The 207,708-nt window shown below is 57.5% G+C and overlaps 23 protein-coding genes and 1 long non-coding RNA gene across 47 annotated transcripts; 14 read left to right on the top strand and 10 right to left on the bottom strand.

Moving 5' to 3' along the window:
* Positions 1-7,015: 7,015 nt before the first annotated feature.
* On the bottom strand, positions 7,016-11,904 carry Sapcd2 (suppressor APC domain containing 2). The gene is made up of 6 exons (XM_046465708.2): positions 11,252-11,904; positions 8,911-9,023; positions 8,154-8,300; positions 7,886-7,993; positions 7,686-7,805; positions 7,016-7,614 (listed from the first exon to the last, which is right to left on the bottom strand). Exons 1-6 carry the CDS (start codon positions 11,796-11,798, stop codon positions 7,486-7,488), a joined length of 1,164 nt encoding a protein of 387 aa, XP_046321664.1. The 5' UTR covers positions 11,799-11,904; the 3' UTR covers positions 7,016-7,485.
* Positions 11,905-16,349: 4,445 nt separating this feature from the next.
* Positions 16,350-22,387, top strand: Uap1l1 (UDP-N-acetylglucosamine pyrophosphorylase 1 like 1). The gene is made up of 9 exons (XM_046465662.2): positions 16,350-16,794; positions 16,956-17,160; positions 17,394-17,569; positions 17,854-18,026; positions 18,113-18,306; positions 18,768-18,908; positions 19,392-19,577; positions 20,129-20,195; positions 20,523-22,387. The coding sequence occupies exons 1-9, from the start codon at positions 16,506-16,508 to the stop codon at positions 20,613-20,615; spliced, it is 1,524 nt and encodes a 507-aa protein (XP_046321618.1). The 5' UTR covers positions 16,350-16,505; the 3' UTR covers positions 20,616-22,387.
* Positions 22,388-22,872: 485 nt separating this feature from the next.
* LOC131425000 (uncharacterized) lies at positions 22,873-25,182 on the top strand. Its single transcript, XR_009228732.1, has 2 exons — positions 22,873-24,271; positions 24,385-25,182. It is a non-coding gene; the product is annotated as an uncharacterized LOC131425000 (long non-coding RNA).
* A 649-nt stretch (positions 25,183-25,831) lies between these two features.
* Man1b1 (mannosidase alpha class 1B member 1) lies at positions 25,832-47,220 on the bottom strand. Of its 4 annotated transcripts, XR_006856403.1 has the most exons (16): positions 46,949-47,166; positions 46,350-46,458; positions 45,588-45,721; positions 42,293-42,447; positions 40,560-40,669; positions 38,847-39,032; positions 38,203-38,351; positions 37,784-37,972; positions 35,722-35,912; positions 35,297-35,417; positions 34,625-34,822; positions 34,407-34,538; positions 28,765-32,198; positions 28,277-28,474; positions 26,487-26,544; positions 25,832-26,364 (listed from the first exon to the last, which is right to left on the bottom strand). XR_006856403.1 is itself a non-coding variant. In XM_046465515.1 (13 exons), the coding sequence occupies exons 1-13, from the start codon at positions 47,057-47,059 to the stop codon at positions 33,458-33,460; spliced, it is 1,989 nt and encodes a 662-aa protein (XP_046321471.1). In that variant the 5' UTR covers positions 47,060-47,166; the 3' UTR covers positions 32,832-33,457. The 4 variants fall into 4 exon arrangements, 2 of the variants coding, with proteins under 2 accessions (XP_046321471.1, XP_046321469.1); XR_009228731.1 differs by lacking the exon at positions 46,949-47,166 and having other exon boundaries at positions 46,274-46,405; XM_046465515.1 differs by lacking the exons at positions 25,832-26,364; positions 26,487-26,544; positions 28,277-28,474; positions 28,765-32,198 and adding an exon at positions 32,832-33,661.
* Dpp7 (dipeptidyl peptidase 7) lies at positions 27,691-31,717 on the top strand. 2 transcript variants are annotated; one of them, XM_046465517.2, is made up of 13 exons: positions 27,691-27,820; positions 27,916-28,029; positions 28,129-28,268; positions 28,352-28,515; positions 29,048-29,183; positions 29,254-29,335; positions 29,452-29,618; positions 29,811-29,871; positions 30,334-30,452; positions 30,536-30,692; positions 30,802-30,866; positions 31,233-31,303; positions 31,416-31,717. In XM_046465517.2, the coding sequence occupies exons 1-13, from the start codon at positions 27,724-27,726 to the stop codon at positions 31,537-31,539; spliced, it is 1,497 nt and encodes a 498-aa protein (XP_046321473.1). In that variant the 5' UTR covers positions 27,691-27,723; the 3' UTR covers positions 31,540-31,717. The 2 variants fall into 2 exon arrangements, with proteins under 2 accessions (XP_046321473.1, XP_058441872.1); XM_058585889.1 differs by having other exon boundaries at positions 29,428-29,618.
* Positions 47,221-64,201: 16,981 nt separating the features above from the next.
* Positions 64,202-88,005, top strand: Grin1 (glutamate ionotropic receptor NMDA type subunit 1). 8 transcript variants are annotated; one of them, XM_058585883.1, is made up of 21 exons: positions 64,202-64,596; positions 66,932-67,066; positions 69,965-70,141; positions 72,236-72,298; positions 73,090-73,190; positions 77,045-77,166; positions 77,231-77,405; positions 78,184-78,328; positions 78,426-78,509; positions 80,458-80,599; positions 80,682-80,809; positions 81,064-81,228; positions 81,301-81,419; positions 81,536-81,648; positions 81,719-81,867; positions 81,973-82,130; positions 82,314-82,475; positions 82,720-82,829; positions 82,929-83,074; positions 84,328-84,438; positions 86,686-86,902. In XM_058585883.1, exons 1-21 carry the CDS (start codon positions 64,339-64,341, stop codon positions 86,800-86,802), a joined length of 2,880 nt encoding a protein of 959 aa, XP_058441866.1. In that variant the 5' UTR covers positions 64,202-64,338; the 3' UTR covers positions 86,803-86,902. The 8 variants fall into 8 exon arrangements, with proteins under 8 accessions (XP_058441866.1, XP_046321659.1, XP_046321661.1 ...); XM_046465703.2 differs by lacking the exon at positions 86,686-86,902 and adding an exon at positions 87,041-88,005 and having other exon boundaries at positions 64,204-64,596; XM_046465705.2 differs by lacking the exons at positions 84,328-84,438; positions 86,686-86,902 and adding an exon at positions 87,041-88,005 and having other exon boundaries at positions 64,204-64,596.
* Positions 87,990-89,324, bottom strand: Lrrc26 (leucine rich repeat containing 26). The gene is made up of 2 exons (XM_046465543.2): positions 88,516-89,324; positions 87,990-88,428 (listed from the first exon to the last, which is right to left on the bottom strand). The coding sequence occupies exons 1-2, from the start codon at positions 89,207-89,209 to the stop codon at positions 88,103-88,105; spliced, it is 1,020 nt and encodes a 339-aa protein (XP_046321499.1). The 5' UTR covers positions 89,210-89,324; the 3' UTR covers positions 87,990-88,102.
* Positions 89,325-89,896: 572 nt separating this feature from the next.
* Positions 89,897-91,715, bottom strand: Tmem210 (transmembrane protein 210). Its single transcript, XM_046465546.2, has 4 exons — positions 90,896-91,715; positions 90,605-90,740; positions 90,407-90,436; positions 89,897-90,261 (listed from the first exon to the last, which is right to left on the bottom strand). Exons 1-4 carry the CDS (start codon positions 90,981-90,983, stop codon positions 90,078-90,080), a joined length of 438 nt encoding a protein of 145 aa, XP_046321502.1. The 5' UTR covers positions 90,984-91,715; the 3' UTR covers positions 89,897-90,077.
* A 1,613-nt stretch (positions 91,716-93,328) lies between these two features.
* On the bottom strand, positions 93,329-105,093 carry Anapc2 (anaphase promoting complex subunit 2). Its single transcript, XM_046465533.2, has 13 exons — positions 104,920-105,093; positions 104,024-104,646; positions 102,742-102,874; positions 101,382-101,556; positions 100,857-100,976; positions 100,370-100,487; positions 99,478-99,659; positions 98,762-98,903; positions 98,513-98,588; positions 98,228-98,431; positions 94,218-94,347; positions 93,757-93,992; positions 93,329-93,675 (listed from the first exon to the last, which is right to left on the bottom strand). Exons 1-13 carry the CDS (start codon positions 105,040-105,042, stop codon positions 93,463-93,465), a joined length of 2,475 nt encoding a protein of 824 aa, XP_046321489.1. The 5' UTR covers positions 105,043-105,093; the 3' UTR covers positions 93,329-93,462.
* A 45-nt stretch (positions 105,094-105,138) lies between these two features.
* Ssna1 (SS nuclear autoantigen 1) lies at positions 105,139-106,623 on the top strand. Its single transcript, XM_046465545.2, has 3 exons — positions 105,139-105,284; positions 105,546-105,745; positions 106,075-106,623. Exons 1-3 carry the CDS (start codon positions 105,233-105,235, stop codon positions 106,180-106,182), a joined length of 360 nt encoding a protein of 119 aa, XP_046321501.1. The 5' UTR covers positions 105,139-105,232; the 3' UTR covers positions 106,183-106,623.
* Positions 106,624-107,850: 1,227 nt separating this feature from the next.
* Positions 107,851-115,853, bottom strand: Tprn (taperin). Its single transcript, XM_046465535.1, has 4 exons — positions 113,913-115,853; positions 108,787-109,027; positions 108,588-108,694; positions 107,851-108,470 (listed from the first exon to the last, which is right to left on the bottom strand). The coding sequence occupies exons 1-4, from the start codon at positions 115,836-115,838 to the stop codon at positions 108,408-108,410; spliced, it is 2,337 nt and encodes a 778-aa protein (XP_046321491.1). The 5' UTR covers positions 115,839-115,853; the 3' UTR covers positions 107,851-108,407.
* Ndor1 (NADPH dependent diflavin oxidoreductase 1) lies at positions 113,348-128,941 on the top strand. Of its 11 annotated transcripts, none has more exons than XM_046465536.2 (14): positions 120,138-120,330; positions 120,530-120,607; positions 124,306-124,403; positions 125,633-125,803; positions 125,884-125,985; positions 126,124-126,333; positions 126,636-126,757; positions 126,867-127,087; positions 127,164-127,271; positions 127,439-127,553; positions 127,695-127,841; positions 127,936-128,054; positions 128,121-128,218; positions 128,303-128,941. In XM_046465536.2, exons 1-14 carry the CDS (start codon positions 120,196-120,198, stop codon positions 128,445-128,447), a joined length of 1,869 nt encoding a protein of 622 aa, XP_046321492.1. In that variant the 5' UTR covers positions 120,138-120,195; the 3' UTR covers positions 128,448-128,941. The 11 variants fall into 11 exon arrangements, 9 of the variants coding, with proteins under 9 accessions (XP_058441870.1, XP_058441871.1, XP_058441867.1 ...); XM_046465537.2 differs by having other exon boundaries at positions 120,139-120,330; positions 128,124-128,218; XM_046465539.2 differs by having other exon boundaries at positions 120,140-120,330; positions 125,705-125,803; positions 128,124-128,218.
* Tmem203 (transmembrane protein 203) lies at positions 118,667-119,917 on the bottom strand. Its single transcript, XM_046465544.2, has one exon. It carries the CDS (start codon positions 119,860-119,862, stop codon positions 119,452-119,454), a length of 411 nt encoding a protein of 136 aa, XP_046321500.1. The 5' UTR covers positions 119,863-119,917; the 3' UTR covers positions 118,667-119,451.
* Positions 128,942-129,308: 367 nt separating the features above from the next.
* Positions 129,309-131,068, top strand: LOC124107412 (uncharacterized; the record flags this gene model as incomplete). Its single annotated transcript, XM_046465362.1, has 1 exon — positions 129,309-131,068. A coding segment is annotated over one exon (1,047 nt), but the record flags the coding sequence as incomplete, so codon positions are not given.
* Positions 131,069-131,592: 524 nt separating this feature from the next.
* On the bottom strand, positions 131,593-133,533 carry Rnf208 (ring finger protein 208). The gene is made up of 2 exons (XM_046465621.2): positions 133,337-133,533; positions 131,593-133,090 (listed from the first exon to the last, which is right to left on the bottom strand). The coding sequence occupies exon 2, from the start codon at positions 132,562-132,564 to the stop codon at positions 131,761-131,763; it is 804 nt and encodes a 267-aa protein (XP_046321577.1). The 5' UTR covers positions 132,565-133,090; positions 133,337-133,533; the 3' UTR covers positions 131,593-131,760.
* Positions 133,534-135,158: 1,625 nt separating this feature from the next.
* On the top strand, positions 135,159-137,198 carry Cysrt1 (cysteine rich tail 1). Its single transcript, XM_046465647.2, has 2 exons — positions 135,159-136,159; positions 136,520-137,198. Exon 2 carries the CDS (start codon positions 136,528-136,530, stop codon positions 136,945-136,947), a length of 420 nt encoding a protein of 139 aa, XP_046321603.1. The 5' UTR covers positions 135,159-136,159; positions 136,520-136,527; the 3' UTR covers positions 136,948-137,198.
* Positions 137,199-138,640: 1,442 nt separating this feature from the next.
* Positions 138,641-139,791, top strand: Rnf224 (ring finger protein 224). The gene is made up of 2 exons (XM_046465668.2): positions 138,641-138,955; positions 139,256-139,791. The coding sequence occupies exon 2, from the start codon at positions 139,257-139,259 to the stop codon at positions 139,782-139,784; it is 528 nt and encodes a 175-aa protein (XP_046321624.1). The 5' UTR covers positions 138,641-138,955; position 139,256; the 3' UTR covers positions 139,785-139,791.
* Positions 139,792-141,241: 1,450 nt separating this feature from the next.
* Slc34a3 (solute carrier family 34 member 3) lies at positions 141,242-146,686 on the top strand. 2 transcript variants are annotated; one of them, XM_058585879.1, is made up of 14 exons: positions 141,242-141,345; positions 141,788-141,929; positions 142,116-142,173; positions 142,406-142,492; positions 142,929-143,057; positions 143,137-143,280; positions 143,356-143,467; positions 143,555-143,750; positions 143,944-144,033; positions 144,174-144,252; positions 144,384-144,551; positions 144,633-144,749; positions 144,819-144,943; positions 146,066-146,686. In XM_058585879.1, exons 1-14 carry the CDS (start codon positions 141,242-141,244, stop codon positions 146,528-146,530), a joined length of 2,016 nt encoding a protein of 671 aa, XP_058441862.1. In that variant the 3' UTR covers positions 146,531-146,686. The 2 variants fall into 2 exon arrangements, with proteins under 2 accessions (XP_058441862.1, XP_046321622.1); XM_046465666.2 differs by lacking the exons at positions 141,242-141,345; positions 141,788-141,929 and having other exon boundaries at positions 142,056-142,173.
* Positions 146,687-150,578: 3,892 nt separating this feature from the next.
* Positions 150,579-153,004, top strand: Tubb4b (tubulin beta 4B class IVb). Its single transcript, XM_046465511.2, has 4 exons — positions 150,579-150,732; positions 151,051-151,159; positions 151,230-151,340; positions 151,792-153,004. The coding sequence occupies exons 1-4, from the start codon at positions 150,676-150,678 to the stop codon at positions 152,850-152,852; spliced, it is 1,338 nt and encodes a 445-aa protein (XP_046321467.1). The 5' UTR covers positions 150,579-150,675; the 3' UTR covers positions 152,853-153,004.
* Positions 152,348-159,460, bottom strand: Cimip2a (ciliary microtubule inner protein 2A). The gene is made up of 6 exons (XM_058585880.1): positions 157,648-159,460; positions 154,636-155,194; positions 154,419-154,545; positions 154,013-154,107; positions 153,427-153,544; positions 152,348-153,082 (listed from the first exon to the last, which is right to left on the bottom strand). Exons 1-6 carry the CDS (start codon positions 157,701-157,703, stop codon positions 152,997-152,999), a joined length of 1,041 nt encoding a protein of 346 aa, XP_058441863.1. The 5' UTR covers positions 157,704-159,460; the 3' UTR covers positions 152,348-152,996.
* A 59-nt stretch (positions 159,461-159,519) lies between these two features.
* Positions 159,520-161,308, top strand: Stpg3 (sperm-tail PG-rich repeat containing 3). 2 transcript variants are annotated; one of them, XM_046465509.2, is made up of 6 exons: positions 159,520-159,646; positions 159,729-159,868; positions 159,983-160,117; positions 160,227-160,315; positions 160,570-160,840; positions 160,948-161,308. In XM_046465509.2, the coding sequence occupies exons 1-6, from the start codon at positions 159,540-159,542 to the stop codon at positions 161,079-161,081; spliced, it is 876 nt and encodes a 291-aa protein (XP_046321465.1). In that variant the 5' UTR covers positions 159,520-159,539; the 3' UTR covers positions 161,082-161,308. The 2 variants fall into 2 exon arrangements, with proteins under 2 accessions (XP_046321465.1, XP_046321466.1); XM_046465510.2 differs by having other exon boundaries at positions 160,092-160,315.
* A 2,214-nt stretch (positions 161,309-163,522) lies between these two features.
* Positions 163,523-175,802, top strand: Nelfb (negative elongation factor complex member B). The gene is made up of 13 exons (XM_046465507.2): positions 163,523-163,691; positions 163,789-163,952; positions 164,091-164,190; positions 164,550-164,780; positions 168,571-168,756; positions 169,596-169,708; positions 170,487-170,589; positions 170,785-170,880; positions 171,716-171,858; positions 171,952-172,058; positions 174,445-174,586; positions 174,852-174,960; positions 175,095-175,802. Exons 1-13 carry the CDS (start codon positions 163,590-163,592, stop codon positions 175,239-175,241), a joined length of 1,743 nt encoding a protein of 580 aa, XP_046321463.1. The 5' UTR covers positions 163,523-163,589; the 3' UTR covers positions 175,242-175,802.
* Positions 175,803-178,682: 2,880 nt separating this feature from the next.
* On the top strand, positions 178,683-185,615 carry Tor4a (torsin family 4 member A). The gene is made up of 2 exons (XM_046465661.2): positions 178,683-178,870; positions 179,639-185,615. The coding sequence occupies exon 2, from the start codon at positions 179,676-179,678 to the stop codon at positions 180,945-180,947; it is 1,272 nt and encodes a 423-aa protein (XP_046321617.1). The 5' UTR covers positions 178,683-178,870; positions 179,639-179,675; the 3' UTR covers positions 180,948-185,615.
* An 11,231-nt stretch (positions 185,616-196,846) lies between these two features.
* Nrarp (NOTCH regulated ankyrin repeat protein) lies at positions 196,847-199,138 on the bottom strand. The gene has a single exon (XM_046465615.2). It carries the CDS (start codon positions 199,047-199,049, stop codon positions 198,705-198,707), a length of 345 nt encoding a protein of 114 aa, XP_046321571.1. The 5' UTR covers positions 199,050-199,138; the 3' UTR covers positions 196,847-198,704.
* Between the last annotated feature and the right edge of the window lie 8,570 nt (positions 199,139-207,708).

Below are 207,708 nucleotides of genomic sequence, written 5' to 3'. Positions count from 1 at the left end.
TCTGCAAGATCCACAGCCTTCTGTGCTGACTGACCGGAGGCTGCCCGCCTGCACAGGTCAGCTCCTGGGCACTGAGCTGACTCTGACTCAGGTGAGCTTGCTCTTGCCTACCTGGGCACTCGAATTGAGCAACAGAAAGAATTAGGTCAGATGTACCTCACACATCCCTCTACTATGGTGACAGTTGAGGCCACTGAGGCAGAGAAGGACAGGGGTGGTCAGACCAAGCCCAGAAACAGAAGAGAAACTGAGCAGGATGGGGCCTCAGTCCCTTTTAGCCTTAGGGCCTTGGCCATCCTGGCTTCCCAGGGGAACAAAGGACAGTCTGCCTCCCACAGGCCTCACCCTGGAGGGCAAGGAAGAGGACCCCCTGCCAGGCCTGGGAGCTGGTCAGCAACAGGCTGGCTGGAGTGGACAAGTGCTCTCTAGTCCCAGGCCCAAGCCTGCCCCTCCTAACCCACAGAATGCCTGTCCTCTGACACCACATGGACCTGCAGGTCAGCCCGACCAGGCTCAGGGCCTCCTTCACCAGGGGCCACCAGCTTTGTGCACTTACCAAATGGGAATTGCAGCCAAATCCCATCCCCATGGCAACCCAGTAAGACCACCAGGGTGAGCAGGAACCCAGCTGAGCTAAAGGGAGGCCTTTGATGGGGGCGGGGTGTGGGCAATGGCCCAGCCAGCAGAACAGGCAGGACGATTGGGCTGGGATTGCTGCCCAGGCTGAGGGTCTGGGTCACAGCTCAGTAAAGGCGTCTTTCTTCTAGCTCAGGACCCTAGAGGGAGGGGTGGGAACCCAGGAGGTCACTCAGCCTCCCAGATCTCAGCCTGGAGGGTCTCCAGAAGACTCTCTGGGTGTGGCCAGCACTGGGCTCCAGGCCCCAGTGTCCCGCCAGCATCTCCACCCCACATCCCTCCAGGCCCTTTCTCCCACCCTGAACCAGAGGGGGGAGAGGCAGGCACAGGGGCCTGAAAGGAAAGGACAAAGGGAGCCCAGAGAAGGCCCATCTTGTGAAAGGGCAGTGGTGGCCTCCATCCTACCAGAGCTAATGGGCTTCCTGGTGTTCTGGACTGTCCTTGAACAGACAAGCCTGGGGTAGCTGGACTCCCCACCCGGCCTGATGAGATGGGGCAGGGTCCGTGGGGAGCCCAACCCCTGCCCTGGGGCAGACAGGCTCTGGCCAGGCGCCCGGACCAGCCTGCCAAGAAGGGCAAGCAGCTGAGCAGGGACGGCCAGGATGGGCCGAGAGCGGAGTGCTTTCTGAGTGGAACTAGGGCAGGGAACAGCCCTTCCTGGCACGGAGACAGCTGCTGGGTGCTGGGCTCCTGGGAGGTGGACTCGGGGACCCGGAGCAGGGTTCCCCCAGGGACCTCAGCAGGGCAGGGCTCCAGGCAGAGCAGTGTGGAGCAGACAGGTGGAGTGCCCCTCCCCAGCCAGACTCAGACCTCCAGGGAGGGCCTGTGGCTGAGACAGCTGAGGCCCTGGCCTCCCGCCTCAGCCTTTCCTTCAGAAGTCACTGTGTCCAGGGGCAGACACATCTTCTGCTTATTATGTTTGTTATTGTTTGGTTGTCTTACTGCTCCACCCATGCTGTCCCCCACTCCTTTTCATTGCTGAGTAGTATTCCAGGGTGTGAATATGCTACAGGGTTTTGTTTTGTTTTGTTTTTGATACTGGGGATCTAACCCAGGGGCTCTTAACCACAGAGCCACATCCCCAGCCCTTTTGAGGTAGGGCCTCACTAAATTGCTGAAGCTGGCCTCAGACTTGGGACCCTCCTGCCCCAGCCTCCGCAGTCACTGGGATTACAGGTGTGATTACAGGTGTGGCCGCACCTGGCTCTACTGCGGTTGTCTAACCAATCATCATTGAGAAGTGTCTGTCTGCATGGTTTCCCATTTTATATATAAACGACGTGCTCTGAACATTCGTGTACATGTTCCTGCATGAAAATCAGCTCATCTCTCTGGGATAAATGCCCATGAGTGGGATTAGGTGATGGATCAGTCAGAGCTCCTCAGAGAAACGGGTGCAGTGGGGAGGGGCACGCTTGATCACATCCCTGATTCTGGGTCTGCAGAGCAGTTCAGTGGGCAGCAGGGTCCATGGCACAACTTCCACGTCAAAGGCCACCTGGAGGCTAGACTCCTGCCTCTCAGGAGGACCTCAGCTTCCCTCTCAGAGCCTACAACTAAAGGGATGAGGCCCACCCACTCTGTGGAAGGAGACCTGCTTTACCCAAAGTTTACTGGTTGAAACATTACTCACATCTGACACACACCATCACAGCAATGTCCCCACAGGTGTTGAAGGTCTGGGTACCACAGCATGGCTGAGCAGACACTTAAAAGTAACAATCATGGGCCTGGGGTTGTGGCCCAGCGGTAGAGTGCTCGCCTAGCACGTGAGAGGCCCGGGGTTTCGATCCTCAGCACCACATAAAAATAAATAAAATAAAGGTGTTGTGTCCAACTACTTCTACAAAATAAATATTTTTTAAAAAGTAACAATCATGCAGTAAACCGATTTTCGTTGTTGGGGTTTTGGTGGGGAGAGTACTGGGGATTGAGCCCAGGGGTACTCTACCACTGAGCCACTGCCCCGGCTTTTCTATTTTCTATTTTGAGGCAGGGTCTTGCTAAATTGCCCAGGCTGGCCTCCAACTGAACCCTGGGATCACAGGCGTGCACCACTGTGCCCACATCAATCTTAGTTTTGAAAACAGTTACGACTTTCCACAGTGGTTGTCGGCGGAAGCCAGATTGACATGACTGCAGCCATCCTGGTGGTAACTGCCATCTGGCCGGCCAGGTGGCCCTGGTATGCACTGCAAACCCCGGGGATAAAGCGGTCATTAGTGTGGTCAGTGGGGCCTCCCTGCAGCCACCGGTGCCTGGTAACATTGCGTCTTACTAGTTGCTGAGACAGAGATTCCCATGGGAGGAGGCCCACCTTGGCCTACCTAGCACATAAGTGGCTGCTGTCCGAGACACTCTGTCCACTAAGGCCCCATGAACTTCACTCTGCCATCCTGGATCCGCCTGCCTGCTGGTCTCTGAGCACTTCCAGCTGAGGGCTGTGCTCACACCGTCTGAAAACGCTATCCCACTTGAAGCTCCCACCAGCAGCACGTGGAGGGCCAGCCTCTCTGCACAGGGCCGGGGTGTGGTGTGGTGTGGACTCGGCTTCACGGGCCGCCCTGGTGGGGTGCACATCTCCGCAGCCCGCATCTGCTCATTCCCAGTGGCTGGTGAGGCTGACATCTCCTCACGTGTTTGCCGTCTGCAGTTCCTCTGTGGGAAAATTGCTGCAGATCTTTGTGATTTACATATTTTGTGGCTATATTACTGGGCGATCCCAGGTTAAGGATTGTTATATCTTAGTAGTAAAATTAGTTTTTTATGACTAGGTAGTTACCCTCACTATGTTTAGTGCCATCTCTTGCCTTAAACTGGGCATGGTGGGGTACACCTGTAGTCCCCGTGACTCAGGAGGCTGACACGGGAGGTGCTCAAGTTTGAGGCCAGTCCTGGTAACTTAGCAAGACCCTGTCTCAAAAAATAAATAAATAAAAATCAGGGGCTGGCAGTGGCTCAGTGGTAGAGCCTTGGGTTCGATCCCAGTACCAAAAAACGAAACAAAAGCAAAACAATAAACAACCAAAAAACCCCTATTTTGTTTTACATTAATATGACTAAAATTTGTGTCTTTGTTTTCTGTTGTAATTCTCTTTCAGGTGTATCTCTTACAACAGACTAATTTTAATTTCTAAAAATCTAATCTGACAACTTTATCCTTTAATCGGTGCTCTTGAGTCATTTACATAAATTGTGATTTCTGAAGGGCTTCTCTATCATCTCAATATGTTTTCTGAATTTTTTCCCCTTTGGTTGAATATCTTTTCTTTCTTTTGCTTTTCCTTTCTTGTAGTATTGGAGATTGAGTCCGGAGCACTGAGCTTACACTGCCAACCCTTTTTAATTTGGGGCAGGATCTAGCTAAGTGGACAAGGCTGGCCTTGTCCTAGGCACTTATTTTCTGTGTGTGTAAACTTAAACCAATAATAATAATATACCAATAATAATAATATACCACTATATTATACCATAATAATAATAAATTGGTACTGGGGATGGAACCCATTCAACCCTGGGCTGTGCACATGGTAGACAAGCGCTCTACCACTGGGCTGCATCCTCAGCCCCAGAGGTGACTTCCTCCCGGCTCTTTCTCTTGGGTCATGACCTCTGGGGAAGTGACTGCCACTCTGTAAGAACACTCAGCTGCCCCTTGGAGCCCAGAAGCAGACATCTGCCAACGGCCATGCATGGGCGCCATCTTGAAAGTGGGTCCTCAGCCACCGGTGGCAGAGCCCCACAGTCCCCTTGCTTTAGCCTCCAGGAGCTCCAGGTCAGGACAGGCCTGTGTGGCTGCTCCCGACCGCCGTCACTTCAGCCACTAAGTCTGATGTCCACGTGCTACGTGGCAGTACCCAGCTGGGTTTATGACCCTTCTTGAGTGTCAGGTTCTTCTTGAAACATTTCTCCTGCAGGTTCCTTAGGGAATTTCTGGTCATAAAGTATGAATTTTGGTTTGAAAATGTTATTTATTCTTGGTGCTAGGGTAGAACCTGGGGCCTTGCGCATGCTAGGCAGGGGCTGTACCCTGAGTGCGCCCAGCCCCGCTCCCCTTCCTTAAAGACAACTTCTCAGTCAGGGACTTCCAACTTGGCCCTGGGGGGGGGGGCGCTTTCTCTCAGCGGCCTCCTAGACCTGAGAAGTGGTTCTTGTAGATGATTTCCAGCCCTTGGCCGGTTCATCTGATGCTGCTGCTCTTTCCCCACCCTGTCGTCTCCCTCAGGAGGCCCCCATATCATGAAAGACCTGCTCCCTCTGTCAGCCAAGGCCTTGTCTCTCCGTCCTGTCTCCCTGGGACATGTTCTGGATGACTCCTTGTCCTCCCTCTCCGATCCACTAGACCCCTTGACAGGGCTGAGACCTTCCGTCTGATGTTGGTCCCCCGTTGAGCTTTCCTTTCCAACTAACGGTACTTTGCTTTTTAATTTCTGGTTATTCTTTTTCATGCTTGATCAGCATTTTCCCCCATGGCTGGGGGTGAAACCCAGGGCCTCTTTCATGCTACCCAAGCACTCAACCACTGAGCTGCACCCCACCCTGCCCTGGTATTCTTTATAACATAAAAGATCATAATTTTATGGAATAAGAGATCATGAAGTCTGCTCTTTCATATTTTCAAGAGTCTCATTTCTGACAGGTGCGATGGTGCACACCTGTAATCCCAGCGACTGGGGAGGCTGAGGCAGGACGATCACAAGCTCAAGGTTAGCCTGGGCACCTTAGCTAGATCCTGTCTTGAGACATAAAAAATAAATGAGGGACTGGGGATGTGGCTCAGTGGTGGAGCGCCCACAGGCTCAGTCTCCATACCAACTGCAGGGTTCTGGTGCAGCTGGCTTCCTTCAGACCAGTGATTCAAAAGCAGCAGTCCCCCTACTCCCAGGGACACAGACGAGCATTTGTGATTGTCACATCTGGCAGCATGCATATGTGCCACTGGCCTTTGTGGATATAGGCCAGCGATGCTGCTCACCTCCCGCAAGGATGCACCAGCCTTCAGGAAGGACAGTCACCCACCCTGGGGGCCGCTAGGGCTGAGGCTCCATAGAGGATCTGCACTGGCCTCTGCCAGCCCCCCGGGCCCTGCCAACTGGGCCCCTCTAGATTCTGCCTCTAGACCTCTGGAGCCACACAGGCAGACCATTCCAGGCTGCACACTTGGAGGAAGTACCTGTGACTGTGCATGGAGCACCAAGGCCTTGCCTCCTGCCACCTGTCACCAGTTTGTTTCAATCTACCCCTCAGCTGTGCTCTTGTTGTGTGGTCTCCTGGCTAGTCTCACCAGCCAGCTGTGCGTCTCTTGCCTCCTGAATCCCTTGGGTGTGATGGGGGGCAGGCCCTCAGGGAGATTTGTGATCACTGCCCAGCAATTCCACCTGTATGTGGGGCTCCTTTCAGAACTGGCCCCTGGGAGGTTCAGGTACTGGGCCAACTTGTGAGTGAGCTGGGATGTCTTGCAGGTGCAGCAGGGGAGTCAGGCTCTGTAGGTAGCCACGTGACACACCCGCCCTCACTGGACCAGAGGCCCAGGCAGGCCCCACCCATGAAGCTGCAGTGCCCCTCACTCTCATGGCACTGCACACTGGACCCCACCAGGCCAGTCTGAGCAGGGTTGGTTTGGGCATATGCCTGAACAGGGAGTGATGGGGGCTGGGGGTCCCAGCCACCTCCTGTGCCCAGTAGTTCACTTTGCTGTGGCTGAGGGGATGTGTCCTAGCCCCACCTTCCCGGGGCCAAGCTGGGAGGATGGAGGTCTGAGCAGATCCCAGACCTGGGGATCCTGCATCCTATGGGGTGCATGTGCTGTGCCCACACCATGCCTTGGGACTGACTGGGACATTCCTCCTGGGGACAGGGTCGTCCCTAGGAAAGGGGCCTGAGCCACTCTGATGACCATCAGTCACTCCTGGGCCAGGCTAAGGTCTGGAACTAAGTCCCAGGTTGCTGTGGGACTCAATATGGGGTGGAGTCCTGGCCAAGAGGATGAGGACCCAAGTGCTTTGTAGAGTCTGGGGTTTGTGGGAGGGAGCAGGCAAACCGAGCTCTGGACCCCATTTCAGGAGCCTGCCAGGCCTGCTCTGGCTGCAGCCAGATTCCTTCTCAGCCTTGGCTGGGACTTAGACCCTGGTTACTATCTCTGGGACCCCCAACAGGGACAGGCAGAGTCCCATGTAGAGGCCAGCCCCCAACCCCCTCATCTGCTCCCAGCTGAAGCATAATCACCGTCTTGGTGCCCCCAGTTGGGACCTCAACCTGCATCTGCCCCTAGGCCTCCTACTGGTTGGCCTCCAGATCTCCCCACCCACCCTAAGCACCACCAGACCCCCTACCATGCTCCACAAACCCCAGATACCAACATGCAGGTCACTCACTGCCCTCTGCTGGCCGCTATTTGAAGTGCAGCCCGGTGTGACCAGTACTTTTTACTGGAAACAGGACCCCAGTCACAGGCAGGAGGGACCAGGACAGCTGTAAATGTGCCCCTCTGGGCCCAGAGATGCCTGGAACCTGATAAACATCAGGAGGGGTCCCCCACCATCCAATGACAGTGGCAGTAGCAGCTCCAGGCTGTAGGGTGCACAGAGCCTCTCCCTAGGTGGCCCCCAAGGCTCCAACAGTGTCAGTGTTCTGGCAGAGCAGGCCTGGGGCAGGCCCAGACCCCAAGAGTAGAGGGAGGCTCCCGCTCAAGGGCTCTTCCCAGGCCAGCTGATGGTCTTCAGCCAGAGGGGACTCACAGGGGTGCCCACAGGGCTCAAGGCTGTGCTGTGGCTCGATACAGTCTCGCTAGATGCACATCCTGCTAATGCATGTCCTGCTGAATGCAGGCCCCCCTGGATGCATGCCTGGCTAGATAAAGGTGGAGTCCAGAGGCCCAGTGTCCTGCTGGCTGAGAGCTCGGGCCTCAAATAGCTGCTTGATGAGGGCAGACTTCTCCTGCTCCAGCTGAGTGATGCGCTCACTTTTGTCAGTCACCTCCTGGGCGAGCAAGCAGGTGGTCAGGGCCAGTTTGGCCTCCAGCCCCCACTCCCCACTTCCGTGTACCTCACCTGGGTGAGAAGCCGGTTCTGCTCTTTCAGCATGAGGATGGTCTGCTGCTGCCAGCCCGGGGCTGAGGATGAGGTGGAGATCTGGGCAGGGCATGGGGGCCCCGAGGATGAGGGCAGAGCCTGTGGGAGGGCACAGTCAGGCAGGCCTGCCCTGGACAGTCTCCAGGACAAGGGAATGGGGGGAGGTTGGGATCACTCACCCTGCTGGCACAGGCTGCAGCCAGCAGCTCCCCCAGGCACCGGGCTACCTCCTGCACCTTAGGCAGCAGCTGCCCCAGAGGGCGGGGACTCCCTGCAGCCCCCAAGTCCTGGAAAAAAGCGCGGGAGCACTGGGAAGTGATGGGAGTCCCTCATTTGGCACTCCTGTCCCCCAAAGTTGCTGCTTAGACCCTAGAGGGAGCACAGGGTGTTTCTGGTGGGGGTCTGCCCAAGGGTGCCCCGGGACCTTGGGGCGGTCCCAGCACTCACCACACTGGCTCTGCTCTGGCCCAGTCGGCGCTGGCGCTCCTGCACACGCTGCAGCTGCTGCCAGTACCAGTCGCGGCCCCGAGCCATCATTTCCAGACCCTGCAGCAGCACCTCCTGCTCCTGCTCCAGCTCCTTCAGCTGCTTCAGCTACAACACACGTGTGTGCAGGACACACGTGCCAGTGAGCACACACATCCATGCACACCTACATGCCTATGTGAATGTGCCAGAAGCCACAGGAGTGTCAGTCAAGGCATGCACAGCAGATCACACATGCACACCTACACAGAGTACATCAGCACGTGGGCAGGCTTCACCACACAGATGGATACTCATAGCCAGTCCCGGGGAGCCCCGCACCACTGCTCTGGGGAGCACAGTGGAGGCCCTGCTCTCATTCAGCCCCTCTTCTCAGACTCCCCTCTGGCTTGGCCCAGCACCCCCTCTCAAGGGTTCTTTCTGTAGAAAGCAGGAACCTGGCATGATAGGCCGACCTTCAGAATTGAGCCTCCTGGGGCGGGCAGGGCAGGGCCCAAGCTTCCTGTCACAGCATGTCCCTAAAGGACCTCAAGACCTCCTCTGCTTGGCCCTGGCCAGCCCTCCAGTGCACTCAAGCCCAGGTAGGGAGATTCTTGGAGCTGACAGATGCGCCCAACAGGATTCCCCCAGAAGCTGGCTTGCATGCCCCTCCCTGGCTCCCAGCCTCCCAACTTCCCAGACAGCCTGGAGAGTCCCTCAGAGCCCTAGCCCCTCTCACCAGGCCACAGTCCACTCCATTGGTGATAGTGTGCCTCCGACGTTCCCCTCGGGTCCTTGGGGCCCGCCGAGCATCTCCTGCATCTATTTCCAGGCCTCTGCAGCCTGCTGCTCCTGTGGTGGGGAGGCAGAAACCTGGCTGAACTCCAGGCCCAGCCAACCCAGGCACTGTGAATCCTGGGGGCCAGGCCTGCATGGTGTCCTCTGCCAGTCACCCCCACCTGGAGCCCACTCACTTGCTGGGGAGGGCTAACAGTTCCACACCTTACCCCATGCCCAGAACATAATGAGTACAGCTGGGGGTCTCAAAGGCTGCTAGGTAAAGGGTAAGGGGTGGACTGGCAGGGCCTCTGGTTCTCTCAGTCCCTCTCTCACAGGGCCCTCCTGGGCAGGGGCTGAGGCAGGGGACAGGTGGAGCTGCTTGATGGAGATCAACTCTTGCCCAGGAGCAACTGCAGTATGAGGCACCTTAACACTTACAAACACAGCGCACAGCCAGCAGTTAGGTATGTCCTGGGCTCATGGGAGATGTCCTGGAGCTCGGAGACGTGTGCCTCAGGCTCACCAGGGCTTGGGGGGGGGGGGTCTCTGGAAGGCCTCCCTGTCTACAGAAAGGGGCTTCTAGGTGCAGAGGAGGGTGCCCTGTTGCCAGCACCAGGCTCATCCCCCAGGTCATGCCCTGGGCTGGGAGTGGGGCGGAGGCGTAAGAACCAGCCCAGTCTATGGCAGGCCCCAGGGTCCACGTCCCCAGCTGCTGAGCCACAGTTCAGGGTGAGGCAGTGGGAGGCACAGTCATGTTGTGGGGAGGGGCAAGACGGCACTGGCAAGTGGGGCTGGGGAGGAACCTGGGACATTGGGCCTGCTCTGCACGAGAAAGGAAGCCTGAATCTCTGGGCTGAGGGCTTAGGATGCTGTATGGGTATTGGGAAGCTTTACTGAAAAGGTAGGGTGGTTGGGGATCCAGATTTGGTCCTCTGAAATCCAGCCTGTCAATCAAGCATGGCTTGCCTCTTGTCTGGGCCTTGGCTTACCTGTAAAAGGGTGATAGCTAGAATCTGGCTGAGTAATGAGTGTAAGCGCTGCCTACAATGGGTGCACTGGCCATGTGGCCTTCAGAGGGTGTGGTAAATAAACCAGTGCCACAGGGCAGAGCAGGGCTAGACCATAACCAAGCCCTGAGCCTGTCCTTGCATGCAGGGCCAAGGCTGGTTTCAAACTGCAGAGCCACAGGATGACATCCACCTTGCATTTGGTGTCAGCTACACCCAGAAGCCTCCCAACCACAGGGACAGGGAGGCTGGACCATGAGGTACACAGAGAGGTCCCCGCCTGGTATGGGGCTGCTGGATCAGTTCACCAGGGAGGCCAGGGCCACTGTGGCTCCAAGCACGAGTCATAGAATTGGAGATCAGCCTGAGGCAGGGGGAGAGGTCTGGCAAGCTGGCAAAGCAATGGACAGCAACAAAAGGGACTAGCAGCTGCCACCAGTGACCAAGCCTGCACCTGGAAGGGCATGTACAAAGGTTGAATGGGCTGAGGGTTTGGGGGCCTTAGGTTTATTGCAGCCTGCCCCAGACATAATGTAGGTCCTGTTCCAAGGAAGGCGCTGGGGAACAAGTCAGACAGGGGCCATTCAACGGTCTCCTTCTCTGCCAGCTGGACCGGAAGCCAGAGAGGAGCCTGTTAAAAGTCCCCAGGAATATAGTCTGCATCCGGCTGTGGCATCTGCTGCAGCCCAGACACTTAGCCCCCCTCCACACACACACACACACACACACACACACACACACACCTTGTTCTTCTCTGCACAGGTGCCAGGTGCTCCTGGAAAACCTCCAGCAGCTCCCACCTGCCCGGGCTTGGGTTGGGACAATAGGCCCAGCTCTCTGGGCTGAGCTGTTAGACTGGGAAAGACCCTCTGACCACAGTCTAGGGGGACCTTCTCTTCCACAAGGAAGCACCTCTGCCTGAGCAGCAGCGGAAAGTCGAGGTCCCAGGTTTGGGTCAGGAATGGGAAATGGCCCACCTTCCCTCACGCTGGGCAGGTGTTCCAGTGCCTGGTTCAGGCTTGATACAAGGTGTGTTCCTAGTGAGTGTTCCAAATCACGGTCCTGCTCCACCTGACTCCTGCCAGGGGAAGGGCTGGCCTCCTTAGGCCCTAAGCACATTGGCACATGCCCAAACCCCTAGGTCCCCCGGGGCCCACTGAGGCGCGCTCCTGGCTCTGGAGTCCACCACCAAGGTGTCCTGTCCCGTCCCTCGTGGGAGATACTTGCGGGCTCCAGCCTCGGACACAGCCCTGGGGAGCTAGGAGGCGGAGTTGAGGGACGCCCCACACTCACCGGCGTCCGTGCTGGGGCTCCGCTCCAGTGCCGCACTCAGGGGCCGTTCGGGCTCTGCGGGGCAGGGCGCCGCCTCCGCAGAGCCGCCCAGCTGTCCCGGGCCGGCCGGCGGAGGGCGCACACCCAGAGGCAGGGGCTTCCTCTCCAGGACAGTCCGAGGCTCGTCCGCCGGTGCAAACACCAGGCGCTGCGGTGGTGGCGGCTTGTCCCCTTGCCGGCCCGAGGCGCGCGTCGGGTCTCGCGGGCCACCGTCAGCGGTCAGCAGCGAGGTGCGCAGCCCGGCCACGAAACGCTCAAAGGTCAGATAGCCGCTGGCCGGGGCCACCTGGCGCAGGCCCTCCAGCACGCCGCGGGGCAGCTCGCGCGCGTCAGCACCCTGCCAGCGGGACTCGATCTCGCGCAGGTGCACGTAGCCGCGCCGCCGGTCGTCCAGGATGTCGAAGAGGGTGCGCAGGCTCTGCAGGAAGGCGCGCGGCAGCCCCTCGGTGCCTGGTGCAGTCGCGGCGGGCGGCACGCGGCCCCGCTGAGCCATCGCGGCCGCGGCCATGGACGCCGGGTTGTGTCCCCGCGTCCACACGCTCCTTTCTGGCCGCGGCACGACGGCGGAACCTGTAGGGTGCGCGGCCCTGAGCCACAATAGCTGCTACTTTTGAATGGGGCCCTTCTCGCGGCGTCAGCCCTCATTAGCATTCGCGGCAGTCATTGGCCGAAAGTAGCCTATCTTCTCGCCGATTGGCTGAACGGCAGCCGTCCCTGGTTTGATTTCTCTAGCTGAGAGGCCGGCCTGCAGCACGCTCTCCCGACTGCCGTGCCGGGGAGGGGCCTGAAGGCTGGCTGACCGGACCGAATACCCAAGCTCGGGCTTTCTCCCGGACCTCCTCTTCTACCTCCACGCCCACCAGCCCTGCTGCAGCGGCTCAGCCTTTTCTCTGGTCCAGCGGCCCCTTAGCCGCCCACCCTTTTCCGACAGGTAGGGCCCGGGGCCCTACAAAAAATCCTGTTTCTAGGAAGCCTCCTGGGGGAAGAATGGGAGGGCGCAACCCCTCCAGGGATCCCACCTCCCCACCCACCCCGCCAGCTCCCTCGGGTCCTCTTCGCTGAGGGTCTCCTGGCCACAAGTCCCAGCAGACTCTGAGGCCTCCTTCTCTTGCAGGAGGAAGGCCCCAAGAGGATCACAGGCTCCAGCCAGCTGGACGCTCCCCCTCACAGAGGCCTCTCTGTCCCCACCGCTGCTAGCTCCTCCTTTGCCCCTACTTCCAGACTGGCCTGTCCTGCCGGCTGCAGGACAAAGCCACTTTCTCCTGTGTCCCCAGATGCCCATCCGGTAACCAGTTCCCTTGGGCTCCTGGTCCTCCGCGGATACCTCCTCCTGGGTCTCACAACTTTGTTCCCCCCCAGATCCTCTGTTTCAGCCTCTGTTTTGTTTCTGGCAGGGATCAAATTACTCCAGATGAGGTCCTTAGCCGGCATTCTTGCTCCAGGAGTCTATCTCAAGGCTAACTAGGAGCGCCCTCCAGGAGCAGGAGGTGCTCAGGGACTGTCTGGCTGGACCCCTGCCTCCACCTTTGCCTGTCCTCTAGGACCTGCCCTGGTCCCATCCACCCCCACCCTGGCTCCTGGACCCTGAGTGTCACCCACATGTTTCCTGCTGCCTCTGCTTTCTAAGTACTCTATTCGTTTCAGAACACCTCTGGACAGGCTCCTGCCCAGAGGCCTCCCTTCAGCACCTCCTGGGTAGGCCTCAGCCAGCCTCTCTCCTGGGTCCTGGCCTGTGTCTCAGGCCCCAGGGCAGTTGTCATTGAGGAGTTGGCCAACTCCCCTGGCTCTACTGCTCTATGGGGTTATACACTCTTTCAGGGTAAGGAATTTGGGTGGGGCCCCCAAAAGGCTATGATCTCAGAGTCACCCCATGGAGCTTGGTCACAGAAGCCTATTCCTGGTTCCCCTTTTAGTGGCAGGTCAACGATCCTCTACAGACTCATCTTCCATACCTACTCTCCTTTCAATACTCCACTTGCCCCAGTCCTTAGTGTACCCTCATTTCCTCACCCCTAAGCTCTGTGCCTGGTGGCCCTCCTACCAGGAAGGCCCTCTCCTCTGTATCTACTCCTGGCTGATATATATGCTCTTCAAAACTTCATCCAGAGCTGGGTGCAATGGAGCATGCCTGTAATCCCAGTGACCTGGGAGGTTGAGGCAGGAGAATTGCAAGTTCAAGGCCAGACTCAGCAATTATGGAGGCTCTAAACAACTTAATGAGACCCTGTCTTAAAAAATAGCCAGGCTGGTGGCATAAGCCTGTAATCCCAGTGGCTTGGGAGGCTGAGGCAGGAGGATCACAAGTTCAAAGCCAGCCTCAGCAACTTAGCAAGGCCCTAAGCAACTTAGTGAGACCCTGTCTCAAAATAAAAAAATAAAAAGGGCTGGAGATGAGCTAAGTGGTTAAGTGCCCCTGGGATGTTCAATCCCCAGTACCCAATAACAAACAAACAAAGAAAAACTTTTCCCAGGTACTGATCCTTTTACCCCCCAAGGCCCAGTTATACACCCGTACCTTAGATGCCTGGCTAGGATGGCTGTCCCCCCAAGAGTCCTTGTGCTGTTTGGGAGAGGGTGAGGCCACTCCCAAACCTAACATTGTCCTGGTTCACCATGGTGCTCAGGAGACAGACAGGACACAGGAAACCTTATCTAAAGAGGCCACAGTGGAAAGGCCATCTTTGGGTGGGACACAAGCCAGGATAAGGCCTGTGGGATGGGGAGGCCAAGGGCCAGCTCTGTGGGACTGGAACTGGAGGTCAGTGTGGGTATGCATGTCAGCTACCAGCAGTGCCCAGGCCAGGCAGGGCCCCCAGCTAACCTGAGCATATTGTGCAGAGGAAACAGGGCTTTTCAGAGTGTCCAAAACCCTAGGGGAGGTAGCCTTAGCTGGCTCTGGGCCTGTGGTTTCCCCATGGCCCCTGGATGGCCCTGGTGGAGTCAGTGCCTGGCCTCAGGTGTGGACTGAGGCATAGCCCCTATGTTCTGCCTGGCCTGAGCTCTGACCACATCCTCCCTCCAAGCTGCTTCCCAGCCCAGCTTGACCTTCCACCGACTCAGAAGCTCTCAGCTTTGCCATCACCCCTGGCCCTTCTAGAGCCCTCCCATGACTTATTTTGAGGCACCCATCCCAGTTTTAATTGTTCTCATGTACCAGCCCAGAGCTCCTCTGGGGGAGGTGGGCACGTGGCCAGGCCCCTCTGCCCCAGTGTAGCCCAGCACTGGGCATGGAGAGAGGGACCTGCAAGTGCTATCCAGTCCCTGAGTCTTTCACAGGGTTACAGCCTCTGGCCCTGCTCCCCTGAATCCCTGGGACAAGGCCCTAAGCCAAGGTGAGCTGGCCACAAGCCTGCCTCTGCAGGTGTCCACAGGTTGCTGCCCACCTTGGCTTTGCTGACACTTCATGTCCCTGTCTGTCCAAGGAGGTCCATTCTTCTGGTCCTAGGAGTGCCTCTGGCTGCACAAACCTTAACTTTCCAAAGGCACTGATCCTACCTCCACCCCCGTCTTAAAGCAGGTTTTGGGGGCTCCTGACCCAGAGGGTTTAAGAATTCATGCTTTGGGCTAGGGCTGTAGCTCAGTGGCAGAGTGCTTGCCTAGCCTGTGTGAGGCACTGGGTTCCATCCCTAGCACCACATAGAAATAAACAAATAAAGGCATTCTGTCCATTTACAACTAAAAAAAAAAAAAAAATTGTTCTGATATCTGGGTTCAAAGGGCACGTGCCTTCTCTCTTGCCCAGCCCTACAAGGGTGATAAAGGTGTCTATGGACCCTGGCCTGGGGTGTGGAGCCTTTTCTGCTTACACAATTCCCTACTTCCAGTCCCTCCACCTCGGAAGATGGCCAGTGGCTGCCCTTCTACCACACAAATCATCAGAGCAGAACAGAGTGGCTATTCATTCAGCAAGCTCCCTGCCTGTTGGCCACAGCCCAGTCACAGCGATGCTAGGCCTTGTTCAGTCAACAAACTTGTGCTGATCTAAGGAGATGGGGGCTGAGCAACAGGCCCAGCACCCCTCCTTCATTTTACTTGTCACCCTAGGGACAGGCCCCTGAGAACGCAGGGAGGCAGCAGTCCTGAGTCACATGGCTTTCTGAGGCTGAGTGGTCAGGCAGGAGGACCAGGAAGGCCTGAGGCAAGTTTAAGACTGGGGGTGGGGGGACTGGGGATACAGCTCAGTTGGTAGAGTGCTTGCCTTGCATACATAAGGCCCTGGGTTCAGTCCCCAGCACTACACACACACACACACACACACACAGACTGGGGGGCACCCTCTTCTGGTCTAGGGGTATTTATTGTGGCCTGGTTCCTGTGGGCTTTCGACTCAGGGAGACACACTGTCTTGTCACTGGCTTTACCTGAGGGTAAAGCCCCTTTACATTTTGGGTCCAGAACACTACTTGAACTTTTTAAAAGCATGCTTTACTTTTAGACTTAATAAAGCTAGTTTCTAAGATTTTTTTTCCCCAGATGGCTGAAGCTATGCCTTCCTGTTCTTCACAAGAGGCTTCAGAAGAAGCAAGATCTCTTAACATGTGATAGTTAACCAGGCGCGAGGGGCTAGGGCAGTGGGTTGTGGGACAGCAGTCCCGCGCGGGACAGTCCTCTTAGCAGCCCGCCTGCTAGATCTGGCTCCACCGCTCTCAGCCCAGCCCAGGGTTTGGACTCCTCCTAGAGGCCCTCGCCGGCCGCTTGGCTGTGACCAGGAAGGGTTAGGGCCGGTCATCCCCCACGCCTGGCCGGCCGGGTCACCGATCCCCTGAGGGGCGCCGCGGCCTCAGCTCGGTCGCCCCTTCGCCTCCCGGTGCTACGGTCCAGCTCTTCCACCCGCTCCTGCAGGAACTACCGCAGACCTTCTCCCGCTTCCTAGGAGCGGAGCGGGGAGGGGCGGACGGGACTGTCTTGGGGGCGGGGATAGAGAGGGCCTGGGGCGGAGCCAAAGCCAAGAGCCGGGCAGGAACCGGGACTCAAGCTCCGGGGACGAATCCAGGGACAGGGAGGCCCCGGAGTGGGGCGGGGCCAGGCTGGAGACGGGGCAGGGCCGGGGAGTCTGCGGCCGCTGCAGGGCCGGGTCCGGGTCAAGGGGGGCACCTTGGGCCCGCCCAGCCAGGGTCGGCTCCGCCCGCCGGGTCTCGTGACCTGAGTCGGACGGAGCGCGCGGGTCACGAGTGCCAACTAGTCTTGCGGTGACGGTGACGGCGACGGCGACGACATGGCCTCGGAATCGGACGTGCGCGCCCAGCTCCAGCGCGCGGGCCAGGAGCATCTTCTGCGCTTCTGGGCCGAGTTGGCCCCGGGGCCGCGCTCCGCGCTGCTGGCTGAGCTGGCGCCGCTCGAGCCCGACGCACTGCGCGAGCATTGTAGACGGGCGGCGGCGGCCTGGGCGCGCGCCTCCGGCCCGCCACCCGGCCTAGCCGCGCGCCTGCGGCCCCTGCCTCCGGAGCGCGTGGGCCGCGCGAGGCTCTGCGACCCCGAGACCCGGCGGCGTTGGGAGGAGGAAGGTAGGCGGTGCAGAGGTCCCGGTGGCGGGTGGCGACTCTTGCGGGCCAGAAAGGGTCATGCCCACCGAGCAGGAGTTTGGTTTGCCTTCCAGCGCTCCCCACTCGCGCGTACTAGTCCCGAGGTCCTGTAGCTGCAGCCCCAGGTGTACCCTCACCCCTAGGTTTCCGCCAGATTGCCCTGAACAAGGTGGCAGTCCTGCTGCTGGCTGGCGGGCAGGGCACTCGGCTGGGTGTCACCTACCCCAAGGGCATGTATGATGTGGGGCTGCCCAGCCAGAAGACCCTGTACCAGCTGCAGGCGGAACGCATCCGGCGGGTGGAGCAGTTGGCTGGCGAGCGCCATGGGACTCACTGCACCGTGCCTTGGTGTGTCCTCCCTGTCCCATTTAACCCCAGAGTGACCCTCCCCATGTGGTACCAGCCCTGCCCCACACCAAGGCCTGATCCCCCACACCAGCACAGCCCTGGATAAAGCCCCAAACCCACCCAGGCTGAGGTCTGACAGGCCCCAATCTGGACCCCAGTGCCCTTCTTACACAGCCCCTTTTGGCAGAGAGGTCAGGAGCCCTGGAGCCAGCTCACCACAGTCTCCTCTACAGGTACATCATGACCAGTGAGTTCACACTGGGGCCCACTGCCAAGTTCTTCAAGGAGCATGACTTTTTCCACCTGGACCCTGCCAACGTGGTCCTGTTTGAACAGCGCATGCTACCTGCTGTGACCTTCGAGGGCAGGGCCATCCTGGAGCGGAAAGACAAAGTTGCCATGGCCCCAGGTACCACCCACCACTGAGACAAGAAGGGGCCACCCAGCCTGGATCTCAGTGCAGCTGGGGTTCCAGAGGCCTGGATCCCTGGGTGGATGTGCTGCTGGGAGGCTGTCTAATCGTAGGCCAGTCGCCTCTCCTCTCTGGGCATTGATTGCCATCTGTCGCATGGTACAGCCACAGAGTTATTTGATGGTGAATGTCGGGGCATGCCCACCTGCAACATTTCTTGGACTAGTGGGCGAGGTCTGGCTGGAGCCAGGGATAAGGCCCATTTCTTTCTCCCTCTGCAGATGGCAACGGGGGTCTCTACTGTGCTCTAGAGGACCACCGTATCCTGGAGGACATGGAGCTTCGGGGAGTGGAGTTTGTGCATGTGTACTGTGTGGACAACATCCTGGTGCGACTGGCTGACCCTGTCTTTATTGGCTTCTGTGTGCTGCAGGGTGCCGACTGTGGGGCCAAGGTGAGCGCCAAGCCCTGCCCCTCCACCAAACCCCTCACATTCAGCCCGGCCTCACCCAGTGCTGAGCCCATCCCTTGTGACTGCAGGTGGTGGAAAAGGCGTACCCTGAGGAACCTGTGGGCGTGGTGTGCCAGCTGGACGGGGTCCCCCAAGTGGTGGAGTACAGTGAGATCAACCCTGAGGTTGCCCATCTGCGTGGCACCGATGGTGGACTGATTTACAATGCAGGCAACATCTGCAATCACTTCTTCACCCGCGACTTCCTCCAGACCATCACCAGGTAGCCAGCAGGAGGCTGTGGAAGCCCAGCGAGAGCTGCCTACCATGACCAAGGGCCAGCATGCCAGATGGGCCAGGGCCACGGCCACTGGGGCTGTGGGGTTAGGTGGAAAAAGTTCCTGTTTTTAAGCCCAGGACCCAGGAGATCCACCCTGGGCTGCATTCTGTGGGCGACCTGTGTGGGGCTCTGTGTCAAGTCTGTCTTCTGCTTGTGGGCCTCCTTGCCCTCAGACACCATCTCTTCCCTATGACTTGCTGGTTTCCATTAGCCTGGGCAGGGGTGTGGCTGGGGGTGTGGGGTGGCGGGGAACTGTGCCCTCCTCAGAGATCTGGCTGGGCCTCCTCACCTGTGCCTGGGCGCCCTATTACCAGCCTGCCCTGCCTGACCAGGTGCACCAAGAGGTGGGGACAGGGATCCCAGAGGTGTCCTGTCTGACTCCTCCCTATCCTCCTTCCCCCCAGGGACTGTGAGCCCCTGCTACAGCCACACGTGGCTGTGAAGAAGGTTCCCTATGTGGATGAGGGGGGAAACCTGGTGATGCCGCTGAAGCCAAACGGCATCAAGATGGAGAAGTTCGTGTTTGATGTGTTCCCATTTGCTAGGTTCGTGGTAGAAGTCATTATTTTTTCCTTCTTGACTCTTTTTTGGTGGTGGATCCTGAGGCCCATCCAGGTAGGGAAGTGGAGGCTCGGTGAGGGGCCAAGGGACTGGGAGGCTGTGGACAGGTCTGGGGAGAAGGCCAGAGAGCATTCCTTTCTTGAGGAAGTGGCCCAGGGTGGGGAAAAGGGGACATCTGGGCAGCTGGCTGGTGGGGAGACACGGGTGCCCCTCCTGGATGTCCACTGCCCTCGCCCTTCCTACTCAGGAGTATCAGCAGGTGGCTGGTGGCTCCCAGTGCCCTTGAGCCTCATCCTGGCTGGCTCCAGGCTTTGGGCAGAGGCAGTGGGAGGAAGCTGACTTGGAGGGAAGACCCTCCCTGGATCTGCTGCTCTTGGGAACAGACTCCCTGAGAACAGGGCCCGCCTTGCCTGCCCAGACCAGGGCTACTGGCTGGGCCCAGGATGACCAGCCCTTCTCCCCACCAGGAACTTTGTTGCCTTTGAAGTGCTTCGGGAGGAGGAGTTTTCCCCGCTGAAGAATGCTGAGGCAGCCAGCCGGGACAACCCTTCCACCGCCAGGCGTGCCCTGCTTGCTCAGCACTACCGGTGGGCTCTGCAGGCCGGGGCCCGCTTCCTGGATGCACACGGGGCCCAGCTTCCTGCACTGTCCTGGTGAGCCTGCCCTGGGGTGTGGCCTGGAGGGGCCAGGGCCCGGCCACTGTCCCGGTTGGGGGGGCTTTTGCTCTAGCACCCTACCACACGCTGCTGGTCACACACCCAGAGAGTCAGCCTGCACTCTGTCTCACCCTTGAGTTCTGCTGGGCAGGGGGCTTAGACTCTGAACTTACAAGCTTTGAGGAAGACCCAGGCAGAGCTGTCAGAAGACATCAGGTTCTCCGACTCAGGACTGGAAAGGAAAGGACATTTGGCTTCTGATTCCCCAGCTATCTGCAGCTGAGCGAGACCTGGCTGTCTGGGCTGTGTGGGCTATATTCTAGCCCAGGCCAGAGCCTGTGCCTTGGGACGGCTGAGTGCACAGAGGCAGAGTGCTGGGAAGGGGGCCTGTGTGTGGAGCTCGGCTGCCAAGGGATGCTGGGGGGCGTCCAGGGCATGCTCTGCACATGGGGTGCTGGGGGGCGTCCAGGGCATGCTCCGCACATGGGATGCTGGGGGGGTCCAGGGCATGCACAGGAGGCAGATACTAACCCATGGACTTCCCCCAGCTTACCCCCAGATGGAGACCCTCCGGCCATCTGTGAGATATCGCCCTTGGTGTCTTACTCTGGAGAGGTGAGAGCTGCCCATTCCTGTCTGGGGCTTTTCTGGGGTCTGGTGGCGTGAGCCAGAGGAAGGCTCTGGGGAAGCTGGGTGCAGAGGGGGCAAGTCACAGCCCTGCCTCAGTTTATCAGTGAGGTAAAAGTTTCCTTAAAGAGGACCTTTTGGGGTATAGGTGGGGGAAGGTGTCCAGAGGCCTTTGTGGAGGAATGACCAAGGTCTGAGTCTCAGGCCAGTCACTCACTGAGCGGGGACACTAGCTCTCTGCTGACCCTCCCTGGCTCCAGGCAGAAATGGGCAGCTGAGAGGTGGATGCTGGACATTGTGATCTAATTGTTTCAGGGTTTGGAAATGTACCTGCAAGGCCGGGAGCTGCAGTCCCCGTTCATCCTGGATGAGGAGCAGGCCAGGGTTCTGCGGCTGCAGGAGATGTGACTCTCCCAGGCCTACAGCACGGAAGCCCTTGGGTGGAGACGCAGCCGTGTCCTGCGACCCCTTGGAATGCAGACTGCTGTGCACCTTCAGCCTGCAGAACCCAGAAGGGAAGATGCTCCTCCACTGAATGAGATGCCCCCTCCTCCATCACCTGTAGACACAAGTGACCACCAGCCTGCCATGGGCTTTTGGCTTCGTTTCTGGCACTGGGATCTGGCTGGGAGGCCAAGGGTTTCAGGACCTTGGAGAATGATACTGAAAAGAGGCGTCAGGTGGGGTAGGAGGGATGTGTGCATCTGGAGAGCCCAGTGATGGGGATGACCCTGTCTCTCTGGAAGCCACTCTGACTGACATGTAGGCGGCAGAGATGGGGAAGGCACACTGGCTGTGGCTGAGGCACTGTTGAGACTTCAGATGGGGAAATGGAATGAGCTGACAGGTCTTATTGCCCCAAAGGGGCTTGTTAAGGGGCTGTCCCTTCCCTCCTTGGCAGCTGAATCAGTAATGGGCGAGGCTGGGGTCCTCACCCTGCATGCCACATGGAGGCCGACAGGAGGTCTGGCTGTCCACAGCAAAGGCTCTGAGTTAGCTGGGCTGCACACTGACCCCTCCCTTGCTCTTGGTCATGTCTATAGGGCTGTGGCTGCAGATTGAGTGCTTCCCCCCAGGAACCAGTGAGGCCAGTGCTGGGGACCCCCTGGGTGGTTGCTCACAATCAGCTGGGTCAGGAGTGCAGCTCTTGCCCTGCCTACCTGCAGCTTTTGACAGATCCTGGCGCTTGGGCTCCTCCAGGATCTTGGGGACACTGGCTCAGCCCCCCTTTGGTGCTCTGGCCCTCTCCTGCGCTCTGAACGAGGCTCCATCTTCACCAGCATCACCCACCCTCCACTGTGGGAAGTACCCTGCGCTGTCATGGCCACTGGCCCCAGCCCTGCAGCCCCCACTCATCCCTGTCTGGAAGCTGGACCCCTACGGGGCATGCCCGTCCGCCCAGCCCGAGCAAGAGGGCCGTGTCAGGCCTGTGCCTTTCCACCTGTGCTTGGCCCCACGGTGGTATCACTGCAAACCTCAGCAGATCACGTCCCTTAGCACCTTGTTGTAGCTGCTGCACAGGCGAATAGAGGACCCAGGGCAGGAGACGAGCCTCAGGCCCCCGTCCTGCCCACGGCTGTGCCTCATGGCCATGACTGGAACCATTATGAAACCTTGTATACAAGTACAGTTAATTGGGTAAATTCTTGGAAGAACTAAAAAGAAGAATCATTCGATTACTCCTCCACATGGGTACAAGGACAGGGAGGTCTCCTGTGCTTCCCCAGCTTCCCCCGTGTTGGGTGCCTTTGTTTTTGTCTTTTGGTGCTGGGGATTGACCCAGGGGTGCTCTTTCACTGAGCTATATCCCAGCCCTTTTTATTTTTTGAGGTGGGGTCTTGCTAAGATGCTGAGGCTGGCCTTGAACTTGTGATCCTCCTGCCTCTGGCTCCTGAGTTTCTGGCATTACAGGCCTGCACAGTGTGCCTGGCACACTTTTGTGTCTTGCATGACAACAGTACAGCAGTGAACCAGGAATGTGACGTGGGTACGGTGCTCCAAGTCATTGCAGGGTGCCTTCGAGGTGCAGGACTGTCCCCATCACAGACCTCCCCTTCTTATTCACACCCCTACTACGAGCCCAGCCCACTCTCAAGAGGCGATCAGCTCTTGAAAGACTGCCCCAACTTCACTCCACAGATGGGCACTTGCAATAAACAAGGTGCTGAGATTGGTCACTACCCAGACGGGGGCAGTTTTCGAGGAGCACACAGGTGGTGGGAACGGGAGCCAAGTGTGCACAGCTGTCTGACGGCTGGAGCTTGGGGGCCTTGTGGGAACTGGAGTCCACACTTGGAGTGGAGACCACTCTGGGGTGCCCAGGAACCCCCTCATGCCTCTGCCCGGCCCCTCACCAGGGCTGAGACAGCCCAGGGGCTGGGAGGCATGGGGAGCTGTCACAGCTGCTGGGGGCTCCTCCTCCTGCTCCGGCCTCCTTGAGATACATGGTTTCCCTGGAGCCACGTTTGAGGGCACTGCTGGGACTGCCGGTAGAGCTGTGCACGAGACCTCAAAGATGATCCCAAGAAGGGAGGGATGGTGGGACCAGGAGGGCTTCCACACAGATGCAGGTGGGCCAAGCACGGACAGGAGGTGGGAGCCAAGGGGGGTCCAGGCTGTGGGCTGTGCAGAGCGGGGGGGGGGGGGATCAGGAAGGGCGGGAGAACACACAGCAGGGCCCTGGGACTCCACGGCTACCTCCCCACTCTTCTAGAGGGAGCTGTGTCTGAGACCCAGAGGTGCTGGGGCATGGTGTGTGTGACCCCCCCAACTCCAGCTCCCTGGAGGCCAGTCTCTGGCAGGCTTACCTCTGCCTGCAGCTTCCCTTGTCAGGCGCAGGCTCCTGCCCCTGGGGCCTCCTGTTGGGGCTGCTTGCAGGAACTCAGCCCCACGCCATGCTTTCCTAAACAGGCTTTCTTTGAAATCTTAGTGGAAGCCTCGTGACCCTGTAATCCCTGCATGCGGCATGTTGCCATCCAGCATCCCGTGAACACCAAGCCCGCACCAACACAGACCCTCAGGCACCTGAAACATGACTGCAGCAGCCTCAGTGCTGGTGAGAAACTGATTCCTGGTGGCTTTGGGCACATCAGGCACCCAAGGCTCCTTTCTCAGACTGCCCTGGAAAGTTGGATGCAGATTCCTATCTCCCCCTTTCTGAGCGACTCCTGGTTTATTGTATGGCTTCGGTGCAGAAATAGCTGATTTTTTTTTTTGGCCCTGCATCCTTGCACTGTCCTGGGCTGCACTTGACCTACACTCCTCTCCCATCCAAGCTGCAAATCTCCCAATCTTCCTCTTCACTCCTGACCCTCCCTGGTTTGTCTAAAAGCAGCAGGTGACACCCATACTGAGGTCTGCCCATCGCCTTGGAGTTTGGCCTCAGTGTAACCAAGATGGCTTTTGGTCCAGTTCCTGAGTTCCTCATTTCCACCTGAAATGCCGCCCTTTGCCACCTGGGCCGCCCCCACCAGCACTCCTGGCTCCACAGCCCCCACCATCACCACAAAGTTCCACAGACAGCTTCAGGCTTCCTCTGGCTGCTCCTCCAAATTCTCCCAAACCTAAGTCACGTGTCAGGTATCACGATCCCCCAGACTGCCCCACCCCTCGGTACCAAAGCTGTGACAAGCTTTTCTTCACCACCACAAGATACCTGAGGTGATTATAAAAGGGAAAGATTCATCTGGGCCCCTGGTTTCAGAGGTCTTAATGCAGACTGGCCCTGCTGCTTTGGGGCTGTGGTGAGGCAGCATGTCACGGGGTGTGTGTGTGTGTGTGGGGGGGGAGCCTCTAGGCCCTTGGGGCCAGAAGGCAGAGAGAAGGGAAGGGGCCAGGACCCCACAGGCTCCTTTGGGGCTTGCTTCCAGTAACACTGGGACCTCCCAAAAGGCCCCATCTCCCAACAGTACCTGACTGGGAACCAAGCCTTTGCCACCAACATTCAAGTACAGAACTCTCAAAATTCAAAGGGAACCTTCAAACAGCAGGAGAGACCTGTCACAGACAAGGGCTCTCCAGGGAGATTAATGGCCGATTCCCCGTCACAATCACAGGGGCCAGAAGTAAGTGGGGTGATCATTTACATATTGTGGTCCTGGGGACTGAACCCAGGGGTGCTGTACACTGAGCGTTGTACCACCAGCTCTTTTTTGTTCGACTTTTTATTTTGAGACAGGGTCTTGCTAAGTTGCCCAGGCTATCCTTCCTTGAACTTGGGATCCTCTCGCCTCAGTGTCCCAAGGCACCAGGATTGCAGGTGTGTGCCCTGTACCTGGCAGGAATGACACATTAAATGTGAGGAGTAAAATACATTAACCACCTGGGTGTGGTGGTGCACGCCTGTGATCCCAGAGGTTCAGGAGGCTGAGGCAGGAGGACTGGGAGTTCAAAGCACCCAAGTGGGACTTACCAGCATGATTCGGGGGGTGGTTTGTATCAGAAACCCACCAGAATAGCAGACCACGCTGTGTGAGCAGAAGGGAAAAGCCACAGTCACTCTCAGTGGGCACAGAAAAGGCGCTAATAACTGCTGGTGCCTTCCACCGTAGAAGGGGACCTTGCCATGTCATAGAGATCTTATGAGAAACCCACAGCTAACATCAAGCTCAGTGGCAGAGACAGGGAAGAGGCCTGCTTCCCCACTGCCATTCACTGTCACACTGGAAGGCCAGCCAGGCAGCTGTGGAGGAAAGGTGCAAAACTGTGTCTACCTACAGATGATAGAAGCCCATACGTAAAAAATCCCCCCAAGTTCCACACAAAAGCTGCTAGAACTGGTAAGAAAATGCAGTGAAGTTGTAGGGTTTGAAATCAATGAACAACTCCACTGCATTTCCATGCACCATCAAGAACAATCTAAAAAGGAAATTCCAGGGGCTAGGCTGTGGCTCAGCAGTAGAGCACTCTCGCCTAGCATGTGGGAGGCACTGGGTTGGATCTCTAGCATCACATAAAAATAAACAGATAAAATAAAGATATTATGTCCAACTACAATTTAAAAAAACCTGAAGAGTTTAAAATAAAATTTATTTAAAAAAAGAAAACAACTCCATTTACAACGGCATCTACAAGAATAAAACACCTAAAGGCACATTTAATCAGTGAAGTGAAACACACTGAAAACCACCAAGTGCTGTTGCAGAAAGGAAAGATCTGAATGAGGAGAAAGATGCCCCTGTGCATGCACAGGAAGGACACTAGGACACTATCAACAGAGCAAAGAGATAGCCGTAGCTGGGCGTGGTGGCGCACACCTGTGATTCCAGCAGCTCGGGAGGCTGAGGCAGGAGGATAGCGAGTTCAAAGCCAGCCTTGGCAATGGCAAGGTGCTAAGCAACTCAGTGAGACCCTGTCTCTAAATAAAATACAAGATAGAGCTGGGGATGTGGCCCGGTGGTTGAGTGCCCCTGAGTTCAATCCCCGGTACCCCTGCCCCCCAAAAAAAGACAGCTATAGAATGGAGGAACAGGGTCTTGTTAATGGCCCAGGGTGACCTCCAACTTGTGATCCTCCTGCTTCCGACTCCCGAGTCACTGGGATTACAGACATGTACCTCTATGTCTGGCCAGCAAACCCACTTCTGTGTTCATGCACAAAGGAATTGAAAATAGGGACTCGGGTAGTATTGTACACCTGTATTTATTGCAGTTTATTCACAAAAGCAAAGATGTGGAGCAACTCAAGGGTCTGTTGACAGGTGAATGGACACACACAATGTGGTGACATCTACAGTGGATCAGCCAGGAAAAGCAGGGACTTACACAGCAGGGGTGTAGTCACCTCTGGGCACTGCTGAGTCTTCCCAGTGACACATCTGGACTCAGCTCCCAGGGAGAGCAGAGGATGCTGCCAGGCTTGGAGGGGGCTGGACACTAATGCATAAGGAGGTTGTTCTGTTGGGGTGCTGAAGTAGCTTGTGAAATAGATAACAGTGACCATGCATCACACTGAATCCCAGCTTCACCATCACTAAGAGTACATCCTTATGGGTTTACTACAGAGACCAGCAGGGCCCTAAGGCAGGTGCAGCAGGCATGGAGTGGAGCTCTGGACTGATTTGGGAACAGTGTCCCCCCAGTGCCAGCAGCTCTGAGGTCTGAGCAGGCAGAGTGGATAGTGGTCAGGGGCTGGCACGGTCCCAGGATCTCTGTCTGACCTGGGAGAGGTGGGAGGAGGTGGGCCAGAAGCACTGAGCAGCCTGGGTGGACTGGGGGTGGAGGAGGGCTAGGTCACTGCCTCCTGGCCTCCCACAGCCCAGACCCCTGGGATGCCCCTCACCTGGTACCCCCCTCTCTCTGTCCTGCAGATCTGCAGCAGATGCACACACCTGGCCAGCCTGGGGATGTAAGGAGAGGGGCCCTCAGAGCTCCAAGTCTGCAGCAGGTGCCTAGGCCCACCTGCTCTTGGTTGCTCTGCCCCGGGTGACCACTGTGCCCTACAGGCTGAAAGTAGTAGAGGACATGGGGTGACCTGGAGCTGGGGGCGAGCCACTGTAGAAGCTATGCCCCGAGGGCAAGATAGGCACTGGGTCCAGGGCCATCTTCTGGAAGAGGCCTTGCCACGTGTGCCAAGGGGTCACTCAGAAGCCTCACCTCCACAGGAACCATCGGCCTTGCCCACCCTCACAGGCTCTGGGGACCCTGGCTGCTGCCCTGGACAAGAGAGAAGAGCCACTCTGAGACCCCACCCAGGACCCTGCACTCTCCAGCCCCTCTGGGGCTCGCACAGGGGTCTCTGCAGGGCCAGCTGAGTGGACATGGCTCCATTCATGCTTGAGTGCCCTAGGCCATGGACGGACTCTGGGGAAGGCGGCTCCTCCCTCCTGTGCTTGCGTGGGCACAGTGGGTGCCAGTCAGGGGAGCAGAACAGCCATGTTCCTGCCTGCCCAAGCCCCGGGCACTCCCACTTCCATGGTTGGGCCCCGGCTTTCATCAGGGGCCCCTTCCTGGAGCCCATGTCCCCCCCGTGGGGAAGGCCAGGCCTCTCCTCCTGCCTTGCTCTGCCTGAGGACACTGCCCCACAGCCCTGTCACCCTGTGCTTTGGTGCTGGGGCAGCTGGCTGCTGCTTGGCTGTGGACACACCCTGCCCAGCGTGGGCCCACAGGCAGGTGAGCTGACTGGGCTGCTGGGTGGGGGCAGGCTCGGCCGTCTCCCTCGGGGCCTTCCTGGGGCCTGGGCTCCCTCCCTTCTCCCTCCGGGACCCTCTCCCCATTCTGTGGCCCTCTTTGGCTGGGTACACGTGCCCTGCCCACTGTGCCCACACAGCCCGGGCCCAGCCCTCGTCTGCCTTGTGGGTCCCATGGCAACCATCCCCATGGGAACACAGTGGGTGCCCAGGAACCCTCAGGACCTGCCACAACACAGAAGCTGAAGCCTACTGGAGGGTCAGGCCAGCCCTGCTCCTGGTTCCAGCTACGGTAGGAGGACCAGCCCCGCCCTGATTGTCACATGAGGCCGCCCTACTGTCATGTGATCCTGCTCACGTGACCGCCGGGTGCCGTTCACAGAGCCAGACATGAGGCCCCAGTTCAGGGTGCCCCTGGACTGTGGGGCCCCTTTCTGGGCACAGGTCCTGCTGCTGACACTGGGACTGGGTGACGTCCAGGCTGGGGGTGAGTGTCGATCCAGCGGCCCCTCCTCCCTGACCCTTCAGGCCCTGGGCACCCCTGGCCCCTGATGGTCCCTGAGCCCCCGTTCTCCCCTCAAGCCCACAGAGGCTTGGACGCTGGCTTTTGGGAGAGGTACTTTGAGCAGTTTATGGACCATTTCAACTTTGCGAGGTTTGGCAACAAGACCTTTTACCAGCGGGTGCTGGTGTCAGGTGAGCCCTGCCCCGTCACCTACCTGCTGCACCTGTCCTGTCCTCACTGCCTGGTGCCTGTTGCACCTGCCCTGGCCTCACCCACCCCGTCCCCTGCAGACAAGTTCTGGCGAAGGGGCGAGGGGCCCATCTTCTTCTACACGGGGAACGAGGTGGACGTGTGGACTCTGGCCAACAACACAGGCTTTGTGGTGGAGCTGGCAGCCCAGCAAGGCGCCCTGCTCATCTTTGCGGAGCATGTACGTACCGGCCAGCTCCAGGGGTCCCCAGACGGCGGCTGGGCACAGGGGGCAGCCAGGTCAGCCTTCCTTCCTCACCACAGCGCTACTACGGGAAGTCGCTCCCGTTTGGGGAGAAGTCCATGCAGCCCGGGTACACCGAGCTGCTGACCGTGGAGCAGGCGCTGGCCGACTATGCCGTGCTGATCCAGACCCTGCGGCAGAAACTAGGAGCACAGGGTGGCCCTGTCATCACCTTTGGAGGGAGGTGAGTCCTCAGAGACCAGCAGAGGGCTGGCAGGGCCACCATGGGCAGAGGTGGAACCCCTGCTCGTCCTCCTCCCTGACACCCACCCCAAATCCCCAGGGTGGCCATCACCCTGTCCAGACCAGTCAGGCCTGGAGAGAGTGCGGCCTCCTGAACACACCCCACCCCCGCCTAGCCTGAGTGCTCAGGTGCCACTTGTCCCTTCTGCCCCAACCCCCCACCTTTCCCGAGTCCACGGCAGCTCCAGACCTTGTGCTGCCTGCTCCAGGAAGCCCTCCCACTGGTCCTGAGCCAGTCCCCAGGCTGAGCCGAGGAGAGGGATGTCCACCAGGGACCTTTTCCCAGTGAAGGCTGTGCCTGACTGAGGCCAGGGTCAGAACTGGTGGTCACGGAAGTTTCAGTTCCTTCTTTTAACACCTGTGGTCTGCAAGGAAAGCAGAGGAAGTGGGTGTGGGGGGCGGGAGGACAGTCAGAGGCCAGGGCAGGGCTGCGGCCGAGCACAGGCTGAGCACCCTAACCTGTGCCTGCCCAGCTACGGGGGGATGCTCAGCGCCTACATGAGGATGAAGTACCCCCACCTGGTGGCAGGGGCGCTGGCAGCCAGCGCACCCGTCCTGGCTGTCGCGGGCCTTGGTACCTCCAACCAGTTCTTCCGGGACGTCACAGCGGTGAGTGAGGGCCTGGGGGTCCTGGGCCAGCCTGGGCCAGCCACTTCAATGACTGCAGTCTGTTCTCCAGACCTTCCACAGCCAGAGTCCAAGGTGTGTCCAGGGCGTGCGGGAGGCCTTCCAGCAGATCAGGGACCTGTTCCTACAGGGAGGTGAGGGGCCACGAGGCCACTGCCCTACCTGCCCCCTCTGCCCCCTCCCGCTACAGCCCCCATGGCCCATGCCCCACCAAACCTTCCAGCAGCCTCCCTCTGCCCCTTCCCTGTAGCCCGTGACAGGGTCAGCCAGGAGTTTGGCACCTGCCAGCCACTCTTGGACACAAAGGACCTGACTCAGCTCTTTGTGTTTGCACGCAACGCCTTCACTCTGCTGGCCATGATGGACTACCCGTACCCCACTGACTTCATGGGGTACCTGCCTGCCAACCCTGTCAAGGTGAGGCGCCTCTTCTAGGTGCAAGGCCAGCCCAGCTTCCCTGGGTGGTTGGGGCCAGCCCAGCCCCGGGGCCTTGCTCCTACTCAGGTCAGTTCATCCCCATAGCCCTGACTGACCCTCATCCTGGGACCATGAAGGTTGGGCTGTGGACGGGGGACTCCTCTGAGATGCTCTGCTGCCCCTATATCCCAGGTTGGCTGTGCCCGGCTGCTGAGGGAGGCCCAGAGGATCGTGGGTCTGCGGGCACTGACAGGTGAGTCTGACCCTCAGCTTTACATAGGGCAAGTATGGAGACCCAACTGCTGGTCTGGGGCTGGGCAGAGCAAGGACTTGCAGCCCTGGACTGGGGCTCTGCCTCGTGACCACCTGGGCTGCGGCAGGAAAGCTATGAACCGCAGCTGAAGGACAGAAACAGAACCCGTGCCAGGAGGGCTGGGCAGAAGCTCTGTAGGGTGGCAACGAGGGCCCCACAGGAGGTGCTGTTTAGTGGGGCCCCTGGGGTCCCCAGGCATGGAGGTCAGCATGCCCCACCCTGCCAGTGGGGAAGGTCAGGTGACACTGGACTGCCTTCAGTAGCCAGGGGCAGAGCTGACGGCAGATCCCCAAGCAGAGCCCAGGGACTCCCCACCTGCAGGGCCCTCCCAAGGGGGGTGGGTTGGTAACCTGAGCATGCAGGATTTGTGTCCACTGCTGATCCCAGCATCCCTCCTCCCAGGGCTGGTCTACAACTCCTCGGGCACAGCGCACTGCTATGACATCTACCAGCTGTACCACAGCTGTGCGGACCCCACTGGCTGTGGCACTGGCCCTGATGCCATGGCCTGGGACTATCAGGTGTGGGGTGTGGGCAGCATGAGTGGCTGGATGTGGGTGTGGGTACTCCCCCTGCCTGCCTGACCTTGGGGCGGGGCATCCAGGCCTGCACCGAGATCAACCTGACCTTTGACAGCAACAACGTGACGGACATGTTCCCTGCCCTTCCGTTCACCGCCACGCTCCGCCAACAGTACTGCCTGAATAAGTGGGGCGTGTGGCCTCGGCCGGACTGGCTGCAGACCAGCTTCTGGGGCGGTGGTAAGGGCTGGGGGTGGGGTTGCTGGGCGGCATCCTGAATCGGCACTTGCCACAGTTCACAGCTCCAAGGGCCACACTGGGTCCTTTGCCACCACTTGGTGTCTTTCAGACCTCAGAGCCACCAGCAACATCATCTTCTCCAATGGTGACCTAGACCCCTGGGCAGGGGGCGGGGTGAGTCCTGGTCTGGGCAGCTGTGGACCCCCTTGAGAACTTTTGGTGCCGGGGCCACTGGTTTTGCTGAGTGGTATCAACGGGGCCTCCCTATCAGCCTACCAGAACCTCAAAGAGCCAGCTTCGCCCCGAGGCCCCCTCAGTTCCACCCTCCACTTCTGCTCCGGTCCCTACTGTTCCCACTTTCTGGTTTCTGTTTCCTGATTACTCAAATGGATAGACATCTGGCTCGCTGACCTTCACCTTCCCTCTCCAATGGGGCCGCTGGAGCCCATGCTGACAGCTGGGTGGGAAGGCTGAGGGGGGCTGCTTATGGCCCACAGCACAAGCTGCGAGCCTGACAGGAGATCCTCCCACCAACGACAGATTCTGAGGAACGTGAGCGCGTCGGTCATTGCTGTCACCATCCACGGGGGAGCACACCACCTAGACCTCAGGTGCAGCCAGGCAGTCCCACCTAGGCTGACAGCTGGGTGTGGGTGAGGCTCACCCTGACGGTTGGGGTCTGCATGTCCAGCTGAGTGCCCCCAACCCCTGTGCCCTCTTCAGGGCATCCCACCCACAAGACCCCAACTCGGTCCTGGAGGTGCGCAGGCTGGAGGCTGCTCTCATCCTCGAGTGGGCGAAGGCAGCCCGGAGTAGGCAGCAGTGTCCTGGACACCCTGAGGAGTGAGGAGCTGCTGGCCGCCCGTCCTGCCCTGGACACACTGTTTAGGTCCACTGTGTGGCTGGGGCATTGTGGGGACCTCAAGCAAAGGGGCTGGGTGTGTCCCTGGAGGCTGGGCAGGAGCCCCCTGCCCAGCGCCTGCTGAAGCTGCAGAATGTTCAATAAAGCACAGACTTGACTCCAAGGCTGGCACTTGAGGGCAACGGGGGGCAGGGGGAGATTTGCCTTTCCCAGGGACCCACCTCCCTGCCCAGAAAGCCACTCCACACCCTGAAAAAGCCCACTGCTTGGTGGACAGAACTTCATTAGAGCCTCAGGCCCTCAGCAACCCCCGGGAGGGCCATGTTCCCAGCCCTCAGCATTGGCCACCCCTTCCAGAGCACATATATTTGGGAGCTGGAGACGAGATATGGAAGCTGTACTTTACTTGGCTGCTCAGGACCCACTTACATCCAATCCCTGAGCAGGCCGCAGCTGCCGCCCAGTCCTGCCTGTTCAGTATATGGAACTCCTGGCCCAGGAGGGCTGTGGGGGAACATGGCTACCCTCTCGATGTGGGGAGGTTGTAGGGTTTCCTCAGTGAATCTAGGAGCCATAAGGCTGAGGTCCAAGAACACGTTGCAGCCAGGCCCTTCCACACACACACTTCTGGGGTCAGAGTTGGCCTGGGGTGTAAGAAACAGAGGAGGGCCCTGAGGGCACTTGCCATCCTGGGAGGCACAGGTAGCTGACACAGGAGGGCCCAGCTGCAGGCAGCCAGGGAACACATCCTGCCAGGCCTAAGGGGCCAAGATCTTGAAGGCCCCAGCCTATCAGGTGGCCCCAGGGTGCTGCCTGGGCTCCAGCTTTTCAGTCGAGAACTTCCAGAAATGACAAAAGCAAAGGGTTCCTTATGTTAACACAGACAGGCAGAGAGACCACCTTGGTCTGTAACAGAGGACCCCAGCCAAGGCCCAGGGCCAGCCCTGTGACAAGGACCCTGTACCTGATGATAAGGACCCTGCAGCTGACGGCAAGGATGAGGACAACTGTCCGGGTATCCAAGGCTTGGCACCACTCAGAGACCTCATTCCAAGAACGTGCTGGCTAGCAGCCTCAGGGCACTGCAGACTGTCAGGACCCCGCTGACCCACGCCACCACACTGCAGGGCTTCTCTAAGCAGGCCCTTCTCACCTGGAGGGCAGCAAGAGTCCTGACCTTGGGATGGGTACTGAGGGGAGACCCAGAACTGCTACCCAAAGGTTGGCCCAGACTTCCCAGCCCAGAGACCCCCTTGCACACACAGGAGCTGCCACACTGGTAGCAAGTGGGTTTTATCTCAACTGAGAAGTCCCTTTCCATCCAGAGGCCTGGGAGCAGGAAGAACCGGCCACCCAGCCGCAGCAAGCCCCTCCAGGCAGTCAGGATCCCTGAGTCCAATGTGTAAACACCCACTCCAAGAAAGGCTGCCCCCGGGAGGTCCCAAGCCACGGCCTGCCAGGCCACAGAGGCTCCTCCAGACCATGGGCCAGGGCACATCCCAGGCCACCAGCTGGAGCAGACCTGCCTGGCGGGCTCCCCCAGCTCCTCTCTGAACACGACTCAGCAGCCTCAGAAGGCGACCAGAGGGCCCAGGGCCACCAGGAAGCTCCCTGAAAGCCAGTCTGCTGGGACATCAGGGACAGGAGTCAGGAGTCGTGATCTGATTTTCTTGAGGATGAAGGCCGAAGGTGCTTGGTGAACTGGTCACCCTGAACCCCACCCCAGCTCACTGGGGCTCTTGTTCCTCACACCACCCTAAGTAGAAGCAAGAGACCAGGAGAGCCCAGAGCTGGGGCAGGAGCATTGGCGCTTGGCAGCCGCCCAGTACCATAGGGCCCCGTGACACATGCCAGGCTCGGTGAGGCCACACTACCCCCTCAGCTATCCCAGCCCGGAGCCGCCCTAGGAGAGGGCCCAGATGGGCAAGGGGTGGGCTTCTGTGTTGAACACATAGGTGTCCAGGCTGAGCAGGTTCTGGTCGTCGGAAAACAGCAGATAGAGGTACTTCAGGGTCTCCCCCAGGAAAAAGCTCTCCATCTTGTCCCTAGGCTCAGGCTTGTGGGGGTTCTGGACATTGTTGATGGATGTATAGCCACCTGAGGGGACCTGTAGGAGAGGCAAGGCCTCTGAGACGTGGGCTGGGCCCCCCCACGGTCCCCACAAACCCAGTGCAGGCTTGGGCTGGAGAGTGCCTCAACAACAGCCCCTAAAAGTTAGCTGTGCTTCTACTAGGGACCCCTGGAAAATGCCAGCAGCCTCTGAGTGCCTACAACAGAAACTCCCTCTCCAGCACCTGGGCTGAGGGACCTCAGCAAGGACGGACGAGGGCACAGGGTCTCCAGGGCCAGAGCTTCAGGTACAACTGGGCAAAGGGCAGGTGCAGCTGGCTGGAAGCTGGGATAGCTGAAGTCTTGGGCCCCAGGCCAGGGGACAACACACAGAGCCAGGTGTCAGGGTGGGGCTATGTCTGTCTCTGGAGCCACAGTGGTGGTTGCTGGGCCTGGGGCCATCTGTAAGACAGGACGCCAAGCATCTTGCAACCACAGGGTGGGCAGCGCCCTGGTCACTGCAGCAAGTGCCTCTCAAACAATGGGCTACACTCTTGGGAGTGCAGCAGAGGCCCTTTCCAGGAAGGCGTGGCCCAAGAGACAGAGTTCCAGAGCACCCAGCCCTCCACGCACAACAGGTCTCCGTGCCAGAGCTCAGCGGGCAGCTGTGCCAGCTGGGTTGGACAGAGCTGGCACAGTCACCTCCGGGCCCCCAGAGCTGGCCCCACCTTGCCACCACTATCCTGGGGCACTGCCAGCACTCAGCCAGTTGACCTGTGGCACGAGGGCAGCTGAGGGCTCACCCGTGTGTACTTGTTGAAGCTCTGCAGGATCTCCCAGCCCCAGTCCTGGTACTTGCGGTCTCCTGTGGTGCGGTACAGGTAGAACAGGCTCTCAACGGTCTCGGGCCGCAGCAGGTTGTGCCTGTCAGCTGGCTGGGAGGAGAGCAGCGGCTCAGGGTGCCAGCCCCGTGCCCAACTCACCCCCGACACTCTCAAGCACAGCCCAGACCCAGGCTTACCTTGACCTTCACGTCCAGATTGTCTGTAGGAGGGTAAAGGTTGAAGTGCACGATCTCAGGGCTTAGGCCTGTCTCCATCTGTCGGTTCATCTGGTAACAGGTTTCCATGAGTGCCCGAGCCAGCTCCATGTGGTCAGTAGGCAAGCCGTGGTGGACGCCCAGAGCCAGCGTCCCTGGCAGGAAGCACACGAGGTGGTCCTGGAACCAGAGCGTCTCCTCACAGCTGGACCCCAGGCCCACGCACTTGGCTGGCCCATGCTGGGGCCAAGCACACTAGCCGCCAGTTCCCCGGAGGGAAGAGCTGCAGACAGGCAGCCTGAGCAACCCTCCTCCTGGGCAGAACTGCGGGGATGGATGCAGTGTCCAGGAGAAAAGCTGTGGCACAGGCTCCTCCCAGGGGCAGGTGACCCAGGCATCACAGGCCCCTCCAGCCTGCCTACAGGCACCTCTGGACCTGCCGCAGGTCAGGCACCTGAGGCAGGGCTCTAGGGGCTGGCCCTGGGACTGCCATGGGGAAGGCCAGGTCAGGCAGAAAGGGTCTGCCTGTGACCACAGCCCACGTCCCTTGTTCCCCTGGCCAGGGTTCCCTTGTTCCTCCTGACATGCACTCAGGGGCTTCGAGACCACAAAGAAACAAGTGCCTCCGTAAGGCCCACAGCCCTCGGGACTCACCATCTTGGCACTGAAGCGGTCGTGGGTGAGCTCCCCTATGAAGGTGAGCTTGTTGGGCTCCGAGTGCCGCACCAGGTGTGTTTTTATCCCCTCAATGGCTGCAAGGTAGTCCTCCAGCAACCTGTGGACACCACAAGTCAGCTCCCCCTGGCCTCCGCCAGGGTGACAGGACCAGGCAGGTCACTGCCTAGGGACCAGATGCTGCACACAACCCAGGCCCACATATAGGCCCTGAGCTCCTGCCCAGCTGGGTGCTAGCAAGGTGGGGGCCTTGCTCAAGAGCCCAGCCCCTCACCCCTGTGAAGGCCATGACAGGGAAGCGCACACACAGGAGCCAGGCCATGCCTGAGGTGCTGCGGCTCCTGCCCAAGGACGGGGCGGGTGGGTTGGGGTCCCGCATCAAAGGCAGCAGAAGCAGGCCTCACTGTGTCTCCTGCTTCCCGCCCTGGATCCACTGCTTCAGCAGGTACTCGTAGTAGCTGTCAGCCCTGGCGCCCAAGGTGAACACACCCAGGTGGGTGAAGGAGCCGCTGTGCGTGTTGATGAACATGGGCACCAGCCCATCCTTCTTCCCAGACAGATGGTGAACGTGCCTTGTCACCTCCTCCGCGGCCTCCTGCAGCACAGGGGAGAGCGAGTTTGCTGTAGGCAGTCCTCCAGCCCCTTCAACCCACGATGCAGGAGCTCCTCCTCAGAGGTCCTGTGGAGCCCTGCGGCTCTCAGCCAGCGCCACATCAGACTACAGGGTCTCTTCCCAGACCACGGATGGCCAATGTGCTGGGCCACTGTAACATAACAGGGAGACCCAGGAGCCCAGCCGACGGGAGCATCCAACAGAAACAACTCTCCTTCCGTGATGACACCAGGCAGTCCGCTTGGGCCAGGACAGCCCAGGGGTTAGCACCAGCATGGCAAAGGCTGGCCCACCTTAGCATGACACTGGCACGCACGTGGAGCCCCAGGCATCCACAAGGCAAGACGTGGGCAACGTCCATGGCACAGCCTAGCAGAGACATGAGGGCAGGCGTGGATAGCTCCCGCAGCGAGGGGTCTGCAGGCCCCAGACTGGCCACAGAGCCAAGGCCTCTCCTCATGACCCCGGCCATGTCCTTTTGCAGCTTAGAAAAACCCACTCTGACATCTACCTGCAATCTCAAGGGACACTGAGCAGCCAAAGCAGCCTTCGAGAGGGCAGACTGGGCAGGGGCTCCCACCTCCTCATGTGTAGAGCTGTAGCGGCCAGAACAGTATGCTACTGGCATGAAACCAGAACAGGGCCCAGGGGGACACCGTGGGATACAAGGTGGGAGGCTAGGAACAAGGGGGCCAGGGCCATCTGATGAGAAAGGACAGCTTTCCAACAAATGAGTTGGAAACTGAACCACAGGAGGAGTGCGGCTGCCCCTGCCTAACTCCACACGAGGGCTGACACAGGGGAGACCTGCGTCCTGGACACAAGACTGAGCCTGCACACCTGCAGGGGGCACCATGGCAGAAGGACCAGGGCCTGCGTCTGTGGGGATTTCTTGACACCAGAGGGACGGGCCAACCTGACCTGCACAAAACTTAACATGTGCACTGAAAGGCACTATGAACGGTGCAAGAGACGGGCAGCCAGGGGGAACACACTCAGAATCACGCATCCGACCTGCGTTAGCATAGAGTACAGATGGAAATCTTTAAGCTCAATAAGGACAAACAAAAAATCCCAACTAACAAGTAGGCCAGGGCTGTGGCTGTGGCTCAGTGGTAGAGTGCTTGCCTGGCATGCATGAGGCCCTGGGTTCCATCCTCAGCACCACATAAATGTAAAATAAAGATACTGTGTTCACCTACAACTGAAAAAAAAAAAAAGTAGACCAATGGGCCAGGTGCCATGGTACACGCCTATAATCCCAGCGGCTCAGGGGGCGGAAGCAGGAGGATCGCAAGCTCAAAACCAGCCTCAGCAATGGTGACGCGCTAAGCAACTCAGTGAGACCCTGTCTCTAAATAAAATACAAAATAGGGCAGGGGGTGTGGTTCAGTGGTGGAGTGCCCCTGGGTTCAATCCCTGGTCCCAGAAAACAAAAACATCAAAACCTGGAAAAACCCAAGTGTGCAACAACCCATGAGTGGATGAGCAAAATGAGGTCCCACGCCACGTGAGAGGGGCCTTGAAAGGACAGGCCGGCAGGGCTCCACTGCCACAAGGGCCCACACGCAGCGCCACGGCAGACGGGAGCAGGTGCTGCCAGCCAGGGCACCAGCCTTCCATTTAATGGGGACAGTTTCAGCTTCACAGGATGAAGAGGGCTACACTGATGCATGCTGGTGACAGTCACATGGCACTGCAAATGTCCTGAGACCAAAAATGTTAAGATTGCAAACTTCACGTGCATTTTCTCACACTAAAACAAAGTCAAAAATCCCAAGAAGAGAGATCAACACGCACCCGACTGCACCCGCGATGAGGAAGGGTTAGCTTCAGCAGGAACCCAGCCCTACCTGGAACTTCTTGACCCCCGTGAGACGAGAGAGCTCGCGGAACTCCAACTGAATGCTCGTCACCTCGGACACTGTGCTGTCTGAGGTCCACTGGGGTGGGTGGGCAACTCCAGTGCCGATGTTCACATCGGAGTATGGAATCTTGGAGGGCGTCATGAAGGCCGGCATTAGCCGATTGCCAAAATCTTTCTGACATAAAAGCAAGCAGACAACCAGGGCTCAGGTCAGAGCCTCTTCCATGCTCAAAACTCTAAGGTGCCACCCATGGTCATCCAGGCAAGAGGCAGTGTGGCGCTTGGTACACCCAATGCACATCAGCAAACAGGAGCTGAGCATGATCCCCCCCCTGCCGGGCAAGTCAGCGCCAGGCAGCACCACTCAGCTATCTGCCCTTCAGGGCAGGACCAGCAGACACTCACAGCCTTCCTCAGGAAAAGCCTGTCCCCGGACAGGTGGTAGGTGCTCAGGAGTCCGCCCAGGATGCGGATGGTACTCTCAAACAGGTTCACATCCACGTCTTTCTTAAAGTTTAACTTCTGTGACACCCACATTCTGGCTTCTTCAAATTCTGTGACACCACAGAGTGAAGTTAGAGGTATGTCATTCTCCTGCAATCCATCTCCTAAGCCTGCTGGGGAGACTCATCCTGCAGGGTTCCAGGGCCAGCCCTAAGGTCATGACCTTTCAGGCCCACCAAGTGGCCCAGCAACTGCAAACATTCCCCAGGACTGGACATGATGGCAGCAATGCTGCCAACTAAGCAGGTCACTTGGACGGAGGTGGCACCACCAAGAGAACAGCCCAGGGCAGGCCCACCTCAGGCCTAGAGGGCCGTCTGACAGCCCCATCAAAGTACAGTGCCACAGCAGACTGGACATACCTCCTGGACATCCTCTAGGAGGCCAGGGGACAGCTCCTGAGTGGGCCTGGGAGGCTGGACACACAAATAGGCCCCAACCGTGCTGCACACCCACCCCTGTGCCCAGGAGGAGGGTAAGCCCGGCATGGCTTTCCCAGGTGTCACACAGAACAGCTTGGCCCTGCCCCAGAAATGAGCCATTACCTTGCTTCAGACCCAAAATCCACATGGTGTCCAGGGCGTCGATCAGAGTGAGGCCCAGGCCGAACCACTCGCTGAAGGACTTGGACACAGGCCTGAGCTCGTCGTGGCCCCAAGCAAACTGGCGGTACCCCTTCCACGCATGTCGAAAGGCCTCAATCACCCCTTCCTGGCGCTCGTTTAGGAGTGCTAGAAGAGGGAACACGGCCATGGGGATGTGGTTCTGGTGCTGCTGTCAGGGCACAAGCGGGAAGCCCTCCAGGCAGAGCCCAGCAATGGGCCCAGGTGAGTGGAGCAGGAGGGACACTGGCCAGGGCCAGGAATGTTGGGCACACACCTATGATCCCAAAGACTGAGGCAGGAGGCTGAGGCAGGACTGTAAGTTCAAGGCCAGCCTCAGCAACGTAGAAAGTCCCTGTTTCAGAATGAAAAATAGAAAGGTCTGGGGTGTAGCTCACCAGTAGAGTATCCCTGGGTTCAATCCCCAACACTGGAAAAAAAAAAAGCCTAGGCCGGGAGTCAGAGGGGCCATGGGAGGGCCCTTCAGACAGACACAGCATCAAGGAGATGAGGACTCCAGAGGCCACACTGAACTGCACCAGGCATTCAGCCCTGTGGAGCCTGGCTGTCCCCTGTGGCACAGGGGCCTCTATTCAAGGCTTGTGAGGACAACACTCCCACAGCCCCACAGACAAGGTCCTCCTTTTGTGGTGCAGGGGGTGAGGGGCACTCTACCACTGAGCTACATCCCCAGCTTTTCTTATTTTTTGAGATAGGGTCTCACTGGGTTGCCAGGCTGGCCTCAGAGGTGACTGTCAACCTCCTGAGCAGCTGGGATCGCAGGTATGACCACTGCACCCATCCAAACCAGCCCTCTGAGGCAGCAGACAGGTGCAGAGGCTGGGCCTAGTAGTGTGCAGCAGGGATGTGGGCACAGGGAACCCTACCCCAAACTCATCCTGTTCAGCCACACTAGCTTTGGAAGCCCCAGGACAGGGCCCTGTGGCGCTGAGGCTGGGCAGCCCTCCACAGGTGCACAGCATCTCCTGGTGCTGTGAGACGTGGGCACCGCCCCAGGCCCTCAGCCTCTGGCTTCTGGTGTCAAGGTGCTTCCTCCCACAGACCGAGCTCCTTCTACGGCTGCAGCTTGGCTTGTTCACTCCCAAGTCCCTGCTGCACCTGGGGCTGCGAGTCACAGCTTGGGGCTCCCTATCCTCCTGCACCTGGAGGCTTTGGCAGCAGAAGCAAAGCAGGGACCCACGTGTGGGCCCTGGCAGTGAGTGACCCAGGCCTTAGTCTCCCTGTCTATTGGATGGTCATGTGCAGGCACTTATCTCAAAGGGCACAGTGAGTGCAGAGGCAGTGACGAGTGCCCTCCACAGACGGTGCTAGACCCCAGCGCCCACACCAAGCACAGCGCTGTCTGTGTTACACCAGGGCACAGCCTGGCCCAAGCAGTGAAAACAAACCTCTAAGACACAGCTGCTCTCCTGCTGCCAAGTGCTTAGACCAGGGGGCCAGGGCCACCAAGAAGCCATGGGTTGTTACCAGGGCTGAGAAAAGCATGTGGGCCCAAGGACCTCAGCTGGCTGTGGATACTGAAGGGCAAGCTCCCTGGGTCCATCAGGCAGGAGGCCACAGCATGGATGCAGAGAGCACCAACCACCAGCTTCTTGGATACAGGCCCAGGTGAGACAGGGGCAAGTGGGGCCTTACCCGGTTCTTTCTGCATCCTGGTAACCAGTGGAGAAGGCTTGGCAGGGGCCTCTGCTCTTCTCAAAGGGAGTCCAGTGCCCTGCTCGGGCTCGATCACTGCACCCCGCCAGCTTCAGGGAAGGGAAAGCAGTCAGCCAGACCAAGGGTGCACGTCCACCACGCCCCACACCCTCACACCACACAAGACCCATGTCCAGAGAGTCCTATCTCGGAGGGGGGGGGGTACATGGCCACAGAGCAATAGGAAAACAACTGGTTGGTCCTGATGTGCTCCAGGCCGTCTAGTCAGGATCACAGTCATGGTCACGGTCACCTGAATGTGGACAAGACACCTGGGCTGCTCTAAGCAAGGGGAGAACCTGGGGTTAGAGAGCATGGAGAGGTACTGAGGCCAGCAGGGGACTATGAGAAAGGGTGCTGCAAGGGAAACGGAGGCCAGAGGTGAGGGCTCCTAAGGCGAGTGACCTCATAATTTATCATCCACACTGAGTCAAAGCGAGATGGACATGGGATGAAGGGCTGGTCAACTACACTGGCATTTTCCCTACTCACAAGATACACAGTAACCCAATGTCCCTTTCTGGGGTTTGGCCTGATGGGCAACACACAGGAATAGGCAAAAGGTTTGCCACGCAACACTGGGGCTGAGGGCTGGCTCAAATAGTCTTTTGTTGTTGTTGTTACAGGGGATTGAACCCAGGGGCACTTAACCACTAAGCCACATCCACAGCACTTTTTTGTATTTTTTTATCTAGAGACAGGGTCTCACTGAGTTGCTTAGGGCCTTGCTAAGTTGCAGAGACTGGCTTTGAACTCATGATCCTCTGGCCTCAGCCTCCCAAGCAGACAGGATTACAGGCGTGTGCCCTGCACCCAGCCCAAATAGTCTCCCAAACAGTCACTTAATGACCTCAGCTGAACTGGTTCCAGATTAGCTAAAGGCCTCTTGATTCCACTGAGTGCCCACGACTTGGGAACACAAGTTCAAATGCTCTGACTCCGAAAGCAAACCTCCTTTTATTCATGCAACATGATTAAGAACTTCCATGGGCTATGGTTTTCCCTCAAGTACACGTGTCCCTGCGGGCTGTCTATCTGGGTTTCTGAGCCCAGGCCTCTGGCCCCGTCTTTGGGTTCAGCTCTAGAGGCTCAGAGGACCTGCTCGGGCCAGCCCACCTGGTTGAGCTCCCACTCACTGTGTGCAGAGCACTCAGGGCTGGGCCTTTCTGCAGATGCACTCCTGCTGCAGAGCCGGGCAGCTGCTGGGAAGTGGCCCTCCGCGTGGCAGCACAACTGCTTCCACAGGTGAGAGGTCAAAGGGCTCCCTGGCTGAAAGCCACCAGCACCCAGGCTTCTGGAGCGCTGAGACCCGGCCCTGGCCAGGCCAGCAGGCGTTGGGTCCTGGGAGTGGGCAGTGGGCCAGCCCCTCTGTCTCTGTTCACTGCCTGGCCACACAGGCCTCAGGAAGGAGGGTGCCTGCTGGGCAGCTGTGTATCCTCACAGCCACCAGCCACAGGAAGAAAAGCCTGAGTCTTGCTCTTTCCCACCACGTCCCCTCATTGAGCTCTGACCCCAAGTCCCTGAAACCTGACTGGTGGCCAAACCTCAATGAAGACCCGTCAGCAGAACATAGGATCTCTTCGAATGGGGAGCAGGGTGTGGACAGACCACACCCCACCAGGCTGCCTGCCCTCTGCAAGTCCAGGCCCACCCCACACTCTCACCCTTGGTACCTGATGACGGTCCGCTGTGTGTTCTCTTCCTGATGAGCATCCCCCGGGGCTGCTGCCCGCTCCTTAGTGTCACCCTGTGTCCCAGCCTTGGAGTCCGTGTTGGGGGCTCTGATCTGCAGGTGGGGAGGCCCCCGCCGGAAATGCTTTCGAGGCCTCTGGACAAAAATCAGAGTCTCAGGTGAGACACCTCCACTGACTATGGGCTACACTTCTAGGCATGCCAGGGTCCCCCAAGGGCACACCCACTCCGGAGAGGAGGGGGACTGGTGGGTCCACTCAACCTCAGGGGGTGATTTTGATTTTTAAGCACATCTGCAGGCTTGGGAGATGACCTCCTTAGGAGCCTGGTGACAAAGCCAACTTGCTAGTACAGGCCTGGACAAAGACTTGAGAACCCTGGTGGAACAGCTCAGTGTCACAGTCCTAGAAGAGCAAGCGCGGCAAGGACCATGACTCTGGATGGAAGACCCAATGGCGCCACTCTGCTCCCCACTGCCTGCTGCCCGTCCTGGGAAGATTGAAGGATACTGTGTCCTCACACAGCACAGGATCCAAACAACACAGGGTGACCCTCTGCTCCTCCACACTGAGTCAGCCCTGGCCACAGGATTGGTGGATCTTCCAGCTCCATCCCCCATGTTTCCACAGCAGCAGGCACCGAATACCACTTGGCTTAATTTATATGTGATGAAGGGATTCTCAGTAGATAAACAATTTATTGAATGACGCTATAACTATGCCAAGGAAAACCCAGCTACAGCCAGGCGTGAGCGCACACACCTGTAAATCCAACTACTTGGGAGGCCAGCCTCAGCAACTGAGCATGACCCTGTCTCAAAATCAAAAAGGACTAGGGCTGGGGCTGAGTGGTTAAGTGCCCCCTTGGTTCAATCCCCAGTACCCAACCCCTTCAAAAAAAGAAAGAAAAGAAAACCCAGCTATAAAAACCTGCAAAGGGGACACTCTCATGATCTGCACAGAGTATCCAGGACACAAATCCACAGACAACTGACCTAATTGTGCACACACATCCACCTAAATAAACCTTTAAAATAAATACACCAAATCTTTCAAACGCTTCGCTGGGTAGAGTGGCAATGAGTGTTTGGTGTTTCCCTTTTATACCTTTTTCAATGTTTCAGTTTTCCTTTCTAAGCATCTATAATGTTTGAGATCAGTCACAGCATACAGATTAACAGAAAAAGGTGTGGCAGAAACCAAGCCCCTCACTGCCAGATTTTCCAGGAAGAGCCAGAGGCTAACAGGAGAGGTTCATAGGCTTCTGAGGGCAGCATGTCCCCCAAGTCCATGCAAGAGAGACACAGAATGTTCGCTGTGTGCTGCCCCAGCCCCTGCTGGACACCAGATGCAGGCTTCCAGAAAACCCCAGAGCAGTGTGGCACATCCTCACGCAGTCATGTGACTCCGCGTGGCAGCTGCACCATGCAGATGCAGCCTGCACACACTGACCCTCCCATCCAACAGAGCAGGCCCCCAACTGGCCAGAGGCACAACCATCCCATGAGGCCTGTCTTGTCCCTCACCACCTGCCCCACTGTGTGGTCTGACCACAGCACCACTGTTTACAGAAGGATGGGGGCTGGCCAGTGCAGGTGGTAGGCATCCCCTGTTTTTCTGTACTTGCCACCACATCCACGGAGCATCTAGGAATTATAACAACTTACGTATTTAGGTTAAAAAAAAACACAATGACCCCCATCTAGAGTAAAGGGCCAACACAGTGGGCAGCTGTCTGGCCTTAACCTTCTGGCCCAGAGCTAATCCTTGGGAGGAAGCTCCCTAAGGCTGCTCTCAGCAAGGGCTTCTGGTCTCTGTCCACGTGACACCCTGAAGGGATGTGAAACCTCCACCTGCAGTCTAGAACAGTGCCCATGGAGAAGCACCTGAGCCCAGCCACGTCTGGTAGGCCCAGTCATGGACATGTGGATAATAGTAACTGATACCTAAGAGCACAGCAGCTATACTGCCATGGGTGCCTGCCCTAGTTCTCAAGGGGCTCAGGTCTCATCCTCCATTCTACGCCTCTCACCCACAACTCATTTTGCAGGTCCTCTTCCTGCCTCTGACCCATCCTGGACTCCATTTTCTCTGCCCTGTTCCCTCACTCCAAGTTTCTTAGCATGGATGCCCCAGGGCTTGGCTTGGTCCTTCCCCGACTCCTACATAACACACAACACACACCATCTCTACCTGGGAACTTCCCACATCTACTTCCCTTGCCCCGTGATCTACTGAATGCTCCCAGGGACCACTAACAGAGCAGTACCAAATATAGGGCCTAACTATCCCCAGACTGCTTCCTGATCAGCACTCCACTGGCCCCTCTGTCTAGGGACCCTCACTCCCTCCCTATCTCACACCTACTCCCGTGGAGCCTTCCTTCACTGCAAGGCTGCCCATGGTGAGCAAAGCTCAGGTCTCCATTCTACCTTCCCTGAGTACCTAACATTGTGTCTCCACTGGGCCACCAGTGTTCACAGCCAACATCATGGACGTGGCTCTCTGCTGAGATCATCCTGGGCACATCAAGAGAAAGCTCTAGGAGCTGGGATTGTGGCTCAGAGGTAGAGCACTTGCCTAGCACGCGTGAGGCACTCAGTTCGATCCTCAGCACCACATAAAAATAAAATAAAGAAGATATGTGTCCATCTATAACTAAAAAATAAATATTAAAAAAAAAAAAAAAAGCTCTAGTGCCACCCTCATCCAGGAAGACCCTATTTTCTGCTCCCTGGCCTGGCCCTCTGGGAATCTGAACTCTACTTGCTCAGGTAGTTTTACTTTTTCAGGACTGCTCTGTTCACCCCAACCAGAAATGGGCTTCTCAGCCTTCAGCTGGACTCTCAGGGCCATGTCCTCAGAGAGGCTGCCCTCAACAATGGCACCACCTCTGCTTCCATACCTCCTGCTCCTCTGCACACAGGCCACACCATACCTCCTGCTCCTCTGCACACAGGACCTGCACACAGGCCACCTGACTGGTCCTGTTTGTTGCTGGCTTCTCACTTGCCTCTTCACCAGGCTCTTTCCCTCATCGCTGTGTAACCTGCACCTAGTACAAGAGCCAGCCCCAGCGGGTTTCAAAGAAAATGGAAGAAGAGTACACCTCTCTCTTTCCCCAACTCTTATGCAACCAGCAAGGAATGAGTGTTAGATGAAAATACAGAGACTGGCAGGGACAGTGTTTCTTCTTAGTCTGCTTGACACAGCGGCTACTGTCTTGGAATGCTAAACGGAGCCCAGCTAAACTCCATCTAGTGTTTACTGGAAGTACCTGAGGCAACATCTTGGAAAACGCTGGGCTGGCATCTGCCTTCTGAGGTGCTGGTAAGACAGGAGGGTTTGCTGGCTTCAGTCCAGGGACTTCTGGCATCATCTTCCGCTCTTCTGTGGGCTTGCCACTCAGAGCTGCAGGAGAGAGTCCTGTTTTTCAACTACCCCCAAGGACAGAGACTTAAACTGCTCAGCAAGAAATGTCTAGACAGGTGTTATTTGTTTCAGGAGAAGAGTGAGACCTCCAAGAAGTCACTCAATTTGAGAACAGCCACAGGAAATAAAATCTTTTTCAAAGCACGTGACAGTGTGTATCCTTATGCACAGCACAAAACCCCAACACACTTTACCTTAATAGCACAAAATGGTGGCAAACAGGCAATGTATTTGAGCAACCTCCAGAAGCTCTGCAGCCAGGAGCAACAATCTTAGAGAAGCTCAAAAGTGATTCTCCACTGCCTTACAGAAATCTGCTGGTCTTTCCAAACACTCAGTAACAAGTGCTAGGAAACTAATGCAATTATCAAGACTGAATGACCAGGAGACAGAGGGTGGAGACAGCAGTGTTGACACCAGACTCCTAGAGAGCAGCCAGCCAGCATATGGATATCTGTGCTCCAAACAACTGGTCACAGCTGGCTCCACTTCTCTCCTCTGCATTTCTTGCAAATATGCTGCTACATATACCTGCTGGAGCTGTGTACTGCAAGGTTGTATCTGCCCTCTGACAAGTATCCTCTAGCACCCCTGGTGCTTCTGATACCTTTCCACTGGTCTGCCATATGGATGTAGGACAGGAATCCACAGAGAATCAGAAAGGCCAAGAGAAAGATAATCATGTTCTGCTGTAATCTCGACAGCTGCTTCCATTTCTAAGGAAGGGACAAAGAATGACATTTCTTAGTGAAGAGCGACAATTGAGAATCTCCTCCACTGTCACGGATTCAGTGAGCAATTCAGAAAGACTCAGTGGCCAGTCGACGTTGTTTCCAGGGCAGAGAAGTTCCCCATCAGCAGGGTTTACATTACATGTGATGTAACACATGTAACACGTGTGCAATGAGAATAACAACGACAAGTTCACTCGGATCCAGTTGCATGGGCACTGGTGAAAAACTCCTATAATCGATGCGGTGCATCGATGCCTCTCCGGCCAAGATCACCGTGAACGCCCCAGCAGGAAACAGAAGGGCGCACGACCCGTTCCCGTCCCGGGGAAAGCGACACCATCTGGAAGCAGGGTGACCCGCCGCGGGCCGGCCTGCGGCCAGGCCAGAAGAACCCCAGGCCCAGCGCCGGAGGCCCGCCGCCCTCCAGGCGGTCGAGCGCCGCGCAACCCGCCGACGGCCCGCCCCGACTCACTCTCCAACACGAGCGCCGCCGCCGGCTCTTGCTGTTGTCGTAGCTCTCGCCGAGGCTCAGAGTCACCGAGATGAAGTCCCGGTGAGGCGCCGGCGCCGGCGGCGGGTACATGGCGACCGCGCCGGTCCGCAAGCTCCCGTTCGCCGGCGGTGTCAGGAAGCCCGAGTCCGAGAGGCAAAATAAACCGCCATAGCGGAGCCGTCCGCACCCCGCCCATCCTTCTGTTCCAAAGTGCGCACGCGCCGCGCCTTCCGCCGGCCATTCCGCATGCGTCTTACCCAGCTAGTCCCACTGCGCGCGCGCGCCCCTCGCGGCTCCCAGTGGGCACTATCCCTCGTACGGCGCCTGCGCGAGGTTGCCCGCGCCTGCGTCGTAGTCTCAAGTCACTGCGGTTGCGCCGGCCCTCGTCTGTGAGTCTCTGTCTGCGGCTGGAGGACTTAATCCAGGCTTCCGTTGCGGCCGTGGGCAAGCGGCCAGGCCCGAGGGGGTGAGCCGGGTCCCCAGGTCATGGCGGAGCACCCGGCAGGGCCCTGCACGATCTGGCAGCCGTGGAACCCGAGCACCCTGCCGCGCGTCCTCCCGCCCAGTCCGCCTCGCGCGCCTCCTGCCCGGCGCTGGGCCGGGTCTGCGCCGGGGACCATCTTCTAGTTTCCGCTGGTCTCTTCCTGAAGTAGGATAGAAGGCGTGAAAGGGGCAGGTGGAAAGGAAAGACGGAGGAAGGACAAGGAAAGATTTTGGCGTAAAGTTCCGCATACTTGCCGGGCCTGTCATCCAGCCTCTCCGGAGGCTGAGGCAGGAGCACCACGAGGAAAAGCCAGCCTCTGCAACTTAGGGACCCTGTCTCGAAATCAAACTTGAAAGTCCTGGGGATGTGGCTCAGTAGTTAAGCAACCCTGGGTCCAATCCCCGGTATCAAAACGGGTTGGGATACTCTTCTAGGCCTGTCCCTTCCAAGTCCGTGGGAAATCACTCGTGGAATCACCTTGTCAGTGTTCTTGGGCGCGCCGGTAAATAGGTTCTGCCAAGAGATGTCACTTTCAGAAAGCTGTAGTCCATGGGAGTTTGCACGTTTGCTATGAAGTAGATGGTGGAGACCACATCCCTACACACCTCTCACACCCACTTTTCACCAGGTTTGCTCTAAAAGAGCTGGATCCCCAAAACACTCTCTCACTGTGTTCTCCCTGGAATGTGTATTTGCTTTCCTAAATAGATCCTCGTCTGTGTCTCTGGTGCGTGTGGACGTTCTCCATCACTGGTCCCGGGATCCTGTGGGAAGTGTCTGGTGTGAACTCCTGTCCTTAGAGTTCTCCCTCTGCTCCCTTTACTCCCCCCCCCCCCAACCCAGGGCCTTGAGCCTGCCACGCAAGCCCTCCACCAACTGAGCTGTGTCCCCAGCCTCGCTCCCTTTACTTTCTTTCTTTTTAAAGAATATTTTTTTAGTTGTCAATGGGCTTTATTTTGTTTGTTTATATGCGGTGCTGAGGATGGAACCCAGGGCCTCTCCCATGCCAGGCAAACGGCCCCTGAGCCCCAGCCCTGCCCCCCTTTACTTTAAAGGCTGCCCAGAAGAAGCTCTATGTCATGGCTCCCTTTTTTTGTGATGGGAAATCCCTGAACTGTAGATTCAAGTGGCAGTTAGGTAAGATTGATGCCATCCTTGGGACCTGATAGGACTGTTTGAACTCTAAAACTGAAAGGCTCAGTGGTCTTTGGCATCCTTCCCTGGTTTCTTCCCTCTTATTCACCTGTTGGGTTTCTCAGCTCTCTGTCCTTGGAAGGCCTGCTATCTCAGTCCAGCTGGAATGTAAAATTTGTGTCACTTCTCAGATCCTTTTGAGACCAAAAGAAAAAGTCACTTTTAATCCAAGGTGCTGTAAGACTTAAATAGGTGACATTTCTCCCTCCCTCTCTCTCTCTTCCGCTTTTCCTCAGCCAAAGCCCTTTGTTCCCCTTAAAAGATGTGTTTGTTCATGAAACGCCTTTGGCCTGACACGCCCTGCTCCTGGTCACAGGGAAGTCTGCTTCTCCAGAAGGTGAATATGAGGGATTGGTCTGCCTGTGTTTCCAGGACCACCTAGATTCTTCAGAACAAGATCCTGTGAGGGTATGACTTTTGGGGTGATAACAAGGGGAGTGAACCCCGATATTCACCACATGCAAACCCAACTTTCACTGCCAGTCTCTTTAGGCTTCTGCTGTGATAGTTCTGAAGGTGGATTCTCAGTACTCTTGAGGTACTTCTGTGATACGCACAATCGTGTGTTTCATGCTCCAGTTAAACTGGTCTGTCCTGAGCTGCTACTGGTAATGAGGAAGCATTCTCAAACCCTGCTTTGCTAAATCATGCTGATAGTCATGTGAATTTTCACCTTCTCTTTGTACAATATTTGCCCAAGTTTTGCTTGTTTGTTTTTGGTACTGAGGTTTGAACCCAGGGACACTTACCCTACCCATGCGCTTAAGCCACATCTCCAGCCCTTTTTATGTTTCATTTTGAGATAGGGTCTCACTAATTTGCTGAGGCTGGCTTTGAAGTTGTGATCCTCCTGCCTCAGCCTCCCAAACCGATGGGATTATAGGCGTGTGCCACCACACCTGATCCTGTTGCAGTTTTGATCCCTGATGTTTGTGTACCTGTGTGTATATATACACCACCCACACACATGCGTGCACACACACACACGTATGTATATGTAAATATATATATTTCTAAAAGAAAATGTCCTCCTTGACCACCTTAGTCAAGACAGACCCACACCTTACTGGCACTGTGTAATTGGAAGAAAGGCAGCTCCACCTCGGGGAGCGCAGTGGCAGTACTGACGTGGTTTGTTTTGCGTCAGACCTGGCCATGAAGAGGCATCTGCTGTAAGTCAGTTTTTACTGAATTTTACCTGACCACCCCATCCTGGAAGGCCTTTAGATATTCCTAAGGGCTACAAGGTCTGTGTGTCTGCGTTGTTTTAAGGATCATAACTTCTCACAAAAAATTACAAATTCAAGCACACCTGGACTATTTAAGATCTCAGGATATTCTCTCCGCCTCTGGTGTTTATTTATTTATTTTTAAAAATCAGGCATCGAATTGAACCCAGGGGTGCTCAGCCACAGAGCACACACATCCCAGCCTGTTTTTTTTTAGTTGTAAATGGACACAAGACCTTTATTTTGTTATTTTTATGTGTTGCCGAGGACTAAACCCAGGGCTTCACACATGCTAGGCAAGTGCTCTGCCACTGAGCCCCAGCTCCAGTCCCCAAGCTTGTTTTTTATTAGAGCTTTATAGTCACACGTAGCTGGATTCATCCCGACAAACTCATACATGCATGGAATTCGATTCAGTTCCTGATCCCCCCGCCTTTTCCCTCCCCTCTCCCATTCTCCTTCTTCTGCTGGACCTCCTTTTGCTATTTATTTATGGATGATTGGTTCTTCCACCCATGCATAAAGATCATAACAGGGTTTTCTAAGAATCCACTTTGCATTGCCTGCTCTTGCCCATCCCTGTAATCTAGATCTCCTACATTACTGACCTCTGATCTTCCCTTTATGTAATCCAGTCCTGTAACAGGGATTGAACCCAAGGCTCAATCACTGAGCCACATCCCCAGCCCTTTTTATTTTTATTTTATTTTGAGACAGGGTCTCACTAGGTTGCTTACAGCCTCACTAAATTGCTGAGGCTGACTTCAAACCTGTGATCCTCCTGCCTCAGCCTCCTGAGCTGCTGGGATTATAGCATGCACCACCATGCCCAGCTCTCCTTCCTTTAAAAAGTCTTTTTAAATATTTATTTTTTAGTTGTAATTGAACACAATATCTCTATTTTGTTTATTTATGTGGTGCTGAGGATCGAACCCAGGGCCTCTCATGTGCGAGGCGAGTGTTCTACCACTGAGCCACAACCCCAGCCCTAAAAAAATTTTTAAGTCAATGTCTCACTAAGTTGCTTAAGGCCTCTTTAAATTTCCAAGGCTGGCTTTGAACTGGGATCCTCCTGCCTCAGCATCCTGAGCTGCTGGGACTGTAGGCGCCTGTCAGTAACTTTCAAACCCCCAGTGTCACCTGGAACCAAATTTCCACCTTGATGGTTTCAATGTCTGCCAGTAGGTGGCAGCAGTGAGGCAGGTTAATATTATCTAATTCTGCTTTAAAGGTTTAAGCCTTTTGGATCCTGGAATATGGGATAGACAAAAATTGTCTGATCCCCAAACCCAGTTTGTGGACATAAATTATCCTTTCCTTTTTCCCGTATCTTTCCAGAAAAAAATGCAAGGAAAAAAACTCTTGAAGTGTGCAAATTACAAGATTATGGGTAATTCAGCCTCTGTCGCTGAGAATTTACCCCATGGAGCATAGTAAGTAATGGAATGATTTTAAGGCAGAGGGCTTAAGGAGTTGATTTCCTTCTGTGGTTCAGCTTTGCCTTCATATGTGTTAGTCAGTGGAGAAATATGGCCTAAAAATGGGACTCAGATTTAACACATCAACTTGATTCATTCTGTAAAGGGAAATAAAAATGGACAGAGATCCCACATATTCAAGCCTTTATGACCCTATATCAAAACCGGAAATCACAGGGCTTGTAAGGTGTCATGCTCAGACCATGGAGGATTCATTTTTAGGTGCTCCCAACAGCTTCCTCGAGCACCCATTGCTCAGAATGCAGGACCAGCAGCATCCCAGAGCCTTCATTTGAAAGCCCTGGAAAAAATTCTGAGCCTCCCTCTCCCTCTTCTCCACCCCTTCCCCTCCCACTATCTTCTCCTCAGCCTCGTTACCAGGAACTAGCCCTGCAGGGCAGTGAGGCCCCTCCTGACCCAGCTTCTAAGCCTGCCAACATGGCCTTCTCCTGGAGGTGCTGGGTGGGACATGACCCTTTTCCATGACTGACTGGCACAGGTGCTTTCTGGAGGACCCTGATGGATTCCTGGAGGAGCTCTAGGCCCTGACGTTGTGCGTCATCCCTGGGGGTGGACATTCCAGTCATCTTTCCACCTGCTGCCCTCCTGAGGGAAAGACCCGTGAATGGGCAGCAGCAAGGCAAGTGAGCAGCCTGTGGGAAAGGATGCTGCCCCCAGCCAGAGTCCAGAGTCCACTGGATTGTCAGAAACAGAGCTGGGGCAGGAAACTAGGGACCAGCCTGAGTGGACCACGTAGTCATGAGGAGGTCAGGGGGACACTGAGACAAGGTGGAGATCCTGCTCTGTTTAGGGGGCATTTAACTCACTTAACTGAAACCTTTCAGAAATGTACTGATATTGATACTAACTCAAGTGAGGGACAAATGTTAGAGACAAACTTGATCAGCGGATCAGCTCCTGATAGTAAAAGAAAACTTCAGGCAGAAACAGGTGATGGAACTTCAAACTAATCAACTTTAAAATTTGGCCTCTGGAGTTTTCAATAATAGGGAGACAAAGTAGAAAAGGACTTATGAGCTGTGTGTGTGACCTTGCCTGGAATACCATTGATTTGGGAGGCTGAGGCAGGAGGATTTCAAGTTCCAGGCCAGCTGGGCAACTTAGCAAGACCATGACTCAAGAAATAAAAAGGGCCAGGGATGTGGCTCAGTGGTAAAGCACCCTGGTTCAATTGTCAGTACCTCAAAAAATAAAATAAAAAATAAAAAGCTCAGAAGGGATGCATGAAGACTGGAGAAGTAGCCCAGGTGCCCTAGCTTGGGGTTCTAGGACTTGGACTTCAGAGATACCCAGAGGCTCCTTACCAGGAAAAGGGAAGTAACTTGAGACCTGGAAATTGGTACTGCTGCAAAAGCATGGTCCTCGGAGCAGACAGCTCCAAGTGAGGTCCAGCCACACCTGGGTTATGCCCCTCTGCAAAGAGGGAAATCACTGAAGATGAGATCGCTTTCTTTCCAAAGAGAGGGGAGGCCCTCTGCTTCCATTATGGTTGCCCTGGCAGACCAAGGCTGCCTGAGCCTCTCAAAGCACTCTTTGGTCAACTGACATCATGGCAGAAGAGTCCCAGGTGACTCTGGAAATGCAGTAGAGATGTTAACTTCCTTTTGGACACACAGGCTCAATCTCTGCTCTGCTTGAAACTCCTGGACCCCTTTCTTTTTTTTTTTTTAATATTTATTTATTTTTCTAGTTTTTGGTGGACAGAACATCTTTGTTTCTATGTGGTGCTGAGGATCGAACCCGGGCTGCACGCATGCCAGGCGAGCACGCTACCGCTTGAGCCACATCCCCAGCCCCAACCTGGACCCCTTTCTATCTATCTATCTATCTATCTATCTGTCTGTCTGTCTGTCTATCTATGCTATCGATGAACACAATACTTTTAGTTTACTTATTTATTTTTATGTGCTCTACCACTGAGCCACAACCCCAGTACTCCTGGACCCCTTTATGATCAAACTTGGGTTGTGACTGGTGTTGATGGCCCCCATGAGGCCCAGCAATTTACAGTGTTTTCACCTGGAGATCTGGAGAACTAGTTTCACTCAAGCCTTAAGTTCTTGCAGTATGCCCCTCACCTTTGCTGGGAAGAGGTTTTCCAGCTTCTCCGGGTGCCCCTCTGTGTAGCACCAAGACAGCCAGCTTCCTTGTTTGGTAGGTACATTAGTAGCAAGGCCAATAGCTGAGGGAAACACATCTGATGGTGTTTTATCTTAAGCAGATCCTCAAGTCTGGGGACCTAAAATTCCAGGAAAAGCAGTTAACACCCAGCTTGCTTCTGTTTCCTTGAACCCCAGTTTATACCCATAAATGGCAATATCCTAAACAGAGACCTGCCCAGGACTTCAGCCTCTCATCTCTAAATCTCAATATGGTCTTCTAGTTCATGCCAATCCCCACGTAACACCCCCATCCTTTCTGTGTCAAAACCCAGTAGGGATTATGGGTTAGTCCAAGATTTGGGGGCAGTTAACAAGGCTGCAATCGAACTGCACCCTGTAGTTCCTAACCTGTCTATGGTCTTTACTCAGAGACCCAGTGGATCTGCCTGGCTCACTGCTCATGATCTCAGATGCTTTCCTCTGCATCCTGACTCACAACCGCCATTTCCTTTGGAATGGACTGATCCCGTTGTCATGGAAACTGCCTGGCATACTGTGCCCATGCCGCCTCCGGGACTGAGAGGCATCCCCACTGGGTTAGAAATGCTTTAGCAAAGGAATCAAGATCTCTAACTAGGGCTGGGGATGTGGCTCAAGCAGTAGCGCGCTCGCCTGGCATGCGTGCGGCCCGGGTTCGATCCTCAGCACCACATACAAACAAAGATGTTGTGTCCGCCAAGAACTAAAAAAAATAAATAAATATTAAAAAAAAGATCTCTAACTCTTAAAAATGGGGTTCTCCTCCAATACACAGATGATCTCCTTATCTGCATTCCCACCAAACAGTACTCTGGTAATAACACTCAGACTTCTTCACTTCCTGGGAGCCCCAGGATATTGAGTGTCTCCACAGAAGGCTCAGATCTCCCAACAAAGGGCAAAATGTTTGGGCCACATCCCAGCTCCAGGGAAATGAAATCTCACCCCTGTGAGAAAAGAATCCTTTTAAAAAAAGACTACCTCAGACCAAAAGGCAGCTGAGAGCCCTCCTGGGGATGCCTGGGTTTTGCAGATTCCCAGCTTTAGACTTGCAGCTGAGCCACTCTATGAAGCCACACAAGGGGCTGATTATGAGCCCCTATATTGGACAGGAAAATAGCAAAAGGCCTTTCAAAAGCTCAAGGACTTGCTGCTATCTGCCTCAGCCCTGGGTGTTTGCCAGTTGGGGAAGCTGTTTGCCCTACATGTGGCAGAAGACAGGGCGTGGCACTGGGAGTCCTCAAAGCCTGAGCCACCCCGAGACCCCCGTGGGTTATTTTTCTAAACAGTGGGGTTAGGAGGCCTTCAGAGCCCTGGCTTCATTCACCACCTGCTGCTCTGCTAAGAACCAGAATTGCTCCTGAGGCCTCTCCAGCTGAGCCCTGATGAGACGCCTTGCAGGAGACTTTCCTGAGCTCAGATCCTGTTGCTGAACCTAAGACACAGGAAACCATTACATGTGTCATTAATTTGGACCAAGTTAAAAAGCTTTATTAGAATACGGCAACAACCCTGGCTCCTGATGAGTCAACCTGTGTATCAAAAGTACAACCTGCACAGGGCACGGTGGCCACACCTAGGGTCCCAGCAACTCAGGAGGATGAGGTAGGAGGATGAAAAGTTTCAGGCCAGACTGGGAAACTTAGTGAGACTGTCTCCAAAGCAAAAAGGAGAGGGATGCAGATTGGTGACATAGCACCCCTGGGTTCAATCTCCAGAACCAAAAAGAAGTAAGTATGACCTGGTGACTGCGTCTTACCCAATGTCTGCAGAAAGGACTCCCTTTGGATCAGTTTCTTCTAAAACAAAAGTGTCCCTCTTTGGTTCTCCTTGGCACCCGACGGCTGTTATATCACAGGGACACAGTTTGTGGGTTCATGCACTTAGAATTAAACCTGTTCTTTCAGACTCTGTAGAAATAAACTTCATTTTCTTCTTCTTTTTTTAAATATTTATTTTTTTTTTAGGTGTAGATGGACACAACACAATGCCTTTATTTTTATGTGGTGCTGAGGATCGAACCTGGGTCCCGCCCATGCTAGGCGAGTGCTCTACCACTGAGCCACAATCCCAGCCCCTCTTCTTCTTTTTTTTTTTAAATTGATTTTTTAAATATATGACAGCGGAATGCATTGCAATTCATATTATGCATATAGAGCACATTTTCATATCTCTAGTTATATATAAAGTATATTCACATCAATTTGTGTCTTCATACATGTACTTTGTTTTTTTTTTTTTTAATTTTTTATTGTTGGCTGACATACATGTACTTTGGATAATGATGTTCATCACATTCCAACATCATTTCTAACCCCCTGCCCCCTCCCTTCTCCCCCCACCCTCTGCCCTATGTAGAGTTCCTCTATTCCTCCCATGCTCCCCTCCCTACCCCACTATAAATCAGACTCCTTATATCAGAGAAAATATTTGACATTTGAAACAAGCTTCTTATGAGACCTGGAATCCATCTCAAGATTCCTACAGGGCCTGCAATCAATATTATTCTGAGCTGTTAGAAGATATAAAAATATTGTTCAAGAGAAACGAGAATTCAGGATAAGCCTGTTTTTGTGTACCACTCAGTGGATTTTTGGTGCTTCTATGATCTACTTTCTAGTTACTTTGGGGCTCACAGCATATCACCAAGTATCAGCAAATCTGGCTCTTTATGCCATCAAATTGTTTTTTGGCCTTGCATATAGTTTTTATAACTGCACCATGTCTACTTGAACTCAGGCTCATCCACTAGTTTGCCTCCTGACCCTTACATCAGTCTCCCAGGGAGAAACTAACTCTCCTTGACTGGGCCCAACAATATGTCAGAGATATTAATGAGAATGCCTCATCCAGGACAACTGAGTGGCCTGATGCGTCCATGAGAAAGGCCATCTTCTCAAGCCAAGTGGCCCTTGCAGGAGCATGTTTGGATCACTCTCCAAGAACTCATGAGAAAGCAACAAAATGAAACTACCACTTCAAGGCTCACGCTGGATCTGATGATTCCCAGGGTCCTGTCCAGTGTCTTGTCCATGAGACCTTAGGAAAGGGCCATGGAAAAGATTTCTCTCTTACTGAGATTAATGCTCAGATGTGACATTATGCTGGGCCATATTTTTCTCAAACTCCCAAGACATCTGGGATAAAAGGTGATAATGATGGATACCTAAAAGGTTATCTTGAAATGTGGGATAAAAGCATTTGGCTAACATCCTTGTGGGGCAACTCAGCCAAAAGGCATCACCCTGTCGGGAATAGAAATCACTCTCTTGATCCTTGGAGCAATTCCATGAGTAGAATGGGATGATCCCCTGCAGAAAATTGCAGTTACACAGCTCCACCCAGAGACGATGGTTGATGCTGGTTCCCCACCAACTGGCGGTGGCAGGCAGGACTGCTTTCCATTCCCAAATGGCACCCAGTGCCTGTGTGCTATCGGCCTTTGACCCTGGCTACCTCCCAGCTGGATGGGAAGGTGTGCGGAATATCCTGGGGCACAAAGACACTGGGTCGACTGTAGAGGGTCCAGCTGACTTCCCAAACTTGCCACTCCAAGGGGCACCATCTGCCTTTCCCTGGTGCAATATTCTGGCTTCTCCTGTCATTCCCTAAGTCAGGCTTGAAGATGTGATGAGGCACACCGGGTCTGTTAGCTGGTGTACACAGAAGGCCCTCCAGACACAGTGCTAGCATCTCCTGGTTAAACCATGAGAAAGGCCATCTTCACAAGCCAAGTGGCCCTGGGTATATTAACTGCAACACAGGGAGGAGACTGTGCAGTCAAGGTGGACTGTTGTGCTCCTGTCCCCGATAGCCCTGGGAATGTGTGTCCTGCATGACAAGACCTTGGTGCTCTGCAGGAAGTCTGATTCTGCCTTAAGTTTTAATGCTGTCCTACCCACCTGGTCTTCTGAACAACTGGGTGGGAAAAGGCTCTTATTTTCTTAGCCATTGCACTTTGCATAGAAAGCTTCTTTATTTTCATTTACGAATATCTTTCATGCCCATGCCTTCTTTTCTAGGCTACCAAAGAATGCTTCTAAAACCAGCAAATCCCGACCTTCCTTTGTCTCCTTTAGATCAGTCAGGACAAGATTCCCCATCCCTGGCTAGGCAGAGTCATTGTCCCTTATCAGCCTGAAGCAGCCAAGGAAGATGGACCTGCTTAGTGGGGATGCTACCGACCACATTATATTGTGTGCATGTGTGAATATGTTACAGTGAATCCCACTGTTATGGGATTGTAATGCACCAGCAGAAACATGTTTAAAAAGACAGACCTTCTCCCTTCATCAGTTCCTTTTTTCTTAAATATTTATTTTTTAGTTGTAGTTGGACACAATATCTTCATTTTATTTATATATTTTTATGAGGTGCTGAGGATGGAACTCAGGGCCTCACAGGTGACAAGTAAGCGCTCTACTGCTGAGCCACAGTCCTAGTTCCTTTGTCAGTTCTTTTTTTAAATATTATTTTAGTTATACATGGACACAATATCTTTATTTTGTTTATTTTTATGTGGTGCTGAGGATGGAACCCAGGGTCTGTCACGTGCGAGACGAGCGCTCTACCAGTGAGCCACAACCACAGCCCCCCTTTGTCAGTTCTAAAATCTTTTTTTTTTTTTTAAAGAGAGAGTGAGAGAGGAGAGAGAATTTTAATATTTATTTTTTAGTTATCGGCGGATACAACATCTCTGTTTGTATGTGGTGCTGAGGATCGAACCTGGGCCGCACGCATGCCAGGCGAGCGCGCTACCACTTGAGCCACATCCCCAGCCCCTTTGTCAGTTCTTAAGAACAAAAACTTGAGGCTGGGACTGAGCTCAGTGGAGAAGCTCATGCTCAGTGTGTGCAAGGCCCTGGTTCCATCCCCAGCCTCAAAAGTAAATAAATAAATAGAATTTTATAAAAGAATAAGGGACTGATGTCTGGGAAGAGAGGATGAGGTAGGGTAGAAGACATAAAGATGTAGGTAGAAAGAAGACATAAAATAAGAAAATTTTTTTTATTTGTTTGGTTTTGGAGTTTTTTGGTACCAGGGATTGAACCCAGGGGCACTTGGCCACTGAGCCACATCCCCAGCCCTATTTTGTATTTTATTGAGAGACAGAGTCTCACTGGGTTACTTAGCACATCAGTTTGGCTGAGGCTGGCTTTGAAGTCCAGATACTCCTGCCTCAGCTCCTGGCCGCTGGGATTATAGGCATGTGCCACCCCGGCCATCAGAAATATAGTTTTAATTTAAAGTTCCACATGTTTTTCCAGGACTGTCACTCCCAAATTTTAGGGAAATCTGTAAGTCTTAAAGTTAATGGTAAATTCACTCAGTTATGATGATTACCTTGTGTGCTGTTAATTAGAGATAATTTGAGAAACCTACAGTGTAGGGGACTTTCCAGTGTTATCTATTGATCAGACAAGGGGGACCAGGTCAGCCTAAGGCTTCTGAGAATGACCAGATTGACATCATCCCTACATATATTCTCATACCCATCTCTCATCAAGTTTCCTCTAAAAGAAGAGCTGGGAACCCCCAAAACATGTCTCATCCTTTTTTGGGGGTGGGGGTACCAGGGATTGAACTCAGGGGCATTCACTCACTGAGCTCACTGAGCTGAGCCGCATTCCCAGCCCTATTTTGTATTCTAGTTAGAGACAGGGTCTCGCTGGGGACATAGCTCAATTGGTAGTTTTTGCCTTGCATGCACAAGGCCCTGGGTTCAATCCCCAGCATAAATAAATAAATAAATAAATAAATAAATAAATAAATAAATAACTAGCTATAGAGACAGAGTCTCACCGAGTTGCTTAGCACCTTGTTTTTGTTGAGGCTGGCTGTGAACTCTGGATCCTCCTGTCTCAGCCTCCTGAGCTGCTGGGATTACAGGTGTGCGCCACCGCGCCCAGCTGTCTCACTCTTGAGATGGCCCACATTCTCCCCTGAGTGTGCATCTGCTTTCCTGGATGAATTATCTCTGTCTGTGCCTCTGACTGACATGAACTGAAATTATTTTCCATTATGTATGTCAAGGACCCTACTGGTCTTTAGTCCATTTCCCTGCTCTCCAGGAATTTCTTGGGACCCTCTCCTGGTGGCATCTCTTCTACAAGGACATTCTCGTGCACAGCTCTACCGGCAGTCCCAGCAGTGCCCTCAAACGTGGCTCCAGGGAAACCATGTATCTCAAGGAGGCCGGAGCAGGAGGAGGAGCCCCCAGCAGCTGTAACAGTTCCCCATGCCTCCCAGCCCCTGGGCTGTCTCAGCCCTGGTGAGGGGCCGGGCAGAGGCACGAGGGGGTTCCTGGGCACCCCAGAGTGGTCTCCACTCCAAGTGTGGACTCCAGTTCCCACAAGGCCCCCAAGCTCCAGCCGTCAGACAGCTGTGCACACTTGGCTCCCGTTCCCACCACCTGTGTGCTCCTCGAAAACTGCCCCCGTCTGGGTAGTGACCAATCTCAGCACCTTGTTTATTGCAAGTGTAGCCCATCTGTGGAGTGAAGTTGGGGCAGTCTTTCAAGAGCTGATCGCCTCTTGAGAGTGGGCTGGGCTCGTAGTAGGGGTGTGAATAAGAAGGGGAGGTCTGTGATGGGGACAGTCCTGCACCTCGAAGGCACCCTGCAATGACTTGGAGCACCGTACCCACATCACATTCCTGAAGGCTCTTTCTTTTGCTTTTGTCTTATGGAACCCAGGGCTTTTGCATGCTAGGCAAGTGCTCTGTCCCTGAGCTGCATCCACAGCCCTGCTACATTCCTGCATTTCCTACTGTCCGGTGTGTGTGAGATGCAACCATTGGGGAAAACTGGGTGAAGGGCACTGGAGACCTCCCTGGCCCTTAGGGACTGCTTAGTATAAGGTACCCTCACCCCTTAACCCCCTGCAGCCCTTGCATTCAGGACAGACCCCAAGCAAACATCAGAGAAACTGCATAAACTGGGTGTGGTCCTGTGATCCCAGAGGGGTGATCCTTCTGTCTCAGCCTCCTGAGCTGCTGGGATTACAGTGGCTGGGAGGCTGAAGCAGGAGGATGGCATGTTGATAGTCCAGCCTCAACAACATAGACCCTATCTCAAAATAAAAAATACAAAGGGCTGGCGATGTGGCTCAGGGGTTAAGTGCCCCTGGGTTCAATCCCTGGTACAAACAAAGAAACAAACCAAGAAGGTGAAATTTTCTCTGTTGAACATAAAATGTCGCAACATTTTTGTTTGTCACCAGAGAATCGTTTAAGCCAGATGTGCTCTCATGTGCCTGTAATCCTGGCTAGTCAGGATACCGAGGCAGGGCCTCTAGAGCCCAGGAGCTTAAGGACAGCCTGGGTAACAGAGAGAGACCAGCTCAAAAAAGAAAAAAGAGCAGGTGCGGTGGTGCACGCCTGTAATCCCAGCCACTTTGAAGGTGGAGGAGGCAGGAGGATTGCAAGTTTGAGGCCAGCCTTAGCAATTAAGTGAGGCCCTGTCTCAAAAATTGAAAAGGGCTAGGGGTGTGTCTCAGTAGAAAGCACCTCTGGGTTCGATCTCATTAAAAAAAAGAAAGAAAAAAGCCATCAAGTGCAGTCCCATTCAAGCAGAGGGAACAGGCTCCACCTTGGAAGGGGTGGTGTGCTGAGAAGGTGCAGATCTGTTGAATACCTGCCTGTCCCCATAGCTCTCTGTCCCTTCATGCTGCTTGTGTTTCCTCAGAGTGAAGCCTTCGTGACATGGTCCAAGGTACCTGGCTTCCCTGCTGCACCCAGTCCCTAGAGCGGTGTCCAGGGTGGAGCAGGTGCCTGGGAAGTGGGATGTTGGGAAGATGTCCTTCCCGAGAGTGGGAGTTGGAGATGTCAGAGAGGAGGGATTCATGGGGGAGGAGGCCAGTACAACAATGTGGACAGGGGCTGTGGATGTGGCTCAAGCGGTAGCGCGCTTGCCTGGCATGTGTGCGGCCCGGGTTCGATCCTCAGCACCACATACCAACAAAGATGTTGTGTCCGCCGAAAAACTAAAAAATAAATATTAAAAAAAAACAAACAATGTGGACAATGGTGTGGGAGCTGGCATGGGCACGGGGCTGGACGGAAGACCCAGTGGTGTCTCGCTGTTCTCTGGGAGGGCCTTGGGGCTCCCCCAGATCAGGGACAGAGGCCTGGCTTTAGTCAACTTCTTTGTCTGGCAGCCAGGCCTGATGATGACAGCCGCATTTCCCCAGTCCTGATGTGAAGGCAGCTCCCCAGCAGCTAGACTTCAGATGAAGGCCTATCCTCTGCCCTTGGCCATGGGGGCAGGGATGTAGAGTCATGGCTCAGTAGGCACTGAGTAGGCATGACCCTGTGCGGGTGGGGCTGTCCCCTCTTCCCATCCTGTCAGATTCCTCCTCTCAAACTGGCTTCCTCTTCACAGAAATGCATACACAGGTGAATCTTGAGCCCTAGTTCTCAGGGATTCACCTCTCAGACTGGACACACAGCAAAGATCCTGATCCAGTTTCCGACCCAGTCAAGAGCCTAGGGAAGAGGCTTGAGAGGCTGAGGCAGGAGGATCGCGAGTTCAAAGCCAGCCTCAGCAAAAGAGAGGTTCTAAGTGATTCAGTGAGACCCTGTCTTTAAATAAACTACAAAACAGGGCTGGAGATGTGGCTCAGTAATTGAGTGACCTTGAGTTCAATCCCCTCTACTCCCCCCCCAAAAATAAACTAAGAAAGAACCCTGATTGGTCCATTTGGGTCATATGACGACCCTTTGGCCAATTAACAGAAGTCAAGGCGAGGCTAAGGAGAGCTGTTCCGTGATTGGGCAGTTGAGGTTGAGGTTGGGGACAGCCAGAGGCATGAGGTGGGGCCAGGCTGGGAGGCCCAGCATCTTCTGTGTCCTCCACCACTGGGGACCTGTCCAAGGAGTTTGGAACAAATACTTGAGGACCTTCTGCAGGAGAGGTGGTGCCTTTGACTCTCCAAAGGAGGGGGAGCCCTGATTTGTAGGGTTTGATGAATCCCCTGGTATAAATGATTCCATGGCTAATTTCACGTTCCCAAGTGTAGCAACTGGCTGACGGATTTCTGAAATATCAGCAATAAGCTCTTCAGTGCCAGTCCGAGCCACCTCCATCCCCCACTGGAGGAGTGGGATGAACAGGTGACCCTTGAAGGATCCCTCCCCCCGACCCCCACCTCCGTTCTGTCCTGGAACTGCCTGAGCCCGGGCCATCCCCACAGCCTCCAGGCTCTGACCTGCCAGAGGCCACAGACTTCAGAGATGAGCATGACCCTGTGCGGGTGGGGCTGACTCTGGGACCTGAGCACCCCCATGTGTGCTGTTGGGAACAGCAGGGTCCCAAGGCACTAGATGTTCCTTCCATCGTGTTCCTCAGCCCTGGAACAGAGCAGGATGGGAGCTCGCAGCAGGATGCGTGCACACAACTCCCAGCAGCTATTCCCTTGCATTTGAGAGAGGAGCCAAGAAAGGGAGCTTGGCAAATGCCAGGGTCCCCCTGCCTTCCTCTCCTCCAGAGTATGATGACAGTGGGGGGAGGGGGGAGGGGGAGTAGGGAGTGTGACCCTGGAAGGGGATCTAGCTCTCCCCACTGCACTGCTAGGACAGACTTAGATGTGGACACCACCCTGCTTTGTCCCCCTTGGGGGCTTTTGCAGTTGAATGTGCAGAATCCTTGGTTGCTATTGGAAACAGTGATGTCACCAGCAGGGGGCGGAGCTTCATCTGTCCTTTGAGTTTGGGAGGGGGAAGCACACTCCAGGGCTGGATGGGGACAGGGAATTAGGATCATAAGGAACACAGGGAAAGGGAGGGTCTGGGAAGGGAGTCCTGACACACCAGAAGAGTGGCTGGGGACCCGGTGTGGAGTACATGCAGGGCATGAGCAATGCCTAAACCAAACATGGCATGCTGGAGCCCCTGTAATGCTCCTGTCTTAACTTAGTCCCGACTACTCAGCTCCCTTTGGCCTTGGTGTCTTCATAGCTAGTTGGATCCAAGTCCCAAGACTCTCCTAGAAGGTATGGTTGCATGATGGAGCAGCCACTGTCACCCCTTCTAAATCCTCTGGAGGGATTTTATGTCACATGGTGAAGCCCATGAGGTCTTTCTCACATTTTTGAATCTTGGGCGGAGGGGAGCCCCAAGGTCCCTCCCCCAGAAGCATGGCTTAGGGCCTTTCCACACCCCGGGTCTCCTTCCTGTAAGACTTAGGTCCCAAAATATAATGAACTATGGGTGAAGGCTCGTGCACGCACGCACACACACAAACCATCACGACACACACCCAGTCATGCTTACAGACGAGCAAGGGTACAGGTGCACAACGTCACACGGACTCTTTTAACCTTCCACAGCTTGGCGCCCGCAGGCTCGAGACAGCACAGTCGCTGTCTTTGGACCCCTACACGCGCGCACACACGCGCGGACGCGGGCGCTCTGGTTCACGCGCGCAGCTAGTGCTCTCGCGAACGCAGGCGCACGCTCTGTCGCGGGAGGCGCCCCCTTCGGCTCCGCGTCGGGAAGCGGGGGCGGCGGGAGGGGTAGGACGCGTTGGTCCCGCTCGCAGCTCCGCAGCTGCCGCAGTCGCCGCAGCCTCCGAAGCGTCGGGACCGGGTCTAGCAGTCCTCGCTGAGTCTTCCCCGCGCGCGGCGCTCGGGGCGGCCCTGGGTCCCGCTTCAGCACCGCGGACAGCGCCCGCCGCACAACCGGACGGCGAGCGGGCCCTCAAGTACCCGGCGCCCCCCGCCCGCGGGGCCCAGCGGGAGCCGGACCGCAGGGGCACCCCGCGGGGCATGCACTTAGGGCGCCTTACTCGTGCTGCCCAGAACCAGGCCCGCGGTGGCCGGAGCCCATGAGCACCATGCGCCTGCTGACACTCGCCCTGCTTTTCTCCTGCTCCTTCGCCCGCGCCGCCTGCGACCCCAAGATCGTCAACATCGGTGCGGTGTTGAGCACGCGCAAGCACGAACAGATGTTCCGCGAGGCCGTGAACCAGGCCAACAAGCGGCACGGCTCCTGGAAGATCCAGCTCAACGCCACCTCGGTCACCCACAAGCCCAATGCCATCCAGATGGCCCTGTCGGTGTGTGAGGACCTCATCTCCAGCCAGGTGCCTGCCGCCTCCCTCCTTCCCGCTCTCCTGCCATCCTCTCACTGGCCGGGTTCATTCCTTTTCCCCAACCCTTCCTTCCCCTTAAGAAAACGCCAGCAAGCCACTGGGCTTCTTCCAGGAGGCTTAGTTTCACTGGGAACCAAACACCAGGGTCTGCTGGCTTCCTCATCTTGGCTCCCAGACTGGTTACCTGCCACCTTGGCAGGTCCCCAGAAGGGCTCTGGGGCTCCCTGTGCAGACTTGTGGCCAATTTGGGTGGTTTGTTTCATGGTGTCAGTGTGGGGCCAGGCCCTCGGGTAGTTGGGCAGAGGTGCGCTGCAGGTGTCTGAACAAGATGGGCCTGGGGCCATCTTTGTTTCTGCTCCTTGATTCTTTCCCTTTCTCCCTTCCCTTTGCCCCTGCCACAGGCCTGAAAGGGGAAGCATCCCAGGTGTGGGAGCAATGTGCTTGCGGGGGTGGGAGTGGGGACTGCGCATGTGAGAGGCGCTGGGCACAGCATGGGAGCTGTCGGCAGCTAGCACTGCGGGGGAGGACGCGGCTCCCCAGATGTTGCTGGAGCCCGCTCCTGGCAGTCGCCTGCAGAATTCCAATGAAGCCTGAGGATCACTGCAATGCAGCCCTTCCTGTGAGAGGCGGGCAGACTGGGCCAAGCACTGTTCACCTGCTCCCTGACAGAAGCACCGACCCATGGACACGCATGCTCACACATACACACACACCACAGGAACACATACTCAGGCACCTACTGGCACACACATGCACATCTGTGGACACTCTGGCATGCCCAGGTGCACAGACAAACATGTGTTTACATACATGGACAAATACAGACATATTAGGCACACAATATGTACATGACATGTGTGCTTACACACCAGAAGTGCAGACATGTTGAGCATGTAAGGTACACATGTCCTGGCATGTGCTCATGAACTCCTGCAGAGGCCCACCAAGCACATGTGCACCCCTGCCCATGCAAACACCCATCTGCTGCTCTGTTGGGCACCTCTGGGTGCTGACTGGAGATGAAGATGGGGGAGGGAGGACCAGTCTGAGAGCCCCATGCAGAGGCCATGACAGAGTGTTTCTGAGAAGCCCCCCCACCGAGAGGTGTGGTGGTGCACACCAGTTATCCCTGTGACCCTGGAGGCTGAGGCAAGAGGAGTGTAAGTTCAAGGCCAGCCTCAGCAACTTAATGAGACATTGTCTCAAAAGAAGAAATAAAAAGGGATGGGGACGTAGCTCAGAGGCAGGACACCCTCACCTCAAAAGTCACCCCCATGCTCTAGCCCAGGAGGCCAAGGTCAGGACTGGGTAAAGCACTTGTGGCCAGTGGCTTCTGTCACATGTTCTACCTGGGATGATGATGTGGGTGGGTGCGGTCCGGGGTTCCAGGCAGGGCCCTTTGAGGGGATCCCATCACTCCCTTGAAGCGTACCTTCCTGGGCCTGGGCCTGCTCAGCTGTCATTCATAGAGCATCCGATGGGCCAGGCACTGTTAGCACAGCAGCCCCAGCCCAGTCATGTGGGCAGGTGCATGACACCCTGTCCCCATTCTGAAAAACTGGAGGACCTGTGCTCCAGAGCCCCAGGTAGTTGGGGATAGACATGGTCCCTTAAGATGTGACAGTGACACGGAGCCCTAGCATTCCTCCTGCCACCTAGGGAGGGGCTGAGGAGAGGGGGACATCCGCTCTAGGGGCCACTGACCTTGGATCTGCCCTCAGGGATGAGGTCAGCTTCAGTCAGGAATGGGCTTGTGTCATGCTACCCTATGCCCAGCCCCTGGGGACACTAGCAACAGGGCCCACAGTACTCAGTGGCAGCCTCTGGCTGAACTTCCCCACAGCCCCATACAAACTACAGGGCCACCTGCCTTGCTGGACCCTGAGCTCTAACCACTTCTGACCAGGGGGAGGCTCAGAGGCTGGTGTGGGTGTCCATGTCAGCATGATGCAGGACCAGCTGCTCCCCCCAGGCCACCCAGTGCACCCCATGCTCAGGGCGAGGACATGAGCAGACCCAGGGAAACCTGAGAATAGGCCTCCCCCACCCAGATCTCCTAGCATGCTCAGGGCAGCCCCTTGGGTCCCTCGTCAGCAGGGCCAGGGCCTGAGGGGCCAGCTGGGCAGGTACTGGAGCTCCCTGCATGTGTCCCTTTGGCACCTGGAGTCTTGCTTGACCAGTCTCTATGGTAGGTTCATATGACCTGCCAATGGTGAAGCCTCTTGGGTATCTGGGGTTATTTGCACATAAATAACACCACCTTCCAGGCCCAGACTCTGTATGCCCCTGGTCCCCATGGAGCTGACCTTCTCTCCTATGTCCACAGGTCTATGCCATCCTAGTTAGCCACCCACCTACTCCCAATGACCACTTCACTCCCACGCCTGTCTCCTACACAGCCGGCTTCTACCGCATCCCCGTCTTGGGGCTGACCACCCGCATGTCCATCTACTCAGACAAGGTAAGCCCAGGTGACTCTCTGGCCCCCATGTTCAGCCCTGCATGGCCCAGGGCCATTGGCTGCTGCCCTACACAGGATGGAACCAAGCACTGGGTCAGGGCAGGGCAGGGTGCTCCACTACCCTGGAGGAGCCTCCAGGCAACACACACTCACACCTGAACTCAGAGACATCCACGCCTGCACCACACTCTGTCTCCTGTCACCTCCAAACACTGTACTCACTCACCCACTCAATTTGTGCACTGGGGTTTGTGCTCTGGCACCCCCACACACTGTCCACATTCACAAGCACTCCATACACCACAGGCATCTGGTCCTCCCACACACATGCTTGTGCACACAGGTATCCCTGCAGTCTTACGCATAGGCAGGTGGCCTACTGGAGTAAAAGGTGCCAACAGCACCCCCTCTGGGGAAGGAGAAGGCCCCGTGGGCTGGAGAAGGGATGGGCCAGGAGGCTTCCTGGACAGAGAGACTGCAGGGGGCAGTGGGAGAGCTGGGGGGGGGGCGTCCAGGAGGAAGATCCACCTGGATAGAAGAGGGTTACTCAGGAGGGCTATGGTCACCAGCCTTGTTCACCACAGGGTGTGGGTGGGAAATGGTGTGGGGTGGACAGACCAAGTAGCTCATGGCAGAAGGCTCTGTGCCTTGGGGATGGAGGCACCCCGTCTCAGCATCCTGGAGATTCTTCAGCCACAGGCCAGGGTCAGGTCTCCGTCCAATCTGGTGCAGCCCCAGGAAGGGCAGAGAGGCCTTCCAGCCAGCTTCACAGGGTGCTGCAGCCCAGAGAGGCACAGGGACTGACCAGGCATGCAGACCTGGTCGGCCAGGATTCTGGGAGGTCCCAGCAGCTGGGAGGCTTTAAGGGCACCACAGCCTGCAACTCATCCCCCACAGGCGCAGGGCCACCCACAGACACACCAGGGAGGCCACTCACCAGAGTATTGGTGCCCAGTCCAGAGGGCTGGGCTGGTTTCTGTAGCTGGACTTCCAGGCCTTCCTGTCCTCTCCAAATTCCTCCTGCCCAAAGCCCACAGTTCTCAATCAAGTTGCCTTAAGGCAGAGAGCAACCCAGGCATGTCTGAAAGGACCCGGGTGGGTCTGCCTTCAGGAACAATGTCATGGAAACCTGAGCCCCAGTCAGCTTGCCTCCACCTCTCAGGTGAGGGGAAGGGTTCCCTGGGCCAGAGGAGGGTCATCCAGGAGGACCCCAGAGAGAGGGGGCCACACAGAGTCTGGAACAGCCACTCCTCCTGAGCTCTGAAGCCCTGCTCACTGAGGCAAGCAAACTGCTCCTCACCCTGCCCACGACCACGAGAAGCAAGACTCTCATCCTGGAACCCTCTGCCCGCTGCCTCTTTCCCCTCCTTGGCAACAATGCCTCACATGCAGAGAGAGAAATGGCCCCACCCCAAAAGGCAACTGCAGCAATAAGAGGTCAGAAGGGACTCCACAGACAGGGGCAGCCAGACGCCAACCAAGGGTCAACTCCATGGGCCAAAGGTGGGGGCCAAACTTCACCACCACAGCCTGGCCTCGTGGTCCCAACCACAACCAGCCTTGTGCCCAGCACATAAGCCAGCTGAACCCCAATTATAATCTGCCTACACCATGTCACAAAGACAGGAAGCAAGCTTGTACTTCAAAGCACTATTGCAGGCCACCACAAAGGAACCATGAACAAGAAACCCAGAGCCTGAGAAGACCATGAGCTCAGCCTGGGCTGCAGGGACACAGAAGGGACAGTGCTCATGCGGACAGGCTCAGAGAGCCCCTGGCAGTTAGCGTACAACAGGTACATCATTGTACAACATAGTGTACAATGGAGTCAGGGCCTCTGGACTTGAAAGAGACATTTGTCCTGAGATTGAAGACTTTCTAATAAATAGTCATTGGAATTTGGCAGACTCCATGTGCAACCCAGTGGGGTCATGTTGATGCTCACATTAGCCAGAAGTTTATGAGCTGAGGTGTCCCTCAAGGGAGCAAGCTTCTGGGGAGGTGATGAGCTTCCCCCAGGAACAATTTCACAGACACCTGATCTGTCAGCCTGCTGCTGGGGACACCAACCTCCACTTCTCAGACCAAATGTGGGGAGGGGGGAGGAGAAATATGAGGACAGTGGAGTAGGGACTGTCCCGTGTCAGAAGGGTCCCCCAAGTGCTGTGAGGGCAGAGTGGGAGATGTGGGGTCCCTGGATCAGAAGGTCCCCCAGGCTGTGAGGGCAGAGTGGGAGATGTGGGGTCCCTGGGTCAGAAGGGTCCCCCAGGCTGTGAAGACAGAATGGGAGATGTGAGGTCCCTGGGTCAGAAGGGTCCCCCAGGCTGTGAGGGCAGAGTGGGAGATGTGGGGTCCCTGGGTCAGAAGGGTCCCCCAGGCTGTGAGGACAGAGTGGGAGATGTGGGGTCCCTGGGTCAGAAGGGTCCCCCAGGCTGTGAGGGCAGAGTGGGAGATGTGGGGTCCCTGGGTCAGAAGGGTCCCCCAGGCTGTGAGGGCAGAGTGGGAGATGTGGGGTCCCTGGGTCAGAAGGGTCCCCCAGGCTGTGAGGGCAGAGTGGGAGATGTGGGGTCCCTGGGTCAGAAGGGTCCCCCAGGCTGTGAGGGCAGAGTGGGAGATGTGGGGTCCCTGGGTCAGAAGGGTCCCCCAGGCTGTGAGGGCAGAGTGGGAGAAGTGGGGTCCCTGGGTCAGGAGGGTCCCCAGCCCTGTGAGGGCAGAGTAGGAGAAATAGGGTCCCCGGGTCAGGAGGATCCTCCAGGCTGTGAGGGCAGAGCGGCAGACGTGGGGTCCCCAGTCAGGCAGGTCCCCAGTCTGAGAGGCAGAAGCTGGCAGATGTGGGGTCCCCAGCCAGGCGGGTCAGGTCCGGGCTGCGATGGCCTCAGCACCCTTTGCCACCAACAGAGCATCCACCTGAGCTTCCTGCGCACCGTGCCGCCCTACTCTCACCAGTCCAGCGTTTGGTTCGAGATGATGCGCGTCTACAGCTGGAACCACATCATCCTGCTGGTCAGCGATGACCACGAGGGCCGGGCTGCGCAGAAGCGCCTCGAGACGCTGCTGGAGGAGCGCGAATCCAAGGTGAGGCCCGGCCGCCGGCGGGGCGCCCCGGGCGCGCAGGAGCAGGCGGGCCGCGCCGTGTCTGTGGCTCGTTGTGAACACCTCTCTCTCCATCCTGCATGCTCAGCACCACCGCGTCTGGCGGCGCCCGCCCCGGCCTGTCCTCGGCTCATTTCACTTGCTTTTGCCATTAGTCGAACTCTCCTTCGTGTCAGTCCCTGCCGGGCGAGGGCCGAACCACCTGGAGCTCCGCAAACACCCCTGCCCCGCCCCTCCGCCGGCCCGCAGGCCCCTCGCCCCAGGAAAGTCGGCCAGCCTGCCCTCCCACCGTCCAGAGTCCCAACCTCTGCCCTGGGGCGGCTCACCAGGGTGGTGGTCACCCTGCCATGTCCCTTCCCAAAGAACCTGTCCCACTTCTTTTAAAAAAAAAAAACAAACAACTTTATTTTTAATTTTTTTTTTAGTTGTAGTTGGACACCATACCTTTATTTTATTTACTTTTTATATGGTGCTGAGAATGGAACCCAGTGCCTCGCTCATGTAGGTGAGCGCTCTACCGGCGAGCCACAACCCCAGCCCCCCTATCCCACTTCTTGCTGGAATCCATTCCATGTCCTTACCTCTGGAAGCCTCCTCCCACCCACTCACTGCTGCCCTCACCAAAGCCCCACCCACCAACACCTGCCAGCCTACCCCTGCCTGGGGCACTCCCCACCAGGACCACCTCCCCCCACCCAGGGCTGGGCTCTGCATGCCTGTGGGACTAATCAGATCCCGACCCCAGAACACACTGACACCGAAGCCCAGCCCAGCCCAGCCCTCCTTCTGTGAGAGGGCCAGAGAACAGAGCCAGGATTTCTGGGGGTCTAAGTGACCCCCTCTAGCCTTGCCACGTGGCCAGCCTGAGGAGGATTTGGTTGGGGGTCACCTCCACCCATTCCCAGAACCCTGGGCACTGAGCAGAACCTGTGACTCTGGGGTCAGGAAGGAGGGAGGAGGCCCAGGCTGGGAGTCCCAGGAGCCAGACGGGATGGGGCATGTTCTGTCTGTGAAGTCAGAGCTGGCCTCCCCACACTTAGTGCAACCTGGGCTCCCTAAGGCATCATTGCCCCCAGAGGAACTAGAGGGTTTGGGTGGGGGTGAGGCCAGAGGTAGAGCCAGAGGGTCCTGGGGGTCCTGTCATGGGGGACTGCTAAGTCTGGGAGGGAGGGCTGGCTACAGATTCGGAGGGCCCACCCGTGCCCATAGGCATCTCCCCTCCTGGCATGCCCACCCACGGCCACATAGGCTTCTCCATAATCACACTCCTGTGTGCCCACCCACCTGCCTGCATGTTCACAGGTACACCACAGTTCCCTGGAAAGATCCAAACTCCACCTGCCTCCACACACCTCCATGTGGTCCGGGAAGGGCATGCTCACTTGGACACACAAGTGTGTCCTCTTCATGTGCACTCTCCCTGGCACACACCAACTCATTCACACACATGTGCTCCGTCAGTCCTGGCCCTCCCCCTTCCCCATCCCCATCGAGGATTCCCATGCAGATGCCCATGGACACACATCACCCCAAAAGGACACATGCACACATATCCCATATTGCTCACTCTTGGGTGCATATGTGGGCTGTTGGGCGTGGGCACACCAGTTAGTGAAAAGAGAACACCTCAGCCTTCAGGGGCAGAAGGGAGGACAATGGGGGGGAGTGGGAGGGACATGGGGCAGTGCCCCAGGGGCTGCTCTTCCCTACTCAGGGTGGGTACTGCTGGGGCCACACAGCAGGTGCATGGCAGGGGTGGGGGCGGCAGGCGGGACCCAAAGAGTGGATGCGGACAGGGCCTCCCTTCCTCCTGAGAGTAACCGTTCCAAGAGCACAGCTCCGTGGTAGGGAGCCTCTGTGGCAGGAGCCTCTGTGGCCCCCGCCCCCGTGCCCCTCCGTCCCCAGTTCCAGCCCGGCCCCAGCCCCGTCCCGGGCCTCGGTGTTTGCGAGCTCCAGGTACGTGCCCGTCTGCAGACGTGCCGAGGAGGTGGTGTGATTGCTTTAGCGCCGTCATTTTCAACCGTTTATAATCTTCTTCTGTGTCTGCATATTTTCTCTGTGCACATTATTCATCAGAGTAAAAAAAGGAACTATGAAAACCTCGACCAACTGTCCTATGACAACAAGCGCGGACCCAAGGTATATATGCATGGACGTGCACGCCACCCACCGACTAGCCAGCCCCGGCCTGCGGCTCCTGGCCACTAGGGCTGTCTGGCCCCGCTGTGCCGAGCCGCAGGCCTGAGCAGTGAGGACAGCCAGGTCGTGAGGCAGCAGCAGGCAGGCAGGAGAGGGCAGGCGTGGGCAGCGTGGGTGCCCACGGCCCACCGCTGTGACCCTGGCCTGCATCCTCGAGGCAGACACGGCCGCAGGAGGAGCTGCTCTCTGGGAAGTGCATGCGAATCTCCAGGACCCCCAGGGTTTCCTCGAGGAACCCTGGGAGGGAGCCCACCCACCTGGCCTCTGCTGGGTTCCGGCTGCTCCTGCAGGGGCCTAAGGAATGAGGCCTGAGCTGAGAGGATCTCCCGCGGTTTTGGAAAAGTCGGCCCCATCTCCATTCCCGGGTGCATTCCAAAACTCTTTTTATTTCCTGTCCGCTGCACGTCTCTTCCTGAATCTTGGTCCACTTCAGCTTGCATGCTCAGTGCAAAAGTGAGGACAAGAGTGAGGTGGAGAGAGAGCTAGAGGAGGCAGAAGGAGAGCAAGGAGTGAGTGCAGGACGGTGAGCAGGCTGAAGAACGGACAGGAGGAGAGGCCAGGCCAGACCCCGAAGGAGGAAGGCAGGTGGACAGCACAGGTGACAGACGCAGGCCACGGCAGCTCTAGCTCAGCTGCCTTGGGGTTCCTAGTGGCTTCGGCCCCCCCTCTCGCCACTGAGGTGGCATGTCCCCTACCCCAGCTGCCTGCTAACACTCCTGCTCACATCGCAGGCAGAAAAGGTGCTGCAGTTCGACCCTGGGACCAAGAATGTGACAGCCCTGCTGCTGGAGGCTCGAGAGCTGGAGGCCCGGGTCATCATCCTCTCTGCCAGGTGAGGCTGGACTGGGCCCTCCCACATCACTCAGGGCTGTGCTGGGCCGGAGCCCACCCTCAGCCAGGGCTGGGCACCCATGGGCAAAGTGAGCTTCGGCCTCCAAAACACCTTCATAGAGGAAAACCCCTTCTCACCTCCCACACCTGGTGAGCTGGCCACTTCCATCTGCCCATCCCCCCCCTGGCCCTCTCCCCTCCATAGCCACATGTGCCTGCTGTCTCTGAACTGAACTTGAGGTGAGGGATGAAGACTCTGCCCTTAGGAATCCCAAGACTCATGGAGGACACACATGCAAACACCTTGAGTGACATGCAGGTGGGCAGGTGAGCCCAGGTGGCAAGGCCCACACAGGGAGAGGGCCGCCACTGCCAACTGAAGGATCAGAGCAGCTAGGACGAGAAACCAGGTAGGGAACTGTGAAAAACCGGCTGCACCTAGACAGGCCAGCCCCACACAGTGCCTCTGGAACAGTCCCTCAGGGGACTCGCCCTAGTTGCAGATGACTAGGTTCTCCTGGGAAGGCAAAGAATAGGTCACAGGGGGCTGCGGCTGGGGCTCTGCGGTGGAGCGCTCACCTACCTAGTACACGTGTGGCCCTGGGTTCCATCCTCAGCACCACATACAAATAAATAAGTAAAAGTATTGCATCCAACTACAACTAAAAAATAAATATTTAATAATAATAATAAAAAGAATAGGTCACCAGGGACAGGAAAGGAAGCCTGGGAAGGATGGCAGTCCTTCATGGACAGCAGGGGCCCTGGTGGACCCACTCCGCTATCCACCCCAACCTGAAAGCTCTGCTGGGAGTGGAGAAAAACAGCAGGTCCTCAGGCCCAGAGGAACGCACCCAACCTGCCGTCCTATGGCAGGGAAGGGCCAGCGACACCCAGTCACAGGACAAGGGTCTGTTTGCACATTTGGTCAACAAAATCTCTGGCACGATGCCCGCAGCACTCCACCCACTATCCACAGACAGGTGGGGCCAACTAGGGCTCCTCAGGCCATAAGGTAGGACTTACCCCTCCCCAGACGGCAGGACCGGGGCCAGGGGTCCCACTCCCAGCGAGAAGGCAGAAGCTGGGGCTCATACTGCCCCTGGCCTCTCCTGCTTCTGTAGAGCTGTGGCAGACAACAGTGACTCCCCACTGCACTCTGGATTTTACAGTGGCAAACCTAGACCTCGGAGTCAGGGTCACTTGCCTTTGCCTTGAATGCAACTATGGGCACCTATGGCAGGCTAGGGTTTCCTGAGAAAGGATGAAAGTTGGGCCCAGGCAAGGGGGCAGAGCTGCAGAAACCCCTCTGAAGGAAAGTCCCATCCAGGGAAAAACCCTTCCCCCCCCCAAGCTTTGCCCAACCCAGGGAAGCCCTGCCCTGGTAAGCCCCGCCCAGGGAAAGCCCTGCCTGGCCCTCCTTCGTCTTTTCCCTCAGTACTGGGGATTGAATCCAGGGGCTGAATTAACACCACTGAGCTACATCCCCAGCCTTTTAATTTTTTTTTTATTATTATTTATTTTGAGACAGGGTCTGGCTAAGTAGTCCAGACTAGCCTTGGACTCGTGATCCTCCTGTGTCGACCTCCCCAGTACCTGAGATGACAGGCCTATGCTATGTCCTGCTCAGACCCTCCTATTTTCTGATCCATTTGTTCTTCTTTTCCTCATTGCAGGATTCAAGGGAGATTTGGTGGGTGTGATGGAACAGAAGGCTGGGTGGGCATGCCTGTGACCCCAGAGCTCAGGGGCCAAGGCCGGAGACCACAAGCTCCAGGCCAGCCTGAGCTAATTAGCAAGAACCAGTCTCAAAATAAAACAGCAAGGACTGAGATGAAGCTCAGTGGTAGAGTGTCCCCTGAGTTCAATCCTCTAGTTAGTGGACAGATTAGAGCAAGCTCAACTACCTGATCCATACCTTGTAATTGGGGTGACCAACAGGACCCAGACCAGAGAACCACATGTAACACTGATCCACGGAACCTCTTCATCTAGGTCACAGCAGAGGAATGGACACTTTCTCTGGGTTTTCTCTCTGGTAAATGGTCCCTGGTACCACCACTGCAGCCACAGGGAATTCCCTGTCTTGGGACACAGGCTGAGAGGCGCCTGTTGACAGATCCCAAGGTAAAAAACACTATGTTTTGTTAGACATAGCTCTAAGAGAAAGGCCAGACTAGGGAGGAGAACACTGTCATGCTAGACACACACACACCACACACACACACACACGACCTTGTGCAAGCTGCACACTCACACACAGACAATGCCCCTCACACACACACCTGCATGTCATACACATCCATACACCTGCACATACAAGTGCCTACCCCTCACCACACATGCACATGTGTGTACACATGTGCACATGCACCACACACATACCCCCACATGCCCCACATCACACATGTACACATGGACAGGCATGTGTACCACTACACACACCACACACACTTATACACAGGCACCCACAGAATCGCATGCCTACATCCATATGTACACCACACATACCCTCGCACACATACACGTGCATGTGTGTGCATACCATGTTCACACCAGGCACTGCATACACGCCATGCTCTACACCTGTGCATACACAGCACACCTATCACCCCCACACACACACCTACGGCCTTCTTATAGAACCCAGGCAAGGCCCCTGGCCTGTCAGGGATGGCAAGGACCCTTCCGCTCACACTCTGGGCTCCTTGGGACAGAAGAGTCAAAGTCCCACAGCAGAGGATCATTGACCCACCCAGCAGCACCAAGCTCAGGAACACAGGAAGGCAAGGCCGAGCAGCAGCAAGCACAGGCATTCTTGACCCTGGCACCATTGTGTGTGTGTGTGGTGCTGGGGTGGAAGCCCGGATTTTGGGCATGCTAGGAAGGTGCTCTTCCGCTGAGTTGCAACCCAGCCACCAGTCACACTTTGGCTCCTCCTTCATGAGTGTTGTTGAGAGCAACACAGTATTGAGACCCCATTTGTGCCAGTCTTAAATTCTCAGCAGTTTTCTGTAGGATGTAGAGAAATCACTTCCCAAACTTTTCACTCTCATCAGCACTTTCCTGAAGTTCCCCTACTGGAGTTAGCTGTTTCATAAGGTAGTCTGACGAGATTTTGATGGATTGATAAGGCTTATCACTCTCCCAGTGGCACATCACAGGTCTGGATCTTCCCCAGCCTGCATGGTGCTGGGCTCCTCTGATCTGTGTGCTGGCTGCCCCGCTTCCTGCCACATGTTCTTGCCTGGATCTCTGTGAGGTGCTGCTTGCAACATCAACCCAGAGCTGCCATTTAGAGCAAAGACTGAGGGCCTGTGTTTCTTTGTTAGCTTCCCTGGGGGCTGGTTCCTACCAGCGTTCAACTCAGGGAACCCCAGTCCTCTCACTTGCACATTTGAACAGGAAGAATCCAAGGAGGGGTTTGGCTTGTCCAGAAGGTCACAGGTCATGAGATCTGGGGTGGACAGTCCAGGCACAGACCTCACTCTCCCATTTACTGCCACTTGAATCTCTCAGCATCCTCCTGACAGAGGGGGTGTGAACGCCTGTCCAGTAGAGGTGTGGTGAAAAGGAGGCCTACAAAGGCCTCAGAGCGCCTGCGGAGCAGGCGTGCACAGTGATCCCTCACCACCTGGGCCACCCAGCCCAGGGCCAGGACCCGGCCAGTCCTGTAAGCAGGTGTCTAATCCCATCCCTGCCCCAAAGGCAGGTTGCCAGTGACCGGCCTGGGAGGCTCCTGCACAGGGGTCTCCCAGCCTGGCTCTGGGTGGGGCAGGCCCAGGCTCTGAGATGCAGAACCCAAGCAGAGAGGTTTGGGTGAGTCCTGGCCCGTCAGCCCCGTCTGCCCCACAGTGAGGACGACGCTGCCACAGTCTACCGCGCGGCTGCGATGCTGAACATGACGGGCTCGGGGTACGTGTGGCTGGTGGGGGAGCGCGAGATCTCAGGGAACGCCCTGCGCTATGCGCCCGACGGTGAGTGCCTGGCCTCTGGGGCGGGGCAGCGGCCCCCGCAGGCTCTAAGCCCGCCCTCCCGCAGGCATCATCGGGCTGCAGCTCATCAATGGCAAGAACGAGTCAGCCCACATCAGTGACGCGGTGGGCGTGGTGGCCCAGGCGGTGCACGAGCTGCTGGAGAAGGAGAACATCACCGACCCACCGCGGGGCTGCGTGGGCAACACCAACATCTGGAAGACCGGGCCGCTCTTCAAGAGGTGGGCGGAGCAGTGGCCCACTCCTCAGGGGAGGCCGGGGTCCATTGCTGTCCCCACCTTCCCACAACACCGTCTTCACTGCCATGGCTACTGCCCTCCTGCCCAACAAGGCCACCCGTAGCTGGGCTGTCTCTGGAGTTGTGATTGTCTCCGTGGCTCGGCCCTTCCTGTCCTAGGGCAGCCCACCCGGAGACTCCCTGGGGCCTCCCACAGTGGCTGGTGGCCCTTGGGAAGCAGCTCTTGCTACAAGTGGGGACTGGGAGTTTCTAGGGACCCAGGAGGTCAGAAAGGAACCCAAGGACACAGAGAGCCAGAGACCCAAGGGAGTGACTGCACACCAGGCGAGGCGCACACACACACAAGTCCCCACACAGGCACAGACTCTTCACATGACACGTGTGTCACAAGTACACGCATGGGTGTGCACCCCACATGGGGACCACATGTGCGCACAGATTCAACCATTGCTGGCAAATGGGCCTGGTGTCCTGGGCTTCTGCCTCCTCTGTAAACCCAGGATGGCTGCTATGAGGACCAAATGTCCCAACCCACAAAAAGCCCACGCAGGCTCTGGCATCTAGGAGCCACTCAGCTGTCACTAGCTGTGCTGTCCATCTGGTGAGGGCAGACACATGATGTCCATTATTCAGCATGAGGGTCTGCGCTCTGCTGATCTTTCCTTTCATGGGACTGGGGCAGAAGGAGTGGCTTGGGCAGCTCAGGAGGCCAGGGAGAAAGAGTACTGCTGTTAGGTCTGAACCATGCTGCCTTTTCCCAGGGTGCTGATGTCTTCCAAGTATGCAGACGGAGTGACTGGCCGTGTAGAGTTCAACGAGGACGGGGACCGGAAGTTTGCCAACTACAGCATCATGAATCTGCAGAACCGCAAGCTGGTGCAAGTGGGCATCTACAATGGCACCCACGTAGGTGGGGGTCATGAGGGGGTGGGGGCTGGGGCCTTAGGGTCCTGGGGCCAAGACCCCTGCGTGGCCACCCTCCATCTCATACTCCCACCCCCAGGTCATCCCTAATGACAGGAAGATCATCTGGCCAGGTGGAGAGACTGAGAAGCCTCGAGGGTACCAGATGTCTACCAGACTAAAGGTGGGGCCCTGCCAACCTGCCCCAGCATCCCCACCCAGGATATCCCATCCAACCCCCTCAGGCCTGGAAAAAAGGGCAGTAAGGTCAGCTAAAGGAAGTGGACATGGGGCCCGCCCACTCCTGGCTGCCTCTCCACATGCCTGGCACAACAGGAGGCAAAGAACAGGCCAAGGGAGGAGAGGAAGCCCCCATTCAACAGGCTCTCTCCTGACCCATCCTGACCCAGTCCCAGTTAAGCCTGGGGAACAACTGATGGGGACAGAGGGACAACTGGGTGGTCACTCTATGCTCAACGCAGACCTTGGCTCAGTGCTCACCGACCTAGTCCTGTCTGGCTCTTCACACGGCCTCTCTGTGCTCCAGCTGGCTTCTCCCCCCTGGCTCTGGGAGCACCCTCCTCTGGCTGACTTTCTCCCTCAGAGCATTGTTTCCTTTGGCCTCTCTGTAGGCCCCTTTGGGCTCTGCCATGGCTCCTCTCTCCTCCCAGATGCTGTTCCACCCCTATGCTGAGCCACACCAGCTCCTCTGGTGCCATAGGCCACCAGAGACAGAAACTTGAGTGCAATGTGCACAACTAATCTTCTCCTAGTGTCCCCAGGTTGTCAAATGTCTCTTAGTACTGTCTGATCTCTGTGCCCACCTCTGCAGCCTGGAGATAGCCCCATGACCTCACTCTGGACCCCTTTGCTATGACAGAGTAGGATGCACCACTGTGGCATCTTCCTGCAGCCCAGGCACTCAGCACTGCAAAGTCCAAAATATCACTCAAAACACTGAAGGTAGCAGCTGCAGTGGACCATGCCTATGATCCCAGGCACTAGGGAGGCTGAGACAGGAGGATCACAAGTTTGAGGCCAGCCTGGGCAACTCAGCAGGATCCTGTCTCAAAATGAAACATAAAAGGGACTGTGGATGTAGTTCAGTGGCAGAACATCCCCGAATTCAATCCCAAGCTCAGCACAAAAAAAAAAAAAAAAAAAAAAAATTGTCAACTGTCAGAAGGCTGCATCTAGGCTGTGAAGTGCAGTGGGTATCTACAACTTTGTTTCCCGCCTCACTACAAGTATTAACATTTATTACTTATATAACAAAAAAAATGAAAAAAAACTTAAAAAGTAAATAAGTGTATGTCAAGCCCACACTTCAAAGGCTCACAATTCTCCCCTGCCAGGGAAAAAATCTAACCATGCCTGCTATGGAGGTAAGGCTGGGCCCTCCCACCTCCCCCAGCTTCCCCCGACAAGACCTCAGCTGAGGGTACCGCTCCCACCCAACACCATGTATCCCACCCTTGCCATCCAGTCCTGCCTGATCCACCTGCCCCTCTGCCCACTTTGCAGGCTCAACTCCAAAATCACCTCCCCCCAGAGTCCTGGTCAGCCAACCCCCCACCTGTATCTATCCCCCCATCCCTAGAGTGAGGGCCCTGAAGGACAGGGAGGCGAGAACAAAGCTGAGACCTGGTTGATAAGGACCTGGCAGAACACAGCAGCACCAGAGAGAGGCAGGGGTAGAAGACGGGGGTCAGCCCGAGGGCTGTGGGCCTCAGGCTGTGGGCCTCCAGCGGCAGCGACCAGGAGAGGCAGGGGACAGCTTAAGGAGAGAGAGTCAGGCCCTGCGGGTCTCTTCACGTCTTCGTGGCACAGTGAGGGTGGGGTGGGCTCAGAGGAACGGGAAATGTCTCCTTCCTGAGAGGCCAGGAAAGGTACCCAGTACCTGGGGAAAGGGAAGGGTGATGAGGAGATGCTCACAATGTCAGGCAGGAGGTCCGGGAGTCTGAGCCCGGTGTGGCTGGGTGGCAAACCTCGTGGGAAGGCTCCAGGCAGGGCCCGCCCCCGGTGATGGTAGACGGGGATTCGGAGCGGTGCCTGGGGGGCTGTGCGCTGAGAGGGCAATGTCAGGTGGCACAGAGGGCCGGTGGTCCAGGCCGGGCCTTGTCTTCCCCCAGATCGTGACCATCCACCAGGAGCCCTTCGTGTATGTGAAGCCTACACTGAGCGATGGGACGTGCAAGGAGGAGTTCACAGTCAACGGAGACCCAGTCAAGAAGGTGATCTGCACTGGGCCCAACGATACGTCTCCAGGCAGCCGTGAGTGCTGGGCTCGGTGGGGGAGGGGCAGGACTCGGGACAGCAACCGGGAGCCTGCGGTGACCACCCCTCAAACCCCCAGCACGTCACACGGTGCCTCAGTGCTGCTACGGCTTCTGCATTGACCTGCTCATTAAACTGGCACGGACCATGAACTTCACCTATGAGGTGCACCTGGTGGCAGACGGCAAGTTCGGCACACAGGAACGGGTATGGCGTACCGCGTGGGCAGTGGGGGCGGAGCCTGAAGCGGGATTGGGCGGAGCCTTAACAGGCGTGGCCTTAGGCGGGGGTGGGACCTGGAGTGGGAGGGGCCGCAGGCTGGGGCTCATCTGGAACAGAAGCACCCTCCCGCCCCCGTCTCCCCCCACTCCCCCCCATCCCCTGTGGTGTGCTCGGCCGATCCAGGGTCGGGGCGCCTGTCGCAGAAGCTGTGCCAACCACATCGGCTCTGTCTCCCACAGGTGAACAACAGCAACAAGAAGGAGTGGAATGGGATGATGGGCGAGCTGCTTAGTGGGCAGGCGGACATGATTGTGGCACCGCTGACCATCAACAATGAGCGTGCACAATACATCGAGTTTTCCAAGCCCTTCAAGTACCAGGGCCTGACCATTCTGGTCAAAAAGGTGGGCAGGGGCTGGGTGGTGGTGGAAGGGCACTGGAAGTCCAGGCAGCACTGACCACCTGTCCACCTGCAGGAGATACCCCGTAGCACGCTGGACTCGTTCATGCAGCCCTTTCAGAGCACACTGTGGCTACTGGTGGGGCTGTCAGTGCACGTGGTAGCTGTGATGCTCTATCTGCTGGACCGCTTCAGGTGAGAGCAACACGATGGGCCTGGACATCCCCATCTTTGGGGCAGACTGAACTGGACAGGGGAGGGGCAGGGCTGCCTCTCCGCCTTCTCTCCCGCCTGCCCTTTGTGCCCTGCAGCCCTTTTGGCCGGTTCAAGGTGAACAGCGAGGAGGAGGAGGAGGATGCTCTAACCCTGTCTTCTGCCATGTGGTTCTCCTGGGGCGTGCTGCTCAACTCCGGCATCGGGGAAGGTGAGGTTGTGCGTGGTCCCTGTCTGCTCCATCCCTGCCTCCAGGAGCTGACCCAAACCTCTACCCCCAGGTGCCCCCAGAAGTTTCTCCGCACGCATCCTGGGCATGGTGTGGGCTGGCTTTGCCATGATCATTGTGGCCTCCTACACTGCCAACCTGGCGGCTTTCCTGGTCCTGGACCGACCGGAGGAGCGTATCACAGGCATCAACGACCCTCGGGTGAGGCCCAGTCAGGCTGGGGAGAGCCATGGGAGGCTGAAGGGGAGGGATTCTGCCTCGGGTGGGGTCTGGGGAGCAGCCATGAGCCCACCCTCTGCCGTGTAGCTCAGGAACCCCTCGGACAAGTTCATCTATGCTACTGTGAAGCAGAGCTCGGTGGACATCTACTTCCGGCGGCAGGTGGAGCTGAGCACCATGTATCGGCACATGGAGAAACATAACTATGAGAGTGCAGCCGAGGCCATCCAGGCCGTGCGGGACAAGTGAGCGGCCTGATGGGGAGGCCACCCTGGCGGGACAGGGCAGTGAGGGGAGAGGCAAAGGGGATGTCCACTCATAGAGTTAAAATGATCAAGGAGAGTGTCCAGTTGCTAAGGCGAGGGCGTGCAAGCAGGGCAGGGGGAGCACACTCGTGGGGACTCCAGTGACCCTGCTTCTGCCAACAGCAAACTCCATGCCTTCATCTGGGACTCAGCGGTGCTGGAGTTCGAGGCTTCGCAGAAGTGTGATCTGGTGACCACTGGCGAGCTGTTCTTCCGCTCTGGCTTCGGCATCGGCATGCGCAAGGACAGCCCCTGGAAGCAGAATGTCTCCCTGTCCATTCTCAAGTGAGTTTGCCCTTGCACCTGAGGCTTATCTCCCTTCTGGATCAGGAGCTTCCCCCACCGGAGTAGGACCCCCTCCCCAGTGCCCAGTCGCTGGGAGGCAGCTCACTGGCCCTGCTGACCCGGGGCCAGGAACTGCTACACCACACCCCATCCACCACAGTCCTGGACCAATCCCAGCCGCCCGCTCCCAGGACAGCATCCCCAACCCACCCCCTCCCCGGCTCACGACCTGCTGGTATGCCAGGTCCCATGAGAATGGCTTCATGGAAGACCTGGACAAGACTTGGGTTCGGTACCAGGAATGCGACTCGCGCAGCAATGCCCCTGCGACACTCACTTTTGAGAACATGGCAGGTGGGCACTTCATTCCCCTCCAGGGCCGCTCCAACACTGGGGAAGGCCATGGGATGTGGCCTCTCCACCAGCAACTGAGGCTCGGATTCCTGCTCACAGGGGTCTTCATGCTGGTGGCTGGAGGCATCGTGGCTGGGATCTTCCTGATTTTCATTGAGATCGCCTACAAACGGCACAAGGATGCCCGAAGAAAGCAGATGCAGCTGGCCTTCGCCGCAGTGAACGTGTGGAGGAAGAACCTGCAGGTAGGGCGGCCACCCTCCGAGGCCTGGCGTCCAGGGCTCGGCCTGGCCACGGCCCTCCTCCATCCCTGCAGGCTGTGGCACTGGCTCTGGCTCCAGTGGGCAGGACTGGAGCTAGGAGCCATGGCCAGGGGCAGTGGTGAGTGCTCCCAGGGCACAGGGGCAGCACTGGCAGGGGCTGCCTGCAGGTGGCCACATACTGCCAAGCTGGCTGAGGGAGGCCATGCACCCTACTCCAAGCCTCTGCCTGACCCCTCTGTCTCCAGTCGCCTGCCAGCACCCATTCCCTAGGAAGGCAAGCAGGCAGGGTAAGACGGGCCACCTGTGTTAGCGCGTGAGTTCCAGGTGCATTGGGCCTCCGGCGCCCAAGCCCCCTCCACACACTTAAGGGACCCCCTTTCCTGCTGTGTCCTTCTGCTCCGTGACTGCAACCTGAATGGGGCTGGTCCACTCCTGCCTGGTGTCCCAGGCTGAATTCAGGGGACCTGCTGACAATAGGGGCAAGGCTGCATGTGGGACGGCCCACCATGGCCCACCTGAGACGGGGCTTGGGACTGGGTGGGCAAGGGGTCCGTGTAGGTCTGAGCCTGGTGGCCCTGGCTGCTACGCTCACTCATCTCTTCTCTTTCTCTGGGTGCCTTCTGGAGCTGTCCTGGGGTGACGCTGGCATTGAGGGCTGTGGGTGGGGCTGCTGGAGCCCCACACCTCTCATCTATCCCATTCTTGCTCTTGGCCCCACAGGTCCCCTGGGGACCTAGCCACTGCTCTTGCTGGCAGGCACAGGGCCATGCTGGCCATCAGACACAAGGCCAACATCCTGGGAGCTGCCTCTGTCTATCACTCCATCTCGACACCTGCCTTGGGCACTTGGCCCCTTCCTCAATCTTGATGTGTGCCCCTTGGGGTCTGCAGCTTCTGAACAGAAGGGCTGGTGTGGCCTGAGCAGCTCCTCTAGTCCTCAGGACGCCTGTAAGCCAGGGCCGCCCGGGACCCAGGGAGCCAGGCGGACCGCCCAGGAAGAAAGCCAGCTGGGACCCTCAAGCCCAGCCCCATACAAGCAAGTTCTGGCCCGAGACCTCGGGCAGGAGAAGAGGCCACCCTCGAAAGTCCATCCATTGTTTGTCCAGCACAGAGAAGCAGGCAGGAGTGAGGGCCCAAGTGGCCAGCCAGGCCGGGCAGCGGCCCCCGAGGAGCAGGCGAGGGCAGGTGTGGCCACCACCCTTAGCCATCTAATCACTTATACATATTCATTTTAGGATAGAAAGAGTGGTAGAGCAGAGCCTGACCCTAAAAAGAAAGCCACATTTAGGGCTATCACCTCCACCCTGGCATCCAGCTTCAAGAGACGTAGGTCCTCCAAAGACACGGTAAGGGGGAGAGCACCCCAGTCCCACGTCGCCAACTCCTCCCTCGCCCCATGTCTGTCTCCCTCTCCTTCACCATCCCACCCTTGCTCCCACCGCCAGCCCTGGGCCGTCTGTGCCTCTGCCCCCGTCAGCCCCGCACCCCAAGTCAAGTCAGCCCTCTGCCCCCACGCGGGCACTGTCCTTCGGGGCTCCTCAAGCCTCTCCCCACCCTCGCTGTCCTCAGCTTTCCCCCTGTGTCTCCACGTTAGTCTGCCCACCCCTCTGCCCATGCCATGACCCACACACCATCCTGAAGCCGTCTCATGTTGTTGGTCAGTCAGTCAGCCTCACCACCCCGGCTGCGCCCAGCCGAGAGCTCAGAACATCATGTCCCAGGTTTCCCTGCCAGGAGGCCACACCACTTCTTTGTGACATCCCTGTTTCTATCGCCTCCCTCAGAGGGCCCTGCCACCCTCACTCCTGCCCTGCAGGGCTCTGGAGGGGGTGGCTGTGATGTCCCCAGACACCTGTCTCACCTGTCTCACCAGAGCCATGCCTGTCGCACCCTCCATGTGGTCTCTGTGTGGGCCGGGGCTGGGGGCCGGGCCTGGGCCAAGCTGGGTGGATGGCTGGGGGCCGGTGTTGGAACTGGCCCCGGCCCAGGGGACTGTCAGGTGGGGAATGGGGTGGGACCAGAGGGTGGCTTGGCCCTGAGCTGAACAGGACACTGCTGGTGAGGCCGCAGCCCCCAGAGGGTCTGAGAGCAGGTAGGGGTAGCCCCACAGCCCTGACCTACAGAGCCCAGGATGATACTGAGGTTCCCAGATGGAGACTCCGGAAGGGGATGCTGATAGGCACCTCTGTTCTGACCCCCAGGAATCTCACAGGGCCACTGTCAGAACCAGGCCTTCTGCCTTTTGAACCAAAACTCCTGTCTCCTGCCTTGGGCAGCTTGTCATTGCACTGGAAATGCACTCAGAAAGAAAAAGGGCCACAGCCAGGTGTGGTGGAGCACACCTGTAATCCGGGTGACTCGGGAGTCTGAAGCAGGAGGATCACAAGTTTGAGGCCAACCTCAACAATTTATGGAGGCCCTAGGCAACTTAGTTTAATAAAAAAAAAAATCAAAGTACAAGGGCTGGGGATGTAGCTCAGCAGTAAAGCACCTCTGGGTTCAAATTGCAGTACAAAGAAAAGAAAAAGGTCCCCAAAGGGACCCTGCCTTACTAGAGGTACCCTGTCCCAGGGAGCCCAGAGGGTCAGCATTGCCCTGCAGCCCAGGGGCCAATTTGACCTCCAGTTCACAGGAAGGCCCTCTTACCCATGGGCAGCATCACCCAAAGGGGTTTTATACCCTGGAGAGGAATTGGGATTTTCAGCTCCTACCCTTATACAGGAAGTGGGGCAGACCTCCAGGACACAGATAGGACTTGGCCCAGAGCAGCCCAAGTCCCAGGGCGAAGTCACCAGGATGCCCCAAGAAGGCCTGTGACGACTGGCTGCTCAGTTCCCTGAGGCAGGGGCTGGGCACAGAGAGGACGCATGCATAGTGAGGGTCCCAGGGCTGTGAGCAGCTGGAGGTTCCAGCCACTGGTGGAAGCACAGCCCTCAGGGCTGCCTAGGCCAGGGAATGGGGGCAGGACCTATGCTTCAAGGTCTGAGCCAGGGTCCCCACTAGAGGGTGCTGTGAAGTGGGAGGGAGAGGACTATGGGTAGGGGTAATCAGGGAGCAGGATGTCTGCTTGCAGACAGGAGAAACAGCACTTCTTGGGCAAGATGGCCAAAGGGGGGGGACACAGAAGTCATGCAGGTGATGGGCCACTTTCAGAGGGTGGCACCGAGTCCCAGCGCCAACGCCTGGAGCTGGCCCAAATACAGCTCAAAGCCCTGCATAGTACCTTTCTGGGGACATACTCCTAGTGGAATCCTTGCCTGATCCTGGGCACCAGGGACCGCCCTCTGGGGCCAGCCCTGGTGCCAGGTGGCATCTGGGGCTGGTCCCCTCCTGCAGTGTTGACTACGGGGCACTGCCCACTGGGATCTGGGCGGGGTCGGGCAGCCCAGCTCCCACCCTGTCTCTGGAGCTGGGCGCCTGTTCAGAGGGAGGCCTGGGTGGGGGCTCCTGTGGGTGGGTGGGGTCGGTCCAGCTGCTGAGATCCTCTGCCCCTGTCCTGTGGCCGTCCGGGCCAGAGTGGCACTGGGCGCTCAGGGCTGGGATCCCTGGCGGCCAGGGGCCGGCGGGTATTGATTGTTGGTTCTTATTTATAGAGCACCGGGGGTGGACGCGGCGCTTTGCAAAACCAAAAAGACACAGTGCTGCCGCGACGCGCTATTGAGAGGGAGGAGGGCCAGCTGCAGCTGTGTTCCCGTCATAGGGAGAGCTGAGACGCCCCGCCCGCCCTCCTCTGCCCCTCCCCCGCAGACAGACAGACGCGGGACAGCGGCCGGCCACGCAGAGCCCCGGAACACGACGGGGTCGGGGGAGGAGCACCCCCAGCCTCCCCCAGGCCGCGCCTGCCCGCCCGCCGGTCGGCCGGCTGGCCGGTCTACCCTGTCCCGGCCCCGCGCGCGTCCCTGGCATCAGGGCTAACGGCCGCCTTGTCTGTGTATTTCTATTTTGCAGCAGTACCATCCCACTGATATCACGGGCCCGCTCAACCTCTCAGATCCCTCGGTCAGCACCGTGGTGTGAGGCCCCCGGAGGCGCCCACCTGCCCAGTTAGCCCGGCCAAGGACACTGATGAGTCCTGCTGCTCGGGAAGGCCTGAGGGAAGCCCACCCGCCCCAGAGACTGCCCACCTGGGCCTCCCGTCCGTCCGCCCGCCCTGCTGCCTGGCGGGCAGCCCCTGCTGGATCAAGGTGCGGACTGGAGCGGCTGAGGACAGGCCGAGCTGAGCCGGCTGGGCAGGGCCACAGGGCGCTCCGGCAGAGGCAGGGATCTGCCCTGGGGGCTCTGAGCATTGGGGCGAGGGGCCTAAGTGGCCCCAGGCAGAGGGGCTTGGGGCAGAGATGGCAGCCCCATCCTTACCCCCAGTCACCACCCTAAGCCACAGGGGGGCCCATGGCCCCAGCTGGCTGAGTCTCCCCTCCTCCAGCTTCTGCTCTCTGCAGCCTAACTCCACCCCTCTCCTCTTTTTGCTGCACCTCCCCACACACCCCTCCCCCCCCACCCGACCCCCTTCGCTGGGCTGGCCCTGCCCTTCCCCACAATTATCCCTGACTCCCCAGCTGGCAGCGTCACCCAGGGACCTTTGGGGCACCCCGCTGCCTCGGGCCTCCTTCAGACTCAGGGTTGAGCCTTCTGTTGACCTGCAGCCCACGGTGGGCCCCAGATGCTGGCTCGTACCTAACTGCTCCGCACCTAGGGCACAGGGAGCGCCACCAGCCTGCCCTCCCCTTCGCTTCGGGTGTGTCACGCGCCTGCCACCATGTACAGACCAGCCTTCCCAGTGTCTGAGCGCGTGTCTTCCCTGTGTGGCCCGTGCGCAGTTGCGCGCTGCCCCTCTGCCCCAGGGGCCCCGGTGTGCCCCTCGCCGTGTGCAGTGGTGATGCCTAAAGGAATGTCACGAAACTTTCGGTCTGTGTCGCTTGTTTGTCACCAGCAGGGTGTGAAGGAAGGACACGGGGTTGGGCAGTTTCGAGGGCTCCGGGCAGTGTGGGAGCGCCTGGGGCAACAGCTGCGCCCTCAGGCTTGGGCAGATGCAGCGGTGGGGCTCACAGGGTTTTCGGGGGAGGCAGTGCCGTCGGGGGCGGGATCCGGAGGTCTCCTAGGCGGGCGGCGGGCGGCGGTACGGCAGCGGCGGCGGCGTGCACGGCAGGCGGTGAGCACGGAGCCCAGCGCCAGGCAGGTGGCCAGGCTGGCGAGGAAGGAGACAGGGCCAAGTGCGTAGACCACCGCCAGGTCCCGCGCCGCTAGTGGCTGCGCGCAGTGTCTGAAGGCGGCGTCGGGAAAGGCGGTCAGGGGGCTGAGCGTCTGGCGTCCTGGTGATACGCAAAGCAGGGTTTCGGCTTCTGCGGGATACAGGCGCGGCGTCAGGTGGGCGGCAGCCACAACCCGGCCCTGCGTGATACGGCCTGAGCCCCGGGCGGACAGCTCACCTGACGCCGGCCGTGGGTGCTGACGAAGCCAGGCGCAGAGCGAGCGCAGCGCGCAGCCGCAGGCCCACGGATTACCGCGCAGGCGCAACGCATCGAGAGCTGGCAGGCCGGCCAGCAGGTCATGCGGGATCGCCGTAAGCGCGTTGTCCTGCAGGCTGAGCGCGCGCAGCAGAGGGAGCGCGCCCAGCGCCGCTGGCTCTAGGAGCGCTAACCGGTTGCCGGCCAGCGAGAGGGAACGCAGCGCCCGTAGGGGCGCGAAGGTGCCGGGCGCCAGCGCTTCCAGCTGATTGTCGCTCAGGTCCAGCCGCTGCAGCACACTCAGGCCCCAGAAAGCCCGTGCGTGCACCGAGCGCAGCCCGTTCTCGCGCAGGTCCAGGTACAGCAGAGCGCCCGCGCCCGCGAAGGCTCCCGGAGGCAGCACACGCACGCGGTTGTGATCCAGCAGCAGCGTGCGCACGCGCCGGCTCAGGCCCGCCGGCACCGCGACTAGCACGAGTGCTGAGCAGTTGGCCTGGCCGCCGGGCGCGCAGGCGCACGCCTTGGGGCAGTCGGGAGCGTCCGGGGTCCCGCGGGTGGCGGCCCCAGTGGACACTTGGGCCCAGATTGGCCGCATCGGCGGCGGCGGCAGCAGCAACAGCAACAGCAGCAGGGACAGTAGCGGCGGAGGCCGCGAGATAAAAGAGGAGCCCCGCATGGGGGCAGCTCCAGAACCCAAGGTGGGGGCCCTGCTATCTGTGCGTCCTTGGAGCCCGGGCGTCCCAGAAGCTCGTCCTTTTGGCTCCTACACAAATGTTAACTGTCCGGCCCGATCACTGGCAGTTCTTGTCCCAAGGCTGATCCCGCGCCTGGGGCGGGGGCCGGGCACAGAGCCAGCGCCTGGCATTGCCAGCCACCTGTCCCAGAGCTCCAGGGTCTTGGCTCTGCGCCGGCCGCAGCACTAAGGAGACCACCGGACGCCCAGCTGTGGACTGAGCAGGACCACACCTACTCGCACCCACCAAACGCGCTAAATGGCAGAACCCAGTGCATCCTGCTCCACTCCGTGTCCGCTCCATTCTGGCTCAGCAAAAAGTGCCCCATGTAGAGAATGAGAAGTCCCCCGCCCCACCTCTGTGATGGATGAGTGGGCAGGGCAGGAGCACATGATAGGGCCTTGAGCTCAGGGGACAAACTTTGAGGGGGAAGAGGACTGCACACCAGAGGCAGGGGAGGTGGTGCAGGAGGGGAGTGGGTGCCTCCACTCCTTAGAACCTCAAGGGGGCACTGTGAGTGGCGAGGGGCACCAGCAGGAATCCTGCCTCAGAAGCAGCTCTCTTTAGAGTCTAGGGGTTTTCTTGGGTTGACAGGGGCCCAGGGTGGGAAGAAGCAGCAGGAAGCTTCAGGGAGGGGGCTGGGCTGGCCAGCTGTGCCAGAAGGTGGAAGCACCAGGCGGGGTGGTTCCCTGCCCCATAACCGAATGCATACATACCACAGAGCAGTCTCCAGGGACTTTGGAGCTTGCAAGGAGGACAGCACACAACCACTAAATAATGTTTAATTCCCCTGCCCAATTGCCCTCCACCCTATTCAGGGGGTGGGGGTGGGGGCGGCTCCTCTAGAGTAGCCTCCATGGGGATGGTCATGAGGCCATGGTCCTCCAGTGATGGCATCATGGAAACCTCCAGTTCAGGGTCCATAAGGTGGGACTCCACGTGCACTGCATGCAGGTCCATGCGATCTTCCTGGACCCCGAAGTGCCCCACCAACCTGCATGATGCAGGTCCAGTCAGCAGGGGCTGGCGGGGCCTTGGCCACCCTGGGAAGGCCAGCCCTTGGAGCAGTGCTCTGTGTCCCTGTGACTGCACTTCCAGTGAGGCACAGGTCACCCCTGGGGCCCTCCTGCGGCACTCACCTGTTGTCCACATGTCTGGTGCTTGGTTCACTGTAGGGATGAAGGTAAGCATGAATACTGCAGCGGTGCGCTGGCCCCTCCCAGGCACACTCCGCCAGGGAGCACCATTCCCAGACCCTCATGACACCCTACCCAAGGGGTGGAGGCCCTGGAGGCTTGGCCTCACTCCTATTGCTCCCAAGCCTGGGGCTCACGCACCCCTTGGCTCGAAGGACTCCAAGTGCCACAACCACGAGGGCGCAGAAGCAGCTAGCGCTGACTCCTGCCAGCACCACAATGAGAGCGATGAGGGCCTCGCGGCTGAGGCCCAGGCTGCAGTCACAGTAGGTTCCAGCTGCAGAGACAGGGCCACAGGGCAGGGCCAGTCACCTGCCTGCAGGGGACTTCTAACCCACCCTCACCCAGAGGCCACCAGAAGGACATAGGCAGGTTGGCCCTGCCTGCAAAAGGGAGGGGCTATGGCTGGGGGCCAAAGGCAGGAGGAGGCACCTGCAGCAGGGATGAGCAAAAGGGACAGACATATCAGGCCCAGGGGGCTGCCAGCCAGGCAGCAGTCAGGTTGGGGACAGGGGGCCATGTCCAGCCCCCAGCCCCACGGCACACCTGTGGACGGAACTTGTCGGAAGGCTCTGACCTCACAGTGGGGCTGTGAGGCAGGGAAGGTGGGGGCAGGGCCTCAGCATCCAAGCTGGCACCGGGATTCAAGGAGTCTTGGTATGGGGCAGGTAGGGAGGAGCCCTGGCCAGATCAGAGGCAGGCAATGGTGGGGCTGGGGCCTTGGTGGTACCAACCGAGCTGCACAGTGAAGGGGGGTGTGGTCTGATGTCAGCCTCTGGTGTTCAGGGGCCTTGGTTCCTTTTGTCAACACAAGGACTGCAGGGCTGGGTGGGCCTGAGCCCTAGGCAGCTGCAGGTCACTGCTGCACAGGGATGGGGCAGGAAGGGGCCAAGGAGGACTGCCTTCATCTGCCTTTATTGGCTGTTCAGGGAGGGTTGGGCCTAAACTGCCAGCAAAGCCAGGTCAGGAGGGCTGCTGGTTCCTCCAAGGGATCCCCAATCACCCAGAAGAGGTTGACAGGGGGCCCTAGCCACACCTGCCCAAGCAGGACCTCAGGCCATGATTCCCTCTGGGGGCAAGTGGTCAAAAATGGTTGCAAGTCTAAATGTCACTGAAGTTAGAGACTGCTGCCTAGGTGTCTATTCCCTCTGAGACCAGGCAGTCACTGCTCAAGGCAGCTTGTCACCTTGGGCTGGCATTGTTAAACCTCCCCCTCCTCACTGAACCTGTGGTTCCAAGGTGGGATGCGGAATAGCCCCACCCTGCCACCACACCCCACCCCTCCCCTAAGGACCTGCCAAGCAAACCACAAGACACCAAAGAGGAAATGCCCGAACTGTGGTTGACCAGGGTGGGGCCTCCTACCAGGTGGGCCCCACAGGGATCAGGGGAAGGGCACAGCCTGACTCCATGGCTCTGATCACTGGGGGTCCAGTCTGACTGCCGGTAAGATGCTCTCCTTTTGGGTCAGCACAGCACAGGTCAGCAGCTCCTGGTGAGGCCGTGACCCACAACTCTCAGAGATCTCCAGGACACACACTGGAGATAAATGCAAAGGCACACAAGAGCAGGGGCGTGCCAGAGGCCAAGGCTGGCACAGCCACCCTGCCAGGCCAGCCTAACAGGTTTGCATCCTGGTTACACGCCCCCCCCCCCGGGGGGGGCAAGTGGTGACCAGGGACAGCAGGGCCCAGGGAGGGCCACCTGGTGGAGAAAATGGTGGGTGTCACAGCTTTCAGGTGTCTGCTTCCACCAGAACTCATGTAGTGGCAATGACACAAGGGCAGTCGTGGAGTGGAGGGGAGCAGGTAGGGGAACCCAAGAGAGCAGACCACTCATGCTGTGGCCAAGCCTGTGGGGCATTGGGAATCCTCACACCATTGCTGAGACTGTCTAGCTTGTACTGCTTCCTGCTCCAATGCTCTAGAATAAGAGGGTGAGGGAAGTCCCATTCAGGACCCCAATGCAGAATAGGCCACAGCTGGAACTGTGGGAAGGGTAGCTCTGCACCCCAGGACAGTGGACATGAGGGGTCCAGGAAGGGTGTCTGGAACAGTGGCAGCGACAGAGCTGAAGCTGGGTGTGGCTCATGGTCTGGGCATGCACCCTGGGCAGGAGCAGAACAGAGGCAATGGTTCCAAAGGGCCTTTGTCACCTGAGGACAGGCCTTGAGACAGAGCACTGCCTGCCTGGGAACAGCAGCTCTGGGGCTGGGACACCCTGCTCAGTTTGGAAGTGTCTCAGGCCAGCCTAGACCCAAGGGGTGAGGACAGTGCTGGGACCTCTCCCTACCTGGCCTCTTGGGCAGAGACTGCCAAGAGTGGCTGGTCCCTGATGTGAGGGGAAGGAGAGGGCTGGCCCATGGTGCTTTCCTTTCCCTGTGCCTGGCCCATACTTGGGACCTCAGGTTTGGGGGACATGGAAGTAACTACCTGAGAACACATTCACTCATGAGCTCTAAGCACAGTGGCCATACCACTCCAGTGTGGGGCAGGTGGACAAATGGCTGATCTCAGGCCACTAGGTTGTGTCCTCATGCAGCCCTTCAAAGCTGGAGTGCACAGACTTCTTCAGGCCACCTTGCAATTCAGGTTCTACAGAGTTTCCAAGCCCCAGCAACACCAGCTGCAGAGCCAGACAGACTGCAGGCTGGGGGCCCCAAGGGCTCCTTCCAAAGGCCGGTGGAGAGGGAGGCTGAGGTGTGGCAGGTGGCTGGCTGCAAAGCAGGGCACTCCTAGGCAGCCCGTCCTCGCTCACTCCTGGCCTCACCTATTGCTGGGCTCTAGGGCCAAGGTGGAGTGGCCAATCCTGAGGGAAAATCAGGACATGTCCATGGGTTCACAAAGCCAGCAGGACACTGAAGGATAAGAACTGACCTACTTTAATCTGCATTTGGAGGGGGTGGGGCTGGAAGGAGCTGGGCAGGAGCAGAAGCCCTATTCATCCTGGGGTCATACTCAGGTGGGGGGTTGTCCCAAGCCTGGGCCTGGCAGGCAGCATCAGCTGCAGCTCTTGGGCAGGCGGTAGACGCCGGCCGAGTAGATGAGCTGCTGGTCACGCACTTTCTTCTGCAGGTAGCCCTGGAGCTCCTGCAGGTCAATCTCTGCCAGTGCGGGGCCGGTCATCACAAACATCCGCAGCATGCTGTAGATGCGCTCCAGCGACAGGCTCTCCAGGTTGGTCAGCATGGCCTGGATGTAAGTCCAGAAGAGCTGGGGACAGCAGCAAGGTGGTCAGTTGGCCTGCCCACTGGGACTGTACCGCTCCTCCCCAAGCCCACCAAAGGCACACACCAGCAGTTCCTCCTCTTTCTGGTCAGCCTGGGAGGCCATGCCTGAGTCACTCTCCTCGTCACTGTCTATGAGCACCATGCTGTCACGGTCCTGAGGTCGCTCCTCCTCGATGACAGAGAAGGTGCCAGGCGGCTCCTCGCGCAGCACACCCTGCTGCAGCCACACGGACATGCGCCGCCGCAGCAGTGCCACAGGCATCTTCACCACCTTGCTCAGCTGCTCCAAGGTCCAGACGGCTGTGCACAGTCACAGGCATGCTGGCATGCATCCTGACAGCCCAGCACGGCCTCCCAGAGGTCAGCGGGACCCTCAGCAAAGGGAAAGAGTCATTGCCCCATGGCCCAGGACTGCCCCCACTGGTCAAAGTGCCGCACCCCATGGCTGGTTATGACAAGAGCAATGCCTGGCACTGGCCCCAGGGTGGCAGAGCCAGGGCAGACTGTTGGGACCTGTGGGCTCACCTTGATCCTGGAAGTACAGCAAGACTACTGCCTGCACGGGGGTTACTGCCACAGATAGGGTGCGGTCAGCCAACTCTACATCCATGGTCACCAGGCCCAGGGTGTGTTTCCAGCTAAGGGTTCGCATGGCCTGAGGACAGAGGTCAGCATGCACAGCCTGTAGTCCTGACCAGGCCATAGAACGAGGCTCAGACTAATGGGCCATGCCACCTAGCACATGTGAGAAAGGGGGTCCCTGCCCACACCACTGCTAGCCCTGGCAGGGAGGTGGTCAGCAAGAACAGACTCCTGAGTTCCAGTTTCTAGCTCCTCACCTACCATAACGTAAGAGCAGGGACCACTGTTATAAGTGACATTGTGCCACCTCAGGACAAAAGTCCACACCCATCCTCTCAGGACCTTAGAATGCACCCTTCCCTGGCTGGAGTCGGCACCAAGGAGAACCTTTAAGAGGAGGTCATGTTAAAGTCAAAGGGAGGATAAGGTCAGGACAGGCACACAGGAGGCAGTGCCTGTAGTGATGTGGCCACAAGCCAGGAAACATCAAGGACTACAGGCAGACACCAGAAGCAGGGGGTGACTAGGAAGGACACATTCCTACAGGTGCCAGAAAGCATGACCCTGCCACTGCCTCGATACTGGATTTCGTCTCCAGAACTGAGACAATATATTTCTGTTGTTTTAAGCACTCAGTTTGTGATACTTTTATAGCAGTCACAGAAATGGATCAACTTTGGTACCAGGAAGGGGTGCTGCTGCATGTAACAAATACCTGAAAACAGAAAAGGCTTTGGAATTGGGCCATGGGCAGAGACTGGAAGAGCGGTGGAGTGATGCAGGTAAGAGCCAGGATGCCTTAAAGGTACAAGTGGATAAGAATGATGTTGGTGAAGGCTCAGGAAGGAGCGCTGTGGTTCCTTGGAGAACACAAACGTCAAGAAGGGAAAACTAGTAGAAATGGAGACCTTAGAAGGTGCTTCTGAGCTGGGCACAGTGGTGCATGCCTTAGATCTCAGTGACTTGGGAGGCTGAAGTGGGAGGATTTGAGTCTGAGGCCAGCTTGGGCAACTCAGTGTGACCTAATCTCAAAATAAAAATCCTTTCAAAAAGTGCTTCTGGTGAAGTTTCAGGTGGAAATGAGAAACGTGTTATTGGCAACTGCAGCAAAAATGGCAGAAAACTTGGCTAAACTGTTCTGCTCTGTGATGATAAGTTGGTACACGCCTGAGACTCCCCAGCAGTGTGTGGGAGTGCAGCCTGGTTACTCCTTGTTGCTTACTGCAAAATGCACAGGTAGAGGAATAAACTGAGGAAGCAGCTGTCAGGAAAGGGGAAGCAGTACTTGATGACCCGTAGCTCTGAAGACAGGACCAGGGTATGGTGGGACAAGTGTATACTGAAGTCAGGTGTGACTTGTGGGTTGACTGGCCACTGTGGCAGATCAGGAGCAGAAGGGCACTCAGGAAGGTCTGTGTATCATGGAGAACATGGTGCTTAAGAACCGGACACCAGCAGAAATGCTACAAGCCAGACTGAAACCAACACAAAAGGAAGGGCCACCAGGACGACCAGTCAGATCTGCAATTGCTGGGGTGGGCTGCCCTGTAAGCCAAGAGGACAGAGTAGCAGGCGGAGTACCAGGCTTCGAGATTCCCTGCAACCCTTGCTGGGTTTCACTCCTTTGGGACTCATGACCCTTCTCTCGAATTTCTCCCGTTGGGAATATCTACCCTAGGCTTGTCTCACCAATGTATTCTGGAACCAGGTAACCTCATTTCACAGCTGGACAGGGAATCTGCCCCAGACAGATCAGACTCCAAGTCACAATTACATCTCCTGAGATTTACATGCTGAGATTTGGGACTTTGTGTTCACATACAAGAGAACACACTTAAGAGTTGATGCTAAAGAGTCATGATTTTTTAGAGATGTTAAGAGAAGCATGCATAAGAGACCTGAATTTGGAGGACCATAGAGCAGACTGTGATGGATTGATCTGTGCCCTGCCCCACATTAAGAGATGTTAAAGTTCTAAATCCCAGAGATACGTGGGAGAAACACAGCACCCCAAGTTCTCTTGGGGCCTTGGGTTAGGAGGGAAGGAACCGTCCCTAGAACCTCAGAAGGGAGTGTGGCCCTATGACATTTCGCTTGTGATCCCTTAATGTTTCTGTTCTCAGAGACCCTAGTCTGTGGCACTTTGTTATGACAGCCCCAGAACACTGGTTCAGCTGCTCTTGGGACCAAGTACTGCTCTGAGTCCTTCTGGGACTCTTGCAGCCCTAGGGACAAGCACCAAGGAACCCTACTTTACAGACAGAAATGGGAGCAGAGCCAGTGGCTTGCCATGTTGCAGCCAACAGAGCCCTCCCAGCTCTGGCTCCAAGCAGGACCTTCCCAAGTGCCACAGCAGGACAGACATGGCAAGACACAGGTGTAAACAATGGGTCACACAGCCACACACATCCATCAAGATCCTCATCCAGGAGCTCTTCTGGCAGCAGACAGGAATTATGGCCACAGGCCTGGCCCCCCTCTCAGCATGGCCCAGGTGTCCTCCTAAGCCACTCCAAAGTCCAGCTAGAGCTGAGAAGAGTACCACCAAAGGGTTGTAGCCCAGCACATTAGGCCTGAGCGAGAGGGTGTGGCCAAGCCATGCCTGGGACCCAAGGTTCAAGCTGGTGGAAGACCAATGGATGCCTCACACCAACAGGGCAAGCAGAAAGGGCAGAGGGAGAGGGCGTTGAGGGTGTGGGCCTGGCCACCCAGAGGTTCTCGACCAGGACGTGGTGGGCTGGGTGCCTGCAGACTGTAAGCACACGTGCCACTGCACGGGTAGGAGCTGGAGATTCCAGGCAGCCAGCAGCCTACCTTTCTACCTGGCATCTGGGAGGGCCATGCAGACGCAGCTCTTCCAGAACCTGAGCTGAGGTGTGGGCAGGCAGCCAGGCTCTCATGGCCACTAGCACAAGCCCATCCCCTCCGTGGCTTCTGTGCTCAGCACTCTCTGCACAGGCTCCCCTTATCTACCTCTAGAAAGCAACACTCTCTCCAGTACTAAGGGGACTCACTGTCCCGTCCAGTGGTAAGTCAGCCTGTAAGCAGGACAAGGCCTTTCATCTGCAGGAGATCCAGCACCTCCTCACAGTGAACAGACTACCTGCCAACGCTCCCACAGCCCAGCTCCCTTGCATCAAGCTCTGGCTACTGCCGGTTCACCCATCTCCAGAGGTCAGGGTTCACCTCCCAGACGCTTTTGTTCCAAGGCCACCTCTCACATCCTCTGCCTGCTCTGCTGGGGTGCCCAGCTCCTTGCAGGCTCCACCACTCACTGGGTAGCACCACATGGACTAGATCCTGTGTTTACTCTGTGTCCAGAGCCTGGCTGGATATCTAGTTGCTTCCTCTCCCCACATGGCTGACCCCTGAACTCCCCTACCCACCTTCAAGTGGGACTCCAGCTCCTGGTACCACTGGGCCCATCTATACTTCAGGAAGCATGTACCACAGGGGGCCAATCCTATTACACCAGCTAGTGACCTCCAGACCAGTGGTCCCCTCTCTCCCTGGTATGCACTGCCTGCTCCCCTCGCGCTCCTTGCCCTACCCCTGGGCCTCCCAGGGCTCTTATTACAATTGTACAATTCTAGTCCCTGAGTGCCTTTGAGAACTGGACAGCATCTTTGGGAAAAGAAAGCCAGGAGGAAGGTTGGGAACAGGACAATGGAGGCCAAGGGGGCTAGAGAGTGGAGATCACAGCAGAGATGCAATCCTGAATGACCCTAACAGGGGGGAGCCATGCACAGCAGAGGAGAGGGAGCTCAGGGCAAGGGGCTTGCTGTGGTCTCAGGTCCCTGAGTCAGGATGACAGCTGAAGGAGCACCTGCACACACACCATAGGAGCACAGCCATGCCCACGCCCCTCCTGCAGGGGTGGCTGGGCAGGGACCGATCCAGAGAGAGCAGGAGTTGATGGTGGACTAGAGACAGAAGAGGCTTGGCAGCCATACCTTCAGCTTCTCATACTTCTTGCAGTAAACTTCCAGGGCTGCCCTGATGTCCTCGGGGACCTCCAGCTTCTCATCCTTAAAGGGAGGCCAGAACTCACTGGACAAGATAACAGCATAAACCCCAAAAGGTGGTTGCTCCTCCACAGGCCGCTTCTCATCCTCCTCTCGGATGTTGGCGTTGATACGGCGGGAATCTGCCATGTCCTGAGAAGGGCAAAGCATATTACCAAGGTCCTGGCTGGAGGAGTAAGGTCAGGGGCTGGGGAGCCGGCTGTAGACACCCACCTTCAGCATGACCTCACAGAAGTGCATTGGGGCCTCACCAAAACGCAGTTTCAGCAGCTCCACGTTACGGATCTCCCTGGAAGATTGTGTTTCTGGGAGGGGCTGTGGTGTGCCCCACCCCAACCGACATGTGCAGCCCAGAGCCTGCCCAGGCAACCCACCACCAAGAGAGCAGAAGTACAGCTCCTGTGGCTGAGAAAGCAGCAGGCAGCACCCCCTGGAGGTCAGCGGGCACCTCACAGGCCTTACCGCTCAGGGCTAAAGCTGAACTGGTGCAGGAGCCGGTCGGCCAGCAGGGAGCGGTACTCGTTGATGAAAAGGTCTTTGCTGCCATAGATGCTGACCAGCAGGCTGATGATATCCGAGGAGCGCCGCTTGGAGCTTGACTTCCCTGGCCCAGGGGGAGTCACATCACAGGCACCTCAGCAAGGACAGGAACACCCCAGAGCCCACCTTGCTGGACACCGCAGCCCAGCACAGCCTGGAGGGCTCACTGCTCCTTGATGTGGCTGGGAATGACCCAGTGATTCCCAACAGACCTAGGCTCTGATCCCCCAGCCCAGCCGTCTCACAGAGGTCTTGCTGAACCCCCATCCAGGCTCAGGAACAAACTAAAGGACCTTGGGTTTTACTCTCAGAGACCAAAGACTAACTATGCCAGGACAGGAGCAGGGCAGGGACCCACAGTCATCAGAGACCCCACACAGAGGAGCCACAACCCTGCCATGAACCCAACTCCTCCACAAGCAACATCCACAAGGGGTGGGGTACCTCCCACAACTGAGGTGACCAGTGAAGGGGCACAAAAAGTTGGCTGATGTTGACAAGGCTCTGACCTTGGATCCCGAGCTTAAGGTGATGGCTGCTCCAGACACAGTGAAGCAGCAGACCCCTAGACAGGCCCGGGAGGGGAGGGGAGGGGAGGGGAGGGGAGGGGAGGAGAGAAGCTGGTGGGGCGAGCTGACCTGGGTCAGCATCCACAGGGTCAGGCACCCAGTCTTCAGGCTCTCCAGAGTCATCCTCACTATCCTGGCCAGTCTCCAGGCTGGCTGGGTCGGTCTTGGACAGCTCAACAGCCAAGTCTCCAGTTCCATCAGAGTCCCCAGTCAGCCCTGCCACAATCTGTCGCACTGTGTCCTCCCGTGTCCTGCCAGGGTGAGTGCTGCTGTCCTCACTGTCTGAATGGCCTTCACAACACCCACCCTAACCTTAGACCCAGTACAGCCATGCCAATACCACCTGACCACCCCTATGGCCAGTGCCAATAGATTGGTACTAAAGACAGGCACATCTGAATTTCCAAAACAGATTCAATACCATTATGGGACCAGTGAGGACCAATACGATCAGAAACCCAAAGACTAGTCTAATTGTGGTTAGGAAACAGCAAACTGACCAGACACCTGCCAGCTCCTGCTGCTCAGGTCCTTGGGCCCCACTCCCTGAGCCCAGAACCTTTGCTGCCTGAAAGATTTCTGGGCAACTGTGCCAAGGCACCTGTTCAAACACAGAGCCTAGTTCTCTTCTCTACTCTGCAGGAACTGGTCAGCAACAAGGCCAATGCCAAGTAGACAAGTCTTTCTCTCTGTGCTAAAAGGGGTGCTGGGAAGAAGCTGAGGTTGGGCCTGTGGCCACTGTACACAGAGCGTACAGTGATACCATAGCGATGTGGACAGGTATCCCACACTGTCAAGGGGAAAGGAACCCCTGGCCTGGGCCAGTAGACTTTGTCAATCAGGATAATTCTCAAGTTCCTGCTGTCCTGAGAACCTCTGGCTTCCACTGGACAGAACTATAAGAAGTTCAGTAGGACAAGAAAGCTGAGTACAGTGGCTCCCAGGCAGCCACAGCCCTTACCTCAGGTAGCGGCGGATAGGCTCACAAGCCACTTCCAGGATGACCATGGAAGGATCCAGGACGCGCAGCGCCTTGATGGCAGAGATGTAGAGAGTGATGATGTCGCATGTGTTGACGCCTACGGCCAAAAGAATAAGGCAGAGCTCACACAGTGCCCAAGATAAGAGCCTCCCTGGTGCCAGCAGATCACTACCCTGGGTCCCATCCCCACCTCCACCTCCACCCACTTTCAGGATTCTCCAAAATTCTTCAGCAGCAAGCTCTCCCTCTGCCAGGCACTCTGTTCTGAGACCATGTCCATCCCAGGTCAAACTAGGCAGGTCATGATTTCAGAGAATTGAAGCTGAGGTTGGCCACAGCTCCCCTGAGAATCACAAAAAGGCTGCTTCCTACCCATCGCTTCCTTAAAGCTACAAGTCTAGGGCTTGGCATCTAGGAATGGCATCTGAGCCCAAGGGCTGAAGCTGGCAGTGACTGTGTGGGGCACCTGGGTGGAGGAGCCGAGTCTCCAGAGCAGCCCTGAGGGACACGAGCAGCTGCTGCCTCTGGTCAGTCCGCTCCAGGCAATATTTGAGGTCCTCGATGGCTGGCCGGGAGTCTGGAAAATCTGCAAAGAAGGGGCATCACTCAGGGACAGAAAGGTGTGTGAGCATGTGGCTGGTGAAGGTGTGCCTAGTGTGCGAGAGGACATACAGTTTTGCAGAGGCCCTGGATGAGAGCCACCTGTTGGGCACTGGACCTCAATCACCCTCGACACTTTTCTGTGTTGACCATTTGACCAAAGAATCCCACAGGAAAGAAAAGACAAAAGTGATGCCCAGGACCAGTCCCCAAGCAAGAACCAAGACTGAGACAACAAAGGAGTATAGACACCCAGAAGCTACAGTAGGGAGGGTCCTGCTTCACTTGATGCACCACCCTGCAAGGGCTGTAGGTGCAGCTCTAGAGGGGACACAGCAAAGGTGCTGAGGAAGGCCCCGGTAAGTGATGCAGGAGTTGGGGCAGGACCAACCTCGGATGATGCTGAAAAGCTCCTCAATGCGCAGGCTGGCATAGATGCGGTAGAAGAACCTCTGCACATGGCAGCGCCAGCGGCGCAGCGTGCTGCCAGCCTCAGGGGATGCAGGTCTGCTGGGGCCATCCTGCAGGAACACTTTGCCCAGCCAGCCAACCACCCTCTCGATCCACTGTGAGAGAGCACTGGTGTGTGAGGCACTGGGACACTGAGCAAGCTCCAGCTGACCCAGCAACTGCCCACCATCTGGCTAGATAACAGTGAGCCCCCAAAGCCAAGCATCCGGGGACCAGAAATACATCAAAACGTGCAGGATAATAGGCTCCCAAATGGGCGTTTCTGGCACCCCCAAAATCAGTACAACACTCATGGATGTCAGTGCCCACATGCATCTCTGGTAACAATGATCCTAGTGTGAAAAGATGGCACACATGATCTGCATGCCATCCAATGACTTAGTGAGTAAAACCACTCTTGGAACCACAGACGTGACTATCAAAAAACAACTCCTGTGCAAAAAACGCAACATACAATGAAATCATCCATGTGTGTAAACCCATAGGAAGACATTCTGCCATGTGGACCTGTGGACACACACAGATCCACAGACCAACAGCAAGACCACCCTGAAAGTTTACCTTCTCCACTCCACTACCTGGAGCACATTACACCTACCCATAGTAGCTAGCCCTTGCAGGGCTCCCACCTGCTCTAGATCAGTACAGTGGGGGCATCCATTTTGACCACCCCAATGCAGCTAATCTGCACCTACAGGAGACAAAACACCTGGAAGCAGTGGGGGGAAGACAGGAGAAACAGGAGCAAGTGGACAATCTCAAGGGCTGGGCCCAGCTTCTCCACAACACTAGGAACCCAGAGCAGAGTCACAGAACACACCTTGAGGTCCTGCACTGGGACCACCAGCCCCTCATTGCAGGTTGGTCCATAAGGAAACTGCTAAGGGAGCCCACACTTAGGGCAGCAGAGAGTCTGAGTCAGGCATGGTGGTGCACACCTGTAACCCCAGCTACGCAGGAGGCTAAGGCAGGGGGACTGCAAGTTCGAGAACAGCCTTGGCAACTTAGCAAAACCCTGTTTCAAAATGAAAGATAAGAACTGCTGGGGATGTAATGTGGTGATAGTGCATGTCTGGGTTCAATCCCCAGCACAAGTGGATATGTCCTCATTGTTACCAGAGACCAAAAGGACTAAGAAAGCTTCAACTACTACCTGGTCCTGGACCCGGTCCACCTAGGCTAACACACTCTGGCTGCTTCTACAGTCAGGGTATGAGGTTTGTCCAAAACATAGTCCCACCCCTAGTGTGAGGAGCACAGTCCAAGAGGGGGATCCTTACCTTGTGGAACTCTCGGAGGAAGGAGCGCTCATACTCGCCCCGACAGCGGTCCTCCATCCTCTCCCGGGTCACCTGGTGCAGTGTAGTGGTCACCGCCTCGGCACTGACCCGCTCCAGCAGACTGAGCCTGTGCCTACAGGAGAACCCTGCCCGTGGAGCACCCGTAACACACACCTGCCCCTTGCCCAGGTCAGCCCTGCCTAGAGTACATGCCAGGTACACACTACCCAACACCCAGTGCCCAGAGAATCTCTCCCCACAGCTCTCCTGATGTGGGGAGTGAAGGCAACTCTACTAATGACATTGAGGAAAAGCTGCTGGCAAGACAGAGCACTGGCAAAGCACTGCCCTTCCTGTCTAGCTGGTCTCTGCTCAGACTAGGGCACTACTATTCTCTGTGTAATCGATCAGTGGCAGTAGGCACAGCTACCAAGGCACAAGTCTCATCTAGGGAGGGCTCTGACACACCACTGCCCTGCTACATGAGTACAGCTGCTAATGCTTGTACTTCCAGTGCAGACCTAGACCTACAGTAGCAGATGAGATTTGAGAGAAGAAAGAAGGTTACTATGTTAAGTTACACCTGGGATGAACATAGCAGAAGCCCTTCAGGGCCTCCTCCATGCTGGCCAGCCACAGAATCGCTCCCTCAATCACCTAACAGACTTTCCCAAACTGCATCACTGCCTGTTGTTCAACGTGGCAAACCACCACAGATGGCTACAGAGGAAGAAAAACTCACTAGAAGACTACAATAGGATGTGGCTCTAACAACAGCAGAACCTCTTTTCCCCTCTGAAGGACTGGGAAGAAAACCTGTTTACCGACACAGTGGCCTAATCTCCGACACATTTGGGAAAGAAGAACCAGCAAGCACATCCTTCACAATTACAAAGTGAGGACTCCCATGGGAATGAATGCTATTTCTCCCTCAGTGAGTCTACAAAAAGCACAGTAGAATTCTGTGGAGCCCAGCAAGTCTGGAATCAAAAGAAATCTGCTAATGCAGACGCAAGCCATGTGGGGTCTCAGCAAGGCCAAAGCTGAAACCCTGGGATAGATGTGAGTGACAAAAGGCACTTCTGTGTCCAGGATAGAGTGTTAACTTGCCACACAAAGATCCCTCTGTCATGTCTCTGGCTATCAGGACAGCTGGAAGACGACAAAACACAACCCCGCCCCCATCTAGCTCACCAGCTCCCTACGAAAAACAGCTGGACCCAGAGGAGTAAGTGGGTCATTAGGAGGTGCAGGGGCACAACTACCAGGCAGAAGTACTCACAGGACCTGGCTGAGCTGGTGGAACTGCTCGAGCGCCTGGCGGCACCAACACTGCTGCTTGTCACTGCCACATCCTGCACACAGAGGACTCTGCAGGAGCCGATAGTACCGACGTCGTGCATACCGACTGTCCAATTCCCCCTCCAGTTCTGGATCTGTGCCCCCTTCCCCTTTTCTCTTACTCTGCATATAGACTCTCAGGAAACGCCCATAGAGGCGCTGGACCATCTCCTGGAAAGTCCTAGGGGTGGAAAAGAACAGAACCCCCCGCAACATGATGTGGACCTTTTCCCGCAGCCCTTGGGCACCAGTGCCCATCAGCAAGCCCAGACGAGTCCATTTCTCCAGGAGGTCTAGGCTGCGCAAGTAGGGGTCCAGGCGGCTCTCCAGCAGGCCAAAAGTGTCAAGGAGCAGCAGAAGGCACTGGGGTTCATCGGCAGAGTTCTCGCGCTGGGAGATGGCATTCCAGAACTCGGGAGAGATGTTCGCCTGCAGGTCGTTCTGGAGCACCTCCACGAACCACTCCTCCAGGACTGAGTGCAGACCATGGCCCCTCAGTACCTCCACCGCCGCACGGAGCTCCTCCTCCTTTGGCGGGACCGCACCGCTGGTCCGGGAGGACGCCTGGAGCGCGGAAAACCGTTGAGGAAAGGGGAGACGGCGCAGACGGGGGAGCAGAGGAGCGGAGGAGAGGCTGTGGAAACCCCGCTGCTCCCACCCGCGGCCGACGCTAGGGAAGGGCTACCAGGGGAGCGAAACGAAGCGGGACAGTGGAGGAAAGAGGCGGCGCCACAGCGCGCAGCGGCCGAAGCCGAGTGGACCCTGGGATGGACGGCCTAAAGCGCGCAGGGTCCCGGGAACCTCGCGCGGGCCCGCCGCTCCCTTCCCGGGCCTCACCAGCCCCAGCGCAGCCGGCGGCACCAGCCCGGTGCTCACGGTATTCCAGGCCACCAATAGCTCCTGCCCAGGCCCGCCGCCGCCTCCCACTGCCGCCGCCGCCTCCGTAGCCTCTGTCTCCATCAGCGCCCACCGGTTCCCCGACCTGCCCTGCGTGGCTCCCGGCGATGACGTACGCTGGGCGCGGCACGTCGACGTGAGGCACGCGAGAGGCGCACGGCGATGACGTCAGGCGGCGCGCTACTGGGGGAGTGCGCCGGCGCGAGCCGAGCTACGCCGGCGGCGGTTGAAGCGGCGGGACGCGTTGCTGACCATGACCCAGCAGGGCGCGGCGCTGCAGAACTACAACAACGAGCTAGTCAAGTGTGAGCGGCGGGGAGTGGGGGGCAGAAGGCCGCGGGGCGGGGGTCTGGGCCCCGCCTGCCTCAGGGAGGCCGCGCGAACCGGCCGGCGCGAGCCCAGAGCCGCGTCTTTCTGGACCGCGCCTGGCACGGTCCTGCGCCCCGGAGGCCAGGCCGGGACGTGCGCGGCTCGAGCCGGCCTCCACCGCCGACCTCCACCCGGGAGCGGAGGCTGCCTCCGCCTCGGGCCCACGGCGCGGTGTCCCCCCCCCCCCCTCCGCTCAGGCATCGAGGAGCTGTGTCAGAAGCGAGAGGAGCTGTGCCGGCAGATCCAGCAGGAGGAGGACGAGAAGCAGCGGCTGCAGAACGAGGTGAGGCAGCTGACGGAGAAGCTGGCCCGCGTCAACGAGAACCTGGCGCGCAAGATCGCCTCTCGCAACGAGTTTGACCGGACCATCGCGGAGACAGAGGCCGCCTACCTCAAGGTTGGGCTCCTACCTGTGCCTTGCTGGCATCTTCGACTGGGGCAGCGTGGGCAGGCCAAGAACCGCGGCCGCTACAGGCTTAACCGTGGGGCTGCCTGCGAGGCCCTGCATCCTCCTTAACTGTGGTGCGTTGTGCTCAACGAGAGGAGCAGAGCCTACCGCATAGGCCAGAGCTAGCCCAGCCTGTTTCACAGGGCGGGAGGAGAGGGTTGTGGGTCAAACTTAGGAAGGAAGGGGGCCCTTCCCAGATTCCAACACCTCATGTAAGGGGGCTGAGGCAGAGGGACTGATGGCCAAAAGCAGCAGCAACCTTCTCTCTGTGGCTCCAGATTTTGGAAAGCTCACAGACTCTGCTCAGTGTCCTGAAGAGGGAAGCCGGGAACCTAACCAAGGCCACAGCCTCAGACCAGAAGAGCAGCGGAGGCAAGGACAGCTGATGGGCTGGGTGGGTAGGGGCCTGTCTCAAATGTGCCCCATGACCACTCAGCCCTCAGCACATCTGTCTTAAAGCATCCTCTTCATGGCAGCAACTGTCTTCTCACTGTTTCAGGTGCCCAGAGGGGCTGTTGTCAACCTCTACCAGCCTAGGGTGATAAGAAAAACCCTAGGCACAGCCCACAGGGGTGGGAAAGGTTCTACCTCTGGCTCATCCAGGCAATGAGGATGTTGGGCTCCAGGTCAGCTCTGCAAGGGGCCTCTCTTTTGAGGCCCCCATGTTCTCTTGGGCTGCCAGAAAGATCCTGGTTCTAATTTCAGCACTGTGGAAGCCCCTTACTTTGTCCCACCTCAGTCAGCAGGGTCCAGGCGAGACAAGTGGGGAAAGGGGCCTCACTCACCCCAGAACCCAGGTTGTCAATAAAGGTTGTTTTTGTACAGATCCTTACCAGCCTCCTATCTGCCTAGCACATGGGCTGCCAGACACCTGCAGAGCCAGAATGCAAATCTTGTCCAGCTGTGGGGGCTCCTTCTAGGGAGGGGAAGGCCTGTAGTGGCTTTCCCTGTGACTGCTCCTCTTATTTCAGGGACACAGAGCCGAGGGCCCACCTTGCCTAGGTCAGCCCCAACCTCAGCTCTTCCAGTAGAATTGCTGATCCTGTCCCCTGTCCTATGAGGGTTTCTGCCACACGCTATTGTCAAGCAAAGAACCTGGGCTAGAGATAACTAGTGACCCCTAAGTACCCACACCAGCCACAGGAAACCCAGGTCCTGCTCAGTAGGGAATAGGGGGACTTCACCCATGCCCATTCTTCATGCCAAGTTCTGCTGCTGGCAGGGGCTGGTGTTCCTCCCTAGCCATACACCAATCGTTGCCCAGTTCTATCCTTCCAGGCACCCTGGGCCCAGCTCTGTTGGCCTTCATGGGGTCCCTGCAGCTGCCCAGGGTCTGGGCTTGTTTAAAGCTTGTGTTTGCCAAGAGGGTCCAGAGGAAATTGGGCCCACCCCTCCTGGGCAACCAACTACTCTCCTCCCTCCAAGAGCCTGGTTGGACAGCAACTCTGATCTTGGGTTCAGCTCTCCAGGATGCAACACTTGCATTTGGCACTTGAGTAGCTGTAGACAACCCCAGCTCTGCACTGCAGCTGAGCATGTTGGACTCCAGCTGGGGCTGCTCCCCAGCAGGTAGCCCTGTCTCTCCCTGGCATCTGCAAAGCTGTCTGCTGCCAGGATCTTGTTGTAGGCTATTGTGGGTCAAGGAGCTTCCAAGGCAAACATAAGACAAGATCCCCAAGGCTTCTCCCACCTAGTACTCTTGCACCTCCCACTCTGTCCTGCCTTGGCACCCTTCCAGGCTCCTGGCCCCTGACAAAGCCACTTTGGACCTGATAGCTGAAATACACTCACCTTCCCACTTGGAGTTTAGGCCCCTGGTTCTAGATTTCATCCTAGGATGAAATCCAGGATGAGTTCCAGACCTGACTGCTGCTTCCCACTGTGGGCTCTGGAAGGCTGGGAGAGTGGGAAGCAGGATAATGGGTTGTGGTGGATAAGAGCTGGGACTAGTAGGACCTCAGATGAGAACCACTGGAACTACCTCCCACCCTCCTTGACCCAGGCTGGCCCTTCACCCTGTTCTCAGGCTGGGGAACAAGCAGGGAAGCAGAGGCCGCCTTGTCCAGTGTTGTTTATTGAGTCCAACATCAGAAGCAAGAAAACACTTGCCATCTGTCAGAGGGTAGGCTGAGCTCCACCGTGGTAGGAATGTGAGCTGAGGACAGGGGGCTAGGAATCCTGCAAAGGACAGCAGCTGGGACAGCCTCTGACCTCCACATGCCCGTTAGTTGCCAGGCACAGCAGCAGGGCTGGGAGGTAGCCTTGGAGGCAGGACAGAGGGCAGCCTGGATTGGAATCTGCCCAGGTCCCTACCTGATCATAGACAGACACTGTCCAGCAGTACCCCAGCCCTCCTCACAAGAAGTCCCCCACTTGTGCTCTTCCTTGGAGTCCCCAAATCCAGGATGAAACCCAGAAAGACTTGACCTGACAGTGGGAGGAACCCAGTTGCTTCTGGGGCCAGCGTGGGTATGAGGCCATAGGAAGGAAGGGCTGGTGAGCAGGGCCAAGAGGCACAGGTGCAAAGTAAGGGTAGGGCTCTTGGGCACTGTCTGGCTCCCAGGGTCACCACATCTGGGGCTCAGCCTTGGCCATCCTGGCAGCACAGGGGTCAGAAGTAGAGGGCAGGCTCACTGCGGAAGTCGGAGAGGTCGTTCTGACTGGCAGGTGTGAGCTGAAGAGGAAGGACAAAACGAAGCCACTGGGATTTGTCTAGGCACCAACCTGCCCCCTGTCCCCCGCCAGATAGCCCTTGGTACTGTGGGTATGTACTCCTGTTGTGCTAACTCACCATGACCTCCCTGGGTGGGGGCTCTGCCTCCCTTGGAGCCTGCACCACTGTCTGCTCCTGCCACTTGCTGAAGACCATGGAGTGCTTTGGAGTATAGCTGGACAGGCCTGTGGGCCAAGGAGCACATGCATGGACACAGATACGTGAACGTGTGGCCCAGGCGCCACCCCCTCCCAGCTGCCCATCATAGGACACTCACCTGAGCTGCCCTCTGGCAGCCAGGGGCTCTCGGGCCCCACGCCGCTCACAAACGTGGCACGGGGCAGGAAGAGGGTAAAGGGTTTCTCCTCTGAACCAAGTCTCTCATCTTCCTCTTCCCCCTCCTCTCCTTCTTCCTCCTCCTCCTCTTCAGCCTCCACCTCTTCCTCCTGCACTAGGGAGCTCTCGGAGGGGTACTCGAATGTGGTCTGTAGACTCTTGTCATTAAAGGAAATCTTCATCTGGGAGTGAGGAACATGTCTAGTAAGGGCCCATCAGCCCTTTGGAGGCTTTAAGCAGGTGGAAAGCACCCTTTACCTGGAGCTGAAGGCCTCACGCAGCACCTCAACCCTTGTCCTCCAGCAGCTCCTAAAACCAAGTTTATATCCTGGCCATCTGGGCACCTGGACAATCCTGGATAGCACTGACCACCACACTACCAAGGGCCTGCATGAAAGGCCAGCACCTGTAAGGGCCTCACAGCCCTCCCTCACCCATTTTACAGGCCAAGTGGTGGGTCTGCTTCTGTAAACCTGGGGTGCCAGTGACCTCCAACTCCCACCCTACTGCCCACGCCACAGGCTCCGGAATTTCACACCTGAGCAAATTCTTCCCACTTCTGGTAGTCTCAGGGCCCAAAGTGGGCTTCTGGGCAGGGGGGCAGAGGGCCATGGGCACTCTTGGTTAGGATCCTCCCCTTGTTCAACCAGGTCAGGCTCTGCTGGGGGCAACTCAGTCTCCCCAGACCTGCTCAGCTGAGCTTGGCCTGAGCCCGACTGGACCGTAATGAATATGAGCAGCTACCAGCCTGAGCAGATGGGAACAGCCCTGCTGGGGCTCGAAATATTAAACTCCTGGGCACAAGACACCAGCAGCCAGCTCAAGTTCCCCCACCTCCCCTGGAAGGAGCTGGAGGCAGGAACAGCCCCAGGCAGAGAACCAGAGCAGCCCAGGCACAGCAGAATGGGAGAGTGGCCTGGCAGGAGGGCTTGCTCCAAAGCAGCCGAGGTACAGGATGGCAGAGGGACCAGGTACAGGCCACAAGGCATGCACACAGGGCCCACCAGGGGTAAGAGGCACTTCCTGTGAGGAGGTCTCCAGAGATGAAGGCACACACTTCTGCCTCCTGCTTCTCAGCCCTGACAGCTGCACTCACAGCTATGGTTAGCCTGGCCCTTCAGGGATGAGGGGTGACTGCCTAAGCTCCCAGTGCCCCTATCTCTACCTGCTCACACAGAGCCTTGCAAAGCAATGCATCACCAAGTCCAACTCCCACCCAGCCCCCCAGCGTAGCTGTCCGCACAGACATGTGGTCAGGGAGATGAGCAGATGGGAAGACCACCTGGGTCAGGCAGAATAGAAGGAAGATGTCTGCTGTCAGGTGAAGGCAAGCTGTCCCTCACCTGACCCTGCCCTCTAGTAGGCCCACCCATTCCTCCAGCTGTGGTCCCATGGGAGATGGGACAGAGACAAGGCCATGACAGTGGGGTAGCCACTGGACCCCACAGACATCTACCTGCTGCCAGTCAGCTTGAGGACAGTGTCACCTGGCCCTCATAAACAGCCCTTGAGGACAGATACTCCAGGAGGGGCCCAAGGTAGGATGAAACTGGGCTCCTCCTGCCCCAAGTCCCATGGTGAACTGGGCTCCCAGTGGCCCATGGATACATGGAGCTTTCTCTGCTGACCCTGACCCATCCCCCAACACAGGAAGGACCAGCTGCCAGGGCCTGGCGGGATTAGTAAGCCCTCGTTAGTCCGCATGACTGGCTCCTACCAGAGAGGCCTGGGGGTTGGATGCACTGAGCCTGGCACTGCCTGGCTGGGCTGAGCGGGAGGTGCTCACAGGCCCATCAGTCCCAGCTGGGACCCAGGGTCCCCATCACGTCTTGCCTCCCTTGTCTTCTCTACTGGGCCAGTGCTGTGTGGGCCTCACAGCCCTCCCTTCCCCTTAGAACACAGGTTAGTGGGTCACAGGACATCCCATGACTCATACTGCTGTGGAGTGGGGCACCCTCCAGACCCTGGGCTGCCAGGATGGGTGGAGGGTGTGGCCAGGGCTGGTACTGCATACACCTGGTCACTGGCCTCTAAGGGACTTTGCCCATCACACCCAACTCGGCAGGCAGGTGGTAGAGGAGCCTCTGGGCGTTCACAGGGCCCTTTTGTTCTCCCTCCACCCACCCTGCCGATGCACACCCAGCTTGGATTACTGAAGGGTGTCCACAATGGACTGAGGGCCAGCGAGCTGGGCTTAATCTGCCTGGAAGTGTGCACTGAGGTTGGCCCTGCCCTCCTGCCACAGCCTCCAGTCAAAGTCCCCATGGGTGACAGGACACAGGACCAGGAAAACCCGGCTGGGATGTACACAGCTGCTTGTTCCCAGAGGCACACTTGGCCTCCAGCACTGGGCAGATCCTCTACAAGTGAGGAAGCCATCTGGAGTAGGTCCTGGGGTTCCTGGCCCCAGAAAGACCACCTCCGGGGTGCTCATGGGAAGTGGGAGGAGGGAGCTGGAAGAAAAGGACAGTAGGTGAGAGGAGACTAGGTCTGTGTCCTGTGGGGGAGGGTTCCAAGCTAGCAGGGAGGGGTGACTCAGGGACGGTTCATGAGGGCCATACCCTGGTGTCTACAGATGGGAATGAAGCTGAGAGCCTCAGCTGAACCCTGGAATTTGGGGTGAAAAAAGTTAACTGAAGGTGAGGTGGGAGGCCTAGGTATCAATGACTGAGTTCTGGGGACACTGACATGCTTGGGTTGGACAGAGGACCAGGAGATGGGGAGGGGAAGCCACAGCCAGACAGGAATCAGGACAGGTGGCACTCCACAGTGTCCATCCCTTTGGGAGGCAGCATGAGGAGGGGTGAAAAGACATTCCCAACCTCTAGGAGGACTGCCGAGTGGGCAGAGTGGCTGCAACTGCTTTGGGCCACGATAGTGGAAGTATGCTCTCCAGCTCACAGAGGGAGGGAAGAAGAAGGCAAACAAACAACCTAAGTGGAAACGTGCCCCTGCCAGGCAGGCTCTGTGGGGCACAGGCCAGCGAGGAGGTGCCCCACCACTCAGAGCAGGTCTGGGCCTCTGAAGTTAAGTGAGGGCTGTCAGGCCAGGGCCAGGCTCTCCCGCTCACCTTGCTGCCAGACAGTTCCTGAAGAGCTGCCCCTCACCTACACCCTGGGAAAGTCATTAGCACTTCCCAGCATCGCCTAGGAGCCACCAAGTGAACAGTCTGCCCCAGGTCCTCCAGGCTGTGCCCCCAGCCCACCCACTTCCCCAAGGGAGAGCAGGAAAATGCTTGACCAAAGGCTGGCTCAGCAGCTGGGGGCCTGCCGAAGTACCCCATGGGGTGCTCGTGGCCCAGGGACTACAGGCAGGAGGGATGCCCAGGAAAAGGCAGAGTGTTCTGAAAGGCTGGGCATGCCCTGTCCTTTCCCAACAGGCCTCCCGGCTCTTGCTGGGTAGGGCAGCTGGTGTGGGCACAGGCAGGATGTCCACCAGCAGGTGGTACAGCTCAGGCAGGGCCCTGGCCAGCCTGCTTAACCATGCCTGGTGCCATCCATCTGGACCCTCAGCGCTTCGGGCTGACATGGAGACTGCTTCTCAGTCTCAGCCCTGCCTCCCACAGTTCCTTCTGCCCTACCCCTCTCACTCCAGCTCAGCTGCAAGTGGACCATGGTTCTGTTGCTGGCTGAAGGCAGATGGCCATGCTCTGGCAGCTCCCCCCAAGACCCAGGAAGAGGCCAGGCTCATGGTGGACAGGTAACACTAGTTAGGGGTAAGGCTCTGGAAACAGGAACCTGGACTCAGCTCCTGCCCCCAGAGCTCCATGGCCCCATAAACCTCCTGAGCCTACCTCTTCATCTACATGAGCACACTGTCATCCCCTCTACTTCTGGGGCAAACATGGGGAGGGACTACCTGACAGAAGGGCAAGGTCCAGTCAGGAAGCAGGGAGGGAGGAACAGAGGCTGGATACGGACAGAGGCTGGAGCAGTGACTGCTCAGGTACAGCCCAGCCTTCCCTCAAGGGCTCAGAGTGAGCAAGGCCAAGAGTGGGAGAGAGCCCCACAGGGCACCCCAGGTCACAGCCCTGACCCCCCAGCCTGGAACCCTCAGGGAGATCATTATGGGTTTCTGACCCAGCAGATGGGAGTCTGCAGGAGGGATAACGTTAAGGCCAATTCCCGGGGCAGGAAGTCAAAGATGGGAAATAACCCACCGTCCCAAGGAAGCAGGTGGGGAAAGGTGGGCTGGGCCGACACCAGGGGACTCTGGTTATCCCAGCAACAGGGGAAGGCACACCCAGGCTGGTCCCAGCGACAGCAGAACACACTGGACTCCTACAGCTGACAGACTCAGGCAACGGGACTTGGAATTTGCCCTAGGGGACAAACACTGGCCCGAGAATGACCAGGAAGAATCTGAGGAATGCTTTCCTTGTGCCCTGAGGGTTCCAGGCCACTGGCTAGAGATGGCCAGGAGTGAGGCTCACCTGGCTAGCCTGCTGTGCGCCTCCAGCAGGGCTGCTCTTGGGTCTCCTGACCAGGTCTGGCACACATCGTCAGTGTTCAATACACTCATGCGCAAGGCCAGGGCCTGCCAAGCTTTGGGCCATGGACCTTTGGGCAACTGAGAGCCCCTTCAACTAGCTCATGAGTTCTGCCCCATGCTGATCTCAAGGTAGGGATCTGACTGCACCGACATCATTGCCTTCTGTTCTGTCCCCCTTACTTCCTGGTCCTGACAAACTGTGCACGATGAGATCCATAGGACCATAGCAGGCTACTCTTCCAAGCTAAGGCCAGGGCAGAGCCAACAAGGCTCAGCCAGACCCACAATGACACAGGCCTATCCAGCCAATTCCAGATGGAGCCATAAGAACTGTCAGGAGGCTCTGCACTAGCTGGCTGCCCACCCATTCAACTCTGCAAAGTATATAGCAGGTCAGTTGGGCCTTAGAACTCCACAAGGGCCCTGGGCCTAGTCACAGCTCCAGTTCTCCTCTAGTCCAGATAGAAGCCTTCCCCCACCAGGTCAGGTATCCTGGGAACTGGGCTCACACTCTACCCACAGCTCCCTGTCCTCCATTCTCTTCTCCTAGAAGGTAGCCCTGCCCCGACCACTGACCTTCTTTCTTGAGGAACCAGCCTTGGTGAGGCAGGACTTCTGCAGGGCCAGGTAGCCACCAATCACCTCAATCTCATGCACAGTAGGGTAGCGCTTCTTCAGTGTGGTACCCAGGGCAGCAAAAGATCCTGAGAGACTACCAGCCTCCTCTTCCTCAGGCTTCCGTGGCGGGGGCTCCCCATTGGCTTGATCCGACTGTGGCATCTGCAGGGCCCCTGTCTTTCTCTTGGGCACCACTGTGAACGTGTTGCTGCCTCGCTGCTGGAGCTCTGAGGAGTACTCAGGCCTGGCACGGTGCAGGTGGTACTGGAGAGGCACCTCAGCCCCTGAGCAGGGTAGTTTGGCTTCTTGGGGAGCTTCCTCCTCTGAGTCCACCTCATCAATGAAGGTGATGGGCAGTCCTGGCCTTGAATGCTCCCCATCATCCTTGGCGCAGCTGGGAATCCCCAAACTCTCAGCAGGCTCTGCCTCAGCAGTAACTGGTAGGCATGGGGGCGGTGAGGATGGCCTCTGCCACCTAATGGACCGGTCTGTGAGGGTGATGGCTGGCCTGGGACAGCCCCCCTCCTTGGCTGCCCACTGCACCTCAATCCTAGAGGGGCTCCTTGGGAGGGCAGGCACATCATCCCCTCCAGACACCAGCTGGGCCCTGAGCTCCTCACTCTGAGAAGCCCAGCCCATCTCTGGCTTTGGCAGCTCCACCAACTGCTTCCCCTGGGGAAGAGGGGCCCTGGAGGCGTTGCGCTTGGGGATGAAAACGAAGGAGTTGCGGGAGTTCACACGGAGGCTAGCCAGGGCCCGTGCCTGGAGGTCCCCCAAAGGGATGGTCTCCATGTCTGGCTTGGGAGCTGGCCTTATCTCGAAGGAGCTGTTGGCGCTGGCGGCAGCAGAGACTCTCAGACAGCGGCTGGGAGTGGAAGTGGCACTGGCAGAGCTGGGCGCGCAGAAGGCTGGGGGCGCGGCTGTAGTGGCACTCGGGGTCCCAGGGCTAGGGGGCGGGTGGAGGGAGGGCTCCCCCGACTCCACCTTTGGCTTCCACTCGCCCGGCGCAGTTGGGGAGCTCGCGAGCCCGTTGGCAGGGCCGGCCAGGGGGTCGGGGTCGGCGGGCCCGTTGGAGAGTGAGCGAGTGCCCACGCCGCGGGCCAGGCCCCGAGGGTGGACGGTGAAGGAGTTGCTGCCGGTCTTCTTCAGAAAGTCGCTGCGCCGGGTCACGGGTCCGGCCCCGCCACCGAGGCGCCCCGGCTCGCCACAGGCAGTTCGCCGGCCCGCGAGCGGAGCGGCGGGCACCGGCTGAACAGGGGGCGCAGGGCGGGCAGGGGGCGCGGGCACCCCGGTGTGCGGTGGTGGCGGCGGGGCGGGGCGGGCGCGCTCGGGGCTCCCGCGGCGGCGGGGCGCGGCGGGTGGATCGAACTTCTCGAGCAGGCGGCTGACTCGGCCGGGCGGCGGCGCCTCGAACACCAGCACCTCGGCGGCGCGGATGCCGGCGGACGGCGGCGCGGCGGGCGGGAAGCCGGGCGCCGACTCGATGATGAGGATGTTGTCGGCGCGGATTGTGCGCACTCCCGGCACACGGCGGTACAGCTCCAGCAACTGCTGCGCCGGCCGCGCCCCACGCCGCCGCTCAGACTCGAGCCGCATGAACGGGTTCTCGCGCAGCGGGCCCAGGCTCTCCGCCAGCACCAAGTGCTCGTCCGGCCCCGCGGGCGCAGCGCCGGGCCCCGGACCCGTGCCCAGGGCAGCCAATTTGGCCCGCTTTCGCTCCAGGATCTCCCGCTTCCAGGCGGGCATTGCTGCGCGCGGCCCTGGGCCCGGCCGCCCAAGGCCGGCCATGCTAGGTACGCGGCCGCCGACGGCACTGGGCGGACGGCCCCAGCCACAGGCGCCGGGCACAGGGGCGCGCCGGCCTTCGCGCCACGCCACGCCCATGCCCGACCGCTGCCCATTGGGCAAGTGCACTCGGACCCGCCCCGCGCCCAGCCGCTCCACCTATGGTAGGGGAGGAGGCCAGCAGCTGTCTAATGAAGGACGCTCACCTGGAACGCCCTCCAGAGGCCTCATTGGACTATGCCTGGCGCCGGCCATTCCCTGTTGGGGAAGGGCCCCGGACACGCCCCCGGTCCTGGAACTTCATCCTAGTGGCCCCCACTTCCGCCTCTGCGCTCTGGGGCTCCAGGCGCCTTGGGCGGGCCAGAGGGCCGGGGCATGGAGCGCCCTCGGGCGGACCCCAGTCTCGCGCTGCGGATGACCTTGGCTGAGCCTGGACTTCCTCGTTGCACTAGCAAGCAGCCTGCAGGTTCCATCCACTGAGAGCACAGCGAGGAAGCTGTCAGCACGACGGCGGACAAAGTGCATGCTGCACTGCCCTCATGACCTAGGTGGGGAGTGCTATTGAGTGCACAACGTCTAGGTCCTCCCACCTGCGGTCCAACAACAGTGGACTCTCAGGCGAGGGCCCCTGAGAGACATAGGTGCCACTTCTGAGCCCCGCCCCGCCCTAAGGAATGGGTTTCTCTGCAACCCTAGGTTTTGCAGCCTCTCAGACTGCATTGCTCAGAAAAGTGTGTGAATCTCTTGTTACAGGTGGTGCTTCCCAGTACCTACCACAGTAGGACCTATCTTCGAGGAGACACACCAAGGAAGCCTACTTGCTCTCATACATAAGTAGTCCTGCAGGGCCCTGCACACTTGGACAGCTCTCAGATGCAGAAAATCACAAAAGCCAGAAGCTTCACGTGAGCAGCCCGTTGTCACACCTTTTATCTGTTTAAGGTCCCTCCCCCCGGGCTGGGTGGAAGTGCCTTTAACGCTGAGGGCACATCTTTGAGCTGGTATCTTGGTGACACAAAGTTTTCTTCTCTGGGGAGGACTGCACAATGCTCACTATATTCTTTCCAACCCAGGGACAGTAGGGAGATTGCTTGGAGCCAACAGGAAGAAGGGGAAATTGGAAAGCACAGAGAAGTGGCAGTCTGTCCTTCACCTGTCCTGTAGTTAGCAGTGGTCTCAGTACAGACATCACGGTCTTCCACTCCACTTACCTTTCAGGAACTCTTCCCAGCAGCACCTGGGTCTCGGCAAAGACACGGAGTAGGCTTTGGCCTAAGTGTCCCTTCTCAGCTTCAGGGTCCCCTGCTACCATCATAACTCTGCCTTGCCCTCCCAACTTCTCCATTAAGCTGGAGAAAAACTGGATTTCAATCTTCCAGAAGCTTTTCAATCCACCTTTACAAAGCCTCATGCTTCTCACTTCTGCAGCAGCAGAATGCCAATTCCAAATTACTGAAATAAAACAGGAGCACACAAAACAGTGACTCTAAAAATAAATAACCTATGGGCTGGGGCTGGGGCTCAGTGGTAGAGCACCTGCCTAGAATGCAAGTGCGTGAGGCACTGGGTTAGATCCTCAACACCATATAAAATAAAGTTATTGTGTCCATCTACAACTAAATATATACACACACACACACATATAAAAACAAGGGCTGGGGATGTGGCTCAGTGGTAGAGCACTCACGTAGCACGTGCGAGGCCCTGGGTTCAATCCTCAGTACCACATAACAAAAATAAAGGTATTGTGTCCAACTACAACTAAAAAATAAAATATTAAAAAATAAATAAATAAATAACCTACAAGAAAAACCACCCCAATGTTCAGCTTGTATGTCTTTAACAAAATTTATGCCAAACTTGGTAGGAGACATCTTTGTAGCTGTGAGACAAACTATACACATGTCTCCAACTCAGGTATCCCAAAGGCTAACATGACCAGGCAAAGGGGAATGAAGCTTAAGGTTGTCCAAGCTACTGTACTGGTGCAACAGTCAGCAGGCTTGTTCTTAATGGGCCAGACGGTGTTTTAGCCCAGTGGGTCTCAACGGGACAGTTGAGGACTTGCAAACATCAGGCTAAACTTTTGATTGTCACAAGCAAAGGGTGCTGCTGGCATCCAGTTTAGCAGAGGCCAGGGATGATGCTAAACCTCCTACACATTCAGGACAGTCCCTCCTACACCCTCAATAAAAATGACCTGGCCCAAAAGGGTTAAATGATGAGATTGAGACCCAGGGTCTCATATATTTGTTCTCCGTCACACTTTTTTTTTTTTTTTTGGTACCAGGGATTGAACTCAGAGGCACTTGACCACTGAGACACATCCCCAGCCCTACTTTGTATTTTGTTTAGAGACAGGGTCTCACTGAGTTGCTTACTGTCTCACGTTTGCAGAGGCTGGCTTTGAACTCACGATCCTCCTGTCTCAGCCTCCCCAACTACTGGTATTACATGTGTGCTTCCCCACACCCAGCACACATTCATCTTTGCTGTTATTTTGGAGTTTGTTTGATACTGGAGATTGAGGGAGACCTTGTTTCAAAATTAAAAAAAAAAAAAAAAAAGATTAAAAGGGCTGGGGATGTACCTCAATGGCTAAGTGCCCCCAGGTTCAATCAGTACCAAAAAAATAGCCTCAGGCCACTGGGTGCAATCCTGCTCTATAGATCCCCCCCAATAATAGCCACGCACTGGCAAGAAGTCAGGGCTCTGGTGTCACACAAACTATTTAGCAAGTCGACTCTGTCCTGGTCTATTGTCTTTATCCTGCAGGGCAGAGTTGACAACTTCCTATTCTCCCAGAAGTCCACCACCACACTTTTTGGTCTACCTACAACCTCAACTCTGTAATGAGTTACCACTCCACATAGCAGAGAGTATCTTAGCATTTGTCTTATTCAAGAGAGGTATGGTGACAATATAAATGTCAGGAAAACATTCTCTTATTTTATTTTCATCTCAGCAAATGTTCTCATTTGGCACCTAACTGGCATCAAACCAAAGACCTCAAGGCCAACAATCTGGGCTGCTCACAAGGTTCCATAAGTAAGTCTCTGTGCCATGAGCATCAGAGCACCTGTTTCTGTCTTTGGTCCCTTAGAAAGGCCTAAATCTGTCCCAGATGCACTAATGGTGCTGGCCACAAGGTGGTGGGAAAGTCCTGAAATTGCAATCTGCTGGAACAGGAAGCCAAGCTATGACTTGCTAGTAGAGTGCTTTTCTCAGGTGGCAGATATACAGATAGGGTCATAATCATGCAGGGAGAGGTGGGGCGGAGCTTTGAGCTCTTCCCTCAGTGCTACTGGCTGGACAAAATCCTAATCCAGTTTTGCCGCCTTCATAAAGAAGTACATCCCCAGGATCCATGCTGAGTATTCAGAGTCCACCAGGACATTTTAATTATGTGCAGTTTCCTACTGTTAGAGTAGTTCAGGACCGGCTGGGCTGGGTCCCTTCTTAGGATCACAATTCAGGATTAGCTACTCAAAGCATGAATAACAGGAAATGCATTTCAAGGATGGAAGCTGCTCTTTTTTAATCCTGCTGAAGAAACAATGTTAGACTGGCATAGAGAAAACTGGACACTCAGCCGGGCACAAGCGGACGCTGCCTTCAAACCAGTGTCTCTTCTCCAGCGTGATGCAATTAGGGCCTCAGCAGGAGTCAAGCAGTTCAGTTGTGCAACTCTCCTTCTCCAATCCCTGAGAGATTAGTTGACGCGACAGGCGCGGATCATGAGCAGCTGCAGCAGAATGAAGACTGGAGATGCGATCAGGCCGAACCAGAGCTCTCTTGTCTGCTCCACCAGCTTCTGGCACAGCAGCATCTCAAAGACGAACTTGAGGCTAAGGACTGTGAGAATCCAGAAGAGGCGCAGCACTGCCAGCCGCTTCTCCCCGTCTTGGAAGAGGCGCACAGACACGATAGTGGTAAAGTAGGTGCTGAGGCCGTCAGCAGCGAAGAAGGGCACGAACACGTTCCACCAGGAGAGGCCCGGGGCGAGGCCATCCACTCGCAGTGCCAGAAGCACGGAAAACACCAACAGGGCCAGCAGGTGCACGAAGATTTCGAAGGTGGCAAAGCCCAGCCACTGAACCAACTCCCGCAGCGAGAAGAGCATCGCGCCGGCGGGGCGCGGGCCAGAGCCCGGCCGCCCGCGCCCCTCGCGGCGCCGCGCCCCCTCTGCCCGCGGGCCCGCCCGCCGCCCGCCGCCGCCGCTGCGACCGACAGGCAGCGAGCGGCCCCGCCCGCCCCGGCCCCCGGCCCCGGAGCGCCGCCGATCCCCCGGACCCGGCCCGGGACCCAGAACTAGTTGCCCGCGGACACCCGCTGCGCCCCGACGCCATGCCCCGCCGGCACGGTCCGTTGGCGTCACTTCCGGGCGACCACAGAAGCAGGAAGTCGGCCTGCGACTTCCGGGCCGGTTCTGCCGCGGGGCTCTCGGCGCTGTGCGATGCCGGCACCGCAGCTCCTGGTGCTCTTTGGCAGCCAGACGGGCACGGCCCAGGATGTGGCGGAGAGGGTGGGCCGCGAGGCGCGGCGCCGGCGGCTGGGCTGCCGCGTGCAGGCGCTGGACTCGTACGCCGTGGTGAGAACCGGCGGCCGAGGCGGACACTCTCCGCCCTGCCCCTGCGGTTTTGGGCGAAGGGGGGCTTGGCACCGGGGCTGAGAGAGAGAGAGGCCGCCGGCCCCGCTCCCCTGCCGCCCGGAGTGAAGGAGAGGGGGCAGGTCGGGAGCGTGCCTGACGGTGACAGCCAGAGGTCTTACATCTGTGTCTTTTCGTTGAGGCCAATCTGATCAGGGAGCCCCTGGTGGTGTTTGTTTGTGCGACTACCGGGCAAGGAGACCCTCCTGACAACATGAAGGTAAGACCGGCGTGATGTAGCTCCCTCCGCCCTCAGCCGCGTCTTCGTTACCTGGAGAGTCCAAGTAGCACAATGAGCAGTTGCCCTTCGATAGCAGGCGCGCGTTAGAGCCAGGCTGGAGAGAATGCCTTTGAGTGGAGCTGATGGGGGCTCTGCTTGTCCTCTTTATCGAACTCTTCGCAGCCACCAAATAACCTTGTTCTCCATTTTACCTGTTTGTGTGCTTTCAGAACTACATAGGAACCTGGGCTGGGTTCTTTTGAAGGCTGTGCAGCATTCGGGGAACATTTAATTGTTTGATCACCTCCGAGTGCATATTATACCCCTGGCACCAACATGTGCTGGAAATCTAGCAGTGAACCCAGCAGTCACATTTCTACCCTCACACTTGCAGAAACAATAGGTCTAATGGACTACTGCAATGCCTGGAAATGCCTGCTGCTGGGGAAAGTGTCAGTTGCTACGGGAGCCTAAAGCCTTAGGCAGAACTCTCTGGAAGGAAGGAGTATAGGTTGAGTTTTGGGATGAATGGAACAGGATAGGGAAGAAGAAACAGCCTGTGCAGAGGAGAAGGATGAGATTGCCTATGTGAAGAGCAGAAGACAGTTGAGCATGGCCTAGCCAGGACAGCACTGGGAAAAGAGCAGGGGAGGAAAAGCAGGAAGCCTGGCTGGTTCCAAGAGGTGGGCCGCACTAGAGATGACTCGGAATGGGCTGATACTGTGAGACTGACACAGTCACACTCACACTCTGCCAAGAACACCATCTGTTTGTAGGGGGCCAAGAATAATGATAGGAGATCACAGCACAGGCAAGAGAAGCTGGTGGTCTGAGGTGAGGTGGTGGTAGAAAGCAAAGCAAAGTGGACACATTCCAGAGAATTTTAGAAGGTAAAGTCAACAGGACCGGTAATGGAAGGGAACTGGAAGATGAGGAAGAAAGTTTACTAGCAGCAGGGATTTGGGCTTGGGAACTAGGTAATTCCACCTGCAGAAAGAGAACATGGTGGGGCCAAGTGCCTAGAGACATCTGGGGAAGTACAGTAGGTCGGACCTCCAGGAGGGTCCTGGGGTGAAGCCAGTGTGGGATCAAAATATAGAGGTTTGTGCTTGGCGTGGTGGCACATGCCTGTAATCCCAGCAGCTCAGGACACTAAGGCAGGAGGATAGTGAGTTCAAAGCCAGCCTCAGCAAAAGTGAGGCACTAAGCAACTCAGTGAGACATTCTCTCTACATAAAGTACAAAATAGGGCTGAGGTGTGGCTCAGTGGTCGAATACCACTGAGTTCTATCTCTAGTACTCCCCCACCAAAAAAAAATAGAGATGTCTGAGAAAAGGAAGCCCCTCCCTTCCCCAGGACTGCCATCCTGAGCTAAGCATAAAATGGGGCAATGGGATGCAGCCACGCAGTGAGGAGATGAAGAACAGCTTCCCCAAGTGGGTGCTTCAAGTAGAACTATAGTCATTAAAGCCACACGTAAGTCCAGAAATAGGCCTGAGAGAGAGTTCCTGGGATTGCTGGTAGTCATCAGGGAGAGCAGTTTCAGTGGCTTGCAGGTAGAAAAGACCCGTAATAAAATGAGTGAGCAGGTGGGAGGATCATTTGACAATATTTAGGCATTGATTTAAAAACACATTCTGGCTATGAAAGGACTAAGGAGTTCAAAAGAGGACATTTATAAGATGGAAGAGACTGGCATGCTAAATGTTGATGGGAAAGGGTAGCGGGAAGAAGGCAAATGCTGTGGGGAGGCTGGGGTAAGACCTGAGCACATCTGGGATCCCCACAGACTGAGAGGGACAACAGAAAAGGAGGGCTGGGGGAACGGGCAGGAGGTGTGTGGTGGGAGGGGCCTGTCTGGGAGGTGAGAGGAAAAAGAAATCTTCCTCAGGTCTTGGGTGTCAGGGCAGCCAATGGCACCAGGGAGATGATGGGTCATACCAGAGTTTAGATGGCCAGAGAGAAGAAGAATGCCATGGCAAAGAGCCAGAGCGGGGAGCCAGTGTTGGCTGCCTTCTCAACCACAGCAAGAACTGGGGCTGTCTGAGAGGCCGCTGGGCAGGAAGGCCCTGGCCTCTGCTTGGGTCTCATGGGGAATGCTGCAGTAAAGAAGCCAGAGCCCTGCTCATCCACTGGTGGCAAAACCCATTGTGTTACAAGTGTATCCCCAAGGTCTCCCATCAGTCTCAAGTACAGGTAGACCACAAAACACCACAGTACAGTGAAGCAAAGACCCCAGTAAAAGGTAGAGACCTAGAGAGACAAATGGAACTCAGGAGCAGAGCCCAAGACCCTGAGGGAGGCCTTTAAAGACTGGGCGGTGCAGCTCAAGAATCGCACCAGGCAGCATAACAAAAAAAGTGGAAGGAAAAGGGCAGAACTCAAAGTTACTCCAGGAAAGGTAGCAGGGGGATGATCACAGAAAGTAGCAGAATGTCCCTGGACTGGAGGACAAGTTGCCAGCCTGAGAGTAGCGGTGTACCTGGAGAGGGCCATGCCAGCTGCGGAAGGGGCAACAAGGCATTCCATGTAGTTTCTGCTGCTGGGGACAAAGCATGTTCCAGTGGCTGACAGGGAGAGAGGCACAGCAGGCATGTGGCTCTGGCTTCTCAGGCCTGAGGGAGTGGCCCCAGCCCAGCAGCCCCAGGCTGCTGAGGGTATGTAGAGGATTCTGGTACTTTGAGATAGGCCAGGGTACAGGCTGGAGCAGGAATGAGCCCTGAGGCTTCAGGAAACAGGTCTCAGGAGGCAGAGCCTTTGTTGGCCATATGTGGGACAGGCAGCAGGACAGAAGTGTACCTACATACACAGGCTGCCCTGGGCTGAAAGTAGGGAGGTGACCAGCACGCTCCTGGCAAGAGGGCCTCTGGTGCTATGGAGGAGCAGGAAGGCTGCAAGGTAGGTGTGAAGGGGAGTCACTCTTGACCTGTGCGCAGCCAGCTCCTGATCCTCCAGTCAGGGATGGACAAGGACAGTACCCAGAGGCGCTCAGCCTCAGACCTCAAGGTCTGGGTATAGCCCCCAGGGGAGGAGAGGCTTACACTTCTGCTGGGAATGGCAGACGTGGAGGTGAAGGTCCCTATGGGGAAGGGGGACAGTTTGGGGAGCCAGTACAGAGCAAGGAGGGAGTTGGGGTCCAACAGAGGATTCCAGGGGTGGCTCAGAACCCATCAGAGGGTCCAGCCCAGAGCCACTGCTGTGACCAAACAGGCCCATGCCCAGCGTTAGCCTGAGAACTGGCTCAGGACTTGTGGTGTGACTGGGAGAAGTCAGTGCCCTGGGGGGCCTAACTGGGAGCAGAGGGCCGAGGAGTGGGACTGGGGGCAACCATGGCCACCTGACCTCTTTGTGATGCTGATTCTGGGTGATGGTGGGGTAGCTTTATAACTGTGCACATTTTCTGAAGTTTCTTGTCATCCTGATAGAATAAAAATAGTTTTAAGAAGGAAAGTCTTAAGCAGCAGGCAGACGGACGCCCTGGGAAGGTAGGCTCACAGTGTGTAGCCTTCCTCCCACTGGCAGGCAGCCCTGCTCCTGCCAGCCTTTCTGCATCCTGGGGGTCAGCCCAGCCCTGCCCTGTGGTCAGATGTCCTATCTCATTTTGCCCCATCCAGTCCTCTTCCCCTTCCCTGATCCCTCCTCGCCACAGGGTCAGCCTAGAGGTAGAGACCCTAATGTGGGTTTCCTGTGCCTCTAGAACTTCTGGAGGTTCATATTCCGGAAGAACCTGCCTTCCACTTCCCTCTGTCAGATGGACTTTGCCGTCCTGGGCCTTGGGGACTCCTCCTATGCCAAGTGAGTAGGGGTCGATGGGCACACTGGCCAGCATTCTGGCCTGACCGGGACAGTTCTCCAGGCCAAGTGAGAGGTGCCCTGGTGGAGTGACAGGTGACCTGGCCTCCAGGCTATGTGGGCCTCACAGTAGGGGAGGGACAGACAGGGAGCAGGCAGAGGAACACAGCACTACCTTGGATCCAGGCCAAGGCTCGGACGAGTGAGCATCACATCCCAACCTGTGGTAACTCCAGCAGAGATCAGCCTGGTCCTATTCCTTACCAGGTAGGGAACAGGCTGGGCCTGTAATCTCAGCGGCTCAGGAGGCTAAGACAGGAGGATTGCAAGTTCAAAGCCAGCCTCGGCAACTGAGCAAGGCCCTACGCAATTTAGCAAGGCTCTGTCTCAAAAAGGGCTGGGGATCTGGCTTACTGGCTAAGCACCCTTGGGTTCAATGTCCAGTACCAAAACAAAACAACAACCAAGTAGAAAACACTGTGAGGTTGCAGGATCTGGAAAGAGCTCTGAGACGGCAGCCCACTCTGTGGGCCTTACCTGGCAGGGCATGACTCCCGGCTTTCCTCTTACAGTGTTTTTGTGACACAGAGCCACTGTCCCTAAGCAAAAAATGGTGTTACTTTGCATCATTTCCTAAGGAGATGATGAGGGGTTTGTGTTCAAGCGTACAGATGGCATTTTATGACACCAAAGTTTTGAAAACTTCCTGTGGAAGGGAACCAGGGCTTTCCAATGCCACATGCCATTCTGATACCACAAGCTGTGTGCTCAGTAGGGTTCTTAGTCACTAGACAAAGGGGAGAGAATGGGAACTCCACAGCCATGTGACCAACTCTGCTGCAAGATCTTGTTCCTTGGCGGTGTGCACACATACCAGAGCAGCTGGAAGGGAGCCCCAGCTGCAGGGCTCACCCCTAGTGTGGTCCCTGGAGGTTGTGGTGTGGTGTGGTGCCTGCAGGGTCTAATTGTGCCTTTGTAAACCAAAGAGAAATGAAACCAGCCTCCAGGAGGACCTCTGACTTTTCCCTGCAATTCAGGGTGTCTAGCCAGAGAACCTGGAGGCCATGGTGGTCTTCAGCCCCCACTTGGGGATGAAATGATAGGTGGACCAGACTGTGTCTCCCCACATGGGCTCTTGGCATGGCAAGGCCCTGCTGTTCATGGCACCTGTAGGGCCCTGGTCCCCTTGTTTCCCCTGGCATGTCACAGCCCTGCCCTCTCTGATGGTGCAGTCAGTGTGGGACGCCTCCACCTGAGGGAGGATCTTCTGCCCCAAGCATGGGTGAGCCTCGCTGTCTCCATAGGTTCAACTTTGTGGCCAAAAAGTTACACCGCAGGCTGCTACAGCTTGGGGCCAGTGCCCTCCTGCCCATATGCCTGGGGGATGACCAGCATGAGCTGGGGTAAGCATGGGTGGTGATGCCCCTGGGGGCTCTGGCCAACAGGCCAGCCAGTGCCCTTGACGACGCTTGTGCTCTCTCAGGCCTGATGCCACCATCGACCCCTGGTTGGGAGACCTGTGGGAAAAGGTGCTGGAGTTATACCCGGTGCCCATTGACCTCCCTGTGATCCCCCATGGAGTCCCGTGAGTGTGGGCCTTGGGTCAGCACTGGAGGTGCCACAGACTGGGTGTGGCCGAGAACCTCATCCTGGTCCCCTCTGGTGTGGGTATGTTGCCCCCAGGAGGGAAGGCCATGATCTGATGTCTCTGACATCCCCACAGCTTACCCTCCAAGTTCACCCTCCAGTTCCTTCCGGAGGCCCCCAACCCAAGCTCCAAGGAGTCATGCCTAGCCATCTCAGACTCTCTGGGACCCCCGTCAGAGTCCCAGCCCTTCCTGGCACCCATGGTCACCAACCAGAGGGTCACAGGTCCCTCACACTTCCAGGATGTTCGGCTGATTGAGTTCGACATCACAGACTCTGGCATCAGGTAGGGGTTCGGAGCAAGCCTGAGACCTCAAGCAGGCAGCGGGGACAAGGTGCTTAGGTATCCTAGAAGCCAAAATGGGCAGGGCAACAGTGGGCAGTGGATCTGGGCTTCAGAAGAGTCTGCCAAAGCTGGGGAGGAGGCTTGACAGCAGGGAGGCCTCTACCCACAGACCCCCAGCCCTCCGTAGACATTTGCCTCCTTCCTCTGCAGTCTCCTGGGCCCCTACATATTCCCCCAAAGTATGTATCCCTGCCCTTGCCCTTCCTGCCCCATCTCCACGCCCTGGTGGCTTTCCCACACAGCTTTGCTGCAGGAGACGTGGTCCTGATCCAGCCCTCAAACTCGGCAGCCCATATCCAGCAGTTCTGCCACGTGCTGGGCCTGGACCCCAGCCAGTGCTTCGTGCTGCAGCCCCGGGAGCCAGGTGAGTTGGAGCCAGGCCAGACCTCAGTGGTGCCTGCTCACTCCACTCTCCCACATCCAAGGCCCCACCTGAGGTCCCAGCACACCAAGGTCTTCTGCTTCGACTGCAGATGTCCCCTGCCCACCGGGACTGCCCCAGCCCTGCTCTGTGTGGCAGCTCGTATCCCAGTACCTGGACATAGCCAGCGTGCCTCGCCGCTCCTTCTTTGAACTCCTGGCCTGTCTCTCCCCACATGAGCTGGAGCGGGAAAAGCTGCTGGAGCTCAGTTCTGCCCAAGGCCAGGAGGATCTGTGCGAGTACTGCAGCCGACCTCGAAGGACCATCCTGGAGGTGGGCAGGCCGCTGGGGGCCACAGAACTCTGAGCTGTGTTCACATTGTGGCTGTGCTGAGACTCTCTCTGTCCAGGTACTGTGTGACTTCCCACATACCGCGGGTGCCATCCCCCCAGAGTACCTGTTGGACCTCATCCCGCAGATCCGGCCTCGAGCCTTCTCCATCGCCTCTTCTCTGCTGGTGAGGCCTGGCGGGCCAAGCGGGGACTGGTCCTCGGACTCGGGCAGGGGGTGCAGGCAGGGGCCACACTCTTGACCGGAGATGGTCTTCCTGCCCAGGACTGCCACTGGGTGGAGTGGGTGGTGGGCAGGAGTGGCCTAGTGGGGCAGGGCACCTCTGTTCCCCAGGTTCATCCCAGGAGGCTCCAGATCCTTGTGGCTGTGGTACAGTACCGGACACGCCTCAAGGAGCCCCGCCGGGGCCTCTGTTCCTCCTGGCTGGCATCTCTGGACCCAAAGAAAGGTGCCTCCTGCTCCCGGGAGGTGGGAGAGGGAATGCAGCCCGGTTCCCCCATCTTTCCTGTGCAACAGTTGGTGCTAGGTAGATCCCTAGCAGGCTGCCCAGTCCGTCTTTGCACCCTTTATGACACCTCTCTCATGGCAGGACCTGTCCAGGTTCCCCTGTGGGTGCGTCCTGGGGGCCTGGCTTTCCCAGAGACCCCAGACACACCTGTGATCATGGTGGGGCCTGGCACTGGTGTGGCCCCCTTCCGAGCAGCTGTTCAGGAACGCGTGGCCCAGGGCCAGACTGGTGAGTGCAGGGTTCCAGGGCAGGGTCACCATGGGCTGGCTTGACTGAATCCCCAGGGCCTGTGTCCAGTCTTGAGGCCCCCTGTATTCCCCAGGAAACTTCTTATTTTTTGGCTGCCGCTGGCGGGACCAGGACTTCTACTGGGGAGATGAGTGGCAGGAACTGGAGAAGCGGGGCTGCCTGACTCTTGTCACAGCCTTTTCCCGGGAGCAGGTGGGTGTGTTCAGGAGCCCGGGCAGGGCAGGAGAGAAGAGAGTCTAGACTTACCCCTGCTACCAGCAGGGGCAGAAAGTATACGTGCAACACCGACTCCGGGAGCTAGGACCGCTGGTTTGGGAGCTGCTGGACCACCGTGGCGCCTACTTCTACCTGGCTGGGTGAGCCCTGGTCATGGTGTGGTGGAATGGGCCCAGCCCTCTGGGGCTCCCAGCCATACTGAATCCTCTGGCCTGCTCCTCCAGCAATGCTAAGTACATGCCAACGGATGTCATGGAAGCCCTGATGTCCATCTTCCAGGAGGAGGGTGGGCTCTCCCACCCCAACGCAGCCACCTACCTTGCCAGACTCCAGCGGACACTGCGCTTCCAGACTGAGACCTGGGCTTGAGGAACTACCTAGCAAAGGGGCCTCTTGCCCCTGTTTGTTACCTGAGCCCTGGAGTCCATATCAAGACCAGGGCTGGTGCTCCTAGGCTTCAGCTGGCTTAGAAGGCCCTCCTTGCACACAGCCACACCCCAGGGGGACCCAGGGCCCCACACTCTCAGCCTTGACTCCACTGGCTACCCTTCACCTGCACCATCCCATCCCATTTTCCCATCAGGTTGGTGCTCTGGCCTGGTGCAATGCTCCAGGAAGGCCCCCACCCTGATGGGTACCAGGAACCTAATGAGCCCTTCCCGAAGTTTAGGGTCCTGTGAGGGCTCCCTTTCTTCAGTTTGCAGGGACCATGCTGTCCCCAGTCACCCTGCAGCACCCACAAAACTCAGGTTATTGTTGGAGACCATCAAGACCCCCGACTTCCTGAGAAGCAGGAAGAGGCCAGCCCCTTCCTTTCCTGATTCAGGAAACTTTGGCAATAAACATGACCGTTGGGCAGCTGCTCCCAGGGTGCTCCTCTACCTTCCTGGTGCTGTGGGGGGTAGTGGGCCACAGCTCCTCTGCATGGGTTGGGTTGAGGATGACCCTCTGTAGGCCCCTGCACCTGTAACGATGCTCGTATGCCATTGGTCAGCTGTCTGCCTGAGCACTCCTGTGCTGGAGTATTTTAACTGGATGGTGAGCCCTGCTGTTGCACACTTGTACCTAGGGCCTTGAATTCCCCTCTTGTAGAACCCTGCCCCACCAAGCACCCGGGCATCCCAGAGCCACGGGGAGGCGCTGGGGCTGGAGGCGGGGCGTGCGGTCCTGCCCCTGGGTGGGGCCTCTGGCAATAGGAGGGGTGCACTGTGGGAGGAGTCAACTCCCTGACTGGAGGGCTGGAGGAGCGTCTGTTTGGTCAGCTCTCTGGAGGGATCACCCCACTTGGGCCCAGGAGCCACCTGGAGCTGGCACGCAGCAGGGACCTACGCAAAGTTTACTTCCAGTGGTGACTGTGAGCTCAGAGGTACGGCTGGAGGTCAGTATTCTGAGGAAACGGCGGGTGAAGTGCAGACCCTGCCCAGTCCTGGAGGGCCACAGGGACTTTTCACCCCACCAACTGCCTTTGCCAGGCTGGAGTCCCCTCCCATCCATCCTGATTCCTGCCCTGGGTCCCCCACATTGGGCCCCAGTGAGCACAGCTCTGGGTACAGCAGTCCATCTTGGGCCCTGCTGGACCCTGAGCACTTGGGCCCACCAAGCCAGCTCCCAGCAGAAGAAGGGAGTGATCTCCGGGCCTTCCAGGGTTCCAGAACTCTAGACAGTGAGTCCCTGCTGGAGACCAGAGTCCAGGTTGGCACCTGGTCCCTGCCAACTGGACAAGAGCAAGAAGAGGGTGTGGGGGAGGAGTGCCCTATCTGCACAGAGCCCTACGGGATGGGCGAGCACCGCCTGGCCCTGCTGAACTGTAGACATGGCCTGTGTGTGGGCTGCCTGCACCAGCTGCTGGGCACCGCCCCCAGCACCGACCTGGGCCGTGTGCGCTGCCCGCTGTGTCGCCAGAAGACACCTGTGCTGGAGTGGGAGATCTGCCGGCTGCAGGAGGAGCTGCTTCAGGCTGACGGGCCCCAGTGCCCACCACCTCCCTCACCCCCAACACCTGCCCTTCGTGGCCCTGGGCCCTGGGGCTTCCTAGAACACCGCTACCAGCTGCGTTTCCTGGCAGGGCCTGTGGGTGGCCGGGGCTGCCTGCCCTTCCTGCCTTGCCCGCCCTGCCTAAGCACCTGGTTGTGGGCACTGCGGGAGCGTGGGCCCTGCGCCCGCCGCCTGGCACTGCTGAGCCTGCTAGTGCTTGAGCTGCTGGGGCTGCTGCTCATCTTCATGCCACTCATGCTGCTGGGGCTGCTCTTCATGCTCCTGGACCGCTCTGGCCGCTGAGCAGAACCCAGGCACTGGCCTTCAGTCCAGACCTACTGTCACTGAACCCAAGACCAGGACCCAGGGCTACCCAGAAGCCCGACTCTACCAGAAAGCCCCCTCCCCCCCCCCCCGCCCTCATGACCCAACTCTGACGAGCCCAAGGACATCATGCCAAGGACAGCTGCTAGAGGAGGCCAGTCCAGCAGAAATGTCTGTGAGCAGGGCCCCACATGCTTGCAAGTGACAGTCTGGCCATGGGCACACACTGGCCCACACCTCCACCTTCCAAGGTCCAACTGAGCAGGCAGATGTGAATGTGAACAGAGATCTGGCAGTGAGTCTGTTCCCTGGAGAGGACAGGGGCTCACCCATACTACAGGCCGGTGTGCATCCCTGAAGGTCAGGGTGGCCAGCAGGAGGAGCCTGCACTGTACATGCCCAACCTGGGCCAGGACCAGAGGGTGGTCTGGAGCATCCAGGGTGCCACCACTAGATGTGTGTTGCAAGGCACAAGGGCCCATGCAGGCCCTGGAGCTTGAGGAGTGCCAGGCCAAAGCCCCTGCTCTGCCTGCCTGCACCACCTCCCACCTCCAAGCCTAAGGCCCTCACCTGAAAAGGGGGACAGCTGTGGCCTACCTCACAGCTTGTTGGTGATGTAATGTGAGACCCAGCACTGTGTGCTAAGTGCTGTCCTGGCAAAAGTGGTTCTCAATAAACAGTAGCTGCTAATACCATTGTTGCCCTGCCTGTCCTTGCTGTTACCCCACCTCCACCATCCAGGCTGCTGTCCCTACAAAGTATCCTTGCAAAGGTACTTTCTACAAACCCAAGTGGTCCAGACATCAAGACAGGAGACCTGGGTCCTTGTACTCTCATCACAGTCTTGGGCCATCTGGAAACCACTGCTCATAACTGGCCCAAAGGTTTTTCCTACATAACCGTGGTAGACCAGCACAGGTACTCAGGACCAGGTGAGTTCTCCATACAGCCACTGGCTGGTGCCAAGGGAAGGTCCTAGTTGCCCGGCTGGGCAGTTCTGCACATTTGCCACACAGCCCTCTGTGGTGCACACTAGCAGCCCTTCTGCACCAACATGAGGGGGACTTGTTCACAGCCAGACCCGGTCCTCCCAAGGACATGCTCACCAAGCTTGAGAAAGCCAACCCTGAGCAGAAGGTGGCCTCCCTCTTGCAGGTGCCCACCCTGTGCCCAGGCTTGGGCATAGCCCATAGCTCTAGTCCAGGGGACAGGTACAAACTTTGGCAAAGAGTTTTAATGGCAAAGTTGGCTGCAGTGACAATGCCACATGGGGTGGGACCAGAAGCCATAGTGGGTGAGGAAAGGTCGGCAGGCAACAGGGCAGGGCCAGATCCCTGAAGCAGCATCGAGCGAGGACTGGCACGCAGTAGTGGGCAGGTGGGCACTACATGATGGAGCAGGCGGACAGTGGGTTCCGCACGTGGCAGGTGCACGCAGCTCCACAGTACTGCCGGAAGGTCTGGTAGCAGCTGCCCTCAGGCTCACCCCCCCATTGGCCACCGGATGGGGCAGTCAGTGCCTCCGGAGGCAGGCGACTCAAGATGGATGTATTGACAGCCAGCGCAGCCAGGCCATAGTCAGTGAAGAGCACAGTCTCACGGCGGCAGGTGGGGCAGGAGATGAACTTGTACTTGGGGCAGGACTCATAGAGAATCTGCAGGCACTGCTCACACACAGAGTGCAGGCAAGATAGCACTCGGGGCCGCCGCTGGGTAACGTTGTATGTGTGCCCGCAGGTGGGGCACTCCAGGGGCTCACCTGCTGCAACTGTCCCAGTCCCTGATGAAGAAGCCACAGAGGCAGCCGGTGCAGGCCGAATCACATACTGATTCACAATGACCTCGTCCGCTGGCGCCACTCGGGGGAAGCCCAGTTCAGAGCTGCCCTTGCGGGGCCGCCGTGGCAAGGGTGGGGTGTGAGGTGCCCCTTCCAAGGCAGGCATGTCCCCCCCACATGCCTGGTTGACAATGATCTCTGTGTGTGAGGGCCAAGCACGCTTGGGTGCCAGAGTGGGGGTGGGCCGGGGTGCAGGTGGGAAGCAGGGGGCAGCTGCCGGGAGTTCAGGGAACTTTTCAGGATGGACAATTTTCATGGCCTCCATCTTGAGGATGACATGTGGGCCCTTCAGGCAGGACATGAGGAGGCCCGGCCAGCCACTGCCCACCTCGGGCCCAGGGTCAGCCGGCATTCGGCTGTCTGCAGTCAGACTGGACTTTCGGGTAGGAGAGGGTGTCGGTGAGGGGCGGGGAGGAAGAGAGGGAGCAGCATCCTGGTCCTGCCAGGCCTGGTGGGGACCCCGGCAGCCCCGTGGACTCCTAGGGGCAGCCGGTGAGAGCTGGGGGGTCAGCCCCCCGCCCAGTGGCCACAGTGGCTTCTCTGGTCCAGTCCTGGGAGGAGGAGGAAGTGGTGGTGGTGGGGGAGGCAAACGGGGACAGGGAGGTGTGGGGGGCTGCCCTGGGCTGGAGGTCTGACCTAGGGGCTCACCCAGGGTCGCTGGCTGCTGAGGCTGGCAAGGGGGCGTGAGGGGAGCCCCCCCAGCAGCCGAGGTCAGCAATCCCTGGGCCGGGACATCGGGGCAGGCAGGGGCTAGGTGGGCCCCATGGCTCCAGGACAGGGCGCCCAGGGAAGGCAGCTAGCCTGGGCACTGGTTGCAGGAGGACCTGGGCGGCAGGCTCCGCGGCACGATCAGAGGAGAGGCCTGCACCAGGCCCGAGCTGAAGGTGAGAAATAGCATGAGGGGCGCACTCCGGCCCATTTCCACCCTCGCCCTCACTCCCACCCTGCACAAAGGACGGACGCCCGACCTCTGACCCTGACCTCGGGCGGTAAGAACCCGACCTCCGCGGGACCCAGTTCCCTCCCCAGTCCCCGCCTCCAAGGCCAGACACTCGGTCCGGAGGGCTGACCCTGCCAGGGTGGGTAGGGGCGATGAGTCGGACCCCCGCCCCTCCCCCGCTCACCTGCCCCAGCCTGGCGTCCCCGGGCCGCGCCGCCGCCGCAGAGGTTGTCTCAAAGGCAGGCCCGGATGCGGCGCCCGCGCCTTGGCCGGGTGGCTAGAAGGCTCGGGAGATTCAGGCAGCTCGGGCGGCTCCGGCGGCGACCTCGGGCGATGGCGGGCGCGGGCGGCACCCAGGGGCGCGGGCGCGGGGCTCGGGGCGCCGGGCTCAGCGCGGCGGCGGCGGCAGGTGCGTGCGGAGCGTGGCGCGCTCTGCGGCGGAGGCGCGGGGACCGCAGTGCGCGCGGCGCCCGCCCGCGCCCGCAGCGCCACCCCCTGTCTGGGGACCCGCGCGGGGTCCGCGGGGCGGGGCCAGTCTCTCGGCCGCCCCTCGATCGGTTCCAGGCCCGGCGCCGCTCCTGGGGTCGCCCTCCCCTGTAAGCTGCGTATGGGTCAGGACCCCCATTTTGCCCCCCAATCCGTCCCTCCCCTGCTGGCTGACCCTGGGTCCTGGCAACCCCCCACCCCCAACTCTGGAAGGAAAATCCTCTTTTTTCCTTGACATTTTGAGGTCTCACAATGCCCCAAGTGGGGAGGAGAGAGGACCCCAGAGGGGTTTCTAGGAAAGCTGGGTCCCACCCACCGCCCCACCTTGTGCCTGCCCTCGCGTGATCCCCAGGAGTATGGTCTCTGCTTGTCCTTCCACTCGGCCCCCCGTGGAAATGCCTCGTGTTCTGCTCATCCGCACACCCACGCGCGCCCAGTCCTGGATGGCTCAGAGAGGGATGTGACTTCAGGAGGGATGAGCATGGGGAGGTCAAGCAGATACCACAAGAGTGGACCAAGGGGGTTCGGGGGTCAGGAGACTTGGAGGAGTGGTGGACAGATGGGTGGGGTGAAGTATGCGGAAGGTTGAAGATGGCTGGATAGTTGGACAGTTCACGTGTTGGGTGGAGAGAGCAGCCCACGGAGGACACTCACCTGCCCAGGATGGGAGTGGCCCTCCTGGCATCCCATCAGGTCAGAACGAAGGCACGCCGTCATCACTCGTTGTGTGCTAACCTGACCCCACCCAGCAGAGAGGCCCCATTCCTTTCTGTTTTCTCCTCAGCAGGGTTCCCTGTCCATTGGCTACAGTCTCTCCCCACCCGTGGGGAGCCCTCACGTGAGGAGAGGACCCCCGGGTGACTCTCCTGCTGGATGACCCCTGCTGGTAACTGCAGGGCTGGGGATCGAGAGCGTCAGGGCCTCCGGAGTGCCATCCCTCGCCCTGCAAGGCCACCATGTAGCACGCTGCCACTTCAGTGACCAGGCTCTGTGCCTGACCCTAGACAGCCAGGCCTCCTTCAGGGCCACAGCCTCTCTCCTCTCTACAGGCCAGACCAAGGGAACGGTGTTCCTGTGGAGCAACACGGGGCCGCCTTGTGGCTCTGCGGGACTCATTCCACCGAGCAGACGTGAGAGGTGTGCAAGTGAGCAGGAGTGCATCTGAAGGGGCGGCATTATGGGGCCTACCATGACCGTGGGGCAACTGAGGTGCTGCGGCCAGAAGGCCTAGAGCCCACCCTCGGCTGCAGGATCTGTGCACTGACCTGCGGGCTCGCCAGTCCCGCACGTGAGGAGGCACCCGGCCGTCGACTCCACCCCTTGCTTGAGGCCCCGCCCAGTAGAGCGTGGCCCCGCCCCGTAAAGATTCAGGCCCACCCCGCCCCGCCCTTCCGGGAGGCCCAAGCCAAATATCTAAGCTTCCGAACCGGGTCTTTTGAGAAACCCTGAAGCGCTGAGGCTTCTGGGGGAATAGTCTCCACTGAGCGCCCCAGCCCGGATCGCGCATGCGCCAGACTCCGCCTTGTCGCTAGGGGCGGGGTCTGAGAGAGCGATGGGCGGGGCCTCCGACGCCTTCGCAGTGTGTTCCCGTTTTCTGCCTCCGAAGCCCCGAAGCCGGAGTTCCCAGGCCCAGTTCACCACACGTTCTGGTTAGCCAGAAGTCGTGTCCGGACTGATTTGACCGCCTCACGCAGGCCATCCCGTCACCCTGGTCATCGGGCCACCTCCCATTTGGTCCCTGTGCTTCCCCGGCGGGAGTTCTGCAGGTGCAGGGTCTAGGGGAGCCCACCAGTGCCCAGCCGGCCCCCGAGAGCTTGCACCTGTTGTCACCCCCACGACCCTGCGTGACTGCTAAAGACCAGGGAGCCGAAGCTGCGGAGTTGGGAAGGGGCCAGGGCCAGAGATGGGGCACTGGGGGCAGGTTGGCCCAGCCCACCAACCGGAGGGAAAGTGTAGTTGGGGAAGTGAGCTGAAAACACTGTTACTTGTGTCTGAAGTCCGTGTGGTCAATTGCAAGCTAAGTAAGGTTTACCTACCAAGTTGTGTCAAACGTTTATTGTTAACTAGAAAAGTGGAAAATCCCCAAGTAGCTGGTGTAGGCTAGGGAGGAACTCAGCCCCAGCTGGGGCACTGATGGATTCAAACAAGGTTTGGGGACCCCAGACCACTGGCAGGCCCTAAGATCTGAGGGCTGATCCCACTTCCTCTGTGGGGCCATGACCCCAGGTTTTCCTTGGTGAGACATCGAGGGTGCAGAGCATGCCCTGGATGCATCCTGCCTGAGTCACCCCAGGTTGGCGGTGCCCCTCAGAGCCCAAACCTTGGCCACACCTATCTGAGAATGAGGGGTGGGCGGGCTGCTGTGCTCCAGTTGCTGGGGCCTCTAGGGATCTTGGGAGCCCCATCTTTGAGCTCCACCCCAGGGCCCCACCCCTCCCGAGGAGGGAAAAGGGAGCTGCCAGGCTGCGCTCACAGGCTCTAGGAGGACTGGGAGGACAGACTGCCACCACTGGCCCTGCAGGTGAGTTCTGGCTGTGGGTTCTGATCTGTTCTCAGGGTACCCAGGAGAGCCCCTGCCCTTCCTGGGCCAACCCAGCTGTGTCTCCTAGCTTCCCCAACCCCATTTCCAGCTTCATCCCAGGGGCAGGGCCAGAATACTTTGGGGGTGGCAGCTGGAGACTCTGGCCTTCACTGTTGGTAAGCTCACACCCGGGCTCACCTCTGTGAAATGTGGGCCTTGCATATGCTGAGGGCTCTGTGCCCGTGAACACTGATGTCTTGGGGATGCAGGCCCTGACTAGGCAGGCCTCTCCTGGGCTGCAGCTCTCAGGCAACTGTCCTCCTCTTGACCTGATGTCTGCATCTCTGCTTACTCCTACAGCCTGTGCCATGGACCCTCACGAGATGGTGGTCAAGAACCCCTATGCCCATATCAGCATCCCCCGGGCTCACCTGCGGCCTGACCTGGGGCAGCAGTTAGAAGAGGGTCCCTCATCCACATCCTCAGAGACGCAGCCTCTGCCAGAGGTGACCTGCACCCCAGAGCCAGCCTGTCTCCTGCAGCCCACCAAAGGCCCAGGACCCAAAGGGGCCAAGGGGACTGCTCCTGACCAGAGCCAGCAGGCCTGGAAGCAGCCGTGCAACCCCTATGGCAGTGGACAGCGCCCAGGAGGACTGACCTATGCCGGTCTGCCACCCGTGGGGCGTGGGGATGACATTGCCCACCACTGCTGTTGCTGCCCCTGCTGCTCCTGCTGCCACTGCCCACGATTCTGTCGTTGTCACAGCTGCTGCTGTGTGGTCTCATAGCTACCCACCCCATCGGGGCTGTGGGCCTAGGCCTCTGCTCAGCAGCCAAGGCAGTGCTGGACATTAGGGGCGGCCATGTCTTGGGCATCTCTAATTTCTGCCCCTGGACAATGGGCATTTGCCCACCAGGAAGACTACCAGCTCAGACTGGGCCCTTTGGAACAGAGTCCTGGACACTGGCTGTGTTGATGGTGATAGGGACACCCTGATGCTTCCAACAAGGCCCTGGCAATAAAGCAGTGTGAGCTCTGTGCCAGCAACCCCTCCTTTGCGGCTGGCTCCTCTGGGAGGGGTCCCAGGCTAGACAACAGCATCTTCCCACATGCGGACACTATGCACACACAGCCTCCCCAGCAGGCTCCCGGCCTCCAGGGGATGGCCAGGCTACTTTGCACTCCCTGCCTGAGCCTGAAACCCTGAGCAGGATCAATCCCAAGTCACATGGCAAAAGGATGCCATGCATGGTTCTTGGGGTGGGGGATCCCCAAGAAAGGCAGAAAGATCAGGTTGGTAGGATGGTGGAGGGAGGAGCAGGTGCGGGGCACTCAGGAGAGCAAAGCCCAGGAGTCAGGATGGAGCCCTGCCCCCTGTGAGTCACCTCCCAGTCTGAGCCAGGTGGTTTTTCTGGTTTCCCACAAAACATGGAATTCCTGCACATCCAGATCCGTGCTTCTTGCCTGCTGTCCCACACCAGGCTGGGCTTCTTGAAGGCAAGGCAGGGAGGGGGCTGGGTGGAGGAGGGGCCACGGTGCCAGCTCCCCTGTCTGTCATCGCAGGTGCCTGTCCACATGTAAGGACTAGATGCCAGGGCAGGGAGTGCATGAGAACTCCCCCTATGGGCATCCTGACATTTCTGGGGCAGGGCAGAGACATGGCACCACATGGAGGTGGCAGTTGAGCTGGCCTCACAAGACAGACAGGTCCTCTGTGGCCAGCCCTCCCCTGCCACAAAAGGACAGGCAAGGCAGGTGTGTTGTGTGTGGAGGTCTCTGGGCGTGAGCGGACAGGTCATTACTCTACCTCTGTGCTGGGTTCCTTGTCCCTGCTCCATGGCTGGCCCCCACCCAGGCAGGGGAACCTGTCTGACCAGTCCTGGAGGCAGACTGCCAAGGCGGTGGGCAGGAGGAAGAAGAGCACTTCTGCCCTTGGACTTCCTCCCAGTGGGGCTGAGTGGTCCTTGGGACTCTGCTAGTCTGTTCCAACCCTACTGGGTGCCCCCAACTCTGTTGTGCCTGTGCTCTTTGTCACGGGGCACCTCACCACACCTTCCAGAACCAAAGCTTCCTGGGCTGGCCTGGAGGCCACAGTCCGGCAGAGGCCAGCTGGGAATGTTGGAGGGGGTCTGAGATGGTCCCTGTGTAAGGGGAACTGCCACCCATGGTGTGTGAGTGCCACCTTGTGGCCTAAAGGGCTGGCCGCTGCGTATGACTGGAACATCGCAGACCCAGCCTGGCAGGCACTGGGGAGAAGGACGTGCACCCCTGAGGGAGGCTGCAGGGAAGCCAGGACCCTCGGGCTCTGAGTTAGCAAGGTGCTGGGCAACCTTCCTGGAGAAGGAGACATGAGCTGGGGACTGAAGAGGGACTTGTCCCAGCCTGAGGCCAGAAAGCTGTGTGGTGAGGAGCGTTTGTGTGAGCAGGGAGGGTGTGGGAGAAAAAGGGTGAGAGTGGGGGACATGGGGAGGGTGAGAGGTGAGGAGGGGGAGTTCTGAGGAAGAACTGCAGAGGCCAGGTCTGCTGGGTTTATGGCAGACAGGAAGGGAGTGGTGTGAAGGGGAGGGGTCAGCCTGCTTCCTGCGAGTGGGTGTGCCTCAGATCCCGTTGCAGGTGCTTGGTGGCTGAAAGGGGAGCCCACTGCTGCTGCAGCCGCCAGCTGCCTCCTGCCGCCTGGCCCATGCTAGGGCCAGTAACGCGAGCCCAGGGAGGGAGTCCCAGGGTGCCCTGGGTCCTCACACTGTTTCTCTGGCCACCCACTGGCTGGGCATAGCTGCCCAGTGGAGCTGAAACAGGTAAGCGCCTCTAGGGCTGAAGCAGCCTGGGCAGGGTGGGCCAGGGTTGCACAGGAAGGCCATGGGTGGAAAGGGAAAGGATGCTGACCAGCCAGTGGCCACGAAAAACCAGAGAGCACACCCGGCCCTAGTGTCTGATCGCCTGAGGGCTGCTACCCACCCTAGAAGTGCAGCCCTGTGGCCAGCCCCCAAGCTCTTGGTCCTAGCACCCCACCTGTGCCAGATGGTCACAGACACAGGTGGATGTGAGCTGTGACCTGTGTCACTGCCCCTGCCAGCTTCCCTGCACATCTCCCCTAGGATGCTGCAGCCTGAGACCCCCCAAGCCCTTGAGGAGGGGACAGGCCCTGGGACCCTGCGGGACGACTGTGTCATCTGCTACTCAGCCTATGACCTCTCTGGGCACCTGCCCCGCCGCCTCTACTGTGGCCACACCTTCTGCCAGGCATGTGTTCGGCAGCTGGACACCCTGGCCCACGAGCAGCACTGGATCCCCTGTCCACAGTGCCGCCAGAGCACACCCACACCCCGTGGAGGGGTGGCCATGCTGGACCTCGACCTGGCCGCCTTCCTGGCAGTCAAGGCTGAGCAGGAGCCACCGAGAATGGAGCGCCGCCCCCCTGCGCCCCTCAAAGGCAGCGCCCCCGTCACTCAGCAGCCAGCTGGGCTTTGCCCCGCCACGGGCCCCCAGCCTCGCTTTCCCCAGCCCAGAGGCGGCTGCTGGGGCTGCGGCAGCCTGTGCTGGAGCCCCCAGGGCAGCCCTGAGGTCTGGGCTCCTTCCCACTGCTGTGGGGGGCACTGCTGCCCAAGCCTGCACTGGAACCGCTGAATACATGCGGTCCACTCACAGCTTGGTGACAGGGCATCCTGGGTACAGCCTCACATGGCACAGCATGATGCTGCCACCCCAACTGTGATGCCCTCAGGTCACAGCCTAAGGTCGGGGACTATTGGCCATAGTGCTGCAGACTCCACAGGAAGCTGGTGACCTCCCACCAACCTGGCCAGATTCCTTGTGTGTCCAGATGGCTGCCGCTGAGGCACCTGCAAGCCAGCCCAAGCTTGGACTCACCCAGAGGTGGTTCCTAAGCGGCTCTGGGCCGCGGCTGTTCCTGAATGGATGTGGGCCTCCCTCTCTTGCACATGGTCCGAGGTGTGAGCCAGGAGCGGAGGGCAGGGCCATCTCCTCCATCCCTGACCTGCACAGGAGCCCTGTGAATTTGTCTTTCAACAACGTTCACTGAGCTCTACCACGTGTCAGGCACTGTTCTGGGAGGGTCTCCACAGCACACAGCAACCAAACACGGTGACAGGCATCAAGGAGAATGCTGTGGGCAGGGCCAGCTCTGAGTCTCAGGTCACCCAGCCCAGCTGGCCACAGACCCTTTACAGGGGTCAGAGGCTGTGGACACTGATGACCCCCCAAGACAGAGCTATAACAGCCTTATCCCCATAGCAAGGAGCTGTCATTCAGGAGACCTGGGGGGCTCCCCTTGGCAGTGTGGGACAGAATAGGGAGGAAAGAGAATTTGCTGAGTGGACAGAGGCCTCTTTCTTCCCTGGGGCAAAGTCCCCTATGCTCCTGGTGGTGGGGATGGGCATGAGCATGGCAGGGTGCTGGAGCCAGTAGGGCTTATGGGGAAAGAGCCAGCCCACATGCCAGGGGCAGCAAGGAGCCTAACCCCAAGAAAGGGCATCCCACAAGTTATAGGTCAGGCCATCAGCTGGGGAGCAATGTTCAAATGGGGGGATCAGGGAGTCAACTGGGCAGTATGGCCTGGGATGGGCTCTGCCCTCCTCCCTCCCTCTCTGCAGATGGAGCCACCATGCCCTGGACCCCACTACTGGCCATCACTAGGGCTAGCCTGCTGAGAGCCTGGCCAGGCCCCACCCTGCCCTGAACCAGGATCCAAACCCTGGCCAGTTGCCTCTCCAGGCCACCTGAGAAAGCCTGTCCTCCCTGCACACCTACAGCAAAGGGCTTCCTTCTACCTTCTGTCAGGGCAGGGATGACCAGGATAAGGTCCACAGAGCACCAGCAGCCTGCCCTGCGTGGTAAAGTGTCCTTTAGTCACACAGACACCTATGGAGGACCTCCAGGGTCCAGCCCTGCAATGCCCCTGACCTAAAATGGGGCCCATCTTTGGGAGGCACCCCACTCCAAGAGAGCTTGGCTGGGGACTCAGAGCTCCTAGCTCCAGGGAGACCAGGGCCTGGGCAAGGCCCCTGGGCCTTGGAGCCAGGCAGGGTCTCCCCTCGGGGGCCTCAGCTCCTGGGTAAACATTAATGGGGCTCGGCACACAGCAGGTCATGTGCGCACCCAGCGGATCTTTGACCTGCAGCTGCTCCTGCTGGCTCCTCCCCACAGGTGCCCCTCAACACGCACACAGGTAGGAGCCCCTAGAACCAGGCCCCGCCAAGGATATGGAGGCCTGGTGACTGCCAGGCCCAGGGCTTGGGCCCCAACCTGGGCCCCCAGGATCTAAGGCAAGTGAGGCCATCTTAGGACAGAAAGGAGGGGTGACACAAAGGACCCCCAGACCTGAGTTCAGGGGTCTGGGAGGGAGTCAGGGTAGAGGGCTCAGACAGGCAGTTCCAGGCCCAGCAGACAACAGATGCAGGAGCTGTGGGGAGAAGAGCCTTGTGTGGGCCGGGGTGTCCAGGACCCTTGCTCTACTCCTCATCCTGGGGGGTGGAGCCCTTATCAAGTGGAGACGTCACCATTTGGTATCAAATGCCAAAGTCTACGCTGGGACCATCGCAGTGTCCCCAATGACACCTGATAGGAGAGGTCTCAGGGTTCCCTACCTCCTGCACACTTCTCGCCGGCAGGCACCCAGAGCCCAGCCAAGCCTTCTTCCAGCTGGGACCAGTGGGGAGCTGGGGAGCCGGGGCCCTCTTGACTCTGCAGCCCCAAACTGGACTAGGCTATCGTGGCAGCGGCCTGAGGTCACTACAGCTGCCCCCCTGTGAGGTGCGGGAGGGGTGGTGGTGAGGGGCAGCAGCCAAGGCCTCGGGTTGGAGGACCTAAATTCAGCTGATTGGCATGTGGGGTGGCAGGGGAAGAGACATCTCTCACTGTCTTCCCCAGCAGATCTGAGTTTGGGCCTTGGTCTCTCCCTGCCCCAAATCCATGCCGAATTCCCTCGCTGGTGACCAGGTTCCCCCCCCAACTCTGGACACGGTTGACCTGGTGGACTGGAGTCTGAGAAATGCAGGTACCGGGAGCCTCAGGGAACACCCATGTCCAACAGCACGCCCTGAACAGGGGAGGGAATCTGGCTGAGCACCTGAACCTGAAGAGCCATGGGGGTTACTGACCACTCTGCTCAGAGCCAGAGCCCTAGTCCTCACCTTCTCCTGCTACGACCCCAAGCCCCTTATGCCCAGTCCCTCCCCTTGCCTGTCCTTTTTTTGTCCCCTTCCTGGGGACTCGACTCCATTCTACAGGAAACTCCAGTTCTGTTTCAGTCTTAGACGAGGGGACCAAGGACCCATTGGCCCTTCCTCAGCTGAAGGACACTGGCCAGCTGAAAGGTAGGCCTCTGGTACTGGGGGTAGCAGGTAGCAGACCCTTTACTCCCCAGATCTGTGAAGAGAGAACAGGGCAACTCTTGCCTGCATAGGCCCCATGGAAATTCGCTGCCCCTCAGCTCAGCTACCTTCCCTGCCCTGAGGTGAAGGGCCACGCTGCCCACCTTCCCTCCTCTTCCTCCCTGCTGGTGATCACACTTCCAGGAACTACTAGGGTGTGGGCTTGGCCACCCTGCCAAGGAACAGGAGTGGGGAGCCAGTCCCCACCTTGGGGACCCTCAGAGGAATAAAAGGGGCCTGTACCATGGGACAGAAGGGGTTCCTGGACTCTACCTGAGAGGTGACAGAGAAGACAGCTCCACCCTTGGAGGACAGAGAAGAAAGGGAGGTGGGGGCAGAGTGCGGGCTGGCTGAGGACAGTGCTGCCATGTGTTCCCAGGGCTCAGTATGGCCAGCAGACTGCGCCTCATGGGCATCAGCTTCCTGAAGGCCTGTGGGCTCCTGGGCAGCCTCTATTTCTTTATCTGCTCTCTGGACATCCTTAGCTCTGCCTTCCAGCTACTGGGCAGTAAGTGACCAGATGGGCAGTTGGGGCTGGGGCAGGCTGTCAGCCCTCTGTAACTTCAATGAAACTCTTTTGGACACAGGCAAAATGGCAGGAGACATCTTCAAGGAGAGTGTGGTGCTGTCCAACCCTGTGGCTGGACTGGTCATAGGTGTGTTGGTCACAGTCCTAGTACAGAGCTCCAGCACATCCTCCTCCATTGTGGTCAGCATGGTGTCGTCCAAGTGTGAGTGTACCCCCCCTTATCCATAGTGGTGGGGGTAGTGGGGCAGGTGGGGTGGCTGACACGGTGTCCCCACAGTGCTGACCGTCCAGGTGTCTGTGCCCATCATCATGGGCGTCAATGTTGGCACATCCATCACCAGCACCCTGGTCTCAATGGCACAGTCTGGGGACCGGGACGAATTTCGCAGGTGAGTCAGGGCTGGGGGACGGGGCGGGGCGGGGCAGGGGCTGCAGCCGCCGTAGCCCAGTCTCCCAACAGCCCCCTGTGGGTATAGGGCCTTCAGTGGCTCAGCAGTGCACGGGATCTTCAACTGGCTCACGGTGCTTGTCCTACTGCCGCTGGAGAGTGCCACCGCCATGCTGGAGAGGCTGAGTGAGCTGGTCCTGGGTGCTGCCAGCCTGCAGCCGGGGGGGCAGGCCCCTGACATCCTCAAGGCGCTGACACAGCCTCTCACACACCTCATTGTGCAGGTGAGAATGGCCATATCCTCAGGACGCCCGTGGGCCTGGCCACTGAAGGGAAGGAGGTGGAGGCCCTGCCCTGGACAGGGGCCAAGCAAGGTCTGAGCCTGCTCCAGCTGAGGGAGAGGGGAAGGCATAAGTAGGCAGAGCAGGACTAGCCCTGTGGACTTCTGAATACAAATCACAACCCCTCTGTCCCCAGCTGGACAGCAATGTGATTGCAGGCAGTGCTACTGGCAATACTACCAACAGCAGCCTCATTAAGCGGTGGTGTGGCATCAGGGCAGAGATGGTGAGGTGCCCCTGATCCCAGTCCTTCATTTGACCTCTGATCCACCAAATCACCCCACCCACTCTGACCCTTGAGCCCTCTGATCTCCTCTGCTCATTGAACCTGTCCTGAGTTCTGTCTCCTGCCCCCCTGTTCCCCAGACGCAGGGTAGCAGCAACGAATGTGGAGCCTTTGGTCCCTGCACTGAGAACAACACAGTCCCTGAGGACAGGCTGCCCTGTGAGCCCCCTCCTCAGTCCCCCATCCTCCCCCACCCTTCCCTCCCCCGACCTCCCCCCTCCCCCTCCCACCACCCTTCCCCCTACCTCCCACCCGGCTGGCTGGGGCCAAGCTCACTGCTCCTCCCCCAGGCCAGCACCTGTTTGCGCACTCCACGCTCACAGACCTGGCGGTGGGCTGCATCCTGCTGGCGGGCTCCCTGCTGGTGCTGTGCCTCTGCCTGGTCCTCATCGTCAAGCTGCTCAACTCCCTGCTGCAAGGCCGCATAGCCCAGGCTGTGAGGAGTGTCATCAACGCAGGTGGGGGGGCGTCCCGTCCCCGGGATCTGGGACCTGAGAGCAGGGCAGGGACAAGCCCGTGACCCAGCTGCCCACCCCCAGACTTCCCCTTCCCCTTTGGCTGGCTCAGCGGTTACCTGGCAATCCTCGTGGGCGCTGGCCTGACCTTCCTGCTCCAGAGCAGCAGCGTCTTCACTGCAGCCATCGTGCCACTCATGGGTGAGCCCAGGAGGTAGTGGGTCTTGGGGGGCTCAGGATGGGGCCTTGTGGTGACCTCCCCTTCCCCAGGTGTTGGGGTGATCAGCCTGGACCGGGCATACCCCCTCTTCCTGGGCTCCAACATCGGCACCACCACCACGGCCCTGCTGGCTGCCTTGGCCAGCCCTGCTGACATGCTGCTCTTTGCTGTCCAGGTACCACCCTCAGCCCCTTCCCTGCCTGAGGTCCCTTCCTACTCCCAGCCACAGCCCAAGTTCTCCCTGAATTCCTGGAGCTCCACCCACAAGCCTTGGCCCCTCCTTGGGCCCCTCACACCCTCCAGGTCTCAGGGCCCTAGTCCCTGCTCTTCCTCCTGAGACCTGTCCTTTCTAGCTGCTTTCGCAGCATGGCCTGGGGCTTTACCTATACCCTCCACCCCTTTCTCTTAGCACCGCCCCGGGTTCCCCTGTGTGGCCCCTGCTCCTCTACCATCTACCCTGTGGTCTGCACTATGTGCCCTGGAGATATACCCTGGCCTTGGGGGGCTCCAAGCCTCTGTGCCACACTCCCAAAATGCCTTCCTGTGAACCCCTGCTCCCCCATGTACCAGTCCCCTAAACCCAACAGGTGGGCCCCTGGACAATGACCTGCCTTCCCAGCCGCCATCTTGCAGAGGCCCCATCCACCTGTGCTGGGCACTCCATGCCACCTGTGCCTGGCCATGGTTCTGTCTACAGGGTGCCTCCCACCAACTCTGAGCCCCCCCAGCTCTGCACCCTGCTCCCAGACTACAGTGCTGCTAACTCTCTAAAGCACCCTGTCTCTGGCCCACTGCCCTGATTGGAGCATCCTGGGTGCCTGGACAGGCTCAACTCCTGAAACCCTGGCAGGAAGAGATGACTAGGCTTTGCCCGACTCCAGCCTGTGCCCAGTCTCTGCCCCAGCTGTCCACTCAGCCCTCCCAGTGCAGGGCCCTGCTCTACCCCCTTCCAGATGCCTGCCCGACTGCACCCCTCCTGGAGAGGTTGTGTGTTCCCTGCTGGTGGGCCTGCTCTGGGCCTGCTCGCAGGTCATGCCTTGATATTGGCAGGGATGCAGTTACCCCACAGGGGCTGACCCAGATATGTGCAGGAGGGTTTTACATTAGGAACGTGCCCACACCTGGTCAGAACCTGCTCTCCCAGGTGGTCCATCTCAGCCTCTGAGCAGGATGCCACAGACAACCTTCAGACTTGGGCCCTTTCTGCAGAATGGGAGGGCCAGGAGTTCTAAGAGCCCAGGTGACCCCCTATTACATGGCCCAGGCTTCTAACCCTCCTGCCATATTTGCCCTCCAGGTTGCCCTCATTCACTTCCTTTTCAATCTGGCCGGCATACTGCTGTGGTACTTGGTGCCCATCCTGCGGCTGCCCATCCCATTGGCCAAGCGCTTTGGAGACTTGACTGCTCGCTACCGCTGGGTGGCCATTGTGTATCTGCTCCTCACCTTCCTTCTGCTGCCCCTGGCAGCCTTTGGGCTCTCCCTGGCAGGGAGCATGGTGCTGGCTGCAGTCGGGGGTCCCCTGGTGGGGCTGGTGCTCCTTGTCATCCTGGTTAACGTTCTGCAGCAGCGACACCCATCTTGGCTGCCGCGTTGCCTGCGGTCTTGGGCCTGGCTGCCCCTCTGGCTCCATTCCCTGGAACCCTGGGACCGCCTGATGACTCACTGTTGCCCTGGTAGAGCTTGTGGCCCCTCTGAGACTACTGCCAAAGAGGCTCACTGCTATGATAACCCTGAGATCCTGGCTTCCCAGCAGTTGTAAGGGGTGGGCACCACAGCAGACCACCCCAGCCCTACTGGCCTCAGGGTCCCGCAATTGAGAGCGAGCTTGCCAGGCACCCCTGGGGGAGGGGTGTGGCGCAGACTCCTGAGTCTCCGCAGCCCCTTCTTTGAAAATAAATGAGCCTGTTACCCAGGAGTAGTAGTCTTCTCCCCCAGGAGAAGCAGCGCCAATGCTGCCCCTAGCGGACATCAGGGGCTGGGGCGGAGGTGACCCGCCGCGTCCTAAGCTGCCGCTGGTTTCTCTCCGTGGCCCAAGGAAACAGTGGGTTTGCAGGGGCAGGCTTCCCTCGCGAACTCCCGGGAGTTGGACCGGCTGGCGGCCTTGCGCGCTGCAGGAGAGCCCAGCAAGTAGGGCGGCCGGCCTCCCTCTGCGCCGCCTGGGGTGCTCGGAAGGAAGGCGGCCGGGCACTGGACGTCGCGTTGGAGAAGGGGGTTGAGGGAGCTGCGAAGAGGACCAAGTTGTCCTCGAGGCACCACCCCCCGCCCCCGGGTCCGGGTCCTTGCTGGGGAGACGGATGCGGAGCCCCAGGCGGTGCTTAAGAGGGCCAGGGTTTCGCTAGGACGCCAGGGGGCGCCCCTCGGCCCGCGGGAACCTGCTCCACCTGCGCAACCGCCGCCGGAAGGCCGATGAGAGAAGGCGAGGCCGAGCCACTGTTCCCCACAGCGGGTTACAGGGGAGGGGACGGGCGCCCCGGAGGGCAGGGGAGCCCCGGGAGGCGATGCGGGTGCTGGCTGGGTGTTCCGTCTTCCCCCATGCACCCCCACTGTGAGGTCTGGTTTCCACACTGGAAGGCTTGTCTGCCTGGATACCTCCCGCAACCTGCAGCCCTGGGCTGCCAGCACCCACCCCAATCCCACCACCCCCACACTACCATCAAGGAAAGCAAGATTCGGTCACCTCATTATTCAGTCACCAAGTTGTGTGTGGAGGGGGAGGTGAGAGCAGGAGCTGACCCCAGACAGGAATACCAGTTTGCCCATCTGCCACTCACATCCTCCTGGCCCAGAACCTTTCTTCCCAGCCCCCTCTGGGGTTTGCCTAACTAGACTAGTAGGCTACGGGATGTGGCTATCAGCAAGATGAGGCCCCGGCCAGGGCCATTTCTTGCCTGTGGACCTGTCCTTTTACCCTTTGATTCCCTTAGTGCTCCCCATGGCTCCCCAGGCCCTCTCTGACCCCTTAACCCTGGTGTCCTCTAGGTCCTCCCCCAACCCCCCAGCCTCCTAGGCCTGGGTTTCACTAAAGAAGGTGACTGCTTGTTCTGGAAACCCAAAAACGTGCAGGAATGGGCTCGAGCAAGACAGAACAGCCCTCACCATGGCTAGCTCATGCATCCAGCTTTGACTCCCCCACCCTGTGACTGTAGGACCCTCCTGCTGACGTAGCATCAGGTCCCTCTGAGATCCCTGGGCCTGACTGGCTCCCCAGGGAGACCCATTTGGGGAGGCATGCCTTCTCTCGTGGAGAGGGGAAGGAAGCATCCTGGGCACCTCTCCTTCCGAGACAGAGGAGGCCTCCCATAAAGGCTGACCACAGGGTTCTTTAAGGCCACGAGGACTGTCTGCCTGCTGCCCCTGCCTGGCGGTAATGCAGCCTCCCACTGGGACCATGGCCACCAGTAAACAGAGCCTTCCTTGTGGACGCCTCCAACAGCTGCAAGCTGGAAAGGGAGGGCAGGTGCTTAGTGCTCCCGCCACCCATCCCACCCTGCTTCCCTGCTCTTCTGTCCCTCTCTGGTGTGCATCCTGCCTGGCCACAGGCCCAGAATCAGGCCCTCCTGGCCCATTCTGTCCTCCTCTCCCCCACAGGGGCAGCAGCACACTTGGTTCAGAGTGGGAACCTGCATCGCCTCTCCCCATCAGCTCTGCAGTCACTGTCCTTGTTGAGCTCAGGCCCAATAGGCCACAGGGAGTCTTTTGCTATCTTTTATTCTTTTCTTCTCTCTCTCTCTCTTTCTCTGTCTTTTGGTACTGGATATTGAAACTAAGGGCACTTTACCACTGAGCTACATGCCCAGCCCTTTTTGAGAAAGGTTCTCACTAAGTTGCTTGGGGGCTCACTCAATTGCTGAGGCTGGTCTTAAACTTGTGATCCTCCTATCTGATCCTCCTGAGCTGCTGGGATTACAGGCCTGAGCCACATGCCTGGCTTCTTTTGCTGTCTTATCCCCAAATAAAGTCCACCTCACAAGGGCAACATGAGGAACAAGGCAAACAGCTTCGTGCCAGGAAGAGTTCTGACTCATGCAGCCAGGTGGCACAACCTATATTCTATGACCTGTTAAATAGAGTGCCATGCTGACCTCCCACCACTGTGGGCACTGGTCAAGAAAGCAAGAGCTTTTTCTAGTGAGAATGGGCCCTCAGTCTACAGACTGGGAGTGGGGTGGCTTTAACAGGATGCCAGAATGCTGGGGACTCAAACATCTTGAAGGGAAAACTGCAGGGTTGTGTTCATTTGGGGGAAAACTGGAGCTTCTCCCTCCTTGACCATTTGTAACAACTCACCACAGGGTTTAAAAGGACTCCCTATCTACTGCCCAGGCAGTTAAGCTACTCTGTATGGCCCTAAGCCAACTCAGGGGATGCTAAGGGCACTGGGAGGACCCTAGGATGCCTGGCAATGACCCTGCATACCCCACATGCCATTGCAGGACTCCAGCCCTTCTGAAGAATGGGTCTTATTTCAGTGGTCAACAGGAGCCAGCCCCCTCTCTGGACCAGTCTGTCCAGAAGGGAGCTCATCCCCCAGGCCCTGCTGGGACAGTTTGGCATTGATGCTGACTCACCCTCTGGGTTCAGTTGGCAAACTGGCAAACGTGGGCAACAGAATGCCCCTCATACCCCAAGAGCTACAGATCACGGGTCAGGGGTGGGGGAGGGGATGAAAATGCTGATGTCGCTACGTAGGCTCAGGAGGCTGCTTGTTTGACAATATTTCAGTCATTGGATACCAAAACAACTCTGTGGTATTGCACATCAGGTGATGAGGAAAGGGTGCATTTCCTCTACGTAGATAAATAAGAAGTAGAAATTGCCCCCAATACCTTCCTGTTGGTAGACAAAGGGTAAAAAGTTCACCCGGAAGGCCAGATCCAGCGATGCCCACAGGCCAAGCAAGGGCAGACACCTACGGTGTAATTCATCCCTTTTAAAACGTTACAAAAACATAACTCAAATACACTGCTTTTAAAGTGCTTGATGGTGCAACCACATGTAGTTTAACGTTTTGTTTTCCCTCTGAAGTACAAACAGAGACAAGGCCAGGCATGCCAGGCCCTGCAGTCTCCACGCAGCTCCGCGATCCTGGGCCGCGGCTCCAAGGCGACGGGCGCCGGGCCAGCACCGTCTCCACAACACTGCGCACCGCCGCAGAGGCGGCCGGGGCGGAGTCCCTGCGCGTCCGGGGAGGACCCAGCCGCGCCGCCGGACACCAAGCCCGCTTCTAATTTAGCCGTTCACAGCTCGCACCCCGAGCTAGGCTTGGAGACTCCCCAGGACAGGCCCGGTTCCGCCTCTATCGAGCTCGCCAGGGCCCAGGTGTATCGCTGGCTGCCCGCCGGGCCCCGGTGCTGCGTCGCTCTGCCGCTTCCGTCCTCGAGAAGGCGCACTGTCGGGCTCCAACCCAAGTCCAGCCTACACCGCCGGCTCCCAGGCCCCTATTCAGGCCGGAAACCCGCGCCCGGCTCCCCGCGCCCCCGCCCCCGCGCGTCCCGCTGCATTGCGGCGGTTACCAGGACGCCAACCCAGCGCAGCCAATAGCGCCAGCGCGTCGGCGAGCTTCCGAGAGTCAGCCAATGGGAGGACAAATCAATCATTTGAAACACCCAATGGACTAGACACTGTTGAGCCCGGTAAGGGGGAATTGTGATAGGGAGGTCCGCAGCCGCTCTTGACCAATAACAAGTGGGCGTCGTTGGGAAGGCAGCCCGTAGGCCGCACGATTGATGGTGATATAACCAATCAAGTGAGCCCGCTTGCCGGCCTCGTTCTGGGGGCCCAATCCAGGGTTGGTAGAGGCGGGCGCGATGGGTATATAAGCACTGGCGGAGCGTCGGTTGTAGCACTCTGCGCGTCTGCTCTTCCGCTTTTTCAGTTCCTCTTGCTTCCCGCGCAGCCGCCACCATGAGGGAGATCGTGCACCTGCAAGCCGGGCAGTGCGGCAACCAGATCGGCGCCAAGGTGGGGGTCCGGGATACTGCGGACCTGGCTGGGCGAGCCCTGGGGGAGGGAGATCAGCCGGCCGACCGGGGAAGATGGCGGCACCGCTGGCCGGGCGGCGCCCCGCATTGCGGCCCAAGCGCCCGCGCGGGACCGGGCCCGTACCTGGGCGGCTAGCGGGGATGGGGGTGGACTCGGAGGCTCTGTGGGCCTGGCGACGGGGCGCGCAGGCGGGGGAGGGGAGGGCCTGCCGCACCCATCCGGGGCGGGGCCGCTTCCCGGCGCACCGGCCGCCGTGACTCAGCCTGCGCCTGCCCGGCCTGCCCTCATCGATTGCAGTTCTGGGAGGTGATCAGCGACGAGCATGGTATCGATCCTACCGGCACGTACCACGGGGACAGCGATCTGCAGTTGGAGCGCATCAATGTGTACTACAACGAGGCCACCGGTGAGACCCCCGCCCCAGTCCCTCTTGCGACCCCGCGGGCCTCCCCTCGCTGACCCTCTTCTTCCGGCAGGTGGCAAGTACGTGCCCCGCGCTGTGCTCGTGGACCTGGAGCCTGGCACCATGGACTCGGTGCGCTCGGGCCCTTTTGGGCAGATCTTCAGGCCAGACAACTTCGTTTTCGGTAAATAAGGGTGGGGGCTGGGCACGGCTTGCTAACCTGGGCGGCTCAAAGGTTAAGGGGCTTCCCCAAGGACACCGCTGCTGGAATTACATAGCTGGGGCCCCCTGGACACCTCTTGCCCTCTGAGTCACTCAGTCTCTGCCTAAAGCCGCTTTGGAGGCAGGCCCAGCTGTCTGCCTTCCGGCAAGGAGGGGTAGATGTAATCTCCATATCATGTTAGCTGTGTGGCTGCCCTTGGGAATTGGCCAGGGTTTCCCACTGAGGGTTTTATTAAACTGCCTCAACTTTGACGCCTGATTTAATTTTTTGGTGGTACGGGCTGCTGTGGTATTACTTGGGTTCGTTTTCCTTATGTCCAGGGCATAATCTCACCATGTCATTTGGTATGTGTGTTGGAGACCAGTAGTGATCACATACTTAGCAAGTATGATAACTTGTTCTCTTTTTATAGGTCAGAGTGGTGCTGGGAACAACTGGGCCAAGGGGCACTACACAGAAGGCGCGGAGCTGGTGGACTCTGTGCTGGATGTTGTGAGGAAGGAGGCAGAGAGCTGTGACTGCCTGCAGGGTTTCCAGCTGACCCACTCCCTGGGTGGGGGGACTGGTTCTGGGATGGGTACCCTTCTCATCAGCAAGATCCGGGAAGAGTACCCAGACAGGATCATGAACACATTCAGTGTGGTGCCCTCCCCTAAAGTGTCGGACACAGTGGTTGAGCCCTACAATGCCACTCTCTCAGTCCACCAGCTTGTAGAAAATACAGACGAAACCTATTGCATTGATAATGAAGCCCTCTATGACATTTGCTTCAGAACCCTAAAGCTGACCACACCTACTTATGGTGACCTTAACCACCTGGTGTCTGCCACCATGAGTGGGGTCACCACCTGCCTGCGCTTTCCAGGACAGCTTAATGCTGACCTTAGGAAGCTGGCTGTGAACATGGTGCCCTTTCCCCGCCTGCACTTTTTCATGCCTGGCTTTGCCCCCCTGACCAGCAGGGGCAGCCAGCAGTACCGTGCCCTGACGGTGCCTGAGCTCACCCAGCAGATGTTTGATGCCAAGAACATGATGGCCGCCTGCGACCCCCGCCATGGCCGCTACCTAACAGTGGCTGCTGTGTTCAGGGGCCGCATGTCCATGAAGGAGGTGGATGAACAGATGCTTAATGTCCAGAACAAGAACAGCAGCTATTTTGTGGAGTGGATCCCCAACAATGTGAAAACAGCTGTCTGTGACATTCCGCCCCGGGGGCTAAAAATGTCTGCCACCTTCATTGGCAACAGCACCGCCATCCAGGAGCTGTTCAAGCGCATCTCGGAGCAGTTCACTGCCATGTTCCGGCGCAAGGCCTTCCTGCACTGGTACACAGGTGAGGGCATGGACGAGATGGAGTTCACTGAAGCCGAGAGCAATATGAATGACCTGGTGTCTGAGTACCAGCAGTACCAGGACGCCACGGCGGAGGAGGAGGGCGAGTTTGAGGAGGAGGCTGAGGAGGAGGTGGCCTAGAGCAGCTGTCTGTCACGGGTAAAGCGTGGAAGCAGTGTGGACTCTTTATTCATTCAGCTGTTCTGCAGGCCATATCTCACTGTGCACTTGCTGTCCTTCTGTCCTAACATCACATGCTGTACAGACATCACCATTAAAGCATTTTCAGTGTGCGGTTCGCCTCTCCAGTTCCTTCCGGTAGGCCTTGCGGGTGCTGTTGCCAAAGGTCAGCGCGTAGTTGTCCTGCATGTCTGTGAGGGAGCAAGACTGTAGTTGGCTTAGGCTTGCCAAGGGCTTGGGGCAGGTCTGCACATGGCTCCTGCAGGGCTCACTTGGCCCGTCCTGTCCAGGGAACCAGAGGACCAGGGTAATCCTATGCCAGCTGACCTCTGTCCAGAAATTCAGCAGGGCTGGTGAACCCCTTACAGGCTTAGGATGGTGGGACAACATGGCCAGACAGCAGGACTGCATCAACAATGAAGGACCAAGGCCCCATGGGGCCTCCCAACCCCATCATCACCGCCACCCCCACCCCTGCCACACCCAAGGACAGGATCAGGGAAGTGACCAGTAGATTCTTGGGAGCAGTACTCACGAGGGATGAAGCCCATATAGAACGGGATCAAGCCCTGGCTGTTGTAGATGGTGGTGTTTGGCCAGTGGTTCTTGGGCAACCTCTCACCCAAAGAACAGACTGGATTTCTGAACAGGAACTGGGCAGACAAAACAGGTGCTGACAAACCCTGCCTCCACTACCCACCTTGGAAGCAAAAGGCTGGCTGGTGGGACATGTTACCAGGAGGGATTTACCACTGAGCTCCATCTTCAGCCCTTATAATTTTGAGACAGGGTCTTGCTGAATTACCCAAGCTGGCCTTGAATTTGCAATCCTGCTGCTGGGACTACAGGGAAGGGCTACCATATCCCAGGACTAGTTCTCAGAAAAGGGTGATGGTGCTCATAGGTCTTCCTGTTTCCCTAGCCCTTGTCAAAATATGTGACAGACCCAGACCTTGTTAGGATGGGGGCCTCTGAGCCAGGTAGAACCCTTCCCCAGGCCTCTCTGGAAGCCTGGCTTTGTGATCCCTTCAGGAGGGGCTGCTGAGGGGGAGTGCAGGCCTAGCTTGGGTGCGGGTGGGGCACCTGGGAGGGGCCTGGATGGTGGTCTCCTGGTCTCCTACCTGGTTCTTGTCGAACTCGTCCATAGCCTGTGTGACTCCATCGCGGTAATTAACACCCATCACCCAAGTGAACCGTGGTATGAAGCCAGCATAGCCTGGGGGTGGGCTGCTGTCAGGGTCCCACCCAGGTCCCCTTGGTTTTCCTCTGGGTATACCCAGTTGCCCCCAGGGGTGTGAGGGAAGCTGGTCAACCTTTCCTAAACATTAGTGACTGTCTTGAGGGTGTAGACAGGTCAAGGAGCACCTCCTGGGAGCAGCTGGGCTCAAAGAAATAGCTGAGGCAGGACAGGATGGCCTGTTTAGGGAGTATGGAAGGTGGAGGGCAGGAGCCTCAGTCCCTCACCCCCTCCATCTCACCTGGACCCCTGTGACCTACTGAGGGACCAGCCCAGGCCCTAGCACCCACCTGAGATAGCCTTGCGTTGGATCAGGTTGGGGTGGTCCAACTGGGGTAGCCGCTGGAACCTGCCTACATCTAGAGTCTCCTGCCTGTGGGGTGGGGGCAGGTACTCGTCCCTCCTGCAGTGGTGCAGCTGGAAGGGGGAAGGGGCAAATCACCACCCAGCTCCCACCTGGGTCTGGGGGCCGGGGTGCGAGTCCAATGCCAGCATGTCTCCAGTCACCTGGGACTGCCCTGGAACCTCAGGGACAGAGGCAGCGGTCTTCCACGCATCTTCTCCATATGCCAGCAGCAGGCCTGGGTGTCCCAACTGTCCAGAGTACCCCTTCCTGCCAGGTGGGCATGGGGGGTAGGGAGGGTAGGGCATGAAACCTGCCGGCAGCAGAACCTGTCTGGATATGTTCTCTGGAGACCCTTGTGCACCCACCTCCTGGGGTGGGAGCTGGCCCAGGATCTCAAAGTTCTTGTATGGCTTCAGACCTGTACAGACATGGCAGCTAGTAACCACATGGACAGGAAGGTGGGCACAGGAAGGGGCAGGGCAGGGAGCAGGGGCCAGCAGCTCACCAGTGTAGTGGGGGATATAGGGCTCATTCAGGTCCCTGCAGGGGATGAAGGGGGGTTTAGACTTGCTGAAGTCCTCAATGAATCTGGGCTTGGATATAGGGGAGAGAACAGAGCAGGGGCTCTTCTGCACGCTGGGATCTGTGAGCAGCTGTGCTGTGGTGCGCCCATAGGTGTTCCCCACTTGGTAACGCAGCTGTGGATAGAAGCCGGCATAGCTGCAGAGGAAAAAGGAGGCAGGGCTGGTTGGCAAGGGAAGATCCCTGGGCAAGGTTCTTGCAATCAGGATGCAGATAGATCCAGCCTGCCTGCTACTCAGCAGCTTCCTGACCTGCAGCAGGTTACCTGACCTCACCTGTGAAATGGGGGTGGTGGGATAGGTCTGGTGGCTCACGCCTATAATTCCAACAGCTTAGGAGGCTGAGGCAGGAGGATTGTTGAGTTCAAAACCAACCTCAGCAAGGCGCTGAGCAACTCAGTGAGACCCTGTCTTTAAATAAAATATAAAATAGGGCTGGGATGTGGCTCAGTGGTTGAATGCCCCTGAGTTCAATCCCCAGTACCAAAATAAATAAATAAATAAATAATAAAAGTGGGTTGTGGGAGCTGTGTTCTGGTGCTCTTAAGCTCAAATGGTGAGAATGTGTCTGGCCCAGAGCTGAGATTTGCTGTCATCACTGCCATCAGATTGTCTTCTAGCCTATTCCCTACCATCTTCCACCCCCTCTCTGATCCTAGTGTCAAAGACAAGGGAATTGGAGAGCTTCGTCTTGCAGGAGCAAGTTCAGGGATGGTGACTTGTCCCAGCACAGAGCCCAGGCAGAAGGAAGTCCATTATACCCCAGCTGGTCCCCGCACAAAGTTATGGCCAGGACTTTGAAGGGGAAAAGTCCTTTAGCCTCAGGGGGAATCTAGGTGCTCCGTCTTGCCAGAGGCCTGTGTGATAACCCAAGGAGTGATTTTTTTTTCCCCCTGAGACAGGGTTTCACTATGCTGCCAGGATGGCCTTGAACTGGCTCAAGTGGCCCCCCACCCTCAGCTTTACAAATAGCTGGGACTATAGGCAAACACCATCATCTTGGTTGAATTAGCTTTACTCCTCCTTTTTTTAAAAAAATTTTTGTAGTTGTAGATGGACAGCATGCCTTTATTGTATTTGTTTATTTGTATTGGTGCTGAGGATCGAGCCCAGTGCCCCACATGTGCTAGGCAAGGGCTCTACCACTGAGCCCCAGCCCCAGCCCTTCTTTACCCTCCCCTTATGTGGGGCTGGGGATGAACCCAGAGCTTCAATGTGTCAAGCATGCTAGGTGCACCCCTGGCATGCTTGTACCCCATGTCTTTTTAGAAGCTGCCAAGGTTAACACAGGCCAAGTGGTTGAAAAGGTGGCAAGGCCAGTGTATGCCTCTGTGCCAGCTGCCTTACCTGCCCCAGCAGTGACCATTGTTAAGAGGTGGCCCAGGCCCCTTAGTCTCTCCCCTAGGTGTGCATCTGTGTGCATGTGCATGGGTGTGTGTACTCCAGAGAGGGCTGCTTGATTTTTATTACTTTGTGGTGCTGGGGATGGAACCCAGGGCCTCACGCATGCTACGCAAGCCTCTGCTGCTGAGCCCCAGCCCAGCCCTTTGTTTTATTTTGAGCTAGGATCTTGCTAAGTTGTCAAGTGGATGGCCTGGGATGTGCCATCCTTCTGCCTCAGTCTTTGAATAGCTGAGAGTATAGGTGTGCACCACTGTGCCTGGCGAAAGGATTTTTATTTTTATATTTTGGGTACAGGGGATTGAACCTGGTGGGGTTCTACCATTGAGTTACATACATCCCCAGTCTTCATTTATTTACTTATTTGTACTGGGGATTGAACCCTCAGGGTTGCTTTACTACTGAACTAAATCCTCAGCCTTTTTCTTCTTTAAGACAGGGTCTCACTAAGTCTAAATTTAGGGCTAAGTTGCTGAGGTTGGTCTTCAACTTATGATCCTCCTGCCTCAGCCTCCCAATTTGTTGGGATCACATTGCACCACCACACCTGGCTCCTTTTATATTTTTTGAGACAAAATCTTGATAAACTGCTGAGGGTCTCACTGAGTTGCTGAGGCTGACCTTGAACTTGGGATCCTCCTGCCTCAGCCTCCCAAGTCTCAGGGATTATAGGCTAGGATTTTTATTTTTGACTTGAGGAGGTTACCTAATGAGGCAAATTGGCTCAGGTTTATCTCATCTCTAAATCGGGAGCTTTATGGAGGAGCGACTGGCACTTACTTAGCCAATCTCTACCAGCTGTTTGGTTGCCCCAGATTCTGCTCCTGATGGACATGCTGGCCACCTGGTATGGCATTCGGGACCAAGGCCAGCAGGGAAGGGTGAGGCCTGAGCCCTCCTCTTCAGCCCCACCCAGAGCTTTCCTGCCCCAGTGTTCTTCAGCCCTCTGGCTGGGCCTCAGTTCTGGCTCCCTGGTCACCCTGGTCTGTCTTTTTTCTTTTTTGTGGTGCTAGGGATTGAACCCAGAGCCTGTGCGTGCGAAGCAAGCACTCTACCAACTGAGCTATACCCCTAGCCCCACCCTGGTCTTTGGTCCCTGCAACGTTGACTTTCAACACCCTGGAGGCCAGGCCCTGCTGCTGCATCCTGCTCTGACCCCAGCCTCCCTCTGGAGCTTGAGGTAGTTCTTACCCAGGGATGTAGTGAGGCTCTGGTGTGAAGAGGTTGTGTTTCTGGGTAGCTGTCATTTTGCCTCAACTCCGCCCTTGCTGGCTCAGCCCCTTCTGCATCTGGCTCTCTTCCCTGAGAGGAGTCCAGTCACCTGGCAACCATTGTGAAGGAGCCAGCACTGCTGGGCTCCCTCTTGGTCAGGCCACCTGTTAACCCTGTGAGTGCTCCCAGGCACCAGTCTAGGAAGCTGTATTGGCAAGGCAGGGGGTCTTGCAAAGACTCCTCCTACTTCAGTGCTCTGAAAACAGACTGGGAGGGGACTGGACTCTGGCAACCCCAAAGGGACCTCCCCTCCAGGTCACCTGCCCCCACCTTAGGGTTTTTTTTTTTTTAAACCCCAGTCCTTCTCCCTGAGGAGGTCAGCTTTGAGTCTGGGGGTCCCACCTGGACAGCTGTGTGGGGCTGTCTTTGGATTCTTTCTGCTGGAGCTGCACATTATTTTCCACTTTGAACAAATCCTGATTTTTTAAAAATTAGGTACAGGAAGAACTTTCTAACCATCATATAGAAAAAAATTAGTAGTATCCCCTCTGTCAAAAAATAGCACAAACAATATAACAAGCCACACTACAAACTGGAAAATATGCACCCTGAGTGATCTACCCCCAAGGTTACAGTACAAACATACTGTGAACATGTCCAGAAAAGCCCAGTCAACAACCGAGTGCCAGAGTGTAGCAGAGAAGTCCACCGAATCAAGTAAACGCTGATCAAATGCTGAGAAGGCAGCATCTAAGCCTCACTGCTAGGAGACACCTTCTGGAGTACAATTGGCTAATACAGGTCAAGCTGGAACAAGACCCTGCAAGCTACCCTGAGGAAGTGCTCTGACCGCTCAGCCAGAGGTGTGTGCATTGCCATTCATCGCCTAAGCAGCAACACAGGGCTTCCCCAGCACACTACACAGCACACGATCACGGTTATGTTCTCAAAGTACACACAACACGGAAGGCAGCCCAAGGCCTAGCAGGTGGAACCCTTGGCCATCTCAACATGCATCCGCCCATCCTCCAGAGTGCCAGGCAGAGGCAGTGCTGGGTAGGAGGGACTGGAGAGGCGGAGATTTCTTTTTTTTTTTCTTCTGTACCTGGGATTGAGCCCAGGGGCCTTGCATATGCTGGGCAAGTGCTCTACCACTGAGCTACATCCCCAACCTGCTGTTTAGAGTGGAGGTCAGGGCTGGGGTTGGCCGGCCCGTCAGCACCAGAGGCTATGGGTAAGGGTTCCGGTTCCTAAGTGCACACTTGCTCCCTCAGGATCATTACTGCTTGCAGCTTGATTGGGCAGCTCAGTTCACCTGGGAACCTACAGCTCCAGGCCCCTGCTGGCCTTTGTGCCTCCAGAAGACAGGTTTTCACTTGGCCCTACAGGGGAAGCAGGGCAGCAGCTCCTCCTCCTCCTCCTCCAGGCAGCCTTCCTGGACCCCTCCCTCTGCCCTTCTTCCTCTGGCTGGCCCCAACACCTGGTAACCTGCAGGACTTGGTGAACAGTCACTATCAGCCTGGGACTCAAACCTCCCAGAAACCCTGTTCAAGTGGGGCCCAGCCCCCAGGAGGCCCCAAAGTACAGGAAAGGAGAAAGGGTTGGGGCAAGAAGTGGGGAGGGTGGTATAGGAGGCCGACGCTGGAGCCCTGGGGAAGGTTAGGGATCTTCTAGACAGACAGCCCCTCCCCCACCCTTGACTCAGCAGGTTGGGGGAGGGGCCTCTTACGGGTGGGGCCCCTGGGGCAGCTTCTACTGGGTTGGACAATGCTCCCTCCCCAAGGAGCTCCTGGCAACAGAGGGGGCCCCTTGATGGCTAATGAAGTCATAAAGCCTGGGAGTGCCCTCAGGAAGACAGCTCTGTATGGAGGATGAATTTTGACCAGAAGGCTGTGAAATTCCTGGCAAATTTCTACATCAATGGGGGCAAACACTGGACTCATGGCCCCCTTAGTCAGAAGCCTCTATGTCCCACCCAGTAATATCAGGGGGCGTTACCAGGTGGGGAACTGGGCACAGCCAGTGGGCTGAGTGAACAGTGGTTGCCGGTTTTCTTGCAGGCCTGAGGCTACTGTGGTGTTGAGAAGCGCGGATGAGATGCGGCTGCCAAACAGGAAGGGAGCCTCAGCCGGCCTCAGGCTAGGAACATGCACCCCCAAGACGTGCCACCCTATCTGCTCCGGGACCCTGAAGGAGCTGCGTGAGTGAGGGCTCTGGCTAAACTACCCCCGCCCCCAAGATGGTCTGGAAACTAAGGGGCAGGGAGCAGACTACCGGGAGAAACCCAGGCCCAGAGCTTGCTTCCTGCTGCCAGTGCTAGAGCGACGCCCCCCGATCCTTATCGACCTGGACGTCCCCGGCCCCACCAAGTACGAGGTGCCCAACGCGTCGGTGCGAGAATCTTCCCCTCACCCCCACTACAGCATTGGCTGCAAGCACCCGGGCCGAGGTGCGTGTCCCCTTCCTTCCTGGCTCCCCGCAGCCAGCTCCTGGGATTCCCAGCCTGGGAATGGGTGCGTCCCTCCCTGAAGCGCCCACCGACGATTACTCCACCACAGAGGGCGGCGGCCGCAGGGCGTGGCAGACCATGTGGCTTCAGAACGAAAGCCCGTTCCCGCAGAAGGCCGACTTTAACCGAGAGCAAAAGGTGCGGAGCGCGCTCGCAGGTGCAGCGGGGGACTAGCAGTGGAGTGGGCGGGGACGGCCAGCCAGCGGGGTGGGGATGAGTCACCCGGCGCCTAGGTGGTGGGGAGGGGCCGGCGAGCCTGGTGGGCGGGGCCAGGTGGTGCGCAGGGCCCCGCGGGCGGGGCGCGAGGGCCGCGTGGCCTGACCAGGTTGGGGAAGCAGCAGGGCAGCTTGCAGGCTAGGGCCCTGCAGCTCTGGCCTCCTGCCTCCTTCCAGTGGCCATCTCCCGCCGATGATGGGCCGCTCAGCCGAACTTCCTTCCCGGCCTTCAGCTTCGGAGGCCGTCGCCGAAGCATTTCCAAGACTCTTTCGGGCCTTGCCCGCCCAGGCCTGCTCCGGGGCAGGGGCCCTCGTGCCCATCTCCCGCCCCAGGCTTCTGTGCAGGCTCCGGCTGAGAAGCGCCCCAGCCCCAACACCTACGACATCCTTCCCGGGTACCGTCTGCAGAACCCGCGCTCACCTGCCTTTGCCTCCTGGTTCAGTTCCTGTAAGGAGACTTGGGTTCATTGAGGCGGGGTGCTGTGGAGGGCTGAGGACGAGGGCCCAGGGGCTGGCTGCTGCTCTTGGTGGTCTCCCAGCCCTCTCTCTTTACAGCCCAAACCCCGGGCCCGGCTGCCTACTATGTGGAGGACTGCTACAATTCACGCTTCCCCTCTGCGCCTGGAGTGGTCATACAGGGTGTGCGAAGACCCAAGCGCCACGACACAGGCCCCTTCTGCACGCTCTAAGCCTGCTGGGCCCTGCTGGCTTGGCTTGTTATTTAGTGGAATGCTGGTCTCCCTTGGAGCCTCCTCCTGGAACTTGGGGCCTGGGGCTTGGTCTTCTGACCCTCCAGGCACCACTGATTCCCTTTCTGACCAGCAGACCCTCTGTGGGCTGTGACAAGGAGAGCCCAGCCCAGACCCCCACCTGCCCATCCCCTGCTGTACTGAGATGCAGTTGTTCTCCCACACTCCATTGTGTGTGTCTGTCTGTCTGGCATTGCCCAGTGGGTTGTCCTGAAGAAGCCTGTTGCTTCCCTGCCCTTTGTGGGCTTTCCCTGTCCAGGGGTTTCCTTTGGCCATTCTTTCAGAGAGCTCCCTTTTCTAGGGTACTCTAGGGTAGCATCCTGGGATTAACCCTTAACTTCTGGCAGAATTCCCCACCCGGTCATGACACCCAGGGGATTGGTCCAGCTGCCAGTCTACCTAAGAGTCGGGCTACTTGCTGAGGTGAGGAGCTAACTGTTGGGGTTCCCTGAACTGCCATCTTGAGGTGGGGTTAGCGCGGCAAGCCAGCAGGGAGGGCCCAGAGGACCAGCTTGACCTGAAGACCCAACTGGGCTTGCTTACCTGTCCTTGATCTAAGGACATTCAGGCCAAGGCCATAGCCAATGGACTCCTGGGACTTTACTCCTTAGGTCCCTGCCCTTGCAGGAAGCAGCAGCCTGCTGTTATCCCCTCATCACCACTGGCCTGCCCTCCTCCCAGAAGGGAGACTCTTGTTCTAGTATCCTCTCTGCAGTTGCCCTTCCCCCAACCAGGCCCAGAACTCAGCCCTGCAAACCATTTGCCCTAGCTGCTCCTGGCTGGTTCCTTGAGGGCAGCACCACCCTCTTTTGCAGAGAGGAAACCCTAGCCCTGGGAGTCTGAGTTCCCAGCACCTCCATGCCTATGCCAGCTGGAAGTCAATCCCCAGTGCTCCGGGCCCTGGGCTGACCAACTTGGCCAGCAACAGTGATAGAGCTGTGGGAGCCCTGACCTTGGAAGCTCTGCCCCAGAGGGGAACAGGACTCCTGCTTAGGGCTGAACCACCAGGCACCCCCAGGATCCAAAGCCTGATGTGGTAACAGCTGGAAGAATGTAGTATTCCCCTCCAGTTGGGATGAGGGAGGAGAACTTCCTGGAGGAAGCATGGAGGAAAGGGCTTTCAAGTATGAAAAAATATTTGCTGAGCAGTAGGAAGATTTTTTTTTGGGGGGGGGTACTAGGGATTGAACCTAGGGGTGCTCAACCACTGAACCACATCCCCAGCTCCACCACCCCCCTCCCGCTTTTTTTTTTTTTTTTTTTTAATTTGAGACAGCTTCTTGCTAAGTTGCTGATGCTGGCTTTGAACTTGCAATTTTCCTGCCTCAGCCTCCTGAGCTGCTGGGATTACTGCACCAATGCCAGGTTAGTCAGAAGGCCAAATTTCTAGTAGAACAACCATTAGCAGCACAGGCACATGTAAAGGGAGTAGTGTTTGGTGTGTCAGAACTCGGGGAGGACATGGTGGTGGGGTGGAGGGCTGAGAGCTGGGGGACAATGCTGGGTACATGTACCTACAAACTTAGCAGCAGGGAGACTACCAGCCAGGATGAGCTTCGTGTTCTGCAACGGACAAGGGACACTGTGAACCTGGGTTCTGATTCAAAGTTCAAAGAGGGTTAACCACATTAGCCCAGTAATTAGAATCTAACATGGTGGACGTGGCTTGTGTTCTCACTGTGCTCCCAGATCTCTGCTAGGGACCCTGGGCACGACTGGAGGCACGTTTAGATTTTCGTATGCAGCAAGTTTGTAGTGTGGGCTTCGTTCCCGTTTTGCCTGGAGGAAGTCAAATTTCAGGGAGCTTGAAAGTCATACACTATGTCCTACACTTGTGCTGCACCTGGCGCGACCCAGGCAGGGAGCTTCTAGGACAGAGAGAGATGCGTCACTTCCTCAAGCAAAAATATTCGTAAAGTCAAGAGGCTCCTGTGAGATCAGCAAGAGTTGTTCGTGACTATAAAAATAAGATTTGCCTCGAAAAATGTCGGTTCTGAAATCCACAAGCCGACAGCAGTTGCGCGCAAGGCACGTGGTCTGGGGTTAGAGGACCACCAGGCCCGTGGCGGACTGCGGCAGCGGGGCGGAACGTGCGTGCGTGGGCGGGGCCACGTCCCTAGCCCGGGCCCGGGCACCGCCCCTCGCGTGCCGTCCCTCAGTCTCTTGTGGAGGTGGCGCGTAGATGCCCGGAACCCGAGTGCGGGCGCGGCGGCGTTTTCCCGGAGCAGTTTAGCTGTCGGACCCCGGCCGTGCGGGGCGGAAGTGGGCGGTGCGGGCCGTGCGGAGCCGCGCTGCGGGCGCGACCTGGCCGAACTGGAGGCGGCGGGGGAGCGCGGCTCCGGCGGCCCCCGAGGCCCGGGGGAGCGCGCTTCGGGGGCGTCCGCGGCGGCGCCGGGGGAGCGGTGCGGGGATGGGGCCCCGAGCCGGGCGACGGCGGGGGCCTCGGCCATGTTCGCGGGGCTGCAGGACCTGGGCGTGGCCAACGGCGAGGACCTAAAGGAGACCCTGACCAACTGCACCGAGCCGCTCAAGGCCATCGAGCAGTTCCAGGTGTGCGGGTCGGGCGGGTGCTGCTCTCCGCGGCCGCCCGGGGTGGAGGGGCGGGGACGGTCGGCAGAATTCACCGCGCTGCGCTCTGCTTCCGCAGACCGAGAATGGCGTGCTGCTGCCCTCCCTGCAGTCGGCCCTTCCTTTCTTGGACCTGCACGGGACGCCGCGGCTGGAGTTCCACCAGTCGGTGTTTGATGAGCTGCGGGACAAGCTGCTGGAGCGAGTGTCAGCCATCGCTTCGGAGGGGAAGGCCGAGGAAAGGTCGGTCCGCGCTTGCAGCCTCGGAATCCACTGGGCAACTTTTATGGTCCCTTTAGGACTATGTGTGAGGAGCACCCCCACCCCATCGCGCCTCCTGCATGTGGAGACCCACTCCCTCAGTTGTGCAAGTCTTTGCAGGTACAAGAAGCTGGAAGATCTTCTAGAGAAGAGCTTTTCTCTGGTCAAGATGCCATCTCTGCAGCCAGTGGTGATGTGTGTCATGAAGCATCTGCCCAAGGTGAGAGCTCTGGTGCTACCCCTTCCGGGGAGACCTGTGTGCCATGAGGTACAGCTTGACCAGCTTACCTGCATGCCCTTGGTTGATGGAAGTCAGACTCAGCTTGGTGCAGGTAGCTACTTAGCTCTGGGGAGTTTTGATGAGCAGCTTGCCTGAGTCAGCTTCTCTCAAGTGGGCCACATGCAGACCAAAACTTGGATCTCAAGTCGTTATGAGAGAGAGCTGTGGATGTTCAGTATGTTTGCCTGCACCTATAGGGACCCTGGGATGGGGCTGGGCCAATGTGGTTTTCATGAGGGGGACCTGGAGGACACAGGTGCCACTCGCAGGAGGGTACAGGGCTTGTGTTTGTCCTTTAGGTTCCTGAGAAGAAGCTGAAGCTGGTGATGGCTGACAAGGAACTGTACCGAGCCTGTGCTGTGGAGGTGAAGCGGCAGATCTGGCAGGACAACCAGGCACTCTTTGGGGATGAAGTCTCCCCACTGCTGAAACAGTATATCCTGGAGAAGGAGAGTGCACTCTTCAGCACAGAGCTGTCTGTCCTGCACAACTTCTTTAGTCCTTCCCCCAAGACCAGACGCCAGGGCGAGGTGAGGGGAGGCAGGGCATGCACAGAGCTTTGAGTGTGTGGGTTTGTTCCTGGAATGTGTGGCCTGAAAGGTTGATTGGTTGTGTGTTTGTGTACATTTTACTTTTTAGTGAGATTATATGGGAACAAAGTTAATGCCTACAGACAGGCCTTTAATGAAAAGTGACAGCCCCACCCCACTTCCAGAAAGCTTCTGCTTGGCCCTTAAGTTTTTTTTTTTTTTTTTTGGTAAAGGTGATTGAACCCAGGGGCACTTAACCACTAAGCTATACTTTCAGCCCCTTTAAAATAAATTAATTATTTTTGTTTTGGGATAGGGTCTAACAGCTAAACTTTTTTTTTTTAATATTTATTTTTTTAGTTGTAGTTGGACACATACCTTTATTTTATTTACTTATTTATACGTGGTGCTGAGGATCAAACCCAGGGCCTCACACTTGCTAGGCAAGTGCTCTACCACTGAGCCACAATCCTTACCAGCTAAATTTTTAAATCTTTAGTTTGTTAATGTGGTTGAATTCTTCTACTACTACTACTACTTTTTTTTTTTTTTTTTTAATATTTTTTAGTTGTCAGGCTGGGGATGTGGCTCAAGCGGTAGCGCACTCGCCTGGCATGCGTGCGGCCCAGGTTCGATCCTCCTCAGCACCACATACAAACAAAGATGTTGTGTCCACCGAAAACTTAAAAAAAATAAATAAATACAATATTAAAAAAAAAAAATTTTTTTAGTTGTCAATGGATTTTTATTTTATTTATTTATATGTGGTGCTGAGAACCGAACCCAGTGCCTCACACGTGCAAGTCAAGTGCTCTACCATTGAGCCACTACCCTAGCTCCCATGGCTGAATTTTTTTTTTTTTTTTTTTTTGATATTTTTTTGTTGTAGATGGACACAGTGTCTTTATTTATTTTTAATTGGTGCTGAGGATCGAACCTAGTGCCTCACATGTGCAAGGTGGGTGCTCTACCACTGAACTACAGTCGTAGCCCTGAATTCTTAAATAGTGAACTTAAGTTTCCATCTATTAGTAATGCTGGTGTTATAGCTGAACTCAGATTTACAATAACTGGGCTGGGGATGTAGTTCAGTGGTAGAACATTTGTCTAGCATGCATGAGGCCCTGGGATCAATCCCCAGGACTATAATTTTTTTTTTTTTTTTTTTAACAATAACTTATATCTGTTTTTTTATACTGGGATTTTTTTAGTTAAATTTATTTTTTTCTTCTTTTTTTTTTTTCTGGTACCAGGGATTGAACCCAGGATCACTTAACTACTGAGCCACATCTCAGCTCTTTTTTAAAATTTTGAGACAGGGTCTCTAAATTGTTTAGGGACTCGGTAAGTTGCTGAGGCTGTCCTTGAACCTGTGATTCTTCTTCCTCAGCCTCCCAAGTTCCTGAATCACAGGCATAAACAACCATGCCCAGCTTGATTTCTTTCTTTTTTTTTTGGCGGGGGCAGTACCACGGATTGAACTTGGGCACTCACCCACTGAGCTACATCCCCAGTCCTATTTTGTATTTTATTTAGAGACAGGGCCTCACTCAGTTGCTTAGTGCCTCGTTTTTGCTAAGTCTGGCTTTGAACTCGTGATCCTCCTGTCTCAGCCTCCCGAGCTGCTGGGATTACAGGCATTTAGAAGAGACGTAAAACATTATTTAAGTCATCCCAGGTTAATGAAGAAAATATAGACAAGATCTACTCATTTTATTTTTGTGGTGTGGGGATTGAAACTGGGGTGCTCTACCACTGAGCTACACCCCCAGCTCTTTTTATTATTTGTTTTGAGATAGTCTTATTACGTTGACCAGGCTGACCTGAAGCTTGGTCCTCCCTCCTGCCAGCCTCCCACGTTGCTGGGATTGCAGGCCTTCATCCTTGGGCCTCATCAGTTTACTATCAACTTAATCTTCTTTTTAAACTAATGTGTTAAAAAAAGTTACTTTCAGTGTGTAACTGAATGTCAATGATTGTCATTGAGCTGTGTTGTCATTGAGCTATGTTTATTTTGGGGTCACTGAGTCTAAAATCTGGTGGGTCTTCCATGCCCTCAGCACATCCTCAGTTGCCACAGTTCAAGTGCCAAAGCCATGAGTGTGGCCTGTAGGTCCAGTGGGACTTCAAGGCTCTTGGCCACATGGACCGGCAGCTGTGGGGTTGGAGGAGTGTGTAGCTTACGCTGTCCCTGACCTCTGTCCCTTGCCTTGTGCTTGTTTATTCTCGGTTAGGTCCTTTGTAAACCTCTCATTCCATTGCTGTCGGAGCAGTGCTCCCCCTCCCCCAGCTTGCCCCACACTCCCCTGCCCTCCTTCTGGTGACTGGGTGCTGATTTCTTTACTTGCTTTGTCCTAAGTGTCTTCTTTCAAAAAGCTACATTTTTATACACGTGAGAGTTGCAGTGCGAAAGTGTCCGAAGAGCAGAAAGGAACAGGAGAAGCAGCTCCCACCCCCTCCCTCCCTCCCTCCTATAAGGGGGCACTACCCCGTCCCCTGCTGCATCCACCCCCACGAGTTCCTGCCTCGGGGCCCAGTTTCTGTGTGGGTTGTCTCTGGGTCACCTCGGTGTCAGTGCTCCTGGAGAGAAGTGGCCTTGGCATCAGATCCTGGGCCGTGCCCAGCCTCCCTCAGACTGGGCGGGCGGGCGGGCCAGCCACATTTCCATCTGCTGCTGCTTTTGTCCCTGACGTTTTCCCTCCTGGTCTCCTGGCTTCTCCTAGGTGGCCGCCTGCCGTTGGCTCCGCTTCTCCCCAGCATCGCGCGTTGACTGCGCGGCTCCTGACTTGCTTACTTTCTCCTCCTGATTTGAAGGCATCCTTTCAGAGTCCTGACATACTGGACGTTTATTTTGTTTTGACTTCACAGCTGAGGGCTGGCTGGACTCGTAGTCACAGGCCTACTCTGTCACAGGCCCCTCTGCCCTTCTCCAGCATCTGTGTCTGTGCACAAGTTGGCAGGGGCTCTGTCTTGTGGCACTTGGTGGTGGCCTGTTGTTCCTCGCAGTCTGTTCTTGGGGCTCTGTGATTTTATAGTGCTGTGACAGGGAGCCTCAGGCCAAGGGGTTGCCTGTGGTCCTTCCTCGTTCCAGTGAGCCACGTCCAGGGAGCAGCTGAGCAGAGCTCTGTGGTGGCTGAGGCGGCACAGTGGGGTCCCCAGTGCTGTCCTGAGGAGGAATGAAGTGGCTTATCTGTGCAAGGGGCCTAGGTGCCCATGTCCCTGCTTGGCCGTCCAGCGGCGGGAAGGGGGAATTGGATTTTGTTTGTTTTGTACACCTGGGGCCTCTGCCTGTGCTTTGTGGCCCTGGATGCTGGTGGTGGGACGACGTCACACAGCCTCCAGCTGCAGTTGAAGACAGGGAGACAGGAGCCATGTGGGCTGGGTGGACAGCCTGGAGGAGCAGGCAGCCAGCCTTGCAGGCCTTGAGTGTAGGCCCTAAGGCAGCAGGGCCATCTGCGTCTTCCCACAGTGGAGTTCTTCTGGGATGTCACTCAGTGCTGCCTCTTGCCTGGCCCCTCTTGACCGGGTAGGCAAGTACTTGAGGTCATAGGCTTGTGACCTCTCAGGGAACCATGGGGACTGGTGTGGGCTCACCATCCTAAGTAACAGCCTGCCACCTCTGACAGAGTGGCGGCATTTCACCTGAGAAGAGGCAGTGTCTGACACCAGCTGCCCAGAAAGGACACTCTGGAGGGAGTGTTGCTGTCCCAGGACTCGGCCACCTGTGTGGTGGCTGGGTGTAGGGTGGGTGGGCGGTGTTCTGGGCACAGTGGCCTGTCTCTCCTGCCAGGTGGTGCAGAAGCTGACGCAGATGGTGGGGAAGAACGTGAAGCTGTACGACATGGTGCTCCAGTTCCTGCGCACGCTCTTCCTGCGAACCAGGAACGTGCACTACTGCACACTGCGGGCCGAGCTGCTCATGTCCCTGCATGATCTGGATGTGGGTGATATCTGCACAGTGGACCCCTGTCACAAGGTGCGGCCTCCGTGGTCACTTCTTCAGGGGTCCTCCCCTGCTGCTTCCCTGGCATGCAGTGTTGTAGGAACCAGTCAGGCATCAACCTGTGCCAAGCTCATGTCTTGAGCCGTCTGTCCATTCAGCTGCCAGCTGTGTGCTGGCATCTCTGCACACCCCACCAGGGAGGGTGGCATCCTCCATGTGCCTGAGCCAGAGACCTGGGTGTCTTGGTGCCTCACTGCCCTTTAGCCTATCTCTGCTGCAGCTGGGTGCACGCCCCCCGGCTACCTTGTACCAGTGCCCCGTTCCTCTGTCTCATCAGCTGGCCTCTGGCCCTTCCCAGCCCCCAGCCCACGGGGCTTCTCCCTGGCAAGTACCAGGGTGTTCCAGGAAGGGGGTTTCATCTGCCCTGTGTCTCCGAGCCCAGGCATGGCAGCACTGGGACCATTTCCCAGGGACCTTTGGTGTCCTTCTCTGAGCCTCTCACTGCTCTGAGTGCTACAGTGCCTGACGCACACCAGGGAGGTTCACGGAGAAGACAGGTCACTTCCTTGCACTGTCCTGGGGCTTGCTGCTTTTGTCCCCAGGAAGAACACTCCCTGCTTCCTGCAAGTCCCTTGTCCACCAGGAGGGCTCTGTGGTGCTTTCTGTCTCTGGGCATCTTCCCACCCTCTCCTGTGGCCCCTAGGTCTTGGGGTGAGGCTTGGGTCTGTGGCCTGTGTCTGCCTCTGCCTCTGGTCTCAGCTCCTCAGGCAATGCTATGTCTGAGGGAGGCAAAGGGCTGCAGCTGTCTCAGGCCTTGCCTCTGGCTGTGGGAGGGTCCAGTCCTGCCCTGCTGATGCCCCTTCTGCCTGCAGTTCACCTGGTGTCTGGATGCCTGTATCCGAGAGCGGTTTGTAGACAGCAAGAGAGCCCGGGAGCTGCAGGGGTTTCTTGATGGAGTGAAGAAAGGGCAGGAGCAAGTCCTGGGGTAAGGCATCCTGTGTTCCCACTCTTGCTAGCTGGAGCCATGCCAGGCCCCTGAGCCCATGGCTTAGGACGGGATCGTGTGGGAGGAGTTTAGGCAGCAGACACCTTCGTCTCTGCACAGATGCAGGGCTCATGTTCTTGAGGGTGCCAGGGTGGGGGTCCAGTGGCCTGGAGTCTGCAGCAGTTTGGGGCCTGCTCCAGGCTGAGGGCTCCCCGTGTCCTCTGGCTGGTTGCTGTGTAGTCTGTCACCCTTCTGTTAGAACTCTGGCTTCTTGACTGAGCTCAGTCTGGGCCAGGCTTTCAGAAGCAAAACATGCCCTTGTGGTTTTTTTTGTTTTTTGGTTTTTTTTTAATCTTTTTTATTTTTTTTACTTTTCACCTCTAGTTTGAAAGAGCTTTCAATGGATTAAGAATAAATTACAGGGGCTGGGGTTGTGGCCCAGTGGTAGAGCGCTTGCGTAGCATATGCAAGGCCCTGGGTTTGATCCTCAGCACCACGTTTATAAAAAAATTAAATAAATAAAACAAAGGTATTGTGTCCATGTACAGTTAAAAACAAATTAAAAAAGAAAAAAACAGAATAAATTACGAACCTTGTGTATTTTGTTGAGAGGACCAGAGTACGATCTGCTTGCTCCATGCAGAAAGAGAGCAGCTCCCAGGGTGGTGCCTAAGCCTCCCTGCCCAACCCCTCCTGCCCTCAGCGGTCTGCACACTGTCAGCAGGCAGGGGCAGGACAGCCAGGCTTCCCCAGTTCATGCTGAGGACTGCTCCCTCAGGGACCTGTCCATGATCCTCTGCGACCCCTTTGCCATCAACACGCTGTCTCTGAGCACCATCAGGCACCTGCAGGAGCTTGTCAGCCAGGAGACGCTGCCCAGGGTGAGTGCGTGCATGCCCTGGTGTTGACACACGGCTCCACCTGTGGAGCTGGCTTTGATCCTGTGAGTGGGGCAGTTGGGATCCTGGATGGGGTCCCAGGGTCCTGGCATGACAGGAGAGATCCCACTGAGTATTGAGTGCGGTCGGAGGACAGCATAACCTTGGTGACTTCTGTTAAGGACTGTTTCCCTGCAGGACAGCCCTGACCTCCTGCTGCTGCTTAGGCTGCTGGCCCTGGGCCAGGGGGCCTGGGACCTGATTGACAGCCAGGTCTTCAAGGAGCCCAAGATGGTATGGGATTTGGCTTCCTTGCTTTGCTGCTACTTACGAGTCGTGGTGAGGTGGCCCCTCCAGTCCCAGCTCTGTGTTCCTGGGGGCTTCCTTTAAGAAACACCAGGGATTTTGGGGGTGTCTTGATAGGGCTGGCTACCTGTAGGGAGGTGGGCTGCTCCATATACACTTGGCCCATGGCATTTCCATAAGGGTCTGTAATCATGCCAGTTTGGGGGTCCACAGACAGCGCTGGGTGGGAGTCTCAGAAAGCCAGAAGTACGAGCAGTGTCAAGGGTGGGCAGACCTTCCGGGTGGGTTGCACACACCTGTCCTCCCAGCAACTTGGGAGGCTGAGGCAGGAGGATCGTGAGTTTGAGGCTAGCCTCAGCAACTTAAGCAAGGCTCTAGGCACCTTAGTGAGGTCCTGTCTAAAAAACTAAAAAGAACTGGGCCTGGCATGGTGGCGCATGCCTGTAATCCCCATGGCTTGGGAGGCTGAGACAGTAGTATCGGAGTTCAAAGCCAGCCTCAGTAAAAGTGAGGCGCTAAGCAATTTGGTGAGACCCTGTCTCTAAATAAAATACAAAAATAGGGCTGGGGATGTGGCTCAGTGGTCGAGTGCCCCTGGGTTCCATCCCCAGTGCCCCCGCCACCCAAAAAAAGCAAAACAGAACTGGGTGTGAGCTCAGTGGTAGAGCTCCCTGGTTCAACCCTCAGTGCCCAAAGCAACACCTGGAAAGGGACAGGCAGACCCGAGGAAAGGGTGCAGTGTGGGCCCTCGTGGGGGGTCTGCACTGGGGAGAGTCAGGCTGGGGACCCAGGGGCTGCTGACTCTCAGCCTTTGTCCCTGCAGGAGGCGGAGCTCATCACCAGGTTCTTGCCCATGCTCATGTCCTTTGTGGTGGACGACCACACTTTCAACGTGGACCAGAAGCTTCCGGCTGAGGAGAAGGCCCCGGTCGTGTACCCCAGCACGCTTCCCGAGAGCTTCACCAAGTAGGTGCCGAGGCACCAGCAGGGCGTGTCAGGGCGGGCTGTGCTTGGCCAGCGCTGCAGGGGCCTGACGGGTCCTGGGCGCCATCTGCCCAGGTTTCTGCAGGAGCAGCGCATGGCCTGTGAGGTGGGGCTGTACTACGTCCTGCACATCACCAAGCAGCGGAACAAGAACGCGCTCCTGCGCCTGCTGCCGGGGCTGGGTGAGTCCGGACATGCATCCTGCTGGGCAGGGGCCTCCTGGGGCCCAGAAGGCTGCTGGCCACTGTGTCCCTGCCCTCACACCCACCTTCCTTAGCTGTTGTCACTTTCAGTCTTGTCTGAAGTTTATCTTAGTAGGAAAGTGAGAGGCTGCTTACTTAGCCTTGTGTTTTGGGTCTTGTGATCTTTCCCACAGAAAGGGGTGTAGGAGCCACCTTTATCTTTTAATTTTTAAATATTTATTTTTTATTTTTTTAAAGAGAGAGAGAGAGAATTTTTAATATTTATTTTTTAGTTATTGGCGGACACAGCATGTTTGTTTGTATGTGGTGCTGAGGATCGAACCCAGGCCGCACGCATGCTAGGCGAGCGTGCTACCGCTTGAGCCACATCCCCAGCCCTAAATATTTATTTTTTTTAGTTGTAGGTGGACCCAATACTTTTATTTATCTATTTTTGGTGCCGGGGATTGAACTCAGGGGCACTCAACCCCTGAGCCACATCCCCAGCCCTATTTTGTATTTTATTTAGAGCCAGGGTCTCATTGAGTTGCTTAGTTGAGGCTGGCTTTGAATTCAAGATCCTCCTGTCTCAGCCTCCCAAGCCACTGGGATCACAGGTGTGCACCACCGTGCCTGTTATTTTATCCTAACTTCTGAAGGGCATGTGGTTCCTTGTGTCCCCAGAGGGCAGAGGGAGTGTGCCCTCCAAGGCCGTTTTAGGCCCACTTCCCCCAGGACCACTTGGAGGAGGTGACCCAGCCAGGAAGAGGGAGGGCTCTGGCTGGGCCTGTAGGAATAAGGCCACTGTCCTGTTGGAGAGGTGCATGCTGTGCCCACTTGGTGACAGTCCTGGGTCTTGCTGCCCTGGGCTCACAGGCGTGTGTCTCAGTTGCTGGCTGCCTGCTTTCAGCTTCTGTGTGCAGGAAGCTCTGTGGGCGTGGCTGTGCAGACACCATCTGACTAAGTCATCTCAGACTGGGCCTTGGTGACTTCTGGCTGCAGGTTTATTGTTTTAAAACAATACAGACTGACCACCTTGCCACTCTGGGGTCAGAAGTCTTCAGTGAGCCTCATAGGGCCAGGCCAATGTTCTGTACGGAGGGCCCCTCTGCAGGCTCCCAGGAACCTGTCCTGTGCCTCTCCAGCAGAACACAGCTACCCCCAGGCATCTGACCTGAGAAATGGTGGGGGCAGTGGGGGCTGAAGGGCTGGCTGCTTGTTGGCATTGTGAGGTCTCCAGGGACATGGTTACAAGTCGCCTTGACCTGCCTCGTCCCAGGTGTGTTCAGCACCCTGTCTTCCTCGCACCTGGTTCTGGCTACTTGGAGTGGGTTGAGACGGGCAGTGGGCTGTCTTTCTTGGAGCACGTTGCTGCCCCTGGGGTGTGCCGCTCTGATCATGTTCAGGAGGAGCTCTCTTGTTCTTAGTATGAATCAGAATGGACGTGGGTTGTCTAGAATTTTCTGATTGTGGGAATTTCTGAGCTCTGAGAAGTCCCTGACACATGGTCTGTGACTCTGAACAGTCTGTAGGCTCCTCTACAAAAGAAGGATGGTCACTTCTTAGCAGGTTTGCTGTCACTTCTCGGGTCAGATGCCTGGGGTTGGCTGTGTTCCTGTGGCATCTGGCAGGCATTGTCGATGCGGCTGAGTGCTGCCGTGAGCCTTGCCTGCCTGCCCCCAGGTCTCCCATAGGCTTTAGGGCTTGGAGAGATCTAGGCATTGACAGTGGCACCCCTGAGGTGCCTGTGTCTCTCTGAAATGTCTCTCCACTGGTCCAGGCAGTGTCGGCCAGGTTTGCCCTGGCAGGTCTCAGGGATGGTGGCATCTAGTTCCCATCCCATCTGCACCAGTTCTCCACGCCGTGACCAGGCTGCAGGTGCTACCCTGCCTATGTGGGACTGCTGCTGCACGGCGCCCCTAAGGTCTGCTCGGGCAGGGCCTGGCAGTACCTTGTTGTGTTGGTGCAGCAAGGCTTAGCTACAGTTGGCTTCATGGTCTTTTCTGCTTTGGGGTTAGTAGCTTCAAAAAGGGGGTTTGGAAGCATTTGTTTTTCTCCTGAGGAATAGCTGGGTGGTTTGGAAGAGCTCCCTCCAGGCTGTGCTTTGGCTCGTCCTGCCTTTTCCTTGTTGGGCTGTGGTTTTTCTCTCTCTTGGGGCTGGTTCGGACCAGAGCCCTCAACCGTTGGGTAGAGCCTTCAGGAGGGGCCACCCTGTTTTCATCTCCACCCCCAGTCCACCACCCACTCACCTGGGACCCTATTCTGACCTCTGGGTACTTGGGAATCCCTGGGGAGGCCCCAGGGGCAGGTTTCTGAGGGCAGAGATTATCTGCCCTGGCAAAGGGGTGGGTGGTGGCTGGGCCAGGCCAACCTGCTGTGATTGCAGTGGAAACCTTCGGCGACCTGGCCTTCAGCGATATCTTCCTCCACCTGCTTACTGGGAGCCTGGCGCTGCTGGCTGACGAGTTTGCCCTGGAGGATTTCTGCAGCAGCCTCTTCGATGGCTTCTTCCTCACAGCCTCACCTAGGTAGGCCACACAGCCATGGGCAAGCCAGGCCAGCCAGACTTTCCTGTGCACAGAAGCCTGGCAGGTGAGGGGCTGCAGGTGGGTCTGTCGGGCACCATGGCTGCACTTGCCAAAGGGTTGCCCAGGTATAGTTGGGGAATCCTGTCTCCAGGGCAGCAGGAGGAGCTGGAAGGGGCTTTTCCCCTGCATTTGGGCTGAGCCTTGGAGGAAGGCAGTGTGTCCTCCTCTCAGCCCCTCGTCTCCACCCGGCCCTGGCCTTTTCCAGGAAGGAGAATGTGCATCGGCATGTACTGCGGCTTCTCCTCCACCTGCACCCCAGGGTAGCCCCCTCCAAGCTGGAGGCTCTGCAGAAGGCCCTGGAGCCCACGGGCCAGGTGGGTGCTTGACCTCCACATCTGGGAATGCTGACCCTGGCCTGCCGTGCTTTGCTTGGTCTCTGGGGCCTTCCTCTGGACTGCCCCGGGGCTGGCGGGTTCTTGCTGGTCCCACAACCTGGGTCTATCTGCAGAGTGGAGAGGCTGTGAAGGAGCTCTACTCGCAGTTGGGTGAGAAGCTGGAGCAGCTGGACCATCGGAAGCCCAGCCCAGCCCAGTCTGCAGAGCCACCCGCCCTGGAGCTGCCTCTCCCCAGCGTGCCTGCTCCAGCTGGACTCTGAGGCTCTGCACCCAAAGGGCTGCTCAGGAGTGGGCCCCTCCTGGGACAGTCATCGGGAGAGGCTCTCCTGGCCTTGGGAGGGAGCTGCAGGGCCTGTGCAGTAGGGCACCCTTCCTCCCTCTTTGTTGCCTAGAGCTGGTCCTGCGAGGCACCTGCTCTTGCCCTGGGGCCTGACAGTTTCCTGGAGCTTCATAGTGCCAGCCTTTTGGTGTTGGCAATTCTCAGCCCGAGCACCTGGCCTGACATGAGTGTGGTGAGCCTGAGGGGAGGGAGTGCACATGGTTTTGGCCAAAGCAGGTGTGCTAGGTCCAGATGTCTGTAGGGTCACTCAGGATGGCAGCGGGCCAGCGGCCTGAGCCGCTGGTGCACCGGTACCAGGGTGCCCATCCGACTGACGGAGGCCCTGCAGGCAGTGCCCCTCCCTCCCACGTGTACTGCCTCAGTTTACCCTTGGAGAAGATTGCTTCTTGCCCAGCTGCACTGACTGACCCTCATGTGGGGAAATTGGGTGCACATTGAGGTTTCCACTTATGTAAATAAAAGACATTTTGGTAAATCTGCAGATGAGCCTTTTCTCTGCTGGCCCTGGGGGTTGGGTGCAGTTCAGAGAAGGAGAATTCTTGGGGGTTCCTGTGAGTCCATGGTCCCCTTCTTGGGCCACTGTCCTTGAACGCCAGGCATAGACTGCTAGAAGCCCCTCAAGGCCTCACAGGCTGCATGGTGCTAAGACAGACCAGCTCCTTGGTGTCTGTCTTGTGGGTCCAGATGAGCCACTTACTCCCTGCACAGATGGGGGACACGAGGCCAGGGCAAGCCCAAGGGCACTGGCGCACCTCTGGGGTGGTTTTCTTCAGATGAGCCTATATAGCTGGGCAGTGGCTTAGGGTATACAGGCTGGCCACTGGGCATTGCTGGTCTTGAAGACATGACGGAGCGGGCTACTGATCTAGGTATAGGAGAGCCTTCCTGGCTCTGTTTGGGGTTAGGCGTGTGTGGGGAGGTTTCTGCCAGCTTTTCCCACTTGGGAATGAATCAAGCCTTGCTGCCCATTGCCAGTCGGGCAGAGGAGCAGGCAGGGAGAGTGTGTGTGGGCCTTCATTAGTCACTTCCCTTGTTTCCTTGTGGCACTGAGGACTGAATCCAGGGGTGCTCTGCCTTGAGCTACACCCTCAACCCTTTCTATTTGCTTTTTAAAATATTTTTTAGTTGTAGATGGACACAGTACCTTTATGTGGTGCTGAGGATGAAACCCAGGGCCTCACACATGCCAGGTGAACGCTCTACCACTGAGCCACAGCCACAGCCCTTTTTTTTTTTTTTTTTTAATTTTGAGACAGGGTCTTGCCAAGTTGCCCAGCCTGGCCTCACACTAGCCATCCTCCTGCTTCAGCCTCCTGAGGACTGGGATGACAGGTGTGGGACACTGTGCCCAGCTCTCCTTTTCAGTCACCAGGAACTCATCATGGGGCTCCAGCACGACCACCTTAACTAATCCTAATTACTTCCCAAAGGTCCACTTCTAAGCACAGTTGTAGGGTTTCCAAGTCAGTATCTCCTGACAGAGATCAGATTTCAACATGGGAGCCGGTGGGGGACACTCCATCCACTTCCAAATCATGGGGTGGGGTGGAGTGGGGTGGGTACAGGTGCCAGGGCACTGTGGAGGCAGGGTGGGGAGAGGGGGTGGGAAGGCTAGGAAGGAAAGGATAGGGCCGTGGGTAGAGGGGCCAATAGAGTGGACACCTGGCCAGGTCACTGGCAGTGAGAAGGGCCTTCTTGAGTTTATGGTGAAGTCAGCCTTGGTCAGTGCACTGGGTTCCGCCAGTGCCCCTGGAGTGTGGCTGTGCAGACAGTGTCCTGCTGGGGGTGCCTCGGGGTGACGGGGGCAGGGTGGGAAAAGGCAGTACACAAGGGAGTGTGGGGGGTCACACGGTCACTGGAGAAGGCCAAGGGCCCCAGGGTCTGGCAGAACCCTGGGGAACAAAGTTACTAGGAGGGAGGACAGGGTAGCATTGCCAGCGGGACTGTGACCAAAGAGAATGTTACTAGTGAGTCAGGGAGCTTGACCCTGGGGACACCCGTGGGAATGCGGTAGACAGGAGGATTTAGGGGGCTGCCCACATTCAAGCAGTGGGTCTCCTGGTGAAGTGCCCTTTCAGAGGGAAGCCTGAAGACCCAGATGGCATTTGCAGATGGCAGCATGACGTCCCCAGGCAATGGGACTACAGAAGGGTTGGTAGGTGGGAGGGGAGGCCTCCCAGGACGGGGGTGGGTTGGGATGGGGCTGGCAGATGACCGAGTGGGAGTTTGATTCTAGGGTCCCCTTCACCATGGGGGTGAATGCTCTGGGACATGAGCTCCTTGAACACTGTCACTCACCTCTAGTGAGTCTCCTCACTCCAGTGTGGGGCTCTGGACTCCAAAGGGTTTGGTTGGTCAGCCTCTGGCAAAAGCAGGAGGCCAGCATTGGACTCAATTGGACACTGGCTTGCTCCTTTCCTGCAGGCCTGGCCAGTCGCACCTGCCCCTCAAGGCCCCAGCCCCAGGGTCCTCCCTGTGTCAGAAAAGGCAGAAAGGCAAGAGGGGGCCTGTGGCCCTGAAGGACTATTCATGTGGGACCTCAGGGCCTGGACAGCCAGCCTCCTGCCCTGGCATTCCTGTCATGTGGATAGAGGGTGACATGGGCAGGACGGACTTTGGTGGTGTTCCTAGAGCCTGGGGTACTCTGGACTGTCTGATCCTGTGTGTGGCATAGAACTGAGTTAGCCAGAGTGATCTAGAGACAGAGAGGTCCATCCTGGCCACTCCTCAGAAGGAGGTAAGAGCTGATGCTGGTTCCTGGGAGCTCAGGACTTCTAGGCTGGGCATGGAAGAGACCAGCTTCCTTACACAATGAGGGGCCAAGAGCTATCCAGGAAGGCTCCTTTGGGAATGGGAGTGGGGATCAGGCACAGGCAAGCAGGTGGCCAGGAAGGGTCCCCAGTTAATTCTGAATTTGTTCCTCTAGAACTTCTGCCTCAGTATGTCCTATGTGGGAGGATCCAGGCTGGTGGACAAAATAAGGGGGGGGGGTGCTTCTCAGAAGAGGGGGAGGAGAGAGGAGACAGGAAAGTAAGGGAGGGATTGGGGGCACCCAATTCAGCTAGACAAAGGACCCTGCTTTCCTCTTGTTTACTGTAGCCTGGAGTCCCAGTGGGCCCTGCTGGGTCAGGTGGAGATGTCCTGGGGAAGGTGGGGGTCCATGGAGGTCAGACTGAGCTGCAAGGAGCCCAGGGGCCAAGGGAAAGGGGCCCTTAGTATCACCAGGTGTCCTGGGAGAGCCACAGGGCTGCAAAAGGAGCTGACCTGCTGGAAGGGGGTTCTGGGCAGGCCAGAAAGGCCTCCCTGGCTGGCGCCTCTGTCCAGCCCTAGTCCCGCCCGGCCGCACCCCTGACTCACTTCCTTTGCAAGGAACGGAAACCTCCCCAGAGCTTCCTCTGCTCCAGACGCTTCCTGGGGACCCGCAGGTGTCGCTGCCCACTCCAGGCCTCAGCTGGCCCAGGAGGCCCCTGAACCACCCATCTCTCTCTAGGGAGGACAACATTTCCTGCTTCCTGCTCCAGCCAGAGCTGGGGGAACACTGAGCTGCAGGTAGGGGGTGGGCTGTGGGGTGCAGGGACCCAAGCCAGCCTCCCAGGGTCAGGGCTTCATCCTTTTTTCCCAAGTCGTCTTTCTGTCCATCTTGAGCCCCACCTCTGCTGGCCTCTGGGGGTCTCTGCTGCTGCCCTGTTAGTCCTCACTGGCAGCGGCGTGGGTGGGGGTGGGGTGGGGGGAGGGGCGGGCGGATATATTGGGAAGACCTCAGTTTCGGGTGTAGGGGACTGGGAGGCCTGGGAAAAATCAGGGGACAGTGTTGGGGCCCCTTCTCCAAAGCATGTTTGCCAGAATCCCCCCGCTCCCGTCCCTGAGTAATGTGGTGTCTCTGAACTCCTGGGGGTGCTGGAGCTTCTGCTTCTTGGGGCCCTGCCTTGGGACGCAGCGGCCCCTGGCGCCAGATAGTCCGGGAGCTGCTGACGGGGGCGGGGTCCTGCTTGACCCTTCTTAATTCCTAATCGCCCGAGTGGCCCTCCAGGAAGCTGGGGTGGCCACCAGATAAGTTGCATGCCCTACCCCCAGCCACTTCCTCAAGGCCCTCAAGGCCCGCGGCGGTTTCTGGGCGGACCAGAGAGATTTGCATTGGGGCCCCACCGAGCAGTTTCCTGGTCAGTGGGGCGAGGTGGGACCAGGTTCTGGCGTGGGGCAACCCAGGTGGTACCCCGCGAGGCCCCACGGGTAAGGTCACTTGGGGCCAGGGTTTCTGTCGGCCCGCGGGGGAGGGCCATGGAGAGTCCGAAGACCCTCCCTATTTTCCTGTTGCAGGGAACGTGACCTGCATGCCGAGCGCAGATTCTGCGCCATGGACTGCGGCCAGCCCAGCTTGGAGTCCGCAGCCGCGGACCCCAGAGCCTCAGGCCCTTGCGTGATTGCTCCGGTGCGCGCTGTGCTCCGCCTGCGCCGCCGCGTGTGGCTACTGCGCAAGCGGCGTCTCCTGCAGCTGGGCTCTGGGTCCGACACTGGGACCGGGGCACTCAGGCCTGGCTGCGGCTCTGGGGCCCTGCGCGGGGAGCTGGACCAGCCGAAATTCTTCACCTTCGACGGCCCAGCGGAGCTGTCCTCCAGGACGCTGCGCAAGAGGCGCCGGCGCAGCCGCGTGGTGCTCTACCCTGAGGCTTCGCGCAAATACCGACCTCGCGCAGAGCGCCGGAGCCGCGCACAACGATGCCTGCTACTGCTCGCAGCCATCGTGGGTTTCCAGGTGCTCAATGCCATTGAGAACCTGGACGATAACGCTCAGCGCTACGACCTCGATGGGCTGGAGAAGGTGCTACAGCGAGCTGTGTTTGGCCAGCCGGCCGCCGTGGGCCGCATTGTGGCGCTGTTGCGGGACTATCTGGCCACGCATGTGCATAGCCGCCCGCTCCTCCTGGCACTGCATGGGCCCAGTGGCGTAGGCAAGAGTCACGTAGGCCGCCTCCTGGCACACCACTTCCGCGCGGTGCTCGAGGACAGCGCGCTCGTGCTGCAGTATCACTCACGGCACCACTGCCCACAGCCGCGCGCTGCGCAGGATTGCCGGAAGGATCTGGCGCGGCGTGTGGCTGAAGTGGTGGCACAGGCCGAGGCGGAAGAGAAGACCCCTCTCTTGGTAGTGGACGAGGTGGAGCTCCTACCGCCAGCGCTGCTGGATGAGCTAGACGGCTTCATGCAGCCGCAGCGTTCGCACCACTTTCACAATGCCATCTACGTGCTCCTTAGTGGCACAGGTGGCGCGGAGATCACCCGATTTGTATTGCAGAACGCCTCCCGCGCGCAGCCCCTGCGTCCTGACAGAGTCCGTGGTGCTCAAGCCGCTGCAGAGGAGTCCGAGGAGGAACTGCATGCCAGTCTTCGGGAGCTCCTGGCCCGCGAGCACCCACTGTGGCAGGCTGCGGCCATCGTGCCCTTCCTGCTGCTGGACAAGCAGGACGTGGTCAACTGCTTCCGGGATGAGATGGCCGGGGAGGGATTTTTTCCTGAGCAGGCTCGGGCAGAGCTCCTGGCCTCACAGCTCAGCTACTACCGTGTTGCTGGCCGTGAGTTTGCTATCACTGGCTGCAAGCAGGTGGTAGCCAAGGTGAACCTCTTGTAGCACAGGCGCACACACTGTGTTGGTGCAGCAGGAGGAGTGTGGGTGTGTGTGACCTGTGGTCACGAAGCTGCTTCACCCTGGAAGCTGGGGAGGCTGGCAGAGGTGTCTCAGCTCCGTGTTCCCAACTTCCAGTTCCACCCCAGAGCCCTGAGTTTGTCCCTGGGGTCATCAGGAGAGTAGCCACCTTCCTCCACACCTGCTGTGCCCCAGCACATCCCAGGCCTGTATGATGGGGTTTTGTTAGCCGCCCTAGGAGGTGGGCAGTCTGCTCTCAGGGTACAAATGACCTCAGAGGGCAAGCAGCCCCTAGGGCCACACAGCTAATCCCTAAGGTCACAGAGTTGGGATGTGAACCCAGCTCAATGGGTGCTTGCTGCAGCTTCCACAACCCCCAAATACACCCAGTGGCCCCCTGCACACCTCTTGGGCTTAGGGGCCCAAGGGCCATGAAAGCATTGGAGCAGTTGGGTGTCTCCACACCAATGAGTGATCCCAGATGCTCTGGATGATTCAGGCTGAAAGTGGTAGTAGGTGGGCCTAATTGGGGGGCCCAGAACTCTTTGGCTTCTACTGTCCTGGCCACTGAGCCCTGGCCACTGATCCACTCCAGGGCCCTGAACTGGGAAAGACGGCTATACAGAGATGCCTTGGATGCAGCTAGATGTGCAGAACCATGGCCCTGGATTCTTTTCCCAGGTGGAGTGGAGGGGGTCCCTTACATCCTGGCCCCTTCCTGGCCTGCAGGCTCTGGAGATGACACCCCGTGGACTCCACAGCCAGCACTTACAGCAGTGAGTGAAGGAAGTCCTGCTGTTTACACCCGCCTCCCCTCCAGGAGCCATATTTCCAGGAACAACAGGCTTGCGGGCTTGGCTATCTAGGGAGCAGTGGAGGGAAGGCGCCTCAGCAGATCCTGCCCCCTGCTGGCTGAGTCTCCCGTGCGGACCCTCCCTGCGCCTTGCTGTGGAGGTGGCTTGTCCTTGGTAGTAGAGGCGTCTGGACACCACGGTTGTGCACCTGTCTTCCCCTCCTGTCCACCAGACCGCTCAAGACCGGAATGCTCCGCCTCCCGGACTCCTCCCTCGGTGGGCGTTCGCAACGCCCGACTCAGTTCTGGAGCGGCCTCAGTGCTGCCGCCTGGTGTCCGCGCCCAGCTCCGCCCTGGAGTCTGCGCACCGCACTCGCCACCAACCTTGTCCCAGAGCGCGCCGCGTAGCAGGGAAACTGGAGCAAGGACTAGCGGGTGGCAGGAGGGGAGGGTCCAGCAAAGTGGCAGGGCCGCCCTCGTGAAGCACGGCCATGCACGCGCGCACCCTGGTCTTAACTCAGTTCGACCACGTCTCCAGGGACACCTTCTCCGAACCGTGACCACGGAGTCTAAGGTGTCCTTAGAAGGGTTCGCTGCTTAAGTGGTCACCCGAGCATGCTGGGTTACTGTCCCCCTTCCAACTCGCCCTGGCGGCGGTCTGCGGGCTTGGGCACTTGGATCTGGGTAGATTCGAGCCTCTCATAACACTGAGCGAGCGCGCAGGTTCAGGGCTTGGCCGGGGGATCTGGGTTGCACTGGGTGGTAGAACGTCTGCTCCTGATGCTTGTGGGGTGGGGTGGCCCGCTGTGGGAGCCCAGGACTGGCTCCATCTATCCTAGCCCAACTTGCGGGAGACAGCCTGCAGCAGGACGTCCACTGGGCAGTCCAGTGACCTGCGTTGATGCTTCAGGGGTGTGTGCGAGCTGCTGAGCTGGAGGCCATGTCCAGCCTGGGCAGGAGTGCTGTTGGGGTCCTCACCACTCCCCAGGAGGGCCCCCAGGACCAACACCACCACCCACCACCCCTGCCCACACACAGAGCACTCAGCCACAGGTGTGGCTTGCCAAACATGGCCTGTTCCCAATCAGCAGCACCTGACCATCCAAGAAATCTTATTTTATTTATTTATAAAACATTACATGGAGGCTAATTTCTGTGCTTAAGAGGAATGTGCAGAAAATGTCGGGGGCTGGTTATGTCACTCCTGTTAATAAATCGTGTGGCTCAAATCTAACAACCTACTTTTTTTCCCTTTTTTTGGTCAATTTCTCTCTCAGCCTGTATTTATTGGGCCATACTAATTAGATTTTTTACTTTCTAATATTTGAGAAATGTCAGAAGAGGGACTTGGTACAGGCTGGCAGGCTGATGGAGGGCGGGCGGGTGGAGTCCAGCTCAACACCAAGGCTTTCCAGGAGACCCATGAACAGCTGGAAGGTCCCCTGGACAGGTGCTGAGGGCAGGCTCCCAGGCTCTGCCTATTGGAAGCTACCTACTTTTCAGACTGTCCCAAATGGGACAGGCAATTTCCTCTGCATGTGTGTGGTCCATGTACACTGCCCTGAGGCACCCTTGGACCCCAGGTGTCACCATGTAGTGGCTCTTTGGTCTCTAACAGTGGATTTTTCTTAAAATGCATCTTGTCTGCCAGGCGAGGGAGTGCACATCTGGAATTCCAGTGGCTTAGGAGGCTGAGACAGGAGGATCTCCAGTTCAAAGCCAGCCTCAGCAACTGTGAGGTGCTAAACAACTCAGTGAGACCTTGTCTCTAAATAAAATAGAAAATAGGGCTCAGTGGTCGAGTGCCCCTAAGTTCAATCCCTGGTACAAAAAACAAAACAAAACAAACAAACAACAACAAAAACATTTTGTCTGATGGTGACAGCTGTTCCAGCCTTCTTTGCAATTGGTGTTTGGGATATATTTTCCTTGCTTGTAAACAGGAAGCAGATGGATTTTCAACAGATCCAATTTGAGAGTGCTGGTCTTTGAGCTGCTGAGTTTAGCCCATGACATTTACTGTGGTTGTGGATACTGGTGAACTTTGCAATTTTATTTTGTGCCTCTTGATGGTCCTACTTTTTTTATGCTGCTTTTTTTTTGGTGGTGCTGGGGATTGAACTCAGGGCCTTGTGCATGCAAGGCAAGCACCCTGCCAACTGAGCTATATCCCCAGCCCTTGCTTTTTCTTATTTCCCTCCCTCTCTCTCCCTTCTTTCTTCTGCCCCCACATTTCCAGTGTTCCCCTTTTCTCTCTAATGGGTTTAGAAGTTCCCATATGTATCTGAGTTAGCCCTGCCCCTCGAATGGGCATTCCAAGGCCGAGCAACAGGGCATGGTGGAGCACGCCTGTAATCCCAGCAGCTCAGGTGGCTGAGACAGGAGGATTGAGAGTTCACAGTCAGCCTCAGCAAAAACAAGGCGCTTACAACTTGGTGAGATTCTGTCTCTATAGCTAGCTAGCTAGTCATTTATTTTATTTATTTATTTATTTATGCTGGGGATTGAACCCAGGGCCTTGTGCATGCAAGGCAAAAACTCTACCAATTGAGCTATGTCCCCAGGGAGACCCTGTCTCTAACTAGAATACAAAATAGGGCTGGGAATGCGGCTCAGCTCAGTGAGCTCAGTGAGTGAATGCCCCTGAGTTCAATCCCTGGTACCAACAACAACAATAATAATACAAGACTGAGCAGCATCCACCCTTGCTCAGGTTAAGTGCTGTTTGCAAGCATTTCAGTGCTGCCCTCCCGTGTAAGCCCACATACCAGACCCCCAGACTCGGTTGACTCGTTTGTTCTTGGGTCTGGGATTGAACCCAGGGGCGCTCTATCACTGAGCTACATCCCCAGCCCTTTTTATTTTTATTTTGAGACAGGGTCTCATTAAGTTGTCCAGGCTTGCCTTGAACCTGCGACCCTCCTGCCTCACCCTCCCAAGTTGCTGGGGTCACAGGTGTGGCCACCACGCAGGCTATTTTATTCTTGTGACTTGATTTTTGTCCGATTCTTTGAAAAACTTTACAGGATGTGATTGAAATTTACTGACTCTACTGATCAGTTTGGGGAGGTTGATAAGATGACAACATTACACGTTAAGACTTTATTTACCATCTTTTTAAAAATATTTTTTAAGATATTGATGGATCTTTATTTTATTCATTCACCCTGGCCAGCAGAAATATAGTTTTATTTCATTTATTGCTAAGAATGGAACCTGTGCCTCACACATGGTAGGCAAGTGCTCCACCACTGAGCCACAAACCCAGCCCCCCACCCCTTTTTTTTTACCCTCTTTCAGCCAAGTTTTGTAATTTTGTACAGAAAGTTCTTGTTCGTTTTGGGTAGATTTATTCCTAGAATTGTTATAACCTTGGATTGGTGTTATAAAAGGTACTTGTCAAGTACAACATGTGATTGTAATTCAGAGTTTTCTCACGGAGCACCTGGCTCGCTTCCCCAGCAGGTCTGTCAGGGCCACAGCGCCCGCGGGGCTCCCCCTGTGGGCCCAGGCCAGCCTGCCTTCCAGAGGAACTGCCCCCGGTTGTCCTCATGCTTTGATGACTGAAGTTCACAACCCTAACTGCTCTCGTTTGTTTTTCAGGTTTTACTTTGTTGCTTGCTTATTAAAGAACATTCAATAAGCAGCTTTATTGAGTTACCCTTTGCACACAGCATACCATTCACTCACTCTAAGTGGACAATTGGGTGATTCTTTGGTGGACTACAGAGTCGTGCAACATGACCACAATTCAGCCTTAGACTGTCTGTATCACCTAGAGGATCTGGACTCCGTGTGTCCCTGTTCCCACCCTGCCTGAGATAAGCATGCACCCTTTCTGCCACTACAGGTTTGCTTTTTTAAAAAGCATTTCATTCACAATGGTTTATTATACATTTTATTAAGAACCGTGAGAAAGGCGTCTGCAGGCTCCCAACCCAAGGAAGCCCTGTGTTGAGGGGCAGACTTGCTCAGGGCCAGTTTGCAGGCTTCACCTGCGCTTCATCTGCCCCCCACCCCCCACCCCCCACGGGCACAAACACTTTGTGCTTGGAGCTTTTTGGAGCTTTTTGCATTGGACTTCTGGACGCTACTGTTCCTGAGGTTCACTGGCCACGCTGGAGGTCTCAGTCGCTCCTCCTGTGGATGGTAAACAGTATGGCTTCAGACAGATCAGGCACATTTTGCCCATGGGTTCACCCTGGAATTGCGGTGTGGACAGTCTGCATGTTTTAGCCATTATAAATAATGCAGTCAGGAACATTGGCCAAGCACGTCTTTGTCTGGACATATGTTTTCATTTCTCTTGAATAACGCCAAGGAATGGGATTGATAGGTCACAGGAAGAAGATCTATTTGATTATATGTGTGTGTGTGGAGCTGGGGACTGAACTCAGGACCCTGTGCATGCAAGGCAAGTGCTCTACCACTGAGCCATATCGTTGCCCTTGACTTTTATTGATGTGTGGTCTTACCGAGTTGCCCAGGCTGGCCTGGAACCTGTGACCCTTTTGTCTGGGCCTCCTGAGTTGCTGGGATGAAGGAGTGGTCTTCACATCCAGGTTTCAATCTGTTTTAATGCACCTGTGTCAGTCTCCCAGGGCTTCACAGGTTTCCACCAAGATTGCCTCCCAGAGATGCTGTGGAGCTCTGGGCAGGGGCCTGCAGGGCAGGCTGTGGGGGACAGCGGCGCTTACTGCCTCCCTCAGTAACTCAGCTGAAGACTCCATGGGGGCCAGGGCTGGGGCTCCGTGGGGCATTTTCTTAGCATGCATGAGGCCCTGGGTCCGATCCTCAGCACCACATAAAAATAAATCAATAAAATAAATGCACGGTGTCCATCTACAACAGCAACAACAGAAAGGCTCCACAGGTTTCTCTGGAGCTTGTGGGTGGCCTTGCACAGCTTTTCGGCATGCAGAACGGTGCTGTACAGAACACGCGGCACACCAGACCCCCCCTTCCCTGACGGTTCCTGAGGTAGACACTCATTATTGAAAGTGTCCTTCATGGTCAGCAGTCTCCACCCTCTGGAGATGTTTTGCAGGGTCTGAAACAATCTGAAGTTGCTCAGAACCTCACCTGACGAGTGTGCCCCGGTCCTCCGGTGACTGCAGAGTCCCCACGGGGTCTGTGCACCGTGCTACTCATTCACTGCGTCCTGAGGTCCACTGCATGCTTCCAACCCTGAGCTGACACCCAAATCCCGGGCCGTGGCAGGATGGGGCCAAGGACCTGGGAACTCTTCTCTGGATTTCTTGATATCTGCATTATAAAACTGTACATAGATAGAAAGCTAGTTTTAGAATATTGTCAGGGTTGTACGATTCTTACTACATCTGATTTTAGAATGTTTTTGTCACTTCAAAAAGACACCCTGGTGCAGGGGCTGTGGCTCAGGGGTAGAGCACTGGCCTGGCATGTGTGAGGCACTGGGTTTGGTCCTCAGCTCTGCAGAAAAATTAACAAATGAAATAAACATATTGTGTTCATCTACAACTAATAAAATAAAATAAAATAAGGGAAGAAACCCTGTGTAGTGGGACTCACTGCCATCCCACTGCCCAGCTCCAGCCCAGGCAGCTTATACATCTGGAATCCCACAGCACTTGTCCTTTGGTCTAGTGATGGCCTCCCAGATGGTGTGTCCTTTTTGGCTCCTGTGATGAAGCTGCTGTGGACTCTCCATACTCTCTTCTGTGCACAGGTCCTAAGTTTCCCTTGGGCACATACAGGGGCTTGTGGCTGCTGAGTCACATGCAATGTCTATTTTAACATTTTAAGGAACTACCAAGCTGTCTCCTTCTTCTTCTTCTTTTTTTTGGGTGGGGGGGCAGTGCTGGGGATGGAACCCAGGGCCTCACACATGCCAGGTGAATGTTCTACCGCTGAGTCACATCCCCAACCTTTTATAAATTCTTATTTTAAGACAGGGTCTTGCTAAGTTGTCCAGGCTGACCTCAAACTTGAGATCCTCCTGTTCTCAGCCTCCCGAGTCTCCGGGGCCACACGGCGTTTGCTGTGAATTCTCTTCGGTGGCTCTCTCGTGGCTTTGCACAGGTCTGGGGCTGTCACTGTGGCTGAGTCGGCCTGTTGCTAGATGCCACTGGGCTGCCTGCATATGGGATGCTCAGGTGACTCCAGGCGTGAGCCTTTCCACGCTGCCCTCCACCAGTTCCAGAGAGGGTTCTCTTGCCCGAGGGTCTGCACCCTGGCACTCTCCCACCTGCTTCGGTTCTGATGAAATGCCTGAGCTGTGTGTGGACACGCTCACGGCATGTTAGGTGCGAGTCTGGCTTCCTGGAACACTCTCGGGGAGACTCGGCCCTGAGGGGACGCTGGACGGTGGTTTCCATTTCCCTTCCTGCACGCGTTTCTCTCTGGGGACCTCTCACAGCTCGTTTGTGCGTTCTGTTGGTGGAACGTGGTTCATTCTCATTATTTTTACTATGGTGAGTGACCCTGGGCCCTAAGTGTTTTTGCAGCCTCTCTTTGGCACAAGAATTTGGGTTGAAATGGTTCCCCCAAATTATTAGGTTATATCTAACCCTCAGCGCCTCAGAAGGCAGCTTTATTTGGAGAAATGTGACAGGAGACAAAGCTGAACTGTGCGTGTCAGGATGGCCTAAGATGAGGGCGCAGCGAGGCTGTGTCCTCACAGGAAGAGCAGGCGTGGGCCAGACAGACGGACAGCAGGACAGGGTGGAGACGGGGCGCAGATGGGCCGCAGGCCGCCCATGTCCTCCTGCTCCAGGCTGCGGCACACTGAGGTCCTGCTGTCTCACCACCTGTGGGTGGCACTCTGTGGACAGCCGGTGACCCACACAGGAACATGCACTGGACAGGAATTCTGGTCCAGCTCAGCCCAGTGGCCAGTTTTCCCAAGTGGCTGCTCCCACCCAGGGCTGCTGGGGGCCTCTGCTCCACCTCTCGCCAACACCACCCTTTGAATTTGTGTCTCCTGGATGGACTTTTGTGAAGTGTCTATTCAAGTGTCTTGTCCATTTTGAATGAGGTTGCCTTTTCCTTACCTCGGTCACGGCAGGTACTGGAGACTGAACCCAGGAGTACACACACCCAACCTTTCTATATTTTTTTTTCCTTTTTTTGTACCAGGCACTGAACCTATGGGCACTGAACACTGGGCCACACCGTCAGCCCTATTTTGTATTTTATTTAGAGATAGGGTCTCACAGAGTTGCTTAGCGCTTCCCCGTTGCTGAGGCTGGCTTTGAACTCGTGATCCTCCTGCCTCAGCCTCCTGAGCCACTGGGATTACAGGCGTGGGCCACTGCACTCAGCTTCTATTTTTCCTTTTTAATTTAAATTTTAGTTTTTTGTAGTTGTAAATGGACAGCATGCCTTTATTTTGTTTATTTTTGGTATATGGTCCTAAGGATTGAATCCAGTGTCTTGTGGATGCTAGGCAAGCACTCTGCCACTGAGCCCCAGCCCCAGCCCCAGAACACTTTCTATTTTGAAACAGGGTCTGGATAACGTTCCCAGGCAAGCCTCAAACTTGCAATCCTCCTGCCTCAGCCTCCTGAATCGCTGGGATCACAGCTCCCTGGGTTCTGTTTCTCGTGGATTCTTCAAGGGGCTAGTAACTTCTGAGTAGGAGCCTCCTTTGTACTAGGTGTTGCAAATATCTTCTTCCACACTGTGGCTCACTTCCCTGCCTCCTATGTTTTTTCTTGTTGTTTTGTTTTGTACTGGGGATTGAACCCTGGGGTGCTTAACCTGGCCACATCCCCAACCCTTTTATTTTTTCTTATTTTGAGAAGAATGTTGCTAAATTGCTTAGGGGCTCACTTGTGATCCTCCTGCCTCAGCCTCTGGAGTCACTGGGATTATAGTCTTATGTCACTGTACGCAGGCTTGATGGTTGTTTTGATGAGCAGGAAATCTCAATTTTATCTATTTATTTTTTTTAAATATTTTTTTAGTTTTAGATGGACACAATACCTTTATTAGTTTTTACGTGGTGCTGAGGATCTAACCCAGGGCCTCACACGTGCAAGGCGCACGCTCTACCACTGAGCCATAACCCCAACCCCAGGAAAATCTCGATTTTAATGTGTTCATGTGTATTTATCTTTTCCTTTATATCTCTTGCTTTTTGTGCCCTATTTAAGAGATCTCTCCTGGGTGTGGTGGTGCACACCTGTGATCCTTGGGAGGCCAAGGCAGGAGGATTGCAAGTTTGAGGCCAGCCTGGACACCTTAATTAGTGAATTATTTCAGTGCTAGGGCCTGAACCCAGGGCCACTTACCACCGAGCCACATGCTGTGGCAGTCAGCTTTTCTTTGCTAGGACCAAAATACCCAAGAATCACTCTTTAGAGGAGGACGAGCTCATTTTGGCTAATGGTTTCATGGTTTGGTCAGTGGTGCACTGACTCCACGGCTCTGGGCAAAGAAGGTGGAGGGTGTGATGCGGCCAGGAAGCATGCCCCCAGTGCCCACATTCTCCAGCCACGGCCCACTGCCCTGTCCATTGCTGAGCTGACAAGGTCACAGCTCTCAGTGCCGCGTCTCACCCTGGACCTTCCTGTGCAGCACAGGAACTGCTAGGGCCGCCTCTTATCCAAACCATACACACCACCCTCAGCCCCACCCTGGCCTTTTGTTTTTGGAAGCATGGTCTGCCTTGAATTTGCAATCCTTGTGCCTCAGCCTCAGGAGTCACTGGGATGACAGGGGTGCGCCACTTCCCCAAATAAAATTTGAGAGGCTGGGGTAGTGGCTCAGGGGTGGAGCACTTGCCTAGCATGTGTGAGGCACTGGGTTCAATCCCCAGCCCCACATATGAATAAATAAAATTCCAGAGGGGCTGAGCGGTAGAGTGCTTGCCTAGCAGGAGGCCCTGGGCTAGTGCCCGGTGGGGGATCCCCTCAGACCTTGTCAGGCCTGGAGACATGGCTCCATTTGTGCTGTGGCTTGCACAGCGAGCTCCCCAGGACTGAGGGGGCTGTCCAGCTGTTCCCTAGCAATGCTGCCGTAGCCCCAGCCAGGTCCCCTGCGCATGCGAGTCTCAGGAGTTCTGCTGGCCTGTGTGTCTGTGTCGTCCTGTGTCCCAGGCCTGAGCCTGCAGCCCTGCAGCAAGCCTGTGTCCTGCACAGCAAGCTGGCCCCTGCTCTTCCTGTTCTTGGGCTTTGCATTTCAAAACAGATTGATAGTCATCTGGACACGTCCTCCCAAAATGGTGAGGATTTTTTTAATCCAGGGGTGCTTCACCACTGGGCTACATCCCCAGCTCCCCCTCCCTTTTTATTAATTTATTTTTGAGGCAGGATTTCACTAAGTTGTCCAGGCTGAACCTTCTAACCTCCTGCTTCAGCTTCCTGAAGAGCTGGGGTTACAGGCATGGCCCCCAAGCCTAGCCTGTATCTCCAGGCCTATGCCACTGCGCCAGGCTCTCCTCTTACACCCTCATTAGGCTGGGCTCACAGCACAGAACAGACTGTGTCCCAGCCCTCCCTCGCAGTAAGGTTGTCAGATGACCAAGTTCCAGCCAATGGGATATAAGCCGATGTGCAAGAAGGACTTCTAGGAAGTGTCAGGGAAGGAGAGGACCCTCCCTTTTCTGCTGGCTGGAAGGTCGACTTGTTTAAAAGAGATTTTATTTGAGGTTAAATTCGCATACAAGTGACCATTTCAAATGTGTAACTTAGGTACATTTACAATGTGGTGTTGGAATTGTTACCTTTTCTTGTTTCCAATCTTATTCTTTATTTGTTCTCTCTAGTTGTACATGACAACAGAGTGCTTTTCAATTCATCATACACAAAATGGAGTGCAACATTTCAATTCATGATTTGAAACACACTATTCATGCAATCATACATGTACCTTGGGTAATGATGTCCACCTCATTCCACCATCTTTCCTACCCCCATAAACCCTCCCCTTTGCCCAATCCAGAGTTCCTCCATTCTTCCCATGCCCCTCTATCATAGATCATCATCCACTAATCAGAGAAAACATTTCGCCTTTAGATTTTTAGGGTTGTCTTATTTTGCTTAACATGATATTCTCTAATTCCATCCATTTACCTGCAAATGCCATGATTTTATTTTCTTTTATGCTGAGTAATATTTCATTCTGTATATAAATAACATTTTCTTTATCCATTTATCTATTGGTGGGCAACTAGGTTGGTTCCACAGTTTAGCTGTTGTGAATTCAGCTGCTATAAAAATTGGTGTGGCTATAACTATAGTATGCTGATTTTTAAGTCCTTTGAGTACAGACCAAGGAATGAGAGAGCCAGATCAAATGGTGGTTCCATTTCAAGTTTTTTTGAGGTACATCCACATTGTTTTCCGAAGTGGTTGCACCAAGTTTCAATCCCACCAGGAATATATGGTGCAGCTTTTCCCCAAAATCTTCTCCAAAACTTGTTATTGCTTGTATTCTTGATAACTGCCATTCTGACTGGGGTGAGATGAAATCCTACAGTAGTTTTGATTTGCATTTTTCTAATTACTAAAGATGTTGAACACTTTTTTATATTTTTGTTGGTCACTTGTATATCTTCTTCTGAAGATACTGCTACTTTTGAACTTTGTCTTATCCTTTTGGAAAGTTTATGGAATGCTTTGGGTTTGGTTCCTGTGGGGATTCTTCCCCACGTGCTAAGAGATGGCACCGGGTACCCAGTGAGGGATTTCACAGACCTGTGGGTCTTATAACTGGAGGACATACACTAGTTATAAACAGGTCTCCTAGCTCTGTCCCTGGGCAGGCAAGACTTTGAACAAAGAGCTCTTTTCTTGCACACCTGGCACGGCCATATCCACCAGAATGGAGTGGGGCTGGTGTTGAGATGGCAGTACCAGCCACCATGGGACATGGGAATCTCCCTAGCCCACTGAGTTCCAGGCTCCATGGGTGACCTGGTAGCATCCTGCAACTTGTCCCTGGGGTCCTGAGGGATGTGGTCTGTGTCCTCTTCCCATCTGAAGTGTGACACACGGTGGCATGTCCCAGGGCTGCGATAAACACTGCCCTGCTCACTGTCCATCTCTGGCACCCTGGGCCCTAGAACGTCCTCCCCCCCATCTGATCAGGCAAACACACACCCTGGCCACCTTCTCCAGGCCTGGCTTGGGTTCTTTGGCTCCGCACACCTGCTGCCTCCTTTGAAATCTGCTGGGCACCTGTCACTGCCCATCTGTTGATTCGCCTGGGCTGAGAGGACCTCTAAGTACAGCATCCCTTCCACCAAGTGTCCCCAGTTTTGGTCCATTTGCCCACTCCATGCCCCACAAAGGGGCAGTGTCCAGACCTGCTTGGCCCTGTCGTCACGCGGTTTGGCCCTGTGGCATGTGCTTTCCGGTTTTCCCTCTGGACTCCTTTGACACAGGACACTGCCAGCTCCCACGGCAGCGTCCGAGTGCCGCACAGAGCTGGTCTCGCTGGTCTTGGCCGCCGCTATCCGTGAACGAGCCCTCTGGCCCTGCCGGAAGGGTGTGGCCCTAGCCCTAGCGCAGGCTGGTCACCTGCGGGGCTGCCCGACCCACGTAACCCGCGCTCCACCACACCCGCCCCTGCTCCTCGGTGCTCGCAGCGCTCCAGCCAAATCCCTGCGTCTGTCCGACTCACCTCCCAGCGGAGGCGGCCGGGGTCCAGCTCAGCTGTGAGCAGCTCCAGGCCCGTGAGGGTGGTGTGGGCGTTGGCCCGAGACTCCGGTCCACAGTTCGGGGGGCAGGCTGGGTGCGCGCAGAGGGGTCCTTTTCCCTGTGGGTCTGGGTGCAGTGCGGGTCACGGCCACATGGTGGCAGCACAGCTGCGCCGGGTCCCTCCCGGCCCGACGGCCCCGCGTACCACAGCCACCTTCCCACTGCTTGGCGATCCTTGGTCGCCAGAGGGTGGGCAGGTCCCGGACAGGCTGAGGGGTTCCGGGATTGTGCGCCCCGCCCCATCCCTCGGGGTCGGACCCCGGCGCCCCTTCCTCTGCGTCCACGCGCTCCTGCGCCTGGTGGCGGGAGGGTCCCCATCTCCAGCTCAGATGGCTCGCCTCGCAGTCTTGCGGGGACCAAGGTGCTCAGGCGGCCCCGCCAGCTCTTGCCCCATCCGCGCGGGGCGTCCTTGAGCCCCTCGCCCTGCAGCGTCAGGCGGGTTCTCCAGAGGAGCCGCCAGTCCCAGGCCGTGACCCCGAGCAGACGACAGCTGGGCTCTACCCTCGTGTCGCGCGAGGCAAGTGGGTATTGGGCCGGCGGCGGGCTGCCCTGGGCCAGGGCGCTGCCCCTAGCGGACCGTGCGCTGGGCGGGGGCGCCGCGCCTTGCCCCGCCTGGCGCGACCGGCTGAAGGGCCCGGCGGGCTTTGAATGCAAAGACCGGCCTTTGTGAAAGCCCGCCCCACCCGGCGGAGCCCCCGCCCCGCCCCCGCGCCGCCGCCGTCCCCCGCCCGCCTCATTAGCATAGCAGCTGCTCGCCGAGCGGGACCGCGCTCTGGAGAGGGCAGAGGCCTCGGGGATGAATGGGGCCACGGCTTTGGAAGGGGAGGGAGAAGAAAGACCGACAGACGGACTCGCGGAGGGACGGTCGGAAGGACGGCCGAGCAGAAGAATACGCCACGCGGGGGGCTGGGGCAGCGGCCCGGCCGGCGGGGCGGAGTGTGCGGGAGGGGGGCGGCCTCCCCGGACCCCGAGCCCCAGGAGGGTGTCGCTGGAGGCCTCGGAAGGAGCAGTTGCGGAGGTTCCCAGACCTCCGACGGCCTCTTCTGTGGCCTGCGCCCTCACACTGCGGCCTGTGGCTTTGTTTCCCAGCTGTCCCGGCGCGGGGCCTCCTTTCCCGACCTTCAAGACCGGTGGACGCCGCCGCCTCCTCTTTGCAGGCTCCAGGCAGCACCGGGAGGCAGCTGGCCCTCCCCAGGTCACAGGGCTGCTGTCCCTGTGTTCTCATGCACACCCCTCTATCCCTCCTGGTGCTGAGCTACAGGCCTTTGGGAACAGACTGACGCCGGGCAGCCCCTTCCCTGTCTCCTTCCTCCCTGGCTTCCAAATCCGGCCCTCTCCCCTTGGGCACCACTTTCTAGCTGACCGTCTTTCTCTATTTCCAACTGTGTTTCCTGCGTGCTGTCAGGGTCAGATCACAGGCAGACAGGCCGATGGCCCTGCTGCAGAGTCCAGTGGGGCAGGCCTTGCTCTCACTAGTTTAGTGGGCCTCCTCTCTCCCTATGAGGGTTTCCCAGCAGCCCACGCCCAGCCTGCAGCACTACCTCCCCTGGGTCTGCTCAGTGCCTGGGGCACCCCCACTAGCCTGCACAGGCACCCTTCAGGTCTGCAGGCTGGGCAGCTGTGCATTCTTTTTCACCCTGGCCACCAGAGACCAGCATAGGAGGGGGGGTGGGGCCTTCCCAAAGACTCCATTGGTCAATACCTGCCAACACCCACCAGAACGGAGGCAGTCCGCTATTGGCTGGGCACCCAGGCCCTGGAAGGACAGTCTGCCCCAGACACACCAGTCAGAGACACACAGCAGCTTAAATCTTATGCCTGGTTAGCAGGGACTCCCCCTTTGTCCCCACCTCAAGCACCCTGTCCCCTCCCAGTAGTCACACTTTGGGCCACAATTGCTCAGGCAGTCCCTCTTCACAGAGTTACTCATTCTGGAAAGTGCTGCCTAGGGTCCCTTTCTAAGACACGAGGGCTCCTGTGAAGGAGTCTCCTGTGTCTTATCCCCTGCCCAGTTCCTCAATTCCCAGGGTTGGCTGCAAGCAAACCTCAGGAGAAAGGAAGTTAAGTTCCACCAAGGCTCCATCCCTGAGTCCCCTCTCCAGGGGCCTGGTGTCTGTGCCTAAGAGAGACTGTCTTCCCAGGGGGCAGCGTGGAGACTTCTCAGTCAAAAGTGTCCCTTAAGGCAACTGGAAACATTCCCTTGGGGTGGCGGCTCTGTGCCCAGGAGGCACTAGTGCCTCTCTGGAGTGGGGCAATTCAAGGGTGTTGCAGGATAGTGGACACTGGGCCCTATCCAGTGATGGCATCTTCTTCCAAGGTCTTTCTGCCCTATGTGAAATCAGTCCCTGGTGGGGCAAGGGGGTGTAGAGTGAAGCCATGGCCCAGCACATCCCTGGGTGCCTGAGCAATGCCCAGGCTTGACTCATTCTCCAGATGCCCAGTAGCATCCAATTTTTTGTGGTGATTCTCCTGTGGCAGGTTGGGCAGCTGCCAGCTGACCCAGGGCAGAACTTCCCAAGGCCTGGCTTGGTGGGGTGCTGGGCGGGTGGGTACCCTTCGCTCTCCATACAGCTCATTAGCATCACATAGTCCACTCACCTCCACAGACAGTGTAGCCACTGTCCCAGGCCAGTGCTGGGTGGCCAGAAATGCCTACTCAACCAAAAGAAAATGCATCTGAAGATCTTCAAGGGTAGGAGCAGGACCCTAACAGGGACTGGCATGGGTGCCAGCCTGGGGAGGGCAGCTGCCACCCCGTGCAGGGGTCTGAGAGTATCTGGAGACAGCCCCACCTCCTAACACTCAGAACAGTCTGGCAGTGAGACTTACCCTGCCCCTTCTCCAGGGTCTCCTCTTTGCAAGCTGCTGTTGCTGGAGGATGGGGGTCTCCCTGCAGGGCCCCAGGGCATGTTGGGAGTGGGGTGAGAGTCTCTCTCCTCCTGCACACCTGGGGACCCCTAGGCCCTAAACTTGCTCCCAGAGGGTGACCCGGGTCTGTCTACCTGGGAAGCACAGCAAACACACCTCAGGAGTGAGCAGCCATAATGTTCCCCCAAATCTAAGACTCCTGTGTGCATCTGGCAAGGAGGGAAGAAGGGCTGGTCCCTTCCAAGAGCTTAGCTCTCAGGCTGGGTGGCAGGCAGGTCTTTCTGGGATCTCGGCAGCCTTGCCACAGAACTGGTCAGGAAGCCGCTGAGGCAGCAGCTCCAGTGCCCTCAAGGTGGCTGGAATGGGGGCAGCCCTGGGTCCTCACAAGTCCTGTGTGGCCGGCTTGGATTTGGCTGTTGAGTGGGGCTGGACAGTCGTTTTCCAGGAGCTGTCTTTAGGTGATGGCAAACAGTGAGCCCTGCTGACTTCATCCCAGAAGGGGGTGTCTTACACTGGCCAAGAACAAGAAACAACAAACTCATTTTTTTTTAATATAAAAAGATCAATGAAAAATTTATTTATAAATTTTTCATGCTGGGCTACAAGTCTATATCGTACACTCAGGATGTGCTGCAGACTCTGTCCAGTTGGAAGTGATCAAACCCCGGCCCATAGCAGCTCCAACAAAGCCTAGGAGTCTTAACATTAATTAACATAATTAAAAAGGCATTTGCATGTAGAAAAAATATACAGAACTCCTTTTGGAGTAATCTGTGCTTGTTTCAATGTCTGCTCGTTTCACTGACATTATCAACATATTCTTCTCACACGTTCCTTAAAAAGCCGAAGAGGCCGCACGTGACCAGCCAGCACAAAGGGCCTCCACCCACCTGTGTCCTCAAGTGCTCCCCATTTTTGCACGCAGGGTCAGCAGCACTTCTACGAAGGGGAAACCTCATTTAAATTTGAATAATTCAGCCTCCCTTTTATTTCCCAGGATCAAAACAAGGGGTATGGGGTTGCATAGAAAATCGGAACCACAGAAACCAGGAAAGCTCCTTTCGGGACTGCTAGCGACGCTCTAGCGCCTCTGCCGTCCCGTCCTCGGCGCAGCCCCTCCCCCACGGCAGATCCTCGGATCCCAAGTGGGTCCTCGAGCCGGGGAGGCCGAGGAAGGGCGCAGGGGCCCTTCCACTCAGCAACAGCACGAGAGATTCACAGTCTTATAGGCATTTTATAAAAATATAAATATGGGTACACTGTTGCCTTCACAACGCTGGATACAACGCCCTTTAAAATTGGGTTTATAACCAAGATTCAAAACATACACCTAAAACTTGGCTTAAAGTATGTTAATATTTTATATTGTCATAAATGTTATGACGTTTAATCGCGGCAAATCCATTTACTTTTTAAAAAAAGTGTGCAACCGACTGTTAACTATAATAGAACTCACTAGTGAGGGTAACGACGGCTCCTACCCCCACATCCCTGCCCCGCGAGCACCAGCGAGCTTCCAGGCCCCCTAGGAAACTGCAAAACCAGCCGGTTTGCGAGATGGTGGCCTCTCACGGAGGGGAAGGGTGGCCTTGGGCTTCCGAAACTCACTCGGGATGCAGGGAGAGGGAGGAGGAGGGGGAGAGAAGAGGAGGCAGGAGCGAGAGGGGGTTGGGGCAGGGGAGGGAAGAGCAACGGGAAAACCGTCGGGCTAGGCGGTATTTTCAGTGCAACCAAGAAATGGTAGACTCAAGTTTTTAGTTTTAAGACTAGAAAAAAATGCATCTTTCCCCCATGACCACATTGAGCACGCATAATATTTTCCAAACAAAAATCAGGCGCACAAACTTCACCCACAAATATACACACACTTGATAAATAGTTTGGGGCACCAGGGACAGCGAACATCTCCTTTGTGGCGCGCGGGCGCGCAGGCTGCGCGGTAACTGCTCTGCGGCCCTGCGGGTTGGCGGTTCCCGTGGGCGGCGATGGGCGCCCGAGTCCGCCGCGCCCCCGCCGCGCGCCTTTCAGCTTCGGGAGAAAGCCTTCTGAGCCGAGGATCCGGTATCTCGGGATTCCGAACTCACTGGTTGTGAGACTCAAATTTCAAAAGGGGCTGGCGCCTGCGCCCCGCCCCCACCCGCGAGGCGGCAGGCGGGGACCGTGGGAAGGCGCTTGGACCGGGCCGGGCAGCCAGGCACCGCCGAGGGGAGGCGCTGGCCGGCGGGGCGGCGGGCCCCGGGGCCGCGGACGCGCACTGTGTCCTCGTCGTGGCTGCGGGCGCCAAGGGCTGGGCTGCCGACGGGCCTGCGACCCTAGTGTACACGGAGGTAGATGGCTGGAAGGTACAGCAGAGACGACGCGGGCGCGGGCTGGAGGGGTTCAGGGTCCGGGCGGGCATCACCGGCCGCTGGCCGCATACTTGGCCTTAGTGATGAGATAAAGCACGATGTCCTGGTGGCCGCCAAAGGCGGCGATGTGCAGCGCGCTCCAGCCGTCGCGGTTGGCCAGGCGTATGTCGGCGCCGAACTTGACCAGCAGCTTCACCAGCTCCAGGTTGCCGTCGATGACCGACTGGTGCAGCGCCGTCTGGCCTTCGGGACCGAACGAGTTCACGTTGAACTCGCAGTTGGTCATGTTCTGCAGCAGTGACTGCAGCTCCTGCGTGTTGCCCTTGCGCACCGCTTCCTGGAAGATGCGCTGCGTCTGTGGCGCCGAGCAGGTGGACAGCTCCGCCTGGCTCATGCTGCCGCCGGGCGCCGGCCGCGCGCCGGGCCGGGGCTCAGCTCGGGCGGCGGCTGCGGCGCAGGCCCCCGCTTGTCTCGGGGCGTGTCTCGGGACGCGCCTCGGCGCATGGAGGGCGCAGCGCCCCCGGGCCCCGCACGCCGCCCCTGCGCGCTCCAGGCGCTCGGGGCCGCGGGCCGCCGCCGCGGGGCCCCCGCCGCATCCAGCCGCGCCCGGGCTGGCGGGTGACGGGGGCGGTCGCTGCGCTCGCGGGGGCCGGGCGAGGTCGGGCCCGGCAACACGCGTGGTCCCAGTCCTTGCAACGCACGCGGTCCCAGTCCCTGCTGGGCTCAACTGCGCTCCCACACAGCTCCCACTCGTGTCCTCCCGCGCCGCGGCTCTCACTCACCCGCGGCGCCCGGGAGCCTTTTACAGTCCTTATATTTGCATAACAATAGCCCCATGACGCGCGCGCCGGCGGGCCGGCTATTGGGCCTTGTGCACGTGAGGGCGGGGCGTGGGCGATGCCGGGGGCGTGTCCCGGCGCGGTGCGTTCCGCGGCAGGGGGCGCTGGTTGCTGGAGGCGCGAGGCGGGGAAGCCAGGTGGCCGCGGGGCGCCCACTCCGACGCTGCTACCGCCTGGATCCGCTCGCCCTGTGCCTCCTCCTCCCTCCGTCGTCGATCCGCCCACTCCAGCCCCTCCAGCCACCCAGGAAATTCTGAGCTCCCTGCTCAGTCGGATGCTGGTGACGGCCACTCCACGAAGGGCGCCAGCTTGTGGCCCTCCACTACACTGGTCCTTCCAGCGCAAGGGCAGCTTCCCCCAGAGGCACGCCCAGTCTGTTTGACTTCATCACATTGACAAGAGGAGCCCCAAGCCCCCAGTCATCCCGGGAAGGGGTCCCACTCTCCTCTCCAGATAAAGCCTGGGCGGTGGGGGCGGGGTCAGGTTCTCAGTGGAAGGCTGTCGTTGGACCGCAGTACTGGCCTCTTTGCTGCCCAGCCCCTGTCTGCATGTAGGAGGCACAGAGATCTGGCCAAATGGGCAGTCTCAGGTAAGGCACTCAAGATTGCCTTGCAAAGGAATTCTGAAATTACTCTCTCCAAACTGTAAAACCAACTGACTTTTTATTGACTAGCTCTAACTGACCTAGAGGTGCTAGCCAGGGACGCAGCACTGCCACATTTCCTCATTAGGGTTTACAGTTTACAGCTCTGCTGCGGTCTCTGGGAATTAAGGAGGAATCATTCTCAGATTCTCAGACTTGCAAAGCAGGAGGCTGGGGCACGCTGGGGCTTGAATTCCTTCTGAGGCCAGGCCAGGAATTCTTTGTTTTTGGTGGGGGTGGGGGGGGCACTGGGGATTGAGCCCAGGGGCTCTTTACTACTGAGCTAAAGCCTCAGCCCTTGCTAAGGTCTTCCTAAGTTGCTGAGGGTCTCACTAACATTCTGAGGCTAGCCTCAAACTTTTGATCCTCTTGCCTTTGCCTCCAGCAACTAGGATTATAGGCCAGCAGGCTGTGCCCAGATTAGAGCAGGAATTCTAAACAGGCAGCTCTGGGCCTCTCCAGGAGAGCTGCAGGGCTCTCCTAGGTGTCTGCCCAAGTATCTGGCCACTCACATAGGTGTGTCCCCACCTTATTCTGTCTTCTGGGGATGGTCACAGCCAAAGTAGGAAGAAAAATTGGGCAAGTGCCCATCTCTGACTGACTACTCTCAGGCCTGACCTTGGCAGATTTGACAGGGCCATGCTCCCTTGGGGTCTTCTTGGTGGCCTGGGAACCTGAATCCCTCAAGTGCACAACTTAGGACAGCTCTGGTTCTCCTGAGGTCCCTGGTCCTTCTGGCTCTGCTCCCCTGACGTTGCCCACCGGGCCTCTGCTTTTTTACCAAGAGCTCTTGAGGTGAGAGGGACAGTGCTGGTTCTCTGCGCTCTGCAGGTAGCAACATCAAGGTTCAGGTGGGGACGCTGTCTCCAGCTAGCATCTTGGTTTCCTAAGGAAGGGGGCTGCCTTGTAGCTGGCAACTTGGTTCTGGCTGGTGGCTGCACAGCAGTCCAAGGGCCGAGTGTGGATGTGTGCTCCAAGAATGTGCCCAAGAAGGGTGGACTGCCTTTTGGTTCTTTTTTTGCCCATCTGCCCAGGGCCTGGTGACACTTGACTGGAGGACATGGAGGGCATGGCTGTGGTAAGGGGAGCCCATGCTCTCACCAAGCCCAGGTGCCCTGGAAGGTGGGTGGGTTCCCATATAGGCTCCTGCCCAGGTGGGCTCCTGCCCAGCCTAGAGAAGGGCATCCGAGACACTGGCAGGAGCAGAGCCTGGGAGAAAGGTCCTGTTGACATCCGCGGCCTCTGGCAGACAAAGGGGCCTGTGTGAGCTCAGTGTGGGAACTTGAGGCTGCCGCCTCGAGGCCGTGAAATGGCTGGTGGCTCTGGCGGCCCTGGCAGGGGTGGTGTGGCTGGTGTAGGAGCCCTGCCTGGTGGGAGCCTACCCTGAGGTCACCCTGCCATCGGTCAGGAGCAAGGCTGACAGATGTGGCCTGGCTGCCACTCCTGTGTGGTTGGGCACAAGCCCTCACCCTGGCCACTGTATGTCGCTCAGGTGGCCAAACCATCCTCGGGCTCCTGTGGGAAGACCTGGGCTGGCCCCCTCCACTGTGGCTGCAGGGGGATTTGCTGACTCTCTGGCCTGGCCCCACCTCCTCCTCCTTGAAACCGCCCCATTTGAGAAAGAGATGTGGGAGGACCGTGGGGGCACCAGCCCCTTGTAAGTGCTGCCCAATTGTTTGCTGATGGACACGTCCAAAAGGTGGACATTTGTTCCAAATGCCATTAGAGAGAAGGTATGGAGGGGACCCACTGTGTACCAGCCAGACTCAGAGAGGACCCAGTGCTGATTTCCTGCATCTGTGATCCCTGCCTAAGGCCTGGAGAGACCCTCCCACCCGTAAAGCTGGGCACTGCCCAACCTCCCCGCCTGATCCTGACAATGCTAGCCCAGGGGTGTCCTGCCCACCACTACCCACCCCCAGAAGGCACTGGTGGGACCCTGTCTCCTTTCAGGCTCCTCTTTCCTTCCCAGGGGGCTCAGAACAGTGGCAGCATGGGGAACATTCTGGAACCCAGCCGGAGAAGTCTGGGCAGGGCAGATGGGGCAGCTTAGGAGGGCCTGGGGGAGCACAGTGCAGAAGGGGCAGCTGGCCAGAGCTGGGCCGAGGCCTTCAGCCACCTTAAAGGCACTGAGCAGGGGAGGGAGGCCAGCGGGCAGTGGGGGCGGGGCTTCCAGCTAATTCATTAAAATGTGTCGGGGAGCGTGGGAAAGAGGAGAGTGTTTCTTCCCAGCAGCCCAGACACCTGGTAGAAGGGCTGAGAGAGGATAGGAATCAAATAACAAACACCAAGCCCTGGCCAGCACCGGCCAGAGTGGAGGAAGGACGTGGAGCAGGAACTGCAGCAGACAATCCCTGTGACCGGGGCTCCTGCTCACCCGGCTGGCCACTCAGCACACTGGCACCAGGGGCCACAGCCTCCCTGTCAGCCTGGTGACTGTCCCCAGCACAGGAGGCAGCCTACTGCTGACCTGCCCGCAGGGCTGGGGAAGGTGCGTTGGGACTGAACCTGCATGCCGGGCTTGCTGCCAGCACCTGGACCCAGAGTGGGGCAGGGCAGAGCCTCAGCCCCACCGAGCCAGCCAGCGGGCAGACGCCTCAGCTAAGGATGGGGTGGAAGGGCAGGGCATGGCCGGAGCTGACCAGGTCCTTGCCAGGAGAGAGGCACAGTCTCCTCTGTCTCCCAGCTCTGCCTCTGTCTGTCCTGGACACTGCAGTCTTTGGGTTTCAGTTGGGAGCAGAGGCTCAGGATGCAGCTGGGCTGGGCAGCAGTCAAATGCCTGCAGCCACTTCCTTCTCATCCTCAGTAGGGAGGAGTGTGGTCAGGGCTGCTCTCCCAGGATGGCCTGTGGAACTGGGGTACCACTCTTAGAAACAGCTCCCCTTGACTCCCCTTGATGCCCCTGCCCAACCCTCAGGTTCAGGCCCTTTGGCTTCCCAGCAGGTCTGGGGGAAGGGCGGGATTGGAGCTGGCTCTGCCATGATACTGGGTATGTCTGGGCTGGTCCCTGCCCATTTCTGAGTCCCACTCTCCCCATATGTGAAATGTGGGAAACACCACCCTATTGCCCTGAGCAGCCCCAGGCTGTCACCCATAGGGGCTATCACCCATAGGGGCTGCTCAGGGCAATAGCTAGCCCTGGTGTGGTCAGGAACCCCAGGGAGAGCCGACTGGGCTGGTCCAGGGATGATGTGCAGAGGTGGGCCTGGCATTGCCCAAAGCCTCTGCTCCTGGGCCCACACACCTGGGGCCTATAGGTGCTCCTTGCACTGAGCAGAGGTGGCTACTCCTCCCCTGCCCCCAGGCCCTGTTACCAGGAGGCATCCGCCTAGACTCCTCAGCCAAATCTGAGCTGGTTTCCGCTGGGGACAGGAAGTAGAGGAAAGGGAAGTGTGGGGGGGTCGCATTCCTCGGGGGTGAGCAAGGAGGAGGCAGGCCACTGCAAGACCAAGTCAGAGCCCAGGCTGCTGCCCATGCTGGCTGCTCACAGGAACCCCTCCTGGGCCTCCCCCTCCTCCCCCTTCCTTCTGTCCCCCTACCCCTGCCTCCTCCATCCCTGGGCTCCCTGCACTCCATGTCACCAGCACCCTTGAGCTCTCCAAGTGGTGGTCAGTAGTGGCCACCTGGGCTCAGCATTGAGAAGCAGCAGCTGCCTCTACACAGTGGTGACATGGAGGTGCTCACACCCACAGGAGTACCCTGGTGCAGGCACAAATACCTCCAGCCAGATGCCTCCCTCCTGAAGCTGCGGAGCTCCTCAACCTGGAGGGCCACTTGGGAGAGGGCCCTGGGGTCACACCAGGGCTCTGACTGCAAGCCCCCTGGCTGTCTGGAAGCCCTGGTCTTGTGTGTCCTTCAGTCCCCGGGCTCAGGAATGGGCTCAGGACAGGTTTGTAGGATGCACATTAGTAGACATGAAGCAGCTGACCCATGTGGGTCAGGTATCTTTCATGGTTATTGTCTGGCTGCCCTGGCCAGAGCAGCCCTTGGAGGGGCTGCTAACTGGGCTGGAGGTTCAGTGTGGCTCGCAGGGATTCGGCTCCTCCCGGACACTGTGGCAGTGAGCAGTGACACTAGCAGGTGGGGACTCCCCAGGAAGCCTGCTGGGACCTCTGTGAGCTGCGGCTGTGTGCCTTCTGTTGCCCAGTGCGGTTGGGGTGCTGGTCTGCAGGTCTGCCACCTCTAGCTAGCAGCAGGGAGGCTGGGCCAGGACGGATAGAAGCAGTACCCTGATTATTTAGTCCCCACCTTGCCCTTGGCTTGAGGCTGGCCACCTGAGCTGTGCCCAAAGTCCCTCTTTGGCAGCTCCTCCTCCTGCTTCTCCACCTACCGCAGACCCATACCTCTCTCTATCCAGGTACCCCTGGTTCCCCAGGTCACCGAACCTGGCCTTCTCCATTTTCAGCCGCCTCTGGCCACTACCCCCTTGTGGTCCACAGGGCACCCAGAATGAACCGTCTGCAGGGCCAAGACCCCCATCTTGAGGCAGGTCAAAGAGCTAGGGACCTGTGGAGAAGCATGTCGTCCCACAGCTCAACTGTCTCCCTGTGGCCACTCTTGTTCTGGACAGCCTCCCCATCTGACCATCAAAGATGACCAGGCATGATGGGACTGTCCTAAGATGGGGCTCAGAGCCACCCATGCCCATGGTGCAGCTAAGAGCCCTGTCACTCACTGTCATTGCTAGGTACCAGCCTCCTCCACTCCCACAGAGAGGGCCAAAGTGCAGGGAGCTGAGAAGCCTGGAGGCCACTGGGTTCCCTCCCTGGGGACCTCACACCTTGGGATGTTCTTGGGGCTCAAAGGTCCCTGGGAAACATGTTCTGGGCGCGAGATCTGCTGATTAGGGCTCTGGGGGCCTGAGAACCCGGCAGGCGGGGGCGGGCCAGCCCATTTGTGGCGATGAGCAGATAAGCCCACTGCCAAAGAGACTGTTTCGAAATCAGCCAGCCTAGGGTGAGTGGGCGGGGCCCAAGGGGCCACCAGAGACCTCAGGGTGGCCCCATGCGAGGAGGCCCCCATCTCTACTGCAAGCACAGGGCAGATGGGCCAGGCAAGGGGTCACTGAGGCCAGTGAAGACTGTAGGAACTCTGGCCAGCAGGTGGGACAGACCTTAGTTTTGTCAACCCTGGTCATCTTGCTAGGAAAACATTTCTTTACAGATGGTCCAAAATCAACTGCAGCCAGGGCAGGGATGGATGCAGTCCCACCCTGGCCCCAGCAGGCCTCCATCTGGTCTCCCCGCTGGGAGACCAGTCTGCCTGGCCCCTGCTGTTACCCTGTGGTTCTCTGTGGCACCAGCACAGGCAGGTGCTGTCCACCCCCAGGGAAGCTGAGATGTCTGAGATCCTCGGGACTGGAACTGGCAGCCCTCAAGAAGGGCTCCCCCGAGTGCATCAAGGACGGAGGCGAGAGCTACCCAGGACGGAGGCCACTGCACACCACCTGCTGCAAGGAGGGCCCTTCTCTGCCCCAGACCTCTGTGGGAAGTGGCCAGCCAGCTTGGGGCTGTTCAGGTGGGGACTGTGGCAGCAGGAAGGGGAAAGACAGGGGGCCACCTAGAGAGGCACACTGTGCTGAGGGTGGGGAGGGGGTCCAGCAGGGCCAGGTGACCACAGCTTTCAGCTACCTGCCTGTGGCCCTGCATAGGGCATGGGCTCTTTCCCAGGGAAAGTCCCTTCCTGAGGCTCGGGCCTGAGCGGGCACTGGCTGTGTGCATGCGTGGTAGATGGGCCTGAAGCCAGGGGCACCTCCAACTTCACTGTTCTGGTTGCTTCCAGGGCATGTGCTGTTGGCCCTTCTGGGTGATGGTCTCTCCCCTGGCCTCAGGATGGTGCCATGAATGGGTCCCAAGACCCACTTCTATAGACCCCATCCCTGCCCTTCACTGAAGAGCAAGTCATATGCACACAGGTATGTCTGCATGTGACAGTATATGTGGGCGGATATCTGCATGGAAGGTGTGCACAAGTGAGCATGTGTACATGTATGGCTATGAGCATGCTTCTGTGCACGTGTTTGTACATGTGTGTGCAAGGGAGGGGCCACCAGAGAGAGCATGGGGTCCTGAGTGTCCAGGTCCTGGAGCCGTCTGTGCACCTCACAGAGAGAAGCACGGACCACAGCCCTGTGTTGTCCTAGGAAGCTGGGTGCTGGATGGGAACCCTGTGGCAGCCTGCCCCCAGGGAGGCTCTCATCTGTGCCACGAGGCCCTCCTCACGGCCACTGGGTCACACTAGCTACTTCATCAAGTCTTTGGAGACCTTCAGGTATTGGTCACATCTGCAGGCCTGGGATAGCTTGCTCCTGTAGCTGTGGGTACGGTCAGGGGCTTCACAGAGACAGGTAATGGTCCCCAATTTTGTCCCATCTGTGGACCTGTGGGGGCAGGCCACATCACTCTCTGGGAGCCTTCCTGCCTGTGCCACGGTGGCCTCCTCTTTTTCCTAAGGCCCTGTGGACTCTTCCAGACCCAGAGCCTGGAGGGCAGAGCCAGGCCTGGTTCTCTGGCCAGCTCTGCTCAGGCATGGGATGCAGGGTCAGGGTAGGTGCCTTGTCCATTTCAGAGTCCACATTTCCCTCTGACACCTCAGAGGCCCCCAGCAGGGCCCCAAAGCCCACAGGGGTCAGGAGCAAAACCTCTTTGGCCTCTACATGGAGACTTCATTCAGGACAGGCAATGGGCTCCCACCCCATTGAAGTGGTCTCTGAGGTTAACCATGCAGGGAGGGGCTCAGCTCAGCGATCCTGGGGGAGGGAGGTCAGGACTGGCCTGTGCTGAGGCGTCCTGAGCCTGAGAGGGCAGTGAAGAGCCCTCCTAGCAGCCACTGGACAAGGATATGGGTCTGAACCCTAGGATTCCCAGTGCAAGGCTGGGTGTGTGTCCCAGGCCAGCACATGGAGGTACTGGGGCAGCCTGCACTTCCGCATGTCAGACACCCGTAGGAGGCAGGTACCCATGCCCTATGCAGGGCCACAGGCAGGTGGCTGAAAGCTGTGGTCACCTGGCCCTGCTGGGCCCCCTCCCCACCCAGGGCCTGAGCTGAGCAATGTCCTGGGATGACACAGTGGGAGCCCCAGGGTGTGCTGTGTGGGGCGGCACCAGCCCTGCCCACACATCCTTTTCCCACGGGCCTTTCGACACCTGGAGGTTGTACTTCTGTGGCTTAGCTGTCCCTCCAGCCCTGGAGCCTGACAGGGGTTCCTCTGGGGAAGCAGCTCCATCCCTCCACCAGGAAGCCCCTGACCAGGCAGTGCTTCCTTCCCGTGCCCTCCTTCCCCTCCCTCAGCTGGGCCAGGCCTGGCCTCTGGGTCTGGGGGTTTCCTAGGCAGCTGTGTGGGCAGAACTGTAGGTCTGGCCTGTGGTCACTTGCAGGTCCACTGGGGAAGGGCTCTGAGAAGTTGGGACCCTAGTCTCTGCAGCTGCCCCCCTGGAGGCTGAGGTCCATGCTGTACTCCCCAGGCCACTGAGGGGACAGAGGTGCGGGGTACAGTGCAGCACAAGGTGCTGGGGCCCAGCCTTCGCTGAGTGGTGTCTGCAGCCCTCCCAAGACTGGCCTGTGAGCCTGTG

The sequence above is a fragment of the Marmota monax genome, unplaced genomic scaffold (genome assembly GCF_021218885.2).
Source record: "Marmota monax isolate L192 unplaced genomic scaffold, Marmota_monax_Labrador192_F-V1.1 WCK01_AAM20220418_F8-fsc00167, whole genome shotgun sequence".
Classification (NCBI taxonomy): Eukaryota; Metazoa; Chordata; class Mammalia; order Rodentia; family Sciuridae; genus Marmota; species Marmota monax.
The sequence above is the reverse complement of the archived record's forward strand: the minus strand, read 5'-3'. Positions and strand labels throughout refer to the sequence as shown.

What these genes read in the sequence shown, in the direction of transcription:
- Tmem210 (XM_046465546.2), bottom strand. Translation starts at nt 90,983, where the DNA reads ATGGCCCCCTGTCCCCAACCTGACTGCTGCCTGGCTGGCAGCCCCCTG. An exon ending in GGAGTCCTTCGAGCCAAGGG is followed by an intron (nt 90,437 to 90,604) that starts GTGCGTGAGCCC and finishes TCATCCCTACAG; the next exon opens with TGAACCAAGCACCAGACATG. An exon ending in ACCAGACATGTGGACAACAG is followed by an intron (nt 90,262 to 90,406) that starts GTGAGTGCCGCA and finishes TGCATCATGCAG; the next exon opens with GTTGGTGGGGCACTTCGGGG.
- Ndor1 (XM_058585884.1), top strand. Translation starts at nt 120,196, where the DNA reads ATGCCGGCACCGCAGCTCCTGGTGCTCTTTGGCAGCCAGACGGGCACG. An exon ending in GATGACCAGCATGAGCTGGG is followed by an intron (nt 125,804 to 125,883) that starts GTAAGCATGGGT and finishes GTGCTCTCTCAG; the next exon opens with GCCTGATGCCACCATCGACC. An exon ending in GCTGCAGCCCCGGGAGCCAG is followed by an intron (nt 126,758 to 126,866) that starts GTGAGTTGGAGC and finishes CTTCGACTGCAG; the next exon opens with ATGTCCCCTGCCCACCGGGA.
- Man1b1 (XM_046465513.2), bottom strand. Translation starts at nt 47,210, where the DNA reads ATGGCCGGCGGAAGGCGCGGCGCGTGCGCACTTTGGAACAGAAGGATG. An exon ending in CAGGATGCAGAAAGAACCGG is followed by an intron (nt 39,033 to 40,559) that starts GTAAGGCCCCAC and finishes TCCCTCTTCTAG; the next exon opens with CACTCCTAAACGAGCGCCAG. An exon ending in GGCGGGAAGCAGGAGACACA is followed by an intron (nt 35,418 to 35,721) that starts GTGAGGCCTGCT and finishes TGGTGTCCACAG; the next exon opens with GTTGCTGGAGGACTACCTTG.
- Tubb4b (XM_046465511.2), top strand. Translation starts at nt 150,676, where the DNA reads ATGAGGGAGATCGTGCACCTGCAAGCCGGGCAGTGCGGCAACCAGATC. An exon ending in GCAACCAGATCGGCGCCAAG is followed by an intron (nt 150,733 to 151,050) that starts GTGGGGGTCCGG and finishes CATCGATTGCAG; the next exon opens with TTCTGGGAGGTGATCAGCGA. An exon ending in GCCAGACAACTTCGTTTTCG is followed by an intron (nt 151,341 to 151,791) that starts GTAAATAAGGGT and finishes CTCTTTTTATAG; the next exon opens with GTCAGAGTGGTGCTGGGAAC.
- Nelfb (XM_046465507.2), top strand. Translation starts at nt 163,590, where the DNA reads ATGTTCGCGGGGCTGCAGGACCTGGGCGTGGCCAACGGCGAGGACCTA. An exon ending in AGGCCATCGAGCAGTTCCAG is followed by an intron (nt 163,692 to 163,788) that starts GTGTGCGGGTCG and finishes CTGCTTCCGCAG; the next exon opens with ACCGAGAATGGCGTGCTGCT. An exon ending in AGACCAGACGCCAGGGCGAG is followed by an intron (nt 164,781 to 168,570) that starts GTGAGGGGAGGC and finishes CTCTCCTGCCAG; the next exon opens with GTGGTGCAGAAGCTGACGCA.
- Sapcd2 (XM_046465708.2), bottom strand. Translation starts at nt 11,798, where the DNA reads ATGGCCGCGGCCGCGATGGCTCAGCGGGGCCGCGTGCCGCCCGCCGCG. An exon ending in GCCAGAGCAGAGCCAGTGTG is followed by an intron (nt 7,994 to 8,153) that starts GTGAGTGCTGGG and finishes GCTTTTTTCCAG; the next exon opens with GACTTGGGGGCTGCAGGGAG. An exon ending in AGAACCGGCTTCTCACCCAG is followed by an intron (nt 7,615 to 7,685) that starts GTGAGGTACACG and finishes TTGCTCGCCCAG; the next exon opens with GAGGTGACTGACAAAAGTGA.
- Nrarp (XM_046465615.2), bottom strand. Translation starts at nt 199,049, where the DNA reads ATGAGCCAGGCGGAGCTGTCCACCTGCTCGGCGCCACAGACGCAGCGC.
- Uap1l1 (XM_046465662.2), top strand. Translation starts at nt 16,506, where the DNA reads ATGGCCTCGGAATCGGACGTGCGCGCCCAGCTCCAGCGCGCGGGCCAG. An exon ending in ACTCACTGCACCGTGCCTTG is followed by an intron (nt 17,161 to 17,393) that starts GTGTGTCCTCCC and finishes TCTCCTCTACAG; the next exon opens with GTACATCATGACCAGTGAGT. An exon ending in TTCCTCCAGACCATCACCAG is followed by an intron (nt 18,307 to 18,767) that starts GTAGCCAGCAGG and finishes CCTTCCCCCCAG; the next exon opens with GGACTGTGAGCCCCTGCTAC.
- Rnf224 (XM_046465668.2), top strand. Translation starts at nt 139,257, where the DNA reads ATGCTGCAGCCTGAGACCCCCCAAGCCCTTGAGGAGGGGACAGGCCCT.
- Rnf208 (XM_046465621.2), bottom strand. Translation starts at nt 132,564, where the DNA reads ATGCCGGCTGACCCTGGGCCCGAGGTGGGCAGTGGCTGGCCGGGCCTC.
- Tprn (XM_046465535.1), bottom strand. Translation starts at nt 115,838, where the DNA reads ATGGGCGTGGCGTGGCGCGAAGGCCGGCGCGCCCCTGTGCCCGGCGCC. An exon ending in CTGGTTCCTCAAGAAAGAAG is followed by an intron (nt 109,028 to 113,912) that starts GTCAGTGGTCGG and finishes CCTCACTCCCAG; the next exon opens with ATGAAGATTTCCTTTAATGA. An exon ending in CCCCACCCAGGGAGGTCATG is followed by an intron (nt 108,471 to 108,587) that starts GTGAGTTAGCAC and finishes CTTCCTCTTCAG; the next exon opens with CTCACACCTGCCAGTCAGAA.
- Cimip2a (XM_058585880.1), bottom strand. Translation starts at nt 157,703, where the DNA reads ATGACAGCTACCCAGAAACACAACCTCTTCACACCAGAGCCTCACTAC. An exon ending in GAGCCTCACTACATCCCTGG is followed by an intron (nt 155,195 to 157,647) that starts GTAAGAACTACC and finishes TTTCCTCTGCAG; the next exon opens with CTATGCCGGCTTCTATCCAC. An exon ending in AGGTTCCAGGGCAGTCCCAG is followed by an intron (nt 154,546 to 154,635) that starts GTGACTGGAGAC and finishes TCCCCCTTCCAG; the next exon opens with CTGCACCACTGCAGGAGGGA.
- Tor4a (XM_046465661.2), top strand. Translation starts at nt 179,676, where the DNA reads ATGGACTGCGGCCAGCCCAGCTTGGAGTCCGCAGCCGCGGACCCCAGA.
- Slc34a3 (XM_058585879.1), top strand. Translation starts at nt 141,242, where the DNA reads ATGGGGCTCGGCACACAGCAGGTCATGTGCGCACCCAGCGGATCTTTG. An exon ending in TACAGCTGCCCCCCTGTGAG is followed by an intron (nt 141,930 to 142,115) that starts GTGCGGGAGGGG and finishes GCTGGTGACCAG; the next exon opens with GTTCCCCCCCCAACTCTGGA. An exon ending in GACCGGGACGAATTTCGCAG is followed by an intron (nt 143,468 to 143,554) that starts GTGAGTCAGGGC and finishes CTGTGGGTATAG; the next exon opens with GGCCTTCAGTGGCTCAGCAG.
- Lrrc26 (XM_046465543.2), bottom strand. Translation starts at nt 89,209, where the DNA reads ATGCGGGGCTCCTCTTTTATCTCGCGGCCTCCGCCGCTACTGTCCCTG. An exon ending in GCACCCACGGCCGGCGTCAG is followed by an intron (nt 88,429 to 88,515) that starts GTGAGCTGTCCG and finishes TGTATCCCGCAG; the next exon opens with AAGCCGAAACCCTGCTTTGC.
- Dpp7 (XM_058585889.1), top strand. Translation starts at nt 27,724, where the DNA reads ATGAGGCCCCAGTTCAGGGTGCCCCTGGACTGTGGGGCCCCTTTCTGG. An exon ending in CCAGCGGGTGCTGGTGTCAG is followed by an intron (nt 28,030 to 28,128) that starts GTGAGCCCTGCC and finishes CGTCCCCTGCAG; the next exon opens with ACAAGTTCTGGCGAAGGGGC. An exon ending in GGACCTGTTCCTACAGGGAG is followed by an intron (nt 29,336 to 29,427) that starts GTGAGGGGCCAC and finishes ACCTTCCAGCAG; the next exon opens with CCTCCCTCTGCCCCTTCCCT.
- Stpg3 (XM_046465510.2), top strand. Translation starts at nt 159,540, where the DNA reads ATGAATTTTGACCAGAAGGCTGTGAAATTCCTGGCAAATTTCTACATC. An exon ending in AAGCCTCTATGTCCCACCCA is followed by an intron (nt 159,647 to 159,728) that starts GTAATATCAGGG and finishes GTTTTCTTGCAG; the next exon opens with GCCTGAGGCTACTGTGGTGT. An exon ending in ACTTTAACCGAGAGCAAAAG is followed by an intron (nt 160,316 to 160,569) that starts GTGCGGAGCGCG and finishes GCCTCCTTCCAG; the next exon opens with TGGCCATCTCCCGCCGATGA.
- Anapc2 (XM_046465533.2), bottom strand. Translation starts at nt 105,042, where the DNA reads ATGGAGACAGAGGCTACGGAGGCGGCGGCGGCAGTGGGAGGCGGCGGC. An exon ending in GACTCGGCTCCTCCACCCAG is followed by an intron (nt 100,488 to 100,856) that starts GTGCCCCACACA and finishes TTTTGGCCGTAG; the next exon opens with GCGTCAACACATGCGACATC. An exon ending in CCCTGTGGATGCTGACCCAG is followed by an intron (nt 98,904 to 99,477) that starts GTCAGCTCGCCC and finishes CCCCTGGGCCAG; the next exon opens with GGAAGTCAAGCTCCAAGCGG.
- Ssna1 (XM_046465545.2), top strand. Translation starts at nt 105,233, where the DNA reads ATGACCCAGCAGGGCGCGGCGCTGCAGAACTACAACAACGAGCTAGTC. An exon ending in CAACAACGAGCTAGTCAAGT is followed by an intron (nt 105,285 to 105,545) that starts GTGAGCGGCGGG and finishes CCCTCCGCTCAG; the next exon opens with GCATCGAGGAGCTGTGTCAG. An exon ending in CAGAGGCCGCCTACCTCAAG is followed by an intron (nt 105,746 to 106,074) that starts GTTGGGCTCCTA and finishes CTGTGGCTCCAG; the next exon opens with ATTTTGGAAAGCTCACAGAC.
- Tmem203 (XM_046465544.2), bottom strand. Translation starts at nt 119,862, where the DNA reads ATGCTCTTCTCGCTGCGGGAGTTGGTTCAGTGGCTGGGCTTTGCCACC.
- Grin1 (XM_058585883.1), top strand. Translation starts at nt 64,339, where the DNA reads ATGAGCACCATGCGCCTGCTGACACTCGCCCTGCTTTTCTCCTGCTCC. An exon ending in GTCATCATCCTCTCTGCCAG is followed by an intron (nt 73,191 to 77,044) that starts GTGAGGCTGGAC and finishes TCTGCCCCACAG; the next exon opens with TGAGGACGACGCTGCCACAG. An exon ending in AGTTCGGCACACAGGAACGG is followed by an intron (nt 80,810 to 81,063) that starts GTATGGCGTACC and finishes TGTCTCCCACAG; the next exon opens with GTGAACAACAGCAACAAGAA.
- Cysrt1 (XM_046465647.2), top strand. Translation starts at nt 136,528, where the DNA reads ATGGACCCTCACGAGATGGTGGTCAAGAACCCCTATGCCCATATCAGC.